This window comes from Schistocerca nitens, chromosome 5 (genome assembly GCF_023898315.1).
Source record: "Schistocerca nitens isolate TAMUIC-IGC-003100 chromosome 5, iqSchNite1.1, whole genome shotgun sequence".
Taxonomy (NCBI): Eukaryota; Metazoa; Arthropoda; class Insecta; order Orthoptera; family Acrididae; genus Schistocerca; species Schistocerca nitens.
The window spans coordinates 492709017-492997374 of record NC_064618.1 but is presented as its reverse complement, the minus strand read 5'-3'; the positions used below and the strand labels follow the sequence as shown (position 1 = coordinate 492997374).

General features: G+C 43.0%; 1 protein-coding gene across 1 annotated transcript; it reads right to left on the bottom strand.

Moving 5' to 3' along the window:
- Positions 1-72761: 72761 nt before the first annotated feature.
- LOC126260549 (apical junction molecule-like) lies at positions 72762-272162 on the bottom strand. The gene is made up of 5 exons (XM_049957883.1): positions 272037-272162; positions 106053-106164; positions 105669-105901; positions 103812-103983; positions 72762-72853 (listed from the first exon to the last, which is right to left on the bottom strand). The coding sequence occupies exons 1-5, from the start codon at positions 272160-272162 to the stop codon at positions 72762-72764; spliced, it is 735 nt and encodes a 244-aa protein (XP_049813840.1).
- Between the last annotated feature and the right edge of the window lie 16196 nt (positions 272163-288358).

Sequence of the window (288358 nt, the reverse complement as noted above, 5' to 3'; positions counted from 1 at the left end):
CAGTCGTAATATTTTCTATATTTAGAAGTGTATTCTCTCTCATAATTTTAAGAGTTTTTCGAAAATATTTAAACAGCTTTTGAATTCAGTGTGGTAATATTGTGTAACTAATAGTTTGTAAAATGATGACACGAAATCGTACAAAGTCAGAGTCAGCACCACAAGCGGTTTCTACTGAGGAAGCTATTCAGAGCTTAGTTAATCAGATAGCACAGCTTAAAAACGATAATAATGCATTATTTAAACAGTTGAGTGACGTTAGGCAAACCAGTTCAATCCCTCCCACCCTAGATTCCTCAGCAGCAGCCTTGGTAACTCCTTTTTCAGGTAAACCTGGCGAGGACATAACAGCCTTTTTTGATGATTTAGTAGCAGCTGCAAAGTTAGGATCATGGTCAGATGAACAGATCTTACAAATGACAAAGTTAAGATTGCTAGGAGAGGCTAAAGCACACGTATTATACCGTGAAGAATTACGGAATGCTCCAACATTTGAGGAATTGAAGAAAGGATTGCTTAAACGTTTTCAAAAACAGAACAGCTGTAGATTTTATAGGGAACAATTAAACACTATCCCTCAGAGGCAAAACGAGTAGTTAGAAAGCTTTGTAGATAGGATTAGAAAAGTTAATATTAACACCTATCAGTTGACAACTAGTGATGAAGCAAATAAAGTTATTTTACAAGAGGCAGAAAATAGAGCTCTGGATACATTTTTACGTGGGTTACCTCTTGAAACGTCCAGTCGTGTCAGGGCAGAGTTTCCTAAAAATTTAGCGGAAGCTGTATCTGTGGCGACAGCTTTCGAAGAAATAGACATTGCCACCAGATACAAGGAGAAGCGAAAAGTATTTTCAGCAGGAGTACGATGTTTTAGGTGCGATCGACAGGGACATATAGCAAAAAACTGCAGACAACCTCAATGCACTAATTGTCAAAGAATAGGTCACACATTCAAGGAATGTAGGTCTAAGAAAATTTTTGGAAATAGAAATCAGTTAAACTCCAACGGGAATGTCGGAACCGCCGCCAGGCGTTCCCAATAAAAATTCATGCACATTAAGGCTAATGTGAAGGTGGAATGCTGGTTATCTGCTACCATACAGGATAAAGAGGCAAGGATACTAGTGGATACAGGCGCAAACGTATCAATAGTAAGTAATGAATATATTGGAGAAAAGAAATATGACCCTCCAAGGTATAGATTGAGTGGAGTAGGAGGAGGTACAGTGAAGTCATTAGGATGTACATAATTGATTTTCTATATTCACGGTGTACAATTTCAAGGAGATGTAGAAGTGGTAAGAAAGGTAACTGACGGGTACGACGCGATCCTAGGACTGGATTTCCTGAATAAACATGACGCTAAAATCGACCTCAGACAGCAAACTGTAGAACTTAGCGGAATAGTGTTTCAGCTAGGTGACACCGCTGCAAAGGGCCCGCTGCCGCAAGATTTCCCCAACCGGAAGGCGAAATCAACTACACTGCGTGCAACGTCCTTGAAGGTTGATTCGCGGGATCAGATACCATCTGGCTCAGGAAAACTTTTCTGGATGACCGTTGATCCCAAAGTACCTACAGATACAGTGTCTAATAGAGCCTTTAGAGGAAAATGAGGAATTAGATGTATCACATTGTTTTGTACGTAGGAGTGTTGTACGGGTTCAAGAGGTTGAGGGAGAAAGAAAAGTACCGGTACATATTGACAATTTCGGAGTGGAGGACAAAGAGTTGCATAAGGGAATATTAGTAGCTACAGTCAGTACTTTTGAAGAAGAAGATTTCATTTGGTCAGATATTAACGATGGTCAGAAACCAGACGCCTATAAAACCGCATTACGCCAGAAGATTGAGCATTTGAAAGGAAATGATAGAGACACGATAGAAGCAGTTTTAGTTGAGTTCCAAGATTTATTTAATGCAGAAGGTCCACTGCCAGCAACAGATATCACACAGCATAGGATCCCAACAGGAAATAGCCCCCCAGTTTATAGGAAACCTTATAGAGTTGCGCATCACTTACAGCCAGTACTGGATGAATTTTTAGAACAGCATCTAAAAGATGGAATTATAGAATATTCTGATTCGCCTTATAATTCAAATATCGTAATTATTCCAAAGAAGTCTCCCGACGGTACGAAACGATATAGATTTTGTTGTGACTACAGACACCTTAACAAACAAACTATCTCAGATGTTTATCCTCTTCCAAACATTACAGATATCATTGACAGTTTGGGTAACAGTAAATACTTTTCAACAATCGATCTACGTAGTGGATATCATCAATTGGAAGTTGCTCCTGAAGATAGGCATAAAACAGCATTTTCTACCCCTGGAGGCCATTGGCAATTTAAAAGAATGCCTTTCGGTTTGAAAAATGCACCAACAACTTTTCAAAGACTACTCGATGGAGTATTGCGAGGACTCAAAACTCAGCAATGTTGTGTATACCTAGACGATATTATTGTATTCTCCAAAGACATTAATGAACATGCTGTGCGTCTTCGTAATGTTTTTCAGAGACTTAGAAAAGCTAAATTAACATTAAATATGGAAAAATGTACTTTTGCATTGACAGAGGTTACATACCTAGGGCATGTCATTAGTGAAAAAGGAATTAAAACAGATCCTCGATTAATTTCGGCAGTTAAGGACTTCCCAACACCACAACGCGTTAAGGAGGTACAAAGTTTCATTGGTCTTGCATCGTATTACCGAAAATATGTTCAAAATTTCGCTGAAATTGCCCGACCCTTAACCCAATTATTGAAAAAGGGTGCAAAATTTCATTGGTCTGAAGATTGTGAATCAGCATTTCAAACCCTTAAAGATAAGTTAACACACAGTCCAGTATTAGCCTACCCAGATTATAATAAAGAATTTATTTTATCCTGTGACGCAAGTGGTCATTCAGTAGGAGTTGTTTTGAGTCAGAATATTAATGGCGCGGAACACCCCATAGCCTACGCTTCGAGACAACTAACAACAGCAGAAAGAAATTATTCCACAACGGAGAAAGAATTGTTAAGTGTTATTTATGGTATCAAATACTTTAAATGCTACTTGTACGGTAGGAAATTCAAGGTCATTACAGACCACGCAGCTTTAAAATGGTTGCTTGGATTAAAGGATCCATCTAGTCGTCTTACCCTATGTCTTTCCGAAATGGATTTCGAAGTTATCCATAAACCAGGCAAAAAACACACGAATGCAGATTGTCTAAGTCGGAAAATAGCACTTTTGGAAGCAACAGGCCGAGATACTGAGCACTGGAGAAAGGCACAAGATGAGGATACAGAATGCAAAAAATACGCAACTCAAAAACAATTTTGCTTTGAAGATGGTGTATTATGCCGTAAAACAAAACTTGGACCGCGAATTGTTGTTCCCCAACACCTTAGACAAGAAATAATGGCAGAGGCCCATGATCATATCCTTGCAGGTCACAGTGGACAGCGGACAACCGAAAGACGTGTAGCAGAGCGATTTTTGTGGCAAACCAGAAAGCAGGATGTTGCGCAGTACGTTCGTAATTGCATTGCGTGCGCACAACGAGCTGAACTTTCTCGTTCAAAAATACCCTTACAGAGGCTCCCCGAGGCTTCATGTCCATATCAAATCTGCGGAGTGGATCTCTACGGGCCATTTCATAAAACACCTGCTGGTAATAAGTATGTCCTTACAATTATAGATCACTTTTCACGCTATCTAGCTCTGGTGAGTCTCCCAGATCAGCAAGCAAATACAGTTGCCCAAGCTTTAGTTAACAACTGGATACTTAAATTTGGCGTACCTGAAGCTATTATCACAGATCAGGGATCTAATTTTATGTCTGAATTAATGAAACAGCTTTGCCACTTACTAAAAATACGTAAATTACGCACAACTCCGTTACACCCTCAGTGCAACGGGCGCACAGAAAGAGTTCATCGGACAATTGGCAAGATGCTTAGTTATTATATTAACGAACAACATTCTAATTGGGATACGTATTTACCAATAATCGTGTCGGTATACAACGCTAAAACGCATGAAGCAACTGGCATGTCACCTTATGATGTGGTCTATGGGAGAAAAATGCCGTCCCCTTTTGATGTAATCAGGCAGAAAAACGGAAAAGTCGGAGAAACAGTAAGAGATTTCAGTCGAATGATGAAGGATGTATGGAAAAAGGTTCAAAAATCTAATACAAAGGCTTTGGAACGACAGGAAAGATTAGGCAATACCCAAGCTAAATATCCAAATTACAAAATCGGTCAATGGGTTATGCTTTCAACTCCTTACATAGCGAAAGGAAAAACGAAGAAATTTGTAACAAACTACAGAAGTCCTTATCAAATTATTGAGATCACGTCACCAGTCAACGTCAAACTGCAACTGCCCACCCGAACTACTATTGTCCATGCAAGTCGTTTAAAACCTTTCAAGGGCGCTCCAGATGTAATTCCTTCAACAATAGTATCTGCTTTTCCGAAGGGTGGAGGAAGTTCCCGTAAAGGAAAAGGAATGGCCACGTCAGCACAACATACAAACATGGCACCATACAATCTTCGACCAAGAGTGCGAATGTCCTAGTGGAATCTCAGTAGACTGTGGACAGTATACAAATGTAAATAATTAATACATAATAATGGTTTATTTTCTAAGAAAGAAAATTTGAACGTAGAAACATGTAGATTTTGTAGTTAACAATGTATTCCTTCTTTTCTTTGTTTTTGTTTTTACTAGGTTGGTAGGTCCATAAACATGTTGTTTGCCTTTTTTCAGAAAATGCCATGCAAAGCATTTCCTACACAAAACCTATCCTACCTCAATGACTCCCTTGACAGTTCCCTTCTGAGGTCATTAGATATGTTCATAAACTCACAGCAAGGCAAAATTGATGCCAATGTTATGATGCAACATGTTTTAAAGTTAAAAAGTGAACACAAACTAAAATTATAATGCTAGGAACAGGTATATCTGGAACCTTTGTGTTGGTGTTTCTGCTTTGTACAGTTTTCTTTTATTTAAGACGAAAAAATAAGCTAATTATAATATACCACTTCATCAAATCCCTGTTAACTGGATACCACACTCTTAACTGGTGTACTTCAGTGGTTACTTTTGAGCATTACTGTATTAATTTTGTTTATTGTACTTCATTCTTTATTAAACAGTCTCTGGTTAAAATAAACAATACTGTAGAATAGATATTTTTGCATTCATATAGGGTTGATTAAACAGGTGTTGCTATGTAAATTTCTAAGTGAATAATCTATTTTTTGTTTATTCATTGTCATCAAGATTTGTTACACTTATTATATTTATGTGTGAACTATGTGATTCATGAGCGTACAGTGCTTTAGTAAAGTGCTAAAGTATTTTCAACATACTTAATGTGAAGCGTGTGTAATCTTCTAAGTCGAGAATTTTCATTGCTTATGTTAGTGCTTTTGCCGTGTGAAGAGTGGAGGAATGTTGAGTGGTAAATTCGAGGGCGAATTTCTCCGAAGGGTGGAGGAATGTTGAGTGGTACTTAAGTAAATAAATTAGTGAAATCAAAGTGAACTAGAAATTAGGATATAAATGAAAAACTTGCTTTAGTTTAGAGAGTTACATACTGGCATTCAGCGGGCAAAACAGCAGAACAGAAGAGACAATGACCATGAAGTCAGCAAGTTCCACATAAGCGGGCGCTGTCGATTCAGCCGTCAGGGCATCGCCCGACCGGCTCACGTGTTTCTCAGTTGTATGTGAGCAGAGGCCCTCGCCTACATCCCAAGAGCCAATGACCGACGTTAAGAAGATTCTTCGAGAAGCTTTTCAACGTGACAGACGAGGCAATGACCGTGAAGTCGTTCACCTCCAGTAAACTGAAGTGAATAAATACGCGAGACGCTGTGGGCCAGACAGATGAAGTCAGATGAAGACGGAGACGGAGACGGAGACGGAGAGAAGAGACGAAGAAGACGAAGAAGTTTTCAGTCAGTTTCGGTGCTGAAGACCGTCATGCAAGAAGAGACTGCATCATGCACAGACGCACCAAGTCCGCCGCTGTAATGGAATAGCAAGCAGTAGCCGCGGCGCCAGAAGACAGAAGTTAAAAGGTATTTGAAGTCTGGTTTTTACATACCCGGGTGACTCGTGAGGACGGGAAGGAGACGGCCTCACATCAGTAGTCACCTGTGAGCTGGGATGAAGACCTGACAGCCGAAGACTGGCAAGCGGGAGTCCGTGGTTCGAGTCCGCCACACTGGCCTTCCCCCGCCGCGCCGCTCCGCTGGCCGACGCAGAACACACGCGGCCGCTTAGAGAAGAGAAACACTGGGACGCGACACCCAAGGTATCATCCGATGCACGATTTCGCTCGCAATAATTAAACGGGCCACCTCGCGCTGCGCGTCTCCAGTCAGCTGGGCGAGACGGCGACACGAGATACACACCGCTACGCGTAATCAGACGCCGCCGCCGCCGCCGCCGCCGCTGCCGCAGCAGAAGACTTCACAAACGACACAGCTGCCGCTCTCCGAACCAGAACATCCCGTAAGATACAGTTGTACAAATCTTCAATAAAAGCTATCTTATGTAAAAATGATGTTTCATTCGACCTCATACCCGAGCCAAGGAAGAACCCACCCTGCCCACATGTTGTTAAGAGAGAAAAGTTAAATTATTTAATATTTTCACCCTGACAGAATGCTTTAGAATGCTCATCCTGACAATTGACAGCATCAAAAGAGAAAACCCAGTTACATTTAGTGACAGAAGTGTCACATTTAGTAACACAACTGTTACATTTGGTATCAGAAGCCGTTTCAGTTGTTACACTGGATACGGAAAATGTTCGACTGCTGCGCTGGCCAGCACATTCTACAGATCTCTCACCAATTGAAAACGTCTGGTCAATGGTGGCCGAGCAACTGGCTCGTCACAATATGCCAGCCACTACTCTTGATGAAGTGTGGTATCGTGTTGAAGCTGCATGGGCAGCTGTATCTGTACACGTCATCCAATCTCTGTTTGACTCAATGCCCAGGCGTATCAAGGCTGTTATTACGGCCAGAGGTGGTTATTATGGGTGCTGATTTCTCAGGATCTATGCAGCCAAATTAGCCATCTAATTGTTAAATAACATCTTTAGTTTTTTCAACTCCAGATCTTCTCATAATTAATTTTAACAGTCTTAACGAACTTCAACTAGATTAGCTTAATTGTTTCGTTCAAAAGAAGTCGAAATCTAAAAAACGTTGATGTTCATCGTCTTCCTCTACAGAAGTGAGAATATAAAAAGGTAGGTCGAGATGTAGATTGATCCCTATAGGCGACGTTAGGCTATGTCTGATCGAGGTTACTCGTTGAGTTATTACACAATGTTTCATTAAAAACTTACTATACAATTTCTGCTAACTATGAAAAAATTGCGAATTATTACACCTCTGACAGGAATCAGCTCGAAATTCACCTTAATGGATTCAGATAAACCAAGAAAAACCAAAGTCTGAACAGGTTTGTGAACCCCGGTTCTCCCGAATGCGAAATTACTGTATGCATGTATATATACATATGTTCCACTAAATTAATATGTAGTTTTGAGCCGGCCGAGGTGACCGAGCCCTTCTAGGCGCTACAGTCTGGAACCGCGCGATCGCTACGGTCGCAGGTTCGAATCCTGCCTCGGGCATGGATGTGTGTGATGTCCTTAGGTTAGTTAGGTTTAAGTAGTTCTAAGTTCTAGGAGACTGATGGCCTCGGAAGTTGAGTCCCATAGCGCTCAGAGCCATTTGTACCATTTTATAGTTTGGAGCGTTGTAACGTCTATATCTAATTTCGTCTAGTGCTAGCATGTAGTGACATGCTTGCGGAACTTGGAAAAAGATACTGCAGACCATTGGGTGGATATGTAGAAGGCCGTGAGCTATCAAATGGGTCAGCGTGTGTTTTTAGTGTGTCTGTTCCACGAACATCAGTTCAGGTCATCTTCTCCATTCCAAGAATGTCTGAAGTACCTAATTGTGTATTCTTATACGTCATAGACATTGTTTCGAAACATCAGCCGCGCGGGATAGTTGTGCAGTCTGAAGCGTCTCGTCACGGTTCGCGCGGCTGCCCCCGTCGGAGGCTCGAGTCCTCCCTCGGGCATGGGTGTGTGTTAGTGTGTGTGTGTGTTGTTCTTAGCGTAAGTTATTTTAAGTCAGATTAATTAGTTTTAAGTCTAGGGACCGATGACCTCAGCAGTTTGGTCCCACAGAAACTTACCACAAATTTCCAAAAATTTCGAAACATTAGTACACACTTCAGTAATTCTGCTGGTTTGTACGTAATTTCTGTGTAGTGGGACATATATGTCCCAGAAAACTTCCTAGACAATAGAAAACATTGGTGTGTAGTATGTCAAAGCCCTCTTCAAATGTTACGTTGAAACCGTATGTTTGATATTTCATGTTTTTTATTGTCAGTAAAAATGTGTTTTGGTGCTTGTTTGTTATACTTTTTCCACTCTTATAAAATCATTCCAAAATTAAATATTTAACACCGAAAATCCTAGGTTCATGTGAAAACATGGTTCTAGTTAGGCTCATTTCTCAAAATCAGTCAGGTTAAAAAAATTTTCGTAGTGAAAGTTTATTATTTTTCACAGAGGAAGACATATTTGGATATTTTATTTTTCAAATACATGGATAATAAATTTTAACCATGAAAACGTAAACCATACAACACCCGTTCTTAGATTTCTTTTTCTTCGTTTGTGACTCCCACTATACTGAGTGTCGGCCAGTGACACATCTTCATTACTTCCTTTGGTCAAGTAAAGGTTTTTGGCAGTGACATAAGACTTTATCCCTTTATATGCAGGAGACGCGGGCTGCTGCATCGGTTACTTGTTAGGCCGCTGACGTTGCCGACAGCCCCTGCAGTGAGCGGGAATGAACCAGCAGCCTGTTTATCTTCTCAGCCCGGCGCAAACTTGCGAGACGCTTGCGTAATCTTAATTAGATCTTTGAAGACCGTGAAGCGTTCATTAAAAGTGGTCATTATTGCCGCAGTGCTCCACTATCCGGGCTCAGTCGTTGCCGCTCCTTCGAGGCGACAGGAGGGAGGGTAAGTCTTGCTACTTGCTCTTCGCTTTACAATCGTCCAACCTGAGCGGATAATGACGGCTAATGGTGGTGGAGCGGATGGACCTTGTCCATTATGGAGATAATCAGAGTTGCCGCTTGTCAGTTTACAATGCAGCCTCGGACAGTACAAGATTAGGCAATGTGCACATAGTAGGCAGTACTAACTGTCAGGAGAACGTAACCCCAACAATCGCTTACGACAATCAGAGACAAAGTAATGTAAGAAAAAACATAATGGTCTACCTGATTTACTTGATTTCAGTTATGCACAGATGCAGGAAATATTGACCACCCGTTGACTAAACTTCGACAGTGCATGTTAGTGCTTCCTTAGGTCCAGGTGCCGGTGCCGGTTGGTGAAGTCGTTACCTAGTAGACATAGGTTTTATTACATTTACCATGTTCCAGAAATATATCGCTTTCAGATGTATACAGAAAAAGCGGTTTATCTCTGTACCATGGATTATTTCAGCTGTGGTTGCCCTCATCAAAAAACTGTTACATTGATGTCCATTATCTCAGTATGTTGTTCATAGCGGCACGAGTTTCTCTCCCCCTATATATCCTACACTGACATGAAGGGTCCATAGATTCATGGGGTTGTATCCATACCCGTACACGTCCATTCGCTCGATGTAATTTGAAACGAGACTCGTCCGACCAGGCAACCTGTTTCCAGTCATTAACAGTCCAATGTCGGTGTTGACGGGCCCGGGCGAGGCGTAAAGCTTTGTGTCGTGCAGTCATCAAGAGTACACTAGTGGGCCTTCGGCTCCGAAAGCCCATATCGACGATGTACGATGTTTCGTTGAATGGTTCGCACGCTGACACTTGTTGGTGGCTCAGCATTGAAATCTGCATCAGTTTGGGGAAAGGTTGCACTTATATCGCGTTGAGAGTTTCTCTTCAGTCGTTGTTGGTCGTGTTCTTCCAGGGTCCTTTTCCGATTTCAGCAATGTCGGAGATTTGATGCTTTACCGGATTCCTGATTTTCATGGTACACTCGTGAAATGGTCGTACGGGAAAATTCCTACTTCATCGCTGCCTCGGAGATGCTGTGTCCCATCGATCGTGCGTCGACTATAACACCACGTCAACCTAAGTCCTAATAACCTATCATTGTAGAAGTAGTAACCAATCTAACGACTGCACCAGACGCCTGTTGTCTTATATAGGCGTTGACGACAGCAGAGCCGTATTGTGCCTGTTTACATGTCTATCTATTTGAACATTTATGCCTATAATAGTTTCGTTGCCGCTTCAGTGTACCTTCATAAACGAGGTCATCCTGAAAAGTAATGCCTCGAACTTTTTCTGTGAAAACTCTTACAGCTTTTTATATAAAACAATCTTACGTAATATTCTGTATCTTCATTTTTCATGTCTACATATTTATCTTCCAGCATAGTCATCCCGGTGACGAGCACACTTTTCCCAAAGAGAGGTCTGTTTTTTTGATATCATCGACATAGAATGTTAGATTTTGTTGACGGAGCTACGACCTCACTTCTGCTTACACTGTTTCATCATTATGAAAGTGAAGTCCACTAAGATGCTCTTCAAATTTTGTAACCGGGTGAAAGTCCGATGGGGCCAAGTCGGGACTGCATGGAGGATGATCGCTGACACTGAACCCAAGGCACCGAACTGTTGCAGACGTCGCAGCGCTCGTGTCTGGTGTGGCGCTGTACTGGGACATTCTTTGCACTGACTAGCAAGCATCTGTTTTCAAATAGTTCAAATGGCTCTGAGCACTATGGGACTTAACATCTGAGGTCATCAGTCCCCTAGAACTTAGAACTACGTAAACCTAACTAGACTAAGGACATCACACACGTCCATGCCCGAAGCAGGATTCCAACCTGCGACCGTAGAAGTCGCGCGGTTCCAGACTGAAGTGCTTAGAACCGCTCGGTCACAGCGGCCGGTCCTCTGTTTTCTTAATATGCCAGTTGTGTCCAGTACTACCAGGAAATGTGGCTTAGACCAATGACAATACACTTCACTCGCAACTAATAGAGAAAATTTTCTGCTGGTAGTGTTTAAATGGAATTTAAAGATATGGTCATTGTCTTCACAATTTGATAACATGTGAAGATCTGCGTGCCGCAGAAGTACTACACGTTATTGTTACCACGAGAAAATGGAACCCACTGCCATCATGTAGCCATGGTTATACACAGGGTTAAAATTCGATTCTAAATAGTCATGGTGTTTCTTTTTTTCTAGATCTACATAATTTTCAATCGTAATAAAGATATTGCACTTGACAGACATGTTGCTTTATGGAGATCTGCACATATCGTGTAAGTGAAGTTACGTTTCTACTTTAGTGTATGCAAAATCATATTGAGTTGTCGACATAGGCCTGCATTCGTTTCCTTGTTTATCTTCTGTATCAGATGCCGTCGATGATGGATTGTATGTCCAAGCATCGGCCTAGCAAATTACTGCCTGACGAAAAAATGAAGCACCCAGATGAGGGGGAGGTAGATAAATGAAACTTCTAAGGTCGAGAGGCAGTATGATGTTATTTCAATGATTGCAAATTCGAATCAGGTATGGAAAAACGAGGCAGTATCAGCACACCTATCAGTATGTCGTTGGATACCTCCCCTGCCCCCGCTCTGTCCTGGATGCATGCACTGATTAGGTTGGGAAAGATGTCATAAAGCCATTATATCCTCTCCCGAAGCAAGCTGGCACAGAACTGTTGCATGTGCTTCCTGATATCCTGGATACTGGCCTTGGGACGGGGTTGCCATCCGAGAAGGTACCACATATGCTCTATGGTGGACAGCTGTGGGGATCAGGGTGTCAGATCAAACACCTTTCAGGCGTCTAGTTTCGAAACTTATTTTACTCGTATTTGGCCACCAGTTTTGTGATCCCTGGCGGATGTCTAGGAAGATTCCACCTCGATTCTGGCCAAAACAGGGGACAGCAATATTGGTATTAGTAGATCTCTGTTTGACATAGCGATCGCTGCCCACGAAAATATCTCAACATCACGCAGTTCATAGAGCCGTGCCACATATGGTCGGCTAATGTTGAAAAATGTCATCAAGATACTGTCGTACGAAAGGTAACGGACGAGGTCGCAGAATGTCCATGACGTAATGTTGTACCCTAACAAATCCCTTAATCACTATCAGTGATTAAGGCAGTTGTGACGCTACAACATTCAGCTATCACATCCGATGCCTCCCCACAGTATGATGCCAGGAGTAACACCACTGTGCTTTCCAAAACACTCTCCTCATCTCGCCGCAATACTCGCCTACGATGGTTCAAAAATGGTTCAAAATGGCTCTGAGCACTATGGGACTTAACATCTATGGTCATCAGTCCCCTAGAACTTAGAACTACTTAAACGTAACTAACCTAAGGACAGCACACAACACCCAGCCATCACGAGGCAGAGAAAATCCCTGACCCCGCCGGGAATCGAACCCGGGAACCCGGGTGTGGGAAGCGAGGACGCTACCGCACGACCACGAGATGCGGGCGCCTACGATGGTCAACCGGAACAGTGTACAACTAAGATTCATCGCTGAACACAACGCGACGCAACTGATGCCGCCGTGATGCTGTTAATATCATTCTATATTCACCTGAGCAAAAATCTCCTTTCCGTTTTACTTCACTAAACCACACTATATCTAGATTGTCACCTACAACATTAAAACACCTGACATTCCTCGCTCCGACTCGTATTTATTACCATTTCGCTAGCTATTTAATATTTTTCTCATGAACACCTTCAGTCCACTCCCAGAGATCCCAGTAGGGGACTAATCTGAAATCTTTTGTGTAGTGAGATTATATGGCTCTTTCTTCAATTAAAGAGCACCTCTCTTGTGGCTATACATCGCATATCTTATTGTAGTGGCTTTATTCCCTTAATACTCATGCCGTTCCTCAGTACTGATTGTTCCGGGAAACTGTTTCTAAAGTCACTTCTGTACGTAACGGTGATGTGTAAACAAAATACGTATTTGTTTAAAGCTGTGTGATGATGATGCGTCTGATATCATTGTAAAATGTTATCTACAGGAAATAAACTACTACTATTACTCCTACTACTACTAGTACTACTATTATTAAAGTAGGTGCCGGTGACTGGTGTTTAATTCTAGCGAGCTCAAAAATGTAGCGATAAGTGGTAGAATTAAAGAAATGGCTGCAAAGGTAGAAGGGGAGGCAACGTCGATGCTAGAACAGCAGAAATCGAGGGCGCAGACAGAAAGTATCTGTAGGTTATTAACCACGTGAGCGGAAATGATAATTACCATTTAGGTTCGAACTCTAAGCTCGCGGAATGAAATTAAAGAACTATCCTTTATAAAGTTAACAAATTTCAACGTTCTTACTGGAACTCACCGCGGGTCTCTACGTCTCAGCTCAGTGGAAAAACCTGAAAATTAGATTCGATGGTTCTTAGGGTCGTGTCAGTGGGTGAGAGAGAGTAACTGTCCGAATGTTGCTGTCATTTCATAAGGGTGGCTTTATAACTCTGGTCAGATGTTTTGAGCCAGGGCCAAAACCGTATAAGAAAACGTAACATTGGTTAGTGGTCAAAGTTTCTCGCTCTTAGTTACTTCCAATAGAAAAAGATTATGATGTCGAAAAAAAAGTAGACTGCACGGTAGGTAAAAACTTTGTGTGAATAAGTTACTGCCGATGCTACAACAACATTGCAGCAATGACTATGAGTATGAGAAGCGTAGATTTGGAACTTTCCACGTTCTGACCGACAGTTTTAATTTTTTTGACAAAAATACGGTGAAATTCCTTACATCACAATAGAAAACCATAGTATTAAGATTCGATTGAGAGGGGAGATAGACGATTGGCATCTTAAACGACGGTTTTTTTTTTCTCATGGTAAGATATGTCCCGAAATGAAAACCGTAATGAAAATTAAAAAATGTTTCAGATGCACCTTCACGTTACTTTCCTACATCGTCACCGCTCCAATTTAGTTATTTGTCGTAGGGTGGTATCAACTTTCCAGTACCCTCGTCAGAGAAGGCAGCCGCCTGTGGTTTCAGCCAATTCTCAGCAACGATGTGGAGTTAGTTATTTGTGCCAAAACGCTCGGGGAACGAATCACTCAACACAGAAATTGTGAAAGCCGACATCCAGAGTCGCCTGATCCACTTGCTGGACAAGATCATTGGTTGATACACGCTTCCTTCCGTGTACGTCCTACTTAAAAAGCTCCCGCACAATGGTGTCACACATGACAGTTAAGTTACGAGGGTTGCACGAAATCAGGAGGGAACCCCTCCGCAATAACAATTCGCATTACATATTTGGCAGGAGACTTTATTGTTTTGGGCATCTTCGAGGGCTCATTGTGCGCTCACAACTCAAAAGTGTGGCATGCCGTGATCGACGGGCAAAGCTTCATCGGATTTTCACTGTGTTTTTAATTTCGCGGCCGATCGCACCTTGAAAAAGAATCGCACAAGTGTTAATAGCACGTCTTGCTTCTGGTCTGGCTATAAAGTTATTGGCACCACGTTTGCTGTCACCAGATTAAAAACTTTCTAAGAAACATATTGCAGAGTAGCGTTCTGGAAAGCGAAGTGTATTCTGACGGTTATTTTTCGTGGTTATGCCATGGTAGACAATTACATACCACATACAAAAGTTCAGTCAAAACAGTGGATTGATGATTGTCGAAGAACGATGCTTGCTTATGTCAAGGTGTATGAAATGTGCAAGTTTTATTTTCCTCACCCAGTATATTCTGCAACAAAACATTATACAAACATGGAAACAAATTCCTTTTTTGGAGAAACAGGGCACTTGGACTCTTCCTTAAGAAACTTGCGAAGTTCAAGAAAATCGATGTTGGTGAATAAATTTGTTTTTGAAAAAAAGAAAGATTTTGTGTCTTTTTTTGCAAAACTTATAAACCAAACCACATTTCTGTCTGTGGATAGGTCACAAACAAGCGTTCTTTGGATCGGATTACTATACTTTTTATCATCCCAATTGTTGTCTCAGATGGCTAGTATCACAATGACGAACTCCTCACAAGATATGTTACTAAATAACACTAGAAGCACCTCTATGAAGGTGCCACAGATTGATGCATTCTCGGGAAGTAAGAGTGACGTATATCTCTCGGTACCGATGGTTAACTACTCGTATATCCAGAAACTAATAGTACTGAGATCTAAGGGACACGCCTTAGCGTTTCCAGAAAATGCATGTTACTGAAATGAGTGATGTAGTATTTGGAGTCATGTACAGTTTTATTAAGAGAGGTAAAAATTGATTCTGAGTTTTTAGTAATTTGACCACGATTAAGTATCATTCATAAGTTAAAAGATGCAACCTAATTCTTTTTTCGGGCACTATAGTTACTAGAACCATAAAAGAAAATGCCATTTTAAGACCATACATTCCCTTTCAGTTTAAGTGTAAGATGTGATCTAAAACACAGTAATAAAATTAAAGGAATTAGTTTCATAAGCTGCTTACGAGACAAACTTGGTTGAAGCGTAATATTTATCTGAAACTTACCTTGAACAGATAGTTTAGAGACTGACCTATTACCCTAACATATTAGATATGTTGCCTGTGATCTGACATGATCTGTCTGACGATTTTTACATAGAAACTGGGATGTAGCAGTAGACTCATACCTCAGACCATACTAAAATCAACTAGCCCTATCTTTGATGAAAGTAAATGTACTGTGGCTAAAATTCAGGAGAATAGTTCATCAAGCCCTTGAAAATCATCTGTCTAGCAGATTAAGATTAACTTGTAGACATCCTATTTGAAACGCAAATTGTATCGGGAGACTACTTCAAAATTACTAGGAGCAAAGAAAATCAGAAATCCGCACACAGGGAGATATTAAATGAAAAAACTTGACTATCACAAACAATGCGTAATTTCTTCGGGAACCAGCATAAAAATTTATTATTCCAGGACCTCTTCTAAAACTTTAACAGTTTTAAGCTAGACATGAGCGATATAAAAATTATTGTTCCCACATTTGTGAAAGAAATAAGGAACACCACAGATCATATCAAGGCCTAAATCGAAGTTGCTAAAATGGACTTCATTCATTTCTTGACGAAGGAAAACTAAAAAACGTTGCCAACACTGAACGTCCTAATGCTGTGCTACTGAAAATCAGCATCTAATGGTATTAAAAAGCAGCTGAAATCGCTGAAAATCAGAAGACTTTGGCCCTGCCGCTGTACCTGTCAGCTTTTACACAGAATCTGTATGTAAAATATTTCAGTTCTTAGCATTTTTATGATATACGCGGTGAGTTTGCTAAATGGGGGCAAACAGTAGAAAACAAGCCCTGAGGACATAAGGGGCTAAAAAGGACATATGGACATATGGGCAGAAATACGTTCCAAGGGAGGTATCCCCTCTTGAAAGTACCTCGAAGAAAACGATTTATTGATACGTAGTCAGCAGGGATTCAGAAAATAGCGTTCTTGCGAAACACAGGTAGCTCTTTATACTCATGAAGTAATGAGTGCTATCGACAGGGGATGTCAAATTGATTCCATATTTTTAGATTTCCAGAAGGTTTTCGACACCGTTCCTCACAAGTGTCTTCTAACCAAACTGCCTGCCTATGGCATATCGCCTGAGTTGTGCGACTGGATTCATGATTTACTGTCACGAAAATCACAGTTCGTAGTAATAGACGTAAAGTCATTGAGTAAAACAGAAATAATATCCCCAAGGAAGTGTTACAGGCCCTCTATTGTTCCTGATCTACATTAACGACATAGGAGACAATCTAAGTAGCCGTCTTAGATTGTTTGCAGATGATGCTATCATTTACCGTCTTGGAAAGTCATCAGATGACCAAAACGAATTTCAAAATGATTTAGGTAAGATATCTGTATGGTACGAAAAGTAGCAATTGACTCTGAATAAAGAAAAGTCTGAAGTCATTCACATGAGTACTAAAATAAATCCGCTAAATTTCGATTATGCGATAAGTCACATAAATCTGAAGGCTGTTAACTGAACTAAATACTTAGGGATTACAATTACAAATACCCTAAACTGGAATGATCACATAGATAATGTTGTGTGTAGAGCCAACCAAAGACTGCAATTCATTGGCAGCTTAGAAGGTGCAGTAGGTCTACTAAAGAGACTGCTTACACCACGCTTCTCCGCCCTATTCTGGAGTATTGCTGTGCAGTGTGGGATTCGCATCAGATGGGACTGACGGATGACAGAAAGTACAAAGAAGGGCAGCTCGATTTGTATTATCGCGAAGATAGTGCCACAGACATACGTGAATTGAAGTGGCAATCATTAAAACAAAGGCGTTTTTTGTTGTGACGCGATCTTCTGATGAAATTTCAGTCACCAGTTTTCTCCTCCGATTGCGAAAACATTGGCACTCACTTACATACGGAGAAATGATCATCACGATAAAATAAGAGAAATCACGGCTCGCACAGAAAAAATTTAAGTACTCGTTTTGCCGCGCGCCGTTCGAGAATGGAACGATAGACAGCTTGAAGGTGGTTCACTGAACCCTCTGCCAGGCACTTTATTGTGAATATGAGAGTAATCACGTAGTTGTAGATATAGATAAAGATAAAAGCTGCCGGCCGCTGCCGGTTACTCATACTTTAGGTACTTCGGCTGTGCACGGCTCTGTTTAAAAATAATAGCTCGATGAAGACATAGGATCGAGCCCCGCACGTCTGCTTTCATGCCCCACAGCTAATTCGCTGCAAATAATAATCTGTATGCGCGATCCTCTATTCAAGTAGTCTATGAATTGGCTAGGACTGCGAGTTAATAAAATACAAATACATAATAAAAGCTAAATGAATAATTCAATAACGAGAGTCCTATTCTAATGCCTGTAATTGCCGTAGACTACACAGAATTATATTAATAATATTTATTCAAGAAAGGACATCTCAGATAAACAGGAAATGGTCCTACGATATTCAGTCAAATTACTCACAGAAAATGTCCTTATCAAATGCAGTAAACCTATATTGAGAGTATTACAAGAACGCTAGCAAAATTTCTAAACTTAATTGTATCAATAGTACACGACAACCAAGTACATTTCGTAATTGCAGTACACGAAATATTCACCAGCTCAAAACAGTTGGGGATTCATCATGATGATTTACAAATTATCTCTTACGATAAAAAGATTAGTAATTCATTGTATTTCTATCCTTAGTACCGTAACACACGCAGAAAAAGTTACTCCTATACGGGAGCACATTCAGACTTCTCGAAATACGAAGTCTCTACAGAAGTTAAGTATGGTAGTGACCGTTCACCCCCCAGTATCAGTCACCTATATGACTGAATCATGCACATTACCTCAGGCAGGTCTGCCTCCTTCCAGAACCCTCGTAAAAGTGCCAGAATGGCTCCCTTGAACTCTTCACTCGAAAAGTCCCTATCTCCACTTGGCTCCGCGCGACCGCTACGGTCGCAGGTTCGAATCCGGCCTCGGGCATGGATGTGTGTGATGTCCTAGGTTAGTTAGGTTTAAGTAGTTCTAAGTTCTAGGGGACTGATGACCAAAGAAGTTAAGTCCCATAGTGCTCAGAGCCATCCACTTGGCTCCTGTAGTGTTCCACTACTGTCTGCTTTTCTATTGGCTGAAGGGCTCCCCCGCCAAAGATACATCGTTATTTAGTTCTATGAACATCAACTAACTCGACCACTTCTCGAACTAAAGTAATGTATTACAAAAATGTAACTCTTCAGGCTTTCCCGGCGATCTAATGACATCTTGGGTTGTCGGGTGTTCTGCCGGATATCAGCGTCGTACTTGCACGATATTTCGGTCACGTAGCTCGTAACCTTCATCAGGTGCGACCTGAGACTGCTCCTCGAGTGGACCTGGTCCAGTATTTATGCCTGTGGCCTTCCCCCTCCACCAACGGCTGCAGGCGCTTCCTCTGTGGCCCGCGCCCATTCCCTGCGACCTGCTGGAGCGTTGCTGCTCCGTTATCCGTCCGCTGCGGTTCTAGGTGTTCCCTCTGCGGTCCGAGCCCACCAAACCCGCTCCTGCAAGTACGACGCTGATATCCGGCAGAACACCCGACAACCCAAGATGTTATTACAAAAATATTTAAAAAATGCTATAAACATTCGATAACACTCAAACCATTCACAAAAAAAGGTCAATAACGGTTTGCCCATAAATATATTATCTAGTGTTCTTATCTAAAGGCATTATCGATCAATGAGAACGCACTGTCATTAAATTTTGTTTAAACAACTATTTAGGCATTCTTGTCAGATGTGTCTTTTTGGCACTCTTTTCCAAAAGTGGTGTCAGCTAGCTCAGGGGACTGGTCACTTCTTAAATTACCATGGTCTTGTATTACCAATTGCAATTAATATTTAAATAAAGTTACTAGCAAAATAGTAAACCATTCATTAAATAAATACACAAGTATAACAAAAAGTGAGGTATTGATGTATTCATTCGTTGTGTAATGGTAGAGGATACGATGTTCTGACAAATATTTACAGAATGAAAAGATATAAAAATGAAATAAATCAAGAAATAAAATAGATGTAGATAAAAATGTTCAAATGTGTGTGACATCTTATGGGACTTAACTGATAAGGTCATCAGTCCCTAAACTTACACACTACTTAACCTAAATTATCCCAAGGACCAACACACACACCCATGCCCGAGGGAGGAATCGAACCTCCGCTGGGACCAGCCGCATGATGTAGATACTCAGCTTTCAGAAATGATAGCTGTAGTGCAACGTTATCATCTTATGTTGAAATTTCATGAAGCATTTGAAAGTTAATTCAGAGGTTCATTGTAAAAACGTTTATTGGGTGTGAAATTTTAATTTTTGTATTTTTAAAGATACTGAAATGTTGTCTCACTGGATGTGTCCCATTTTTCTCAGATCGCAGATGTATTCAAAAAATTGTTCAAATGGCTCTGAGCACTATGGGACTTAACTGCTGTGGTCATCAGTCCTCTAGAACTTAGAACTACTTAAACCTAACTAACCGACAGATATCACACACATCCATGCCCGAGGCAGGATTCGAACCTGCGACCGTAGCGGTCACGCGGTACCAAACTGTAGCGCCTAGAACCGCTCGGCCACTCCGGCCGGCGCAAATGTATTCAGATTTGCTTTAATACTTGACTGTGAATTATTAAAGATCCTTGAAGAGCTGTAAGAATCCATATTTCAGCTTGTCCATCACTGTTATTTTTGGTGCATCTCCTGCACAAAGACCAAGCGAGCAACAGGCGTCAAAATTCCCCATACCAAGATTTACCCATTCCCGTCCATGTGCTCCTTGTTTCTGCACCTGAGCTCTCCTGGAGCAGCCATACGACGTCCTCATCCCGCCGACTCATACTCAGCCAAGCAAGCACTGTTCCCAGTGTTTCGAAGACAGTACAGAATACACAAATATACAAAAAACGTCATCGTAACGGACTGGCAGAATTACATCTCTTTTTGTGAAGGAATTCTAGCACATATTGCCGGCAGGTGTGGCCGTGCGGTTCTAGGCGCTACAGTCTGGAACCGAGCGACCGCTACGGTCGCAGGTTCGAATCCTGCCTCGGGCATGGATGTGTGTGATGTCCTTAGGTTAGTTAGGTTTAAGTAGTTCTAAGTTCTAGGGGACTAATGACCTCAGAAGTTATGTCGCATAGTGCTCAGAGCCATTTGAACCATTTAGAACATACTCTGATGTTAAACAGAGCCATCTACGGGGAATAAAAGTACCATGTATTCCTGAAAAATCAATTTCTCCACGCTATTGACGCAGATAGTTGCACATGAGATGTGCCTGGACAAGATCGAATTACTGGCGATGGGTTAGTAGCGGTAGAAAATCTTTCTCTGAAATAGTAACGGAGATCCCTGTCTCACTCGAGTTTTCATTTAGTGACCTCCAGATCAAAGATGCAGTACACAAAACTTTTGTTTCATCCGTCGATGTTTTTTCGAGTGCCGTTGCTCTTGGCAAAAGCTGGCCTCATAGTGATAAATTAGAAAAAGAGGAAGAAAACTGCGAGAACCATAACTCACGGCAGCCAGACAAATAGTTTGACCGCTCCCCACACGGATATGAGATCATTTTCTTTAGCACTACGCCAGTCCCTTCTGCATAAGGCGCTTCTGGATACCACGCTATTCAGCGACATCGAAGAAGAATATTCTTTCTCCGATTTGCAGAGGAGGAAATGATGATTTCCCTGTTCAGTATCTAATGAATAATTTATCAGTGCGAACTTCTGCAGTTGACTGCGGATATTGTAACGTTTTATGCATCCGTTTTGAAGGTTATAGATCAAGCCATTTGCGACTGGAACTTCTTTCACTTGTTTAGTGCTTGCGTTGCTGTAACGCGTAGTGCACGAGTACTGTTTAGCATTACTACCCATAAAGCATCGCCTATATTCCTCATATGACACACAATTCGTTCGTTCGCCCATGTTATCTTTTAATCCTTGGTGTCGTCCGAAATCGAGACTAACGATCTGGAGAATTCGTACACGATTTTGACAGTAATGTCAAAACTGAGTACAGCAAGGCTTCTAGCTCTGGATGTTATACGTATAAATCAGCTGAAACTATAACACAGAAGCATCAGTCAAGACATTTTGCAACTCTCTGGACAGTAAGGTGCTCATTCTCGTAACTAAAATGCGGTACTATTTATTAAATTTTCATTTCGCACGCCGAAGTGGCCGAGCGGGTCTAGGCGCTACAGTCTGGAACCACGCGACCGCTACGGCCGCAGGTTCGAATCCTGCCTCGGGCATGGATGTGTGTGATGTCCTTAGGTTAGTTAGGTTTAAGTAGTTCTAAGTTTTAGGGGACTGATGACCACAGCAGTTAAGTCCCATAGTGCTCAGAGCCATTTGAATCTTTTTTTTCAATTAAAATAGCAACTATGTTTTTATAAGTTAATAACTGTGAAACTATAGGGAGCCGGGAGAGCAGAAGATGGTGGTTTAACTCAACAAATTGCAGTTCATCATGTTTATTGCCACATACATGAAATATCATCACTCAAAAACGGATCGAGCGATTTGTGTGATTGCTTTTCTTCTATTCACAAGTCTCACGAGAAGGTTTGTGTGAAAGGAAGTTTTTGAAAAATCTACCGGAATGTCGGAAATTTGGATGGTATTTTAGTATGAAAATCTCAATGAAAGAAATTTCGCGGTCGGTTTGATAGTTACGCTGTCACGTTTTCATGAAAAAAAAGTGACCTTCAGTTTGACAGTTCTGCTGTCGCATGTTTATATAACAAGAAATTCCGCTTGACTATCGACATTTTGCGAAAAAGAATACAATTAAAAGCGATATTTCAGTGTGTTATCGTTGGTGTTCACATCGAAAGTGTTCCGATGATTGAATTGCTGTCAGTTCGTCGTAATGGGCTGTGTTACATTCATGCAAATAATTGTAACTTCCGAAAACTGCCTCCAATGGGACTTCATAATAACAGTGGGCGCTGGCACACCTCAATTCAAATAAATTCGCTTCGCGTCCATGAGACTATGAGCATTGTTGTTGTTGTGGTCTTCAATCCTGAGACTGGTTTGATCAGCTCTCCATGCTACTCTATCCTGTGCAAGCTTCTTCATCTCCCAGTACCTCCTGCAACCTGCATCCTTCTGAATCTGCTTAGCGTATACATCTCTTGGTCTCCCTCTACGATTTTTACCCTCAACGCTGCCCTCCAATGCTAAATTTGTGATCCCTTGATGCCTCAAAACATGTCCTACCAACCGATCCCTTCTTCTAGTCAAGTTGTGCCACAAACTTCTCTTCTCCCCAATCCTATTCAATACCTCCTCATTAGTTACGTGATCTACCCACCTTATCTTCAGCATTCTTCTGTAGCACCACATTTCGAAAGCTTCTATTCTCTTCTTGTCCAAACTATTTATCGTCCATGTTTCACATCCATACATGGCTACACTCCATACAAATACTTTCAGAAACGACTTCCTGACACTTAAATCTATACTCGATGTTAACAAATTTCTCTTCTTCAGAAACGATTTCCTTGCCATTGCCAGTCTACATTTTATATCCTCTCTACTTCGACCATCATCAGTTATTTTGCTCCCCAAATAGCAAAACTCCTTTACTACTTTAAGTGTCTCATTTCCTAGTATCACCCGCTTTAATACGACTACATTCCATTATCCTCGTTTTGTTTTTGTTGATGTTCATCTTATATCCTCCTTTCAAGACACTGTCCATTCCGTACAACTGCTATTCCAGGTCCTTTGCTGTCTCTGACAGAATTACAATGTTGTCGGCGAACTTCAAAATTTTTTTATTTTTTCTCATTGGATTTTAATTCCTACTCCGAATTTTTCTGTCGTTTCCTTTACTGCTTGCTCAATATACATATTGAATAACATCGGGGACAGGCTACAACCCTGTCTCACTCCCTTCCCAACCGCTACTTCCCTTTCATGCCCCTCGACTCTTACAACTGCCATCTGCTTTCTGTACAAATTGTAAATAGCCTTTCGCTCCCTGTATTTTACCCCTGTCACCCTCAGAATTTGAAAGAGAGTATTCCAGTAAACATTGTCAAAATCTTTCTCTATGTCTACAAATGCTAGAAACGTAGGTTTGTCTTCCCTTACTCTATTTTCTAAGATAGATCGTAGGGTCAGTATTGCCTCAACGTGTTCCAGTATTTCTACGGATCCAAACTGATCTTTCCCGAGGTCACCTTCTACTAGTTTTTCCATTTGTCTGTAACGAATTCGTGTTAGTATTTTGCAGCCGTGACTCTCTAAACCGATAGTTCCATAATTTTCACATCTGTCAACACCTGCGTTCTTTGGGATTCGAATTATTATATTTTTCTTGAAGTCTGAGGGTATTTCGCCTGTCTCATACATCTTGCTCACCAGATGGTAGAGTTTTGTTAGGTCTGGCCCTCTCAAGGCTATCATTAGTTCTAATGGGATGTTGTCTACTCCCGGGGCCTTGTTTCGACTTACGTCTTTCAGTGCTCTGTCAAACACTTCACACAGTATCATACCTCCTATTTCATCTTCATCTTCTCTGAGCGTAGACAGCGTTAAGCCGGCTGCGAGAAAGGAAATGCTAAGCTGTCCTATGGGAATGTTCTGTTTTGTTTTCTTTTCCGCAGTCATTTTTAACAGAAAACAGGAAAGTTGTGTTTATGGCTAATATAATAATCCTGCCAGTTTGTAGATCAAAATCATGTGAAAATACTGTTATTAAAGCCACTGTCTTCATAGATACAGCCGCTGGAAAGATCTCTCTCATACCAGTGTACGAATGATTCTAATCGACTTACCCTTCATTTTGAGTACCGTTGGCAGTGACAATAAATAAGGTCAGAGATAGGAGGGAGATGGAGATGGGAAGAGAAGACGGGAAGAAATAGATATAAGGAAGGGAAAGGAGGTTACGGATAGAGATGATGGTGGAGGAGATGGATAGAGTTTGTAGGATAAGAGCGGAATGAAGGTGACGGACAGGGATGGGGGAGGAGGAGGTAGACAAAGGGAGAGGAGAGGAAGAGAGGGATAAAGAGAGGGTGGAGAAGGAGATTAGGACGCATATCCTGTTCTCATACGTATTTAGAAATTGTGAAGAATTGCTGGGTTTGCTAGTTTACTAATAAAATACCAAACGTAAACATTACACATTATTATTAGAGCGATTTCACTCTCCCTGACTACAAGAGTTCGATCTCGAAGTAGCCTTTATGATATTTTGCTATAAGACAAGAAATGCTTACAAGACAGCTTCAAGTCGAAAAATAGTTAATGACATTTAACCATAATAAAATGAGTATTTGGCCTTACGACTGATAGCAAAATATGTGTGGCTGTCATGCCTGAAGAAGATTATATAGAAAAATAACAGAACACAGGAATCGATACTATTAAGGCACAATGAATCGCCAAAGGTGATCACAAAAGCGTATGCAAATTATCAACATAAAAACAAAAACTGCCATGACAGATACTTCAATTTCGAACTAGTGATACTTTCTGAATCGTGAAAGGCATTTACAACTAATCATAAAATTCTGTAAAACTAATGTTCACGTCAAAAAATTACAGAATAAATACACACACAAAGCATGTACACCAGTTGGATTATCCTTATCGCAACTGGCGCACTAAACTTCACAGATTCAGGTTGTGACACATTAAAAGCAGAGAAGAAATTCTTTAATATAAACATCGATCACAAAAATCTACAAAAAGAACATACACGACATGTACACCAATTAGCTCAACACACATCGGTCTTCACATAGCCTTGGCGCAATTGGCGCGCTAAACCTTACAGAATCAAACTGTAGCAACCTGATATCCGTAGATTCACATATTTGAAACCACTGAAGACAACCTCTGCGCTTCCAGTTCAACAGATATTTGACGGTATAGGAATGATGAGAAGCATCGCAATTGAAACTCTCGATAAAAACACGACTATCGTTTGCAGCACGTAACACGCATGGGTACGGACACAGGCAGATACACGACAAGCCAAAGTAAGCACTAACTTCAACCAACAGGGGTAAACAATAAAAGAATTTTCACATTAAAATAGTAAGCCACTGATTTGTACGAAATCTCCATGCACTGAGGCACTCAGTTTATCACCACCATCTCAGGCGTGGCAGGCAGCACTAACACAATGAACTAGACAAACATGACATCAAAGGCAAAAGAAAAAAAAAAAAAACACTTTGCCATACGAGCCACAATGGACGACAAAACACGTCACACATATGATCTACCTCCAGCTGAGCACCTCGCTAATCTGATGCCGTCGCTGTAGCATCTACACCTACAGGGATGTGACAGGTGTATCATGTACCCACGAGCTGTACCCCCACACACAGCAGCAAGAAAGTGGCAAGTCGAGAGCTTGCCAGTGAGTTTGCAGCGTCCATCTGGGTATCGCATTTGGTAGATAGCAACGAAGTAATGACAAGCAGAGAGCCTGCATTCAGTGCCGATTACATCACAGCATCCAAACCGGCGTTGTATTGCGTGCGTGTCACCGGAAAATGGCGGACAAACAAACAGCCCGCACTCGGTGGGCACAAATGAGCTGCCACTGTTTCACAGCCGCGGCCGCAACTCCAATAAGCGCATAAAACATCATTCTAAGTTGTGCTAAAAGTATTCTTTGAAAATTATTTCGAACATTTAGTTCATGCGCCCATACCAATAGTGAGCGGTTGTAAAAACACACTTGATCTCTCAGCAACAAATAATGTTAAGCTAATAACGAGCATCAAAGCGGATACAGGGGTTAGTCAACACAGGGCTGTCGTAGCGAGATTGAATATTGTAACCCCTAAATCCTCCAAAAATAAAAGAAAATATACCTATTTAAAAAAGCAGATAAAAATTCACTTGACGTCTTCCTGAGAGACAATATGCACTCCTTCTAAATTAACAGTTTAACTATAGAATTCTTGGCCCGAATTCAAAGAGTATCGACAGCAGTTGAGGGGTTTGTGCCGAATAAATCATCTGCATCGCTTCTCCCGGGGTCGTTATCATATTGGTTCGACCCTAGCCGACTGGAAAACCATGGTCTGGTCAGATAAGTACTAATTTCAGTTGGTAAGAGCTGATGCTAGGGTTGAAGTGTGACCACAACCCCACGAAGCCACGGACTCAAGTTGTCAACAAGGCACTGCGCACATTCTTTAGTCAAATACTTATCGAGTAAAGAAGTTAACGGAGACTTGTCACCAGTTCAGAGGGTCAGTTGGCCCATGGAGAGGTAATGGCCCACAGTCAACAAAAATAAGTAAGATTACCCCAATCTATACTGTGGCGGTGTTGACATCCGAAATAGACCCCCATATGTTCTATCGAAGATAGGTGTGGGCATCTTTATGCCCCCGGGAGTACCTCAACAGCACGCAGACAGTTCTTAGAGACGTGGGCCATGTGTTGGTTAGCAAATGTCCTGCTGAAAATTGGCACCACGGTACTCCGCGTGAGGGGTAAAGCACGAGGTCGCTCGATTTCCTTCACGTACCTTTCTGCCGTCAGTGTTTTCTCAATCACTGCCAGCATTTCCTGAAGTCGTACCTGATGGCTCCCTGTACCGTGTTGCCAGGAGTAACAGCGTTGATAGCCAATAAAATTCTCTACTGTTATCGCTTTGTGCACGGTGATACTTTCTTAATTATACGAGATTTAAGCGATGTTAATAAGGCAGCGCGAAGAATGAGTGCTATTCACCCAAAGATTAGGTTAACAGGTGAGCATGAAAATAAGAGAGCCATCAACTGTCTCTATTTTACGGTTACAAAAGAGGTGGGCAAATACTATTTTAGCATATGCAGAAAACCTGTTCGTCTCAGTATTATTATTGATTTAAAGTCTTGGTGCCCAGACCGATTAAAAATGGCATAATTTATGATATTCAGTAGCATTGAGAGGTGTATCAAACCAGTCTCAGGACTGAAGACCACAACAACAACAACAACAATTTATGATCTGTGATTAAGAGTTTATAAAAATTCCCATTGAGCGAGCAACAAGGGAAAAAGAAATTACTATTATAAAAGAAGTTTCAACAAGAAACGGGTATCAGTTTCAACATAACAAAACTGCTACAGAAAATCAAGGCAGGTGAACAGGGAAACATCGTGTACGTGCCCATGAGTTTTAAAGGATGTGTGTCAGCAGAAAATGCTATGCTATTTCGTATTACCAATTTGAGTATAGGGTTTAAGACTTACACATTCTTCGCTTCATACTGAATCACCACGGAAAGAACAGCTTCGAAATTGACAGCAGCAGATGTGTAAACTGAAGGGTAGAAAGTGTCTAAAAGCTCGGGTGAATCAAAAAGGCAGGACGTTTGTAATATGTTTCTAAGAGCAAGCTTCAATACACAATAACGAAACAGATCTGGTGAAGGCTGAACATCTAGCACCGAAGCACTCTAATTGGATCATTGTAAGTGCTACACAATGAACCCAAGGGACAGTTTTTGACAATGTTGGAAGAAATAGAGATTTTTACACATTTTTTGCAACAGTACAGAGCACAGAACAGTGCGTGGTTAGAAACTTCGAAGGGCTCTTTTAAACGCGTTCGTCCACACAACGCTCATATGAGAAAGGTACTCACTCATAAAAAACGGATGATTGGAGTTTAACGTTCCGTCAACAGCGATGTCATTAGAGACGGGGTACAAGCATGGATTATGACAAAATGAGAAGAGAAACCGACCGCCCTTTTTCAAAGGAACCTGGAGCGATTTAGGGAAATAACGGAAATCCTAAATTACGATAGTCGGACGTGGACTTGTACAATCGTCTTCCTGAAAGCGAGCCCATTCTGCTAACTATTGCGCCATATCGCTCGCTAGCCCCGCTGACCGAGCATGGACAACGGCGGCAGATCGGATCAGACACCATCCTAGCAACCGGCCGACGTGCAGATTGGCTTCAGGGAACACTATTAACTTCGGCGTTCTACAACGCCACAAGTACAAGTAAATAAAATTAACTGCAACTGTCAATCATGTTCCCTGTAATTTTATTTGCTTCGCTTAGTTCCACTTTTACAATTGAATTGTTCTGTAACTTCTACAGTTTCGTAGATCCAATACTTTCACTTTTAATCGTTTGAGACACTTAATTTTAGTTAGGTTACTTCCCAAAATTGCACTTTTATTATTTCACTGTTTTAGACCTTACATATTTTTCAATTCCATTATTCTACATTCTTAATACTTCAACGATAATATTTTTACATAATTGCTTTTTATAATTTTGGTGACAGATCTCCTTTTTACCCAAAATATTATAAAGTTTTAGCGAATGTAAATCCCTCCCACCCCCCATCCCCGCCTTCTCTCCCCTCTTCCAGTCTCCTTCACTCCAGTTCTGTTACTTCACCCCCCCCCCTCCCCCGTCCGACCATTCCCTTTCCTTCAACTCCCCTCCTCCCACCAGTTATCTATTTAAAAAGTAGATTACAGCTCTGTTGTTACGATACAGGCAATACGGGTTGCTGACGGAATTACACAGGTAAATTCAATAGTTATGTTTTTTTTTTTACTTTATGTATTGAGATTTTCCTCTTTGCAAATGTTTTTCTCCAACATAACGAATACCCGGAAATTATTACAACTTTTACATAAGATATTAATTTATCTCCTCAGGACGTCCCTCCAGCTGTTTCGGTCTTGTATATCTTCTTCCTCTGCGCCAGGTCTCCTCATTGTTAATCCTACATTTTGGAGCCAGGTTGTCATAGGGTTCCTCTTCTTTCACTCTCGTTCCCATTCCAGGATCATATTCGTAAATCTGGCTCCCTCCATTCTTATTCATGCCTGTACTATTGTAACTTCCTTCTATCCATCACATCATGTATTCTTTCTCTTACTTCCATATCCTTATTATTTCATCGTTTCTTACTTTCTCTTTTCTAGAAATTATTGCTGATCTTCCCCAGAAGTCCACTTCTGTCGATTGCAGTTTTTTTAGGTGTTTCAGATTTGTAGTCCAAGTCTCCACTCCATACATAACTACGCTTTGTAGTATCGATTTATATATGATTTTTTACATTTCTGCTCCGTAAGATTGAGTTGAGCATTCCAATGACCTTCCTTCCACTGCTAATTCTTTTACTAATTTCTACCTCTCATTTTTCCAGCTACTCTGACATGGATCCCAAATAACAGAAAGTATCGACCTTCTTAATTTTCTTTGCCTCTGTGAATAAGTCATCTGGATCATTAGTGAGGTATTCTGTTTTCTTGTAATTAATCTTCAATCCCCAGTTTCTGTATTCCATTGCTAATTGGTTACACATATAATTTGCATCCTCTCCGTCTTGTGCTGTAAGTACCTGATCATCAGCAAATAGCAGGTGGTGTACTTAACTCCATCTTTAATTCATAGCCTCATCCAATTGCATGTACGAGACCATGTCTTAAGACTAATATCTATATAGATTTTAAATAATGTTTGTCACATAGGGCAGTTTTGTAACAGACCCTTGGTTCTAAATTTCTGCGAAAGTGTACTATCAAGTTTCACTTGACATATGTGATCTTTATTCATTTCTTGTATTATTTTAATTAAAGGACCCTTTATGTGTGCCACACGTAATGCTCTCCAAAGTAGTTTTCTGGGGGCAGTAGCATATGCTTTTTCTACATCTACGAAAATGAAGCCTATGTTTTTGGATTTTTCCTATGTTTCTCTAAGATCTGTCGCAATGTGAAAATATGGTCTACGCGTGATCTGTGAAGCCACATTGTGCTTCCTGGGTTTTAAAATTTATTTCTAGCCTATTTTTAACTATTTTCCAAAAATTCTCATTAATACCTCGGCCGTTCGGGCAGCTTTTGCGATCCCCTTTCTTATATATATTATTAATACAGCCAAGTTTCACTTTTTTGGGTACTGAATGTTCATGTGACGTTTTATTGAATAACTGTGTTGTTAGTTTCACACTTCTTTCACCATCATATTATGTACAATGCTTTGTTACTTCTTCTAAAATAACAGAAAGCAGCATTTAGTACGTAATTAGTTTTAATTTGTCTTTAGCTCTGAACATGGTCAGAAGAGATCGATACTAGTCATACTGTGAAACTCTGAAACAGTATCTGGACAACAAACGATAACATCTAATTTTTAAAAATTCGAGAACAGGAGCTCTCTCCAGGTCGCTGACATAGCCGCCACCAATGGTCATCTGGATTAGTGCAGAACCCTGATTCATCGCTGGATCGAACGCGATTCATCGGTAGTCTTTGCTCCCCGGTCACGGAACCGCTCCTGCGCAGCGGTTTGTGTTGGGGTGTCGACAGCAGCCGACGCATAAGACGGTAATTCACTGGTCCAGCTGCTGCTGCTGCTACGACCACTGATACGGGATGACACAGAATGTTCTGAGACAGCACACGCATGTATACAATGGATTACGATACGCTTGGTTCACAATAATGTGATCCTCCGTTGTGATGGTCAATCGTGGTCGACCGGAACCTTGCAGTCCAATGTCTGGCCACTGTCACATCCGAATACTCCATAAGGCAGGACATTGCACAATTCGATTAGCCTGCCAAAAGGAAGATCGGAGAGAGTTCCCTGTCAAACTCTGTTTGGTGCTGATAACGCTGTCTCACACGAGTATGAGGCACCTTTGTATCCTTCACAGTAATCACTAAACATCTGACGCTGTTCAGGCCACTTATGTCCTCCTGAAACCTGACGGCAGTAGTCATTAGTTTATTTGAAACAAATTTTATCTATTTGTGAAAGGAAATTCACAAAAAAATTAGAAACATATTAGATTTTAAGGTGTGTCCATGACAGTGGACCCTGGATCTTGGTGATGTACACTCAAGAGCCAAAGAAACTGGTACGCCTGCCTAATATCGTGTAGGGCCCGTGCAAGCACGCAACACGACGTAGCATGGACTCGACTAATGACTCGAGTACTGCTTGAGGGAACTGACACCATATTTTGTCCATAAATACCATAAATCCGTAAGAATACTATAGGCTGGAGATCTCTCCTGAACAACACCTTGCAATAAATCCCAGATATGCCCCATAATGTTCATGCCTGGGGAGTTTGGTGGGCAGCGGAAGTGTTTAAACTCAGAAGATTGTTACTGGAACCACTCTGCAGCAATTCTGGACGTATGGGGTGTCGCTTCTTCTGGAATTGCCCAAGTCCGTCGGAATGCAGATGGCCATGAATGGATGCAGGTGATCAGACAGGATGCTGACGTTCGTGTCACCTGTTCACAGTCGTATCTAAACGTATCAGGGGTTCCATATCACTCCAACTGCACATGCCCCACACCATCACAGAGCGTCCACCAGCTTGAACAGTGCCGTGCTGACATGATATGGAGGGTCCATTGATTCATTAGGCTGTCTCCACACCCGTACACGTCCATCCGCTCGATACAATTTGAAAAGAGTCAACACGTTTTCAGTCATCAAGACCTTATTGTCGGTGTTGACGGGCCCAGGCGAGGCGTAAAGCTTTGTGTCGTGCAGTCATGAAGCGTACACGAGTGGGCGTTTGGCTCCGAAAGCCCATATCGATGATGTTTCGTTGAATGGTTCGCACGATGACACTGGTTGATGGCCCAGCATTGAAATCTGCATCAATTTGCGCAAGGGTTACACTTCTGTCACGTTTTCGATTCTCTTTAGTCGTCGTTGGACCCGTTCATGCAGGGTATTTTCCCGGCCCCAGCGATGTCGGAGATTTGATGTTTGACGGATTCTTTATGTTCACGGTACACTCTTGAAATGGTCGTATGGGAAAATCCCCACTTCATCGGTACCTTCGAGATACTGTGTGGCATCACTCGTGCGCCGATTATAGAACCACGTTCAAACTTACTTAAATCTTGATAAGCTGCTGTTCTAGCAGCAGTAACCGATCTAAAAACTGCGCCACACTCTTCTTGTCTTATATAGGCGTTGCCAACTTCAGTGCCGAATTCTGCCTGTTTACATATCTCTTAATTTGAATACGCATGCCTACGCCCGTTTCTTTGGCGTTTCAATGTACAAGTAAGCATTAGAAAGAAAAAACTGGTAGATTACTTAACGAAATAAACTCTATTTGGCAAACGTCACTTGTATTACAGATTGACAGTGAACTGAAAATAACCCTAAAATTGTGGCAATTTTATCTGTGATGATACTGAAAGAAACAATTGTTCTGCGATGTTAGAAAGAGAAAAGATGGTCAGCCTTGGCACTTTATTTTGCTTGTCTTCGAGCAGCTAGTCTGATTACGCTTCATGCTATTTTGCAACTCATTCATTTCTGACGAATGAGTTGCAGTAGGTGAGTGTGCTTAGTACTTTTAGGTGTTGATACAGCATCTTCTTCTTCAGAATGTTGTTCCTTATGGCCTCTTAACAAATGCTGTGCAATTCTTATTTTAAAATCAAGATTCTGCAGGATACTCTTCTTTGATTCATCTTTCTTAATCCGGTCAGTGCTATACTGAGTCCAGCTATTTGCAGTTCCCAGAACTATGAAGCGAAAAATAATTTTTATACTATACTTTTCAGATTCTGCTGCAATTTCTATAAACACTCACTATCCAGTCAATTAGGCCTGCTCAGTGCATATTTTTACTGTAGTGGCCAATTACTGCTGGAAGGGAACCTGCATGTTCTCGTATCGGTAATCTTTCTTCGACCATCTTTCACACTGATAAACAGGCTATTACCCAGTATTGGTCGATGTAGTTATGGCTGGCTTATGATCATACCATTTTACAATAGAAATTAGTTTGTCAGACCCACGTCCTTAATTTGCAAGAATCTTGTATGCTGTCAGACTGACTGCCTTGGATATTGTTGATCTGATTATTGTTGCATAAAATGATTGTATTAAACATTCTATCTACTTTTCTTACAAAAAATGTCAGATAATGTTACTTAACGACAGTAAGAACAGGAAAGGTATCGGAAATTAGCGAAGATAATCACCACCGATGCCTAGAAACGAGTGCTCGTAAATATGGCACTAAGTCTCACCGTCCATCACAGTGGACATTAATATTTGGAAACCATAACTAAACATGCAGTACTACCAAACCTTACTACGCAGGAAAGCCATATAGAAACAATTATAGATACTGTCTACAATAGGTACATATTTTCATTAAAGTTTCGAGAAATAAACGTAATAAAGGGGTACTATCCTGCCATGTAACACATCGTAAACGAAGCTCCTATTCTGCACTGAGTAGAGTTGCGGTCACCCAAAACTACACTTCGGTAGTTTTGACACACTACAGAAATAACGTAGTGAACGGCAGGTTTACCGGTACTATTGGTAGCATTGATAGGACAAGAAACATAAGTGAATGCTTGAGAGAGAAACTGGGAGCCGACGACTTCTGTCTGTCTGTTTGTCTGTCTGTCTGTCTGTTTGTCTGTCTGTTTTTGTCTGTTTGTTTGTCTGTTTGTCTGTCTGTTTTTGTCTGTTTGTTTGTCTGTTTGGTTGGTTTTGCTCATTATTAGATCCGCACAATGTTCGTCCACTGTGTATTTTATATCCGTACAGAATACAAACTGGATTTCGCAAGTAACAAAAATTAGTTGCTCGCGTTACTGCTCCGTTTTTATGTCACCAAAACGTCTACTTTTGATGCAAGTGCAGTTCACATGCGGAAGCACAAATATATATATAATTGTTATATATATATATATATATATATATATATATATATATATATAATTGTTATTGTTAATTTGTACACTGTAGAACATTCTTCGTGATGATCGAAGGAAAGAGTCTTCTATTGTTATTGCTAAATGCGAAAGTTGTTTATGAGTAACAGAAACATGTTTTACACAAGTTCGACGTACTGAAAGATGTTTGCCATGTTTTTGTTCTGTGGCTTTTCAATTCACCTTTTTCTAGAAGAAATTGGGTTTTCTTGCTCTGTATAATAAGTATGTATTGTTTTCTTTATTTTTATTACAACTTCCTTCTGTTTTATGTTACAAACCAACAATTTTCAAATAAAACGTGAATTGAACATTGACAAGCTCAGTTTTTCTCTAAATACTGTTCATTTTTAAGTAATGTACAGGAGGATAACTAAGCAGGACAAAGATATTCCGTAAGTTACGGAGCGCTTTATATGCCACTCAGTTTCTGGGCGGTTCAGCCCTTACGGTGTTTAGAGGAACCTAGTAACACATTGATCGCGCATGTGAAGAAAGCGATAAATGCAAGGTAACGCCCGATAGGTATGCAACACACTTAACGTACTGGTTACACCGGTACGACCTTAAGTGACAAAAGCTGCTAGGAAAAGTACTATAGTCTAAGCTTACTTATGATAGGCTACAGGACCTTGTGGTAATTTTACAGCTCTAGCACCGAGTGATCGTTGTGACAGATTTTCCTACCACATGGATGCACCACACTGGCCATTCAAACAGACCGCAGGTATTGTGATACAAAATGCACAATATTTGACAGCAGTCGAGAATACTTCGTGTCCACTATAATGAATATTAGGTCTCCACATGGTAAACTCTACCAGGCCTGGAAACAGCACTAAACGCCAACACTAATGCACTCTGTAGGCTGTTCTACCTGTCAAAGAAAATGGCAACACCAATCGCATAAATATCCACGTTTCGTGTGTACTGACGTTCGACCATTTCTTAAGTGTTTCACCTTTTTTGGCAGGCAGTTTGCAAGTGTGTATGAGTTCCTCAGTTACGCGAAACACACAACTGTCACCTCATACAGCATAATCGAGGCACGGCCACCGTAAAGACGTTTCTTCAGACACGATCCGCTACAGCCGCTATCAATTTAGGAAGGATCAGTGTGTAGCTAAAGATTAATAGCTAAAGCAGGATGCGTACCCGTCGGCCGAAGACTGCGTCGTCTCGAACTTGAGCAATAAGGTTGTTATTAAGAAACTTGCCAGGCGTGGCCAACGCCCGGCGGCCTGGTGGGGCTCCTCCGCCCCCGCTGGTAACCAGGTTACGCAGCCGTCCACGCGCTGCGCGCCGTAACCAGGTTTGTCGCTGGCGCAGCCGCGACCGCAGGTTGTTGGAACTCGTTTTTGCGCCCGTTTTTCCGAAGCCTTCGCTGAGCGCTCTCCCAGTAGGCCGCTGCTGCTGGCGGGAAGATGTCAGACTAAAATTGCTATAGACTAGTTTTGTCCTCTTCATTTCGATTTATTTGACACTTCTACAAGTCATTTCATACGCAAAACCGTGTATGCGACAATACGCCTACAGATGCTTGAAATTTATAAGACCAGATGAAGTTGTAGAGCAGAGACTTTTTTCTAGCATACCAAAAGGCGTGCAGAAGAACCAACAGCAGTTCTGTACATCTTCCGGGAAAGGAAGACTCATTAAATATAACATAATTTAGACCAGCAGCAAATTCCTTTTATCAGAGGAAAAGAAATGCGAATATGTTCGTGCTTATTTGAGAAACTGACAGAAAAGTGGGGTACCACCTGCCTCGTTCTACCTTTCTCAGTACCTTAAAAATTTTTCCCTAAAATTTTGGCATGCGTGTATATTCGCACTTTTTTAAGAAGCGGCTCACCTTAAATTCCGACAAGCTCTTCTAACCGTAACTTACTCATATCCACTACTCCACTGCTACGCCCGCTCCCAGTTGCCCTTTCTCACTCTCTCATTCAGGATATATATCATTGTCATTACCTCTTTGCGTCTCTCTGTCATTGTCTCCTGTGTCAAAACCACAGCCCCATTCGTTCTGCCCCATTAATACAGGCACTGTTTTGTTATCTCTTTCTGTTATTATTTCATTCTTTCCTACCTACAGTTGCTGTCTCGTCTCACTGTCACTATCTCTCTCTTCCTCGTTGTCATTGTCATACACTCTGTTTCCCATTATCACTGGCTCTCACGTACCTCCACTTTCTCTTTCCTTTTATCCCCACTCCCCCCCTCCAATCCCCCCGACACTGTCTCCCTCCATCTTTTCCTAGAACTGTTCTGTCACTGTCAACTATGTTCCATTGCCAATGAGTCCCAAACTTTCTCTCAAACTGCCATTGTCTCCATCGTTCTTTCTCCAATGCAATCATTGTTTACTACTTTTCAGTATTTATTAGTACTCCATCTCTTTGCCAACTTCACTGTCTTCTCTCTTGATATAAAAAAGCGCAAATATGTTCGCAAGCCAAAATTTTTGCGAGAATTTTTGAAGGTGCTGAGGAAGGTAGAATAAGGCAGCTGTACTCCACTTTTCAGTCAGATTCTTTCAAACAAACAGGAACAGTCACATTTTTTGTACTGCCATAGGAGCATTTTTCCGCTGGTTCATTTTTTTCCGTGCTACAGCAGGGCACGAAAGTCATATGAAAAGAAATGTATTCGTCAGTAAAATTGAGATAATTTACGTATGTGAAATTGAAATAACGCAAAACTAATTTTACACCTCGAACTTGATTTTACGCGCAATAAACTTTTGTGGATGCTTCGGTGACACAATATGGGGTTCCCAGATGATAAACTAGACACTTTACAGCATAAGTGATACATAACTTCATAAACTATATTTTCGCCTCACATAGGGTATTACCTGCGTATTGTATGTGTACAAGTAAGGCTACTTTGAAACGCTGTATATAAGAAACGGATAAAGATATGAAGAAAATTTTCAAGGCTGCTCGAGATTCGAATCTTAGGAATACATCGTAAAATTTCAACCATTTGCTTTGAATAGGTGTCTTGGAATACTCGGGTGGGCGTTTGTCTACAGGTGACTGTGAAAATATAGTAAAAATACTTTTGTAGGGTTTTCCGAGGAACTACCCATGAACTAATAGTGCCTACATAAGTCCATTCAAACTCCATGTAGACCACATCAAATACAAAAAGAAGCAACGTATTTGCTCCATTTGCCTAAGCAGGAGGAAGTGTGTATTATTCTTAATTTGTCCCTGTACTCTCAGATAGTAATACAAAGACGATCCTTTTGTTGGATATGCAAATGATCCCTAGTACAAGGGCTATCCAGAACACCTGACTGCACCATTTTATCACCAATACAAATCGAGCAACGGACAATCCCGTTTCTACGCGTGGCCTTTGGACATACTGGGTGCACAGGCTGTCGCATGCATACCAATTTACATTTCCAACCGAAGACTCAGATTCTCAATAGAATTACTGATCGAGTAACGAAGGTCATCAGTTGATCTAATTACTACTTCAAAAGTCAGTTAAATTAACTAATAAATGAATAGTGTCAGACCACATTTCCCCGGCAATTAGTTATCACAGTGGGCTTGCCTAATCGGAGGACTGCTTTGAGTAAGGTGAAATTTTCCGAATCCCGTATTTATTATTACTGATATTTTGCAAAACGGCGAAAATTCACAAAGGATGGCCGAGCAGATAGTTCATGCCACGGCTTCTTCGCAGACCGTCCTGCCCTTCTCAGAATCGGCTATTTCCCAATGTTGAAAATATGTTTCGGATGGTTGTTATTCTGATTGATTATAACATTTAAATAGCATTTACTGTCAATTTTCTTACGAGATGTTATTTTTATGTAATTAAAGCTTAAAAATCATTAAATATCAAGATCTGGTCACGTGATCGAAAACGCTCTGGCACTGGCTGATGCTCTGGTAAGGTCACATACTAGGTGTAAGACTAATCTATATGTGTGTTACAGGAATGTTAGCCAAAGTTACGAGGTTTTTACTTACTTTTTCTGCAAACAGTGTAGCTATTTAGTGATCGAAAACGCAAGTATAACTTTTATGTTACAATAGAAAGAATTTTGTGAACCCTGATAGTGGAAGCCTTGCGAAAATTGATGCGTTTATTCTCCACCCATGTAGAGCGGCGATATGTGCAACGACGCACATTCTGCAGCGTCATTAAAGCCACCCAGAACTAAGAAACTGTAGAACTTTTGCAAATGGGTGCGTATATTATAACTTGATTGTCGATTGTCATTCAAGAGCTACGACCCAAAGCACAATAAAATTATTCATGGCAAAACTTAGAGCAGATTTCCTCTGTAGAAGGCACTCTAGTAGGCACTCTGTAGAAGGCACTAGTAGTGAAAATATCACCATACGCCCACAGTACAACGCGGTGTAGGACGATGAGGTGGCATGGAGAGATATAAACCGGTGTTACGAAAAGATAGGCTAAACACGGTTGGTGGTGGCGTGTTTGTTGCTCTTAGAAGTAATTTAACTTGTCGCGAAATTGAAGTAGATACTTCCTGTGAGTTAGTATGGGCAGAGGTCATTGTCGGCAACCGGAATAAAATAATTATTGGATCCTTTTACCGACCTCCCAGTTCAGATGATAAAGTTGCTGAAAGGATCAAAGAAAACTAGAGTTTGATTTCAAACACGTACCCGATTCATACGATAATAGTTGGTGGTGACTTTAATTTACCCTCGATATGTTGTCGAAAATACATGTTTAATTCCGGAGGTACCTCTTAGCAACAAATAATCCTGAGTTAATAACCAAATAACCAGCATCAAAACCGATATAGGGATTAGTGAACACAGGGTTGTCGTAGCGAGATTGAATACTGTAATCCCCAAATCCTCGAAAAGTAAGCGAAAAATATACCTATTCAAAAAAGGAGATAAAAATTCACTTGACGCATTCCTGAGAGACAATCTCCACTCATTCCAAATTAATAATATAAGTGTAGACCAGATGTGGCTTAAATTCAAAGAAATAGTATCGGCAGCAATTGAGAGGTTTATACCAAAAAAACTAACAAACGACGGAGCTGATCCTACTTGGTACACAAAACGGGATAGAACACTGTTGCAGAAACAACGAAACAAACATGCCAAATTTAAACAGACGCAAAATCCCCAAGATTGGCGATCCTTTACAGAAGCTCGAAACTTTGCGCGGAGTTCAATGCGAGACGCCTATTACAGTTTCCACAACGAAACTTTGTCTCGAAACCTGGCAGAAAATCCAAAGAGATTCTGGTCGTATGTAAAGTATGTTAGCAGCAAGAAACAATCATTGCCTTCTCTGCGCGATAACAATGGAGATACTATCGAAGACAGTGCTGCCAAAGCAGATTTACTAAACAAAGCCTTCCGAAAGCCTTCACAAAAGAAGACGAAATAAATATTCCAGAATTCGAATCGAGAACAGCTGCCAACATGAGTAACGTAGAAGTAAATATCCTCGGAGTAGTGAAGCAGCTAAAATCACTTAATAAAAGCAAGTCTTCTGGTCCAGACTGTATACCAATTAGGTTCCTTCCGGAGTAGACTGATGCATTAGCTCCATACTTAACAATCATATACAACGGCTCGCTCGACGAAAGATCCGTACCCAAAGACTGGAAAGTTGCATAGGTCACACCAATATTCAAGAAAGTTAGTAGGAGTAATCCGCTAAATTACAGGCCCATATCGTTAACGTCGATATGCAACAGGATTTTAGAACATATGTTGTGTTCGAACATTATGAATTACCTCCAAGGAAACGGTCTATTGACACACAGTTAAGGTGGGTTTAGAAAACATCGTTCTTGTGAAACACATCTAGCACTTTATTCACATGAAGTTTTGAGTGCTATTGACAAGGGATTTCAGATCGATTCCGTATTCCTGGATTTCCGGAAGGCTTTTGACACTGTACCACATAAGCGGCTCGAAGTAAAATTGCGTGCTTATGGAACATTGTCTCAGTTATGCGACTGGATTTGCGATATCCTGTCAGAGACGTCACAGTTCGTAGTAATTGACGGAAAGTCATCGAGTAAAACAGAAGTGATTTCAGGCGTTCCAAAAGGTAGTTATCTCCCCCCTGCGGGTTCGGGGGTTAGAATAGGCCCGCGGTATTCCTGCCTGTCGTAAGAGGCGACTAAAAGGAGTCTCAAACGTTTCGGCCTTATGTGATGGACCCCTCTCGGGTTTGACCTCCATCTTTCTAAATTATTCCGAAGAGTCAGCCAATTGGGGAAGGGCGCCTTACATGGTGCACTGTATCCGTCGTGCATTGAGACCTTTAGCCGGCTTTCTCGTCGTTGAAATGATGCCCCGCTCGTTTTCCATCTCTTGGGCGAAGATACGTCCTTAGGTGCGATTACCACGCTGCACTGTGCAGTGTTGCTTTTAGCTGCGACGACGACCTTGGACATTTTTGCACCTAAGATCCAGCACGGTAGCCAGTCCGTTGTGGTGGGGCCGCCATGTACCCTGTTGGTTGTAGCCCCCCTGACAACACAGGGATCGCTCTACTGATGCCTGCGCCGTTTACTCCCCACGTATGCAAAGGAGTAGATGCCTATCCTCCTGGGGTATCGGGACTCCCAGCAACGGCCATCCTGCCAGGTGGCTCTTGCTGAGGCTGGGTGGCGCCCGTGGGGAGGGCCCTCGGTGGGAGTAGGTGGCATCAGGGCGGATGACCCACAATGAAGTGTGGTACATCGTCTCTCGCTGGTGGCCAGCCGCCAGCAGTCTCTAAGCGTTCTCGGGCTCAATTTAATGTTCAGAGGTACGATCCTAAAACGTTCCCCTCCCTGGCCACACCGTGGGAGGAACGTAAGTCTCAGGATGGCAGTAGCAGTTATTCGCCCCGATTCTTAGTTTGTACGAGAGCTGATGGGGTGTCTTTTCTCTCCACAAAGCCTCAGTTCTTCGTCGAGCATTTAGAGGACAAGTTTGGGGAGGTGGAGGGCTTGTCCAAAATGCGCTCTGGATCAGTCCTGATACAAACGGCGTCCTCTGCCCAGTCACGACGGTTACTTGCTTGTGACAAGTTGGGGGATGTTGCCGTTACGATCACACCCAATAAGAGTTTAAATATGGTCCAGGGAGTTATTTACCGTAAGGAACTTCTTTTGCAGTCTGATGACGAGCTGCACGCCAACTTAGAGCGCCGAGGTGTACATTTCGTCCAGCGCGTTCATCGGGGTCCGTAGGAAAATCAGATTGCTACGGGTGCCTTCATCTTGGCCTTCGAGTGTGATACATTAACGGAAAATGTCAATGTGATTGTCTACCGATGTGACGTCAAGCCCTATATCCCTCCCCCGATGCGGTGCTTAAAGTGCTGGAAGTTCGGCCATATGTCTTCCCGCTGCACTTCCAGCCTCACATGCGGACGCCCATCACATCCCAATACTCCATGTGCCCCGCCTCCCATCTGTGTCAACTGTGGGGAGCACCATTCACCTAGCTCGCCAGACTGCAGAATCTTCCAGAAAGATCGCAAAATCATGGAATATAAGACCCTGGACCGACTGACCTATACTGAGGCCAAAAGGAAATACGACCGATTACATCCTGTGAGAATGACATCTTCCTACGCCGCTGCTACAACACCTGTGCTCGCCCCATCAGTTTCGCGAATTTCAGCCGGATCGACCAGTAGTACAACTCCTCCTGCCCCCTTGCCAGTGGGGTTGGGGGCTCTACCCACCGGGTTGCTCCTGCGCCAACTACCTCAGGAGCAACACCATCCCACCCATCCGGGACGTCCGTCCCCGCTTCTAAGCCGGAGAAGTGTCCAACTTCTTCGGCTTCTCACGCTCGCAAGGTGTCCCTTGGGTCCCTCCCTCCCCAGGTTTCCACCAGCGGGACGGCTGACGACCGACAGTGGCGTAAGTGCCCACAATCAGCCGGTCATAGGGCTTCGCGATCCTCCTCAGCCCTGGAGACTGTATCGGTGAATCCCTCCCTGCCAGTGAAACCCAAGGAGCAGCGTGAAAAATCTAAGAAGAAGAGCTCTAAGCCCAAGGAATTCGCGGTGGCACCCACCCCACCGCAACCTTCCAGCTCTGCGTCTGAGGACGAGGTGGAGATTCTGACGTCCACTGAGGACCTCGATCTCACCGGCCCTCAGACACCTTGGATAGCACTAGCACAGGTGCTCAATCGGAGGCAGCAGGTGACCCAGCGGCGTAATCTGCTTTCCCAGTCCCGTCGCGCCTTTCTCAGACATGGACAATACCATCCTCCAGTGGAACTGCAGCGGTTTCTTCCACCATCTAGCTAAGCTCCGCCAACTTATCAGCCTTCACCCTTTCTTCTGCATTCCTCTTCAGGAAACTTCGTTTCCAGCAATGCGACCCCCCACCCTCCGTGGCTATCGGGGTTATTATAAGAACCGGGCAGCTTATGAAAGGGTGTCTGGCAGCGTCTGCATGTATGTCCTTAACTCTCTTCACAGCGAGCCTGTCCCACTACAAACAGCTTTACAGACTGTCGCTGTTCGGGTGTGGACGCCACAGGCTGTTACCATCTGCAGTCTTTACCTTCCACCGGATGGTGATGTCGCGCAGCATGTCCTTGCTGCGCTTATAGCCCAATTGCCGCCACCTTTCTTGTTACTGGGCGACTTCAACGCCCATAACCCTATGTGGGGTGGGTCAATGGCAACAGGTCGAGGCGCCAACGTTGATCACTTACTGGCGCAGCTCGATCTTTCCATTTTAAATGATGGTGCCTTCACATACTTCAGTGTGGCGTATGGCGCATACTCCGCCATTGACCTTTCGATCTGTAGCCATAGCCTCTTACCGTCTGTCCAATGGAGTGTGCATGGCGACCTGTGTGGTAGTGACCACTTTCCGGTCTTTCTGTCACCGCCACGGCGTCACTCTTCTGGGCGCCCCAGCAGATGGGCTATGAATAAGGCTGACTGGGACTTGTTCTCCTCCATTGCCGCTATTGAGCCTCTCTCTAATGACATTGATGCGGTGGTTCACTCAGTCACCACCAGCATCGTTACTGCCACAGAATCTGCCATTCCCTGTTCTTCTGGGTCCCCTCGGCGGAGGACTGTGCCTTGGTGGGCGCCTGAGATCGCTGAAGCGATTAAAGATCGCCGGCGGGCGCTCCAGCATCACAAGCGACATCCCTCCATAGAACACCTCATCGCCTTCAAACGGCTGCGTGCGCTGGCCCGCCGTCTTATCCGCCAACGCAAGCAGGAGTGCTGGGAGCGGTATGTTTCCATCATTGGCCTCCATGTCTCTCCATCGCAGGTCTGGGCCAAGATTCGACGCCTCTATGGCTATCGAACCCCTGTCAGCGTCCCAGCGCTCTCACTGAATGGGGCAGTTTGTACTGACTCCGATGTCATTGCAAACCTCTTGGCAGAGCATTTTGCTCTGAGTTCCTCTTCTGCGAATTACTCCCTGGTCCTCCGCTCCATTAAAGAGCGGATGGAACGTCGGAGCCTTTAGTTTTGCACCCACCATCCAGAATCGTACAATGTTCCATTCAGTGAGTGGGAATTTCGCAGTGCCCTAGCCGCTTGCCCTGATACCGCTTCTGGGCCAGATCGCATCCACTGTCAGATGCTGAAACGCCTTTCAGTGGACTGCCAGCGACGGCTCCTCGAGCTTTACAACCGTCTCTGTGTCGAGGGTGAGTTTCCGTCGCAATGGCGGTAAAGTATTGTTATCCCCATTCTGAAACCTGGCAAGAACCCTCTGGAGGTGGACAGCTACCGTCCCATTAGCCTCACCAACGTTCTTTGCAAGTTGCTTGAACGGATGGTGAGCCGGCGCTTGAATTGGGTACTGGAGTCTCGGGGCCTTCTGGCTCCGTCTCAGGGTGGGTTCCGTAAAGGCCGCTCCGCCGCCGACAATCTGGTGAGCCTGGAGTCGGCCATTCGTACTGTCTTTGCCCGCCGTCAGCACCTGGTCGCTGTCTTTTTCGACGTGCGGAAGGCGTACGATACGACATGGCGTCATCACATCCTTTCTACGCTTCATGGATGGGGACTTTGGGGCCCTCTGCCGATCTTTATCCGAAATTTTCTTTCGTATCGTACCTTCCGCGTGCAAGTCGCGGCCTCCCATAGTTCCTCCCGAGTCCAGGAGAACGGAGGGGTACCACAGGGATCTGTCTTAAGTGTATGCCTGTTTTGAATTGCAATTAATGGGCTCACTGCGGTGGTGGGAACGTCTGTCTCAGCGTCCTTGTATGCTGACGACTTCTGCCTTTACTATAGCTCTATTGGCGTTGCAGCTGCTGAACGTCAGCTACAGAGCACTATCCGTAAGGCGCAGTCTTGGGCAGTAGCTCATGGGTTCCAGTTTTCGGCAGCCAAGACCTACGTTATGCATTTCTGCCGGCGACGCACTGTTCCCCCGGAGCCGTGGCTTTATCTTGACGGCGAACTTCTTGCTGTGTTAGAGTTACATAGGTTTTTGGGTGTGGTTTTTATGCCCGGTTGACTTGACTACCTCATATTCGGCAGCTTAAACAGAAGTGTTGGCGGCATCTTAATGCTCTGCGATGCTTGAGCCACACCCTCTGGGGCGCCGACCGATCTACCCTCTTGCAGCTCTACCAGGCGTTAATCCAGTCCCGTCTGGATTATGGGAGCCTGCCTTATGAGTCAGCATCCCCATCTGCGGTGCGGGTGCTGGACCCAATCCTCCACAGCGGGATGCGCTATGCCACTGGTGCTTTCCAGACCAGCCCAGTGGACAGCATATTTGTAGAGGCGGGTGTCCCTCCACTGCGGTTACGGCGCCAACGTTTGCTGCCCGCTTATGCGGCCCATGTTTTCAGCTTGCCTGGGCATCCTAACTATCGTCTACTATTCCCAGTGTCGCACGTCCGTCTTCCAGAACGTCGGCCCTGGGCTGGATGGTCGATCACGGTCCGCGTCCGAGATCTTCTCCCCGGCTTGGGGCTTTACCTCTTCTGCCTCCTTTCCGGGCACCTCTGGGTACACCCCCATGGTGTGTGCCTCGCCCTCGCCTTCAGCTGGAATTGGCACAGGGCCCAAAGGACTCAGTCCCTCCGGAGGCCTTCCGCCGCCGCTTTCTTTCCATCCTCTGGCATTGTTTGCACTGACGGCTCGATGGTTGCTGGTCGTGTCGGTTATGCGCTAACTCTAGGGGACCATTCCGAACAACGTTCATTGCCGGCTGGCTGCAGCGTTTACACTGCTGAGTTGGTCGCCATCTTTCGTACCCTAGAGTATATCCGCTCCTGCTCAGGTGAGTCCTTCGTGATCTGTAGCGATTCCCTGAGCGGTTTACGAGCTCTCGACCAGTGTTTCCCTCGTCTGGTGATGGCTATCCAGGAGTCCCTGCATACTCTTGCCCGTTGCGGCCGCTCTGTGGTCTTTGTGTGGACCCCAGGCCATGTTGGGATACCCGGCAATGAAAATGTTGACCACCTGGCGAAAGAGGCCACCAGTACACCATTTGTGGACTTTGGCCTCCCGGTGTCTGATTTGAGGGCAGTCTTACTTCGCAAAGTTATGTCGCTTTGGGACGCTGAATGGCGCGGTCTGACCACCCCTAACAAACTCCGTGCCGTCAAGGAGACGACGACTGTGTGGCACTCCTCCTTGCGAGTCTCTCGCAAGGAGTCTGTCGTCCTCTGCCGACTGCGCATTGGGCACACTCGGCTGACGCACGGCCACTTATTGAGCCGTGAGGACCCACCTCAATGTCGCTGCGGCTCGGCATTGACAGTGGTCCACATTTTGTTGGACTGTCCGCTTTTAGCTGTGCTCAGGCAGACGTTTGCGCTGCCTGACACGCTCCCTGCCCTTTTAATAGATGACTCTGCCATGGTGGAATTATTTTTGCGTTTTATTCGGGCAGGGGTTTTTTATCATTTAATCTGAGTCTTTATATTTTTTAGTGTTGATTCTGGCATTTGGCCTCCGATTTTAAACTGATTTTTTAATGTGTTCTCGGTGGTTGGCTTTTCCTTTTTTTCTCTATGGTCGGCCAACCACCGTCACACTGTGTGTGATTTTAATTTGTTTTGTCTGATCTCTGTCGGAGTATTTCTTGTCCTGTGTCGTCTGCCGCTTTCCTGTTGTTCGTTTTTTGTTCTCTTTGGGTGGTTTTAGTTTTTTGGAAAAAGGGACCGATGGCCATAACAGTCCCTTTAATTCCACAAACCAACCAACCTGTTCTTTATCTATATAAACGATTTGGGAGACGATCTGCGGAGACGTCTTTGGTTGTTTGCAGATGACGCTGTCGTTTATCGACTAATAAAGACATCAGAAGATCAAAACAAACTGCAAAACGATTTAGAAAAAAATATGTGAATGCCTATTGGCTTCTGTCTCGGGTTCTTCGGCCGACGTTCATCTAATGATTTTTCTGACGTTTCGCCAGCACGAGTGGCTGGCATTGTCAAAGCTTCACCCTCCATTGCCGGTGGTGAACTGGAAGAAACTGAAACTTGCACCAAACGACATCCTCGTCAGCTTTGATGTTGTTTCGTTATTTACGAAAGTGCCACTCAGTGACGCTCTGGAGCACATCGGTTCCATTTTCCCGCTAGACATCAGAAAGCTCTTCCATGCATGTCTCACCACGAGCTATTTCACGTGGAATGGCGACTTCTACGAACAGCTGGAAGGCGTCGCCATGGGTAGTCCTCTCAGTCCAGTGGTGGCCAACTTCTTCATGGAACAATTCGAAGCACAGGCACTGGACTCGGCGACTTGCAAACCTAAGGTGTGGTACAGGTACGTCGATGATACTTTCGTGGTGTGGAGCCATGGTGAAGAACAGCTCGGTGACTTCCTAAGACACTTGAACAGCCTCCATGCCAACATAACATTTACCATGGAAGTAGAAAAGGACAAGAAACTGCCATTTCTAGATGTGCTGGTCACAAGGGACGGCGAAAACCTGGGACACAGCGTGTATCGAAAACCGACTCACACGGACCGATACCTGCACAAACTGTCAAACCACCACCCGAGCCAGAAAAGGGGCATGATTAGTACGCTCGTAACGAGAGCAGAACGAATATGTGAGCCGCAACACCTCAAACGAGAAATGCAACACCTGGAAACAGTCCTGAGGAGCAATGGGTACTCCACAAATTATATTAGAAGTGTAACTGAGCCAAACACTCGGCGAAGTAAGGAACCAGAAAAAGAAATGTCGGGTACGGCCTTTCTGCCATACATTCCCAGAGTGACGGACAGAATCGGCCGTATATTGCGCAAACATGGCGTAAAGACGATCTTCAAACCGACAAGGAAGATCAAAGAGTGTCTTAGATCGGCGAAGGAGAAAAGAGACCCACTTGCAATGTCGGGAATATACCGCATACCATGCACATGCGGAAAAGTTTATGTCGGGATGACTGGACGATCCATTAACACCAGGATCAAGGAGCATAAGCGACATTGCAGGTTGGGGCAGGTGGAGAAATCGGCCGTGGCAGAACACGCACTGAATGAGACCGACCACGTAATAAAATTCGCCGACACGGAAGTTCTGGCTGTAGAGAACCACTATCACACGCGCTTGTTCAGAGAAGCTGTAGAAATACAAAAACACGCGAACAGTTTGAACAAGAAAGAGGAAAGCCTTAAGGTCAACGGATCCTGGCTTCCCGTACTGCAGCGAACGACCGTCGCAGGTAGCAAGAGGAGAACCGCACCGGAAATGACCGCGGAGAAGCCCTCGGACGTTGGCGCGCCAGGTACATATAGTCTGCGGCCGCGAGCTCGGCTCCAGTTCACCACCGGCAATGGAGGGTGAAGCTTTGACAATGCCAGCCACTCGTGCTGGCGAAACGTCAGAAAAATCATTAGATGAACGTCGGCCGAAGAACCCGAGACAGAAGCCAATAGGCAGTTTGTCAACAAGTGGCCACGAAAGCCTCAACAATTTTGTAATATGTGAATGGTTCGAAAAGTGGCAGTTGACCCTGAATAACGAAAAGTGTGAGGTAATCCACATGAGTGCTAAAAGGAACTCGTTAAACTTCGGTTACACGATAAATCAATCTAATCTAAAAGCCGTAAATTCAACTAAATACCTAGATATTACAATTACGAACAACTTAAATTGGAAAGAACACAGCAAATGTTGTGGGGGAGGCTAACCAAAGGCTGCGTTTTATTGGCAGGACACTTATAAAATGTAACAGATCTACTAAGGAGACTGCCCGCATCTCGTGGTCGTGCGGTAGCGTTCTCGCTTCCCACGCCCGGGTTCTCGGGTTCGATTCCCGGCGGGGTCAGGGATCTTCTCTGCCTTGTGATGGCTGGGTGTTGTGTGCTGTCCTTAGGTTAGTTAGGTTTAAGTAGTTCTAAGTTCTAGGGGACTGATGACCATAGATGTTAAGTCCCATAGTGCTCAGAGCCATTTGAACCATTACTAAGGAGACTGCCTACACTACGCTTGTCCGTCCTCTTTTAGAATACTGCTGCACGGTGTGGGATCCTTACCAGATAGGACTGACGGAGTACATCGAAAAAGTTCAAAGAAAGGCAGCACGTTTTGTATTATCGCGAAATATGGGAGAGTGTCACAGAAATGATACAGGATTTGGGCTGGAAATCATTAAACAAAAGGAGTCTTTCGTTGCGACGGAATCTTCTCAAGAAATTCCAATCACCAACTTTCTCCTCCGAAAACGAAAATATTTTGTTGACACCTACCTACATAGTGCGGAACGATCACCACCATAAAATAAGGGAAATGAGAGCTCTTAAGGAAAGGTATAGTTGTTCATTCTTTCCGCGTGTTATACGAGATTGGAATAATAGAGAATTGTGAAGGTGGTTCGACGAACCCTCTGGCAGACAATTAAATGTGATTTGCAGAATATCCGTGTAGATGTAGAACACGTAGGTGACAGAAATGTAAGGGCTGTGATTTTTGTGAGCGTAAGCTAATGTTGGCATCAGAAGTATACGTACTTCATCTTAATGTAAGATGGTGAAACTGTAAAAATTTAAACAATAAAGATCTTAATTAGACAGTATGAAGATAAAAAGCTTGTTTCTCATCGGGTTGGATTCGAACCAGCGATCTGTTGACATCAACTCGTACAATTTGACTGTCTACCGCTCAAAGAGGTGAGCTACCGAAAACTTGAGGTGTAGGTAGGTAAAACGACAATTTTCAGTAGGTATTTAATTTCATCGAATGAACCTGTCCTTTGTAATAGCAGGAGAGCGTATCTCGGTGGTAAGTTCATGTTAAATTCAGAGTGAAAAACAGTTTTAATTAATCAGTGACTTGTGCATCGAAATGGTGGCAATTTGCAGGTACAGTGCAACCACATTTTATGCATCTTCTCATTCTCTGGAACACTCAAAACAAAGTTGCAGGAGTTTTTATAGATGTATTTGTATAATATGGTACTACACAACATTTGCATCGCATTTTCCGAAACGAAAATTCCAAAACAGGACATCACTGTGAATCAGCACTATGACTGTAGGAGCAGCGAGGTAGCCATTGACGTCACAGGCGTCACATGACTCTATTGGAGCGTTTTAGAGGGCTTTCAAATTATCTGAATTTAATTTCTGCTTTTATAGGAAAATAGTGATATTTAACAGGATACAAGCATGATAGGAGCATAAACTGACATAATTAATCATTTAATATAATTTCCATAAAACAGTCAAATACCGTACTGCCGCCATTGCAGTATCCCCGACATATGAGTCCCGAGGTCTGTCTTCGATGGCCGGAAAAAATCGTAACTACCACTATAGATGGGTTGACTGTGGGGTCCTCTTTCTGCTGGCAGACGAGTACTGTAGTGCTGCGACAGTGTTAACGAAAGTGCCGAGAGAGGAGACCGCCAGCGCAGTCGGTCACATTTCTTTGTTGGAGCATGTCGTGGTCCTCACTAGAGCTGGTGTCGTCACCATTTTCATATCTGCGTGCACGCGTCCTGTTCTCGACCGTACAGCTCATTTTAGTGCAACTTTGATCTGTGATACAGCAGCGCGTGTTTCGGCTGTGATTTCATACTGATGCAACCGTTAGCATCCCGATGTGGTAGCGCCTGGATGAGTTATCCAGACGCTCGTTTATCGGTATTCATGCGACATGCGACAACATGCATACCTAATTATCATATTCCAAAACACCGCGCATAAAAACAGGTTTTCCGGTACTCATACCTCAGATTCTATTGGTGATAAAAAGGAAGGGTAAAGTGTTCTGGATAGCCCTTGGGGTAGGGATCATTTGTATACCGAAGACAACTGTCGCCTCAGTGTCATTATCCTAGTAGTATAGGGTCAAATTATTAATGTTACACCCTTCCTCCTGCTTAGGTAAATGGAGGAGATTGGTAGATTCTTTTCGCATTTTACACGGTCTACGGTGAGTTTCAACGGACTTATGGAGGAATCATTAGTTCATAGCAGCTCCTCGAAAAAACACACAAAGGCTGTTCTTTTACTATACTTTCGCCGTCACTTATGCACAGAAAATGGCTGAACTTTTTACTATATATTCCTCAGATTCCGGTTTTGAACAGCATTGGAAATTTTCTTTGTATATTTATCCCTTGATATACACACATCAAAAAAAGGTTTGCTTCGCCTTCGGTTCCGAGAGTTCCGGAACCTGTAAGGAAACTAGAATAGAGATCAATATAAACATCATTTCCACCCTTTCTATTGCTCATGAAAACCACACATTGCATGTTGTACCACCATACAGCGAGACCTTCAGAGGTGGTGGTCCAGATTGTTGTACACACCGGTGTATCTAATATCCGGTAGCACGTCCTCTTGTATTGATGCACGTCTGTACTCGTCGTGGCATACTATCCACAAGTTTATCAAAGCGCTGTTGGTCCAGATTGTCCAATTCCTCAACGGCGATTCTGCGTAGATCCCTCGGAGTTGTTGGTGAGTCACTTCGTTCATAAAAAGCCACTTTCAATCTATCCCAGCCTTGTTTGATGGGGTTCATGTCTGGAGAACATGCTGGCAACTCTAGTCGAGCGATGTCGTTATCCTGAAGGAAGTCATTCACAAGATGTGCACGATGAGGGCGCGAATTGACGTCCGTGAAGACGAATGCCTCGCCAATATGCTGCCTATATGGTTGCACTATGGTCGGAGGATGGCATTCACGTATCGTACAGCGGTTAAGGCGCTTTCCATGAACACCAGTGGCATACGTTGGGCCCACCCCAGAACAGCAGGGAACCTCCACCATGCTGCACTCGGTGGACAGTGTGTCTAAGGTGTTCAGCATGACCGGTTTGCTTCCAAACAGGTCTCCGACGATTGTCTGGTTGAAGACATATGTGACACACATCAGTGAAGAGAATGTGATGCCAATCCTGAGCGCTCCATTCGGCATGCTGTTGGGCCCATCTGTACCGCGCTGCATGGTGTCGTGGATGCAAAGATGGACCTTGCCATGTACGTCGGAAGTGAAGTTGCCCATCATGCAGCCTATTGCGCACAGTTTCGGTTGTAACACGACGTCCTGTGGCTGCACGAAAAGAATCATTCAACATGGTGGCGTTGCTGTCAGGGTTCCTCCGAGCCATAATCGGTAGGTAGCAGTCATCCACTGCAGTATTAGCCCTTAGGTGGCCTGAGTGAGGCATGTCATCGACAGTGGTCCTGTCTGTCTGTATCTCCTCCATGTCCGAATAACATAGCTTTGGTTCACTCCGAGACGCCTGGACACTTCCCTTGTTGAGAGCCCTTCCTGGCACAAACTAACAATGCGGACACGATCGAAACGCGGTATTGACCGTCTAGGCATGGTTGAACTACAAACAACACTAGTCATGTACCTCCTTCTTGATGGAAAGACTGGAACTGATCTGCTGTTGGACCCCTCCCGTCTAACAGGCGCTGCTCATGCATGGTTGTTTACATCTTTGGGCAGGTTTAGTGACATCTCTGATCAGTGAAAGGGACAGTGTCTGTGATACAATATCCACAGTCAGTGTCTATCTTCAGGAGTTCTGCTAACCGGCGTGATACAAAGCTTTTTTTGATGTTCGTATTTATCCGTTTCCAAGATACAGAGGGTCAAAGTTAGCCTACTTCTACTCATGAAATCCGGTATGAGGCGAAGTTTTAAAAATAAATAATCGCAACAAACTGTTCAGAGTTTATCGGTATATTCTCTAGGGAATTATCTAGAAGAGCTAACTCCCCTTTTTCAAACAACCTTTTTTCGGTATCGAGGAATCTTCCCCCCCCCCCCCCCACCCATCCCCAAAAATAGTTGTTTTCTGGGTACCAAAACCCAGACGCGCGTTCAAAGACAGCAATGCACAGCAAATGGTTGAAAATTTGCCGCTGTATACCTAAGATCTAGATCTCGAAGAGCCTTGAATATTTTCTTCATGTCTTTATCCATTTCCGATACATAGAGTTTCAAAGGTACCTCTATGTGTTCACGTAAAGTACGCAGATAACGTCCTGTGTGAGGAGAAAACGTAGTTTGTGAAATGACGTGGTAAGTTCATATACTATGTAAAATTTCTCCGTTATGATCTCGGAACCCCATATTGTAGTACTGAAACGCATAATATCCGGTTCGAGTTCTAAAATTAGTTTTGCATTATTTCAGTTTCACATAAGTAAACTGTCTACATTTTACTGACCAATATATTTATTTTTATATGGGTTACATGCAATGTGTAGCAGTGAAAACAAGGGAACCGGCAGAAAAATGCTCCTATTAGAGCACAATAAATTTGACTATGTTCCTGTTTATTTAAAAAAATCTGACTCAAAAGTGGGATACAGGTGCCTCATTCCACCTACCCCAGCACCTATAAAAATTTTGGCTTGGGAACTGATGTGTGCACATCGACCTAGCAGTTATCGATCCCGTCTGGCGTAAAGTTTGCCTGTATAGGCGCGCCTGAGGCGAGGCACGTGAAGAGAGAGAGAACACGGAACCGCTAGGAGGCGTGAGTCGCTCATGCACTGTGTTTGGAAGCACGCTGGGCGGCAGTACGAGCTGGCAACGCGTTGAACAGAGACTGTTGGTACTGGCGTTGGTGATTCTGACGTTCATTGGTTGACGGGACACTGAGTGGACGGCCTTGTTTGTGCTCACGACGGCATTGGAACCCTGGATAGGTTTCTTTTTTGGATGAGCAAAATTTCACCCCATGAACTGTGGTAACTACGTGATTTAATATATTGCTGCCTCTTATTGCTTCATACGAAATTCTCGTCAGCTACTTCAATCTGTGCTATGGGTATTGCCAACTGCCAGTCGTGAACGATTTCCTTAGTAGTGAAATGCCCGTGTTTTCAGGGTTTACCAAGTGTGGTTAAGTTTTTTTTTATTTCATTTACTGGACCAATTGGTTGCTTGAAGGTTTCCAGGCCATAGTGTAAATTGTCATTATTGTCTGGCCTTTATTCCCTGAGGCGCGTATGAACATGTTTTTGAGGCTTGTTGGATCAACACCATCTGTTTGTGTGTTTTAGAACCCTGAATTGTTACTTTGTGTGTCTCCCGTGTGTACAACGATCTGCCTGAGGAGACGGGCGAGCTGGGACTGTTGATTGTTAGAGAGTAAAAGGGCTCGTACCAAGAGCGGCAGTTCATGTGTAATGAAAGGAAAGCTGTGTAATCCTGCTTTAAGTATACGCCTCTGATTATAACCATTATTTCTTGATGCATTTGTAGTTGAGTGAGTGGTGGCTTAATTTTAAAACCACGAGTTTGTTTAATGATCCTGTGTTGAACTATTGCAGAAGTCAGCTCTAAAATCATTTACTTGTCAGCTTGACTTTGTTTTAAAGATTTCTATATTTAATTAAAGTGATGTTTTTATGAGAAATTTACCGGCTTACAGTATGACCAAAGGTTATATTCTGTCCTAGTTATTTTTGTAATTGAAGTACCAGGCTTATTGGATTTAGAATGTTTTGGTAGTGGTTGTTTAAATATTATCGCTTGGTAAAATATGTTTTAGTCTTTTATTATTTTAATAACCTGCCCAAAAGTTTTATGCTAAATGAGCTGATGTTTGTCTACCCTTCCTCAAGATCAAGCCTGGAAGCGCAATGAGGGGCGTTGGAAAAGTCCGTGTAAAGTCCGAGATATGGCAGTACCAGCGCGTATCGTGCTCATGTTTAGTTAGTAGCATCTTTGGGAAGAACGCACACAAAGTTTCAGGTTTATTGGTGTATTTCTTTGTGTTTGGCATTCGTGTGAATCAAGGAAGTCAAGTGATTGTCAAAAAATGGACGAAGAAGAATTTCATGTGGTGATTAAACATTACTTCATTAAAGGCAAAACGCCTCAGGAGACTAAAGAGAAGATTGATAAATATTACGGTGACTGAACCTTCGATTAGAACAGCTTATAAGTGGTTTCAAAATTTTCGGAGTGGCCATATGGGCACAAGTGATGCTGAACGTTCTGGACGCCCTGTGGAGGTTACGACCCCAGAAATCATTGATAAAATCCATGATATGGTGATGGATGACAGAAGAGTTAAGGTGCTTGAGATTACTAGTGCTGTGGGCATCTCGAATGAACGGGTACATAATATTTTGTATAAACATTTGGACATGAGAAAGCTATCCGCAAGATAGGTTCCGCGATTGATCACGCTTGACCGAAAACGGAATCATGTGAAGTGTTGCAAGGATGGTTTACAGCTGGTCAGGAAAAATCCACAGGACTTTAAGCGTTGTTACGTCACAGTTGATGAAACATGGATACATTACTGCACTCCTGAGACCGAACAACAATCTAAGCAATGAGTTACCAAGGGAGAATCTGCACCAAAAAAGGCGAAGACCAGTCCTTCGGCCGGAAAGGTTATGGCGACTGTATTTTGGGATTCGCAAGGGATAATCCTCATCGACTATCTGGAAAAGGGTAAAACTATTACAGGTGCAAATTATTCATCGTTATTGGGCCATCTGAAAACAGAGCTGCAAGAAAAACGCTGGCGATTGGACCGCAAAGAAGTCCTTTTCCATCACAACAATGCACCAGTACACACATCAGCAGCTGTGGTTGCAAATTTAATGGAAATAGGACTCCAACTCGTTTAACCCCCCCCCCCACCCCCCCACCCCCCCGCCCCCTCCCAGTCTCCAGACTTGGCTCCCTCAGACTACTATTTGTTCCCCAATTTGAGGAAATGGCTGGTGGGACAAAGATTTCATTCAAACGAGGAGCTGATTGCAGCAACTAATAGCTATTTTGCAGACTTGGACAATTCCTGTTATTCGGAAGGGATCAACAAACTAGAACAGCGTTGGACGAAGTGTATAAGTCTATAAGAAGACTATGTCGAAAAACAAAAAAAAAGGTTTGAGAATTGCGTAAAGTTGCGCTACAGGAAAATATTCGCACTTTTGTATATGAAGAGAGTAGAAGATAGTAGACAGTCCTCATGTTGCAGAAAGAGTGAAGGGCGCAATGGAAGCGTGAGGGAAAGAATGGAACACAGTGGCAGTGGAACGTAGTTGAGTGACATAACAGCTGTAGGAAAAGATTGAAGGGGGCAGTGAAAAGGAATTGGGGTATAGGTGGGCTGGGGGGGGGGGGGTTGAGGAATAAAGAGAAAGAGAAAGTGGAGGTAGGTGAGAGCCAGTGGTAATAAGACACGGAGTAGATGAGAATGACAACGAGGAAGAGAGAGATAATGACATTGGTAAGGGGCAGTAACAGTAGAAAGAAAGTAATGAGTTATTAGCACTAAGAGAGAGCAAGAAGGAGACATTTACAATGTAAGGAGACTGTAGTAGTAGGACAGACAAGGGCAGCTGCTACCACACTTTTCAGGCTTTTGAATAAAACGGAAAATATTCTCATTTTTCAGCTGGTGTTTCATTTGTGTTATTTGTCCTGACCTGCAGAAAGATAGTCTCATGCCACATATGTTTTTATTATATGTGGAGGAACAATTGTTATGCTGTAACAGGCTATCTCGCATTCCTTTGTGCTTTAGGAACAACATATTTAAATTCTGACCAGATTTGTTCCTGTCATTTGATCTGTAGAATTGCCCTGTTGCATCCTACAAAGATTCTTTTTAGCTGTCAGAAACCCCTGTTAGGCGAAACTAAATCTTTTACCGGCCACAGTCAAGACAACAGCAAATTATCATGTGAAACTAAGTGTTGCAACTAAGTGGGAATCAGGAAGTGGACAGCTTCAATAATTCTCCAGTCTTATCGCCAATTCAGTTAGCAAAAACCTTAGTACCTACGAATTATTTATTCGTATGCCATCTCCAGTAGCAAGTCATTTCATATTTATACTGTTTATATAAGCGTGCGTTATTTCTGATCAGTCGTTAGTGTAATCAAATGTATGTTGTGTCTTCTCATATCCTATGAACAGTAAGGTCCTAAATAAGAAACTTATGGTGGGTAGACACCATATTTTGACAAATGAAATTTAAGATAACTGATAGCATACTACATAACAAAAGAGGAATCCCAATACTTCTTTAAATATTTGTATATTTCCAAAAACGTCTGATATGGACACTTAATAATGAAAATAAAAACATTTCAGAAATAATGCCTAGAATGTGTGTGTCACCATTCGACACAAAATGCTGTGGTTGTTCTGGGCACGTTAATGTTACACCGGATGACAAAAGACGAAGAATTCCAAGAGTGATTAGTATTTTGCAGCTGTGGAGCGCACAGTTAAAACTAGAAAACTATCCCTTGTAACGATATATTTTGTGTAATTAACTGATACTCCACGTACAGTGCGCGTATATCCGTTAAAAGTGTTGTATGATGCACTATAGACATAAGGAACTACTTTAATGTGCATTTATTTATCGACCACCAGTTTTGCTCAAGCGACAGTCTTCATGTCACATTTTATTTCTGTAAGTGGCCATTGTGATTACTGTGTTGGCATTCTAAGAAGTCATTTTCATTATGATTGTCCTTATATGTATTGGCTCTATCTTCAAGATCAGCCTTGTCCCTTGTACTATCGCGAAATGCTTAGTTTACTAAATTCTTGCATTTTAGACTCCTTTCTTCTGTTTCCATGGATAATAGGAGCCACAGAATGATACTGAAATTGACGTGGTGTCAGAATATAATGATCATTAATGAAATTCCACATATTGCTCTCAGCGTGCTTTCCTAGTAACAGCGCACCATTCGCATTTAAAATGTTTTATGTTCTGCTAATTTGTGGAATAAATATGTGTGAGCTGTCAGCTCCCTATGTTAGCTGCTTTATGTTGTCAAACAACTGTTTCTTCGATTAAAGTGAGCATTTAGCTCCTGAGATCTGATACTAGGCTCTGTAAGTCAGGGATTTTGAATTTCATTATCGTCACAATCCTGCCTGGCCTAGTTATTCCAATGGATTTTCATTTCATGATTGTGCTTATATGAATACGTTCCTTACTACTTTTCCAATCTTCATTGATGTCGCTGTTAACAGCGACACTTTCTTCACCGTATCGGTATCCACAAACAAACTAACGGCGAACAAGTTGTCTTCTCGAGCTGTGTCACGAATAACAGTAGCTTCCTAAAAGTCGTCCACACATATTGAACGACCAAAATTACATAAAAACAAGGTTCTTATAATCACAGGGGCAGATAAGTGCAAGACTATCATATAACTGGCGTAACATCTCATGCATTCAAGAGCTGACAAGAATAATATACAAGAGAAAGGATAAGAAAGCTGAGGATCAGTATGACTGAGCTGGGGCTGGTTCACGTCATACCTTGTTCTTTTTTATCAATGGTTGCAGTCCAGTGATGTCTTATTTCTTCTTCAGTTACCGCCATAATTTTGCTGTCTTCCCTCCGTGAGTGGCAGCAGCAGCGTGTATCGATTCTAGTACTGCTGTACTATCTTTGGTGTGGCGGATATATTTTCTGGGTTTGCTGTGTTTGGTAGTCGGTCGGTTGGGGCAGAGCAGCGTGGAAGTCTCCGTGGAGCGTTGTCAGGCCGGAGCCGCTGGCGACGTGCACGCGCGGTTGGAGTTGTGAGGCGCTTCTTACGAGGGTTATGAAGTTCGTCGCTCACCGATCCTTGACACTAAAGTTGGGTGCTCACTTAACCTACTATCAAGCCTCAACTACTATAACATCTCTTCGTTTGATCCTGGTTGTCGGTTTCTGGGAGGTTCCCAAGACCAACAACGTGTGTGCTTTGAAGTCGGCTAGAATTGCAGCCGTCTTCCTGTGTGGTGTTTAACTTAAATTAATTCATTCCTTCACTAACGAAGTGTACCAGCGGTATCTTCTGCCTTGTGGTCGGTGACGTTCCAGTGATCTGCCCTGGTCGTTGACGTTGTTTTTGGAAGTGTATTTTCCTTATCGTGGTGATGCTGTCCAGCACGGTGTGTAGTTCGGCAGCTGAGGTGTTATTGGTACTTTTGGGCGTTTATTCTGACTTGAATGGATTGGGCACCAGTATCCAGAACGTTGGGCTATTGACATCTTGCTGTCGTTTCTTGCTGGTTAGGTGGAACAGAACTGATCTTGTTGGTTGTTTCATTGGCTGGCTGTCGGTTGGGTTGCCTTCCGATTAAGAGGTTGTCAGTCTGGCTGCCTGTCTCACCTAAACGAGCGTTAGTGTTACCTTCCCAGGCCGATCCTTGGGACCTTCTGAGCGTTGTTCCTTGTGCTTTACATAGTGATTTCCTTTTTAGTCTTAAGTACTCTGTGTGCCCTTCAGCCGAGTTTTAGCTTATTAAAATTGCAAGGCTTTTCTTGTTAGGCCTTAAGCGAAAAAAAAGTTTCTTGTTTGGCATGTGACCTTCAGCCGAGATTCACACTTTCAAAATTCAAATTGAAAATTCCTTGTGCCTAGGCCTTAGGCCGTAAATTGGTTTCATGTTGGTATGTGGTCTTCAGCCAAGTTTTCAGCCTTTTCAAATCAAAAGTTGAAAATTTTGTCTAGGCCTTAAGCTGTAAGAAATATTTTCTAGTTTTTATGTGGCCTTCAGCCGAGTTTTCCAGCTTAAATTAAAAACTGGAAATTTATTTGCCTGGGCTTTAAGCCGTGAGATTGTTTGAGATTTCGCATTGGATTTCAGCCGAGAGTTATGTGAAGCATTTTAGGATAAAGCATTTAGCCTATTTTAGTTGAAATTTAGAAGCTCTTCCCTTTAGGCCTTTAGCCGTAAAATTGTTTTCTGTATGGTGTGTGGCCTTCAGCCGAGTTTTAATCTCTCTTAAAGTAAAAATTCAAAATCTTTGTCATAAGATTGTTATTATTTAGTATGAGGCCTTCAGCTGAGTTTTACACGAAATATTTTAAGTAAAGCCTTCAGCCTTGAAAGTTCTTCTTCCTAGGCCTTAAGCCGTTAAATTGTTTCGTTGAGATGCGGCCTTCAGCCGAGTTTTCAGCCTATTTAGATTAAACTTTGAAAATCTTTGTCTCGGCCTAAAGCCGTAACATTGTTCTTGATTAATATGAGGCCTTTAGCCGACTTCTATGGAAAAAATTTAAGCTAAGGCTTTCAGCCTATTTATATTGAAGATAAAAAAAAATTTTAAAGAAATGAAACCTCCAGAAGAACTCCTGTACCTCGATTCCCTGCTTATGCCTTGTGCCCTGGATTTTCGACGTGGCCTTCAGCCGATCTAAATTAAATCAAAGAAGGCGTTTCGTTAAAACCTTGATAGTTTCCATTCTTGCTTGTGTGATTGTGTGTTTTAAGAAACAAAGTCTATATTATGTTGAGTGCAACTGACAGTAACTTATTTTGGCCCCTTTCCACAAATATAAGCGCATACGGTCTGTCCTGCTAGCCCAGGGATTTCAATGACTTCATGAAGTTTAAAGGCACCAGGAGGCAATTCTGACGTTCCGTTCAGTAAGGAAAACGAAACTTACGAGAAACAAAACCCGTTCATAGGATTTATGGACATAGCAAAAACGTTTGGTAATGTAAAATGGTATAAGATGTTCAAAATTATCAGAAAGACAGGCGTAAGCTGTAGGAAACGTCAGGTAATGTTCAAAACTAAGAGGGAGCAATAAGAATGGAACACCAAGACAGAATTACTCGGATTAAAAAGGGTACAATACGGGGATGTAATAGTTAGTCCCTCCTTTTCAACCTATACGTCGAAGAAGCAATGACGGAAATACACTGCCTAACAAAAAAAGTGAAGTACCGGAATAGTTGGACATCCATGTAATTTCGATCACGTACACATCGTCGGCTGGTATGCCAATGATTAGAGTTGCATTTCTCTGTTTTCTGTTACGGGAAAGCGTCCACCACATTGAATTAGTGCTGTTTGTGTTTACTGTTGTTACCACACATGGTGAGAAATATAAGGGGAGTAAGCTCCAGATACTGACTCATCACTGGGAAGGACACGACATGTACTTGTGTGAGGTAGTATTATCAGTACCTGACAGAATTTTAAAGGGGGCTCATTGTTGGACCCCATTTGTCCGGTTGGTCAAATCGAACAATATCCAGATTTGTGGGTAATTCGTAGGTGGAAGTGACCCGACGTTGGAGTACATGGAACCGTGAGGACATGCATACTTGTCGTTACGGCAGACCAGAAATGACTGCTATTGAGCAGGATCACCGTTTGGTCCAACAAGTACATTGTGTCTCCTTCACAACTCCACCTGCCATTCAAGAACAAGTAACCGACTTCCCCTGTCATCCCGCCCGATCTGTAAGAGACTAGGAGCGACCTAATTAGGGAATTATCACCATTTTTCAACAGAACAGTGCTCGTCGACACATGGCACTGTCTCCGTGAAGTAGCTGCGTGATTTTGGGGTAATCTAGTTGCCAGTAGTATCTCCCCATCTGTCCCCGATAGAACATTTGTGGGCCCACCTCGGACGCCGGTTCTGTCCCATTGTCAGTATGCAGTATATCAAGGTCCAGTTACAAAACTTATAGGACAGCTTCCCGTAACAGACGATACGACGCCCTTGACACCAATGCCAAACAAATCAGTGCAAGCCTCCAGCTCAGAAGGTATGCATTGTCATAGTGATAAGTGAGCTCACAGCGCCGAGTTGTTTGTATACGACTCGATTTTGTACTCTTTGAAAACACATCACATAGCTTCTGAACCCATGAAGTTCCTATTCGTTTCCTCCTTTCTTCTGAGTGCTTCGCTTTTTTGTTATTATACATTAAAAATTCAGGAATGGGATTAAAATTCAGAGTGAAAGAAAATCAACAACAATATTCGTTTATGAAGTAGTTATCCTCAGGGAAACAGACAAAAATAACATGATCTGTTGAATGGAAAAAGCGTTCTAATGAGTGGAGAATATGAAGGTAAATCGAAGTAAGAGGAAAGTAACGAGTAGCAGACCTGAAATGTCAACTAACTAAATATTAGAATAGGTGATCACGTTCTAGAAGAAGTGAAGGAATTCTGACATCTTGCTTGCAAAGTAACACATGTCGGAGGAAAAAATGACATAAAAAGGGAATGAATGCTCTCTTGGCCGAAAGAAATCTACTAGTATGAAACATCGCTCATAATTTGAGGAAGAAATTTCTGAGAATGTACTTCTGGAGCACAGCATTGTATGGAAGTGAACAATGGGCAATGGGAAAACTGAAAAAGATGACAATCTAAACCTTTGTGATATGATGCTCTAGAAGAGCGTTGAAAATTAGGTAAACTACTAATCAATGTTGAGGCTCTCTGCAGAATTAGTAATAATAGGATTATAAGCGGAAAAAAGTTCCTATCGGACTGTAACTGAATACTGGGGTACCAGCTGCCTCATTCTACTTTGTTCAGCACATTTAAAAATTATCCCTAAAATGTTGTCACGCAAACATATTTACGCTTTTTTGACATACGATTCACCACTGATTGTCCGCAGCTCGTGGTCTTGCGGTAGCGTTCTCGCTTCCCGCCCACGATGTCCCGGATTCGATTCCCGGCGGGGTCCGGGACTTTTCCTGCCTCTAGATGACTGGGTGTTGTTGTGTCGTCTTCATCATAATCATTCTACACAGAGTACGCGAAAGAACTTGCCCCCCTTCTAACAGCCATGTACCGCAAGTCTCTAGAGGAACGGAAGGTTCCAAATGATTGGAAAAGATCACAGGTAGTCCCAGTCTTCAAGAAGGGTCGTCGAGCAGATGCGCAAAACTATAGACCTATATCTCTGACGTCGATCTGTTGTAGGATTTTAGTTTTTGCTCACCTATCATGTCGTTTCTGGAAACCCAGAATCTAATCTGTAGGAATCAACACGGATTCCGGAAACAGCGATCGTGAGAGACCCAACTCGCTTTATTTGTTCATGAGATCCAGAAAATATTAGATACAGGCTCCCAGGTAGATGCTATTTTCCTTGACTTCCGGAAGGTGTTCGATACAGTTCCGCACTGTCGCCTGATAAATAAAGTAAGAGGCTACGGAATATCAGACCAGCTGTGTGGCTGGATTGAAGAGTTTTTAGCAAACAGAACACAGCATGTTGTTCTCAATGGAGAGACGTCTACAGACGTTACAGTAACCTCTGGCGTGCCACAGGGGAGTGTCATGGGACCATTGATTTTCACAATATACATAAATGACCTAGTAGATAGTGTCGGAAGTTCCATGCGGCTTTTAGCGGATGATGCTGTAGTATACAGAGAAGTTGCAGCATTAGAAAATTGCAGCGAAATGCTGGAAGATCTGCAGCGGATAGGCACTTGGTGCAGGGAGTGGCAACTGACCCTTAACATAGACAAATGTAAAGTATTGCGAATACATAGAAAGAAGGATCCTTTATTGAATGATTATATGATAGCGGAACAAACACTGGTAGCAGTTACTTCTGTAAAATATCTGGGGGTATGCAACGGAACGATCTGAAGTGGAATGATCATATAAAATTAATTGTTGGTAAGGCGGGTGCCAGGTTGAGATTTATTGGGAGAGCCATTAGAAAATGTAGTCCATCAACAAAGGAGGTGGCTTACAAAACACTCGTTGGACCTATACTTTAGTATTGCTCAACAGTGAGGGATCCGTACCAGATCGGCTTGACGGAGGAGATAGAGAACATCCAAGGAAGAGCGGCGCGTTTCGTCACAGGGTTATTTGGTAAGCGTGATAGCGTTACGAAGATGTTTAGCAAGCCTCTGCAGAAGAGGCGCTCTGCATCGCGGTGTAGCTTGCTGTCCAGGTTTCGAGAGGGTGCGTTTCTGGATGAGGTATCGAATATATTTCTTCCCCCTACTTATACCTCCCGAGGAGATCACGAACGTAAAATTAGAGATATTCGAGCGCGCACTGAGGCTTTCCGGCAGTCGTTCTTCCCGGGAACCATACGCGACTGAAACGGGAAAGTGAGGTAATGACAGTGGCACGTAAAGTGCCCTCCGCCACACCACCGTTGGGTGGCTTGCGGAGTATACATGTAGATGTAGATTCATCTCCATTACAGTCGGAGGAAGGCAATGGCAATGGCAATGGCATACCACCTCGGCTAGGACCTTGCCTAGTACGGCGGTGCTGGCCTCCCGCATCGTCCCCTGCACTCCTCACAGTATGGGACCTCCTCATCTCATCGTCATCTTAGATTCCCACAAGATCCCCTAACTGTAACTCACCGAAAAGTGTTGCGGCAGCCGCAGAGAGGGCTCGCTGCAGCAGGAGCAGCTGCACTTGTCTGATAAACAGCAAATTAACTTAGTAATTTTTTTCATGTGCTTCTGGAAAGAAATTAATTATACACTCCTAGAAATGGAAAAAGTAACACATTGACACCGGTGTGTCAGACCCACCATACTTGCTCCGGACACTGCGAGAGGGCTGTACAAGCAATGATCACACGCACGGCACAGCGGACACACCAGGAACCGCGGTGTTGGCCGTCGAATGGCGCTAGCTGCGCAGCATTTGTGCACCGCCGCCGTCGGTGTCAGCCAGTTTGCCGTGGCATACGGAGCTCCATCGCAGTCTTTAACACTGGTAGCATGCCGCGACAGCGTGGATGTGAACCGTATGTGCAGTTGACGGACTTTGAGCGAGGGCGTATTTGGGCATGCGGGAGGCCGGGTGGACGTACCGCCGAATTGCTCAACACGTGGGGCGTGAGGTCTCCACAGTACATCGATGTTGTCGCCAGTGGTCGGCGGAAGGTGCACGTGCCCGTCGACCTGGGACCGGACCCCAGCGACGCACGGATGCACGCCAAGACCGTAGGATCCTACGCAGTGCCGTAGGGGACCGCACCGCCACTTCCCAGCAAATTAGGGACACTGTTGCTCCTGGGGTATCGGCGAGGACCATTCGCAACCGTCTCCATGAAGCTGGGCTACGGTCCCGCACACCGTTAGGCCGTCTTCCGCTCACGCCCCAACATCGTGCAGCCCGCCTCCAGTGGTGTCGCGACAGGCGTGAATGGAGGGACGAATGGAGACGTGTCGTCTTCAGCGATGAGAGTCGCTTCTGCCTTGGTGCCAATGATGGTCGTATGCGTGTTTGGCGCCGTGCAGGTGAGCGCCACAATCAGGACTGCATACGACCGAGGCACACAGGGCCAACACCCGGCATCATGGTGTGGGGAGCGATCTCCTACACTGGCCGTACACCACTGGTGATCGTCGAGGGGACACTGAATAGTGCACGGTACATCCAAACCGTCATCGAACCCATCGTTCTACCATTCCTAGACCGGCAAGGGAACTTGCTGTTCCAACAGGACAATGCACGTCCGCATGTATCCGGTGACACCCAACGTGCTCTAGAAGGTGTAAGTCAACTACCCTGGCCAGCAAGATCTCCGGATCTGTCCCCCATTGAGCATGTTTGGGACTGGATGAAGCGTCGTCTCACGCGGTCTGCACGTCCAGCACGAACGCTGGTCCAACTGAGGCGCCAGGTGGAAATGGCATGGCAAGCCGTTCCACAGGACTACATCCAGCATCTCTACGATCGTCTCCATGGGAGAATAGCAGCCTGCATTGCTGCGAAAGGTGGATATACACTGTACTGGTGCCGACATTGTGCATGCTCTGTTGCCTGTGTCTATGTGCCTGTGGTTCTGTCAGTGTGATCATGTGATGTATCTGACCCCAGGAATGTGTCAATAAAGTTTCCCCTTCCTGGGACAATGAATTCACGGTGTTCTTATTTCAATTTCCAGGAGTGTACGTGTGTATTTTACTGTGTAGACTAGTGGTTAGAAAATTAATGGTACTTTTTATTTTTGCGTAAGTCTTGTGAATATCCTTGTGTAGAGCATCTTCCTAGAGTAAATTTTTCCGTCGACAGAAATTACGTCACGCAGCAAAGTTTTAGTTTTGTGCCAATAGGCAGCATACAATTAGATCAGTGCATTCTAGCCTGAATATTTATCTTGTGCAGTAACTTTTCGATAAACAAGATTTATAATAACATGCATCTGTAAATACATCAACTTCAGTAGAGGAATATTCCTGTTTAATAGTTGCGGTCTCAGAGTACAGTGAGAAATGTGCACAGCAACTTTTAGTGTTACTTTATTCTCCTTTCGTATATTTTGTATACATTTCAAACTCAGTAGTGCCATTTGAGACTTTATATCTATTTTATATACAGTACGATATGGCTAGGGACTTGGCTTGTTGTGAGCGGACACAAGGAGAGTCGGCTGCTGTCCGTAAACAGCTGGAAGCTGCGTTGGCTACCATCGACAAGCTTCTAGCTAATGCGGTGACGTTGGGGCGCTAGTGACGAGAACTGCGACACCTTTGGTGCCACTGGAATCCCTGGTGACGCGGACGTCGCTGCGGCTTCTAATACGCAACGTTTGACCGGTCCGTCCTCACTCCAGACGGGGTGGAAGACAGTGGCGGGTACGCTTGTCAGTGGGCCGAAGGCGAAAGAGGGAGCAGGCCCTGCAAGTGGTTCAAATGGTTCACATGGCTCTGAGCACTATGGGACTTAACATCTAAGGTCGTCAGCCCCCTAGAACTCAGAACCACTTAAACGTAACTAACCTAAGAACACACATCCATGCCCGAGGCAGGATTCGAAACTGCGACCGTAATGGTCACGCGGTTCCAAACTGAAGCGCCTAGAACCGCAAGGCCACTCCGGCCGGCCCTGCAAGTGGCTTGCTACGTCTCAGTAAGAGGTACGAGGTGCTACCCAGTGTTGATAACTGAGCTAGCATTGGATGCCTCTTCTGTTGGGCCAGCACTCGATTTTCCTGCCCAGTCCGGAAATGTATAGAGGGTGGGTACGCTTGTCATTGGGACCTCCAATGTTAGGCGGGTGATGGAAACCCTCAGGGAGATACCAGGCAAGACTGGAAAGAATTCAGTGTGCATTCGGTATGTTTGCCAGGAGGTCTCATCCGTGATGTGGAGGAGGCCCTGCCGGCGACTATCGAGCGCACTGGGTTCAACTAGCTGCATGTAGTGGCATATGTCGGCACGAATGATGCGTGCCGCTTGGGTTCTGAGGCCTTCCTCGGCTCCTTTCGGCAGTTGGCTTTCGGCACGTACGCGGGGTGTAGTCTAAGCTGTCTATTTGCAGCATCGTACCCAGGGTTGATTGCGGTCCTCTGGTTTGGAGCAGAGTGGAAGGTATAAAGTAGGAGCTTAGACGACTCTGCAACGCTATAGCATGCGAATTTCTCAGCCTCCGCTATCGGGTCCAGAACTGTAGGGTTCCCGTTATTAGGTCAGGGGTGCACGACACCCAGGAAGTGGCTACTAGGGGAGTTGAGTGCGTGTGGTGTGCACATGAGGGTTCTTTAGGTTAGAGAGCCCCTCCCCTGGGATCAAAGACGATTTACGTGTTAAATCAGCCACAGTTACCTCAGAAAATTTTGGTCCCAGCAGATCATAGATAGAAAAGATTAATATGATTTTAGTAAGCTACAGGAGCATCCAAGGAAAGGTCCCAGAATTAATATCCCTTCCTGAAAGTTACCATGCACAGATAGTATTTGGAACAGATAGCTGGTTGGAACCAGACGTCAATGACAACGAAATCCTATGTTCGGATTGGAAAGTTTATCGTAAGGATGGGTTAGTCGCTAATGATGGCGGCGTGTTTATTGCAGTAAAAAATTGTAGTGAGGCTATCACGGATTTCGAATGTGAATTAATCTGGGTGAAATTGAGTATCAAAGAACGGTAAAAAATTGTGATCGGATGCTTTTATAGACCACCTGGGTCAGGATCTGTAGTTATAGAGTGCTTCAGACAGAACTTGCAGAATGTCATTAGTAATTTTCCTGATTATGCCGTTGTAATAGGGGATGACTTCAACCTGCCAGGTAGAGATTGGGAGTGCTATGCCATAAAAATGGTGCAAGAGACAGCTATTCGTATGACATTGTTCTGGATATCTTGTCTGAAAATTACATTGAGCAGATGGTTAGAGGAACAACTCGTGAGGGTAACGTTTTAGACATCCTGGTAACGAACTGACCGGAACTCATCGAATCAGCTAACGTAGAGAAAGGTATCTGTGATCATGAGGCTGTGACAGCATCTATGATGACAGGTCGTACAAGGAATGTTGAGAAAGGCAGGAAGATATATTTGCTCAGCAAGAGTGACAGGATACAAATTTCAGAACATCTCAGCAGTCAGCGTTAAATATTCGGTGATGAGGACGAAAATTTGGAGAACAAATGGAAAAAATTCAAAGGCATCGTTCAATATGCCCCAGACAAGTACGTTTCGAGTATGGTTTTAAGGGATGGCAAAGATCCTCCATGGTTTAATGGCCGTGTCAGAAAAGCGCTACGTTAACAAAGAACACTTCATCTCACATTCAAGAGAAGTAAAATCCTAGCTGACAAACAGAAGCTGAACGAAGCGAAAGTGGGAGTAAGGAGAGGAATGACACAAGCGTTGAATGATTTTGAAAGTGAGACGTTGTCAACGTCCTGAGTAAAAACCCTAAGAGATTTTGGTCGCATGTAAAATCAGTAAGTGGGTCAAAATCATCTATTCATTCTTTTAGCGAACACATCGGCACCTAAACCGAAGAGATGGCCGAAATACTGAACTCGGTCTTCCGAAGCAATACTGTCCCTCCTTTCAATCGTCGTACGAACGTTGAAATGGCAACTATTGAGATAACCGATCGCGGAATTGAAAAGCAGCTACAACCGGTTAGTAGTGGAAAGGCTTCAGAACCAGATGAGATACCTATAGGACTCTATAAAGATTATGCGAAAGAACTTGCTCCCCTTCTAGCAGTAATTTATCGTAAATCGCTTGAGCAACGAAAGGTAGCTAACAACTGGAAAAAAGCGCAGGTAATTGCCGTTTTTAAGAAAGGTCGTAAGATATCGTCACAATTATGTACCTATATCGTTGGCGTCAATCTGTTGTAGAATTATGGGACATGTTTTATGCTTAAGAATTATGACGTTTTTGGAAGATGAACATCTCCTCTGTAAAAATCAACATGGATTCAGCAAACAGAGGACCTGCGAAACTCAGCTCGCTCTGTTCCTCCATGAGATGCACAGCATAGTGCACAACGGCGCTCGGGTTGATGCCGTGTTCCTTGATTTCAGTAAGGCATTTGACATCGTCCCGCATTACCGTTTAATGATAAAAATACGATCTTACGGGGTGTAGGAGCACACTTGCGACTGGATTCATGACTTTGTTGTAGACAGAAGTCATCACGTCACTCTTAACGGAACAAAATCGGCAAATGTAAAGGTAATATCCGGAGTACCACAGAGAAGTGTGATAGCACCGTTGCTGTAAATGATGTAGTAGAAAGCATGGATGCTCTTTAAGGCTATTCGCAGAAGATGCAGTTGTCTATACCAAAGAAGCAACGCCAGAAGACAGTAAGAATCTGGAGAAGACCTGCAGAGAATTGATGAATGGTGCAGGCTCTGGCAGTTGATCCTGAACGCAAAGAAATGTAACATATTGGGCATACATAGGAAAAGAAATCCACTACTGCACAGCTACACTACTGATGACAAACACCTGGAGACAGCGTCTGCCGTAAAATGTCTACGTGTAACTATCCAGAGCGACCTTAAGTGGAATGACCACATGAAAGCAGACACCAGTCTCAGATTCATCGCAAGAATCTTAAGGAAATGTAAGTCATCCGCGAAAGATGTGGCTTATAAGGCGCTTGTTCATCTGTCTGGGATCCCTATCAGGTAGGACTGATAGAGGACATAGAGAAGATCCAACGAAGAGCGGCGAGTTTCGTAACGGGATCATTTAGCACGCGAGTGAGCATTACGGAGATGCTAAACAAACTCCACTGGAAGATGTTACAAAAGAGGCGCTTTTCATCACGGAGGGATATACTATAGGAATTTCGGGACAGCACTTTTCAGGAGGAGTCGGACAACATATTACTTCCCCCTACATACATCTCACGTATTGACCGCGAGGAGAAAATTGGAGAAATTAGAGCCAATACGGAGGCCTACAGACAGTCATTCTTCCAACGCACTATTCGCGAGTGGAACGGGTTTAGAGGGACCAGATAGTGGTACCGAAAGTACCCTCCGCCACACACCAGTAGGTGGCTTGTGGAGTATGACTTTGATGTAGATCTCTGTAAGTCGCTCATACTGATCCACTCCCAGTTGTCCTTTCTCACTCATTAATTCAGCTTAACTCATTATCTCTTTATGTCTCTCTATCACTGTCTCCCGTGTCGCAGTGGAAGTCTCCTCCGTTCTGTCCTACTGTAACAGTCTCGTTTCACTGTCATTGTCTCCCTCTTCCTCTCCCTTAAGCCTAATATCTCATTCCTTCCTTCCTACTGCTGCTGTTTCTCCTCACTGTCACTGTCTCCCTCTTTGTTGTTGTCATTGCCATACACTGTTTCTCTCATTATCACTGACTCTCACCCCCTTCGTCTTTCTTTTTCTCTTTACTGCTTTTCCCGGTACTGCCTGCCTTTCCTGGCACTCTCCTGTCGCAGTCAGCTACGTTTTACCGCAACTGTTTTCCTCTCTTTCTGTCCCAGTACCATTGTTTGGTTCATTCTTTCTATACCATAACCGCTGTCTACTATCTTTTAGTATTTATTACTTTTCCGTCGCTTTGTCACTACAACTGTTTTCTTTACCCTCAGCAAAATTTTTATACGTGCTGAGGATGATAAAATGAGGCTGCTGGTACCGCACTATATATTAAATAAAAGATACACATTCGCATTTTTTCCGCAGGTTCAAATTCTTTTTCCTGCTGCAGCATGGCTAGTAACTCGTATGAAAACGAATGTACTGGTGAGTAGAATTTAAATAGTTCTACAGATTGAGGCATGGAACGCTGAAAATACTCACATAAATCTTAAATAAGAAATTTACGTGCAATTAACCGAAAGTCCAGCAGAAATAATGCTGACCCTAAGAAAAGCGAAAGACATGTAAGCTCATAAAAAACGTTGGCGAAGACTTCGCTTTACAAACCAGGCATCGATAGGTTCAGTACTGATCACAGAGCAGCAGACTAGGATCGCAATACAGGGCCTGCTCAGAAAGTAAGATCCATCAGGTCGCGAAATGGAAGCGACGGCGAAAATCCGATGAAGCTTTCAACAGAGGTGTTGGGCTGTTTCTCTTGTATGCCCATCAATCACGATACGTCGTTCTTTTCAGTCCTGAGAACAAAGTAAGTACGTAAAGATGCTTACAACGGTAGTGTCTCCCGACAAGTAAGGGTACCCGGTACGAGGTTTCGCCTGATTTCATGCAACCCCGTGACCATCTTTAATTACGTGATCGGATTTACCGCGCAAATAAATTTTGCATTGCCTTAGTACTACTACACGGGGTTCCAAAAAGATAACGGAGACACTTTACAGCGTATTTGCCCGTGATAAGTCACTTTATTAACTCCGTTTTCGCCTCGTACCGGATTTCACGTGCGTATTTTACGTGAAGAAGCGTTGAGCCTGTGTAGTTCGGGAACAGACAAAGATATGAAGAAAATTTTCAAGGTGTTCCAGACGTGACGTTAGGAATAAATCGCGAAAATTCCAGCCATTTACTGTGCATAGCCGTCTCGGAATCCGCGGCTGAGTTTCGGTACCAAAAATGCAAGTTTTTGGCGCGTTTCTCGGTATCGGATAAAGATATGTGGAAAAAGGGGAGCTGGCTCTTCTAGATAAATGCCTAGAGAATATAGAGAAAAAGAACTACTGATTTCTTGAAATTACTGAAACCAGTCGGCTTTTATTTTGTTCTTAAATTTTTTTTACTATTCCATTACCGGTTTAGAGCTGCCTAGTGATTCATCATCAGTTCGTGGCGAGAATTATTCACATTATGAGATAAATTTGGTTGCTTTACTTACAGTGATTAATATCCGTTGCTTGGATATTAGTGTACACAGTATTCTCGAAAACATAATGAAAGTTTTCCAGTGATTGTAATTGTACTGCACTTTACACACTTATCCACAGGTAACACGTTCCACATACTTAACAAGACGTAAATAAACCGAACTGTATGGCCCTAGTTATGTCAAAGAGTTGGTGTTAGGACATACTCTGTTTTTTCAGCTCCTGTAATACACTGTGGCGTCAATAAGTATGTATCTATTTCTCTATTCACGATAAATAACAGCCAAACAGTTGCAGGGTAAAGATTTATTGAAATTCTTGACCACGGTTTCGGTATACTTAAATGTACCTTCATAAGACGCAAAAATACACTGTGAACTTCACACGCGAGGTACTGTTGCTATGCCGTGTTCTCATCGACCTTCTCTTCATAATTATGTTGTATAAATGGAGATGATGTTTTAACTACTGACGACGCCTTTGGCGAGATTGTTTTGTGTATCTCCACTGCAGGACGTGATTTTAGTGTATTTTTGCTTCTGATGAAGGTATATTTAGATATACCGAAACCGTGGTCAAGGATTTTAATAAATCTTTATCCTGCAACTGTTAGGCTGTTATCATTTTTCAACAGTTGATGTTTCAGCCATGTTCAAAATCTTGATATTTCTCTATTGTAAAATAACAGGCAAAATTAACATGGATGAAAGTATTAAAAGAAGTGCTTTCCTAATTTGGTCAAATGTCTAGCTTTAAAGATTTCTGTAGTAAAGAAGAATCACACAACGAGTATATACTGTTAAAACGTTAAAATAAGATTTTTTTACCGTACGGTTTATGACGGAAAAGGTAGGCTCAATACCGGAGAGAATAGCGAGATCGATCGCACAAAGGTGGCGGTAAGCCTATCTTTTTGGCAACCCGCTTATACTCAGCTTCTATCGTAAGCGCTGAGGTCGCAGTGTGTGTTACGCGTTCGTCACTGAAAACTTATAAACGCGGTTTCGCGATTTGCAATGGAAAGCGCGTCACATATTGCGAGGCGGGATTTCACCGCCGCCTCAGCAAAGGCGCCGGGACCGGCCGGCAGTCAGGCAGCAGCAGCGCGGCAGCGCAAACAACCCGGTGCCTCGGCCGCCCTTCATAACGCCGCTGTCATCACCGCGGCAATTAAAAGCGGCGGAGGCGGCGGGGGCGGAGAAGGGGGTGCTGGTGGGCGGGGCACGCCGGCAGCTAGGCAAACAACACAACACACTGCCACTGCGGAATTCTATTCATTTCTCTTTTGCCAGGATGGAAGATTTTGAGCGGGAGAGAGAAGTGGGTGGAGCACAACATGGGGAGGACAGGGAGTACAGCGATGTTCGAGGGGTTTTCGTAAAGTAAGGTGCGATCGGACGCGAAAGGGATCCACCCATCCATCCAAAACTGCTACACCTACCAGCTACGTCTGTGCATTGCCGCTGCTCCAACTTAGAGATTTGTTGCAGCGTTGTTCCAGCTTTCCAGTACCCTCGTCATAGAAGGCAGCCGCCTGTGCTTTCCGCCAGTTCTTAACGCTGATCTGCAGTTCGTTCTCTGTGCCAATATGTTGTCTTCATGAGTGTCGGTGCATTTCAGCAGAGGTCAACATCAGGGGAAGCCAATTCAGGGCTGTATGGTATATGATCAAGCACTTCCCATCGAAAGCGCTGCAGGGACGTCATCATTGCCTCTGCACCGTGCGGCCGAGAATTGTCATGAAGATGACAAGTGCATTATGTGGGGTTGCATGAAATCAGGCGAAACCTCGCAGCGGGCACCCTTACTCGACGGGAGACACTACTGTTCTAGGCATCTTTACGTGCTGACTGTGCGCTCAGAACTGAAAAGAGCAACGTGACGCGATCGATGAGCGTACTAGAGACACTGTCCAACACACCTGTGCAACGTTTCATCGAGTTTCATTGTCGCTTCCATTTCGCGACATGTTCGACCTTACTTTCTGAACACCCCTCCCAATACGATCCTAATCTGCTGCTGTGTGATAAGTATTGACCATATCGATGCCTGATTTGTAAAGTGAAGACTTCGGTACTTATTTTATGAACTTAGTGTATTTTCGCTTTTGGTACAGTGAGCGTCATTTCCGCTGCCCTTTCAGTTGTTTGCAATTAAGTTTCTTATTTAATGTTTATGTGAGTATTTTTAGCGATCAGTTCTTCAATCTGTAAAACCGAAGCAATGAACGGATCGCTTTGTTGTCCGTCTGTCTGTCCGAATGTTAAGAAAGCTTGTTCTCAGGAACGAGTAGACGTATCCAGTTCAAATTTAAGTCACACATTAAGGGCTATAGTCTCTTGGAGGTGTAAAAATGTTGAGCTAAGTAAATTCAATAAGAGATACGGCTATTTATGTCGCATATTTTGATACCCGAAAACCCTCATCAAAACCTATAGTATCGTACCCTTTGACCTAAAATCATGAAATTTATCAAGTCGCAAGGTTTCACAATAACAGTAATGGGAAAAACTTCAAAAATTCTTAAATTGTAACTATATAACTCGAAAAAATACTTTTTGCCATCTTTTATCCGTCTGTTTGTCTGTCCATCGGCTAAGGACGTTTTGCTCTGGAACAGTTTACCGTAGCAAGTTCAGATTTATGTCATATATTAAAGACTACGATTTCTCGGCGGTGTATAAGTTCTAAGCTTCTAAACCAATGTAATCTAAAGATACGGTCCCTTAAGCCACTTGTATTTCAATACTCGAAAACTCACTCATCAAAACCTATAGCTTGTGTTCCGTTCGTTGAGCAGAATCATTAAATTTGACGAGAAACCAAACTTCACACTAAAAAAAAAAAAAAAAAAAAAAAAAAAAAAAAAACCTCAAAAAATTGTTAATCTGTATTTATATCACACGAAAAATATATTTCTTTTGTCTTTTGTTATCCGACTTCAGACTTGAAATTAAAACATTCTTGAAACCCCTGCAATCGATATCTTGGTAGTTCAATGTCGATGACAGGCAAAAATCTATTCCCTCGATTGCCCAAATGAATGAACTGTCTATACAGTGTGTTTCAGAAGTAATGGTCAATATTCATGGATATGATAGAAATCACTCAAAACAAAAAAGTCAAGTAAACACGGGTTCTAAACCTCGTACGTTAAGAGATGTGAGCAATTCTTGATCTTCGATACTGTGAAACAAATCTGTTCAACTGCAAGATATTCGTTTTCCGTATTTTGGGAAATGGTAGTATGGACCAAAACAAGAAAAAATTTCCAGTATACATGCGCTCTAAAATGCATGTCTTTCTTGTTCATTAGAAGAGTTGTGTTTCAAAGTAACGAAGACGAGCGAGTGCTCATATCCCTTACGGTATAAATTTTCGAGCACATGTTTGCTGGACACTTTTTTCTTGGTTTGATTCATAACACCACTTCTACAAGTATGGAAATCAAAGAGCTTCCAGTAGTAGATATTGGTTTCACAGTATCTAAGATCAAGAACTTCTCACAGCTCTTAAGGTATGCGTTTCAGAGGTTATGTTTACTTGACTTTTTTGTTTCGAATGATCATTTCTGTCGTACCCCAGAACTTCTGAAACGCCCTGTATAGTTAAGTTTGTACGGAACCCTCAGTGCACCTGGCCAATTTTTTTGTGTGTCAGAAGACGTAAATGCAGTAGCTCCGAGAAGAGTACTAATCCAGCTACTTTTGCTTTTGATTTCTAACGAATTTGAATCAAAACAATAATCGACTATATTAACAGAAAACGCATTCTGAAATAAAGCATAAATTTGAACGTTTTGATGTACAAAAATTTGTCACAGTCTATATTTTCATGCCTACCTAACTTCTTCGAAGCCTATTTTTGGCACATGTGAATCTTTAGTTTTGGAAGCTTGGAAGAGTCGCAAGTATGAGCGTGAGGATGGAACTGTGTTAGCGTGCTTGTTACTCGCGACTAGATGATTACCGGCTGTAGATAGCTGTTCGTTGTTTGGATTGTACAGAAGAAAGTTTGAATCCCCTGTTATTACGACGAAAATGGAATGTGTCGTTTAGGTCAAAAATACACGAAGATATATACTTGCGTATCCTGAATTGAATAAACAGCCATAACGGAAGTTTCCGTGTTACTCAAGGAACTGAAAAAATCCCAAACTATTATTAACAACAGGTCTATAGAATCACGCGCCGATGTGAAGTGTTTGCAATCATTGAATGTACTCCTCTCCAAACTAATTCGAAGCGCAAAATAGAAGCTGTCTCTTGTAAAATGCGTTCATTAAGTAACTGTTCTCAATAATATTATTGTGAGAGCTGAGTACATTTCATATGAAAACACATCGGTTTTCTTGGTCTAAGAAAAAGTTATTTCGACGGAATATAGTGCGATTTATGCGACCAATGAAGACATTCAGATAAGGACAATAATGAAAAGAGAATTCATAGAAAAATCAGGGAAGGCAGAGGATTGTGACGGCACCAAATTATAGATCCCTGAACTTCAAGAGGTCTAGTGTTATCGGTGCTCAATACGCGGCTAGTTGAGAGAGGTGAAGGTGCTGTAGCCACGTTAAGTGGTGAGGTGCCGCTAACGGCAGTGTAGACTGGGGCGCTACTCCCAACCTGAGATCAGGCACGCGTGCCTGTAAGCACAACTACTGAAAAGACTAAAATTCTCTTTTGAGATCGTTGTACAGTGACAGTCTTGCTCTGAGGGCAAGTCCAATTAGTGCACAATACAATCTCCTCTCTGGTGTAGGCACTGCTGCGGCGGTGTCCTACGTTGTCGAAGATTGACGGATCCTTCTTCCGACAGGAGAGGTGTGATAAACTGGAGCGGTGCGATAAACTGGAGCGGTAGCGACCTCTGCAGCAGGTCACTAGAATTTGCCAGGGATCTCTCTACGCCTGGCGAGTCGGCCGTTCTGTGTCGCTTGTGTTATCTGAGGGAAGTCTGTCTTGCAGGAGTTGCGACTCACGATCACTAAAGAAGACTCACATACAAAGCGGTTATAATTACAGTGCAACTACTCACGGTGGTTCATTGTGGGCTGTAATTATCGTATGGCAACGAAACTTATTTGATAATGCACTAACGTGGAACGATGTACGCTTGTAAAAAATTAGTTCCAGTTTTGTCCATCACGAATCTGCCACTATACACTGTTTGTCCCACGATGTGACATCCAAGCTGTCATTTGACAAGCCTTAACGCGAGTGAACAGTATGGCTATAGGGAAGAGAGACCATGCGCTCTTAGTGAAACTGATTTATGTGAACGGCAGTAATTACAGTGCTGCATTGAGAGAGCATCGCCGACTCAGATGTCTGAGGAGTGGCGCAAAGTCATTTAAATGATTTAAGGAAGATGTAAATAAAATTCGAAAACACGGGTGAGCTTGTTGTGACGCCTCGAAATGGGAGGCGTTCTATCCCGGTGGAAGTTGTTGAGGTTGCTGTTGCTGTAACTCTCCATGTACCAGGTAGTGCTAGTGCTTTTACAGTGTCACAAGAATGCATGGTTCGCAGGAGAGCTTCTGTAAAGTTTGGAAGGTAGGAGACGAGGTACTGGCGGAATTAAAGCTGTGGGGACGGGGCGTGAGTCGTGCTTGGGTAGCTCAGTCGGTAGAGCGCTTGCCCGCGAAAGGTAAAGGTCCGGAGTTGGAGTCTCGGTCCGGCACACAGTTTTAATCTGCCAGGAAGTTACACTGATGCTCATTAAAACTGCAGCACTAGGAAGAACAGCAAATAACGAAATTTTATTTGTCATCAGTATGAGCTAGAAATATACAGGGTGGTCCACTGATCGGAACCGGGCCAAATATCTCACGAAATAAGCGTCAAACAAAAAACTACAAAGAACGAATCTTGTCTAGCTTCAAGGGGGAAACCAGATGGCGCTACAGTTGGCCAACTAGATGGCGCTGCCATAGGTCACACGGATATCAGCTGCGTTTTTTTAAATAGGAACCCCCATTTTTATTAGATATTCGTGTAGTCCGTAAAGAAATATGAATGTTTTATTTGGACTTTTTCGCTTTGTAATAGATGGCGCTGTAATAGTCACAAACATATGGCTCACAATTTTAGACGAACAGTTGGTAACCAGTAGGTTTTTTAAATTAAAATACAGAAACTAGGTACGTTTGAACATTTTATTTCGGTTGTTCCAATGTGATACATGTACCTTTGTGAACTTATCATTTCTGAGAAAGCATGCTGTTACAGCGTGCTTACGTGTAAATACACTCCTGGAAATTGAAATAAGAACACCGTGAATTCATTGTCCCAGGAAGGGGAAACTTTATTGACACATTCCTGGGGTCAGATACATCACATGATCACACTGACAGAACCACAGGCACATAGACACAGGCAACAGAGCCTGCACAATGTCGGCACTAGTACAGTGTATATCCACCTTTCGCAGCAATGCAGGCTGCTATTCTCCCATGGAGACGATCGTAGAGATGCTGGATGTAGTCCTGTGGAACGGCTTGCCATGCCATTTCCACCTGGCGCTTCAGTTTGACCAGCGTTCGTGCTGGACGTGCAGACCGCGTGAGACGACGCTTCATCCAGTCCCAAACATGCTCAATGGGGGACAGATCCGGAGATCTTGCTGGCCAGGGTAGTTGACTTACACCTTCTAGAGCACGTTGGGTGGCACGGGATACATGCGGACGTGCATTGTCCTGTTGGAACAGCAAGTTCCCTTGCCGGTCTAGGAATGGTAGAACGATGGGTTCGATGACGGTTTGGATGTACCGTGCACTATTCAGTGTCCCCTCGACGATCACCAGTGGTGTACGGCCAGTGTAGGAGATCGCTCCCCACACCATGATGCCGGGTGTTGGCCCTGTGTGCCTCGGTCGTATGCAGTCCTGATTGTGGCGCTCACCTGCACGGCGCCAAACACGCATACGACCATCATTGGCACCAAGGCAGAAGCGACTCTCATCGCTGAAGACGACACGTCTCCATTCGTCCCTCCATTCACGCCTGTCGCGACACCACTGGAGGCGGGCTGCACGATGTTGGGGCGTGAGCGGAAGACGGCCTAACGGTGTGCGGGACCGTAGCCCAGCTTCATGGAGACGGTTGCGAATGGTCCTCGCCGATACCCCAGGAGCAACAGTGTCCCTAATTTGCTGGGAAGTGGCGGTGCGGTCCCCTACGGCACTGCGTAGGATCCTACGGTCTTGGCGTGCATCTGTGCGTCGCTGCGGTCCGGTCCCAGGTCGACGGGCACGTGCACCTTCCGCCGACCACTGGCGACAACATCGATGTACTGTGGAGACCTCACGCCCCACGTATTGAGCAATTCGGCGGTACGTCCACCCGGCCTCCCGCATGCCCACTATACGCCCTCGCTCAAAGTCCGTCAACTGCACATACGGTTCACGTCCACGCTGTCGCGGCATGCTACCAGTGTTAAAGACTGCGATGGAGCTCCGTATGCCACGGCAAACTGGCTGACACTGACGGCGGCGGTGCACAAATGCTGCGCAGCTAGCGCCATTCGACGGCCAACACCGCGGTTCCTGGTGTGTCCGCTGTGCCGTGCGTGTGATCATTGCTTGAACAGCCCTCTCGCAGTGTCCGGAGCAAGTATGGTGGGTCTGACACACCGGTGTCAATGTGTTCTTTTTTCCATTTCCAGGAGTGTATCACATTAATGCAACAAATGCTCAAAATGATGTCCATCAACCTCAATGCATTTGGCAATACGTGTAACGATATTCCTCTCAACAGCGAGTAGTTCGCCCTCCGCAATGTTCGTACATGCATTGACAATGCGCTGCAAAAAAAAAAAAAAAAAAAAAAAAAAAAAAAAAAAAAAAACGCAATTGATATCCGTTTAACCTATGGCAGCACCATCTATCGGGCCAGTCATAGTGCCATCTGGTTTCCTCCTTCAAGCCAGACGAGTTTCGTTCTTTGTGGTTTTTTCGTTTGATGCTTATTTCGTGATTTATTTGGTCCGGTCACTATCAATGGACCACTCTGTATACGATACGAAATTTAGAACTGAGCTGGCACCTATAACAGCAACAGTGGCTCAAACCCGGCCGAGCATCAACTCGAACTGAACTTTGATGACAGGTATGGGTACAGCATTTTACGCCGTTTCAATTCTATGACACATTTTATAAATCATTATAATTGGTTATTGGTGTCGGAAACACAAGACTAGCTGTTATGAGTGGGCAAGAAATTGGGAGAGAGTGCTGATTGGAGTAACTGTCGTACAGCAAATGTATCACGTCTCAAGACAGAAAGAGCAACAGGTGCTGTTGAGTTATCTAGTTGAAGGAAAACGGCACGAGGAGACTGGCTAGAGCCACAGGATTTACTACGTCAGGAACAAAACGTATGCTGTCCAAATTATCTTCTATCTGAGACAGATGTGAAAGTGTTGTATAGCAACACACACCTAACCATCACACGATGTGTTGGTCTCGTATGACGATGATGACTGCAGTCTGACAACATTATTCCTGTTTGGAGCCTCCAAGTACGTGTCCGACATACGAGGAGTGTTCTGTTATAATGTAACACTTCTTATTTTCCCTCCGCCAATTTAAGTTCAAAAATGCGGAATGTGCCGTGGGACATTGTGGAATATTTCCATTTCAGACGCTACAGTTTCATAACGTTCCGATAGATGGCGGCGGTATACGAAGCCTTCAAAATGGCGTCTGTAACGGAGATGCGTTCCAACCAAAGAGCTGTCATTGGGTTCCTTTCAGCGGAAAACCAGAGCATTGCAGATATTCTAGGCGCTTGCAGAATGTCTACGGACAATTGGCAGTGAACGAAAACACGGTGAGTCATTGGGCGAGGCGTCTATCATCGTGGCAACAAAGTCGTGCAAACCTGTCCGATCACCCGCGTGCCGTCCGGCCGCACACTGCACAGACTGCTAGGATATTGGAACGTGCGGACACTGTCAATCGAGGTGATCGACGGATTACAGTCAGACATCTCTCTGCTCTATTGTATCTCTGCGTTGGTGGTGATGATACCCATCCATCAGATGGGCTCTCAGAAGTGGATGCCTGCTGGATTCCTCGCCGTCTAACAGAAGACCATAAAAAGCAACCAAGGACCAACTGTGAGGAATTTATCGTTAAAATCTTTGTCGAACCTCATCACATCATCACAGACGATGATAGGTAGGTTCATAATTTCGAACAGGAAACAAAAGCGCAATCCGAAGAGCGGCGCTACATCATCTCTCCTTCAGTCGGTAAAGTGATGGCGACGATTTTCTGGGACTCTGAAGGCGTTATTCTGTTTAATATCTTCCCAGATGGTGCAGCGATCAACTCTGAAGTGTATGGTGCTACCCTCACAAAGCTGAAGAAACGACTTCAGTGTGTTCGTCGCAGAAAAAATGGGAACGAACTTCTCCTTGTCCACAACAGCTCATGTGTCACAGACGTCTGTTCACCCTAGAGGAGCTCACAAAACTTCATCGGAATGTTCTCCCTCATCCTGCCTACGTTATTAGTGGAGCATAGAGTGGTACTATGGCGGCATATAGGTCCTCCCAGTAGGGTGGCATAAGACTGTGGCATTGAACGGAGATTGTGTTGACGTGGCTCTAAAAGCCCGCAACGTCGAGCGAATAATATCAATTTCCTCACGGAAGAGTCGCGTTGCGCCACTGAGATCTTACATCGCGTTAAGAACAGCCTTCCTGAATCCAAAGATATCATACTCACGTGACGGTCGAGGGAACTCGATCAACGCAAACGACAAGAGCGAGGAACGATATATCGCAGTGTCTATAGACCGTCATCCTGCCGATGTCGAATTACCACATGTAATGTGAAACGTAAGAAATCATTCTTCTAATGTTTCCAAGAACTAATTTAGCTTATCTTTCACACGATGCTAAGGTATTTCAAGTTGGTTACTTAACTGTTATATCATTTGGCGGGACCCATGTAGCTAATTTCATCTTCCGAACAGCAAAATGTAATTTGCAATAACATAATGTCAAAGTACTCGTCATATTATGATGAGCTAGAACCAACGCGTTGTAGCATGGAAGCAATGAGGCTTTGGTAGGTCTCTGGGAGGATTTGGCACCACATCTTGACACACAAATCATCTAGTTCCCATAAATTCCGGGGAGGGAGACGATGAACTCTGACAGCACGTTCAATCACATCCCAGATGTGTTCGATCGTGTTCAGATCTGGAAAACAGGGATCACTTGGAACTTGCCACTGTGTTCCTCTAACCAGTCCATCATACTCCTGGCATTGTGATATGGTGCATTATTTTATTGAAAATTGCCACACCATCGGGAAACATGATCGTCATGAAGGGGTGTACATACTCTGCAGCTAGTGTCCGGTACACCTTGGCCATCATGATGCCTTACACGAGTTCCACTGCACCCATGGATGCCCACGTGAATGTTCATAACGGAGCTGCCACCAGCTTGGCTCCGTCCCGCAGTACAGGTGTCAAGGAGCTGTTCCCCTGCAAGAGGCATTCACGCCCTCCCACCCGCATGATGATGAAGGTATCGAGATTTATCAGACCATGCAACGCTCTTCCACTGCCCCAACGTTCAGTGCCGATGGTGAAGTGCTCATCTAAGTCGTAGTTGCCGATGTCGTGATGTTAACATTGGCACATGCATGGGTCGGCTGCGGAGGCCCATCGTTGTGTGTTCGGTACACTGTGTTCACACTTGTACTCTGCGTTGAAGTCTTCTTTTAGTTCCGCAACAGTTTGCCACCTGTCCTGTTACCACAATGTGCCTAGCCTACGACGTTCGACATCTGTAATGAGGGGTGGCCACCTAGTCACCTAGATGTGGTTTAACCTGGGCTTCGCCACATGTTGAAGACAATCACCGCAGCACTCCTCGAACACCCGACAAGTTGTGCAGCCTCCGGGACATCAAAATCTGACCTCGTTCAAACTCAGATAGATCGCAGGCCTTCGCCATTCTACACAAGGACAGCACGCTCACTGATTCTACACGCACGATGTTTATATCGGACCAGCAGCTATTCCTGGGCAGGTGACGTTGCTGTCACATGGACGGTTTTATATCCGTAGTAGCTCCGCGATTATGATGTTCTTGCTGATCACTATTATATCCATCTTTTGGTAGGAATATGTGTAACCAGATTGTTTATTTACAATTAGAACCTTTTGTTACGAACAATCGAATAATGAAAGGGACAGCAAAAATACTGTTTTTATAATGTTTGCAACCTACAACAGCTCTGATTAACTTATCAGCTTACTTTGCAATTCCAACTCATAACAACGCTTATTTACTTAGTAATTACTGAAACTCACAAAACGAAATCTTCTTGACGATGTAAATAAAGCGATCATCTGGACTGCTGAAATATTTAATGAAATTCTCTTCACATTAAACAATAATGTATTCATATTTGAAACGAGAAACAGGAAGATTTGGGATGGGGTAGTTTCAGAGCAATTAACAAAAACGTAAAAATCATTGTTCATTTGCATCATTTCACTTATTTCTCCATGAAAACGACAGATACGTATTTGACCTTATATCCTATTTAACGTATTTCAGTTGTAACTCCCGAATGATAACAATTTATGTTATTTAGAACGATTTCTGTGATTGTAACTAACTAAATTCCTTTATGTAATATTCCGATTGTCAGCGAATGTTTATAGGACCCACGAGTAATCGCGCGAGGAGGCCAGAACGATGTAAAATTTCGACAAGGACAAGAGCATCAAGATCAGGATAACTTAACGACATTAACTATTATCCTGAAGATACTGAGCTGTACCCACCAACTCGCTTCCCACGCCCGGGTTCCCGGGTTCGATTCCCGGCGGGGTCGGATTTTCTCTGCCTCGTGATGACTGGGTGTTGTGTGTTGTCCTTAGGTTAGTTAGGTTTAAGTAGTTCTAACTTCTAGGGGACTGATGACCATAGATGTCAAGTCCCTTAGTTGGCTGGCTCTGAGCACTATGGGACTCAACATCTTAGGTCATAAGTCCCCTAGAACTTAGAACTAGTTAAACCTAACTAACCTAAGGACATCACACACACCCATGCCCGAGGCAGGATTCGAACCTGCGACCGTAGCAGTCCCGCAGTTCCGGACTGCAGCGCCAGAACCGCTAGACCACCGCGGCCGGCCAAGTCCCTTAGTGCTCAGAGCCATTTGAACCATTTTTGTAACTTCATTTTCAATTACCATTAACGTTACGAAGCCAACGGCTTTACCGCAGGTCACTAAAGTTAAGCACAGTCGGGCTCGGCCACCTATGGAATGGGCCACAGTCCAGCTCTGCCGAGTGCTGTTGACAAGCGCGGTGCACTCAGCCCTTGTGAGGCTAATCGAGGAGCTGCTTGATTGAAGAGTAGCGGCACTGGCCACGAAGCTGACAACGGCCGGAAGAGCAGTGTGCTGACCACATGCCACTCCGTATCCGCTTCCGGTGACGCCTAAAGGCTCAGGATGATACGGCGGTCGGTCTTTACCGTGGGGCCTTTAAGGCCTATTCGGACGCTGTTTTTACTAATGTTATGAAAAGACCATTGACTTTCAGTTTATTTCCTTTTTTTGGGACAACATTCTTTTATCCACAGTGTTGCACGTACACCGCACAGGTCAGTTATTTTCCCTTCTTGCACGACCATATCATAACCTTCTCACAAAGAAATGACATTGAGATGCCATATCTGAATAAGAAACTGGTTGCGTAATCATTCTTTACATGCAGAATGTAATGACGTTATGCGTACCTAATTCCTGTGGTTACCTTGAAACGCTAATCATCTGCGTGTCCAGGCATGTAGCACACTTTAAGCTGTTTGTACATTTGGGCATTCCGTCTTCATGGCGTTACAACTTGAATGGCCAATAACGTATAGAATGAGGACAGCACTCTCCTCGATGTAGTATTTTGTTACAGAATTGGAGGCAAACTTCTTGTGTCAGCTTTCAAACAGTACGTAATTATCATTCTCAGTTGTCAGTATTTGTTTTAATCAGAGTCGAAACCAGCGGTTAGAACCGCAAGAAACGCTTAGTACAGTACCAGTGGTTCCTTCACCGCTGGCTCTCTAAATAATCGAAGTCCAGTGTATAAAATAGCTCCAAACGTCTGATCACAAATGAGTTAATCTATCAAATACTTGACTTTAAGCACCTACAACCTCTATGGTGTCACTAAGAAAAAGATTAGAAATGATTTGCAATCATGTGTAAAGTTTGTTGGAAGACGCTACATGCCCTCGTTCTCAAGTATCGGATGATTATAGTCTGCGTAATTTGAGCGCTTGAGTTACACTGCATCATATTGCCAGAGCCGTCTGTGGGCAGCGCCTCCTCTAGCCAGCAGAGGAACTAATTGCCTCAAGACAGTATACACTTGCCGGCCGGGATGGCCGAGCGGTTCTAGGCGCTACAGTCTGGAACCGCGCGACCGCTACGGTTGCAGGTTCGAATACTGCCTCGGGCATGGATATGTGTGATGTCCTTGGGTTAGTTAGGTAGTTCTAAGTTCTAGGGGACTGATGACCACTGCAGTTGAGTCCCATAGTGCTCAGAGCCATTTGAGCCAGTATACACTTTTTAACACTTGGCGTACTATATTAGGCCTTTAACACACGATTATACCTCTTAATGAGTAGCTTAGAGCAGCATTTTAACTTTTTAAATTCGGACAATAATTATGTGATGTACTGAAAATAAAAATTTTGCCCTTGGAAGCCATTAGATACCAACCCTGCAACTGGGATTACGTGACCCCGCTTAGTAAATATAGATCAGGCTTATCGAGTCATATGGATCGAGCCACGGACAATTTCAGTTATTAGACATACCAACAATATTGTCCATTGCGAAGCCATCATACAAGTCTCTTATGAATCAGCACTGAGAATGTTGCGAACCAGTTGTTTTCAAACTGGCGCGTAATATTCTCAGTACTGATATACGCAATAGTTATTTCTGTATTCCCGGAACTATCGATTCATAATGCCAGAGGTCTATAGGTAAGGCCTTCTCTATCTAGCAGAGCAGTTAAGTTAATGAAATGAAATTTAAAATCGAGCTGAATATCATTCAATGCCAGCGACGACTATTCTGTTCGTATGCACTTGCTACCTAGACCACCAGCCACCATGGAGATTTTCGATCAAATGCAATGGCTGCTGAAGTCAACATTAGATTCTTTCCGATTCCAGTGTTCTTATCAAATTCATTCTTGACGAAAATCGGAATCTATTAGCTCATATTACGGATGTTAATCACGGAACTATTAAAATTATACCGGAGACGGTATCGCTATTTACAACCGAGTGCCAGCTACCAGTATCTGCATTTGAAGTACACAGATGAATCAAAACACTATGATCAGCTCTTTAACAACGTGATGGTCTACGTTTGAAACGCCAGAGATTCTTCGTGATATCGATTCTACAAGTTCTTGCTAGGTTTCTGGAGATATGTGAAACCAAATGTCTAGGAACAGTGAAGCGATCCCCTCAAGTTATCAGACGGTACGCGTGGGAATGTGGCTGGCGCCCAGTAGCGTCCCAGATGTGTTCCATCGGGCTCAAATCAGGTTAATCTGGTGACAAAGCCATCAACGTAAGTTCATTATCACGCTCCTAAAATCAATTGCAGAAAGATTCTGGCCTTGTATAACGGGCATTTAATCTGCTGCAAGATGCCATCGCCGTCGGGTAAGACCTCCGGGGCGAAGGTAATCCACAATAAAGTGTGTTGTCCACGTCTGATGACGGTGAGTTCAATCGTTACCACACGTGCCACTGATAATATCGTTGGAGAAACATAGGAGTCATCTGCTGCGGAGAAACTTGTTAAACAATGTGACTGAAAGGTGTGCTACGAAACACTTGTGCTTGCGCCAGCATTGTGATCTGTCGTCAGATCTGACACAGATCGCAGCCTATCAGGCTTTACAGTGGAGGCAAGCCTCGAACCACCACGTTCTGTCATGAGGTGCGGATGTGCAACACTTACACCCAAACCTCCAGATGTCAGACACCCATATCGATACCAGTCGTTGTGTGTCGATAGAGCATCAACCAAAACTCCGACAGTTCGTACTCTGTGCTGTCGTCCAGCAGAATGGGCATAAACGTTACTTAAAAGTAGCACCAGAACTACGGAGCACAGGAAAAGCATAACTGTAACTAATATGTACAGGTTCGGTGGGGAAGTTCGTAGAGCGTTAAATTGTCGTACCGAGGACCCTGGGTTCATATCCCAATGATAACAATTTTTGTTTATTATATTGTACGCGAAAGTGTTGTATGGGACTATTAAGACTCTCCCACGTGTGATGAAATTGCTTCTTTATTCTGTTCTTCCGACTGTGTGTGTTTATTCTGAAAAACTGAAAGTCCACTATCTGCTTCACCACGCTTCATCCGACAGAACGCCACACCTATCTACACAAATGTAGTCTGTAGTTTTTCTACTTTCAGCTAACGAAGCAAAAGAAAACTGCCAAAAGAACATTGCTAAAAAGTACTTTTACACGTCAGGAAAATGTTCTGCTATACAACAGTTTCGTGCGCATACAGGTAAAACAAGCTGTCATCACGGGGGTTTGAACGCGGGACGTTTGGCACACCGACCTCACGCTCTGCTTACTTACCCACACGAGAACTGCAAAAGTATGACTCACAGATATATTTTCCTGTGCTCTGTAGTTATGGTGTTATTTTTAATTACTGTTTACGCATGTTCTCCTGGACGGCGACATATAGCACGAACTACATCGGTGTTTTAGTTGATTATCTACATACAACATTTAGTGCCGATCTGAATGTCTGACATATGGAGGTTTGGGTGTTAGAGGCCACTTCCCATAAATGCTCTTGACAGTAGAACGCCAACAGCAGACCAACTTTGCATTTTCCGAGATGTTTATCCCCAGACACTGAGTCCTAACCATCTGCTCTTTGTCAAAAAGCTTTTGTGTATGATGCTCCCATTATCCGTACATAACGGTGCCAGAACAATTTCCCACTCGCCTCTGCTCCTCTTATAAACTTCCCTTGCCGCGTTACGAGCCGGCAACGCCATCAGGCGGTGTTTAGTTTGTAGCGCCAAGTGGGCGTAATGTTTTGGCACTTCACTGCCTACCATGATGTCACTCTGAAGACAGCAATCATCTTCGCCGCAAGTACACCACCGGAAAATGAAATGCAACACTCTCTAGGACAAGATCACTTTGTTGACAAGTGAGGTGACAGGTAGTTCATCTTTTTAGGTGTATGTGACAGCCAACTCAGACCGTATGAAACACATACGATGTATTAAACGGTGCTCAAGTAGTCGCGTTACTACACAGTCTACAGACCCCTTCCCCTGACTCTGGAGGCTACACAGGCGTATATTATCGCATGTAAACGATAATAAAGGCACCCACAGGCATCCTGCGCTGGCTGTCCCGAACATCTCGCACCTTTTGATGCAATTCGGTAATGATTCCTACAGGTCCTGGAGAACGAGTAAAATCCCGCCACATCATGCCAGGTATGTGTTGAACTGGCGAGAAATGTGATGATGTTTACACCACGAGGAGCACATTTCGTAGCAGCAACAGTTCGTGGCCATGTCTTGTACGGTTAAAAAACACATCAACCTTCCTGTCGAAGAACTGGCAGTAGCGTCGCACCAAGAGGTGAATTTTCGTCCACATCTACAAAATAAGATCTGCTGCTAAGTAAAATTCAGTATCATGTTGGTCTACCTCGTGAATTATAATACTGATAGATCCTACTGGGGTGCTGTCCACGAAGTGGTTCAGAGATCGCTGATCACACAGATTCCACTCTTCCGAATTCGTCATAGGTGTGAGGTGGGTTTCTGAGACGGCGCTCTGCAACTTTCTGTTGACTCCAAACGTACTCAGCGGAGGTCATGGCAGCAGATACCGCAGGAAATTCCATTCGTTTGAGTCTTGCCTTCTGGAAGAAATTGTTCACGAGTTACGTGCTGTGCTCTCGTGCAGTATCGACAGTGTCGAGACGAGCCCACCACCCAAATATTCACTGTAGGCCACTGTAATAGGCTGGTCGTTCTGTGCCCAAACTTCACACCTCTCAAATTAGCTTCAATAGCAGTCTGAGGCGTTTGACTTCCTTACATGATACTCGAAAAAAGGCATCAAGTTACTGACCTTGTCACTGAAGACAATATGTGGATACTAATCGAGGCTCCATTTCAGATTTTCCCTTCCTTACCTTCTTCGCGTTCGTCAGAGCTGTGGAGCTTGCGCTGTTGTCTCTAATAAACGCTCAGAGACCAAGTTTGTCGTGTGAAGGCGGTCTTGCAAAGTGAGTCCTCAAAGTACTTTCATGAGGAATCCCTTCAGTGCGAGGTCGAAAATTCAATCCCCCGTAACGCTGATTTGAAAGTGTTAACAGTTATGACATGAAAAATATTAGCTGCTAATTACTCACTATGTGCGTCAGGGCGGCGACAGAAAGTGAGTGTCCGGGAGGTGCAGAGACCAACCTTCAGTGGAATGTGTGTGTGTGTGTGTGTGTGTGTGTGTGTGTGTTGTACTTCAGAAAATTGACATCGTCGATATACAAGAAATGTTCAAAATAAACCATTAACTTGCACCATGCACATCGAATGAAGAAGGTGCGCCACTGTGATAACAAATGTTCGCACCATTAAGTTCGAAGGCGAACTCCTTGGGAGTTACAAACCGTGCAGGACGTTCAGATAGGTATCCAGTTTTAAAGAATGAATGTAGAATCATATTGGCGTAACAGGGTTATGAGAAATGATGGAACGTGTCGACATGCAACCGAATGCGAAACAGTCTGTCTTGGAGCTTGTTGTGAAACTGGCCATCCTATAAGGTGTAGCTGCAGATAGTGCGACAGTATGCTTTTAGGCACGGAAAAACCAAACATCCAAAGGCTGAATTGGTCAAGTGGTTCTAGTTGGTAAGAACTGCAGTGTCACACACTTCTCAGGAGGTTTACTTCGCTCGAAAGGAGTATGATTTTTATACGGAGACCAGGTCTCAAGCAAAAGCAAGTAATTTTGACCAGCTATTGGCCAAAAGCAATGGTCATACCATAATTGTAGGTCTTTTACACCTATTTTGCCGCTCTTGCTTGCTGTGACGTGAATGTAAGTATCATACTGCGCATGCACAATCACAGACACGGGAAAGAAGTGAAGGGGGCAGAGCACCTCGAACGGCTCGCAAACTATTTGCCATCCAGATTAACAGTCGGCATTGTTGTATGCGAATGCGTCAAGGCATTGACGTTAGTCGATCTTGATGCAATTGTCTGGGTGCTTCTAATTTCCAGGGTTCCAGTAATATGCATTTCCTCTTCAAATCCCTATTGCTCAGAGTTGAAAACAAATTCCTTACTGGACAATGGTATAAGTTTCTTTATCTCATCTACAAATGCATCATGAAGTCGACGCTTTGCTTAAAATTTGATTATCTTACGTCTTCCAATTCGGCAGCTCTGTTTCACGTTAGGCAATCACCCACTGCTTCCCTTGAAGTCGCTTTAAGCTATGTTGCGTGCAATTTTACATAAATAAAGTAGTAGTTCAATATCATGTACATCCTGTAAATTGTATCGAGTATCCTTGAAACGCTAAAACATCAGTTTTTACAACAAGTGCGCCGTGCCCTCCCTTAGATGTCCGTAGTTTTTCTTATGCGCTGCACGATCATTTTGCTGTGGACTTCTTCAAAATCTGTTCATAACTATGCTGCGGATGATCTTCCATGTACGTAATTGTGTTTAGTAATCTCTCCTTAGACAACGATTATCCTTTACTGTGTTTCACTGCAGATGGAATTTGTGGTTCCCTGTCCGACAAGGATTATGAACCACATGGCTCGACACTTATTTCACTATCACTTTCACCTGTTAACCACGTATCGTCGTCATTGTACTCCTCACGTACATTGTCCACACAGTCGAGCGTGTACGACACCACACATTCGACTGACTCATATTGCAGGGACGCTAATATTTCATCTGCCACTTCTTTCCCGCTCTCCGAAATTCCCCCTCCCCCTCCCTGAAACAGCCCTGTAGGTTTTTCATACTGTTTGTGAGCACCATGTACATATACTAACTGAAAAAAATCGCAACAGCAAAAAGTAGCGCCACTATGAGGTGGCAGATGAGGTTTGCTTTAAATACATGCTGTAACGATCCTGAGCGTTTGTTTCCTTTGAGATTGCACGTGGTGAGTTGATGTTAGTCAAGCATGCCTTTTAGGCAACAAAGAAGCGATTACCAACACCTCACTGAGCTTAAACCAGGGCGTGTAATAGGGCTACGAGAAGCCGGTCGTTTCTATTGTGACATAGCAGAAAGGCTTGGCAGCAACGTAGCCAAGGCTGCTGGCAGCGGTGATCACGAGAATGCACATTCTCAGGAAGACTGCACTCCGGGTGGCCATGTGGCCCTACGGAGAGGCCACATGGCCACCCGGAGGTCAGTCTTCTTGCGAATGTACGTATGTGTGTTTGGCGTATGACTTTGTCACATCGCACTGCATGTGCAGCAGCAATTTGAGCAGTAGTTGACACCACAGTGACACAATGATCTGCTACAAATCAATTGCTTCAAGGACAGCTCCGAGGCAGACGTCCTGCATTGCTCTGACCTCAAACCACCACGTTTTTTGACTTCAGCAGTGTCAAGCGAGAGCTCATTGGAGGGCAGGGTGGAGTTCTCTTGTATTTTCTGGTGAAATGTGGTTTTGCCTCAGTGCCAGTGATGGTCATGTGTTGGTTACAAGGATGACAGCCGAGCGCCTGCGATCAACGTGTTGTGGCCTAGACACACTGGACCTACACCTGGAGTTATGGTCTGGGATGCAATTTCATACGGCAGCAGGAACACTCTCGTGATTACCCCATGCACTATGACTAAAAAATTTTAAGTTAGTCTGGTGATTCGAGCTGTTGTGCTGCCATTCATGACCAGTATACCAGGTGTTGTTTTCCAACAGCATAACGTTCACCCACATACCGCTGTGGAAGCCCTGCGTGCTCTACGGAGTGTCTGCTTCGATCTCCTCAATCACCAGATCTGTTTTCAGTCGAGCACATAGGGGACTTCATCGGAAGACAACCCAATGCCATCCACAAAGAGCACTAACAGTTCCTGTGTTGATCGATCAAGTGCAACAGGCATGGAACTACGTCCCATAAATTTACATCCGACACCTGTATAACACAACGCATGGACGTTTTTATTCTTGCATTCAACAGTATGATGGTTACACTGGATATAGATGTCCCAGTATTTCACATTTGCAGTGGCTTAAGCAACTCGTGGTCTTGGGATAGTAACCACTTAAATATGTTATCTAGATTAATGTATTCCCGAAAGTTCATTACATTAATTAATTTTTTGTGCTCCGATTTCGTTTCAGTTAGTGTATATAAAACACAAACTATGCAAATCACGGTAGTGATGTGGCACGCGTATTGAGCGACTTACAATGTATGGAAGACATGTCTTCTAAATATGTATGACGGTTCTGTTTAAAATCTGTGGGTATCAGTCAGTTAAAGATCGTTGAAAAGTCACTAATATAAAAAATATAAATGAGCAGTGCAGCAACCTACAGACAAAGCAAGATTCACGTTACGGCAGGGAGCTACCATCGGTAGTGCAATGAGCACCATCTCTGGCGATTGACAAATTTATGGCTTTCGCACCGTGGCACATAAAAATGTTTATGATTTTCCAAGCAAAATACGTTCTGTACATCTACAACCGTTACATAGCTCTTGTCACTTAGCCACTGGTACACTTATAACAAAAAATTGCTAAACCTGCGTCTTACATTCAAAAGTACTTGGCTCGAGTTAAAAACGAGCGAATACAAAAGTACCCAAAACATAATAAATTCTGTCTCGCAGAATAAATTCCGTGTCGCAGAATAGATCTCTTACGAAATTTGTGACTGGAGGCGTATCAGTTTATTTGAAATAAAAAAAATATAATAAATGGTAGTGTGATGTGCGACCCAAATAAGGACATTAAGAATGTAGGTATTGTGCGACGGTAAAGGTAATATGAGCGAGATACATAGAGGGAGAGAAAGAAAAAGAGAGAGAGAGAGAGAGAGAGAGAGAGAGAGAGAGAGACAGACAGAAAGAAGGGGGGGGGGGTGAGACAGGGAAAGAGAGAGGGAAAGGGATGGAAAGGAACATGTGAGTCTGAAAAGAGCGATTTGCCAAACTGGCTCGAAATTTCGGAATGTCTCACGAAGCAGCTTGCGGAATATCGTATGTGGAAGAAGAAAGAGAAGTGGTCGACCGCTTTCAGCTCAGTCGGTCGTTCTGGGTAACTGCGAAGTGGATCCGCGCTGGAAACGTCTCCACACCCAAGCTATCCTCTCCATCTGTGTTTCATGCTGATGAGGGGAGCGAACGGCGAAACGCCTCTTCCGATGGAGAAGAAACTGCACGAAAGTCTGAGACCCGGAACTCGTGCAAGCGCTGCGGCTCTGTCGGCTTCTCAAGGCTGCTTTCTTTCGACCCAGCGTTAAAACTGCTTGATATGATTGTTGGTTTGACTGAATCATTAGACATGAAAGTTTAGCTTTGGTTATATGAGGTCCCAAGATATTAAGAGAAAACTTTTAAGACATTTTAACTTTTTTCTACTTTAATGACGGCCTCAATATAACTATCAATCACGTGACCATTAAGAAAGAAGATTTTTAACTCATGGAAACAAATTTTTTTCTTAAATGTCCTGTAGCGTCGACACCTGCACCTGTCAACATTCATTATGTGCTAAATGCGATAGTTTCTTACCAAATGTGGCTGAGAAATATGCAAAGGCAGAAGCAAGGAGCAAAACTGAATAAACATAAGTTAAAAATACAAAAACAGTACTTCTTCGGGACATTTCATGAAGAGGGGTTCGAGTGGTATGTCACTCTGCCGAAGCCTTCTGCCCAACGTTTGCCTCGATAAAACACGTCCAGTGGATGCTGCGAGCTCACATGCCAATTTCCATCCAGTCGTGCCGTTACAGCCAAATAACGGTCCTCTCTTCTGAAGTCACACGCGGTCGGCCCTGCCCTGGTCTTCGGTCTCTGTACACTGTCACAACATCCGAGAAACAACAGAGCGATTCACACAAAGCCATCGGGCCACATCAGTTTGAGACTGTCCTGCTCCACCACAGAGAGTCTGTTGTTCAGTTTCTTGATACTTTCTCTGGTAATGAACCACAAGGTAGCAGGGAAGTCAGCTATGCCTCAAGCCGAGTAAGTGCTTTCATTGCGTTTCCGTTTCACTTTAAATGCTACAGATTTGTTTTGCTTGCTATTTTGATACAAATTACTGAATTAATAGTTCAGTTTTTTGATACTTTCATTATATGATGAATCACTTGGGTTTTGAGCCCGTTTGGAACCATTTACAATGAATGAATTTTTCCATAACATCTCCTCCTGCTCTCTGGATACCATAGGAGTGACTTCGCTTGCCTTTCTAGCAAAAGTAAAGTGACTGAATTGGAGGTACTTGCTTTGTCTGAGAATCCACATGACATGTACCACGCGAGAGTCCAGGAATGATCTCACGATCTGAAGTAATTTACAAATTCAAATGCTCCTCTGGCCTATTCCGATTTATGTCGAATCACTGGAGCTAATGTTCGTGCAGTATGTTTATTTTGACTGCTTTCCTTTCCCTGTATTACTATAATAAGTCACTTATCTGATCAATGTCGCGTAATTGAGAACCTCAGCAGAATGTTGTGTCTCATTCTTCCCTCGCCGTCTTCAGCGTGAATTTGCCGTTAGTGCTGACGTAGTGCGTCCTCCTCCTATGACTTAGAGTTAATGGTATGATTCTTTACAGGTGTGTTTTTTTATTTTCATTCGTATTTTCTGTTTCACTGTCAAAATATGGCACGATAGATTTCTGAACCGTAAATGTTCTACAACATTCACGGTTTTACAAAATTGTTAAGACTTTTGTGGCCAATTGTTGACAAACTGCCAGTTGACTTCTGTCTAGGGTTCTTCGGCCGACGTTTGTTTGATGAATTTTCTAACGGTTCGCCACCAACAACGGAGTGTGAAGCTTTGACAATGCCAGCCACTCGTGCTGGGGAAACGTCAGAAAAATCATCAAACGAACGTCGGCTAAAGACTCCGAAATAGAAGCTAACAGGCACTTCATTGTATTACTCGTTATCCAACTCCTACCACACCATCCCAAAAATCAATGCTTATCACTGATTCTGCTACGCTCGTATTCAAAAATGCCACTTTAACTTACTTGATTTGTTAACCTTAGGAACAAGGTAGAACCAAATGCTAAGAAGTTTACATGCACCTTAGTTCCATGTATCATTGCTTTAAACAGCAGTACTCGTAATGATTTACTTTGCCAGGGTTTTGTTTAATTGCTTTGGTAATTAGCTTGCGTATAATCTCTGTCTATTAGGATTTCTCCCTCTATCTTCAATGTATAAAATGACACATGCTACGTGTATAAATGACTCTCGTTGTCAGATTAAGGATTACAGGCTACTTGCACCTGTATTGTCCGAACGGCAATGAAAATTGCAAAGTGAATGTAACACTCCCACCACTATAAGTATGCTGTGGTATGGAATTTGCGGTTAATAACAATAATCTCATTCAAAGAAATCTGAAAAAATCTTTCAGTGTCCGGTAGACTATTCTGCAGGTTTCATTTGCGACAGGGTCCCAGTAGGTTAAAGAAATGTGAAACCTCATAGTTTCAATTCCTGTTTGAATGGCTTTCTTGATATTCTCTGCTTTTGTTCAGAATGGACGTTTCTCTTATGAAAAAGGAAGTCAATTTACAGAAATAATGCCGACTGAATAATCTTGTAGTTGTGTAATTGAAATATTCTTTTTCTGAGAAACAGTAAGTGTCCAGATACAACATAATCTCAACATACATAATTTTCACAATTATCCGTACACTGCCTACGGATGTAAAATTTTATTTACAGAACGTTCTCACAGCAATTGCACTTTACAGGCATTAGAGACAATCTTGATGAAAAGTTTCAGTTACGAAATAATTTAGTCTGGTACAGAATTTATTAATAACACTAAAATCTGTACACGTTTCAGGCAACAGTCATCATTAGAATCAAAGGAAAGGAAGTAGATAAAGGGTGTCCCGTCAGAGGAATAAATGGACTGTCATTTGAAGTTACTTCCCTGCTTTAAAATTATGCTTGTATGTGATAAGCCTCATGTTGAAAACCACATTCATTTGTGCACAAAGGGAATGAAAGAAAGTGACAGTTCTAGCTCACAGGAAAGAGGCTCCAATTTGATTGAAACTGCGATTGTGCATAGAAAATCGATTCTACACTACGTAATTAAGACTACACGGAAACGCTTTTCTAGTGTCACCTGCCGAGGTCAATGTTCGCAAAGCTCACTTTGCGAAATGCGTGAAGCAGTTACCATTATGCCCCGTCAACGTCAAAACAAGTTTGGAGGGGTCAGACTGAGCACACTCGAGGATCTATGTTTTACATACCGTGGACTTTCGGCTCATACAAGGCATACGGGGTAGAAGAGGGTGAAACGCAGCAACAAACAGAAACTAGAGCACCCAATGCCACAGGATGCCTGGCATGTTGTCCCCATAACCAAAATGGTCTGAGTTCGGAAACAGTGTTGGCTAGAGACTGGATTAGTAATGGATGTGGACACCTCTGTGTTGACGACTAGACTAATCTGCAGGACGGAATGGAGGGGGTCTTGACATTGTACTTTTTCTCGTTCTCCACGAATTACTGACACCTTAGACCGTAGTGGTCACATGGCCACCGGCGTTGGCGTGGTGACTGTCTAATCCCGCTTCAACCTAGTCTAAAAGATAACAGTATGGTAACCAGCATTATTGAGTAGCATAGTGAACAAATTCCAAGTATCATAAGTAAGATACATCAGTCATAAGTAAGATACAGCATCATTCATTGGGTACAGCACGCTACGTTTTGCTACGTTTTGAGAGCAATGTGCTATGCAACCACCGAAACAGGGAACTTTAAGTTCGAGGTACTGTCGCTCCTTCAGGCAACTCCATACGTCGTATTCCATCAAGGAAATGCAATGAGTTCGCAAAGATTCTCCAAAGAATAAAGGGTACCACTCCATCCCTAATGAAGCACTGGTACCCCTTTCTGTGGTCTATAAACTCGCCTCGTAATTACTCATAGAATACGTAAGTTCGACCGAAACTTGTACGGTTTGCTCCTCCACCAAATATATTTGATGTTTCGTGGGTTTTCATACAAATTACATTATGTGACGTTGAGGAAGGTGTGGGTATGGATGTGGGTGTGGGAGGGGGGGGGGGGGCGAAGGCGGGTTTCTCAGGAACATATCCGCTTTTGGGCTCCATCCCACGAAACTTAAAGGCACTGATTACTGTGCACCATGCTGAATCTCCAAAGTCACAGAGCACGTAAAATTTCTCAGTCCTGATCAATAATCCACAGATCAGCAATTTAATTTATGGAATAACGTTCTTTCCGGTATCGATCAGTGTGTTATAGCGTTCACGAACATTCGTATGTATTTAGTGGTAAATTAGAGTACTAAAAACGGAATTAATGTAAATAAAGACCCGATATTCGTATTGTAATATTCATTGTTTTTCCTTCATTTCATTCGTTCCAGCACCACCGTCGTCATTTGAGATAGGAAAAATTGTTCTCTTAAGTATTTTTGTGAGACATTTGTGCACTTGGCCTGAGGTTTCGTAAATTTATTATGAGTTCATGTAGACTGTGTGAGCAGAAAAGGAGACACAACTGAGTATGTGTGAAGGTATAGTGTACATAATCCAGAGAAAGTGGGAAGACAGCTGTTAGAAGTTTTAATTTCCGATGGCTGTCTCTGTAAATGATTCGTGGTAATACTCACTTCTCAGTCTCGACGTAACTACGAATACTTAGAGATATAATGTACAAGAGTCTCTGCCTAATGTAATAATGATAATGTGAAAGATCTTATGTCGAATGTGACTAAGTTTAGTGAGGAACTTAGGAAATTGTACGAAACAAATGACAAAACTGTACATGTGTGTCAGTTTGCTAAATATTAACCAACGTAAATGACTGAAACAAAGTAACTACATTGGAACAATGATGTGTTCGCAGTTGCTTGGTGGTATTTGAAGTATTCTACACTGATGTGATTTATTCACAAACTGGAACACAGTCTTAATTCAGATAACTGAAATGTTTTGTAACCTTTTTGTACCGAGTTGTACTAGAACAACAGAACAAGATAGATCAACCAAAAAAGTCCAGAAATCCAAAGCCAAGCTGTCGTAAGCAATAACAATTTCTTACAAAGTACAATACGGTAAGGATTCGATTTCACAGGGCACGACAGATATTCGCGTTCACTCAGCAGACAACAAAAGCTGCTGGCCATTTCGAAGTGTAGTTCTACAGGCGACGATTTTGCGGGCGTCGGTACTGGAGACAATTAGCCTCCAGTTTAAGTTGAATTTTTAAGACTTACTCTTTTGAATTCAGTCTATTTGGTGGTTTTACGTTTGTTTCTTACTTACGGCTGCCAATACTTGCAGTAAATTTCGCGAAAACTAGCGCTGCTACCTAAATGGCGGCTTTATTGTATTTTATTCTGTTTATTGATTTTTGTCGTAATTTCGCCAGAACGCATTGTGGGCATCTCAGATTCAGCCTATACTCTTTTCTGTTGCCTATGTTTTTGGTGCGTATAGTTTCAGAACTAGCAACGTCTTATCATTTCTCGACTCCATTCTTTCAGTCGTGCTACATCTGCCAGTAGGTGCAATTCTCTCTACGGATAGTCGCAAGGAAGGTGCAGAGTCAATGGCAGAGCTCTGTTATGAATTCTTCGTAGCTGTCGGATATTGATGACGACACCATTTCTCCAAGAAACTGCAGGGTATTCGAGGAGAGGTCGTAGTAGGCACTTGTAGATGACAAGAACAACGAGGGTGGGTTGCGTAAAGTGTGGGTTGAGTATTGGAATAGGTCCTTCAGACTACAAAGGCCCTGACACCCATTTCTTCTCTGTTTGGTGCCACATTAGACATCTGTCCATCTTGATGTCAAAGTAACGAGCAGATGATGCCCACTCTAGGGATGGAATATCACAGCTGATGCTGTTCCCTATATAACCGACAACGAACCGCAGATGAGAGCACCACCGGACGTGTGGGTCACGGAGTCTTGTGAGGGCTGCCTAACGCTGGCAGTGGGGTGTTTTAGTGATTGTGCGGACTGGGTTGGCGCCTCAATTGCTGTTATGTGGGTATATCAGAGTATTTATTAATTATCTAGGTATCCCTTGTTGTTTCCCAGCCAGCGGCCTTTGCCCAGCGGTAACACCGGTTCCCGTCAGATCACCTATGTTAAGCACTGGCGGCTTGGCTAGCACTTGAATGGGTGACCATTCGGGTCTACAGAGCGCTGCTGGCGAGCACGGTGCACTCAGCCCTCGTGAGGTCAACTGAGGAGCTACTTAATCGAGAAGCAGTGGCTCCCGTCCCGAAAGATGCCAACGGCCGGGAGTGCAGTGTGCCGAAAACATGCCATTCCGTACCCAGAACCAATGCCGCCTCTGCCTGAGGATGACACGGCGGTCCGTCGACAATGTTGGGCCTTTCAATGGCTGTTGCGACGGTGAGAGAGAGTTGTTTCTCACACACATTAAATTTGTAAAATCTCCTCCTGTGTGACTAGCGTTTACTGACAAAGATAGAAAAACTGTTGACTGCTCAGAGAGATAAAAATAATTCTACAATTTTGCAAATCAGGTACGCCCGCAATTTGAGGATGATAATCCATGGAATAGTTAGCTGCAGCACACAAAAGGGATTTACATTAGCGAGAGAATTACTAACCGGTTATTTCATAATGCCATATTTCATTATTCTGATTCGAAAAACAATTACTATATCGCTTTAGATCGGTAAGCAGGAAGCAGAGGGCTTCTCTGATGCCCTACCCTGGAGAAAACTGTTATTCCTTTTATGTTTTAACTGTGTAATCCAGAAGGAAAGACAACCATCTCTTGAAAGGGTTGAGAACTATAGTCGGATAATTTTTACAAACCTCGCAAGCGGCCATTTTGACACAGTGCAAGCCCTCCTGGAATTAACACGTTTTGACCTCCCCTCGCTTTACAGCCTCGAAGAACTGCTAAATTCAAAGAACTGCTAAATTTCTTCGCCTTCTCTAGTGTAAAAAGTGACCCAACACAGTAATAACTGTGTATACCGATTTATTCACTTGAATGGTTATTATTAAGTAGTGAACGGACATACTCCCATCCGCCCAAGGTCTATACAACGCTATAAAAGTAAAGATACCAGAACGTGACAAGACAAGATCAACCTTAACATATCTACAATTTTTCTACGTAAATCATAATATCTCATCTCTCCTCGAAATTATTTATTGCAAATCGACAAATTCTAACGTTTTTTCTAGGTATTATTGAAAATTATGATGAAAGTTTCATGTACAACGATCAAAATACTACAGGATACATATGATCTATTTCTTTGCAATTATTTGTTGTCTTTCTTGTGAATTAAACATATAAAAGCGGTTTGAGTCGTTCACTTACGTACTCATTCTGTGAAACTCTTTTTAATAAATTTCTGCTGGTTTCATCACCTCAACAGACATTAGTTGCAATCGGGCATTGAAATAAATCCAACGGCGATAAGTGAAAATTAGTGCCTTTCCGGGACTCTAAGCCGGATTTCCCACTTATTGTTAGCGATCATCTTAACCACTTCGTCTATCCGATCACGTTTGCCATTCAACTAAATTTCTCTACGTCGCACATTACCTACGTAGTGTCCTCTGTCGATTATCCTCATAGTTCGCAGCCTCACCTGATTCCTGCCTATGTCGAATAAAGAGTGCATCCATGTTGAAGGCATAATTATTTGCCATCAAGGAGCATATATTTATATGTGTTGTGACTTTTGCTTCGGACATGTCAGCGTGCTCGAATAGCTGAAGCGGTTAAGGCGATCATTCGAGATAAGTGGCAAATCCGGGTTCACGTTCCGGTGAAGTCGTCTTTAAGAGACAAGAACAGAAATTCGTACAGAAAAAGGATGCTGAAGGAATTTAGCCGTGAATTTTTCAAAAGAACCATCACTGTATTCCTCTTAATAGGTTTAGGGAAACCACGGATAGCCTACTTTTCGATGATCATACCGGTATTTGAACCTCTTCACTCACCAGAACGCAATCCCATTACCTAAATGTCTGCGTCACTTCTCAGAGTTGTTGTTGTTGTTGTTGTTGTTGATGTTGTTGTCTTCAGTCCTGAGACTGGTTTGATGCAGCTCTCCATGCTACTCTATTCTGTGCAAGCTTCTTCATCTCCCAGTACCTACTGCAACCCACATCCTTCTGAATCTGCTTAGTGTATTGATCTCTTGGTCTCCCTCTACGATTTTTACCCTCCACGCTGCCCTCCAATGCTAAATTTGTGATCCCTTGATGCCTCAGAACATGTCATACCAACCGATTCCTTCTTCTGGTCAAGTTGTGCCACAAACTCCTCTTCTCCCCAATCCTATTCAATACCTCCTCATTAGTTACGTCATCTACCCACCTTATCTTCAGCATTCTTCTGTAGCACCACATTTCGAAAGCTTCTATTCTCTTCTTGTCCAAACTGTTTATCGTCCATGTTTCACTTCCATACATGGCTACACTCCATACAAATACTTTCAGAAACGACTTCCTGACACTTAAATCTATACTCGATGTTAACAAATTTCTCTTCTTCAGAAACGATTTCCTTGCCATTGCCAGTCTACATTTTATATCCTCTCTACTTCGACCATCATCAGTTATTTTACTCCCTAAATAGCAAAACTCCTTTACTACTTTAAGTGTCTCATTTCCTAATCTAATCCCCTCAGCATCACCCGATTTAATTTGACTGCATTCCATTATCCTCGTTTTGCTTTTGTTGATGTTCATCTTATATCCTCCTTTCAAGACACTGTCCATTCCGTTCAACTGCTCTTCCAAGTCCTTTGCTGTCTCTGACAGAATTACAATGTCATCGGCGAACCTCAAAGTTTTTACTTCTTCTCCATGAATTTTAATACCTACTCCGAATTTTTCTTTTGTTTCCTTTACTGCTTGCTCAATATACAGATTGAATAACATCGGGGAGAGGCTACAACCCTGTCTCACTCCTTTCCCAACCACTGCTTCCCTTTCATGCCCCTCGACTCTTATAACTGCCATCTGGTTTCTGTACAAATTGTAAATAGCCTTTCGCTCCCTGTATTTTCTCAGAGTTGTAACTATGAAATGTACTGTGCATCAGTAGTGGACTTTCGGAAGACAGGTGAAAGAAAGAATGCGAAACGAATCTAAAGAAAGAAAATTCACTGATAGATTTTATTGCTGACAGGAAGTTTGGAGATACAGTTATTCGTGTAGAAGAAATGAGATACAGAAGAGCAAAAGATATTTTAAATATGCATACAGGATATTTCTTGGAACAAAGTATACAAGTTATTCCTGCAGCATCATCATCCATAGAGAAAGAACTGACAATAACGAAGGATCATAAAACAAGGGTGGTTTTAGAAAGGATAAGATTTTCCATTTGGACTATTTTGAAATGTATTTGTTCACCAAGATTGTGATTTTTGCCTATTATGACCCGGAAGTGACAGCCCACTACGAAGTGCCTGAAGGCATAAAGTTCTTCATAAGACGAAGGGCTACTACTGCAGCGGATGACCGCTGCCTACGAATTATGGCTCATAGGATCCCTGACAGCAAGGCCACCATGTTGAATAATGCTTTTCGTACTGCCACAGGACGTCGTTTACAATACTTACATATTCCATGTGTATAACAAGAGGAATAATTTTTTATATTTTTATGCAGCGACAGCAACTGATATTGTTTTTATAAGAATATATAGCCTACAGTTGCAGGTTAACTTTATCGTTTACCTAGGTTTCAACGTTAGTAATAATGTCTTCTTCAGATCCTGCAAAAAGTTAATATTACAAAGTGCTGGTAAATTATATTAGATATGGTCATCCTACAGGATGCAACGTGTATAACTTACATAAAATGTTACTTAAATGTTTTCCTAAAACAAGCCATGTCCTAAGTCAACTTTATAAAACTTGATGCCTAACCATAAGGTTTTGTCACTTCTAGTACACAAGCTGTACCAAATTCACTTTAAGCCCGTTGTATGGGCCTCGTCGTGTGACTGAAGACTGCGGACCGCGAGGGCTTCGCGGTCTGCCTCACAGAAGGCGGCGCGCATGCGCGAGACGTATAGAATCAAACTCTTAGTACGCACGCGTCAGATAACATTTTTGCTATGAATTAATTTTATACTTTACTATTGCAAGTTAATTACAGTACCCAGCTTGACTACGTTTTAAGTTCTACTATAGAGCCTTATAAACTGACCAACAAATCTCGTATGAACATCTGTAGGAAAGGTTCTATTATTACAGAAACTGTAATGGTCACATGCATTATGAATTATTGTAAACCTAATATAGGCTGGAAGCCTTCGAAGTATGCACTATTTTTTAGATACAGTTGATCGTTCAGTAAATTGCCTCTATCTGTAATTATGTGTGCATAAATTTGTAGTTCCTCAAGCGTGTCGAGTTTATATCCCTTAATTTCATGATGCTTCCAGCCTATATTAGGTTTACAATAATTCATATTGCATGTGACCATTACAGTTTCTGTAATAATAGAACCTTTCCTATAGATGTTCATACGAGATTTGTTGGTCAGTTTATAAGGCTCTGTAGTAGAATGTAAAACGTAGTCATGCTGGGTACTGTAATTAACATACAGTAGTAAAGTATAAATTTCTCTTTCACAAGCACGTTTCTTTGATTTACTTGTTGCAGGAACAAACCTTCCTTTTCTTTAAGAATTTTTTGTAGTGTTAAGTATACGTAGGAAACACGTGTGACTACATCACTGCTTAGGTATGTTAAACCTCCCCTATGATTTGCCGCTATCAAATCATCTGCTTGTATTGTTTCTTCGGATATTACAAACTCTTTACAATATGGACAATTTATTTTTTGAAGCACTTGGTGTGAGCAACAACCTGATATATAATGGAGTAATGGCCAAGTGTTTTCCTCTATTTCATCAACATCATTATCATCAACTACTATATTTAATAGCTCTTGGTTATCGATATCTTGAAAGTCTGATATTCTACGAAGGGCAGCATCAACATCAATAGGCCTTACAACAACATCACCAAACACTTTGGACTGTAATACAAGAGAAAACATACTCTGGGCCCTTAATTTTCCTTCTGTTTCAAAACCTGCCTTAGCGATACATGGTAATTTCCCCCATTAAGTTGGCAGTATTTCCCAAACCTGTTCTCCAAACTGTCTGTATTTTCCAAAGGAGCAAATATGTTCTCTTTTTCTCACACAGCCAGTATTCACTAACATCAGTCAAGCCTGCAGTAGTATGTTTGAGAGCAAAGTATGTTTCTCTGGTCAATTTCCTTCCTCCATTGCAATCTTCCCATGAACACAACCATGAGAGAGAATTTCTCAAAAAGTCATGAATATCTTTTGAATTGAGAGTAATCGGTTCTTGGTAAACATTTCTTAGCCTTTTACCCTTAAGCAACGTTTTAACATTAACGACATCAAACCACTGACTTATTACTTTTACAAATGTGGCAGTACTCTCCCAGTTTTCTATTTCTTTTCTTGCCCCTAGTTGTTGCATTGCAACAACTGTCATGTTATTAAAAATACTCTATGCTAATTTCTCATTTTGCCGTTCAAAAGAATTTGGATATAATGACTTCAGTGTTAAAGTGCAGCCATACTGCAACAGTTCACCTTTTTCTAGTAAATGTAGGTCCTTCAGTGCTGTAACAGAAGCCAGACCACCCTTCAAGCTATCACTAAAAGAAGGAAAGCACATAATTTGGTCCTTTTCATTAATCCAGTTGTTCCATATACATTTTAAAATGTGTACAGTATCCACAAAATAGTAAAGTGGGCGGTCTGCAGAAGTCTACACAGGATGAACATATTTTATCTGTACCCTACGAAGGGAAGAAAAGTATGAAATAGCTTTCTTATTAATAGCATTATTGTCAGCTACTACTCCTACTACCTGAAATCCCACTGCTTCTAGTTTAATAATTAAATATTTAATAACTGAGAACAGAACATCACCTTGAATTGTGTGAACTGGGAGAATATGCACCACATCTTTGTACACTGAATCCACACTCTGGATCATAAAAACATAAGCACTAGTTGCACACAAAAACACATCGGTGTTAAAAGCACCACCTACAACATTGTCACCTTTATAGTCAAGTTGTGACTTTAAATGAATCTCCTCCATCAACAGGAGGACAGTTATGTCATTCACACATAAAGTACCAACTTTTCGTGACTTGTAATTGAGAAACCGTTCACTCTGCTGCTCAATGGAAGTTTAGTGCAAAGTTTTGACAAAGTACTGGGACTTGGAATGGAAAAATTACTAGCACTGCTCAAAAACCTATATGCATGTGGACTGATAGAATAAACTAATGACCATAAAATCATTGAATCACTCCCGTACCTAATCTGTGTTGGACTTTCAGAAATGAAACTTGCTCCTTCAAAAATTTAATTTTAAGCTCACTTTCTGGCAATTTTTCTAACAGGTTGTCCAAAATGTCTTCAATGCAAGACAAACGTGCTTCAGCTGGAGCCTCATATATATGAAACATCACATACAACTCTTTCAAAATATTACTAACTGTATCACACTGACTTACTTGCTTTGGTAAATTAATCTTACCAGCACACTTTAGCTCAGCTTCCTTCACAAATGCACTTAACACTAAATCACTATTTATAACGACATGGCACAAAACACTTAGATAAGGAACATCCATTAACAACACAAGACACAAATTGTTTGATTTGGTTACCGTCTCCCAGTCTCTGTGCCTTTCACAATCAGATAATTTTAATTTAAACTCTTCTAAACTAGCAAGTGAAATCTTCTCCATCATTTTTGTGTGAGATTCCATACTCTGCTCAATGACTTTCTCAAGTGCTTGGTTCTCCAAACGTTCACGACGACTCTCTGGCTCTTCTCGAGCTGGTGCTTGTTTTGAAGATAAATACGTAGGGCATCCTGGCAACTTTGATGGTACAGCATCTGCAAATAGAGAGAGATAAACATGAGATTCGTATAGCAATTTTTCATGATGTACTTGTCTGTGTTAGACAATATCACAAGAAAATTAAGGAACCTGCACATTAATCTGTAAACTGATTACAAGTATTCTTTACGATAAATTTTCACAAACCTTTCTTTAAACGTGGACGGTCCAAATGTGCTGTAAGGAGCTTGCCAGTTTTTGGGTCGTAAGCACTGGTAATGTTCTCAATGTCGACTGCATTGAAACGCAATTCACATATCTGAAAAGAAGCATACATTTTACTGTTAACGTAAAGGCAAAATGTAAACTGACAAATGAAATCTAACTTTGGACTACATAAAGTGAGATTAAAAGTACACTCCTAGAAATTGAAATAAGAACACCATGAATTCATTGTCCCAGGAAGGGGAAACTTTACTGACACATTCCTGGGGTCAGATACATCACATGATCACACTGACAGAACCACAGGCAACAGAGCATGCACAATGTCTGCACTAGTACAGTGTATATCCACCTTTCGCAGCAATGCAGGCTGCTATTCTCCCATGGAGACGATCGTAGAGATGCTGGATGTAGTCCTGTGGAACGGCTTGCCATGCCATTTCCACCTGGCGCCTCAGTTGGACCAGCGTTCGTGCTGGACGTGCAGACCGCGTGAGACGACGCTTCATCCAGTCCCAAACATGCTCAATGGGGGACAGATCCGGAGATCTTGCTGGCCAGGGTAGTTGACTTACACCTTCTAGAGCACGTTGGGTGGCACGGGATACATGCGGACGTGCATTGTCCTGTTGGAACAGCAAGTTCCCTTGCCGGTCTAGGAATGGTAGAACGATGGGTTCGATGACAGTTTGGATGTACCGTGCACTATTCAGTGTCCCCTCGACGATCACCAGTGGTGTACGGCCAGTGTAGGAGATCGCTCCCCACACCATGATGCCGGGTGTTGGCCCTGTGTGCCACGGTCGTATGCAGTCCTGATTGTGGCGCTCACCTGCACGGCGCCAAACACGCATACGACCATCATTGGCACCAAGGCAGAAGCGACTCTCATCGCTGAAGACGACACGTCTCCATTCGTCCCTCCATTCACGCCTGTCGCGACACCACTGGAGGCGGGCTGCACGATGTTGGGGCGTGAGCGGAAGACGGCCTAACGGTGTGCGGGACCGTAGCCCAGCTTCATGGCGACGGTTGCGAATGGTCCTCGCCGATACCCCAGGAGCAACAGTGTCCCTAATTTTCTGGGAAGTGGCGGTGCGGTCCCCTACGGCACTGCGTAGGATCCTACGGTCTTGGCGTGCATCTGTGCGTCGCTGCGGTCCGGTCCCAGGTCGACGGGCACGTGCACCTTCCGCCGACCACTGGCGACAACATCGATGTACTGTGGAGACGTCACGCCCCACGTGTTGAGCAATTCGGCGGTACGTCCACCCGGCCTCCCGCATGCCCACTATACGCCCTCGCTCAAAGTCCGTCAACTGCACATACGGTTCACGTCCACGCTGTCGCGGCATGCTACCAGTGTTAAAGACTGCGATGGAGCTCCGTTTGCCACGGCAAACTAGCTGACACTGACGGCGGCGGTGCACAAATGCTGCGCAGCTAGCGCCATTCGACGGCCAACACCGCGGTTCCTGGTGTGTCCGCTGTGCCGTGCGTGTGATCATTGCTTGTACAGCCCTCTCGCAGTGTCCGGAGCAAGTATGGTGGGTCTGACACACCGGTGTCAATGTGTTCTTTTTTCCATTTCCAGGAGTGTATAATGCTTCGTTATAGCTAGGCTATTTATTTGAATTTTCAGTTCTGTAACATAACAGTATTAAAAAGAGTAACCATATAGAAATAAAGTTAAATTAGAGGTACTTACAACGGACTGTTTCCTGGATTCCCAGTCTTTCCTATGAACTGCAGCGATCCATTTCAATTTTAAGGCTTCATCAGACGGGAATGAAAAGACGCTAACAATAGAGCATACCGCACTTGCGTGACATGTTGGTCAGATGCTCAGTTACACTCCGAATCGTATATAACAGTGAGAACAAGATTTCCGCCACAAATGTTACGAAAACAAAGCCATGCTTTCAAACACTGCTACGAAAACAAACCGATGCCGTGACCACGCTTCCAAACACCGCTTCAACCACAGATAGCACTGCTCAGCCGCAGAACGCTGACGTCACAGCTCCCACAGAATTGTGTGCGTAGGCTTTGTTTCTAGGTGGCGTTGCCACTGTGTATTAACCCCTTTGCCCGAAGCTTTTGGCCGAGCCCAGCAGGAGATCGGACAGTGTGTGCGTCCACTCTGAAATAACCGTGAACTGTCTATGGTCATTGATATTGCTGTGTGTGTGTGTGTGTGTGTTTTGTCGGCCATGTCGCTCCAATTACCCGATCCATATGAAGAAGACGAATGTTCTCTGGCAACACTCGCTCTCTTCAGAGCCTGCAAACTTGGATACGTGCACCGTGATGCTATACGCAGAACCGGGCCTTGTCTACAAAGATGACGTGGTGTCATTCCCGTCTCCAGCGTTCCCGCTGGATGCTCCACCTCTTTCACCGCAGAAATAGTGGCCCCGCTTTAGACATCGTGCATTGACTCTGTGGATACTTCTCTTGTTGCACTTTCTTTCTATAGGCAGGAATGTGGCTTGAGATACGGCACACGCTCGTAGGCGGTTGTCCTTCTTACTTCAGACATGCCATGATCGTTTTGGAAACAAGCGGTTCTGAATGGAAATGCCACTGTATAACTTTTCCTTGTACCTCCAATATTGATGGCGTTACTCTTACTCACTTTAAGCCATTGCTCTAGAAGGCTAACCATCTAAGATTTGATGCCAATTTGACGTTTGATGTAGGCTGCCTTCATGGTGCATTCAGCATGCACTGACGTAACTAATGCAACAATATGGGCAGCAAGTGCGCAGCGGATGTCTTGTGTGGCCCTCGCTCAGAGAACAGCCTCTAAGATGGCTGGGGGCGCGAGTGCCTCTGGTCAGCTGTTTATGCGGCCTTTCAGACTCGCGAGGGGGCCGGGCCGAGCACTCAGGCCGGCGTCCCAGAGAGCGCTTCCTAAGGCGATTACCCAACAAGCCAGCAAGTGCAGGGGACCAGCCACTTCGTGGCAGCTCTCCGGGGCGGCAGTGTGGGATGGGGCTGTGCCGATGCTGAGACTGAGTGGACCATAGTCGTGAAGTTACCCTAAAGGCAACGGCAGCGGCGTATGAGTAACCTCACATGGTCTTGCGTTCGTTTGTAATTAGGCTATCTATCACGCACTGGAAGGTCTGTCCCAGTCACCACAGGAACAAAATGTTGGCCAACGACGGCAATATTAAATACCAGGGGTACTCAGAAAGAAGAGGTACGTATTCTTCATTTCTACAGTTATGCTCTAAAATCTCTACGCAACAGTAGCGTTGCACGTCACTAGAGAAGTTAACACAAAATAGAACAGCCCACTGATAAATTGAAGTATCGTCTGAAATTCGTGTTCAGAATGGGAAGGGCAATAGCGCTGCAACAAATCACACTGGTCGGGTGGATGTTTACGTCAGTTTGCGCACCGTGAAACGACACGGTGGTTATCTGGTTAAGGCGCTTCCAGTTTGAACAATTGAGTCTGAAAGATGAATAAGGAAGTGGCAGAATACCTCCATGTAGAACCACCAGCAGCTGATGGTCTTGTGGTTTGCTTTGCTGACTCTCGACCACAGTATCTTTCGGACATGCCCGGAAGAACAGACACCATATCCATATAAGTATATAGTTCTGGCAATACCGGCCATGACCTTCTTCTTCTGTGCGGATACACAAATATTACCCGAACTCTTACGGGACTTGGTAAGAATGTCTCCCACGAGTAATGAGGATGTTGGGTAGGGACACAACGAACGTAGTTTGTGGACATATAAGGTGAGAATGTTGGTCTCGCGGGAGGCGTGCGCGAGATAGTCCCTGGAGTCGCACTATCCTCTGTGCCCTCGGTGGCTCTGAATGGATATAGTGTCTGCCATGAAAGCAGGAGATCCGAGGTTCAAGTTCCGGTCGGGGGACACGTTTTCACCTGTCCCCGTTGATGCATATCAACGCCCGTCGGCAGCTGAAGGTATTTATATATAATTCTAATTTCGTTCTAGACGGCTGCTGGACATCAATGGTATCAGTTCTTGCCCGAAAGAACAGACACCATATCCATATAAGTATACCGTATCCTGTGTTCGATTCCTCGCCAGATCGGCGATTTTCTCCGCTTGGGATTCCGTGTGTATGTTGTCGTCACCCTCGATGCGCAAGTCACTGAAGTGGCCTTAAATAAAAAGACTTGCACCAGGAGGCCGAGCTCCCCAGAAGGAGACTCCTGACCAGATATGCCTTATGCATATATCCTTTTTTTGATTGCTTTCTTACCCGTGTAGAACCGGATATATCAAGATAAGTGGAGGCCTTGGTGCTCGACAACAGGCGTATCAAAGATGAAGTGAGAGTAGTTCTCACAAGTAGGCTTCAGCGGCCATTATCTGTCAATAAAACTTTTTTCTGGATTTGTGACCGCATTGTCAATATGTAAAACTACCGACGTTTCGGACACTGTTGCAGGTGACCTTTTTCGGTGTGTTTTTGTAAAGAAAAATTCCGTGAAGAATGTCACTTGCAACAGTGGCCGAAACGTCGGTAGTTTTACATATTGACAATGCGTTCACAAACCCAGAAATATTTTATTGATGTTACGCTATACCTTGAGCGTGACAAATGTCGCTGAGTGCTTACACACCCTTTTACAGCGCATTAAATCGAGGCCACTGCGCAAGTGTTCCAAATGTATGAGGCCAGTCCAGACTTCCTCAGCTATCGAATCATCATAAACGACTGTGTGCTGAGTGCACCATTTTGATCACAAGACGAATGGACGACTGAAGCCAGACAGCCGGCCGGGGTGGCCGAGCGGTTCTTGTCGCTACAGTCAGGAACCGCGCGACCGCTCCGGTCGCAGGTTCGAATTATGCCTCGGGCCTGGATGTGTGTGATGTCCTTAGCTTAGTTAGCTTTAAGTAGTTCTAAGTTCTAGGGGACTGGTGACTTCAGAAGTAAAGTCCCATAGTGCTCAGAGCCATTTGAACCATTGTTTGAAGCCAGACATTGTTAGAAGGAAACATCACTCTTAACGAAATTTACCAAATAAAAAAGTTTTTAATGTAAGGAACTTTTAATACCTAGACCACAATTTTCATTATACAGTTAAAACGTGATGACTACTTTCTGTTCTTGCTACAACCACGTTCAGATAGATGAAGACATAAAAGCGAGTAGCATATGCATTGGAAAGCATCATCATTAGCTAAAGTCCTTAGCTAAAGGCATTAACATTGTGGACCAATAAGACTAGGATAGTATTTTCGAGAGTGAGCCAGGTTGTAAACTATAATCTCGCAAGATACAGGTGATGAAGGTGGAAAATAACCAGTTGAATTGGTAAACATTTCCGATGGTCTAGATTATACGAGTACTTAACGTAGCTTACAGCAGTCATGGTGACTCCGACTGCTTCCACTGGTCCGCTTGAAGCTCAAGTAAATGTCAACAGTAGCATAATACTGTTCTTACTGGCCTGCGTCCGTGTCAAGGTGCATGTTTCGAGCAGCCATTTTCATGGATGATAGCGTGTCCAGATACGATCATCGACTTGTAACAAAGAAGCGAGATGCATCCGATCACGCCACACCTTTCCATTGTTCTGGGTCCACTCTCGCTGTTTCTTATGTATATAAACGATTTTGGAGACAATTTGAGCAGCCGTCTTCGGTTGTATGCAGATGACGCTGTCGTTTATCGATTAATAAAGTCATCAGAAGATCAAGACAAACTGCAAAACGATTTATGAAAGATATCTAAATGGCACGAAAAGTGGCCGTTTACCCTAAATAACGAAAAGTGTGACGTCATCCACATGAGTGCTAAAAGGATCTCGTTAAACTTCGGTTACACGATAAATCAGTCTAATGTAAAAGCCATAAATTCAACTAATTACATAGGTATTACAATTACGAAGAATTTAAATTGGAAGGAACACATAGAAAATGTTGTGGGGAAGGCTAACCAAAGACTGCGTTTTATTAGCGGGACAGTTAGAAAATGTAACAGAACTAATAAGGAGACTGCCTACACTACGCTTGTCCGTCCTCTTTTAGAATACTGCTGCGCGGTGTGGGATCCTTACCAGATAGGACTGACGGAGTAAATCGGAAAAGTTCAAAGAAAGACAGCACATTTTGCATTATCGTGAAATATGGGAGAGAGTGTCACAGAAATGTGCAGGGTTTGGGATGGACATCATTTAAAAAAGGCGTTTTTCGTTGCGACAGAATCTTCTCACGAAATTCCAACCACCAACTTTCTCCTCCGAAGGCGAAAATATTTTGTTGACACCGACCTACAAAGGGAGCAACGATCACCACGATAAAATAAGGGAAATCAGAGCTCGTACGGAAAGATATAGGTGTTCATTCTTTCCGCGCGCTATACGAGATTGGAATAATAGAGAATTGTGAAGATGGTTCGATGAACCCTCTGCTAGGCACTTAAATTTGATTTGCAGAGTATCGATGTAGATGTAGATGTAGATTATCTATCATATTAACCATTTCATTTGCTTAACAGTAATTTTATGTCTCCGCGGGTTTAGAAGATTAAGGATTCGGTTCACATAGCTGTCAAAATACACTCCTGGAAATCGAAAAAAGAACACATTGACACCGGTGTGTCAGACCCACCATACTTGCTCCGGACACTGCGAGAGGGCTGTACAAGCAATGATCACACGCACGGCACAGCGGACACACCAGGAACCGCGGTGTTGGCCGTCGAATGGCGCTAGCTGCGCAGCATTTGTGCACCGCCGCCGTCAGTGTCAGCCAGTTTGCCGTGGCATACGGAGCTCCATCGCAGTCTTTAACACTGGTAGCATGCCGCGACAGCGTGGACGTGAACCGTATGTGCAGTTGACGGACTTTGAGCGAGGGCGTATAGTGGGCATGCGGGAGGCCGGGTGGACGTACCGCCGAATTGCTCAACACGTGGGGCGTGAGGTCTCCACAGTACATCGATGTTGTCGCCAGTGGTCGGCGGAAGGTGCACGTGCCCGTCGACCTGGGACCGGACCGCAGCGACGCACAGATGCACGCCAAGACCGTAGGATACTACGCAGTGCCGTAGGGGACCGCACCGCCACTTCCCAGCAAATTAGGGACACTGTTGCTCCTGGGGTATCGGCGAGGACCATTCGCAACCGTCTCCATGAAGCTGGGCTACGGTCCCGCACACCGTTAGGCCGTCTTCCGCTCACGCCCCAACATCGTGCAGCCCGCCTCCAGTGGTGTCGCGACAGGCGTGAATGGAGGGACGAATGGAGACGTGTCGTCTTCAGCGATGAGAGTCGCTTCTGCCTTGGTGCCAATGATGGTCGTATGCGTGTTTGGCGCCGTGCAGGTGAGCGCCACAATCAGGACTGCATACGACCGAGGCACACAGGGCCAACACCCGGCATCATGGTGTGGGGAGCGATCTCCTACACTCGCCGCACACCACTGGTGATCGTCGAGGGGACACTGAATAGTGCACGGTACATCCAAACTGTCATCGAACCCATCGTTCTACCATTCCCAGACCGGCAAGGGAACTTGCTGTTCCAACAGGACAATGCACGTCCGCATGTATCCCGTGCCACCCAACGTGCTCTAGAAGGTGTAAGTCAACTACCCTGGCCAGCAAGATCTCCGGATCTGTCCCCCATTGAGCATGTTTGGGACTGGATGAAGCGTCGTCTCACGCGGTCTGCACGTCCAGCACGAACGCTGGTCCAACTGAGGCGCCAGGTGGAAATGGCATGGCAAGCCGTTCCACAGGACTACATCCAGCATCTCTACGATCGTCTCCATGGGAGAATAGCAGCCTGCATTGCTGCGAAAGGTGGATATACACTGTACTAGTGCCGACATTGTGCATGCTCTGTTGCCTGTGTCTATGTGCCTGTGGTTCTGTCAGTGTGATCATGTGATGTATCTGACCCCAGGAATGTGTCAATAAAGTTTCCCCTTCCTGGGACAATGAATTCACGGTGTTCTTATTTCAATTTCCAGGAGTGTAGGTCGGTGAATACGCGTGGCCCGCATCTCGTGGTCGTGCGGTAGCGTTCTCGCTTCCCACGCCCGGGTTCCCGGGTTCGATTCCCGGCGGGGTCAGGGATTTTCTCTGCCTCGTGATGGCTGGGTGTTGTGTGCTGTCCTTAGGTTAGTTAGGTTTAAGTAGTTCTAAGTTCTAGGGGACTTATGACCATAGCAGTTGAGTCCCATAGTGCTCAGAGCCATTTGAACCATTTTTGAATACGCGTGTTTTCGATAAATGTGTGCTATCTGCTCCCGAAAACTGTTTGAATTCTGTTATACCCGTTTTAGCTAGGCTTCCTAGTGTAACTATTCTTTTCTTACAATGTACGCTTATAAAGAGAAAGACCTACTTTTCGAACCCACTTTGTTCACTGATCACAATTTCTCCAGATTTTCGGTTTAATCTGGTGCGGGACTCAGTCTTCAGTTACTGATCTTGTGTGCTGGCTTTAAATGAAATGAACTGCTCATAAGACATTGACCTTCGTGAACCAGTGTCCATGCTCACAGGGACATTGAACCTGATAGTAACCTTAGGTGCGAATACGCAGACACTCCTAGCACATGAGCAGTCCGTTTGAAGTGAAAAAAAGAAGTGAGAGGTAACATTCAATTCTGAATCGTTTGAAGAGAGCTACATTATCTCATTTCCGAGTCCTCTTCTTAAAGAAATATAAGAAATTTGGAATGGAGTGTATTAATAGTGAGACAAAACTGAACACTGTGACATGAATTTTACAACATATACGAGAAGCAGTGTGACAGCGGAGAAAGAGTCTTACTCAGCGGTGAAGCTGGCGGAAGAGGCACCTTTTCTCTTTGGGTACAAAAAGAGTACGAGAGTACAAGATGCAGACAGAATTTGACTCATAGTGAGCGGCTGATTTTAGGCTGGGCAACCTACTGCCTATGTGGAAAGTAACATGAAACTACTACATTACATTCCCAAGCCGTACATGGTTTGTCACTCCATCTGAAAGATTACGGAGTTAAAACTTCCCCTCATTTGGGTCTCTGGGAGGGGAACACATTGAGAGTAGACATATTTGAAAGGAAGAAAGGGACGATGGAATATGGAATGTGAGGACACTACTGCAAGCAGGGAAGCTAGAGAATGCAAAACTCGAGATGAAAAGGAACATACTAGATGCCCTTGGTTTGTGTGAAATTAGATGGGGAGAGAATGGAGAGGTAGAAAATGGGAAATCAAGAGTGGTGAAAACGGAGTAGGAATATTGATAAGGCAAAAGCTGAAAAGTAAGGCAATGAAGGTACAATATATTGATGGAAGACTGATGATACGACTGAAGGGTAGTTCAAAAGATCTGGTGTTAATACAGGTATATATGCCAACCAGCCAGCATAGAGATGAAGAAGTGGAAGAACATTATAAGAAAATACAAGAACTCACCGAGAAAGAAAATAGAAATGTCTGCATTATCATCATGGGGGACTGGAATGCAGTGGTGTGTGGAGGAGGAGATGAAGATACAGTAGGAAAATTTGGATTAGGAATAAGAAATGAGAGAGATGAACGACTAATTAACTTCTGTAAAGAAAATTCATTAGCAGTGGGTAACACATTATCTGAACACCAGAAAACACAAAGTAAGGGCATGTAGTCTGGATATCAAATTTGAATTGGGAAAGATATCAGTTGGACTACATCCTGATACAAAAAAGGTTTAGGAAGTGTTTGAAGAATGCCAAAGCTTATCCAGGAGCGGATATAAAATCACACCATAACCTAGTAGTGGGAGAAATACAAGTGAAGTTGAAAAAGTCTGGAGAGGTAAAGCAAAAGGGACACTAAACACAGAAAGACTCAGAGGTAAGAAAGGCATCACATTTGGAAAACAGATTTATGGAAAAATGGGAAAGAGGTAGTGTTGATGAAAGTGTTAGGATAAAAATGAGGTAAGGACTCATGGACTCTGCCGAAGAAGTGCTAGGAATTATATCCCAAAGTACCAGAAATGAATGGATAACAGTAAAAGTGTCGAAGAAGGAAACTGAAGTAGCAAGGGAAAAATGGATGAAACAGAAATGTGACGAAATAGAGAAAATGGAGAAAGAGGGAAAATATGAAATGATGTAGAGACTGGCTAGTGAGATGATAACATGGAAATAGAGAGAGTAGGTGGTACTCTAGCAGAAGAATCACAAGAGGTTTTGACCAGATGGCGAGATATATTGAAAGTCTGTATAAGGGGGATGAAATACAAAGCGAAATTAAGGTTGAAGAGGAACAGTATGTGTTGGAAGATGGAAAGGGAAGTAGAAAAGGTGCTGAAGGAAATGAAGTATAGGAAGTCATGTGGAATTGATTATTTGCCAGCAGAACTGTTGAAGATTCTAGGAAGCTAGGCAAGAAAAGAAATAGTTTACCTCTGTAATGAGATATATGACAAAGGGGAATGGCCTAAGGACTTCCTTGGAACAGTTAAGATACCAATAGAAAAAAAAATGTGAAGAGCATAGAACCATCAGTCTAATTTCTCATGCAGCTAAAGTGTTGCTGAGAGTGCTGAATAGAAGGCTATATGGAAAGCTTGATAGAGGGATTTCAGAGGAGCAGTTCGGATTTAGAAGAGGAAAAGGAACAAAAGATGCTATTGGCCTGTTAAGAACTATAGGGGAAAGATATATGGAAAAGGGCAGAGAAATCTTTGCTTTTGACAGAGTTCAGTGAAACAAGCTAATGGATATTTTGAAGAGGAAAGGAGTAGATTGGAAAGAGAGAAGACTGATACGGCATCTATATTTACACCAGAAATTAAGGGTAAGGACTGGATATGAAATGTCAGAAGGAAGCAGCACTGGACGAGGTGTTAGGCAAGGCTGTTGCCTTTCCCCACTGTTGTTTAACGCGTACCTTGAAGAGATTATTGCGAAAGGCTTAGATGGGAAAAGAGGAATATGTATTGGTGGAAAGAGAACAGAATGTGTAAGATTTGCTGATGACATGGTATTAGTGGCAGAAAGTGAGCGGACAGTGAATAACATTCTGAAAGATGTGAATGAAGCTTGTGTGGAATATGGGATGCAAATAAACACAGCAAAAACAAAGAGCATGGTCATCAGTACAAGACGCAGACTGTCCTGTATTAAAACAGGACAAGCTAACATTAGCTAAGTAAGTGTATTTAAATATCTTGGAAGCACAATATCAGAATTTTTGGACAACCTGGTTGTGAAGATGAAGCAGCGATTAGTATGATTAATCAATTATTCAAAAACAGTCTTAATCGCATTTGTTATTATTATTATACCACCAACCGGTTTCAACCCGACGTAGGGGTCATCTTCTGGGCGTTTACGCCATTGGTCGACTGCTGGTGGTGTCACCCCTGTTTACATAACGGCAATACCAATGGTGTAAACGCCCAGAAGATGACCCCGACGTCGGGTTGAAATCGGTTGGCGGTATAATAATAATAAAAGCGATTAAGATTGTTTTTGAATAATTGAATACAATAACTGAAGACTTGAGCTGTCACTAGGAGGTGTAAACTCGAATTGCGATAGCTAAGGAGGCATTCATCAGATATATGAGACTGTTATATGGCAAAGTAGATAAATGACAAATGTTTGGTCTGGAGTGTGGCATTATATGGGGCAGAAACATGGACACTGAGACGAGAGTATGAAAAAAGGTTTGAAGCATTTGAGATGTGGATGTGGAGGAGAATGGTGAGAATAAGCTGGATGGAAAGAGTGAGTAGTGATAGAGTACTGGGAAGAATAGGCGAGAGAAGAGGTCTGCTGAAGGTTATAAGTGGAAGGAAGAAGAACTGATTGCGACATTCATTGAAAAGGGAGTGCTTGCTAGCAGTTGCTTTGGAAGGACTGGTTTGTGGGAGAAGGCTGAGAGGAATAAAGAGATACAAGATGCTAGACGACATAAAGGGAAGAGGAAACTCTGTGGTCCCCCGGCGTCTCTATCAGATTGGCGTCGCAAGTAGCCGCTATTAATTGTGATGCGCCCTGTACATAAATTTTTCATTTGGGGAACCTCTGACGCCACTCTCAATTTCGCACCCCCCAGGCGATGGCTTACGTCGCTTGGGCCTTAAGCCGACTCAGCGCAGACCTTCCTAAACAGTCCTTTGGAGAGGAATTTACTCAGTGGAGAGCGAAGGTGGAAAATGGAGCGAAATTTCTGTTGGAATGAAATAGTCATTCACTGTCAGAGAGTGAGAGGGCGTCCGCAGCTCTGTTCTAGCTGCTAGCGTTGCTGCCTCTGGATCACGGGGTCCCGTGTTCGATTCCCGGCCGGATTGGGGATTTGCTCTGCATTGGCACTGGGTGTTTGTGTTGTCCTCATCATTTCATCATCATCATTCGTGACTGTGGCTAGATTGGGCTGTGTAAAAAACTGGACTATATAAAAATTGGGACTTTGTACGGGCGTTAGAGAGTGAAATATTAACGTTTTTCTTTATTGGTTACTAATATGACGAAGACAGAATTAAATCAATCTACAGTTTTCCATCGTCAGCTGGATAACTACATCTCTACGCATCCCTCCTCAAATAATCATTCCTACATGGAACACCTGATCCTAATAGTATATGTTACTGTAAGTGCGTCGGTCATATTGCGAGGGGTATTCAATAAGTAATGTAGCACGTCTTTTTCTCAGAATGTTTCTGTTGAAAAAAAAGCGGAATTTGAAATATTACCGCTTCAGCCCCTGTGTTTTTATAAATTTCCGGCAAGTAGCAGCGCCATACGTAGCCTTCAAATTGGCGTCCGTAACGGAGGTACTTTCTAAGCAGAGAGGTGTCAATGGGTTTCTTTTGCGGAAAAACAATGCATCGCAGACATAGATGCTTGTAGAATGTCTAAGGAGACTTGGCAGTAAACAAAAGCACTCTGAGTCGACGGGCGAGGCGTCTGTCATCATCGCAACAAGGTCGCACAACTTGTCTAGTCTTCCGCGTGCTGGCCGGCCGCACGCAGCTATGACTCTTGCAGTGTTGGAAAGTGTGAACACACTTATTTTAGGTGATCCACGGATCATAATCAAACACCTCGCTGCGCAACTGGATGTAACTGTGGGCGGTGCTGACACAGTCGTCCACCACTTGGTATACTCAAAGATGTGTGCCCTTCGGGTTCTTAGGTGCCTAACAGAAGACCACAAAGTGCAACGAAGGACCATGTGTGCAGAATTGCTTGTGCTTTACGAGACTAATATTGGCAATTTTCTTGTCTATCCCCGTCGCAGGCGATAAAACATGGATTCACCAGTTTGAACCTAAAACAAAACGTTAATTCATGGAGTGGCGCCACGTGACCTGTCCTTCGAAGAGAAAGTTCAAATTAGCCGGTAAGGTCATGGCGACGGTCTTTTGGGACTCTGAAAGGGTTATTCTTTCGATTTTCTCCCTCAGTCTGCATCAAACCATTCTGAGGTGTATTGTGCTACTCTTAGAAAATTGAAGAAATGACTTCAGCGTGTTTGTCGCCATTTATGCAAATGGGCGTCTGCTTCTCCATGACAGCGCAAGGCCTCTGGTACCCGAGAGGAGCTCATGAAACTTCATTGGACTGTGATCTCTCACCCTCCCTACAGCGCGGATGTCGCACTTTCTGAATTCCACATGTTTGCCGCAATAAAGGAGGTACTCTGCGGGAAGCAATACGTGGATGGTGGTGAGACATTGTAACCCGTCTGAACGGATTATGAAAGAAATCAATAAGCTTTGCAGACTTTATTGTCACAGAAAGCATCAGTATTGGGACAGATATTTACACTTATTTCAAAACGTGCTGAATGAAATGCCTCATGACTCCACTGCTTTACCACCTATTCTTGTACTGAAGAATGAAGAACCACCGAACAGAATCAGAGAGCTTGTACCTACCCCGAATACACGTAAACTTCGACACAAAGACATAATTGATTTGGCCATTAAAAATATAAATTCTGCTACAGACAAAAGGAGAAAACTACACGGTAAAGCAAATGCAAAGAAACTATATATTGGTCAGAAAGTTCTCATTAAAGCTCATTCATTGTCACATAAGAAGAAATACTCGAGTCACAAATTCTTTCTAGTTTACAATGGACCTTACAGAATCCGACGTATACCACATGATAATTGCGTTGAAGTTGAAACTCTGCGTACTAGGAAGAGTAAAGGTTTACACCACATTTCACATGTAAAACCGTTTATTGAAAGATAATCTGTTTTTTTAACTTAGTCTTTGCCACAAAACTTTTCACTTCACGCTACTAGTAAAATTTGTCAAACTGAGAAACTGTTAACTTGCAACAATGTTTTGGCGTTAACTATCCAGTCTAGAACCTAGGGAACATTTTTAGACAGAAATTACGAATGCATTGTTATAGTGAACAGACGACACAGTGTTGTTATTCGTACATTCTTGGACCGAGCGAGGTGGCGCAGTGGTTAGCACACTGGACTCGCATTCGGGAGGACGACGGTTCAATCCCGCGTCCGGCCATCCTGATTTAGGTTTTCCGTGATTTCCCAAAATCGCTCCAGGCAAATGCCGGGATGGTTCCTCTGAAAGGGCACGGCCGACTTCCTTCCCTAATCCGATGAGACCGATGACCTCGCTGTTTGGTCTCTTCCCCCCAAAACCAACCAACCATACATTCTTGCTTGTTAGTTGCACGATTACGTAACGACTATCAGGCTTACATACTTAGAACATATACTGGTACTGCTAATGAGATTTTAATGCAACATTTTGGTTTACTTGAAAATACATTTTGTATTTAAAGTACTTTCTGTGAGATACCAAATGACACAGTGATTAGTTTATGTGACAGCTACACGATTTTATCACGACGCTACTAATGAGTGACAATTTACAATGTTGCTTTTGCGGTGTTTCTGTTTTATATCTGCACAGTTTTTCTGAATTCTTCTGGAAAGGAAAACATGTTTTAGTAGTAACTTTTGTGGTGTAGCTACAATGAGACAGCCTTTTCCATAGCACAACAATACGTTACAGCACAGTACTTTCTTCATCACGGCAATAAGCGTAATAAGAAAGATATATATACGCAAAGTATTTCACTTTTGTTGATCATGAGGTAAGTACATTGACTTCTGCAGAACTTATCTTTCGGAGGACGATAACTACGACACTTCCACAGAGATTACCTTACATCAAGACGCACAGTTTAGCGCTACAGTACACTTATTTGATTGATTAATTTTGTACTTAAAACATTTATTTTTAGACATTTTTGAATTACAATGATACAAAGGTTTTCCGTGATACATTTCATTCCATTGCTGTAATCTGTAACACCTGAGGGTATAATTACATTAATCCTCAGGGGGGTACACGCCTACTTTGTGTACCATGTGTTTGGCAAGCACAAGGAGCCCTAGCTATTATGGTATTTGCTTATACGACTTTACACGTTGGTACCATATTTCTCTAACACAGAATTACACAGCTATCTGATCATTTAACTGAGAGAGACAAACATTTATTTTACTACATCAGTGACAGATGTTTACGTAATTACACAGTTGGATAATTTCACACATATGAAATTGTATTTTGTCTGTACTTTGTGAACTGTTCATATTTTTTTGGAACCATTGTGATACTATGAGAGCTTTGAATGATGTATTTGGTATGGGATCATGATTTTTAAAGTACGTTTGAGGTAGATGACGCTATTGAAATGAGCAGAGAATTTTTTTTTAGGTTTTGAAATTATTGGAGGAAGCTACGACGATTTTGAGATTTGACTGAGGTGTTATGATGTTATTATTACGACGACGATGTTTATTATGCTGTTTAGATATGTTTATGATCAATAAGCTCATACTATATGAGGAATTTGATTATGCTATGTATTTATTATGATGAAATATTGAAGAAGTGTAGACGAATATGTATATGCATAATAAGGTAAGGAATAATGAGTAGTGGTTAGGGACTCTGACTTGTGCAAAAGGATGTTGGAAACCAAGAATCGTACTTTAAGAGTTATGAAATGTGTGTAAATGCGTGAATGTATCACAACGCTGGCGAAAATTTTTTGGACACTGTTACATTTATAAGATTTTGTTTCTACATATTTGTAATGCAAATATTTCACCTGTGATATTTTATTTGTATCAAACTGTCCCTGCAGCGGAAACTGATGTAAATATTTCGGTAAGAAAGCCAGGTCACCTTGACGTAATGCACTATAAGCACCCAGCTGCGCGACAGTCGCCTGGAACAAGCCATTAGTGTGTGCCTTTCAGAGGCACAGGTGGAGAAAAAAGGAGACCATTAACCTCGATATTGAAACTCCTTTGTAGAAAGCATCGCAAATATGACATGCTATTACTTGGAAACATATGATTATACTGTGGAGCACGTACTTTGTGCTACTTACTGAAATGCTTATAAACTGATGGGAAATATTCTTACATCTGCACATCCAATTATGACAAGCGCCTTTCGACGAGACTTGAGAGAATTTCTACTGACTTATGAAATGACACATGGCTATTGAATGATGTTTTTAAGCTTTGCTTTGCATAGTTGCTTATTTCATTTAATATCTGGTTTCCTGCTGTGTTGCAGCATTGGTTATATAAAATAAAATTAAATGCATTTGCTAATGTGAACACTTTCTGTCAACAGATCTATTAAATAATAATTTTATGCTCCACATTCTTCGAAAAAGGAGCCCTTTGAAAGGAAAGAACAACAAGAAGGGGCTAATAACAGTAACTGCATATATAATTTTTTTTAAAGTACTTGGTAATTTTTTGTAGAATAATTTTTTGTGGTGCACCACTTTAATTACATAGACATTAGGATGTGAATATACATTTCCATTATCTACATTGTTGTCTTTAGTGTACTATTTTTTCTGCTTGTGGGTTTGTCATGTTCAGATATAAGTTATTACATTTACTGCTGCTTGCTTTGCCAATTTCCATTTTTTTTGTCATTCCTGTTTGTGTTAATTTGTTGTTTTGCTGCATTGCCTCATCCCTTAGTATATATATCTGAGCTCAGTAGATTTAAGTTAGCTTAAGATGGGGTAGGCTATATATGAGAACGAGTTGTGATGAATTGGATGAAATGTATTGAGAAGCTATAAGAAAATGGTTTGGCCCAAAAAAAATATAGCAGTGAATGTACTCGAACTCGCGACATCTTACCTACTGTGCGCGATACTTACCATTACGCTACTAGCCGACACGTATCTGTAACTACTCCAGAAGTCAAAAACAGTTCCTCCAGAACTTCTGCATTCCACAGCGCTGTGGGATAATGCATATGACCAGGTCAATACTTACGAGAGACAAACACTTTTTTCGTTTGCAATGCACGACATTTACAAGAAACAGATAGCGCAATAGAGTAGCTCAAGTAGAAAGGAACACTTCCTATTTAAATTTCTGCATCCTACACTGTTGGTAGTTCTGTGTTGGTGGCAGTTACGTGATTTTATTTTGGTGATTACAAAATACAGTTGAATGTATGAACTGGTTAGCCGAGGCAGCTAGTTCATGGTGATTCGGTCAACCAAGTAAATGAATTTACTGAACATGCTGCAAATTGATATAGGGAGCCTGTGTGTCAGAATTCTCAGCCAGTATGGCACAACGGCGTTATGATAGAAAATTGAGCCCCCTCAGAAGAGGGTTTGGTGGTGTCTTGGGCTGATGAGAGGTTCATATACCTATGGTCTGGGTTCGATTCCAACTTCGGTCAGTGATTTTACATAGGGAGAGACAGATTCCATTCTCTTCTGGCTACACCAAGTCAAGAAGATATAATGGTATTGTGGTTTGCAATTCACATGACAATTGATATTCCTTCTCTACCAAGTAGACGTTAGGTTGAGCCACAATAAAGTCTGGAGTGGCGACATGTAGAAACTCTGTCACTAGTAACCTTTCTTATACTAGTTATTTATTTCTAGTGACGAAACAAACGCTATGTAGGCTCACAGGACACTTTTTCCATCTTTTATCTGAGCTTCTGTATGTCGACAAAATTGATTCTGCACTGGGAATGCAACTCAGACCGCCCTTAACTCGGAATTTGTTCCCTTCATGACAATACAGCACGGCTACAATTTGTTGTTTGTTCAAAACTGCAGATTCCTCAACATCTCCACATCATGCGCGTGGATGGGTTCGAATCCTGGCCCGGCACTAAAGATTTCATTATGTATTATCAAGATCTAGCATGAGAACACCTATCTGCTGGTGGATAATAATTTCGATTTTTAATGTATTTTCATTGGTTGTCAACACTAACGATATTTGACGTTTTTGACTCCCAGTGAGACACAGAACTATTTGCGAGATCACTGTAAGTTCAACACGATGTTATTCCGAGCTGTTGGTGGAGAAAAATTCGGTAGCTGACGTCTCTTTGCGTGTAGTCAACAACGATATGTGTGGGGCTCTATTCCCAGTCAGCACTGAACTCTTCGTCATATTATTTCTAGTTCAAACATGCTCACATGTCGCTGCTGGTGCAACAAACCCATATTTAACGTTCGTTTTCTCTAGAAGATAACAGCGATAGGTGCCGGGTTGGAGTCCTGGGAAGGAAAAAATTAATGTTTCGTCTCGTCATTTCATCTAAAACATCTAGCTACTGCCGAGAAAATGCGATATGTCGCAGTTGATTGTGCTTGGATATCTATCCGATTAGGTTCTGGGTTCGAATCCCTGTCCAACACAGAGCTTTACATCACGGCATTTCAAATAAATTACTTGTTAAGAAGCAATATTTAACATCTCTCTTAGTTTGTTAACAGGGACAATAGGAGCCTGGTAGGAATTCGTGTCCGTTAAAAATGTTTGTGTTATGTAATTTAAAGTTGGTATTTGCTAATTGATACTGTCTAAAATCGAGGTATATCACTCTCTGTATGCCTAATCAGGAATGACTGTTAGTTTTCGTCAGTCACGAAATCTTTGCTTAGTCTGCATGACCTGGGTTTGAATGCATATGCAGAACGAGACTGTTTGTCATGTCATTTGAAGTTCATACATATTCTCAACTAGCTGCTCGTGACTAACTTAAATTTTTAATGTCATTTTGTGTTAAATAATAAGTACAGTGTGTTACTTTGAAGAGGAAATCATGAATACGAACTTACTACGTGCATTACCTGTCTGACGTAATAATGAGAGTGGTAACATTTCAGGTATGTCATTTATTGTAATAAATGTGGGCTTACAAGCCTTAAGGACTGTCTTACCTATGATAAGGTGCTCCCTGATATTTGTAGTATCGTAGTATTACTTTACATCTAGCGTTATTGCGATACAGAGTAGTGTTTTCTAGTGGTGACTTGTTGGAACCATTTTCAATAGTCAAACGACTGTACCAAGGAGCGATTAGAGAACCTTCTAGAGAGCTGCGTTATGTGGGTTGTATGCGAATCAGGCGAAATGCAATTCAGGTCGTTCGGATACTTTTGAGCATGACTGTACATAATGCCTTTTGGGTGGTTTTAGGTGTTAATAGCAACACAGTTTGCCTAGAGGAACGTGTTTGTGCAGTTTATCGCCGTTTTTTGGACTTTGAAAAACGTCGAATATTGGGCATGGGGAAAGAACAGATGACAGAGACTTCCATGGTACAGAATCCGAGTCAACCGGGACGTTGAGCGGCTATTTGTGGTGTCCAGCGGTGAGTTTCGCTTCTGTTTGTGGCAGTGAGATAGGCGTTAACGCGTCTGTAGACGAGCTGGTGAAACCCTACAGAAAGCAGCAAATCTCAACATCCCTTCCCAGGCAACTACCGCAATCATCGTGTGGGGAGATACTGCATATGAAAATTGGACTGATTTGGTTATTGCTGAAGTTACGCTGAGTGTTTGCCAGAATTCGTGATACTCTCCTACATCTACATCTACACACCAGAGGCCACCTTGCGGTGGTGGAGGGCACTATATGTATGGTGGAGGGCACTATATGTAGCAATGTCACTTCTTCCTATTCCAGTCGCGTATAGTTCAGGAGAAAAAAGACGTCTAATAAGCCTGAGTGTAGGCTCCAATGTCTCTAATTTTATCTTCATGGTCTTTTCGAGAGATATACGTAGGAGAAAGTAATATAATGGTCGATTCTTCTCGGAACTTTAACGGTTGACCATAAGATGGTGCAGAGCGCCTCTCTTACAGCGTCTGCGACTGGAGTTCACTGAGAGCGCTCCATGACGCTTTGACACTTAGTAGACGAAACTGTAAACGAAACGTGCAGCTCTTCTTTGTATATTCTTTATTTCTCATAGCAGTCCTATGCGCTACGAACACCATACTGACGAACAATATTGAAGTATTTGCCGTACAAGTGTTTTGTAAGCTACTTCATTTGTTGATGGACTACATTTCCTAAAGATTCTTCCAATGAATCTCACTCTGGTACCTGCCTTACTCGCAATTAATTTTATGTGATCGTCCCACTTCATATCGCACGGTACATATACAAACTAAACTCCTCCCGAACAATCCATGAAGGCCCAACGTCACTGGCTGCGGATATGGAGGAGCATGTGGTCAGCAAATTTCTCTCCCGGCCGTATGTCAGTTCCCGAGACCGGAGCCGCTACTTCTCGAGCATGTAGCTCCTAGTTTGCCTCACAAGGTCACCGTACACATACTCCTTGATATTTTATGCAAGTAACTGCTTTTCGTGATCTTTCTGCAGTATTTTAATCGTACAATAAAGGACTCGCATTACAGTAATTCCCTGTCCAAGTGTCGATCCTCTGCAGGTCTCCCTGCATTGCGCTGCAATTTAGTGGTTTCACGATTTCTCTGTATCCAACATCATCACCCGTGAATAGCATCATGGAACTCCCAAAGTTATCTACTAGATGATTTATATATATTGTGAGTAGCAATGGTCCTATACCACTCCCCTGGGGGACGCCGGAAGTTACTAACACTTTTCTCCGCTCACAATCACATGCTGTGTTCCATTTCCTACCAACTCTTCATGATCAGTATACCAAATGGCTCATTCTAATAGGATAATGGATTGCGCCTCACGGTATTTCACATTACAAAAGCCTTGACTGACCAGCTCAGTTCCCTGATTTAGCAGCCATGCAGCACACGTGAGATAAGATGGTAAGACATTCGTCGGCCTCCACTCGGCGGAACTCAGGTCCTGACACTGCATGTATTTTAGGCATGACAAGAAATTCCTCAGGATGACATTTGGTTGTTGTTTCTTCCACGCGACAATGAACACAACAGTATATTACTTCTTGTGGGTATCACACCTCTTACTCATGTGGATAACGGACATTAATTCCGAATGGAATGAAAGCTTTATCATCTGATACGCGTTAACTTACGTACATCTCCACGAAGTCTTATTAATGGCGGTCTGCTACTACATGGTGTGACACTTTCCGCTTCCGTCAGTTTAGTTTTTACTTGAAAACTATTTTAGTGCAAGACGGCAGTACTGGTTTCTTGCAAATGCGAGATCTGTAATACGACACAAGAACAGGTCTGAAGAGCTAATCTTCCCGAGTAAATGGCCCTATAAAAAAGATAAACGGGCTATTTGAATGCTTAAAATAACACGTAAGTTAAACGTATAACGAATGAATTATGAGCCATCGCATCAAGTTGTTCTGACACACAAGCACGCCTAGTGACAACAGCCCAGCAGTTGACCTCCGCTTTATGTTTCGGCTCCTTTTGAACGTTCAGGAGCCGTAGTAATCAATTTATTAGTACATCTGACAATGCGGGAGCCGTGAGATGAAACTCGGCCCTTGTTTCTTCCCGCCGCTGCCCTCACGATTCACGCCTATTTGTGGTGTGGTCTGCTGCAGTCTGTAGTGATGTCGTCCCTGCCTCAGAGCACGACACTGACGAGAATGGACGAGAGGTCAGGCACGCTGTGTTAGCGGCTTCCTCAGGGCCCTCGGTATCTCCCAGCCACATTACGGCAGTACACGTGTAGCGTCCCACTCCCTCAAACACTCCACCAATTACGCTCCTTGAAAGATTAGGGGGACCTTCACGGCGAGAAACGGAAGCGAAGTCGGAGTTAACGTCTCGTCGACGCCGCTGCTACTAGCAATGCTTTAGATATAATTCTCCACTCTTTATTTCTATTAAGATCGATGACATGCTTTCTCTCTAGATGTAATTAACTGCTTCAGGCGGAAGGCTGTTTGTTCACCGCAACCTACACAGTGTTTTTCGCAGTTACTGTTACGGGCTACTATGGATTGTAGCAGGGAATTAGTAATGACTGGCAAGGAACCCGAGTCTGCAAATGTACCGTTTGGCTGTAAAGTAAATATGAACATCGGATCACTTTCAAATCTCCCGCTTCATGGTACGCCACCTAATGGTCGAGCTGCACAATATACACTCCTGGAAATTGAAATAAGAACACCGTGAATTCATTGTCCCAGGAAGGGGAAACTTTATTGACACATTCCTGGGGTCAGATACATCACATGATCACACTGACAGAACCACAGGCACATAGACACAGGCAACAGAGCATGCACAATGTCGGCACTAGTACAGTGTATATCCACCTTTTGCAGCAATGCAGGCTGCTATTCTCCCATGGAGACGATCGTAGAGATGCTGGATGTAGTCCTGTGGAACGGCTTGCCATGCCATTTCCACCTGGCGCCTCAGTTGGACCAGCGTTCGTGCTGGACGTGCAGACCGCGTGAGACGACGCTTCATCCAGTCCCAAACATGCTCAATGGGGGACAGATCCGGAGATCTTGCTGGCCAGGGTAGTTGACTTACACCTTCTAGAGCACGTTGGGTGGCACGGGATACATGCGGACGTGCATTGTCTTGTTGGAACAGCAAGTTCCCTTGCCGGTCTAGGAATGGTAGAACGATGGGTTCGATGTCGGTTTGGATGTACCGTGCACTATTCAGTGTCCCCTCGACGATCACCAGTGGTGTACGGCCAGTGTAGGAGATCGCTCCCCACACCATGATGCCGGGTGTTGGCCCTGTGTGCCTCGGTCGTATGCAGTCCTGATTGTGGCGCTCACCTGCACGGCGCCAAACACGCATACGACCATCATTGGCACCAAGGCAGAAGCGACTCTCATCGCTGAAGACGACACGTCTCCATTCGTCCCTCCATTCACGCCTGTCGCGACACCACTGGAGGCGGGCTGCACGATGTTGGGGCGTGAGCGGAAGACGGCCTAACGGTGTGCGGGACCGTAGCCCAGCTTCATGGAGACGGTTGCGAATGGTCCTCGCCGATACCCCAGGAGCAACAGTGTCCCTAATTTGCTGGGAAGTGGCGGTGCGGTCCCCTACGGCACTGCGTAGGATCCTACGGTCTTGGCGTGCATCCGTGCGTCGCTGCGGTCCGGTCCCAGGTCGACGGGCACGTGCACCTTCCGCCGACCACTGGCGACAACATCGATGTACTGTGGAGACCTCACGCCCCACGTGTTGAGCAATTCGGCGGTACGTCCACCCGGCCTCCCGCATGCCCACTATACGCCCTCGCTCAAAGTCCGTCAACTGCACATACGGTTCACGTCCACGCTGTCGCGGCATGCTACCAGTGTTAAAGACTGCGATGGAGCTGCGTATGCCACGGCAAACTGGCTGACACTGACGGCGGCGGTGCATAAATGCTGCGCAGCTAGCGCCATTCGACGGCCAACACCGCGGGTCCTGGTGTGTCCTCTGTGCCGTGCGTGTGATCATTGCTTGTACAGCCCTCTCGCAGTGTCCGGAGCAAGTATGGTGGGTCTGACACACCGGTGTCAATGTGTTCTTTTTTCCATTTCCAGGAGTGTATATGTGGAGAGCGTTTTCTGGACCGCCGCACTCCATCATATATAATTTTTCTCTGACTACAGCGAAGGCTACGGGAAACTGGTACGTTTGCAACTTGAAGCGTTGACTGTGGCGCTCCACAGACGCCCTCCAGGATTTTTGGACCGTGTGTGTGTAAGCATGTGCCGCAGATACGCCTTGCGCAACGAACAGAGTTATCCTCTCGTGAAGCTCGCAGCTCAGAGCTCATTGTCTCCGCTGTGTACATCATAAAGCGGGATGTTCGAAAGCGATCCAGTCTTCAACTTTATTTTACTTCCAAACGATACTTGTCTCGACATGGGTGCCGTATGAAGACTTTACCTACTAAGTCACCTTCACAACTCCTAGAAACCTGTATTTTACCATACCCTGTATTTTACCTGCATAAAAGATGGTTTGGATGTGAAGTACAAGACGCTTTCGGTTACAAAATAACGTAGCTTGAGATTATCTGTCTCTCTTCATACCAGTATTTTCACTAATCTCATTCATCTTATTGTGCGGTCCGAGGTATACCTTCTCACTTTCTTTCTAAAAATTATGCCAAAGATGAATAACATTTGAGAATTAGAAAAATTGTTTATAAAATTTCGTATTGCACTCAGGGCAAGTTTTAATCGCGGTTCAGTGGATCCAAATAGAATTGCAAGATCCTGACACATTACCGGTCTGTTCACCTGCAAATCATGTATTAATTTACTGACTGAACCATGTTGCCGTGGAGGTATAACGGCAAACACACACACACACACACACACACACACACACACACACACACACACACACACACACACAAAGCTGACAGATGAGGAATACAAGTTACAATCTAGGAAACTACAGAGAATATGTTAAACTCAGTAGCAGATGTCAGAAAAGGAAGGTTTAAGATTTATTAGCACATCAAGAGACTACCACCAATTAGACTCACCAACAGAATTGTGTCATACATACAACGGGCCAGGTTAACAGCACTACGGATCACACAAGTCAAACTTGGCCTAGAAAAAGCAAAAAAACGATCCAATAGGACTTCAAGACAGAAACATATGCAGAGATCAGGTATACAAGTGGAATGTTATGTCAGAGAAAGAGCTCCCAAAGAAAGGATGGAGAACGTGGCATGAGAACAGAAGGAGAGAAAAAAACGAGAGAACTGTGGAAAATCAGAAAGAATGCTCAAATGAGGCATAACGCTTTGCGTGACCCTAGAGTGTGTCGACGCCATTAATTAATTTATATATATATATATATATATATATATATATATATATATATATATATATATATATATATTTTTGTGATTAGTTTGAAACAAATTATGTCACGCTGGTGAAGGACACTGTCCACGAATGAAGCTCACGAAACGTCATACGAGGACGCTGCTCAAATTTCTTGTGGGCATTTTACTGGAAAATCATTATGAACCAACTGACGCTGTACAGCTGATATAGGGAGATAAGAATACCTCGGTAGTGGTACTTGTTTCCTCCTGCAGACCATATCTTAAACGTATCTCTGGTTTTCAGTTCTGTTCCAGATTTGTTTTAGAATAATCTAAAGCTGTAATCTATTTACATATAGAGTCTTTAACCCTTCTATGCTTCAACCTGTAAATTATATAAATGATGTGCGTGCGGACATGCCGGTAATCTTTGAAGGTATTGCAGTTCTATTTAGATTCAGTGAATCACAATTAAAATTGGGCCTCAGTGTCATATGAAATTGTATAAATCATTTGATTCAGAAGAGCCTTTGTAATTGTAACGTAGGCTTCACTGATAACATAAGAATGACGTGACAAGCCACGATAATAAGAGTGTCTCCGTCAGCTGAAGGACGGTAGTTTCTCAGAGAGTTACCACAGTCCTAGCACAGTGAAACAACCAACAAGTGATTTGTATGCGAGAAACTGTTTAATGAGCTTCAATTTACGGGCCAACTATTAAACATATATACATCTCAAGATCACGCAAAGGACAGGAGGTATGTATTTATTTTATTTGTTAATTTCCTACTGCCTTCAAGTCTGGAATCTAAATAAAGTGTTCCCAAACTTTTCCTCTGACAGAACATTTTGAGACTGCTGATGATGGAAGACCTTCTTTATTTTGAAGGTTAATAAAATTTAGAGAAAATGAGAGTAACTGGTTTCATTCAGTTGCTAATTCAATTTCAAATCATAGCTAATAGCAGATAAATCATAATGAAATTAAAAAAATTAGCATCATCAAAATGTCGAAAATATAAACACAATGTTTTAACAGTTTGTCTTGAAACACTTATTCGCTTCACGCGGAACATCAGTGTTCAACGGAACAGTTTGGGAAGCACTGATCTAGATATAAGAACACATAAAATGTTGCACATGAATTAGTATATGAACTTAACACACAGCAATTCAACGTAATTTCAAATGTATTAGTATAACTAAGCATTATGGTGTTTGAGGGAAAAGTCTAAGCAGTATATCTGCTTTAAAAGGATATATTCATCCGGAATGCAGGACCCACTCGCTGCTGGTCTACTGTAATATGCTACTTGCTACATCAAAACTTTGTAGTTTATATTTCGAGACTACTCTATACTATACAAAACTACTCGACATTGTACGAGAATGCTGTACTTGGTATCAGAACGAAACCAGATTTCGTCATTTTGCCTGCATAGCTAGTCGTTTGCAAATGAAGCACAACTCAGGACTGTGCTGCTGTTCACCCCGCGATGGAGAGATTGGGAGATGGATGTCACGGTCTCAGGGAATCCTTCCTGCTTTTCTTCGAGGATTCTCCCCTCACTGTTTCGAAAAGGTTGTTGTATGTGGATATTCTGCCACGATGCGTCTAGCTGCCATGGTGTACGGTTTCTTTTTGGTTGTCTTCAGCCAAGCAGCCTTCCATTTCGTAAGCTGATAGTTTGGCTGACAGCAAGTTCAGCTTGTACCGCAGTTCCACGTTCCTTATTGTGTTGTAGACTGGTGTATTACTGTAACATCCTATCTAATGGCACACCCCCTGACGCTGTGGACTGGAGTGCCGATTGCTCCATGTTCACGAGTGTCTACGGTGCGTTGTAGCATTTTTAGTAAGTAGCTGCGGTATGCACCGTGTCCAAACAGATAGTGTATAGCTGCCGTGGTTCGGAGCAAGTATGACATCCTCGATCTCTCTTTTATGTTAGGAAAGAACCGGTGGACTCTTCTCCTCGTTTCTGGTCTGTCCCAGATTTCTTGCCATTCTCTATCAATAAATATCCCTATTTCCCTACCTGCTGTGACTTTCTCCCAATATCTCCTTTATCTGATCATACTCGTCCTTACGGCTAGATACAGTGGTAGCAAGCCTAATATCACCAGCAGCACTTCAGTCGGCGTTGCTATATGCGAGCCTGTCAGTTGCACGAGTACACTCCTATTTGCTCACCGTGGAGCAAATACGCTCGACCTGTAGCCGACAATAGCGACTAAGATTGCATTGTGGTACGTAATTATTATACTTACGGGCAGCCGGAAGATTCTTTGGCCAACTGTTGCTACTTTGTTCAGGATTTTAATGCCTCTTTGGCAAATGATTACTACGTATGCATTAAATTTTTTATTCTCGTCGATGTTTATGCCTAAATTCTAATCTATTTCTTCTCTATCCAAAAAGTAGGTCATAGATTCTGACTGATAATGTAACATATAAATCTTTCTGATGACATGTACTGTAATCAGCAGATCATCTAGATACGTGATGTAGCATATAAAGTTTGACATATTATGAAGCTGATTCAGTAGTGGCTCTATGTCGAAATCTGGCAACTCTGTACTACAAACAGAGCCTTCAGGTAGTCTGTGGTAATGTCTTTCCGGGAAATCAATTCCCATTTCACCTATTTGTTTTGCAGTAATCTTGAGGACGGTTATGTAGATACCTGGAACAGTCCATCTGCTTTAGTCATTTGACCAGGGCTAGCCACTATAAATTATCGAATGCCCCAAGTAAATAAATTGTTACACCATTAACATAACGGTCGTCTGAGGTGTTCACAATAAGAAAGGCATGATTCTCGGCGTCAGCGTCCTCTGTGTATTCCCCTTTACTGAAACCGTTCTGCTATGGCTATCAGTTGTTGCCCGTTTGTGATCCCTCAGCTGGCAGCGCAGGAGCTGTACTCTGACTAGAGCGTTTATCAAACAAATCCGCCTTTAAGATTTCGGTTCCCTTGGTTCTTTGTCTTCCCCCCCCCCTTTTTCTTACTATGATAAAATACGAGATTTTCCATATTATATGCAACCGTCCCTGCGAAGGACATTCGTTTAACAATAATGTTGGATATGGAAGAATATGCTCTACTAAGTGATGCAACTCTTCTGCCATATTTTTTTTTCAGTTTCATTATTGCCGACCTTCGTCCAAGACAAACGAAATCAAAATTCTGCTATTCACATGCTGCTCTAATAACTAGGAACAGAGATATTGACGGTAACCCGTGTCCTCCACCTCCGTATCGTCCGACAACAGTGTTCAGTTCAGTTACTGCACCTACGTTTCCCAGTCTATCGTCATTCTGCCACCGGATCCTCAATGTCGATAATACAGTGGATGATGGAACAGTGGTTTTTACAAGTCTGCATGGAAACCGCAAATATCTGTTACTATCCAGCCTTGGTCTACGTCTTAATGACTTTAAGGCATGGCTCCAGGAAATTTTGAACCTTATCGATTTCCTAACAAATGTTCGGATCAGGACATAAATAGACCATGATGTGTTTCACGTAGCAATACGGAATGTTTCTGAAGAGGTCTGGGGCAAATTCCGGCAAATCAGATACAGAGTGGCCATTTGGGAAGCAAATGGCAACTCGAGCCTCAGATCGAGTTCATTGCGTTAACCATTGCTCTACCTCACCAGCGGACTCACATCCTGAAAAACAGGCTAAACACAGCTGGATGATTTAGGCAAAGTCTTCTGAAAATGCGGCACAATATTTGACGGTTTACCGAAGTTCACTAAATAGTTCTAGAACTGCGTGCGATGTACACTAGTATATTATAATTTCAGTCTCTTCATCATATGATTGATTGGGAGATGGGGTTCGCAGACGCAATCTGAATGAAGAAGTAGTTCTCCAATCGCTCTGCCTTATTAATAAATTCAGATTAGAACATTTTTTATTTCGGACATAGGAATTCCTCTCCTGAGGTTACATTACATTACGTAACGTTACTTACTTTCTACGGATCCCGCGGTAAGTAATCTCCGAGACGTGAAAAGAAATCAAAGACATTAATTTAATGTAATGTAAGGGCACTGTAATGTAATTAATTCACATTACCAAAGACTATTGTTTAACAGAACTAATTCTAATTACGAGTGTATAATAACCTAGAGCACTATGTCTGAGAGTTTCTATGACGAAACTTTTCAATGGGGTAGGATTTTTCGAACAGAATGTTCTCTAATTCAATCTTAAAATACACCACATTATTATCAAGACGTCTAGTATGCTTTGGCAGGTTGTTGAGCAACTGTATACCCATGTACCTCATTCCTTACAGTACTAACGTTAACCCCATGAACTCATTGTAGAAGTAGTATTCATGTTTTTCAACACACACACACACACACACACACACACACACACATATATATATATATATATATATATATATATATATATATATATATATTCCTGGAAATTGAAATAAGAACACCGTGAATTCATATCAGTTTGACCTTTGACCCCATCGCGCGAGGCTGGCCTACGCAATCGTGGCAGCGCGCCAGCCGCAGAGCCGACGCTCTAAGCTGACGGGCGCACTCTAGTATGACCTAGTGCGCCCGTACGGGATAACGCGCGGCTGGCACTGTGAAATCGGCTAAGTCCGAATCAAGGTCACGCGCTCTGCGCGTATGAAAGCGAGCGAACAGGCCACAGCCTGCTCATTTGCGCTGCTGCTGCTGCACAGGCAACTGCATTGAACGCTGCCACGATGCCTTACAGAAGATACCGTCGACGTTCTCGTCAAACAGTCTACAAAACCATCGAGAACATTGAAATGACAACCTCTGCTGCTGGCGATGACATCACGATCGACGAAACTCTCCAGGCCACCGACTGCGGGAACACCAGATCCACCTCTTACAATGGCTACTGTAAGCCATCCATTGCCATGCGTAAATGTATCGTTCACATCAATACTGAAATTGAGTCTGCAACCACGAAACATACAGGGTCCTTCGAGAAGTTCACTGGCAGATATATTCTTCAACTTGTTACTCTTCTTGTCAGCAGCAGAGGTTGTCATTTCAATGTTCTCGATGGCACTGTGAAATCGGCTAAGTCCGAATCAAGGTCACGCGCTCTGCGCGTATGAAAGCCAGCGAACAGGTCACAGCCTGCTCATTCGCGCTGCTGCTGCTGCTGCACAGGCAACTGCATTGAACGCTGCCACGATGCCTTACAGAAGATACCGTCGACGTTCTCGTCAAACAGTCTACAAAACCATCGAGAACATTGAAATGACAACCTCTGCTGCTGACAAGAAGAGTAACAAGTTGAAGAATATATCTGCCAGTGAACTTCTCGAAGGACCCTGTATGTTTCGTGGTTGCAGACTCAATTTCAGTATTGATGTGAACGATACATTTACGCATGGCAATGGATGGCTTACAGTAGCCATTGTAAGAGGTGGATCTGGTGTTCCTGCAGTCGGTGGCCTGGAGAGTTTCGTCGATCGTGATGTCATCGCCTTCCGCACCTACCACATTGGAGAAATTGCTAATAAAGACTTTGGAAAATCTGTATATACCTCACCTTCCTCATTATCCCTCCACACCTACCACATTGGAGAAATTGCTAATAAAGACTTTGGAAAATCTGTATATACACCTTCCTCATTATCCCTCCACACCAGAAGTAGACGTAAGATTAATGTTAATGAATCTGTATATATTTGGATTAAAGGTAAAGGATGTTGTGAATATGTAAAGTTTGTGGGAGACTGTGTTGTATATTTTTATAAATAAAGTGATTGCTAGCGTAGCCCTGTATACTCCTGGAAATTGAAATAAGAACACCGTGAATTTATATATATATATATATATATATATATATATATATATATATATATATATATATATATAGAGAGAGAGAGAGAGAGAGAGAGAGAGAAAATAATGGACATAATTCTACGACCAAAAACGACCTCTACATGAGTTCATGGGGAACATTAGTACTCTACGTTTAATATCGGATTACTTCACAAATATAAAAGTAATCTTGAAACTACAAAGCTAATAAATGAAAAATAAATTTAGGAAATCAAAAAGGACTTTTGCAAAATGGGGAGATGTATAAAACACCCTCGATGTTAAGGAGAACTAGGAAAAGACTCTACTTAACATTAAGGCACACAGATGACGATAGTGTTATATCACATTATAAACCACACCGTGAAATTACAAGCGAAATCTCCACCAATGGACTACAGATACAGTAGATCATATTCTTAACTGAGAGACACACTGTAGAGAATTACAGAATCGCTTTAGTTTTGATACGTTTACAGTTCGCATGATTACTTCTATAGGAAATTTAAAAATGAAGAAATTAATTTTCTTCTGTATATTTAGACTCGCTAATAGCCTTTTGCGGTAAACTCAGATCACAGGGACAATAGTTTAGTTATAAAGAAGCACGTTATAAAAGAATTACAGCATATTATCTGTTAATTGTATAAAACCCAGCGTAGACCTCTACAAAAAGCTTGGTGTTTTTGCATACATATATAGAGCCAGCATATTATGTGTTAACTGTATAAAACGCAGCGTAGACCTCTTCAAGAAGCTTGGTGTGTTTGCTTATATATATATCTTTCCCTTTTGCAAAAATTCTTCTTGATTTCCTATATTTATTTTCCATTTATTAGCTTTGTAGTTTCCCGATTCTTTTTATTTTTGTCAAGCAATCCGATATTAAACGTTAGCAGCTAACAACCATGCTCTTAGAGACCATTAACTACGGTAACTGCACTACGATTTTGCAATAGCTACTTATAATGATATACAGTGTGCATGTGCTTGAGTTATAATTAATGCCTCCAAGAGCTGTTCTACTCAATACACGCCTAACGTTTCTCTTCTAGAGCTGGAGACGTCATCAGAGCCCAACATTTCTCGAGACTTCCTCCCCTCTCCAGCATTAGAAGATGATACATTAGGCACGGAAACATACCCTAGATTAATACGTAATGCCCGCAAAACAAAATTCCCCAGGGACTTAAACATCGGTGGAAAAAGCCGGTATTTTATAATCAAATATTGCGTGGAGTCTCTGTTACAATTTCAGTTATACGCAAGCTGTTGCTGTGATTAGTTGCATAGCTGTAGTGGCTCATATAAAAAAGTGTAAGGGGATTTCCTCACTGCGACTGAATTAAGGCGCTACATTGAGTTCATAACGGCAGGTGTTGTTCCAGTTCACATATATCGAAGAATGAAAGCAGTTTATTGTAATGGCTGTGTTAACCTTTTTCACTGTGGAGCTCTGCGGATACAAATGTAAAACCGACGGCCCTGCATCAACGAAATTGTGCGGCAAACAATGACTTGTGCGGCCTTTGTCAGCACCCGTGGAGTTTAACAAGAGAAGAGTTGACGAAGTAATTCGGGTGAATGACTGCACTGGCGGGAAATTGCTAGCAGAATCGGAATTTCACAAGGACGTCTGACTCACATCATCTATTTGCTTAAGTAACAGAGGATAAGTACTTGGGGGCGTTCTAGAGGTGCTCATGCATAAAATGAAAGTCCTCAGATTTCAAATTTCCATGAACGTTTTCGTTACGAAACTGAAGATGAAGCTTTTCTCTACAACAACTTGTCTTGAGGCGAAACTTTTGGTCATCATTATGAAACACTTGCTACTTCTCGGTATCTATTGGTTCCGCCTTCCAACTCTTACTGAATAGGTATTGTACATCTATCTGTGAGGCAGGGCATGACTCGAGTTCGTTCAATGAAGATAAGTTTTTTAAGATGGGAATCGTTTGAAAATTGGAATATTTGTTTAAATATCGTATATACGTCTGTAATTCGATCAGAAATTTTCAACATTCGACCAAAAAGTTGGTAACTTGAGCTAACGAAACTTAGATTATAATGGACTACAGATAGTGCTAGTGCTCCTTAATCAATACAAATATTTACCAGCTGTGCTTCAGATGCTGAAAAGTAAAAACGGCAGAAATTCTTTTAAGTTCATTTACTTTCATTCCAAATTTTTTTAACAACTAATGGAACATATATTTACAAACTTAAACGCTGTGATTGATAAATATTACATCACGTAACAAGAAATTGTTTATGTCGGTTTCACAACACTTTCTGCATAAAACTAACTGTAGTGTCACCGGAATAACAATTTTTAAAAAATATTTTAGATATCCTCGTTTCTAAAAGATCAAAAATTAAAAAAAAACTATTCATTCATTTATTTCGGTAAATAATCACCACATTTCACCCAGTGTCATGCTGTTTATTAGCTTTATCTTAATTTTTTTAGTACTATAGGTGATTATTTGATAACACCTATGGGGAAAATTATTCCACTGTTTGATGAATTATTAAAACAAAAGTTGTAGGCCCCAATATTTTTGTTGCTTTTCCTTTACAGTGATATAGAAGAACGGAAACCAGTAGAAGGTGTAAATTACCATCTGGCTCTTTTCGTTATGTTTGCAGATATTATACTAGGCCTCAACAAATTGAACATAACATTGTGTTAGGCACAAAATTTTGTGATGCAAGTAAATCGTCCTTTGGAATGCCGGTGGAATATTGATGTTTCTTTAGCTCCTCAAAGTCACGTGGAAGCTGTAGGTCTATACTGAAAGCGTAGTTTCGTGGGATGTGGAAGAATATACTTTTCCCAGTCCCTGAAATCCAACTGAAATGAGATTACGATAGTGTTAAGCTGATGTTAGAGACAATTAAATATGAACGCTGCATGTGGGTGTCTGTGAAGACTTTAAGATGAATGGGTTCTTTGTAGGACTTCAACAAGGTTTCACAAAACTCTCATGTATCCTTCGTCTTTGGGGGCAACAGAGCAACAACCAACACTATATTAGGAAAGAAGGGCCTGAGAGAGAAGAGTTACTTCCTGACGCAAATAATGCACTTCGAATATCTCTTGTGGTGAGAAAAGATTTTTTGTTACCACCTCTATATATTAAATTGGGACAATTTAAGACAACTATTTCCTAAGGTATCTGATGCAAAAGTGAAAGGTGTAGTTTTTATCTAGCTACCAATTCATATCATGCTAAAATCAAAAGATCTGGAGGAAGCAGTTACTTCAGGTGAACGTAATACACAAGAATCATTCAGAACGCTGGTGCATAGGTCTCTAGGAAAGAAAAGTGAGAATTACATAATACTTATAGGCAGACGTCTCAAATCAAAGCTACAACCCCGTTGGATGCAGAATGTCAATTAAAATTCATTGCTGCATTCACATATTCATTTCTTTAGACAGAATTTGGACCAAGTGCGTGAAGAACATGGAATACGTTATGTCCAAAACATGCGATCTATGGGGGGGGGGGGGAGGGGAGAATACGGTGGAAGGTGGGATACAGTTACGAAGGGAGACTATGTCTGGGGATTTGTGCGTGCAACGAAGACCGCACCACACAATCAAAGAAGCCATTATTATGTTCATTCCTGAATTAAATTCTCTCCAAACCAAATAATATTGTTTTGAAATGTTTGTTGTGTATTCTAAGAACTGCTGTGCTTGTAAATACTAATCTTTCTTATGCATTATTGTTTGCCGAACACAGAAGCTTCTTAAGTTAGTTCGAATTTAGTAAAAATGAATACTTTGAAATAACTAAAATATTAAATTTCGAGAAAAAGTAGTTTTATATCCTTCATCAGCATCAAAAAATCTCATATAAGCACTAAAAAAATTAAAGAAAAACGTAGTGAAATTTTGTTATACTATGTTATTTGCGAAAACTAAAATGGCAATTATGGGCTCTTTGTTTTCATAAACAAGGATGAGCATATAAAAGAAATGAGCTCCAGCGAGTGGGATCTTCTTGTTTTAATTTTAATATGCAATTATAACAAAGTTATAAATTACCGATCATGGGTGCAGAGTGGCATACACAACTAACAAGAAGTCGAGATTTTGGGAACAGTTTCAAACTGAACAAGAACAGGCGTAAAATATGAACAACAGAAATTACATCTGGGAAGTAAAAGAAAGGTATTGAAAATTGATGAAAATCGGATGTCTACCTCAAAATGAACGAAATAGGGGCGGGAACAATGGATAATGGAGCTGCAACGAAGAACGAATAAATACTCAAAATAAAACGAGACTGACTGCAAAAGACTAGGAGGGGACCAGAAATGGCAGAAATTGGACGAGCAACGAGAGAATGCCTAACAGAGAACGAGACCATGGTGGGAATGTGGAACAGCAGGACTGGAACTATGGATGAGTGACCGCTCAGCAAAGAATGAGACCGAAAAAACGTGACCGAAGTGGGGCTGAGGAACAGAAGACGTGGAAGGGGAGATGAGTCACAAGCCAACCGAGAAAGAAATTGACCGAACGACACTAAGGTTTAAGCGATGAGCGGGGGAACAGGAATGAGAAACGGGTTACAGCCTGACAACTGAAGAGAACGACTCAATGAATCTGAGGCAAGAACTAGCAATAGCGGAAAGGTAATAGGAATGAATGATCGCCCAACAAAAAAGTATGATCTATCGAAAGAGTCCAAGATAGGAACAATGAACATCAGAACTGGAATGAGGAACGAGTGATTGTATGATAAAGAATGCGGACGAACAAACAAGACTGAGGTAGCATCGAGCAGTGGCGGAACTAGAACGAGACGAGTCACCGTCCTTCAAAAAACGACTCTTCGAGACAGTATTGGGATGAGGAATGTCGAAACTGAACAAAAAACGAGTAACCGATCGACAAAGAACGATCTTGAACGAACAAGACCAAAGTGGATTCGAGACTGACCTGAAGGGAACAGTAAACGATCATTGGTCAGAAGTCATTCTTCAGTCTTCAGTTCGGTTTAGTGAACCGTAGCTTTGGACTTACTCCTTCACAAAGATCCACCTCTACCGCAGTTCTTGCCAGTTGACAAGAATTCCTGAAATTTAGTGGTATGGTGTAGTGAAATAGGTTTTAGTTCAGATGAGAATGGCATATTATATTTTAAGAGATTTGCTAACACTACTATACATACTGTTGTCACTGCACAAAATGGAAAATGAGCTTCTCTCTTTGGGATGTGATGACTGCAGTTGTAATCACAGAAATGGATGAAGTTTCACTGTAAGTAATTCTCTCACACCTTAGGGGAATTTATGTTGCCAACTATGCGATCTCTCTTTATCTAAGAGGAGAAGTGCATATTGTCCACTTAAAGCACGGTAACTGCAGTGTGCGTGTACTGGCTATACAACTGACCAGAAATATCAGTTGCGCAGTGAAATGGAATATCTTCGGCCTTAAATGCTGCCAGGCATGGTTGGTTTTTGTGGAGATACTAGTATGATTCGATATAATTTTTTTTCTTTTTCGTTTTTCTTTCATATCCGACAACAATGTATATCCGGTTCTGTTTCCTTATATATATGTTTTGTAACTGCCCTTCGTCATTTTATGTTGTAGTCTGCTTACATATTTAAAACATCACGTTATCTTCAGGAAAATATTTCACTGTGCAAAAAATTGTACATTCGCGTGAAAAGTTAAAATAACAGTAATTTAAGTAATGTTTTGGGATAGAAAAGAGCTTTGTAATATATCGATAGATTGCCACGTGAAGCATGGCATGGTGCGCAGTGTAGCCAATTTTGGGTGAAAACACACAAAGTATTGGATATTTGACAAGCACAGCAGCGTCTAAAATTTGTGTTTGGGACTGGCGACGTTTTTGGGGTCTGCTTGGATATATTATGGAAAATTTGTAGATTTTTCCCTACCATAACTCCCAAATCATACTTTATATTCAGTACTTCTGGAATACTTTTACGATAATGTAATACGGAGAAAATACCTCTCTTGCTATTGTGGGTTCTTTAATACGTCAGGGGAAAGAGTGAACTTGTTTTCCATTGTAAGAGGTGGGTAAGCGTTTTCTCAGCGTATTCCTGACTCTAGCACTGATCGTACATACCAAACTAAACAGTAAGAGCTTTGCTGAATGAGTGAACATGATTCCTTTCCGTATTGCACCACCCATGAAGCAAGAGAAACTTGCGCTGTGAACTCCTTCGTTCTCATCTAAAGAACAAAGCACTAAACAAGTTACAACAATAAGTCGGTTGCAGCGTGCTACTATAAAGGTTGTTTGCAGGGGTTAGTTGAGTTACGTTCACCTCGTTGTTTCATTCCAAGTGTGTCCATGTGCAAAATTATGCATTTCGCTGGTGTTTCGCGATGGGACCTAATCCTAAATGCGAACATTACAGACAGACTTGGGAATTCGATCCTCAATTTAATGGGTGGCTATGTTCTTTTGGAAATGACACTACAAGAGCCTACTGTATTACTGCAAGTGCGGAATTAATGCACAATTAACAGACTTTAAAAAATATGTTAAAACACAGAGACACAGTAAATTTTCGGATCCTTTCGGAAGCTCTCGACAACGGAAGCTCCGTTTAAAAGCGAGACTGAAACAAATGCCAAAACGTTTTCGGAAGAACGAATCTCCACATTTCGTTTCTTTCGTGTGATCACTTGTTGTAGTTAAGTAAAAAACAATTTTCAGATAGAAAATGTGCAAGGGAACTGCTGTTACACTGGACTAAGTGCAGAGAGATTTTCATAAACGTGTAAGCTCCACACTTTTCGAACATGCTGCGTCACGATATTGGAGAAAGTAGATTCAGCTTAATTTTAGGTGAATCAAGAGATATATCCATTACAAAATTACTCGGCTTTTGTATATGCTATTTCAGTGTCTCAGTGCCAAAATAGTGTGCACGTTCTTGGTTTTGGTCGTATTAGAATCTGGCACAGCTGAAGCGATTCTTAATTCAATAAAAACTTCGTTGGAGTGTCATAAACTCAACCCAGGAAATATGATTGTAGTCTTGGTTGATAATGCTTGCCTGTTGTTGTTGTGGTCTTCAGTCCTGAGACTGGTTTGATGCAGCTCTCCATGCTAGTCTATCCTGTGCAAGCTTCTTCATCTCCCAGTACCTACTGCAACCTACATCCTTCTCAATCTCCTTAGTGTATTCATCTCTTGGTCTCCCTCTACGATTTTTACCCTCCACGCTGCCCTCCAATACTAAATTGGTGATCCCTTGATGCCTCAGAACATGTCCTACCAACCGATCCCGTCTTCTGGTCAAGTTGTGCCACAAACTTCTCTTCTCCCCAATCCTATTCAGTACTTCCTCATTAGTTATGTGATCTACCCATCTAATCTTCAGCATTCTTCTGTAGCACCACATTTCGAAAGCTTCTATTCTCTTGCCTACATATAGGAATAAACAATGTGTAACCTCCCCCTCACTTGTCGACCTTAATGACAGTGAAAAATTAAACCGCGTGTACCTAATGGGAATTTTGGAAAAGCAATCGTCACCGAAGTTAATCTGTCGGTAAAGAGGGAGGAAAGGGTTACATCTAAATGAAAGCAAAAATGCAAATGAAACTGGTGGAAATTAATTTTGAAAAGGGGTAAAGTTAATAAAGAAAGTAAATGTGCGGCCGTTACGTCAACAATTAACTAGCGGTAATTAGATATTTGAGATTTGGGGGAAATCACGGTCGCCAGTCCTAAGGACAATTACTATAGTAACTGAAAAAGAAAGGTTATTACACATATAATTAGCACTAGAAGCGTGGCAACTGAAGGTTGACACGTGTAGTGTGAAAACTGAAAGTTTGTCAGAAGTAATAAATTTCGCTACACTCTGACTTAATTTAGCAAAAGAATTAATGAAACCGGATAATCGAAAGTTAATTTAGTGACTGAAGTTAATAGTGAGCTTTCTTTCTGAAGCACATCGAAATCCAGCAGAATACGGTTAGTCTTGGACTACCTCAACAATCATTTCAAAAGCAACTTGACTCTACGCAATTTAGAAACAAGAGATTTAACCTTGAACTTGAATTAAATGATTCTGAATAATTAACAATAATAAAATTTAGTACGTACCAAGCTGAGCTGCAGTCACAGGTAAGCTAAAATATGCTAACAAAACTCGCACTCTTAATTTGTGCTTGTGTAATCTAACTATTGTAGCCAGCTATGCTTTAACTGCACTTTGAAACTAAAGTAATGAAATGCAATGATAGTACTTTAATGCTGGCGTCTGAATTTCAACGACACTCGGTTTCATTTCGGAAAAAGGAAGGGACCCTGCTTGGTAATGCAATTGGGACAATGAGCAACAAAGGTTCATGCTGAGTTGCTGTAATTTTGCGAGGCAAATGGAACAATTTGAAAAGCTGAGGTCTGCCATACAGTTCTGAAACTTTACGTGCTTTTAGTCTTCCTTGTTAGTTGATTGAAGGTTTGAAGCCGTCGATCGAGGAGGTGGTGACGGTCACTCATTGTCGGCCGTCGCTGTTACAGAAGCTGGATGTTGGCGCGCCTTCTTCTCGACACGGTCACCAAACGAAACGGGCTCTTGATGTGCGCCGGCTAATGCTTCCCCTCCGCGACACCGTGCCAGAAACTAACATAGCAAGTCGAGCGCAATTACATGCTGCTAAACCCCGAAAGCGCGGCAACTCGCGGGAGCGTCACACCACACACCTGCTCCACTCGCTACTCCAGCCAGACTCCCAACTGCTCTGCCCGCGCTCCACGCGGCAGAGTTAACACTACCAAAGATCCTACACACTTTGATTCTTCACACGACCTATCGATGTAATCGTTCGATAGCAGTTTTCCCTAGGCAAGACCCAGCGTAAAAATACAAATAATATTTACGAAACAAACCAATTATACACCGACATAAATGCATACATATATATATATATATATATATATATATATATATATATATATACAAATAGTAAAACAATTACAATATATAAAGGCACAGAAATGTCATATATTCAGGTAACAAATTAAGGAAAAAACTTGCAGTACAACAGATGGAAATAGGAGGATATGCATTTCCGGCGTTACAAATGCTGTATATGAGAGGCTTAAACGAGACTTAAAGTTACCACATCTGATTATGATGCGTTATGTTTTTCATTGCAGTTAGCAGTCTCCCATGCAACAGAAGAAACATTGCCAAGAAATATTGCCTTTTGGTTTTCGCATTCATCTAAGCGCCAAGCAGTGTACATAGACATTTATAAACCATGAATCAAAGAGGAGGAACCTTTGAAAATTCCAGTTGTGTATGAGACTCAATAGCTTTCTATTGAGCCGGTTATTACAAGAATATTACCACAGTGGAAGAAATGAAACTTCAATCTCAGACTGTCAGATCTAAAGGAAACTGCGACACAGCAGAAATGCTGTACAACATGTGTTGCGATCCTGTTTTGTTTAGGTTATTTAAAACCAATAGTACAGGAAGTGCGAAAGAAAACCAAGGGTTCTGAAAGTGAGAATTGACCCTACATTTCCTTCAGCATTAGACAAATCTCATCCACTGAATGGGTAGGAGAATTATAATACCTAGAGTGAAAGTAGGTTTCCTGGCAAGTGATATTAAAACGTATTTAGATCCTAAACCATATATGGCATATGAATTTAAGAAAAGGATTTCAGATGTTAAACTTAGTCTGAAACTGAAAATCTGCTTTGTAGACGGTGCACAGATATTTCCGTAACACTCACTAAAGAACCACGACATGAGCTTGCTAATAATATTCACATCCTGAAAAAAAAGATTAACATATTCCCTGTACACAAGGTTCTCATATCACTTAAAGAACCGATTACTGAATCTGGTTGAGATATTTGGTTATACTAAGCCCAACGTATTTGAATCCATCATTAGTGAGTGCCGGAATATCAGTTACATAAAATGGCGCAGTGGGGTTTTATGCTGAAGTAGGTGCTCAAAAGATTTCACAAGCACAAATTCCTTTGAAGGTTACAGTGTCTCGTAGTTAAAGTGTGAAGTCCCCCCCATTCAAATGCAAAAGGGAGAGGGCTTTCAGTCAAATAAGCATTGTGAAATCAAAATTGCATAGTAGGATGAATATCGATACACTGAACTCGATTCTTACATTAAGAAGTGGTGTAAAGTACTTAGGAAAGTGTTGTCATTGATATGAAGACCTGACACTGTGTTAAACTTGATAGATACAATGTCAAGTTACACCAGACAGTCTGATCCTGACAGTGGAGCAGCCGGAACTATTCATTCAACAAGAATGGAGGAATATGGAAGGACGGTGAGGACTTCATGTAAATGTTTTAAAAAACACTTTATTTAAGGTATTATATGACTATCATTATCAATTTCTCTAATAATAAATTTAAAGCGAAATTTGATAATTTATTTGTTTCAAATTTGGCGTATTTTCATTCAAAACAGTGACTTTTTAAATTGCTTTTGGAAACTGGCCATCTGGCAACATTAACGGCGCGTGAATCGTAACCGTCTGAGAGAATGTGGTGCTATTTGGACGTGAAGTATATTATGGAAAGTGGAAAATTAAGCGAGCATTCAAAGTCTAAGAAAATATTTCCCGAATTATTTCGTAAAGTACAATGAACCCCACTATGAGATGAAAATTCTCGTTTTGAATGGACGGTTTTGCTATGCAACGAATTGAGGTTTGAAAGTTTACACACGTGATTTGTACTTTGATCACTATTTTGCAAATTTCTGATGAAGTGACGTTAGAAGTACCGTGTTCGGTATGAATTAAGTTTTAAATTAACTGTCATCTATGGTTCTGTGAACTTTCATTTGGACGTTCACACGAGTTTTGTTCACTTGTTACTGTTACTTGCGTTTTGTACACGGGCTGAAATTGCGGCTGGCAGTCCAGTTAGTGTGCAGTGTGTCACATACAGCCTGAGAGTTAAGAATAGTTATGCAAATGAACTGTTGCTCCTAGCACAATGAACTGAAAATCACACGGTGGCATGTGTTACGTTGCTGTTACAAATGTCGGATGAATTCATATGCACACCTCCACATAGAAACTGAATTAAACTACCGTTTCGAGTCAACAACTTCTTCGTGGTGTAACTAACTGCGGGTCAGACACATAACATGTGATTTGAGCGCTCTTTCCTATTCGCCACATGCTGCTGAACTGATTTATAGTTTAACACAACCAGACTGCAAAATAAACAAAATGCCATGTGAACTGTTTTCCTTCCTTATATGATACTCAGAACACGAATGAAGCAGGATAATGGAACAAGGTGTTTAATGGTGCAAAATAACCATTGAAGATATTGTTAGACAGTCTGTTATTCGCATCGAACGTGTTGAGCACCTTGCCCCAAAGAGTAATCACCTTCCAGAAAGCTACAAAAATTTTACCTTTGAGAGAGGCATATTTTAGTTCCCCTTTAACGTTTATATAAGACTCCAAACTAATTTAATATTCCTTACGAAGCATTTCAAAATAGCATATATTTTCTTTATTCTCTTTCCTTTTGTATAGGTGAACATGAGATGACAAATTCTTAGGTTAATACTGTTATTTTGAACTGTAATATTACTCTCAGGGTACCTGTATATATTGTGTGTGTACTTGTAGAAGCCTTATCATAGCAGGGGAAATTATCTGTGTAAAAGTCTTACGAACGGAAGAGAGAGAATTGATGAATGATTTGGTTCGAGAAGGGACCCAACAGTGTTAAGACGAGTGGTTGTCATAATTAGTTGAATTATTGGTAGAAAATGCAGTTATACTTTGTAGAGAGAAACGTTTCTGAAAAGTGCTGGTCGGAAGGCGATGTTTGGAAAAAGAGACGAGCAGTCTGGAATATCAGTTCAATGCTGTACTCAAGAGCGATGATGGAGATCGATCGTGAGTGTTGTGTGAATTGGCGAAAAGCTTCATTAAACTGTGAGGAAAGAATAATTTTGACAGTGGCGAAAGAAGGAAAAGTCTGGAGGAAATGAGAGATAGTAGTTTTTGGACGGAGAATGTCATATGCGAGGAAATGAGTCAAACTAGGAACATTATAGAACGCGATTGTTGCACTTTTGCTGACAGAGTTCGCTAAAACTTTAAAGAAGAAGAAGTCACTTTGGAATCGAAGGAGATGAAAAAGAGCTAGGGCAGAAGACGATAAGAGAAGAAATAAAAAAAAGTTACATCCAAGAAGATTTAAATGATCACCATAGAAGATGCCACAAAGAAGTTATCGTAGAGCTGTAGAACCTTCTGGATCAGCAGCAATCCAGTTACGAGAGTGCTATTGTATCTTGACATATTCCAAGCAGCTGACCAACGTAATTTACGTGTAATTCCCACTGAGAAGGTACTGATACGGCTTCAGGCATCTAACTGGCAATCGTTTTGTTTCTGACGTGTGCTTAATAGTGTGTGAGGGTGAAGCTTCGAATCGTTTATTGTGCGTGAGCCTAACAAACTGAAGACTTGTGTTCAGATACACTGTTAGATAATCGTAGGTGTTGAAAGTGTAAATCGCTGTCCGTCATATTACCCTACGTATCCCATTCCGTACCTTTCGAAGCATGGTCAAATTTCGTTGCCGTGAATTTACCCCATAATGCGACGCGTCGGAGCAGCTTTCATTTGTGGTCATTACTTTCTTTAAGTAACGAGGTATCCATCGAAATCTTATCCCAGCTCATCAGTATTCTATGACAGCAGTGTATCGGCACCAGAGAACCACGCTGCGGGCATCACGAAGTAGACCGTATCTTTGATGCAGCAGTCAACTGTCAGCCACCATATTTGTAGCTGTGCCGCACAAAAAGGACTTCCGATGGAGCTTTAAATTAAAATGTACTGTCTTAAATAAACAGTAACTGCATTTTCATTATGACGACATCTAACAGAATTCTAAAGTCTATTAATTACATTAACAGCAGTAGCACTCTATCCTGTGGCTAATATTTCTGCATTCGTACATTTTATCGGAATTATGTAGGCACGCTAGTCTGTTGGTAAATAACATCGTAATAATTACTTTAGTGATTTCTTACATACTTCCGAGAGAGCTGCAAATGAAATTAAAGGCAATAATAATTTTGCCCAAATACATAATTTTAAAAGCAGAGTCAGTGCTGAAGCGTAACAGTAGATCGCCTTCAGCTCGGCTTTCAGCTAAAACGTTATACAAAAGTGTTTTATTATTCTTTCCATTTCAGTAATAGACATTTTTACAGATCACTGATCTCCAGTAGTGGTTCACATTGCTATAAGCTAAGAGTTCATGCAGTAATTAACATGTGGTCATTACGATCGATCGGAACTTTTGCTACAGTGATTTGTCGCACACTCAGCAAATCTATTCTGTTCATTTATTCTGTAGATAACAATTTCACAAAACATATTTGAGGAACTTGTCAACATATCTACTTCTTGTACTTGACAACTGACTGACAGCAAATATCACTACAGCAGCACCTGTAATATTTGTGTATTCATACGTATGTATGTGTGTGTTTCACTGTAGTCTTTGTTTTGTAAGTGTGATTATCAATGTGCTTGTGTCCTGTATTGACCATTGCAGTCAGGTGTAAGGAGAAGACCTGGCTGTCAGATGTCTTCATACGTACATTCTCTCAGATTCGAAGCACTCCACATTAAGCAGTATTCGAGTTATATTTAGTCAGTTAAGTGTTGTTATGACCACATTGTATACACAGTCTTTACGCATTTACGAGAGTATAGTATAACCCTTCTATCAGAGTTTAAATGTACCTTCATCTCGGGGGTAGGGAGAATATTGTTTTGCTTATACTTGTGAATTACAATGAAAAGAGCTCATTAAAGACTTACAGACTCAAGAAATTTCCATAAAACTGTCTTAACCTATCTGGGAACACTCGAGGTGGTTAATCAGTGACAAGGCAGCGCAGTTAAAACTATTTTTCCGTGTCTGGACATGTCAGCTTTCTAGAGTATAACTACGTTTACAGTATCAAGTACGGACGTCGCCATACGACTGCAATACGCAGTTACCTAATATGGGACATAGTCACGCTGACTATGACAGTTTAGTGATTTACATTGAACGTTCTGGCTACTAAAAGGCCTTGTTGCCACAAACAGTTAAAGCCCATTTAAATGCTCTCTTCCTCTGCCCTCTATCCCCGCCCGTATCTTTCTCTCTCTATCACACACACACACACACACACACACACACACACACACACACACACACACACCACACAGATTTCCATGATTCGTTTGGATAAAAATTTGAAAATTAAAGATTAACGATAGGATTCTTTTGCTGCAAACGTATGACCTATTGTTGTTATAATAATTCTAATTCACGTATTGTTTGTCACACGATCTTTTAAACCACTGTCATAAACTTCAGACTAGTCAGTCACGGAAACTATATTTGTAGTTACACCAATTTTCCCAGTAATGGTTAATTGCATAGTGATTCGGTTTAGTGACGTAATTTCTTTCTTATACCGTTTACTTTCTGTAAATTTCTTACAATATTCGAATATTGTTGAGCTTCTTGCTGCATTTGCCTTTCCTTATATTTAAAGATTCCAGTAATTCTAAGTGATACTCTTCTTTTTGCAAATTTATTCAAACAAGTCAAAAGTTTGTAGTATTTACGCGAAGTATTAACACACTACACACGACATATTGAATTCAATATTGGGCCCATTAGTTTTAGCTATTCAGGAGATTTTTCTTCCTTCTTCTTCAAGTGCTAGTGAATCTGCACTGTTCTGCACTGTTACGTTGTTTTATGCGATTTTGCCTCATCCGAAATCATTTCAACCGAGTTTTTGTGTATTGATGCCGATTTTCCAGTAATAGTGTCATTAGAATTCAAGCCATACGATGATTTTGGTATCTCTTTCATAAAGCTATAGATCATTAACTTTCCTGTGCACCATATTAACGATCCATTTACTTCTATCACAAATGATTCACACAACTGTCTACAGAATGTCGACTCTGGAACACGTAGTTTTCATTTTAATCCCGTATATTATCAACAACTTCTGCTCAACACATTTTAAGTACCGTACCTTGCATGAAATGCATGCATGTTATAAGCTGGGTAGCGTACTGGAACAGTTTTCTTTCCAGTTCATACTGGAGGAGGCTTGGGAGAGTTTCTGTTAGCTTTCGCTGGACACTGCCAGAAAGGCCTTACGAAAAAATGTGATCAGAAAGAACTGCTGCTCATTCCTGAGTGGCTTAAGGGGCGTACGAGAGTTGAGAAGTGAGGTTTCCCGCCGATTTAGCAAGCGAGAAATTTCATTGTCTGTTCTAGGTTCAAGACACAAAGGAATTAATGACATTAGCTGTCAGTGGGCATTCATTTAAATCAATGGGGAAACATGAAAATTTGTGTCGAACCGAGATATCCGAAGGACAGCACCACGTTTATAATTAAGGCGAGGACGGCCAATGATCACTTCATGTGAAGCTGGTATCTGTACAGATACCACTGGTGACCTTGCAGCTTTCGAAGAATGAAATTATAATGAAATCCAGTCCTTTAGCTGCTTACAGGCGTTGATAAATATCAACCGGGACAGTTGAAAAATGTGTGCCTCGACCGGGACTCGAACCCGGGACCTCCTGCTAACATGGCAGACGCTCTAACCGATTTTTTTCTTTTGATCTCTTTTTCTTCGTTACTGTTCGTTCTATTTGTTCGGGATGGACGTCACATGACGCTTGTTGAAGTTAATCGTCGATAGATTAACTAACTTTTTTATTACAGAGGGCAGCTAACCCACTGACCGAACACGCTGAGCTACCGTGCCGGCATACTGAGCCAGCAAGGATTTATCAGCGCCTGTAAGCAGCTAAAGGTCTGGATTTCATTATAATTTCATTCTTCGAGAACTGCAAGATCACCAGTGGTATCTGTACAGATACCAGCTTCATGTAGGCAAAGCTTACCGGCCAATGATCGTCTTCAGTGCGGATGCACTCACATTGCCCGAACTCTTACGGGAATTGGTAGACTGACTGTCGCGAGTGATGAATATGGTGGGCAGGGGCACTACAAATGTAGTGTGTGGACAGAAAGTTGGAAAATGTGGGTCTGACGCGGAGCGTGGCAGAGATACGTCACTGCAGTCGCACTATTGTCTGTGTCCTTGGTAGCTCAGTCGGATTGAGCATCTGCCATATAAGAAGGAGTTCTCTGGTTCGAGTCCCAGTCGAGACACACATTTTTCAACTGTCCCCATTGATATTTATCAATGCCTGTAAGCAGCTAAAGGTCTGGATTTCCTTAAAATTTCAACGATCACTTCAGTGCAGATGCACACCATGCTTGAACTCTTACGGGAATCGGAGAAATGCCGCGAGTTATGAGGAAAAAGGGCAGGGGCACGGCATTAGTGGTGAATGAATAAGTAGAGAAGATGGGCCTTACAGGAGGAGTGCTAGGGTAATCCGTGACGTTGCGATGACTGCAATGTCTGGAAGGCGCAGTGGTCAGCGCAAATGCCTGGCAATCAGGAGACCCGCTTTCGAATCCCAGTCCGACACAATTTCTCAGCTTACCCCAGAGATTTAAATCAATGCCGGCTGACAGTTAATATCATTAATCCATTAATTCATTCTTTATTCATAGTGGCTGCAGGATCAAAATGACGTCTGTTCTTTTGAACATGTCCGAAAGGGTAGACGCTATATGCATAATGTTCCAGGTTCATTGCGGAAGCTTCTAGTACGTCGGAGAACATTTTTATGTTATCGAAGGCGCAAAAAACGTCTTCCTCCCACACTTTCACGCAGACTGCGCCTTAGAGTGTGGCAGTGGATTGGTTATACAGGACCCTCCAAAAAAACGCGGACTCAGAATTGTGCTTTGCAGGGATGTGAGATGGGCAGTTGGTAGTAGTACAGTGGAGAGTGATTAGTGGGTAGGCAGAAGGGGAGTAAGCAACCAGCAGAAAGGAGAAGAAGATCCTGGACGAAGTGGACGTGCAGAGTAGCTGCTTTTTCTAGCTGAATGTGTGTGTTGAAATGTAATCGCAAGATGGTTTTGGTAGGAGATTAGAGCGAAAAGTAACCTGAGAGCGTCAGCACTGTAAAGAAGATAGAATGTTCATACTCATCAAAATTAGTTTTTGTGACTAGAAGATAATGATAGCGAGTCAGCTTTGTTGCCATAATTATAGTCTGCTAATGTAACCTGGCCAAATATGTGGAAAAGCACGGGTTTACAGTAATACATCGTGTTACCACGAAACAACGTTTCATGTAACGAAACTCTAATTTTGCTCCTCCACTTAAAACCTACGCTCTACAGATGGAACTTTCCGTTAACGAATCCACATGTGCAACCATGTCTCTTCCCAGTATAGAACAACATACGCTTGGTAAACGCATCATAATACTCCATCCACTGTTAGATCCCAATCCCATCAGTCACCAGAGGTCTAACAATGCTGATCATATTGCAAGTTATATTCGTTTCTGACAACAAATTCATTCAGGACAGTAGCATAAACCAATGTCTGTGATCTTTCTAATTGATTTAGTGTTATTTAGTCAGTTAATTTCAATAAAATGTTAGTACGAGATCCACTTTGTTAGTATCAGATTATCTCACTTTGAGTCCTGTTCTCATCTCAGAATTGAGAATCTAAAATGTGGGAAAATTTGAAAACAAGGTTGCCATCTCCATAAGGCTGTACCGAGTCGGGCGTTTTCCATGCGCATTGTTAAACTGGGATTAAATTCTTTTATTTTCGGGGCTTAACCCTATTCCTAAATTATTTAGAACCCGCTATGGCCATGGTACTTACGATGAATGATAAATTAACTGTACAAAGAGAGAGGATGTTAAATGGGAAGTATTTTCGATGTGTTGCTCTAGGGAAGGAACCACTAAGAGATACTAGTGGAATGTGACTTTTGATTGCACCTATCACAATCCTCAATCACTTCACCAACCCCTGGCTAAGGAAATCAACTAGCACCTTTCAATTTAGTTATCAGCTTCGTCACAGAGATCGCCAGAGATAGGCAGTTGTGTCTGGAATATACTCACACTAGTCTGCGGGCCATGTTTATGTCATATGGGAGAGCATAAGGCGTCGGCACCATAGTTGTGGCTACTTCGTCTCCCACATTCCTCAAAGACTCAAAGAATTTTGGACAATGAGGGATAGTGGGTTTCGTATTGAAAATCAAAGAATCAGTTAATATCTCACATTTTATCGTTTACACAACTCCGTTTTATTCATATTACTTACCAAAAGAGGTTTATCTTATTCACGAACGCATAAAGCATTTTGACACCGTTGTTCAGTTTGTGTTGGAAGTTTTTGTCGTCCTTCCCGGGCCAATTTGTAATAACTTTCACTTTTTACTGGAATTAAATTCTTGATTGAAAGTATTATGTTAGTGTTCAGCAAGAAAGCATCCTTCAAGACACAGAGGAAGCCTCGAAACTCTCCGCCTCTGGTACGTCTCGCCAACCATTGTATGTGAAGCAGAGATCTTCAATTATTTAACCTATTTTCCAGGAGATTATGCAGAATAGAGTAAGGAAAGTTGTTACACCTCTACAAAGGATGAAATTTGCATTTGACGAGAGATATGTTACAACTTGACAACTAATCATTAGTCAGATGCGGAATGCTTTTACACTGAAGCGCCAAAGAAACTGGTATAAGCATGTGTATTCAGATACAGAGACATGTAAACAGACGGAACACGGCGCAGCGTTCGGTAATGCCTAATTAAGACAAGAAGTCTGGTGCAGTTGTTAGATCTCTTACTGCTGCTATAATGACAGGTTATCAAGATTTAAGTGATTTTTAAAGTGGCGTAGCGAAGAAGTGGGGATTTTTCCGTACGACCATCTCACGAGTGTACTGTAAATATCAGGAATCCAATAAAATATCAAACCTCCGACGTCGCTGCTGTTGGAAAAAGATCCAGCAAAAACGGGACCTACGACGACTGAAGAAAATCGTTCTACGTGACAGAAGTTTAACTCTGCCGCAAACTGTTGAAGATTTGAATGCTGGGCCATCAACAACCTCAGCGTGGAACCATTCAACCGAACATCATCAGTATGGGCTTTTGGAGCCAAAGGCCCACTCGTGTACCCTTGATGACTGCAAGAAACAAAGCTTTACGCCTCGCCTGCGCCCGTCAACACCGACATTGCACTGTTGATGACGAGAAACATGTTGCCTGATCGGATGACTCTCGTTTCAAATTACATCAAGCGGATGGACGTATACGGGTGTGGAGACAATCTCGTGAATACATTGACCCAGCATGTCAGGAGGAGACTGTGGAAGCTGGTGGAGACTCTGTAATGGTGTGGGCGTGTGCCGTTGGAGTGATATGGGACCCCTGATACGTCTAGATACGACTCTGACAGGTGAGACGTACGTAAGCGTCTTGTCGGATCACCTACATCCATTAAAGGCCATCGTGCATTCCGACGGACTTCGGAAATTTCAGCAGGACAATGCGACACCCCAGAATTACTACAGACTGCGACCAGGAACACTCCTCTGCGCTCAAACACTTCATCTCGCCATCAAATCCCCAGTCATCAATATTATTGAGCATATCTGGGGTGCCTTGCAACGTGCTGTTCAGAAGAGATCTCTACCCCCTCGTACTCTTACGTATTTATAGACAGCCACGCAGGATGCATGCTGTCCGTTCCCTCCAGTACAACTTCAGACGTTAGTCGTGTCCATGCGACGTCGTGTTGCGACATTTCTGCGTGCTCGTGGAGGCTCTGTGCGTTATTAAAGAGGTGTATCAGTTTCTTGACTCTTCAGTGTACAAATTACCATCCTGGACAAGTGTATTTTTTTTTTATTCTAGGAAATGGGAATGTTAAGGAACTGCATAGTAAATACAGTTCTTCCTATTCCATGTCGAATTTGGTACAGCAACAGAGGGTACTATTTCGAAAGAAAGTCTTGGTTGTAAAGGAAACAGTACTTTTATTGATTCGTTTCGCCCTTATGGGGCATCATAAGAAAAATTTAATATACTGCAGTGGGGTCTGTTGACTGCATCTTAAACACGCTGAATACACAACTGACTCCAGTGTGTTTATAGTACACGGATCGGACCCTATTGATGTGATAAAGACAAATTTTGCGTTATGTTAAATTTTTCTGAAGATTGCTTAAAAGCGGTGCAACTCGTCATTTATATTATCGTTATTTTGTCTAAAAATGTCATGTTGAGAACCGTGCCTGTAAAACTACGAAGTTTATAAAATGATAGGTTGCTGTTTCAACTATAAACTTTAAAAGTATTGTCCATTTCTCCTTCCTGTCCCCCTCCCCTCCTCCCTCAACTGAAACTTTATGTTTCGAAATGTATAGTAAGTTACTGACAAATAATTTGATTGCTGAAGTAAGAATCGTAACGTACCAATACGATGTATGGACACGCCCAGCTAAAGTTTTGCTATATGATTATCCTGCTCCTACTAACGAACAGTTTGCTCGTAGGTCCAACACGAGGCACTTCAGCTTCTGTTGTGAGGTGCACTACGGCTTTGCTCTGAATGTGAGCAATAATAGTCAATTGGACCTACTGTCAGTAGACACACGGCACATTTATATCCAACTGCCACGGCTGCCACAACTACTTCTGGAGGTAGCTCACCTCTAGCAGGTAATGAAATGCACAACAGCACTTCCGTAGTAGTGCACCTGAGAGTGCTCTGTTGGTCTGAAAGACATGACGAACACCAAAGAAAGTGACCTTGAGATAATTATAAACACAATTAACATATTATTGTTTTCTTTTTAATCTTCACATGTAACTGATGAGCGTTATTGAGTCTCACTTGACTGAGGTCCTACAAATTGTTGGCAAATTTGTAAGTGGAGGATACAGCAAAATTCTGCCAAAATAGAAATAATCAGTATCTACCTTAACAAAAAACTCGCCTGCCGGAGCATAAAGGTATATTTTGAAGAGAAGCAGCTGAAACATAAGAGATGTTATCTAAGGATCACTGTTGACAGCATACGCAGCTCAGTCGGACTATGAGCATCATCACAGGAAAAATGGTAAATACTTCAGTTTTCTGGTCACATATTCCAAGACACAAAGCTCCCTGTTTTTGGAGCGAGAATCTTGTTTCAAGCAAGCTTGCAAAAATAGCGGGTAATCGTTATTTCTCAATAAACCTGCCCTCAACAAAAGCAAACTCGGCTCCCGTCATCCACCTTTGAAAGGTGCAAAATTTTTGATGGACTACGGGGTAACAATAACAGATCGATGGGCAGAGATATGGCAAAACAATGCTACCCCAGAACACATTATGAAGCCTTGCATCTCGTCCGGGTCAGCAGATTTTGTAGAACACCTCAAGATCTCGTTTGTATTCAACAGAATAAGGACAAATAATAGAAATGTATTGTTTCAACATATAGATGGCGATCACAAACGTCGTCCAACTACGACAGAGGTGTACATGACAAACTATTCAGGACACCATACGATCTAGCCCAAAACGATCATTCCCATTTAAATGGAAGAGATCCTGATAGCAACTACGTCATCAGTTGAATACAATCAGCAGTTAGAAATGTGTCTGTGACCTTCTGTACTCCTTAAGTTCTGTAAATTTAGTTGATTCATGGATATGAATTTTTCTGTGTGTTAAATATATGTGTGTGTATATTGTTAAAGAAAAAAAGTTTTTCTTGTTTGATATGATACTAGTAATACGCAAAGTAAATAAATGTGGGATGGGAAGATGTTAATTATTCGAGAATAAATTTTATAAAGAGTAACTGCAGTCAGTTTACCTGGGTGTATTTTGTGGAAACAAAGGATGTTGTTATGTACTTTAATTGCATTCCTGCAGCTAATTATTCTGATTTTGATTGAAAATGTTGCTTTGAAGTTAAAGGTTAATAACAAATGGGAGTGACAAACTAGATTCTCCAGATGGATAGTATAAGAAACGCATCACTTAATCTGCTCCCCAAAATAGGCATAACAAAAGCATCACTGCATCTCTTTCACATACCTGAAGAAATAGGCCATTACTATATAAAGGAAGTTAAAATGAACATGCGGGATATCATGTGAAATGTCAGTATTGTGCATCTATATGTATTAACGTCTAATAAGATTAGTTAAATAAACCATAAACCACATTTCATTAAAACAGATCATTACTTACGGAACACGCTGTAGAATGAGAGATTTCTACCAGTGGCGACATGAGCCGACAATTAGTGCTGTGGACTCGTATCGTGTGTTACGCTGTAGTCCTTAACTGTCCCACCAAGACACTGCCGACTCTCTTCCTAATGCGGATGGTGTAAATTTGCTGAGGAGCCCACTGAGGAAGGAGAAGGGAAAACGCGGGGGTAGAGAGGTAAGGTGAAGGAGGCAGCCGCTGCTAATGATGGCTACCAATGCCCCGAGGTGGTCGCTGTGGGGCCGAAACGTCTCGACCGAGCGCTTTCCGGCGCTGCATACTGATGCAGCGGCGTCACGTGCAGGTCACGTGATCAGCATGCGGAACCGACTGCTCTCCTGGGCCTGCTTCCGCCTCTAAACTGATTCCCCAAGGAACTGCAGCGCTAACGTCCTCTTTAGCAAACAACTGTTAACGTTTAGTCGTCGGCAGGGAAGAACACCCTCAATGGCTGATATGCACACCCATTTGACGACTCAAAACTCTGAATTCGTCCGTCACTAACGAACTGTGATAACTGCTCTCATTAGACGTCATACAAGGTGCTTTTAAAATGAAATGAATGGATCGATGTACCACTCCAAAACAAGATAAAAGTGTATGTAAATATACCTTGTCAGTGGAAATGATTTCGAGACTGGATCAGTAAAAAATAGAGAAAACATGGTTGTTTTAATGCTTCTGTTGTTCTACATAGTCTGTTCTCCCGCCGACCCGTCCCCTCCCCACACCCCACTACTTCGCATAGACTGTCCGCACAACCATTAGAAACTCTCAGAAAACCGCTTCATTGGGATGTTATTCAACTCTCGTGGCTCATTCGCACCTTCTTCAGTCTAGGAACTCCATCAGAGACACAGTCTAAAAATTCTCGTTGGCTGTGAGATTTTTTTCCAGAAAAGAATTGTCTGCGTTTTCCATTTCGATCAAGTAGTGGCAGGCGTCCATGCGTCGTGTTTTTGTTAGGGAGCCAAGGTGTCCGGGATAATCTTTAATGTCTTATACACTTGATATAGGTCGTTGTTGTTGCGGTCTTCAGTCCAGAGACTGGACTGGATCTGTTTAGTGTATTCATCTCTTGGTCTCACTCTACGATTTTTACCCTCCACGCTGCCCTCCAATACAAAATGGTGATCCCTTGATGCCTCAAAATATGCCCTACCAACCTATCCCTTCTTCTAGTCAAATTCTGCCACAAATTTCCTTCTCTCCAATTCTATTCAATACCTCCTCATTAGTTGTGTGATATACCCATCTAATCTTCAGCATTCTTCTGTAGCACCACATTTCGGAAGCTTGTATTCTCTTCTTGGTTAAACTATTTATCGTCCACGTTTCACTTCCATACAAATACTTTAAGAAACGACTTCCTGACACTTAAATCTATACTCGATGTTAAACAAATTTCTCTTCCTCAGAAACGCTTTCTTTGCCATTGCCAGTCTACATTTTATATCCTCTCCACTTCGACCATCATCAGTTATTTTGCTCCCCAAATAGCAAAACTCATTTACCACTTTAAGCGTTTCATTTCCTAATCTAATGCCCGCAGCATCACCCGATTTAATTCGACTATATTCCATTATCCTCGGTTTGCTTTTGTTGATGTTCATCTTATATCCTCCTTTCAGGCACTGTCCATTCCGTTCTGCTGCTCTTCTAGGTCATCGGTGAACCTCAAAGTTTTTATTTCTTCTCCATGGATTTTAATTCCTGCTCCGAATTTTCCTTTTGTTTCCTTTACTGCTTGCTCAATATACAGATTGAATAACATCGGGGATAGATATGTTCAGTTTATTGCTTCATTATGATTTGCGATGAAATAACGTAGACACACTGGAAATGGATGTCCACTAGTTAACACTGCTTTCGCACAACAGGCTGGTCGAATCCACCACTGATTGTTTCCTGATGTTGGTTCAAGCTGCTACCGCAGTAATTGCGCAGACGTCGCTTGTACACGGGGAGGAAAATCAGTCGCGAGCTTTCTGGAAGAATGCTTTAGGTCTGAAAATTCTTCAAGTTGAGTTGTTAAGGGATCCATTCAGAAACTCGTAATATATGTTCTAAATGCCCACACTTGTGCACTCATCGAATCTTGGAATCTCTCACCCTTCCGAACACCCCCGCAGTTGTTGAACGTTTTTGTAGGGTCCTGTGACACGCTGGTAAATCGTGTACTGTAAGGAGTACTGCTACTTGATGTCATGACATATTGTCAGGGCGTCTCAAGGCAGGTCTTCACCCTGGAATCTCGTTTACTGGAGTAGATGAGTCCCGCTTCGAACTGAGCCCCGACGAACAGTGAAGTGTCTGGAGACACCCTGGACGGCGATGGGATACCAGCTTGACCACCGCCTACCATACGACCAGGTAATTAGGAGTGTTGATCTAGGGCACTATTTCTTTCCGTAGCATGACATCTTTGGTTCTTATTCGCGGTACCCTTACAGCAAAGAGGTTCATCAACGATATTCTACGCTTCTTTTTGTTTTCCTTCACGCCAAGCCATCCTGGGTTTATGTTTCAGCAAGATAAAGCCCGCCCGCAAACAGCGAGAACTTCTCGCTTGCCAAATTCTCCCTTGGTCGGCAAAATCGCTGGATCTCTTCCCTACTCAGTACATTTCAAGCAGTGCGAACAGGGCCCTCTAGACTGCTCGGGACTTTGATGATCTGACACAAACTGGACAGTAACTGGCAGGATATCTCTCGGGAGGACACCCACCAAGTCTATCAATCAATACCAAGCCGAATAACTGCTTGCATACCATACCACCGTTCATCAAGAGTAGTGACAGGCGTATTGTGATGAGCCAGTTTCTCGGCCACCATTGAGCAGACGTTTTCAATTGGTGAGATCTGGAGAATGTGCTGGCCAGGACAGCAGTCGAACCTTTTCTGTATCCAGAAAGGCCCGTACAGGACCTGCAATATGCTGTCGTGCATTATGCTGCTGAATTGTATGGTTTCGCAGGGATCGAATGAAGGGTAGAGCCACGGGTCGTAACACATCTGAAATGTAACGTCCACTGTTCAAAGTGCCGTCAGTGCGAACAAGAGGTGACCGAGACGTGTAACCAATGGCACCCCATACCATCACGCCGGGTGATACGCCAGTATGGTGATGGCGAATACACGATTCCAATGTGCGTGTACCGCGATGTCGCCAAACAGGGATGCGACCATCATGATGTAAACAGAACCTGGATTCATCCGAAAAAATGACGTTTTGCCATTCGTGCACCCAGGTTCGTCGTTGATTACACCCTCGCAAGCCCTCCTGTCTGTGATGCAGCGTCAAGCGTAACCTCAGCCATGGTCTCCGAGCTGATTGTCCATGCTGCCGCAAACGTCGTCGAACTATTCGTGCAGATGGTTTTTGTCTTGCAAATGTCCCCATCTGTTGACTCAGGGATCGAGACGTGGCTGTACGATCCGTTACAGCCATGCGGAGAAGATGCCTTTCATCTCGACTGCTAGTGATACGAGGCCGTTGGGATCCAGAGGAACCCACCGATTCCATATTCCGTTAACAGTCATCGGATCTCGACCGACACGCGAAACGCAATGTCGCAATACGATAAACCGCAATCACGATAGGCTACAATCCGACCTTTATCAAAGTGGGAAACGTGATGGTACGTATTTCTCCTCCTTACACGAGACATCACAACAACGTTTCACCAAGCAACGCCGGTCGACTGCTGTTTGCGTATGAGAAATCGGTTGGAAACTTTCCTCATTTCAGCACGTTGTAGATGTCGCCACCGGCGCCAACCTTGTGTGAATGCTTTGAAATGCTTATCATTTGCATATCACAGCATCTTCTTCCTGTCGGTTAAATTTCGCGTCTGTAGCACGTCATCTTCGTGGTGTAGCAATTTTAATGGCCAGTAGTGTATTATAATTTTTTCTTGAGGAATCTTAACGGAGAGCTTCAGAAAAGACCCTCCAAACGGACTCCTGAATAATATCAGAACCTTTACATGGGAACGTTATAGGCTATGCTTTACCCTGACTGTCGCTGATATCGAATGAAAGAACAAGTTTACTGTTACGAATCACTGTTTATTTATATCCACGATGTGTGTCAGAGATTTAAACCTCCATCATCAGGTGTATTTATATGTGTTAGTACGCCATGTGTATGTTGTGTTACAAATTCGGGGTAACATATTGCACTGTGTTGTGGAGAAACAAAAAGAATTTTAGAACATGACTCTGTGGTGGCCTTTGCCAAAAATTTAAACGTAAATGAATATATGAAACTAAAAAGGCTAAAACAGAATACCTCCAGTGATCCCAGACTCCTTTCTCTGTTGACAGACAGTAGATTCCAGAGTGTGTAGTTACTAGGTGTAGAAGTATGAAACCGGAATTTCGTCGCTATAATTAAATGTCTGTTGTTGAAACTGATAAACAATATTTTATTCAGAATAATCTCCATTGCTATTTATACGTTACTCCTACCTCTATGGCAGGCTATGGTAATGCTACGCCAAAAAAATTCGTCTTTGGAAGTGAATCATTCAGCGAGTCATTTTCGTACCTTTTCATACGAATTGAAGCCTTGTTCAGCTTGACCGTGTCCCAGTGATGCAAATAGATGATAATCGGATGGAGCCAAGTCTTGGGAATAAGCTGCATGGCCTGGTATTTCCCAGCTGAACGCTATGATGATATTATCCCTGACCCGTTTTGCTGTGTGTGGTGGGACATTATCATGGAGCAGTATGAGTTTGTGTTGCCTTTTTCAAAATTCCCGTCGTTTTCCACGTAATGCTCGATTTCAATCTATCAGTTGCTCTTATTAGCGATCAGTGTTAAGGTTTTGACCAGGTTTTGGCAGCTCATAACAGATATCATCCTACTAATCCCACGAAAACAGAGTATTGTCTTCTTTCCAAAGGGATTTCCTCTTGCAGTGGATCTCGATGGTTTTCCTGGATTCAGTCATGATTTACGACGCTTAGGATTGACAAAATATATCCATTTTTCATCACTTGTCATTATTTGATGGAGAAACGATTTTTTTTTTTGTATCTGGCGAGCTGCATTTCGCAAGTGGTCTTTCGATTTGCTTGCTGTCTTTCATTCAGATCACGCGGAACCCCTTTCCCCACTTTCTGCACCTTTCCCATAGCTTTCAACTGAAGAGAAATTTCTTTCTGCCTCACATTTAATTGTCCCGCGAGTTCCTGTTGAGTTTGAGTATTATCTTCGTCCAATAAGGCCTGAAATTCGTTGTCTTCTAACTTTTTCGGTGGTTTCCCGCGTTCATCGTTTCTCACGTCATAATCACCACTTTTGAATTTTTTGAACCACTTGAAACACTTTGTTTTCCCAAGAGTATGTTCGTCGAAAGCTTCGACAAGGATTCGTTGCAATTCTGCAGCAGTTTTCTTCAAATGATAAAAGAAAACCATTACTGTCCGCAAATCGTAGTTCGTAGGCACAAAACTCGATATGTTGACTGGTTTGAAACAGATACCAGTGTATCGAACTTGGGTTACTGCGTGCTGACATTAGTTATCAGCTGTTATAGGAAGCAGATGGTGCTGCAGACGTGGTCTCACCGGCTCTACTCTGACGGCTAGCAACATCTATAGGGAAATTCCGGTTTCATACTTCTACACCTGGTTAGCAGTTCCTGCGGATGGTTCGGAAATGTTGGATCAGTGTCCGTGTGACAGTGTGTAGATACAAATGAACCGTAATTTGTTTGTTCCTTACTGTTAACAGTTTATTTATCTTTATTTACATATCAATAAGTATAGTAGCAGTCTTTCACAGCCCTGGGATAAACATTTGTTGCGTTGCTTTGTACGACAAGATAGTAGGACAACTTTTATTCTCTGGAGAATTCTGTCGCTCAGACTTTGTTTCCATTATGACTGCACATCGTCAAAAGGGGCGTGGAGGCCTGTCAGTACTTGGAGCTGATTGTTGCTACCGAAAAACTGGTCGTCATTTCAAGTTATTGTGGTTTCCAAGCAATCCTGACAGATTTATTCCGCTTATTTCGAAGACAATTGCTACAGATCTCATCTATTATCTGTTGAAGCCCTGGAAAAACAACGTATCCCCAGCTATTCCATCAAACTCATCTGCGATGTTTGGTAATACATGGGCGAAAACTGAGAAAAAAGTGCTAGGCGACTGGAAAAAAGCGCAAGTGACTCCAGTATATAGAAAACGGAAAAGAACGGACCCTCAAAATTACCGACCAATATCCGTAACTTCTGTGTGCTGCGGAATCCTTGAACACTTTCTCAGTTCGAATATAATAAACTCTCTTGAGGCTAATCAGCTTATGTCCACTTATCAGCATAGTTTTAAAAAGCTTGCCCTTTTCTCACATCATATACTGAGAACAATGGATGAAGGGCAGCAGGCAGATTCAATACTTCTAGACTTCCGGAAAGCATTTGACACGGTGCCCCATTGCAGGCTGTTAGCGAAGGTACGAGCATTTGGAATAAGTTCACAGCTTTGAGAGTGGCTCGAAGACTTCTTAAATAATAGGACCCAGTATGTTGTCCGCGACAGTCAGTATTCATCAGAGACAAGGGTATCGCAGGACTGTCCCAGGGAAGTGTAAGAGGACCGCTGTTGTCCTCTGTAAACATAAATGATTTGGCAGACAGGGTGGGCAGCAGTCTGTGGTTGTTTGCTGATGAAGCTATGCTGTAAGGTAAGGTGTCAAAGTTGAGTGACTGTAGCAAGATACAAGATGACATAGACAAAATTTGAGTTGGTGTGAATGAATGGCAGGCAGGCCTAAGTATGGAAAAATGTAAGTTAATGAGGATGAGAAGGAAGAAAAAACCTGGTATGTTCGGATGCAGTATTACTAGTGGTCAGCTTCATACAGTCAAGTCGTTTATATATCGGTGCGTAACGTTTCGGAGCGATAAGAGTTGGAAAGAGCACGCGAAAATTGTGATAGGGAAGGCAAATGGTCGACTTTGGTTTATTGGGAGAATTTTAGGAAAGAGTGGTTCACCTGCGCATTTAGGACGCTAGTGCGACCTATTCTTGAGTACTGATCGAGCGTTTTGGATCAGTACCAGGTCAGATTCAAGGAAGACATAGAAGCAATTCAGTGGAGGGCTGCTAGATTTTTCATGGGTATGTTCGAACAAAACGTAAGTGTTACGGAGATGCTCCGGGAACTTAAAAGGAAATCTCTGGAGAGAAGGCAGTGTTCTTTTTAGGAAATACTACGAGTTAAGAAAATTTAGAGAATCGGCATCTGAACCAGATTGACGAACGATTCTACTGCCGCCAACATACATCGCGCGTGAAGACCACGACGATAAGATACCAGAAATTAGGACTCATACGGAGGCATACAGACAGTCGTTTCTCCATCGCTCTTTTTGCGAGTGGAACAGGAGGGGAAATGACAAGTAGTGGTATGGGGTACGCTCCGCCACCCTCCATACGGTGGCTTGCGGAGTATCTATGTAGATGTAGATGTATCAATCTCGTGTACTACGTTCTGATGCTGATCGTGGAGAGTTTTATGAATCACTTGTGGCGTTCCTCATTCAAGAGGGTTAGCTGTACAGTCCTCCGAGACCGATTTCTCCTCCATTTAGAATTTGCGGTAATAATAAATAATGTCCTCGTCCAAGAAGGCAAATCACGGAAGCCTGTATTTGTATCTTTGTTTTCGCTTTAGGTAGTGAAAATAATGAATTCAAACAATTTCCACGTAACTAGAAGAAGAAGTAACTGGAGCAACACTCCAAACAGCCATCGTAATGAATGGTGGGAACGCATCAGTATACGATAAACAATTATAAGGAAAATAGGCTCTGGCTGCGAGGACTGTTTCACACTTTTTTTATTGTACGGTCGATTTCGGAAGTGCCAGTCACATCTTCACAAAAACCTGTCGTAATCTTTTACAATAGACAGTCTCTGAGCACTGATAAACGAATACTATGGTTCCAAGAAAGATCTCCATCTTGTATTTGTTGATCAAGAAAACGCTTTAGACCGTGTTCCAACAAATCTTGTATGGCTGGTTCTTCGAGGACAATATGTACTAGAGTACTGCGTTTACTTCCTTTAGTGTTGTTAAGTTCGTCTTTCTTAAAACAGATATTTTGCTAAGCACAACTGTTAAATCACTAAAAGTAATAGTTCCTCATTCTTCCGGAAATACACAAAACAAAAGACTTCAGGAGGGAGGTACTTCTCGAACAACAGAGTTCTCTGACTGTTTGTTGAATAATCCACACAGTCGTGCTGCAGAAAATTATTTGTAACTACGACTAGAAATTGCTTGGATACTTACCACGCCTTCAGTGCGCACATATGCGGTCTGTTCGTTCACCGAAAACTCAATGGTCAGTTGATCTTTTACAGAAGCTCTTAATTCAGCGCGGACATCAATGTGAGAATAATTTCGACAGCGAAACTTTATCCCGAAACCTGGCAGAAAATCCTAGTCGTATGTAAAGTATGCCAGCGGCAAGAAACCGTCAATTCCTACTCTGCGCTATAGCAATGGAAATACCATCGATGACAGTGCTGCGGAAGCATGGCTATTAAATGCAGACTCTCGAAATTCCTCCACTAAAGAAGACGAAGCAAATATTCCAGAACTCTAATCAAGAACAGCTGGCAACATGAGTAACTTAGGAGTAAATATCCTCGGAGTAGTAAAGCAAATTGACTCACTTGATAAAAGCAAGCCTTCTCGTCCAGACTCTATACCAATTAGGTTCCTTTCAGAGTATACTGATGCAGTAGCTCCATGCTTATCAATCATATACAACCGTTCGCTCGACGAAAGATCCGTTTCCAAAGACTGAAAAGTTGCACAGTTCACATCAACATGCAAGAAAGGTTGTAGGAATAATCAACTTTATTACATGCCCATATCACAAACGTCGATGTGCGACAGGATTTTGGAACATATTTTTGTTCGGACATTATGAATTACCTCGAAGAAAATGGTCTATTGACACACAGTCAACACGTATTTAGAAAACATCGTTTTAGTGAAACACAACTAGCTGTTTACACACACGAAGCATTGAGTGCTGTTGACAAAGGATTCCAAATTGATTCTGTATTTCTAGATTTCCAAAAGGCTTTTCGCACTGTACCGCACAAGCGGCTTATAGTAAAATTGCGTGCTTATGGAATATCGTCTCAGTTGTGTGACTGGATTCGTGATTTCTTGTCAGAGACGTCACAGTTCGTAGTAATTGACGGAAAGTCATAGAATACAACAGAAGTGATTTATGGCGTTCCCCAAGGTAGTTTATATACACTCCTGGAAATTGAAATAAGAACACCGTGAATTCATTGTCCCAGGAAGGGGAAACTTTATTGACACATTCCTGGGGTCAGATACATCACATGATCACACTGACAGAACCACAGGCACATAGACACAGGCAACAGAGCATGCACAATGTCGGCACTAGTACAGTGTATATCCACCTTTCGCAGCAATGCAGGCTGCTATTCTCCCATGGAGACGATCGTAGAGATGCTGGATGTAGTCCTGTGGAACGGCTTGCCATGCCATTTCCACCTGGCGCCTCAGTTGGACCAGCGTTCGTGCTGGACGTGCAGACCGCGTGAGACGACGCTTCATCCAGTCCCAAACATGCTCAATGGGGGACAGATCCGGAGATCTTGCTGGCCAGGGTAGTTGACTTACACCTTCTAGAGCACGTTGGGTGGCACGGGATACATGCGGACGTGCATTGTCCTGTTGGAACAGCAAGTTCCCTTGCCGGTCTAGGAATGGTAGAACGATGGGTTCGATGACGGTTTGGATGTACCGTGCGCTATTCAGTGTCCCCTCGACGATCACCAGTGGTGTACGGCCAGTGTAGGAGATCGCTCCCCACACCATGATGCCGGGTGTTGGCCCTGTGTACCTCGGTCGTATGCAGTCCTGATTGTGGCGCTCACCTGCACGGCGCCAAACACGCATACGACCATCATTGGCACCAAGGCAGAAGCGACTCTCATCGCTGAAGACGACACGTCTCCATTCGTCCCTCCATTCACGCCTGTCGCGACACCACTGGAGGCGGGCTGCACGATGTTGGGGCGTGAGCGGAAGACGGCCTAATGGTGTGCGGGACCGTAGCCCAGCTTCATGGAGACGGTTGCGAATGGTCCTCGCCGATACCCCAGGAGCAACAGTGTCCCTAATTTGCTGGGAAGTGGCGGTGCGGTCCCCTACGGCACTGCGTAGGATCCTACGGTCTTGGCGTGCATCCGTGCGTCGCTGCGGTCCGGTCCCAGGTCGACGGGCACGTGCACCTTCCGCCGACCACTGGCGACAACATCGATGTACTGTGGAGACCTCACGCCCCACGTGTTGAGCAATTCGGCGGTACGTCCACCCGGCCTCCCGCATGCCCACTATACGCCCTCGCTCAAAGTCCGTCAACTGCACATACGGTTCACGTCCACGCTGTCGCGGCATGCTACCAGTGTTAAAGACTGCGATGGAGCTCCGTATGCCACGGCAAACTGGCTGACACTGACGGCGGCGGTGCACAAATGCTGCGCAGCTAGCGCCATTCGACGGCCAACACCGCGGTTCCTGGTGTGTCCGCTGTGCCGTGCGTGTGATCATTGCTTGTACAGCCCTCTCGCAGTGTGCGGAGCAAGTATGGTGGGTCTGACACACCGGTGTCAATGTGTTCTTTTTTCCATTTCCAGGAGTGTATCTTCTGCTTTTCCGTATCTATCTAAACGACTAAGGACACAATCTGAGGAAAGTTTTACGTTGTTTGCAGATAATGTTGTCGTTTATCGTTAGTAATCGCATCAAAAGATAAAAGAAAATGAAAAACAATTTAGAAGAGATATCGTATGGTGCGAAAATTGACCGTAAATAATGAAAATGTGAGGTCATCAAACGAGTGCTAAAAGAAATCCGTTAAACTTCGGTTACACGATGAATCAGTCTAATCTGAAGACCGTAAATTAAAACTAAATACCTAGGAATTACAATTACGAAAAATTGGAAATAACACATAGAAAATGTTGTGGGGAAGGAAAGGTAAAGACTGCGTTTTACTGGCAGAACACTTAGAAAATGTAACAGACTCACTGAAGTGACTGCCTACAGGACGCTTGTTCTTCCTCTTTTGAAATACTGCTGCGCGGTGTGGGATTCTTATCAGATAGAATTAACGGAGACATCTAGAAAGTTCAACGAAGAGCAGCACGTTTTGCATTATCGTGAAATAGGGGAGAGTGTGTCATGGACGTGATATAGGATTCGGGGTGTACGTAATTAAAACAAAGGCGTTTCTCGTTGTGGCGGGATCTTCTCACGACATTTCAATAACCGACTTCCTCCACAGAGTGCGAAAATATTTTGTTGACGCCGACCTACATAGGGAGAAACGATGATCATAATAAAATAAGAGAAATCATAGCTCGTACGGAAAGATATAGGTGGTCGTTTTTTTCCGCGAGCTGTTCGAGGGTGCAATAATAGAGAATTATTGTGAAGGTGGTTAGACGAACCATCTGCCAGGAACTTGAGTGTGATTTGCAGAGTATCCATGTAGATGCAGATTGAATAAAGTAATGAAGTGAGCAGAAAGCAACCCCGTGTGCTAGCGAACACTCACTCAGTAGGTAACAACAAAGTCCAAATGACAGTCCAAGAACAAACCACGTAACGGAGGTATAGACTAGGGTTCTTCTGCACGTCATCAGAGTGTAAATCCATAGGGCTGATCGACGACAGATGAAGAACCAGGAATGCCAGGCGCCCACCGCCTGTCATGTAGTCCTGGAACCAACCCCCTTCTACTGTTGTTGGTCATTGGATTGGTCAGGACGGTAGTGGTTTTTTCATCTAAATTTTAAACGTTTGCACAAAACGTTCGACCATGTCATCTCTATCCCAGGATCAAAACCGTTGATAACTGTGGGTACAAACAGGGGCCCCATTTCAGAGACTAGAGCTCGTGGGGTTCCTCCAATAGAAAATACAGTATATCGAGTGATCCACCAATATCTCCGATAAGACTGCAAAATTAAGAAAATGTATGAGGACATCAAGACAAAAGTCCTGCAAGTGTCAGCGAAGAATTCGAGGTAAAAGCTATGGTCCATCAAGGATCCGCTTTGAGTCCCTGCTGTTCAGTCTAGTCAAGAAATATGTCACAGAGCTTCTACAAAAACCATCCCTACAGAAGTTTATACTAAATGACGATGTACTTCTAATAGAATAATCTCTAGAGGAATTCAAAACGGCTGTAACACTTGGAGCATGACGCTAGAATATAGAGAACATAGAGTAAGTATGACCAAAACGTACTAGTGTACTGCAACTTCTCTAAGAACGTCACCTTACAACACCAAACGATCAGTTTAAATTCCAGTTGCTTATGATTAAACTAACTGTGGTCTGAGTGGTGCAATGCGCGCTGCATGCATCGCAGGACTATGAAACATCATCGGTACACTCCCAGAGCAAACTAAAACAAAACAAAAAAATTCATTTTGTGCCACTAGGTGAAAATATGGCACTGTAAGCTGCCAGAATATGCTGTGGATGCGTGAAAAGGGGACGAATGATCGAACACATGATCAACAGTGATTGTGGCTCTTTTATTACGATATGGTCACAAGCTATAGCATACGTTCAGCATGGTCTCCCAACTCAGAAATATGCTGCATTTGTAACACGTCATGTTGCTTGTAGCGTATACAGTGTGATTTGTGCGGTATGTCGTCTATGCAGTCCTTCAGATCGCGAAGAGTCCGGATACTTCCCTGTAAGACACGATCTTTCAGGTATCCCCACAACCAGACGTCACACGAATTTAGGTGGACGGATCTGGAAAGCCACACATTTTGAAATTGCCTAGAGATGATGCGGTCGTTACCGAAGGTCTTTCACCTGGCAAGCCACATGTGGTGTCAGCCCAACATGTGTGAAAATAGTGCTGTGGACACAGCTGTTTTCTTGTAAAGATGGAAACACGTGTTGCTCAAGCAGGTGCTCATAACGTTTAGATGTCACTGTACACCCAACGGACCTGCCGCGTGTCATCACCTCAAAGAAAAATTGATCGAGGGTAAAGGAGCTTTAGAGACACAGTCACATACTCAGAGCAGAGTAGGTGTACCTGCACAAGGCGTTACGTAGCAGAACCCCTATGGGAGAGCTTATTCACACCACTGTGCTGAGTAAAAAGTGCCTCTCACCTCCAAAGAATATTCCCCAGCCACATGTCATCCGTTTACATCCATGCCAAAAAACAAAGGGCAAAGTTACAGTGCTGTAGAATATCTTGGGGCATCATATGGCGCACATTCCGAATCTTGTAGGAATATCGTTGAAAAATGCGACGCAAAATCTTTTGAAGTGTTAACCAGCGAAGAGACAATTCCCGTGACACAGCATGTACACTGGCTGCAGCAGCAATGTGATGCACTGTAGGCTATAGCCACAGCAACAACATCAACAACTGCTATGGGAATGGGCCGCCTCCCTCTGCCAGCAGCGCCACCTAATTCACCTCTTTCTTCAAATTTCTTGATCAAATTCTTTGAAGATGTTTCTGTCGGCAATATTCCCACAATAAAACGAACCTGTTGCTGCCGTTCTGATCAGATAACATTACCTTTACCACACGTTCTTTCTTCTCAATTGCCATTGCTTTTCGTACGGAAGACTACAACCTTCCTGACTCCTCACACCAACAGTCACTTCACAAAAGAACTCAGCGCATGCTGACGTCAAAACAGAAAACATTTCACTCTCTGATTGCTTACAGCGTCATATTTTCACCTGGTTGAAGACTGTGGAAGTATTAATTCTGTTCAGCATACTCCGAGAGTGCATCGATTAATGAAAGTGCTTGCGATGATTCAACGTCCTGCAATGTATACAGCCCGCAGTGCACTGCTCGGAAGACCGTCAGTTTAACTACAATATTAGATCAAAAGTATGCGGACACCTGACTGGAAATGACTTACAAGTTCGTGACGCCCTCCATCGGTAGTGATGAAATTCAATAATGTGTTGGCCCATCTTTAGCCTTGATGACAGCTTCCACTCCCGCAGGCATACGTACAATCAGGTGATGGAAGGTTTCTTGGGGAATGGCAGCCCATTCTTCACGGAGTGCTGTACTGAGGGAAGGTATTGGTGTCGGTCAGTGAGGCCTGGCACGAAGTCGGCGTACCAAAACTTCCCAAAGGTGTTCTGCAGGATTCAGATCAGGACTCTGTGCAGGCCAGTCTATTACAGGGATGTTACTGTCGTGTAACCACTCCGGTAGAGGCCGTCTATTATGAACAGGTGCTCGATCGTGTAGAAAGATGCAATCGCCATCCCCGTATTGCTTTACAACAGTGGGAAGCAAGAAGGTGCTTAAAACATCAATGTAGGCCTGAGCCGTGATAGTATTACGCAAAACAAACAAGTGGTGCAAGCCCCCTCAATGAAAAACACGACCGCACCATAACACCACCGCCTCCGAATTTTACTGTTCGCACTACACACGCTGGCAGATGACGTTCACCGGGCATCCCGCCATTCCCACACCCTGTCATCGGATCGCAACATTGTGTACTGTGATTCGCCACTCCACACAATGGTTTTCCACTGTTCCATCGTAGAATGTTTACGCTCCTTGCACTAAGCGAGGCGTCGTTTGGCATTTACGGGCGTGACGTGGGGCTTATAAGCAGCCGCTCGACCATGAAATCCAAGTTTTCTCAACTCCCGCCTAACTGTCATAGTACTTGCAGTGGATCCTGATGCAGTTTGGAATTCCTGTGTGATGGTCTGGATAGATGTCCGCCTATTACACATTATGACCCTCTTCAACTGTCAGCGGTCTCTGTCAGTCAACAGACGAGGTCGGCCTGTACACTTTTGTGCTGTACGTGTGCCTTCACGTTTCCACATCACTATCACATCGGAAGCAGTGGACCTAGGGATGTTTAGGAGCGTGTAAATCTCGCGTACAGACGTATGACTCATGTGACAGCCAACCATCTGATCACGTTCGATGTCCTTAGGTTAGTTAGGTTTAAGTAGTTCTAAGTTCTAGGGGACTGATGACCATAGCTGTTAAGTCCCATAGTGCTCAGAGCCATTTGAACCATTTGATCACGTTCGAAGTCCGTGAGTTCCGCGAAGCGCCCCATTCTGCTCTCTCATGATGTCTAATGGCTACTGAGATCGCTGATATGGAGTATCTGGCAGTAGGTGGCAGCATAATGCACTTAATATAAAAAAAAACGTATGTTTCTGGGGGTATCAGGATACTTTTGATCACATAGTGTACAACCAACCAGTACCTCGCATCAATAATAACATTCACGGCTTCCACAAAGAAAGACAGCACGGAAAATGAAATAGAGGTAAGGAACAGACGTCATATACGGTCTAAAAATACTCGTACCTATGGCAGCCAGAGTGACCGTAAAGGATGGAGTAAGTAAGAAACCACAAGCTAGGCGCATTTAACATAGGAAATACAGCGGAAAATCTGCCAAGGTATCGCCTCCAATGGGACAAGCATGTTTTAAGCTGTGAACCTAAACATACCCCAAGGACAAAATCTGACATCAGAGAACCCAGAGGAGGCTGTAGACGAGCACTGAATACGAGGATTAGGACTATAGAGAAAGACCTGAAAACAATGGGACTGTGTATTGAAATGAACCAGCCTGACGTTCTAGAAGATTTTACTTCCAAGAAGAAAAATCGCTGTGCATTTCAGACGGCTGTTGGTGAAATTGTTTCTCACCACTGCCAGGAACCGTTAGTACATCAATGGCAGTGAAGCTCTTAGTGCAATGTAGTAGTTGCTTCCTCTACGTCGCTGAGCAGGCAGCGACGCCAACACGGCTCTGGTGAGGGCTTCCGGCCCGCCAGGGAAAAGCGCCGCCCCCACTGCCGCCCCCCGCAGCGTAATCACGGCTAAGTGGGCCGTTGCGGCCGGGGAGGCGGCGTAGGCGCCCTCAGGCCTCGGCTTATCGCCACTTATCCTCACTCCAAGGAGATGTGGCCACCGGCGTCCTTGCTTCACACGGCCAGTTTGTTTCCCATGATGGCAGTCACTTTTTATTAAAGCAGTCAGCACAGAGCGCGGTGGTGCACTGGCAACACACTGTGCTACGCCCCTCTCACGCTCCTACTGTTATTTAGAAGCAGACACCTCGCCCGTGAGCAGAGATCTTCGTGCAGTAAGCATACACTGGGATCAATCATTTGGCTGAGGGAGGGAAAGTGGGGTTAACTCGTCCTTGGGGAGATTTTGTAAGCAACTCTTACGATTGCAAGTAGCTACCATTGATAAATGAAAACTCTGTATGTCTTAACGATGTTTTTTTAACTAAAGACTGTGAACTAAATAGCTATACAACTCTGATATTAATAATCAATCTTAATAATCACCAACTTCGTCAGAAATTGTAGTAAATGATTTCTCTGCAAGCTACTTTGTGCAGTTACTTCAGAAACCAACTGGAAGTGTAAATGGCTGCGGAAACATACTTGACCTATTAGTAACAAATATTCCAGTGGAAATAGAGACCAGCATGACAGACAGAGAGATTAGTGAGCACAAGGTCATTACAGCGATGCTGAATACCGCAACATCCAAAACCACCAAAAATACACGTAAAATATATCAATTTTAAAAGTAGATAAAAATTCGCTTGATGCCTTCCTAAGGGACAGTCTTTACTACTTTCGAACTAACTTTGTAGTGGTAGACCAGACATGACTTGAATTTAAGGAATAGTAGTAGTATCAACAGCAACTGACGTAAGACAGAATTGAATTCTTGAGATCCATAAAACACAGTTGCAGAAGCAGCGAGAAACGCATAAAAAATTTAATGCTAAATCCCGTAGATGTTGAAGTTTTATAGACTGTCGATATCTAGAGCGGCCTTTCAATGGAAGACGCTTTCACTAAATCATAAGAGATTCTGGTCGTATGTAAAGTAGAACAGCGGCAAGACACAATCAACACCTTCGCTACAAGATAGCAATAATAGTGGTGCCGATGGCAGTGCTACTACAGCGGAGTTACTAAATATGTTTTTCATCAAAGAAGACGCTGTAAATATTTCACATTTCGATTCAAGAACTGCTGCCAAATTGAGTAACTGAGAAACAGACATTAGGTGTAGCGAACCAACTCAGATCACTTAATAAAGGCGTCTTCCAGTCCACGCTATATACCAGTTAGTATTCCTACAGAGTGCACTACATGATACCTCCATACTTACCAATTATATACAACCGCTCGCTTGACGAAAGGTTCGTACCTAATATCTGAAAAGTTACAAATAACACACCAATACACAAGAAATAACATAGGGGTAATCCACTTCGACCAATATCACTTATGTCGATTTACAGAAGGAGTTTGGAACATATGCTGTATTCGAACATCGTGAATTACCTTGAAGAAAACTATCTATTGACACATAACACGCCTCATAAAACATGCCGTTTGTGAAAAGTGGCTCCCGATCTCATTGCTTAGCTGTGGAGTATCGTATCAGTTGGGTGACTGGATCCGTGATTTCCTGTCGTAAAGGTCGCAGTTCGTAGTAATTGATGGAAGGTTATCAAGTAAAACAAAAGTGGCGTTCCCTAAGGAAGTCTTATAGGCTCTCTGCTGTTCCTAATCTATATAAATGATTTAGGAGACAATCTGAGCAACCATCTTACATTGTTTGCAGATAATGCTGTCATTTATCTTGTAGTAAATTTATCAGAAGATCAATATGAATTGCAAAATGATTTAGACAAGATATATGTCTGGCGCGAAAAGTGGCAAAGGTCACTAAATAATGAAAAGTGTGAGGTCGTTCGCACTACTAGTAAAATGAATCCGTTTAATTCCAGCTAAGCGATAAATCGCACATATCTAAAGGCTGTCATTTAAACTAAGTACCTAGGGATTACAAATAGACAACTTAAAGTAGAACGATCACGTAGATAAAGTTATGGTTAAGGCGAAATAAAGACTGTCTTTTAATACTTGTACAACAAATGCACTGAAAGAATGCCTACAATATGCTTGTCCGTCCTCTGCTAGAGTAGTTTCGAGCGTTATGGGATCCTTACCAGATAATAATGACGGAAGACATCGAAATAGTTCAAAGTAGCTCGTTTAGTCTACCTATATCCCGATCCCGCTCTAGCTGCTGCTGGGTCTGGGTGCTGACGAGTCCTCTCCATTTGGCTCGGTCCTCCCACCACTTTTCTTCCTCCACTTGCTGCCAGGTCACACCTCTCCTTTCCACAGATATTCTCACTCCCATTTTCCACCGTGTTCTTGGGCGCTCTCTAGGTCTTTTCCCATCCATATTTAGTTCTTCCATAATTTTGGGGAGTCTCTGCCCATGCATCCTCTTAACATGACCATACCATCTTAATATCTTTTTTTCAACTTCTTCTCTCATACTTTCTTGTTTAAGGTCCTTTCTAATCTCTACATTCCTTACTCTGTCCATTCCTGTTTTTCCCTTAACTGCTCAGAAATTTCATTTCCTCTGCTTGCAGTCTGCTACAGTCCCTTTTTGTCATTGTCCATGTTTCTCCACCACAGGTGACAATAGAGAAGTAATAATTCTTATACATAAGGAGTTGTGCTTTATCTTAAACTTCCTTATTCCAAATTAGGTGTTTTATTGTTTGGTAGAAATTGCTTCCCTTCTGTAACCTCCTATTAATTTCGTTAGTTATTCTTCCATTCCTAGATATTTCACTCCCTAAATAAGTGAAACTTTCTACCACTTTGAGGGGTTCTCCACTCAAAGTTACGGCAAGAAAGGAAGAATGAACTGATTTTTGGTGTTAATGACGATCATCCTCCTTTACCTCATCTGCATTACTGCAGATGACGTGTCACTGACCACATTTGATCTGTGCATGCGGCACACGTGAGGCGCCTAGCTTTTTCTACTGCACTGTGTGGAATACGAAGGTTCTGTTATAGTTCACTAACCTGTTGTCTTCAAGTTGGTGTCCCCAGCGCAGAAAACAGCACGCAGATCGTAGGTTCTGTATCTTGAGCCTGAAACTGACTTTTAGCGAGGTTCTGTTCTGAAACAATGTGTCACTTCTTTGGGATGCCACTCGTGTATTTTAATATAGCCACACGAGAAAGCTACATGATCTTAATACAACACCTTCTGATACAGCAAAGTACATGATCAAACACAATGTTTACGTAAATGTATCTTTACACCATTTGTGGTACGTGTCTGTGCCTCATGACTACCGGAGCGAATCTTTTAATACTGAATACTGGCAAACATATCCTGCCACAGAGAACATGACTGTACATCTCGACTGCCTAATCCAGAGTGACGAACAGGAACTTAAATAAAAATTGGAAACACATCCTACGACAGACAACATGTCTGTTCTTCTCGACTACCTAATCCAGAGTGACAAACAGCCCGAAACACTTCGCGCACCATACCAGAAAAAGCGTCACCCGAACGCTTCCGAAGTGCTTCGTCTGCAATTTCGTCAGTCTTTTGTTTTTGATTGAATTTGTTTTTAATAATTCTGAAATGAATGATTGATAGTCAGCTGTTGATAGATATTTATATTAAAAGGTCAGGTCATTCCAATGTGTAGTTTAACTAATAATAATAAATATACTTTAACGTTTTGGCGCCCTTGCTCCGAACACAGCAGACAATCAAAGAGCAGTAGCATTATGCAGGCGGTCTTTCTCACGGGAATGGTACCGAATCTAACATCTGTCACAGGTACCTCACACCATATTTCGTCATCTACACTACTGGCCATTAAAATTGCTACACCACGAAGATGACGTGCTACAGACGCGAAATTTACCCGACAGGAAGAAGATCCTGTGATATGCAAATGATTAGCTTTTCAGAGCATTCACACAAGGTTGGCACCGGTGGCGACACCTACAACGTGCTGACATGAGGAAAGTTTCCAACCGATTTCTCATACACAAGCACCAGATGACCGGCGTTGCCTGGTGAAACGTTGTTGTGATGCCTCGTGTAAGGAGGAGAAATGCGTAATATCACGTTTCCTACTTTGATAAATGTCGGATTGTAGGCTATCGCGATTGCGGTTTATCGTATCGCGACATTGCTGCTCGCGTTGGTCGAGATCCAAAGACTGTTGCCAGAATATGGAATCGGTGGGTTCAGGAGGGATGCCGACGGCCTCGTATCACTAGCAGTCGAGATGACAGGCATCTTATCCGCATGGCAGTAACGGATCGTGCAGCCACGTCTCGAACCCTGAGTCAACGTTTGCAAGACAACAACCATCTGCACGAACAGTTCGACGAAGATTGCAGCAGAATGGACTATCAGCTCGGAGACTATGGCTGCGGTTACCCTTGACGCTGCATCACAGACAGGAGGGCTTGCGAGGGTGTAATCAACGACGAACCTGGGTGCACGAATGGGAAAACGTCATTTTTTCGGATGAATTCAGGTTCTGTTTACAGCATCATGATGGTCGCATCCGTGTTTGGCGACATCGCGGTGAACACACATTGGAAGCGTGTATTCGTCATCGCCATACTGGCGTATCACCCGGCGTGATGGTATGGGGTGCCATTGGTTGGTTACACGTCTCGGTCACCTCTTGTTCGCATTGACGGCACTTTGAACAGTGGACGTTACATTTCAGATGTGTTGCGACCCGTGGCTTTACCCTTCATTCGATCCCTGCAAAACCCTACATTTCAGCAGGATAATGCACGACCGCATGTTGCAGATCCTGTACGGGTCTTTCTGAATACAGAAAATGTTAGACTGCTGCCCTGGCCAGCACATTCTCCAGATCTCTCACCAACTGAAAACGTCTGGTAAATGGTGGCCGAGCAACTGGCTCGTGACAATAAGCTAGTCACTACTCTTGATGAACTGTGGTGTCGTGTTGAAGCTGCATGGGCAGCTGTACCTGTACACGCCATCCACGCTCTGTTTGACTCAATGCCCAGGCGTATCAAGGCCGTTATTACGGCCAGAGGTGGTTGTTCTGCGTACTGATTTCTCAGGATCTATGCACCCAAATTGCGTGTAAATGTAATCACATGTCAGTTCTAGTATAATATATTTGTTCAATGAATATCCGTTTGTCAGCTGCATTTCTTCTTGGTGTAGCAATTGTAATGGCCAGTAGTATATATACTTCTTGCATCTCCACTGCTCTGGGAACAACTTGTTGGAGCCTAATATGATGGCTGACTAAGCCAGAAATATTACAAGGTAATATTTCCATTGATCCCTTCCTCTCTTCCAAATACCAATACTTCACTCTTATCTTTATTTGTTTCTAATCCTTACCTTTTCATTATTTTCTTCCACGCATCAAGTTGTAACTGTACATCTACCTGTTTACCACCCCATATTACCATATAATCTGCAAAAATCATATTTTTGTCTTTTTCTTTTATTATGTCTTTAACTGTCCTATTCATACCTTCATCACAACATTAAAAAGTGCAGGAGATATAATACTTCCTTGCTTAAGGCCTTGTCTTATTTCGAAGTATTCAGAGTTCCCCAATGGTGTTCTAATTCTACAGTTGTGTCCTCTGTACATTGTCTTTATTACATTGATGTATCCATCTCCTATATCTATCTTCTTCATTTCATCCCAGAGTCTTTCCCTGTTAACTGAGTCACATGCCTTTTCTATGTCTATAAAAACCATTTTCACCCTTTTGTTATACTCACAAATTTTTCCATCAGTTAACGGGTAGAAAATATCAGGTCGATCGTGCTTCTCCCTTTCCTAAACCCATGCTGTTCTTCACTCAGCTCCATTTCTAGCTTGTTTAGTACTATCACGAAATGGAGGACAGGGTGCCACGGACGTGATACACGAGTTAGGTTGGCAGCTGGCACTCATTAAAACAAAGTCGTTTTCAGTTGGGGCTAGATCATATCACGAAATTTGAATCAACAACTTTCTCCTCTGAAAATGAAAATAGTTTGCTGATGCCCACCTACATAGAGAGAAATGATCATCGTGTTAAAATAAGAGAAATCAGGACTCGGACTGAAAAATTTCAGTGCTTTTCCAACGCGCCATTCGAATTGAAACGGTCGAGCAATAGTTTGAAAGTAGTTCGATGAAACCTCCACCGGGCACTTAAGTGTGAATTGCAGAGTAGTCATGCAGATGCAGATGTAGAAGAAATTCAAAATGTAAAACAACACGCAGATCTCGGCCGGATCGTATCTAATCGTTGAGTGACTTACTTCGCAACTAAAAAATCTACTATGTGACCCCGTACTGTATTTTCTCGTAATGCGGGTCTACAGCAACTATAAATTGTTTAGGTGACGTCATCTGCTCCTTTCTCCTATAACTGTTACTACCATAGCCTTGTAATTAAGGAGTGAGTACCATAGTCACGCATCTACAGAGCTACAGTATAATACAACGTATAAGGAGGAGAAGGAAAGTGTGTACAGTAAATTTGCAGCATTCTAACATTCACATACTTACAGGACTCGATGTGATACTGTTGCACAGATATAGATTAAAAACAACAATGAACTTGTATGCCTGTTTCTTGATATTTGTGCCATTTACACGGGTGTATTGTAAGTGCAGTTTAAAAACAGTCGGGTATGTTAATGATGAGAGCAAGAAATAGACAGACAGTTTACATCGCCTTTTAGATAGTACAATATATTCAGCCAAGCAAAACTTTGCTTTCCACGGTCATCGTAAAAACTTTTCATCGGAAAACAGGGGAAACATCATAGAACTAGTCAACTTGAGGGTTGAAGATGATCCAGTATCGAAAGAGCATTGTTTGAAACTTAGAGTCAGCTGGTGGCTCAAAGAGGGTACTTTCTTACTTCGCAGAAGAGAAACAAAATGAGTTTATTGTCCTTTTGGGTAAACATGTTAAGGAAAAAATTATTGCACATATAAAAAAGGCTATATATTGCAGAGCAGTTTTAGACAGCACTGCCTGATGAGAGCCTAACTGATCAGATGAGTCAAATAATTAGATACGTCCACATACGAGTACACTGGCGAGTCACATCAAAGTGGCTGCCTGCCAAAAGCCTGAATAACAACATTTTCCAGCGGAGACCGTCTCGAGACGTGCAGCAAGAGAGTCGATGAAGTTCCGGGAGGTACCGAAAAGTATGTTGAGCCATGACGACTCCACTGTCGTTGCCAGCTGCGCAAGGTCTCTCGGTAGAGGATCCACGGCGCGAACAGCCCGATCGATGTGGTACCACAGATTCTGGATTTAGTTTCAATCAGGGATATCTGGTGGCCAAGGGAGTATGGTAAACTCATCCTGGTGCTCCTAGAATCACGCACATACCGGGTGATCAAAAAGTCAATATAAATTTGAAAACTGAATAAATCACGGAATAATGTAGAGAGAGAGGTACAAATTGACACACATGCTTGGAATGACATGGGGTTTTATTAGAACCAAAAAACTACAAAATTTCAAAAAATGTCCGATAGATGGCGCTTCATCTGATCAGAATAGCAATAATTAGCATAACAAAGTGAGGCAAAGCAAAGATGATGTTCTTTACAGGAAATGCTCAATATGTCCACCATCATTCCTCAACAATAGCTGTGGTCGAGGAATAATGTTGTGAACAGCATTGTAAAGCATGTCCGCAGTTATGGTGAGGCATTGGTGTCGGATGTTGTCTCTCAGCATTCCTAGAGATGTCGGTCGATCACGATATACTTAAGACTTCAGGTAACCCCAAAGCCAATAATCGCAGGGACTGAAGTCTGGGGACCTGAGAGGCCAAGCATGACGAAAGTGGCTGCTGAGCACACTATCACCACCAAACGAGGCCCGCAAGGGATCTTTCACCCTTGTAGCAGTATGGGGTGGAGCGCCATCCTGCATAAACATCATACGTCCCAGCAGGTGTTTATCAGCCAGGCTGGGGATGATGCGATTCTGTAACATATCGGTGTACCTCTCACCCGTCACTGTAGCAGTTACAAAACCAGGATCACGCAGTTCCATCTGTCGGACATTTTGTGAACTTTGTTTTTCTTTTTGGTTCTAAAAAACCCCTTGTCGTTCCAAGCACGTGTGTCAATTTGTATCTCTCTATCTGCATTATTCCGTGATTTATTCACTTTTCAAATTTATACTGACTTTTTGATCACCCAGTACATTGCCAGCTATGAAAAATGTTGCATTGTCCTGCCGGTAGATACCATCTTTCCGAAGAAAAACGAACTGCATGAAGGGTTGGACATGGTCCCCCCCCCAAGGGGATCTTGATCCATTGTGCCTTCCAGAATGACGAGATCATCAAGGAACACTCACCAGAATACAACGGTTCCTCCTCTGGCTTGGACCCATCCAGACGATTGTGGCAGCGTGTTTGCTTCCAGACGTTTCATGTATCTGATGGAGCATAAAACGCGTTTCATCTAAAAAGGTGACCTGTCACCACTCAGTGGACGTCCATTTACGGTATTGGCGTGTAAATTACAGCCTTCGTTACCGATGAGCAGCACTCCGTATTGTCTCATGAACTGGGTACTTACTGTAGAGGCCTGTGTGTAACAAACTTTGCTGAACAGTCTTTGAGGAGACATAATTTGTAGCCCCTTGGTTGATCTGGGCGGTAAGACGATCAACAGTTGCACGCCTGTTCTCCCACTCACATCTCCGCAGCCGTCGTTCGGCTCTGTGATCTATGGCCCGTGGTAAACCACAGTTGTCTTTTTCCGTGTACAGTATACTTTAACTATGACAGCATGCTAACAGTTCACAAATTTATCTGTTTTGGAAATGCTTCCACACTTAGCCCCAAAAGCCAATGATCATGCCCTTTTGGGATGTCAGATAAATCGCTCCGTTTCTGCATTACCACTTCAACTGCATTGTTTTCCGCATCCCTCCTCCCCTCTACACGCTTTGCATGCCCACCACTGCTACTTCTACCACCTGCCTTCTGTGAGTGGTAATTTCACGTTGAAGTCGAACATAGGCGACGGTCACATTAATGTGATTGGACCTTGTAAAAAACAACACTGTAAAAGTTCGACGACGTTTCTTAGCCTTTTTTTTCTAGGAAAGGCTGCAGAGGATGTGTCAAAAGGTATTCAATACGATCTGGAGAAAGACTGGCTGCATATTGCATTGTGCAGGGCTCAAATTTACGATAAAGCCGCGTCCATGTCAGATGAACATTGAAGTGTACAGCGAAAAATTCAATCAAAAAACTCAGTCCAGTTCCTACCTGATCATTCCTAAAATCCTTGTGCAGTTTATACATATCCATGTGTTTCTTTTATCGGCACATGGTTTCGAACTGTAGATAAGTTACATTTATTCTTCTCGTCTTCTATGTATAGATGGGAATTACTTACTGAAAACAGAAACAAGTTTGAAACGATTATGTTATTCTTGATGTACTGCTGATTAAATTAAGTTAAAATCGTAAAAGAAAACATGGATACAATTGTGAGCACTTTGAAAAATATTCAAGATCCCGCCAATGTTCACTTTGATGGTTGATCTGCAGAAAACCTGCTCTTTCCAGCTATATGTCAATTTCTCCTTTTGACCTACAGCACCTTTCAGCACATGATACTGCCTAACATGTGTGACTGGTTCCGAGCTATCTTCCTATCACAGTTGCGCAAGGACACTCTGTGAGTGTTTTAGAAATTTGTGTTGAACCTATAGCCTGCAAGGCAGGAAGCCACCAGCTTGCACTACAGAGTTCAGAAGAGTGCAGTAGTATGGACAGTGACGTAATCAAACAATAATCTCCGTGTCGGTTCTGATACACTCCCTGTAAAGGAAACGTTATCGCTAACAGAAATTAGTGTACAGGTTCAGGCGTAACTATATGTAAGCAAAAATGAAAATCTAAGATTTTCGTTATTATGGTTTATTTTTACTTTAAGTGTGACTTCGGGACATATCAGTCATAATTATAATACGTACAGGATGGTAAAATATCGATATTGAGTATTCATAACTGTGAAGAAATATTCCTAACTATTCTTTCTTTAATAGTAAGATGGTTGATGACCATGTCTGGGGGTCGATAAAATAATAACAAATTAAATACAGTTGACGCCAGAAACATCAACTGAAATAAATGCATGATAAAAATAACAAAATTATAGATGAGGGTCGGTAAAGATCAATCACCCGGCCGCTGTGACCGAGCGGTTCTAGACAATTCAGTCTGGAACCGCGCTGAAGCTAAGATCGCAGGTTAGAATCCTGCCTCGGGCATGGATGTGTGTGATGTCCTTAGGTTAGTTAGGTTTTAGTTCTAAGTTCTAGGGGACTGATGACCTCAGAAGCTAGGTCCCATTGTGCTCAGAGCCATTTGAATCATTTTTTTGTAATGGTGTGGATATTAACATCGACCGAGGAGGAATGGGTGTAAATGAAATAATGTTGTGCAAACTAGTTCATGATGATATATTATCAATTTAAAAAGAAGTTCGTCGACTACTCATCGAATGTGTAGTCCGATTTACACAATAATTGTCAAAAGCGACCATGAAGGAAGTCAGCTAAACTTTCCATATTGTTAAAATAAAATGTGTGTTTGAAGATTTTGATCCATCTCTGGCTGTGGCACTGGAGAATGAATCCCAGCGCCTTTCTTCTACATTGGGCAAATCTTCCTTGAACTAAGTTACATTTGCCACCGCACTATTGCCCACACGCTTGGCATCGGCGAGGGCGTTGTACTCGTACACCAACTTGCAATGGGGCAGGGCTCCGAAACTGACTGATAGGAAATACCCCCATACAGAAGGGCGTGTTGTGTGGCAGGATGTGAGCGCCGCTACTCCTGATATGGACGTTCGTTCCGCTTGGGACGTAACGGTTAACGGGAAGCAGGTGCGCCGGTATCAAATGGTTCAAATGGCTGTGAGCACTATGGGACTTAACTTCTGAGGTCATCAGTCCCCTAGAACTTAGACCTACGTAAACCTAACTAACCTAGGGACATCACACACATCCATGCCCGAGGCAGGATTCCAACCTGCGACCGTAGCGGCCGCGCCGGTATCGCATGTATGGAATTCACCTGGCGGACTCTCTGCTGTGCGTCACCTGCGGAATGAAGGACACAGATGACCATCGCCCTGTCTGTGGATCGGCGAAAGATGGCTGGGGTTTGGTGCGACAGATGTCTTTCCTCACACGCGTCACTCCCAACTCGATAACTGCACAATCACTCCTCTTCCCGAATGTTGTCTATTTTCCAAGAGCAAAACTGAATTCTGTGAAATGGATACGCGGCCAACTCGATCACTATTTGTTCAGTGTCTGTGAGAAGACCGTCCTCGATTTTTGGCACTACTTAAACGAACGACATTGTGTGTACGGAAGCTCCAATACCAGCAGTATTTCTTAAATTTTCTCTGGAGCGCATTTCATAACACAACTTGCAGCTGGATTATTCATGACAGGACAAGTTTGTTAGGATTGAATTACGAACGGCGACCACATTAATATGAGAAGACAGGCATCGATAATTTGGCAGTGAGTAAACCATGGAGTGTCCACACGTTGTAATGAGACGACCTTTTTTGTTTTTCGTTCTGTTTGGTAGCCGACGAGGATCGGTTTTCGTGTACCTTCCCCTCGGTATTATGAGCCATGCTATAGCTCGACCTTTGCCATCACACTGGTGATGGTAAATAAAAAAAAAATTAAGAAACATAAAAATAAAAGTAACTAAGCAATACTTGTCTCCTTTTCCTTGATGCATTTTGGCCGTCTCGGACCCTATGCCCTCCCCCCTTCTTATTTCTGAAGGGGAGAACGGGACATCGCGGCCAGGCCTTGGGTTGTGGTCCCTGCTCAATCCCCGCCTCCATAAAACTAAAATATCGTGTGATCTAATCTGTCGGATCATGGATGATAAACAAGAAAAAATGATCAGCGTAAAATAAACTCAGTAGAGCACTTGCCCGCTTAAGGTTAATGTCCCCAGTTCGAGTCTAGGTCCAGAAATCAGTTTGTTTGCCAGGAAGTTTCATGTTTATAGAAGTCTGCACTCCGGCTGCTCGGGGAACGTTCCACAACGCATAATTTCTTATTCATAATTTTGGAAATACATGACACACAGTCCATTCTTCATCCAAGAAAAGAGAAGTCACTGGGTTCCATTGAAGGCAGCAGTAAATCCATCTTTCATATGATTTTGTATTTTCATCAGGTTCTGCGAAGTGTCTTTTCTCTGCCTGTGTGTAGACATCTTTTTTTTAACCATGCCAGGGGGGCAGGAGCTCGATGGGAAGCGAATTGATAGATTTTATCTACATTTTTATTACGTTTGATATTCTGTACCCCATATACCTTTCAGCATCTGTCCTAAGCGTGGATGATTGGTAGATTGGATGAATGTAGATGTAATTGAAAAGGCGTGCGCATTGGTAAATGCTGGTAGCTAAGCCTGGGGACGGCCGTTGAGTTTAATTTTTCGAAGCTGGCTATTGGTCCAGTTCGGCAGGCGTTCGTTTGCCCGGCCTTTCATTATGCATGCCCTCGTGATTGGATCCCTCAGACGAACTCGGAATGCAAGCGCATGTTCCAATTATAGACGTTGATCCGATGGAAAACTTTGACCGAATGAGCCAGGCATTATTTCTCCTAACTTCTGACTGGAGATGACGTCCGTTATCACAGAAAAATTCGTCTTGTCGAATAGTTAGTTCGCCCTCTCCAAGTTTCTTTTGTCTTTGTCTACGGTGGCGAAGCGGGTTGCGTTTTGTACAGAGTTGTTTAGTCGCCTGGGGTTTGGTGAAGTGCCGCTTCTTTATGCACTTGGAGTTTCGACGAGAGTTTGTTCAGATTTGCGTATCAGAAACTTTCCATAATTTTTAAATCGATTTGTCAGATGAATATTATACACTCCTGGAAATGGAAAAAAAAACACATTGACACCGGTGTGTCAGACCCACCATACTTGCTCCGCACACTGCGAGAGGGCTGTACAAGCAATGATCACACGCACGGCACAGCGGACACACCAGGAACCGCGGTGTTGGCCGTCGAATGGCGCTAGCTGCGCAGCATTTGTGCACCGCCGCCGTCAGTGTCAGCCAGTTTGCCGTGGCATACGGAGCTCCATCGCAGTCTTTAACACTGGTAGCATGCCGCGACAGCGTGGACGTGAACCGTATGTGCAGTTGACGGACTTTGAGCGAGGGCGTATAGTGGGCATGCGGGAGGCCGGGTGGACGTACCGCCGAATTGCTCAACACGTGGGGCGTGAGGTCTCCACAGTACATCGATGTTGTCGCCAGTGGTCGGCGGAAGGTGCACGTGCCCGTCGACCTGGGACCGGACCCCAGCGACGCACGGATGCACGCCAAGACCGTAGGATCCTACGCAGTGCCGTAGGGGACCGCACCGCCACTTCCCAGCAAATTAGGGACACTGTTGCTCCTGGGGTATCGGCGAGGACCATTCGCAACCGTCTCCATGAAGCTGGGCTACGGTCCCGCACACCGTTAGGCCGTCTTCCGCTCACGCCCCAACATCGTGCAGCCCGCCTCCAGTGGTGTCGCGACAGGCGTGAATGGAGGGACGAATGGAGACGTGTCGTCTTCAGCGATGAGAGTCGCTTCTGCCTTGGTGCCAATGATGGTCGTATGCGTGTTTGGCGCCGTGCAGGTGAGCGCCACAATCAGGACTGCATACGACCGAGGCACACAGGGCCAACACCCGGCATCATGGTGTGGGGAGCGATCTCCTACACTGGCCGTACACCACTGGTGATCGTCGAGGGGACACTGAATAGTGCACGGTACATCCAAACAGTCATCGAACCCATCGTTCTACCATTCCTAGACCGGCAAGGGAACTTGCTGTTCCAACAGGACAATGCACGTCCGCATGTATCCCGTGCCACCCAACGTGCTCTAGAAGGTGTAAGTCAACTACCCTGGCCAGCAAGATCTCCGGATCTGTCCCCCATTGAGCATGTTTGGGACTGGATGAAGCGTCGTCTCACGCGGTCTGCACGTCCAGCACGAACGCTGGTCCAACTGAGGCGCCAGGTGGAAATGGCATGGCAAGCCGTTCCACAGGACTACATCCAGCATCTCTACGATCGTCTCCATGGGAGAATAGCAGCCTGCATTGCTGCGAAAAGTGGATATACACTGTACTAGTGCCGACATTGTGCATGCTCTGTTGCCTGTGTCTATGTACCTGTGGTTCTGTCAGTGTGATCATGTGATGTATCTGACCCCAGGAATGTGTCAATAAAGTTTCCCCTTCCTGGGACAATGAATTCACGGTGTTCTTATTTCAATTTCCAGGAGTGTATTTCATTCCTCAGCGACTTGTATTTCTGTATTCCTGATTTTCCCGGAACATATTTGTACTTCCTCCTTTCATCAATCAACTGAAGTATTTCTTCTGTTACCCATGGTTTCTTCGCAGCTACCTTCTTTGTACCTATGTTTTCCTTCCCAACTTCTGTGATGGCCCTTTTTAGAGATGTCCATTCCTCTTCAACTGTACTGCCTACTGCGCTATTCCTTATTGCTGTATCTATAGCGTTAGAGAACTTCAAACGTATCTCGTCATTCCTTAGTACTTCCGTATCCCACTTCTTTGCATATTGATTCTTCCTGACTAATGTCTTGAACTTCAGCCTACTCTTCATCACTACTATATTGTGATCTGAGTCTGTATCTGCTCCTGGGTACGCCTTACAATCCAGTATCTGATTTCGGAATCTCTGTCTGACCATGATGTAATCTAACTGAAATCTTCCCGTATCTCCCGGCCTTTTCCAAGTATACCTCCTCCTCTTGTGATTCTTGAACAGGGTATTCGCTATTACTAGCTGAAACTTGTTACAAAACTCATTTAGTCATTCTCCTTTTTCATTCCTTGTCCCAAACCCATATTCTCCTGTAACCTTTTCTTCTACTCCTTCCCCTACAACTGCATTCCAGTCGCCCATGACTATTAGATTTTCGTCCCCCTTTACATACTGCATTACCCTTTCAATATCCTCATACACTTTCTCTATCTGTTCATCTTCAGCTTGCGACGTCGGCATGTATACCTGAACTATCGTTGTCGGTGTTGGTCTGCTGTCGATTCTGATTAGAACAACCCGGTCACTAAACTGTTCACAGTAACACACCCTCTGCCCTACCTTCCTATTCATAACGAATCCTACACCTGTTATACCATTTTCTGCTGCTGTTGATATTACCCGATACTCATCTGACCAGAAATCCTTGTCTTCCTTCCACTTCACTTCACTGACCCCTACTACATGTAGATTGAGCCTTTGCATTTCCCTTTTCAGATTTTCTAGTTTCCCTACCACGTTCAAGCTTCTGACATTCCACGCCCCAACTCGTAGAACGTTATCCTTTCGTTGATTATTCAATCTTTTTCTCATGGTAACCTCCCCCCTTGCAGTCCCCTCCCGGAGATCCGAATAGGCGACTATTCCGGAATCTTTTGCCAATGGAGAGATCATCATGACACTTCTTCAATTACAGGCCACATGTCCTGTGGATACACGTTACATGTGTTTAATGCAGTGGTTTCTATTGCCTTCTGCATCCTCATGTCGTTGATCATTGCTGATTCTTCCGCCTTTAGGGGCAATTTCCCACCCCTAGGACAACAGAGTGCCCTGAACATCTATCCGCTCCTCCACCCTCTTTGACAAGGCCTTTGGCAGAATGAGGCTGACTTCTTATGCCGGAAGTCTTCGGCCGCCAATGCTGATTATTTATCAAAATTTAGGCAGTGGCGGGGATCGAATCCGGGACCGAAGACGTTTTGATTATGAATCAAAGACGCTACCAAAAGACCACGGGTACCCTCCATATATATACACTTTAGCAATGACTGAACACGCTGACTGTGGTGACGAGGTGATTCAGAGAGCTTGGTGCTGCTGTGATATTCTAGACGTTGCAGTGGATATACTGGTAGCAGTAACATTATTATGGGAGGTATGAAAAAAATAATACACAGCTAGCCGCAGAAACAGAAATGATCGTGAGGCATTGATGGCCGGGAGGCTCCACCTAGGAAAGATCGGCCGCCGAGTTGCATGTATTATTTCAGGTGACGCCACATAGGGCAGCTTGCATGTCGATATTGATGAAATGATGATGAGGATAACACAACACACAGTCGACGAGCAGAGAAAAACTGAAACCCGGCCGTGAATCAAACCCAGGCACATTGTATGGTAGGCAGACATATTACCATTCAGCTAAGCATATGGACAGTGTTTGCGGTAATATACATATTTGCATTCTATAGCCATATTTACATATTTGCATTCAGTTGCCATACACTAGGTGCATTGCACAAAAAAATCAAGTTGCTCTTTCTTTATCTTCACATCTGTAGACAATTTAGCAAATAAAGCATTCTTTTATGCGCAGAATTCAGTGTGCATTTCTCTCAAACTGATGGGTATTCCTTTAGTTTCTTCTTTTGACATCGTAACACAAGGCAGCCATGTGTTCAATCTTTCAACCACAAAGGGTAGCACCACCTGTAGGCGAAACAAATTTCTAACCGTGGAGCGTTGCAGATAAATGGATCGACCTCCAGATCTCACCATGAGTACCATGCCACCATACAGTGATGTTATAGATAGCATCAGACAAGCACAGTAAATGCCTGGTGATGAAGGGATGGACAATAGCCAGAGGTCACCTGTTGATTGAAGTAAGGTTCTCTATGACACAGTTCATCCCATTCAAACACCGGAAACTGCGCTTTAATACTTCTTGTTGCACTTTCAATCTCTAACACAACATGCCAGTCACTGTCTACTGATGCTTCTATACCAATATTTAAACGCTTTGAACAGCTAACTGTACTGGGAGGAATCACCAGCTTCTCATCCACCATATCAACACATTATTCTTGCAGAAGCACCAGAATATTCTGGGACGAAGAGTGTGTAAGAGGAGATAACTGACCTGCACCATATGGGGTAGGACCCCCACCATAATTGTACTGAGAGTCAGGCACTGGCTGGGTGTCTTCATTACAGAAATCGACGAATGGGATTGATAATAGAGCTCGTTGTCCTGCTCAACACGCTGGACAGGTGCACTACAGGATCCAATGGCCCTGCTACTGCTGGAGCTCCCAACAGGCCAGAGGTCGTTGCAGGTCCTGACGAGCTGACAGTGCCTGTTATTCGCCCAGACATGCTGGAGGTCGCTGAACTAAGAAAAAGAAGAAGAAGAAACAATAAGCATCCAGATACAAAGTCATGGTGTTAAACAAAGGTATAGAACTACACCACACGCACTTACATTTACACTTTTTCTGTGAGGTAGGAGCAGATGAAGATCTTGGTTGCTATTTGTGCTTCAGGGTTCTTCCACTAACTGACTGCGACTGACACCACATCCGTCTTACATCCACCGATGTCATGATCATGTGACATGATGTAGCATTTTTGTGTCCCTATCGGCCGCCGTCAATTTTCAGGTGGAGGAGGGTGGAATGCTGCATTCCTATTGGTTACCAAGGAGAGAGGTGGGGGGAGGGTAGTGGAGATCAAAAGCTGTTTCAGGTGTCCTTAGTCAAGCTTCACACACCAAGATGAGCAACTCTGATTCATTCAGTCTGGGGTAGTGGAATAGGACCAAGTTGTCTCCTGCACTCTGGATTGACTGGCCAGTTCAAAAAACACAAACAGCTTAGTCACAGTTAATAGTGTCTATAAGCTGTGAAACGCATCCGCAGTCCATCCTACTGCATCATCTTTATTTAGTGAAAAATATTCCCCATACACTCATCCCTCATCCCCTCCTACTCCTCAAGTAGGAATAGAAGAACATCTATGCTCAAAGGTAATACACTTATTAAACTCCTCTCTGTCCAACATCTCGTCAATTGAACCTACGAGGTGTGGCTAGAAAAAAACCGGACTAGTACTGGTGAAACAATAAAACGAATGCAATAAGGCTGAAAGTCGCGTGACCTGTCACGTGACTCTCGCTCCGCCTACTGCTCGAGTTTCATCTGCCTCCTGCACTCAGTCTGCCCGTGGCGTCTGTTTTAAGTAGTTGACGTTTTGTCTGTGCGTCGGAAAATGTTGAGTGTACAGAAAGAACAGCGTGTTAACATCAAATTTTGTTTCAAACTAGGAAAATCTGCAAGTGAAACGTTTGTAATGTTACAACAAGTGTACGGCGATGATTGTTTATCGCGAACACAAGTGTTTGAGTGGTTTAAACGATTTAAAGATGGCCGCGAAGACACCAGTGATGACACTCGCACGGCAGACCATTGTCAGCAAAAACTGATGCAAACATTGAAAAAATCGGTAAACTTGTTCGACAAGATCGCCGTTTAACAATCAGAGCAGTGTCTGAGTTAAGAGGAGTTGACAAGGAAAGTGTTAGGCAGATTCTTCATGAAAGTTTCAACATGAACAAAATGTGTACAAAAATGGTTCCAAAGTGTCTCACAAGTGAACAGAAGGAACGCCGAAGAATGATTTGTTCTGACATCCTGGAAAACATTGAAAGTGATCCCACCTTCTTACAAAATGTTATCACTAGCGATGAATCGTGGTTTTTTACTTACGATCCCGAAACTAAACGCCAATCGATGCATTGGAAAACTCCTGGTTCTCCACGACAAAAAAAAGCACGAATGTCAAAATCGAAATTCAAGGCAATGATGATTGTTTTTTTGACATCAAAGGGATTGTGCACATTGATTGGGTACCAGAGGGACAAACAGTGAATCAGCATTACTACATTAGCGTCCTGGCTACCCTACGTGAGCGAGTACGGAGAAAACGGAACAATTTGTGGAGAAAAAAGTCATGGATCCTTCACCAAGACAATGCCCCAGCTCACAGTGCGTTGTCAGCGAAGACGTTTTTGGCAAAACACAACATTCCCATCTTAGATCATCCACCATACTCACCTGATTTGGCCCCCTGTGACTTTTTTCTTTTCCCTAAAGTCAAGTCAGCTTTGAAAGGAACTAGATTTGAGACTGTTGAAGCAGTAAAAGAAAAAGCGACGGAAGTAATGTATGGCCTTACCGAAAATGATCTGCAGCATTGCTATGAACAGTGGAAAATTCGTATGGAGCGGTGTAGAGACCGAGGAGGAGAGTACATTGAAGGAGATAACATGAAATTGTAAATAATTGTAAATAAATGTTTTTTCCAGCATCAGTCCGGTTTTTTTCTAGCCGCACCTCGTATTTCGGGCCAGAAATAAATAAATAAATATCTTATGCCATTCCTCTCCGGCAGCTCAGACTGAGTCTTTTATTCACCATTTTACATGTGGATGAGGGGAGATGGCCTTAAGACAATCCGATACTTCCTTACTCTCCAGCAGCTTAGCACAAACGCAATTTTTTTCCTGCCAGTTCACAAATGGAGGAGGAGAGTAGACATGGGGGAGAGGGATGTGGGGTAGGGGAGGGGAAGTGGGGTGGTGATGTCATCAGTGTGATATAGCTACACCTGTCTCCAACAGAGGGGAGGTGGGGGACCACCCAGGGATAATCACCACCTTGAACAAATTTGGTAACAATGCAGACTGTCCCAGCTCTCTCTTTATTCCCACATTTGAGGAAGCAAAGTACATGTCCTCTATACTTGGATCAGAGGGCTCCACGTATGTCCAGTCTATATTCATAGGTGCTGAGGAATGGCCTCACGCCCGTTTATATAACATGTACCCTGTTTTGCAAAAGCTGCATTCGTGTCGTTGGTGGCTCATAAAGAATTGTTAATTGGAAGGGAATGGCTGGTGACGACGTTGGTCTTGATCTCGAGGCGGCCTGTGTTGAATTTGGTTGGTGGGGGCAGGTGGCAAGCAGGATGTGATGCAAAAACCAACGACGGGTCCTGCAGGGCTTCTGAGAATCGAAGACACTGCTCGAGGGCTTGTATTATGGATAAAGATGCCTCCAAGAAGTGATCTTTTGGCTTCAGAAGATCTTGGCGCAATGTCTCATCAGGGGAATGGATCAACACTATGTCTTGTACCTATAGGGGTAGTTCTGTTTACACAGCGATTTGCCACAATGGAAAGGACATTCGCGTGACTGGTCTTGGAGTTGTGTAATCCATTCTCTATGTGAGTCGTAGTACAGTTTGTGACATTCTCTATTTGAGTCTCAAGACAGTTTGTGACAGCTAAAACATTTGTGACGTGCTGCTGCCACGTCAGCTTGTGAATCAAAATAGTCAAACAAACTAGATCTCAACGTAGCATAAGAGAGGCATAAGGCTCTGCCTGGGGGCGTAGTTGTTGGATGAGTTGGTACACAGACGAGCCTGCATTAGCAAGGAGGAATGCACGTTACTGCGTATCACGTGAGATATCGTGCACCAGGAAATGATGTTCCGCCCTTGCAGTATAGCAGAACCGTGGTTCTACCGAAGTGGTGGAAAAGGGTGGGGGCATTGGCTGGATGCATCTGAAGGCTGTGTCGATTGGGCCAGATTTCCAGCTAGCTACAGCGCCGACTGTCTTCCAGCGTCAACCGTTCGACCAAACGCTGATTCAAGTCTACTGGATCTGAGGCTAATAACGGTTGCACTAATGTGTATATGAATGTCTGAGGCACAAATTGGAAGCTCGTCTTCTGGGAATTTGTGGAGGAAACAAAATTGTCTCCTCTAATTATCCGAATCACTGTCTGGTCGGTAGTCTATTAGTAAAGACATACAATGAAAAAATTATGTCTGTCTGACGAAATATTTACGTCTTCTGTGTTTAAGGAGAAGGCTGATTTACAAGGGCAAAAAATAGAGTACGCACTTAAAGTTCCTTTGTAATTGTAAAGTTAGCTACGACAGCCTGAGACAGGTCTGCCGATCAGTTCGTCAAAAATCAAACATTGGTGAGATACCGCGCTGCCAGAAACACGGCGCCGTGGCAGAGAGGGCTGATGAGCAGTAGGCGGCCGTGTGTTTGGTGGTGATTGTCTGTGCGGTCGGCGGGCATCTAGGAGGTGCTTGCTGGATCTCCACCACGGCCCTGGATACGCTGGTGGCGGATGAAAACAGGGTTCGTAGTGGCAGCACAATGTGTTTGTGGAAGCATAATGTAATGCAGCATTTTCTGCCAATGGAGTCGGTGGTGCGCTCACATCCTAGTCCCTTGACCTCCGCGCCGAAGGGCCTATCTGGCCCCGGCGTTGAACTATGGCGAACGCCGCTGGCCTCCTGCAGGACTCAAGTCGTAGGCCACCCGCCATGCAATTTCGGCGGTGCGGCGTCGGCGTGTAGTCGCGACACGTCAGCGGGCACATCACTTCATCCATCAGACGTGGTCATTCAGACTCATCTCATCACAATGGAAGCCTCTGCACCGCCCTACCGCTGTATGGCAAGGTAATTCATTCTTGCTCTCACCTTTCACCATGGCGGCACGGACAGTTGCTGCGTTGATCCCACTCCAGCGCAGAAAACGAACTATCACAATATATTTCTTTTCAAAAATTATCTGCGTCATTCTGTTTTGGCTGAAGTAGCGGCATCCTACGGTATTGTGGCGCATATACCAGGTTTCGAGAGATGCACCTGCAAAGAAACCAAAAAAATAATTACGTAACTCTATTTGATCGATGTGATGATTAAAAGTTTGACTACTCCTAGTAGCTAGTGCTGGTTCAATGCGAAAACTTGGAATGAAGCTGACTTTGGGGAACATTTCGATTGAAATGGTTCAAATGGCTCTGAGCACTATGGGACTCAACTGCTGAGGTCATTAGTCCCCTAGAACTTAGAACTAGTTAAACCTAACTAACCTAAGGACATCACAAACATCCATGCCCGAGGCAGGATTCGAACCTGCGACCGTAGCGGTCCTGTGGTTCCAGACTGCAGCGCCTTTAACCGCACGGCCACTTCGGCCGGCTCGATTGAAATGTTTGATAGTGAATCTACACACACAGCCAGAGTTCAAGTTCTAAATGACTTAGAGAGAACACGGATTATTGATTACTGATGAGACCTTCATTTTTTCTAGATTTGCCAGAAGCACCGTTATAAATATTTCCACAATACAGAGCTGTTTTGTGCATCCTAATGGAATATTGAAGCGAATAGAAGGAACGAAATACGATAACTACGCTCTGAAATCTCAGATTAAGGGTAGTTAGAACGGAAAAAAATTTTTTCTTCACATTTTCAGATTTTTATCTTATTATAAAATTTGCAATTCTCCGAATAAAATGATATATATATATATATATATATATATATATATATATATATATATATATATATATATATATATATCGCTCATAAACACACATGGGAAGTCTCTTTTTTTTAATTTTTAAAAATGTAATCTACACCGGTTGAAAACATTAAATTTTTTACGTGCTTTACTTATAATAATGTTGGTAATTTTTTTATATAGAAGCCTGTGGATTGCTGTGTTATAATAGTTAAATCACCTGTTTATATTAGTAGCACTGTCAAAAACAGTATCGTATCGTTTCATAGTATAAACAAAGTTTGAGAGACAAGAAGTTTTCTGATGGTAAAATCATAAGAGGCAGGCTGACAGACAAAATGATTGATCAACTACAGCAGTATTATGGGATGGCCATTAGAAATACTACTGAGGGTTTGTTGATAATGTAGCAGGCAGTATGGGCTACCTTCTTCCACGGACCGTCAACTGATGAAAAACCAATACACCACCTCCGGGACCTGATTCATGGTGGTATTAATGCAATGCCCAGTACTCAAACAGTTCATCCAGCCATAAACATTCCATGCCAGCAGCAGTCATGAATGTCATAAAACTTATTTACAGAGACCTGGAAAATCCTGAACTACTGAAGAAGTGTCTGCACGGTCAGACTCAAAATCCCAATGAGTCGTTTGATAAACTTATATGGACTCGCTCACCAAAAAAGGGTTTTGTTGAAGTGAATACTAGAGTGGGGGGGGGGGGGGGTCAGTGATGCTTTTATTGCTTTGGTAGGGTGAAAGTGCTACAGCACATGGGAATTAATCCTGGAGCAAACTGCATCAGGGAACTTGAACGGATGGACAAGGTTCGCATTGATAGAGCAGAGAATGCAGCACACCTGACCACTAAAGAGTCCAGAAAGAAGAAAAGAAGCAAAAACTTGGAGAAAGATCAAGAGGATGATATCCAGTATAGCGCAGCGTGCTTCTGAGTGACTAACAATAAAAAATTAAGCATATGTTAAGTTAGTGACAGTCTTTTGAAACTTTAGAAACCGTCCCTGAAAATTTACATTTTCTGCTGCATTTTTCCCTAAATCTCAGAAACCACTTCGAGTAGAGTGTTCAAATTTTCCTGAGTCTACTGAACTAAAAAAAGAATATAAAGTTATGCATAATTAAAATTATTTAGGATAACGAACAAAACAAGTACACAAATTTTTAACCGTGTAATTAAAAAATTGTATTTCCGAAAGCAGTGACTGAAATGCAATTATTGTAGTACAGTAGACTCAGAACATACGGTTTAATGTCCTGTGAAAGTTTCATGTCAATGGGTTCAGTGGTTCCTGAAATACAGGGAAGCCAAGTCACTAAATTTAAGATTGTTGGGATAGGGCTTTCCAATTTCCCTTAAAGAAGCGTGACTGCAAATACCTATCGTGGGCAGTAAATTGATAGTGCATTTACCCTCGTAGGGAACCAGGTGTGGCGAACTGCTTAATTTCAGCCATCTCCGTTACGATGCTTAGCCGTTAGCTATACCTTAAGATGGGTTTCTCGCACTGGAGGTAAATGGCGAAGCTATGTACCACACGCGTTTCCCGGCGGAAGAAACGACGCGCTTCACAATGCGTGAAAAAAGAACGGCCATCCTTTCCAAACACCTGTATCCAATTCGCACTTGGTTCCAACGGCAAACGAAATTTTATTCAGTATGTAAATGTGACTATCTATTCGTATAGGTTTGACATCATCTCGTTCGGAGGCGACTACATTCTTAAAGCGGACATAAATCTGGTGAGCGTTGGGGTTGTTCTGCGACGGCCTTGGCAAAACAATGGAAGAAGGCAAAAACGACCCGAATTCTAAAATTACGTCTGTGTAAAACAAGACATAAAAGAAATGAGGGTTGGTTTTGTAGGAATCTTACATTTCTTCATAGAACATCGATGAAGAAACTTTTTATGACCACTTTAACACAAAGAAAAATTACATCAGATCTTCCAGAAAGCAATGATACTTTTCATACTTGCCATAAATTTGTAATGAATGAGTCAACTAATGAAAAATGCTGTTGCAGCCAATTGCACTACTAGATATGAAATTCAATGGCAATTAGAGCATTTCAAACGTCTTTTATTGTTATGTCAAATAATTAGTGGAAAATTAAACACTATCTTCCTAGTAGGAAAAAAAATTTGCTACATTTTTCGGTAATATCCCGGATAAGAAGATACATTGAACATTTCACTGTAATATAATAATTTAATCACCTCTATTAAAAATCTGTGTTCCCAGTTTTGTCCCAGTGTCGTCTCAGTGATAAAGTATCTCCACTAATGAACACAAAACAACACTGCAAAGACATATCTCAGGCTAGCCTCCATCCCTCCCAACTGAATATTATGGATTAGACTCACATAAGGTACGCTAATATCCACGGTTTGAACACTTGTAGTGGACAATGACAATAAACGTGCATAAAGAGTTTAAAAAACTGATAATGAGATTGTTTCCAACATCTATAAAACGCAAACGAATATCCCAGCATACCTGATAAAATGTGAAATTGTATCTGCCCATACAGTAGTCTTCGCTCGTATTTCCACCTATTTTCTACTTCTGCCCCACTGGAATATTCGTTTAATAAATCATTGTCGCTAAATAATGTGGCAAATCGTTGACAGATGAATGGGGAACAGGTAGAAAAGCACCTCGGCGAACGTCAGTTTGGCTCCTAGAGAAATGTAGAAACACGATAGGGGACACCGAGCCTATGATGTATCCTACAAGTTAGGTTGAATAAAGGCTAACGTACATTTACAGCATTTGTAAATTTACAGACAGGTTTCGACAGTGTTGAGTGGAATACTATTTTACAAAATTTGAAGGTAGAAAATGAAAATACTGGAAGTGAAAGTCATTTACAACTTGTGCTAACAGTACAAACAGCAGTTATACACTTGTGCGCAAAATTGATGTCTAAAGTAAATTTCGCATGATGTTTCACTGCCAAATAACATGACGAAACTTGGACCATGCTTAGAAATAAGTGCTACAGTACAGTACAGATGGTTACTGAAAGAAACATGAGATGAGACAAACAGAAATTACATTTATATTCGAAGACAGTAATTACAATGAAATCACCGCGATTTACGATGGTCCCCTACACATTACAAAAGGCGGGACGTGGTTGTGAATAGGATACGTGATTACCACGGCCGTCAGTGATGCTCTGAACTGTACTCGCATACTGGCCAGAAGGTGGGTAAGCAGTTCCTGTGGTAGGGCGTGTCATTCCTCACTCAGCTTGGTTGATGACTGCCGGATGGTCGTTGATGCCCCCCCAACACCCCCCGAGTCACACGTGCTGAGTGGGATTTAAGTCGGGGGAACTGGCAGGCCAACACATTCGCCCAGTATCCTCTCGCTTCAAGAGCTCTCCCACCTGCCTTGTTCGATGCGGTCGCTCATTGCCATCCTTAAAAATGAAGTCAGTGCCGAAGGCACCCGTGAGAAGGCGAATATGGGTAGAGAGTACCGTGTCACAGTAACGTTGACTAATGTGTGTGGCGTTTTGAAAGATTTGGAGGCCGGTACGCCCATGCAATATTATGCTTTCCCTTACTGTAACACCAACACCACCAAATCGACAATGTTCGACAGTGTTCCTTGGTGCATTACGTACCCTAATATGGTGAGAGGTAACATGTGAATATATCGACAAGAGAGGATGGAAACCAGTTTAAAACTGTATAATGACTATTTGTGAAGCTGTTTTTCCAGTCAGTAGTAGTATTACAGATTGTTTTCATTTGGATATCTACAGGGCGTTGACTAGGGGCATTGACAACTTAAACTTTGTCTCACGGGTCAAAGCGATGCTGGCGACCCCTTTGATAGTAGTGCAATGAATCAATCCGGGATGGCCGACAAACGTTTCCGAGCAAGACCATGGAACAGTAAATCGCGTGATTTGTACCGCGCAATGCCCGGCGCCAAGAATGCGTGGGCGGTGACCAGGACCGCGAGCGGGTCATCGCCTGACGCTGCGTATGTTCGGAGACGAGAGACGAGAAGGAAGGTTCCATACTTCTGTAAAGGCAAAAGAACGATGGTGTAAACGAAAAACTAAGACAGGTTCCTGAGAGAATAATAAAGTAAGCAGTTCAAATCTAGCTAAGCAAAGAGTTTCTCTGCTACTGAGAGCTCACTATCAGATCGTCTGTTAAGTTACGGAGTAACTTGTTATAGAACAGAAAGTTCATTGGTATATAGTTTCGAATTTCACGTTTAGGAAATCGTTCACATAGGACATTAAAACATATCGTCGTTTGACCATCGAACAGACTACCGTACTGACGACATAGTAATACGCATCCCTGTCGTAGGGAAACAACTGAAGAAGTTGGAAACAAGTAAGTCACACAGTTCGCTTTTTCAAACAGTACTCTACGGCATTGTCCCGTTATTTAGCTTGCATTTATCACACATCCCTCGCCCAGCACAAAGTCCCAAGCGACTGGAAAATAGCGCAGGTGACTCCTGTGTATGAGAAGGGCAGAAGAGCGGTCCCGCAGAATTACAGGCCAATATCCCTAACATCAGTTTGCTGCTGAAGCCTTGAACGTATCCCCAATTCGAATTTAAAATTTTCTTGAGACCGAAAAGATTATGTCCACAGTTCAGCATGGTTTTGGAAAGCATCGCTCGTGTGAAACTCAGCTTGCCCTTTTCTCACACGACATATTGGAACTATGGATGAAGAGCAACAGGCAGATACCATATTTCTAGATTTCCGGAAAGTATTTGCCACGGTGCCCCATTGCAGGCTGTTAAAGAAGGTTCGAACATATGGAATAGCTTCGCAGATATGTGAGTGTCTCGAAGACGTAAATAATAGGGCCCAGCATGTTGTCCTCGACGGGGCGAGCGTTCATCAGAGACAGGAGTACCCCAGGAAAGTGTGATATGGCCGTTGTCGTTCTCTGTATACATGATTTGGTGGACAAGGTGGGCAGCAATCTGCGGTTGTTTGATAATGGTGCTGCGGTGTGTGGTAAGGTGTCGAAGTTGTGTGACTGTAGGAGGATACGAGATGACTTAGACGAAATTTCTAGTTGATGTGATGAATGGCAGCTGGCTCTAAATGCAGAAAAACGTACGTTAATGCTGATGAGTAGGACAAACACACCCATAATGTTCGGATACAGCAATAGCAGTGTCCTGCTTCATACAGTCACGTCGTTCAAATATGTGGCGCAACGTTGCAAAGCAATGTGAAATGGAACGAGTCTGTGAGAATTTTGATAGATTAGATTAGATTAGTACTTGTTCGATAGATCATGAATACGACACTTCGTAATGATGGGGAACGTGTCAGGCTAATAAAAGGTGTCTATACAAGATATTACATTACACAAAATATTACATCACACGTAATTTTTTCTTTTTTGAGTGGGGGGGGGGGGGCGGGCAAATTACCTACTTACTATATCCAGAAATTCATCTAATGAGTAGAAGGAGTTGCCATTCAGAAATTCTTTTAATTTCCTTTTAAATGCTATATCACTGTCTGTCGGGCTTTTGATGCTATTAGGTAAGTGACCAAAGACTTTTCTGGCAGTATAATTTACCCCCTTCTGAGCCAAACTTAAATTTAACCTTCAGTAGTGAAGATCATCTTTTCTGCTAGTGTTGTAGCCATGTGCACTGCTATTACTTTTGAATTCGTTCGGATTGTTAACAACAAATATCATAAGTGAATATATATATATATATATATATATATATATATATATATATATATATATATATATATATATATATATATATATATAGTGAGACTACAGCGAAGATCCCTAGCTCTTTAAATAGGTGTCTGCAGGATGATCTTGAGTGAGCTCCAGCAATTATTCTGATTACACGCTTTTGTGCAATGAACACTCTTTTACTCAATGATGAGTTACCCCAGAATATGATGCCATACGAAAGCAGAAAATGAAAATAGGCGTGGTAAGCTAATTTACTGAGATGTATATCGCCAAAATTTGCAATGACCCTAATAGCATAAGTAGCTGTATTCAAACGTTTCAGCAGATCTTCAGTGTGTTTTTTCCAGTTCAACTCCTCATCAATGCATACACCTGGAAATTTTGAATATTCTACTTTAGCTACAGATTTCTGATCGAAGTGTATATTGCCGGCCGGTGTGGCCGAGTGATTCTAGGCGCTAAAGTCTGGAACCGCGCAAGCGCTACGGTCGCAGGTTCGAATCCTGCCTCTGGTATGGATGTGTGTGATGTCCTTAGGTTAGTTAGGTTTAAGTAGTTCTAAGTTCTACGGGACTGATGACCTCAGAAGTTAAGTCCGATAGTGATCAGAGCCATTTTCTGAAGTCTATATTTATTAATGGCGTCATTCCATTTACTGTGTGGACCTGTATATACAGTGTTTTGTCCAAGTTTAATGAGAGCCCATTTACAGAGAACCACTTAATGATTTGCTGAGAAACAGCGTTTACGATTTCATCAGTTAATTCTTGTCTGTTGGCTGTGATAGCTATACTTGTATCATCGGCAAAAAGTACCAGCTTTGCATCTTCGTGAATATATAATGGCAATTCATTAATATATATTAAGAACAGCAGAGGACCCAAGACCTAACCTTGCGGCACCCCATTCTTGATTGTTCCCCAATTTGAGAAATCACCAATTTTCTGCATATTATGTGACCTGCTTATTTCAACTTTCTGCACTCTTCCAGATAGGTATGATCTAAACCATTTAAGCGCTGTCCCATTAATGCGACAGTACTTGAGATTATCTAGAAGTAGTCCATGATTTACAGAGTCAAAAGCCTTTGAGAAATCACAAAAAATCCCAACAGGTGACTTCCGATTACTCAGAGCATTTAATATTTCGTTAGTGAAAGTGTATATAGCATTTTCTGTTGAAAAACCTTTCTGGAAACCAAACTGACACTTTGTTAAAACTTTATTTTTACAAAAGGTGAGAAGCTACTTTACATCACTTTTTCAAGGATTTTGGATAAGGGAGTCAGAAGAGAGATTGGGCTGTAGTTGTTGACATCAGACGTATCCCCTTTTTTATGCAGTGGTTTAACAGTGGCATACTTCAGTCTATCTGGGAAAATACCCAGCTTCAGAGAGCTATTACATATGTGGCTAAGAATTCCACTTATCTCTTGGGAACAAGCTTTTATTATCCTGCTGGAAATGCCATCAATTCCATGTGAGCTTTTATTCTTGAGACAGTTTATTATCTTCCTAATTGCAGAAGGCGAGGTAGGTGGAATTTCAATTGTATCAAATTGTGTGGGTAAGGCCTCTTCCATTAACTGCCTTGCTTCTTGTAATGAACATTTAGATCCTATTTTGTCTACAACATTTAAAAAATGATTATTCAATATGTTTTCGACTTCCGGCTTGTTGTTTGTCAAGTTTCCATTCGCTTTGATGGTAATGCCATCATCCTGTATTCTTGGTTGCCCTGTCTCCCTTGTAATAATATTCCAAATTGTTTTGATTTTGTTATCTGAGGTACTAATCTCAGACATGATGCACATGATTCTGGACTTTTCAATAACCTTTCTTAATGTAGCACAGTAGTTTTTATAATATTTGGCTGTTTCTGGGTCATTACTCTTTCTTGTTGTTAGTTACAATTCCCTTTTGTGGTTACAGGATACTTTTATTCCTTCAGTAAGTCAAGGTCTTTTGCATGGTTTCTTGTAATTAAAATTTAACTACTTTCTTGGGGAAACAGTTTTCAAATTCTCTTACAAGTGTATCATGAAATAAGTTATATTTTAAATTAGCATCGGGTTCCTCGTACAGCTCAACCCAGAGGAATGGTCAACTTCGGTTAATTGGGAGAATTATAGGAAAGTAAGGTTCGTCTGTAAAGGAGACCACATATAGGACGCTAGTGCGACCTATTCTTGAGTACTGATCGAGTGTTTGGTATCCTAACTAGGGCGGATAAAGGAAAGACATCGAAGCAATTCAGAAGCGGGCTTTATTTGAAAATAAAGAAAAGCAGTCTCTATGCTGGAAGTGGACATTTTTGCACAAAGGCCCTTCACACGAAGAAAGCCGTCTCCAGACGAGTTAAAGTAGAGTCTACAATATGGTAATCAACAGCTTGTCTGAATTCCGTCGAATCGTTCCGAATGACGGGAATGGCGGAGATAAGAGAAGACCAAAAATTTTAACGAAAAATTACTCGCTCTGCAATGGGATCCAAAAATGTAATGAGCCAAAATAAGACGAAGAAAATAACTGTATCAAAATTTAGAACGACTGACAAAATTGATCAGAAAATGTGGAGTCAAATTTATTGAACGTCTTTTTGTAGTATACAGTCAAAAGATATTATAACATTTCTGGGACTGTAGACCTAAAAATAGAATCAAACTATTCCACCCGATTACAAATGTTTTGGCTTGGTCCGGTTAAGGTAACAAATCTCAAATAGAACATAGGACAAATACTTTACCGACACGTTAAAATGTTTCTAGGAAAAATAAATTTAGAACAGAGGTTTGGTCCAAAGGAACTCAAGGAATGTTGACCTTCTGGCAAGCAAAAGAGAAAAGATGTCTCTTAACATCGTCGCTAACTCACCAACAAGCATTAGAGTAATCGAAATATCGACCGCATCCTAGAACATGTTACTGTTCAATGTGGTTCTCGTGGATTATTTATGACGTGTATAAGTGTTCCTGAACAATGTGCTACAGTGGCTCTTAACAACGATATACAGTGAGGTGACAAAAGTCATGGCATAGTGATATGCACACACACACACACACATATAGATGGCTGTAGTATCGCCTACACAAGGTGTAAAAGGGCAGGGCATTGGTGGAGCTGTCATTTGTACTCATGTGATTCATGTGAAAAGGTTTCCGACGTGATTAGCGCTGTACGACGGGAATAACAGACTATTGAACGCAGGATGATAGATGGAGCTAGAGGCATGGGACATTACATTTCGGAAATCCTTAGAGAATTCAATATTCCGAGTTCCTTGGTGTCTCTTAATACCAAATTTATGCATGAAATGTCCGCAGAAGTCGATGTGGGACGTACGACTAACATATCTGTCAGGACAGTGCCTTTAATGGGTTATGGCAGTAGGCGACCGACGCGAGTGCCTTTGCTAACAGCCAGATACCACCTGCAGCTCTTCTCCTGAACTCGTGACCATATTAGTTGGATTCTAGACGACTGGAAAATTGGAAAACCGTGGCGTGGTCATATTTATCCTTATTTCAGTTGGTAAGAGCTAATGGAAGGGTGCCAATATGGCGCAGACCCAACGAGGCTGTGGACCGAGGGTGTCAACAAGGCACTGTGCAAGCTGGTGGTGGTTCCATTATTGTGTGGCCTATGTTTACATGGCTTAGTCTGGGTCCCCTAGTCCTATTAATTGATCTTTGAGCATCTGCAGCCGTTCATGGATTATTGTTCTCAAACAATTATGGAATTGTCAGTGAGCCACAGTTGTTAGCGATTGATTTGAATAACATCCCGGTCAGTTCGAGCGAATGAATTGGCCATCCAGATCACCGACGTGAATGCCGTCGAACATCTATGCGACATGTTATAGACGTCGGTTAACGCACAAAATCGTGCACCAGCAACACTTTCGCAATTGTGGACGGCTGTAGTGGCAGCACGCCTTAATATTTCTGCTGGGGACTTCCAACGACTTGTTGAGTGCATGTTACGTCGAGTTGCTGCACTAAGCCGCACTGACGGAGATTCGACATGCTATTAGGAGGTATTCCATGATGTGTATTTTGTTTGCATCTTCGGCCAGTTATAATTTGAAATTTGGAGTAAGTGGGTAAATAACCAATAAATAAGGTTTCCTTCTCGATTCCGTTTTGCAGTTCACTGAACTATCTTAGATTTTTAACACATTCGCTCACATTCCTTGAGCCGCAGAAACAAGCCTGTGCTAATCTGCTTCTTACGTCGCTTTTGTTTTGGTCTCTGAATTATTTTACATCCAAGGTAGAGGAATATCTTCATTGACACTTTGATGCTATTTTGTTGCTAACCATAGTTCCGATACTCGTCAACATTGTCGTCTTTTTCATTTATTTTTTGTTTACTCTCAAACCACATTCTGTGTTCAGCAGACTGGTTAGATGTTTTGTAATTCTTCCTCACTTTTATAGACGATAGAAGTATCACCAGTGAATCTTGTCACTGATACCCCTTCACCCTGGACTCTAATCTCACATCTTACTTCCTTTTAAACCCGAACACTAGTGCCCCCGTCTTAAATTGGTAAATTCCCTCTTCGTTCGTGTCCATATTGTACATTATCTGTCTTTCCCTATAGCGTATACCTAATAATCTGAGGATCTGAAACATTTTATGAAATGCATCATAATCACACACAATTACAAATTTGTAATTTTCAAAACAGTCTTTGATCGCAGAATTTTTTCCTTTATTCATTGTAATTGGCCATCATTAGTTACGTCTGTCTCCCTAAATTAGTACATAAAACATGGAAAAATTATAACCAAACTAGGACTCGATAGATGTAGGAAATATAATGAAACTATGACAGATGCTAATGATCCGTACTATAGGGTCACAGTTAGTACACATTACGGATCCTTCGTATTCCTCATAGCTTTATTATATTTATTACATCTTTTGAGGCTGCCTACCTTTGCTTCAAGTTTGTCACATTTCGTATACTACGAGGGCTATTCCGAAAGTAAGGTCCGATCGGTCACGAAATGGAAACGACTATGAAAATCCGATAAAGCTTTGCACAGATGTGTTGGGTAGTGTCTCTTCTCATTTCTGAGCTCGCAGTGAGTGCGTAAAGATGTCTAGAAAATAGTGTCTGCCGCCAAGTACGGGGGCCTGGTGAGAAATTTCCCCTGAAGCTATGCAGCTAACATTACATAACTGTCGTGCTGTTTCGTCTTCAAGACAATTCTCAGCCGCATTCTGCAGGGGCAATGAAGATGCTCCTGCATCGTTTTCAAATGGAAATGTGAGATTACCCACAATACAGCCCGTAATTGTCTCCCTCTGAGTTTCAGCTCAGGTCACATGAACCGCTGGTTATGAAGACAACATTTCGGCACAAGACAACGAGCCGTAGGCCAGCGTAGAGAATTGGCGGAGAGCACTGGCGGCTGCCTTCTATAGCGAGGGTATGGGAAAGTTGGTACAACGCTACGATACACGTCTAAGTCGGGTCGGCGACTATGGAGATAAGTAGCTGCAAGGTGTATCTAACTGTTGCAAATAAAACATTTTTGATTTTTACCGTGGTTTCCATTTCGCGACCTATCGGACCTTACTTTCGGAATAGCCCTCGTAGTTTAGGAAGACAGATGCAGATAATGATAATCACTTGCATCGAAATCGATCATAAAATGAAGAAAAAGAATTTTGCAATCGAGAGCTGTTTTAAATTCTACACGTTTCAAACATTTCGCAATACTTCAGGTCATTGAACACTTTTTCTGGATGCACATATCCTATGAAGGTATCTTGAGTATTACTGAGTCAGGCTCCCATTATCAACTGCCACATCAGAATTGTCTTCTAGTCCCTCTCTGGTGCTTTTTCTAAAGCGTAAGTGATCTTCATCCGACACCTTCTCAGCTGTCTTTTCCATTCTTCTGTGTATTATTCTGGTCAATAGTTGAATGCATGAACCTCAAGGTGGTCTCGTGGTATTTCTGGCATTTATCCGCCTTTGCTATCTACATGTTTGTAATGAATTTGAAATTGTCGCACTTTCTCGAACTGTGAACGTCTATACGTGACCATAGGCTTACATCGTCTTCGCCTACTTCATATCTGTATTTGAACAACATAATATCTCAGCGAAATACACTCCTGGAAATGGAAAAAAGAACACATTGACACCGGTGTGTCAGACCCACCATACTTGCTCCGGACACTGCGAGAGGGCTGTACAAGCAATGATCACACGCACGGCACAGCGGACACACCAGGAACCGCGGTGTTGGCCGTCGAATGGCGCTAGCTGCGCAGCATTTGTGCACCGCCGCCGTCAGTGTCAGCCAGTTTGCCGTGGCATACGGAGCTCCATCGCAGTCTTTAACACTGGTAGCATGCCGCGACAGCGTGGACGTGAACCGTATGTGCAGTTGACGGACTTTGAGCGAGGGCGTATAGTGGGCATGCGGGAGGCTGGGTGGACGTACCGCCGAATTGCTCAACACGTGGGGCGTGAGGTCTCCACAGTACATCGATGTTGTCGCCAGTGGTCGGCGGAAGGTGCACGTGCCCGTCGACCTGGGACCGGACCGCAGCGACGCACGGATGCACGCCAAGACCGTAGGATCCTACGCAGTGCCGTAGGGGACCGCACCGCCACTTCCCAGCAAATTAGGGACACTGTTGCTCCTGGGGTATCGGCGAGGACCATTCGCAACCGTCTCCATGAAGCTGGGCTACGGTCCCGCACACCGTTAGGCCGTCTTCCGCTCACGCCCCAACATCGTGCAGCCCGCCTCCAGTGGTGTCGCGACAGGCGTGAATGGAGGGACGAATGGAGACGTGTCGTCTTCAGCGATGAGAGTCGCTTCTGCCTTGGTGCCAATGATGGTCGTATGCGTGTTTGGCGCCGTGCAGGTGAGCGCCACAATCAGGACTGCATAAGACCGAGGCACACAGGGCCAACACCCGGCATCATGGTGTGGGGAGCGATCTCCTACACTGGCCGTACACCACTGGTGATCGTCGAGGGGACACTGAATAGTGCACGGTACATCCAAACCGTCATCGAACCCATCGTTCTACCATTCCTAGACCGGCAAGGGAACTTGCTGTTCCAACAGGACAATGCACGTCCGCATGTATCCCGTGCCACCCAACGTGCTCTAGAAGGTGTAAGTCAACTTGCTGTTCCAACAGGACAATGCACGTCCGCATGTATCCCGTGCCACCCAACGTGCTCTAGAAGGTGTAAGTCAACTACCCTGGCCAGCAAGATCTCCGGATCTGTCCCCCATTGAGCATGTTTGGGACTGGATGAAGCGTCGTCTCACGCGGTCTGCACGTCCAGCACGAACGCTGGTCCAACTGAGGCGCCAGGTGGAAATGGCATGGCAAGCCGTTTCACAGGACTACATTCAGCATCTCTACGATCGTTTCCATGGGAGAATAGCAGCCTGCATTGCTGCGAAAGGTGGATATACACTGTACTAGTGCCGACATTGTGCATGCTCTGTTGCCTGTGTCTATGTGCCTGTGGTTCTGTCAGTGTGATCATGTGATGTATCTGACCCCAGGAATGTGTCAATAAAGTTTCCCCTTCCTGGGACAATGAATTCACGGTGTTCTTATTTCAATTATATATATATATATATATATATATATATATATATATATATATATATATGTGTGTGTGTGTGTGTGTGTGTGTGTGGGTGGGTGGGTGGGTGGGTGGGTGGGTGGGTGGGTGGGTGGGTGGGTGGATGGGTGTGTGTGTAACGTGTAACACCGAGATGTGCAACAAAAGCTTCGAGCTTCCCTCTGATCTCTAACGTGTTAACGTCTCAGTACGACAATTACGATTGTAAGGCAACCTGGTGGGAAGTATGCATGTTGAACCACGTACTTTTAAATGTGTTAGCCATAGGTCTTAGTAACTGAGTATCCAAATATATTCAGTTAATTATACGCAGTTGGGGAGTGTATTCAGAACAAGTAGTAAAGTCCCTAAACTGCTCACTACCTGGAGTGGCATCCAATAAAGTTTAATAACGTCAGTATTTGACTTAATGTAATTTAACGACGAAATCAGGAATCGCCAGCTTGCAGGTCTTTCTCGAAGATAAGAAGAGTACCAGAACGAGCCATTAGGGGAAAACACCAAATTTCCCTACAGACTGAAGTCAGGGTGGCAGCACACTATTAGCTTTCGTTATCTGGAGAAATACGTTGCTGTGTGCTGCCAACCTAGGGGGCTACTTACCAATATTGTGTGCCAGGTAACAGCAAGGGCAGATCCTTCTGGACACGCTAATTTGTGTGGAAAGCCAACGTGAAGCCAGACTCTGCATTATATTCTATCTGGACGAGTACTCGACATCTAAGCTCATGATAAGCCCCTTTCGAAAGGGTTTACTGGATGACCAGTGATCTGAAGCAATCGTTTATCTAAATGATTCTGTAACGCTTAGTTGTTGAATGTGCTTGCTACTAAACTTCTAAAAAAATGTTTTTGTGTCCATATAAATATTACTGGCATGTGTGTTGGAAGGAGAGAGATCCCTTGTACGCACGCACGTAATGATAACACTTGTAATCTGATGTACAGGACACGTAACCATTGCAAGCAAGAGACAGAATTCCAACAGCTGGAGCAAGTGCAGTGTGGAAGGTCTTGAGAATGTTTCATTAATTTAAATAATATTCCAACCAGCAACGTTACAGTGATATTGAAATTATATTTGTTAAAAGGAAGCTGGTTGGCTGATGTGTGATGCACAGAGATTTTTTATTTTTTTTTAAAAAGAAAAGCTATCGAACTGCAACTTTGCCGAAGCCACAATCGCGGTTTTGACACGAGTGAAACGTCAGCCCATGCGCAATCAAATGGTTTCGGGTTGACAGCTGAAGAACTCCATTTAAATATAAATTTGAAGCGCAGAATTAGATTTTTAATTTTTCATCTCGTTTTATTGCGCAGGAACATTTATGTGCGGAAAAGTCGTTAGCTGGGAAACTTGCTGCGTGTGCCGCTGTGGTGGGTCGACATTTTAATTTTCTCTTCAGCGTTCTCGTTGTTCGCTGCCCTGCCTAGAGGGGAAATTTGAGATTCATAGCAAATATCTTCTGTCCTCCGTGTTGCTAACTGCCGGCTACAAGCTTCCGTAACTGTTATCCAACTGCATGCTTCCTTTTTTGGTGAATGTAGACATATAGTGGATGACTGTATTATACGGAGGATTAATAGTTACAAATGCAGAGAAACAGGAACATTTTGTTTCAATTTATGTAACGCACCAACAATTTATTCCTTTATAGCTGTCCGTCAAGTCGTAAAGAAGATTCTTCGTCCCGCTGATGCTGACGTCATCAGAGGCTAAAAGCTATCTCAGTTTAATAAGCATCGGAGGACGTTAATGGCATAACTTGATACCGGATCGACGTAGTCACTTGTGTTAAATGATATCAAAAAACCTGTACCAGCATGAGTGAGCGGAAACCCGCAGTCTTTCCGAATTTCAGTCACAGTGCTTGAACAATTCATTTGCCTTGATATGTATGTATATGGAACAATCCACCACAGCAGACCTCCCATCGTGGAGAGCAATTACCCTAACGAAATAACCTGTCTTATTTAGGTCTACAGATGAATTGTGCGCACGGTAGTTGATCATCTTATTAGTCATCAGTCTTCCGATTGGTTTGACACCGCCCACCGCTAAATTCTCTCCCGTGCAAACCTCTTCATCTCAGAACAGCCATTGTGCCCAATATCTTCTATTATTTTCTGAACACATTCCAGTCTATTTCTTCCCCTGCAGTTTTAACCCTCTATGCTTCAAGTGCCATGGAAGTTATTCCTTGGTGTCTTAACACGTGTACTATTATCCTGTCACTTCTTCTCGACAATAGGATAGCCTCCTCATTTCTTATTCTGTCAATCTAACTAATTTTCAACACCCTACTGTAATAAAACATCTCAAAAGCTTCGCCGCGCGAGGTAGCTGTGCGGTTTAAGGCACCTTGCCACGGTTCGCACGGCTCCCCCCGTTGTCCTTAACGTAAGTTGGTTTAAGTTAGATTAAGTAGTGTGTAAGCTTAGGGACCAATGACCTCAACAGTTTTGTACCATAGAACTTACCACAAATTTCCAATTACTCAGACGCTTCGATTCTCTTCTTTTCCGATTTTCTCACTGTCGATGTTTCACTGCCATACAACGCTGTTCTCCACACATGCATTCACACAAATTATTTCCTGAAGTTAAGGTCGATATTTGAAACTAGTGGACTTCTTTTGGCTAGGAACGCCATTTCCGTCTGTGCTCGTTTGCTTTTAACGGCCTCCTTCCTTAGACCCTGTTGTTACGCCTCCAAGGTATGAGAATTCGTTCACGTAACCTACTTCTTTCTCATAATTTTATTTTTCAGTTTTTCACTAATCTCATTTCTCCTACTCATTACTTTTGGCTATATTCGGTTTTCACTCAGTTCATTTTCTGTACTCATTACTTTGTTCATTCCATTCAACTGGTCGTTGGTTGGTTGCTTTGGCGAGTAAAGGGACCAAACTACGGGGTCATCAGTCGCTCAATAGGTCGTGTAATATCTCTTCACTTTCACTGAGGACAACCTTGTCATCAGTGAAACTTAGCACTTATTTCAACATAATTGTAATTGCTTTCCTGAATCTTTCATTCATTTCCATCATTGCTTCTCGTATCTATAGATTGAATAGTGGGGGTGAAGAGCTACTCCCCAGTCTTATTGCGTTTCTAATCCTAGCAGCTTTTTTTGGATCTTCCATTCTTATTGTTTCCTCTTTGTTCTGTAACATATTGTATATGACCCGTCTTATCCTGTACCTTACATTTATTTTCCTGGGCATTTCGGGCTTGTTGTAAAACGCTTCAAAATACGTTTATGACACTTGAGAAACACTGAAATACTCTTCTTTCTCTAGAACTGAAATTATAAATGATGTACTGATAACTATCAGCCATTTGAATTTTAGTTAAAAACACTGTCTCCATACTCGGTATTGTCTGTTTCTTGACTCGAAACTAACTTTTCATTCTGTGATTATAGAACGAGACTCCCACAAAAACTCACTTCCTCAGTCTCCGATTTCTAACTTTCAACTGCCCCTCTCTTCACCTTTTCTTAATTATAGAGATAAATTTTTACCTACCGGACAGTAGCTCTTTCTACTAAACGAATATTACATAGGATTCACATTGGAATCTGCATGAAATACAGTGAACATATATTTACATACAGCACTAACCTCGTGTACATTTACATTTATGCTGCTGCCATTTAGGATTTGTAAAAAAATGTATTTTGCATACAATTCTGCATTAAAATATCAAACTACTGTCAAAACATACCATTAGTAATATACAGTGAAGAAAATCTCCGTCATAGTTGACTGGTTTACATTGTCGAACGCTTTTTCTGGGCTCACAAATCCTATGTATCTATCTTAATTTTTCTTAAGCCTTGCTTCCATTTTTGAGTGTAATGTCAGGTACCTTTATCTTTTCTACAGCCAAACTGATTGTTGCCTAACAGATCCTCGATATCCTTTCCCGTTTTTCTACATATTATTCTTGTCAGCAACTTGGATGCATGAGATGTTAAGCTGATTATTCAATAATTCTCGCACTTATCTTTCCTTGCTATATTCGGGATTCTGTAGATGATATTTTCTCGAAAGTCTGATGGTATGCCTCTAGACCCGTAGGTTCAACAAACCAATCCGAATAATCCTTTAGAAGCAACTTACACAAATGATTTTAGAAATTCCGAAGGAACGCTAAATGTAACTTCCGCATAATTCGATCACAAGTCATCCAGAGCTCTGATAAGCAGCGACTCTAATAGTGGGTGGATTCTGTCTTACGTATCAACTCTCATTTCTTCTTGTACCATATCATCAGAGAGTTTCTCTCCCTGGTGGAGGCATGCAGTGTACTCTTTCCAACTACCCATTCTGTCCTTTTAGTTTAACTGTGAAATTACTCTTGACACCTTTTCGTATAGTTTCACCTAGAGATGTTTTGATTTTCCTGCTTGGTGAATCAGTCCTTCGAACGACCATTTCTTTTTCGATTTCCACGCATTTACATTGCAGCCATTTCGCTTTGGTTTCCCTGCACTTCGTTCCTAAGTGGCTTATATTGCTGTATTCCTGCCTTTTCATGAACATTTTTGTACTTCCTTGCACCTATATTTGTCTGTGAAATTTCCGTAATTGTTCATTTTACAGATGTTAACTCATATTCAGCTTAAATGTCTGTTGTGGTATTCATCGTCACATTATCTAGAGCATTAGACAAACCCAAACACGCCTCATCTTTCCTGATTATTTCAGTAACCCCTTTCCTTCAACACTGATTCTTCTGGGCGATTGTTCCAGAATCAAACAGGTCGTCGTAACTGTGTCAATACTCGTAGCGGCTACTGATATAGTTAGTGAGCAATTCCTGTAGTTTTTAGGCTCTTGTTTTCATGCTGTTTTACTCGAAATAGTAAAATTTCGTGGCGTGATAGCTAGTACAATACAAGAGTTTTCTCAGCCCTCGATAAAAATTTGTTTGTGACCTACCCTCGTGTTATGCTGCACAAAAAAGTGTAGATACGAAAGGAAGTCGTCGCCGGCTTTCAGTGACCTTTGTCACATTTGAGATGCTCGAGAGATCCAGTTGCTTCTAGATTGCAACGTCATTTCTTGTTCAGCCTTTTTTATGTTACGGTGCATCATTATAAGTATCAAAATTATAAATTGCTGTGTTTTTTTTCAGTTGCTCGACTTATTAATAGTTGTCTATCATGATTAGGCCGCTTTGGAACTTGACACCTCCTTCATAATAATCAACGCGGCTTCTGCAAAAATCTAATCTAGCTAATTGTTTTCATTCATGAATCAGACACAGGTAGATATAATGTGCCCTGACTGAGGTTGTGTTACTTTAATATCACGAAAATTTCGGTATATAGTTCTACAAATACGCTCTTGGTTAAGAAAGTATGAGCTTCCAAATATTAGTTCAGATACTTGATCAGATTCTTAATCAACAGAACGAAGTATGTCTTTATCGATGGGAAAATTTCATCTATAGCATCATCCGTGTCTCAAGGAATCTGTGGTTACTACTCCTGCGTATTGCCGGAGGATACGTAGAGTACACACATCAAAAAAGGTTTTTTATCACCTCGGTTCCGGGAGTTCCTGAAACTGGAATCAACATAAACATCATTTCCACCCTTATTATTGCTCACGAAAACCATACATTGCATGTTGTACCATCATACAGCGAGACCTTCAGAGGTGGTGGTCCAGATTGCTGTACACACCGGTACCTCTAATACTCAGTAGCACGTCCTCTAGGATTGATGCATGCCTATATTCGTCGTGGCATACTATCCACAAGTTCATCAAGGCACTGTTGGTCCAGATTGTTCCACTCCTCCACGGCGATTCGGCTTGGATCCCTCAGAGTGGATGGTGGGTCATGTCGTACATAAATAGCCCTTTTTAACCTATCCCAGGCATGTTCGACAGAAAAAAATGCTGGACACTCTAGTCGAGTGATGTCGTTATCCCGAAGGAAGGCATTCACAATATGTGGACGATGGGGCCGCTAATTGTCGTCCATGAAGACAAACGCCTCGCCAATATGCTGCCGACATGGTTGACTGTCGGTTGGAGGATGACATTCACGTGTCGTACAGCCGTTACGGCGCCTTCCATGACCACCAGCGACGTACGTCGCCTCCACATAATGCCACCCCAAAACACTAGGGAGCCTCCACCTTGCTGCACTCGCTGGACGGTGTGTCTATGGTGTTCAGCCTGACCGGCCTGCTTCCAATCATGTCTCCGACGACCGTTTGCTTGAAGGCATATGCGACTGTCATCGGTGAAGAGAACGTGATGCCAGTCCTGAGCGGTCCATTCGGCATGTTGTTGGGGGCCCATCTGTACCACGCCGCGTGGTTTCGTGGTTGCAGAGATGGACCTCGCCATGGACGACGGAAGTGAAGTTGCACATCATGCAGCCTACACGATGTCCTGTGGCTGCACGAAGAGCATGGTGGCGTTGGTGTCAGGGTTCCTCCTAGCCATAATCCGTAGGTAGCGGTCATCCACTGCAATAGTAGCCCTTGGGTGTCCTGAGCGAGGCATGTCATCGACAGTTCCTGTCTCTCTGTATCTCCTCCATGTCCGAACAACATCGTTTTGGTTCACTCCGAGACGCCTGGACTCTTCCCTTGTTGAGAGACCTTGCTGGGACAGAGTAACAATGCGGGCGCGATCGAACCGCGGTATTGACCGTCTAGCCATGGTTGAACTACAGACAACACAAGCCGTGTACATCCTTCCTGATGGAATGACTGGAACTGATCGACTGTTCAAAATGGTTCAAATGGCTCTGAGCACTATGGGACTCAACTGCTGAGGTCATTAGTCCCCTAGAACTTAGAACTAGTTAAACCTAACTAACCTAAGGACACCACACACATCCATGCCCGAGGCAGGATTCGAACCTGCGACCGTAGCGGTCTCGCGGTTCCAGACTGCAGCGCCAGAACCGCGCGGCCACTTCGGCCGGCCTGATCGACTGTCGGACACCCTCCGTCTAATGGGCGCTGCTCATGCATGCTTGTTTACATCTTTGGACCAGTTTAGTGACATCTCTGAACAGTCAAAGTGATTGTGTACGTGCTGCTATATCCACAGCCAACGTCTATCTTCAGGAGTTCTGGCAACTGGGGTGATGCAAAAGTTTTTCTTGATGTGTGTATAATATTGAGTGCTCCTCTCCCTATTCCATTCATAGATGCTGTGAGAGAAAAATGCCTCTCTGTGTAACTTTTCCGTCTTTGTCATGAAGCAAGGTATATCCAGTAGGAAGTAAAACTTTTTCCTCGATTCGTTGTGAAACGTACGGTGTCGGAATTTAAACAGTAAGCCTTCATAGCATGCTCAGCTGTATTTCTACAGCATCTATCTGCGGAGAAGGTGGAACATTTGCGTCACCCTCAGATCTTGACTGAAACGAGCTACGTAGGAAATCCTGTTTGACCGTTTTCCACATCTGTGAATAACCCAATTCCAGATTGGGAAAACATTATTTGTAATTCAACCAGCCGAATGATTTCTAAAAGAACCTAGCAAATACAAATCGGTATGACTGGGTTTGTTGGAATATCGTGGGATGTCTTTAACGACGACTGCCTGCATGCCCTAAATTTCTTTCAATACAGCGTGTCTACTCAGGTTTAAAGCCCGAGATAAAATCAATGTATGCTTCTGATTTAATCGGGTACTCTCTTGGTGGACATATTGCCATTTTATAGTTACCATTTAGAAACTCTGCGCCGACAGAATGATATAACTATGTTTACGGAATTCCCTATATATTATGTCCTCTGGTTTTATAAAGGGATAGACTTCGCACGCTGGAGAGTTTTATGATTATTTTTACCATATATGAATTGGACGGATATTTTTATATTGTTCTATAACTGTTCGATAATTATTCTATAACTGACACCTCATTGGATGGCACGTGACTGATGTGCAGTCGGCTTGTTATACTTGAACGAAGTGTGCTATGTTGTCTGGCCGCGCCAAGAATTTCTAGTTTCCTGTCGTTAGCACTCAGCTGTTTCATGGTATTTCTTTATATGTTATTTACTAATGGACTGAGGTTCGAGTACCAAGGCCTGTGTGACAGTGCTCTTCTGATCGGAAATATTTAGGCTCCTGCTAACGGAAATATCATGCATAGTTATTGTCTTTATCGTAATTATTCTCCTTAACTGGCTGATATTCTTCTTGGTTCAAATGGTTCAAATGGCTGTGAGCACTATGGGACTTAACATCTACGGCCATCAGTCCCCTAGAACTTAGAACTACTTAAACCTAACTAACCTAAGGACATCACACAACACCCAGTCATCACGAGGCAGAGAAAATCCCTAACCCTATTCTTCTTCATTGGTTGATTATACACAAAATGAACACTAAAGCTCCCAAATCAGGGCCGTTTTGTTCCTGATGCACCAGTTTTTCTCTTATGCTATAATATTGAAAACAGTGCTAAATTTTAACTAAACATTTTATTGTCTTCTGTGAGCGTGAAATTTGTAGTAATTTTATGCATGAATCCAAAAGTTGTCATTAGTTTGCTGCAGAAACTTGTTGTTTAAGTCTATAATATTGAACTCAGTTCAAATGTTTAATTAAGGGTTCTTCGTTACTTTTATCTTTTTTTCTGCTTTTAATATTTTCAAGAGCTTAAAGAGTATAATTATTTGTAAAAAAAATTATATTTTTTATGAATAAATGAATATTGTCGTACTGTTAACTCTATCAATCGATTCCACACACCACGCAGTCACAACCAAATGCCATTCGCCTTTCAGTTCCAAGCACCGCCTCCAGATGGTGCTCGCTGATCGGGACTTTTTTCTGCTTCCATCTCACGTCCATTAGCGTGTCGTATTTATCCGCTGATAGCGTTGCCAGTCTCCAGGGAAAGCGAAGTATGGGGTGGATGGATATTCTTCCGCCAATAGGCCCAAATGTCGACACGCCACCGACACTCAGCCAGTTCCGCGGCGCAAGCAGTTCCTGCAGTTCGCTTGGTACCTCTGCAAGTTGTGGCTGGGAGTCCCGTTGAGAAGACCTCAGTTCTGACTTATCAGTCGCTAATTATGGAGCAATAGTATCCATTAACAACAAGTGTCTGCACAATACTTTCAGTCAGATCGACTAAATCATGGAGTGCCAATTGACAGCAAAATTATTTAAATTTCATTCTATTAGTTATCAGACATTAAGTGCCAGTACAGTCGTGTATCATCACTATTAATAAATATTATTGATTCTTTCTTACTGTGTTGCCAGATTGTTGTTCTAGAGTTGCCCCGTCAAGCAGTTGTATTAGTGTGCGTAGTCCCACCTTTTATAGAAACGTAGTAGTAAATAATTTTTCTGCTACCGTGTGTATTTGGGCTGAATTAGTGGTAAAATTCAGGTATAATATTTAATATCAGCAGTACTAAAACCGTTCTAATCCCTCGATTGCTGAAGGGACACAATTCCTGATGGAATGTCCGTTAGATTCTGTTTTAAATACCCGAAGAAATTGGCCGACTTCTAGTGTCTGGTGGAACAAAGGAACGCACCACGGGAGTGGAAAAAAGGCACACTTTGTTCCTCTCTGTAAGAAGCACCTCAAGACCGACGCTGACAAATGTATGACTTATAAAACAGACACAGTTTTCTGGGAGAATCATGGACGTATGTTCTCATCACGCTTGACGATTTTTATGGAAACGACAAAGCTCCTACTTGAGGATGAACATAATTTATGCAAGCATCGATTGCATAAACATAGCATTGTTCACGAGAACCAGGAGACAATAAGCAGACAGCGAAGCTCAGGTTAATGCCTTGTTTTTCTTTTACGTTCGGTAGTGATTCTTGAATCACGTATTTGCTTACGTATTGGTCCAGTAGGACGACGTTTGGGGGACTTCTACTGAAGACGGGAAAGTGCTTTACGTGCTGTTATCTTGTTACTTATTGATTAAGAATCACACATGTCATGTCGTTGCCGGGTTCGTCGATGGACCTTACCAAACTGAGAAAAATAGAATTTAGTTCCAATAAGAGAAAAAAAAAACAATGTCCATGTCAGTTCTAAAGCTACAACGTTAAAAGTTAATAGAATTAGTTAGAAAATTCTCCACATTATCTGCTCTAATTTAGCCAAAGTTGCAGGTCAGCTTCGCTGTCTGCTTATTGTCTCCTGGTTCTCGTGAACAATGCTATGTTTATGCAATGGACCAGCCCAAATTTTTTAACCACCTGCTTATTGTTGTGTTGGTCCATCTTTGAACCGGAATACAGCAGTGATCCTACGTGGTAAGGATTCTACAGTTCCTTTGTAGTGTTCTGGAGATATGTGGCACCAGATGTTACACACAAGTCTTGCAATTCCCGTAAATTAGGGGGCAGTATTCTGTGGGTGCGGGAATGGGGCTCGATAGCATTGCAGATGGGTTGCTTTGGGTTGATATTCGGTGAATTTCGTGGCTAAGACAAACATGATCCTCAAACAAATAAGACACGATTCTAGCGTTGTGACACTTACAATGATCCTACTGGAAGATGGCATAAAACAGGAAAAGACGAAGGTGGTACCCTAATTCTGCTCACGTTGTTCACATCTGTAATGATGCCAGCGGTTACTACAACAGATCCAATAAAATAGCAGGTTGATGTCCCCTTGCGTCCGTTGCGCTGTGCTTGTTGCGATACGCCGTCCGCCTGGAGCTTATCCGGATACTGCCGACGATTTCATGTTATTATATATGTGATTCGTCCGGCCACGTGTCACGTTTACACCAGTCCACGACCGAGTTCGATGACACTGTTGGCGCTGCAGACGGAATTGACGATGTTATGGTTCACATGGCTCTGAGCACTATGCGACTTAACTTGTGAGGTCATCAGTCACCTAGAACTTGGAACTAATTAAACCTAACTAACCTAATGACATCACACACATCCATGCCCGAGGCAGGATTCGAACCTGCGCCAGTAGCGGTCGCTCGGCTCCAGTCTGCAGCGCCTAGAACCGCACGGCCACTCCGGCCGGCTGACGATGTTACTGGGGCAACGTGTGAACACGTCAATATCACATACTGAGGAATCCCATTTCAAGAATGTACACCACCATTTTATTCCGTCGTCAAGTATGATTGTGAAGGTTTGGAAAATCCGACCCATACACTATCTGATCAAAAGTATCTTATGTAAAGCGGATCTGTTCATTAGATGTGAGGAGAGGCGGATTCGCCACTAAACAGGAGGAGGGAAGTAGCGTGTTGTCATTGGAGAAGCAGTAACAGCAAAGTCGTCTGTCAGGAGAGCTCAATGATTTCGAACGTGAACTAGTCACTGGATGTCACCTGAGCAAAAAATCCTTCAGGTACCTTTCTAGCCCTCTAAATCTGGCCACGTCGTTTGTTGGCGATGTGCTTGTGAGGTGGAAACGCGAAGGAGCAACCACATCTACACTAAGACCCGGCAGACCTCATGCACTGGCAGACAAGGACTGTCAAGCATTGAGGAGGGTGCTCATAAAAAAACGCATAAAATCAGTGTAAGGAATATTACGTCAATAAAATCGTCTAAATGGCTTATTAAAATTTATGTCCTTATTACGACGTTTCAGCAATTGTCATCATGATAGCAAAAAGCATCGCCACACATATTTCAGCGCTGACACAAAAGCTTCTTTCATAAGTTTCTGTGTTAGTACTAAAATCTGTGCTTAATCGGAACGTATATTTTAGTACTGACACAGAAGCTTCTCTTATAAGTTCTAAGCTTTTTGATATCTCATGATGGCAGTAGCCGAAACGTCGTAACAATCAAAGAAATTTTAATAAGCTATCTAGAAGGTTTTATTTACAGATTATTCACAGTAATTGAGGACTCATATAGGAAATTTATTTCCTTTACAATGGAAAGAATCTCTCTTGAGTCCCGTAGTGCTACCAGGAGTCCAGTTATCACGGCGACTGTGCATGGGGAGTTACAAAGAATGGGATGCAATGGTGAGCAGCTCCTCTAAGACAGACATGTGAAACGACGCTTGAGGTTGTGTAGACACTAAGGCCATTGGATTGTGGATTACTGGAAACGAGTGATTTGGAGAGATGATCATGCAATACTCTCTGGACATCTACATCCATACTCCGTCTCGTATTGTTCGTGGAAAGAAGGATTGTCGGTATGCTTCTGTGTGGGCTCTAATCTCTCTAAAAATGGTTCAAATGGCTCTGAGCACTATGGGACTCAACTGCTGAGGTCATTAGTCCCCTAGAACTTAGAACTAGTTAAACCTAACTAACCTAAGGACATCACACACATCCATGCCCGAGGCAGGATTCGAACCTGCGACCGTAGCGGTCTCGCGGTTCCAGACTGCAGCGCCAGAACCGCGCGGCCACTTCGGCCGGCTCTAATCTCTCTAATTTTATCCTCATGGTCTCTTCGCGTGATATACGTAGGAGGGAGCAATATACTGCTTCACTCTTCGGTGAAGGTATGTTCTCGAAACTTTAACAAAAGCCCGTACCGAGCTACTGAGCGTCTCTCCTGCAGAGTCTTCCACTGGAGTTCATCTATCATCTCCGTAACGCTTTCGCGATTACTAAATGATCCTGTAACGAAGTGCGCTGCTCTCCGTTGGATCTTCTCTATCTCTTCTATCAACCCTATCTGGTACGGATCCCACACCGCTGAGCAGTATTCAAGCAGTGGGCGAACAAGCGTACTGTAACCTACTTCCTTTGTTTTCGGATTGCATTTCCTTAGGATACTTCCAATGAATCTCAGTCTGGCATCTGCTTTACCGACGATCAGCTTTATATGATCATTCCATTTTTAATCACTCCTAATGCTTACTCCCAGATAATTTATGGAATTAACTGCTTCCAGTTGCTGACCTGCTATTTTGTAGCTAAATGATAAGGGATCTATCTTTCTATGTATTCGCAACATATTACACTTGTCTACATTGAGATTCAATTGCCATTACCTGCACCAAGCATCAATTTTCCATTGTTACAACCTCTCGATACACCGCAGCATCATCTGCAAAAAGCATCAGTGAACTTCCGATGTCATCCACAAGGTCATTTATGTATATTGTCAATAGCAACGATCCTATGACACTCTCCTGCGGCACACCTGAAATCACTCTCACTTCGGAAGACTTCTCTCCATTGAGAATGACATGCTGCGTTCTGTTATCTAGGAACTCTTCAATCCAATCACACAATTGGTCTGATAGTCCATATGCTCTTACTTTGCTCATTAAACGATTGTGGGGAACTGTATCGGACACCTTGCGGAAGTCAAGAAACACGGCATCTACCTGTGAAGCCGTGTCTATGGCCCTCTGAGTCTCGTGGACGAATAGCGCGAGCTGGGTTTCGCACGACCGTCTTTTTCGAAACCCATGCTGATTCCTACAGAGTAGATTTCTAGTCTCCAGAAAAGTCATTATACTCGAACATAATACGTGTTCCAAAATTCTACAACTGATCGACGTTAGAGATATAGGTCTATAGTTCTGCACATCTGTTCGACGTCCCTTCTTGAAAACGGGGATGACATGTGCCCTTTTCGAATCCTTTGGAACCCTACGCTCTTCTAAGACCTACGGTACACCGCTGCAAGAATGGGGGCAAGTTCCTTCCCGTACTCTGTGTAAAATCGAACTGGTATCCCATCAGGTCCAGCGGCCTTTCCTCTTTTGAGCGATTTTAATTGTTTCTCTCTCCCTCTGTCGTCTATTTATATATCTACCATTTTGTCATCTGTACGACAATCTAGAGAAGGAACTACAGTGCAGTCTTCCCCTGTGAAACAGCTTTGGAAAAAGACATTTAGTATTTCGGCCTTTTGTCTGTCATCCTCTGTTTCAGTACCATTTTGGTCACAGAGTGTCTGGACATTTTGTTTTGATCCACCTACTGCTTTGACATAAGACCAAAATTTCTTAGGATTTTCTGCCAAGTCAGTACATAGAACTTTACTGTCGAATTCATTGGACGCCTCTCGCATAGCCCTCCTCACACTACATTTCGCTTCGCGTAATTTTTGTTTGTCCGCAAGGCTTTGGCTTTGTTTATGTTTTCTGTGAAGTTCCCTTTGCTTCCGCAGCAGTTTTCTAACTCGGTTGTTGTACCACGGTGGCTCTTTTCCATCTCTTACGATCTTGCTTGGCACATACTCATCTAACGCCTATTGTACGATGCTTTTGAACTTTTTCCACTGATCCTGAACACTATCTGTACTTCAGACAAAACTTTTGTGTTGAGCCGTCAGGTACTCTTTAATCTGCTTTTTGTCACTTTTGCTAAACAGAAAAATCTTCCTACCTTTTTTAATATTTCTATTTACGGCTGAAATCATCGATGCCGTAACCGCTTTATGAACGCTGATTCCCTGTTCTGCGTTAACTGTTTGTCACCAGAAGGTCTAATATGTTATCGCCACGAGTCGGTTCTCTGTTTAACTGCTCAAGGTAGTTTTCAGATAAAGCACTTAAAAAAATTTCACTGGATTCTTTGTTCCTGCCACCCGTTATAAACGTTTGAGTCTCCCAGTCTATATCCGGCAAATTAAAATCTCCACCCAGAACTATAACATGGTCGTGAAATCTACTCGAAATATTTTCCAAATTATCCTTCGATACTATTGCACTTCTTATCGCTATAAACACGCCTCCTCCTTCACTGTCCAGCCTGTCTCTGCGGTATACATTCCAATCTGAGTTTAGGATTTCATTACTGTTTACGTCTGGTTTCAGCCAACTTTCTATTCCTAGTACTATATGGTCGTTGTGACTGTTTATTAATGAGATGAGTTCTGATACCTTTCTATAGACGCTCCTGCAGTTTACTCTTGTTGTTGTTGTTGTTGTTGTGGTCTTCAGTCCTGAGATTGGTTTGATGCAGCTCTCAGTAAAGCTGCATGTCCTCGGGAAAAATTACGGCTGTAGTTTCCCCTTGCTTTCAGCCGTTCGCAGTACCAGCACAGCAAGGCCGTTTTGGTTAATGTTACAAGGCCAGATCAGTCAATCATCCAGACTGTTGCCCCTGCAACTACTGAAAAGGCTGCTGCCCCTCTTCAGGAACCACATGTTTGTCTGGCCTCTCAACAGATACCCCTCCGTTGTGGTTGCACCTACGGTACGGCCATCTGTATCGCTGAGGCACGCAAGCCTCCCCACCAACGGCAAGGTCCATGGTTCATGGGGGAAGAGTTTACTCTTAGCACATTAATATTGTTATTCCCTGTTGCATTTTGCCTACTCCTACCTTGCCGCGTCTCAGGAGGCGTCTTGACGGGCCTAGGGAGGGAATTCTCTAACCTAAAAAATCCCCATGTCCACTCCACACGTACTCCGCTACCCTTGTAGCCGCTTCCGGCGTGTAGTGCACGCCTGACCTTTTCAGGGGGACCCTACATTTCTCCACCCGATAGCGGAGGTCGAGAAATTTGCACCCCAGATCTCCGCAGAATCGTCTGAGCCTCTGGTTTAAGCCTTCCACTCGGCTCAAAACCCGAGGACCGCGATCGGTTCTGGGAACGATACTACAAATAGTTAGCTCTGATTCCACCCCGCGAGCGAGGCTTTCCGCCTTTACCAATTCCGCCAACCACCTGTACGAACTGAGGATGACCTCTGAACCCAGACGGCAGGAGTCATTGGTGCCGACATGAGCAACAATTTGCAGTCGGGTGCACCCAGTGCTCTCTATCGCCGCCGGCAGGAACACCTCCACATCTCGGATGATACTCCCCGGCAAGCAGACAGAGTGAACACTGGCCTTCTTCCACGACCTTTCCGCTATTTCCCTAAGAGGCTCCATCACCCGCCTAACGTTGGAGCTCCCAATAACTAATAAAACCCTCCCCCCGTGTGCCTGCTCGGACCTTGCTGAAGGAGCGGCCACATGTCCACTCACAGGCAGAGCGGGCGATGCCACACGGCCAGCCTCCACATTGACCCTCCACCTCGAACGCCGCGAACGCCGCTGGACCCGCCACTCCCCTTGGGGAGAGGGTGGCCCAACCGCGCCCGGTACCCTCGAAGATGTCTCGACAGCAGGGACAGTGGGTGAAGCATGTAACACCTGGGGTGTACCATGCGACGCACCAGACTCCCCACTGCCGCTACACTCCGAGGCAGCAGCCTGAAGACGGCTGACCGCAGCCATCAAGACGTTCAGCTGTTCGCGAACAGTGGCCAGCTCCTCCTGCGTCCGTACACAGCAATCACACATCCTATCCATCCTAAGGAATCAATTTACTGTAGAGAGTTAATCAAATTTTAACTAGACTGCTAATTTACTAAAGGCGGCTGATTGTTGACTAAACTGTGATTGCTAGCCACTTCTTGTAGAAAACAATGAAAATAGCACTACCTGTCTCTGGACTGTATTGAAAACAAACACTAGCGCTACTGGCACTGTGGTTGACTAAAGGGACTCTCTCTGACTGTATTCAAAACAAAAACTAAATCTATGGAACACTATTACTAGCACTCGACAATTAAAGCTTCCTAAAAGCAAAAACACACGGAAGAAGAAGTGTCAAGTAAGAAAAATACAGTTAATACTTAAATTAAGGTAGCTCGCTGCACAGCAGACGTGAGGCAGGCGGCATTTCCTGTGGAAATGTTTGAGTTTGAAGAATATGTGAAGAACCTTACTCGACGTCACGTGTAGTGCCAACATTAAGAGGAAGGAAAACTGGGATTAACGTCCCGTCGACACCGAGGTCATCACAGACGGAGCACAAACTCAGATGATGTCAAGGATGGGGCAGGAAATTCTGCAGAGCCCTTTCAAAGAAACCGTCCCGGAATTTGCATCGCGCGACTTAGAGAAATCACGGAAAACCTAAATCTGGAATGCCGGACGTGAGTTTGAACCATCGTCATCCCGACTGCGAGTCCAGTGTGCTAACCATTGTGCCACTTCACTCGATAGCCAAAATGAAAATAAGGATGAGATGGTGTTATGGTATGGGGATATATTCTCTGTGTTTAAAAAATGATAAAGGTGGAAGGAAGTTAACACATTTCATAGCAATGTGTACTGCGTACAGTAGAGGAACAGTTCTGAAACGATGACTGTGTGTGTTGGTGTGACAGTGCACACTGTTACAAAGCAGCACGTGTGAGGCAACGGTTTGTCGAAAACAACGTTCCTAAAATGAACTGGCCTGCCGAAAGTTCGACCTGAATCCAATAGAACACCTGTGGGTTGAGTTAGAACGTTGACCTCACCCCAGACCCCAGCGTTCAACATCTCTGCCGTCTCTCGTTTCGGCGCTTGAGGAAGAATGGGCTACCCTTGTGCTACAGCTATTCAGACACTTCTGAAAGCGTCCTCTGAAGAGTTCAATCCGCTATAAAGCCGAACGGTGGACAGTCCATATACTAATTCCTGCTAATAGGTGTCGAGGTATTTCTGATCAGATAATTCACAAACACAGTGGAACAGCAGCCACAAAAAAAGAAAACAAAGGATGATCACATTCCGATAGATCGGTGCAAATGAAGTACTCGTGATGAAAGCGATAATTAAAAATACTCAAACGAAAAAATATTTGACTGTAGTGTGCTAAAAATCCAACTCCTGTGCTTAAAAGAACACAAGGAAATAATGTAGGAGCTAAAAATACGAGTAATGAAAAACTAATTTTAAGCATTAGAGCTGTATGTGATTTGGTAAAATTTTAATTCATTACTTCAGCTTCTGTCCTTATCGAAAACTAAGATTGCAACAGTGACCACTGAAGACGATTTAAACAAAGAGAGATGTGTTTGGTATCAATCAGACTTTATACAGCCGCAAAATCACGGCATAACCCTCATATTACTTGTAGTTATACCCGATATAAACAGCCGTCTTTCGTCACGTTGCAGACGTTAGAATTTTGTTGTGATCAACAAATTCAGTGAAAAATTTACTCCCCACCTTCATCCCTTGGCACCTTTTATTACATGGAAATCAGCGATTTATGGTGCAACGCGACGAAAGTTTAGCGTCTCTCTGACAACAACTAAACAGTTTACATGTTGTGTTCTTTGTTTTTCGACCTCTTTCTCCAGCAGTTGTGGATATACAAGTTGTGAAGATTAATTACCCTCTGTTGCATCTGCACTGAAAATGTTATTAAGACGAAAGGCGTTTCGTTTTATTCTAACGCCTCTTCAGCGGTCATTATAACAACAAGGTTTTCTTTTTTTCTTAGGATCATGAACAGTTCGCAAACTTTACTTACTATGATAAACAGTGTTAATTCTTGTCGTTACTTACGGGTTTTTGTTGTTTACTTGATTCTTCCTGTTCTTGCTCGTGTATGTGTTGGATTAAAAAAAAAAAAAAAAAAAGGCTCAATTGGCTCTGAGAACTGTGGGACTTACCTTCTAAGGTAATCAGTCCCCTAGAACTTAGAACTACTTAAACCTAACTAATCTAAGTAAATCACACACATCCATCCCCGAGGCAGGATTAGAACCTGCGACCGTGGCGGTCGCGCGGTTCCAGACTGTAGCGCCTAGAACCGCTCTGCCACTCCGGCCGGCCTGTTGGATTTTAACACTGTTTATAGTAGTAAGTAAATCATGCGAACTGTTCATGGCCCTAGCAAAAAAACCGTAAGCGGAAAAAACATATTGTTACAGTGACCACCGAAGATGCTTTGCAAAAAAGGAAACACTTTTGATCTCAATAAGACTTTCATTAGAGTTGCAAAAGACGGTAATTAACTTATACAAATTAAACTAAACAGCTTATTTGAAAAAAAGGTCGGTCATACTTTTCGCCCGACCGGAATAGCAGTCGGGACTCTGATATCTCACGGCGGTTCACGCGAAGCGTTTCCACCCACCAGACAAGACGGAAAAGGATGTCACGTGATCGGAAAACCCGATAAGCGAAATATCAGAACTCGACTGGAACGTGGGCGGGGCTACTGAGGGAATGGTCGGTATCCGACAAGGACGCCGGGAGGGAGGGCAGCCTTATCTGCAGCAACTTGCGACAGATTAGAACGGGGCGGGCGCCCGCTGTTAAGCTGATGAACTGTGCACCCCGTAATCTGGCCGCCGCGTCGCGTCGTTCCGCCGGGCTCCGCCCACTCGGCCTGCTGCGGGGGGGTGGGATTCCCCTGGCGGGCTTCCGCTCGGCTTCCCGGCGCCCACGGCAAGTCACTCAGAAACACCGTTACTCGCCGCGGGCACTCGCTCTTAACTTTGCACCGTTCGCGCCGTGAATGAAACGACACGGGGTGGTAACGGCGCAACTTGCAACCCTCCCATCTCCGTCCTGTGATATTTTGGACGACAGTTCAGCACTGCCAGGGCTAAAGTCCGATCGCACATTTTCTCCCTCTTTCCGGGAGGCAACTTCGCCAGTTTCCTCTCCCGCACGACTTCCCGAGCAGCGGAATGTGCAGTTCTCTGTGCGCTAAATGCTGTTACTTTTGATTGTTTCCTGAGCTATCACTGAAAGCCACCCTCACTACGCCGCACCATCCTGAAGACAAATGCAGAATAACTGGAAGGTACAGTTCCGTTATTCTAAAAATGGTTCGTTATTAAACTGCTCATTTGTGTGATCATGGCACCTACAGATCCTGCATGAAAGTTTTACTGATGCTGGTACACTTCATACAGCTATTAAAATGCGCTTTTTGTGACAACGCGTGTTACTTTTTATTCATTAATCATAATCAAGTGAGTCGAAAGTTACTAGCTCTCCGTAGATTTCTTATCGTAATCAGTTTCTCGTGTCCTCCCTACATTCCTATAGTATGTTTAGTGTCTGACAGTGATTTTTCAAATAATTTCTCTTATTTTAAGCACTACACACTAGCCAGAACTTGCTTAAGATAGAATCTTATTCCTTTGTGTTTATTTCTTATTTAAAATTATTTTTGGTGTAATTTTCGTATTGATTGTATAATGTTTGTTTATATATACCGGGTGATCAAAAAGTTAGTATAAATTTGAAAACTTAATAAACCACGGTAAAATGTAGATAGAGAGGTAAAAATTGGCACACATATTTGGAATGACATGGGGTTTTATTAGAACCAAAAAACTACAAAAGTTCAAAAAATGTCCGACAGATGGCGCTGGACAGCAAAGCGTCAGTGACTGCGCATGACAATCGTGTGTAAAAGGAGCTGTAATGAGAGAGAGAATCAGATGCGCCAGCAGTCGCAGCATGTTGACGTTACCTGAAAAGGTGCTTTTAGTGAAGCCGTATTATCAGAATGGGGAATGTGCTAGTTCAGCGTTACGATTCTATCGCGATAGGAAGGGGATTCGAACGGGTAAAGGTCCGTTGACAAATGCAGCTGTGACGAGAATGATTCGAAGTTCGAAGCCACAGGTTGTTTAGACGATAGACCCCGTAGTGTCCGACCGAGCACAAGGCGTAATGAGGCTGAGACAGTTCAGGAAGAAATGGAGACTGTAGCAGGTTCGCCTATGCATGGGGAAGTCAGCGCTCGTGCAGTCGCACGTCGCACCGGCATTCCATACACTACTGTTTGGTTGGCACTTACGCGTACCCTCCCATGCTATCCGTACAAAATCCACCGGCATCATGAACTGTTACCTGGCGATTTATTGAAGCGGTGGGCATTTGCGGTGTGAACATTTCAAAAGATGGCGGAAGATGACGATTGGTTGAGTAACGTGTTGTGGACCGACGAATCTCATTTCACGCTCCGAGGGTCTGTCAACGGCCACAACTGCAGAATTTCTGGTACCGAAAATCCTAGAACTGTCGTGGAAACTCCATTGCACGACGAGGAAGTCACGGTATGGGTTGGATTTGCCGCATCTACTGTTATAGGGCCTGTTTTCTTCGAGAAAATGTGTGATTCTGGTTTTGTAACTGCTAGCTTGACGGGTGAGAGGTACACTGATAAGTTACATAATCGCATCATCCCCAGCCTGGCTGATAAACACCTGCTGGAACGTACGATGTTTATGCAGGATGGCGCTCCACCCCATATTGCTAGACGCGTGAAAGATCTCTTGCGCGCGTCGTTTAGTGATGATCGTGTGCTCAGCCGCCACTTTCGTCATGCTTGGCGATTATTGGCTTTGGGGTTACGTGAAGTTGTAAGTGTGTCGTGATCGACCGACATCTCTAAGGATGCTGAAAGACAACATCCGACGCCAATAACTCACCATAACTCCGGACATGCTTTACAGTGCTGATCACAACATTATTCCTCGACTACAGCTATTGTTGAGGAATTATGTGGACATATTGAGCATTTCCTGTAAAGAACATTCTTTGCTTTGTCTTACTTTGTTATGTTAATTATTGCTATTCTGATCAGTGAAGCGCCATCTGTCGGACAGTTTTTGAACTTTTATAATTTTTTGGTTCTAATAAAACCCCATGTCATTCCAAGCATGTGTGTCAATTTGTACCTCTGTATCTACATTATTCCGTGATTTAGTCAGTTTTCAAATTTATACTGACTTTTTGATCACCCGGTATGTAGAAGATATGTATTTGGATGTTAATTTTCCAACTCTTATCTCAGCTTCACCTTTTTTACATACTTATTACGAACATACAATGATTCCGCGGCATATTTAGAATGATTAATAAGCCTCCCACATACCAGCACGTGTTAAAGCGCTGCTTCCAGGACTGGAAAGTGCGGTGGGTCCGGATCGATCCACGCGGCGGATTAACCACGAGCGTCAGTGTGCTGGGCAGTCTGGATGTGGTTTTTACACAGTTCTCACGTCCCACTAAGTGAATACCGGGAAGGTAGCTAAGTCCCTTCTCAGTTAGAAAAACTGCAAACATTTAGAAAAATTTTGCCCACTTTTATATTAACAAAATTCCACGCAGAAACTTGGGATACACACATTCCGTTGCGGAGGGTAACGGATTGGCGACAGGCACGGCATCCAACCGTCCCTTAAACTAACCATGCGAAATCTGTTGATAACCCTGCCGACCCTGCTCTGCTGTGGGACAAGGCCCAAGAAACGTAAGCTCTTTCTGCACTGCTTAGTGCAGCAACTCGACGTGGTGTGGACTCAACAAGTCGTAAGTCGCTTGCAGAAATATTTAGTCGTGCGGCTTCTATAGCCGTCCAAAATTGCGAAAATGCCGCAGGATACGAACTGACCTCTCGATTATGTCCCATAAATGTTCCGTGGGATCGGGCAATCTGGGTGGCCAAATCGTTCTAATTGTCTAAAATGTTCTTCAAACCAAGCGCTAACATCTGTAGCCCAGTGCATGCTTGGGAACATGACGATCATGGGACACTGCAGATAGTCTCCAAGTAGCCGAACGTAACCATTTACACTCAATGATTAGGTCAGTTGGATCAGAGGATCCAGTCCATTCCATGTAAAGACAGCCCACACCATTATGAAGCCACCACCAGCTTGCACAGTGCCTTGTTGACAACTTGGGTCCATGGCTTCGTGGGGTCTTCGCCACATTCGAACCACACCATCAATTCTTACCAACTGAAATCGGGGCTCATCTGCTCAGACTATGATTTTCCAGTCACATAGGGTCCATCTTATATGGTAACAAGTCGAGGACATGGTGCCTCAAACCGCTCGGTCGGTGCGTACGGTGACAAACGTCATTCTCGTATCGGCCGACATTTCCGGGAAACAGTACCTCCAATATTTCCTAATCGTATCCCGTTGCCATTTGGAAAAAACCTTTGCATAATCTTCGATAAGCATCGAAACTGAAAAGAACAAAATGCTGCAGGTTACAGGATATCTCTCTCTGCCTACATGCAGTCCAAAAGTTTAGAAAAATGAAATGAAGACACACCATATCTTTACTACTGTGATGTGATTTCACACGATACAAATAGAGGAAGCTAGCCGTTAACTAGTGCGTAAGGTATGAGTGTGATGTTCGGATACTTGATCATATCAGCCCTTTCTTGGATGCGAGGGGATAGGCGGCGTCACTTTCATACGCTCTTTCTTCCTAATCGGTTTCTTATTCACTGGTGTCCTCTCCATCTTTCCTCCGTTATCAAATATCCGCCATCATTCAAGAATTTCGGTACTTGACCTTTGCATAGCACAAAATCTTATTTCATTTCACCGAACGAGGTGGTGTCGTGCTTAACACACAGGATCCACTTAAGGCAAATACGAGGGTCGTTCGTTTGAAAGGGCGCGGTAGAGGCCGATATCCTTCCCTAATCGGAGCTTGTGCTCCGTCTCTAATGACCTTGTTGTCAACGGTACATTAAACTCTAATCTTCCTTCTTTCTTTACTCCTTTCTTCATCTCCTCTCCTATTTCAGCCATACGGCTGTGGTACAAACTACCCTGTAATCTGCGTTCTATCGAAAACCACTCTGCATTTAGGAGGAGATTAAAGCGTCATCTGTTACATCGGCGTACGCACTCTATCGACGTCTCCCAGCTACGTTCTTCTGTCCAATATGGAACCCGTATCTCAGTCACACTGAAAACTGTCTGTGTTTTTCCCATCCTTTTCCACTGATGTTTTATTCTTTCCATCTCATCTGCTAATCTTACCCTATTACATCTTGTTCTTCCTCTGCCCAGTCAATTTCTTCTCCACATTGATCCCTTATTAACTGTTGTCACGCATTTCTGTTACATATCACTGCTCTCATTCGACAAGAACGTTACGAGGAAATTGTTAATGGTGATAAGACTATAATATTAGGCCGACTGGTGTTCAGAGAAGTGTAATATAATATTTATCGCTTTTGCTGGGGTCAAAGCTTCTGAAATGGTAAAATGGTGCATAGAAAATTTTTATTTATGGCTAATGAAATTACATATTCCGCCAACCAGCATCAGATTCCCATCAGAGCGACGAGAACGTTGACCGACGACATTGTTTAGAGGCCAGTGACCGATCTCAACATTACGCAGTTTGCGTAATTACATTGCCCAGATACTGATGGAAAAGACCGGTAAAAGAGATGTCAGGGACTGTGAAATAAAGTACTAGCCGATTGAACACTAGTAGCGTTAGGCTGTGGCCACCAAACAGTTCGTCGGCAACTTTGCTTCGCTGCAGCCTGAAAAAGTTCTAAAATGCAGAATGATAATTTGATATGTGGAATTAATGGAAAAAGAATGTAGATTCTTAATTCAAACACGGCCATTGCAATTAAATTAGCGTAAAAATTTAATCGAGAGCATTTCTTACATTTTGTGAAACAGCCATCGACAACAAACGAGAGAGAGAGAGAGAACACACAGTTCCTGCTTTTATATAATCCAAAAACAAATTAGAGGGACTGCCTTCAACTTGCTTTACAGTTTCGACACATAAACATTTCTCTGGAACATTCTTTATCGAAACAGCAAAAAAACACATTCCTCACATTAAATCGTGACCTTTCCTCCTTTCTTTACAGATTTATTTACACAGAGGAAATTAATTCTTAATATATTTTAGCCTTAATTAAACGATTGGGGCATATTCTATTAATTATTAAAAAAAAGAAACATTTCTAGACTGACGTTTCTTATAATCTTCGTTTTCATTTCTTCACATATTGTGATTGTGATTATTATTATTATTATTATTGTTAACGCCATCCAGTAAATAGAGTAATAGCATATGTGTTGTTTTGCTTAATTACGACTTTTATTGCAGAAGAAAAATATTAAATTTTACGTAATTTCTCTTATAATGGTTACAGCCTTAATATTAGCACTGAGTCTGTTTTGTAATTGGTGACTGACATCCAGACATCCGAAAACTATGTTGAATAATAGAATTTTAAAAACATTCGTACCAGTTTATTCTAGCTACTTGACTATTTTCCGCTTTTCAATATTCCTCTTTTCAGTATTATGTTTCTCTGCCTATCCAAGGCGCTGCATTACAGTAACATGTGGTCCATAGTTCTTTACCTCCAGCTGATGAACACATGACATCGTTGGTTTTTTTACATTGATGGTTGTAAGCGTTCAGTTTTCTGTGTCCCGTCAACATTGCTGAGAAATTAGAAATCGGTAAAGTGATCGCCCATTTTTGGTTCACCGTTGGAAAATACTCTTTTGATGGTTCCTTCTGTAATCTATTGCCGTCATTTCTCCCATTCTTACTGTTTTCGTGACAGTTGTTTGAGAAAGGTTTTGGACGTTTTCATACAGCTAATTTCCTCGTATGACCTGAGCATCTCTTTTGCCACCTGGTTTGCAGGGTCATTTCTTTGTTTATCACTGCATTTATTCGTTATTACTATACATTCATCCTTTCTCATTGTTTTAAGAACATTCGGTATGTTATTATGCATTAATGCCGAAAGACATACATTCAGGCATCATTGACGGTGAGTTTAATTGAAAACAGATGAAGTAATACATTTCATAAAATAAAAGTAGTTGAACAAGTTATCACAAAAACAGAAATTTGGTGTAAATACTTTAAATATGTATATTTTGGTGTAACGTTACCTTTGATCAGGTGATCGCGCCAAAATGACATACTTTTCAGGTACTCAGCTGCCGTTCTTGAAGTTGGTACTGTGTGGTTGAAGGAATCGGACATACCGGGTGATCAAAAAGTCAGTATAAATTTGAACACTAAATAGATCACGGAATAATGTAGACAGAGAGGTACAAATTGACACACATGCTTGGAATGACAGGGGGTTTTATTAGAACCAAAAAATACAAATGTTCAAAAAATGTCCTACAGATGGCGCTTCATCTGATCAGAATAGCAATAATTAGCATAACAAAGTAAGACAAAGCAAAGATGATGTTCTTTACAGGAAATGCTCAATATGTCCACCATCATTCCTCAACAATAGCTGTAGTCGAGGAATAATGTTGTGAACAGCACTGTAAAGCATATCCGGAGTTATGGTGAGGCATTGACGTCGGATATTGTGTTTCAGCATGCCTAGAGATGTCGGTCGATCACGATACACTTGCAACTTCAGGTCAACCCAAATCCAATAATAGCATGGACTGAGGTCTGGGGCCTGGGAGGCCAAGCATAACGAAAGTGGCGGCTGAGCACACGATCACCATCAAACGACGCGCAAAAGAGATCTTTCACGCGTCTAGCAATACTTTGTTTTTTTTTGTTCTAATAAAACCCCATGTCATTCCAAGCATGTGTGTCAATTTTCACCTCTCTATCTACATTATTCCGTGGTTTATTAAGTTTTCAAATTTATACTAACTTTTTGAACACCCGGTATTTAATTCAGACTGTTTACTACTAAGTTGTTGAGAATGAATATTATTGTTTGTGACAATTCTGTTTGTGAAGGAATGACTGCTTTTACAAACGTGTGAGTGGTAATCGCCGAGAGAAAAATGAAAAATGTGTTTCAGCCGTAATTAATGAAAAAACCCTGACTGCCGTATTAGAAAGTAAGGATTCGTCATTTCAGCCCCTGGATAACACTAGCCATCCGCAAGATAAGTAGAGATCGGCCTCTTACATGATTTACAACCACTGTGCTATTTTTTACGTGAAAAAAAGTGACGATTCACTAAAATGACATGCCATAATGTTCATAGTTTTGTCATAATACCACTGTGCTGGATAGTTATAGTGTCTATTTTTTTGTATTTCCAGTTTTAATTTCGTTGTATCCATTCACTATTTCCTTTAGTTAATAATTATTGCTGTTAGGTCCAACAGAATACTGCCTTAGTTACTATTCTACAGGACTTGTAGAGGGGAGTGAGTACATAATATTTTGAATAGGAACACGTCCGGAAAGGTACCGTTTCGAAGCTACAGTCGTTTAAAAACATTTTGGTAGATAGTTATGCAACGGGATAGTTATGGTGGCGGATGGTTACGTCGGATCGGGTGATGTCATTTGGCATCTGTCGTAGCTCTCTGGCCTGGTTCGAACCTCATTCGCGTGTCTGTGACTGCTAGTGCAACATGGTTTGCGGCGCCGCGTTTCTTTCTGTCCCTTTAAGACGGACCTGCACCTACCTGTGAACATTGTCTCAGCTTATCATCAGCAGGGAAGTCGAGTGAAACCTACCGTACTTCGACGTGAACCAGGTTGTAATTAAAGTCACTAATCTACGTTTCGGGGGAAAGTTTTCACACGAAATGAAAGGTTGGAAATTTTGCCCTCAAATAATATATTCTGAAACTTAGGTAAACAAGTATCACTGCCAGGCCCGTGCTAGTCTTAACACAGTCACTCACAATCCCTTTCACTCACGTTAGCAAGTTTATGGTTTTGCATTTCCCGAAAACGTAATAGCTACAAAAATACTGATTGCTTTTGATTGAGAATGCTCGCCAAATATTAAGTCTGTCGGTACGAAATGCAGTCACAGTTTTTAGCCGTCAACCTGCTCAATACGCCACGCGGAATATGTCTTTTCTCGTCACAAAATTCACTTAAAAATTCCGAAATTTCTACACGCCCATCGGAATAATTATGCCGTCACTTTACCACACTTTTGATGTATGAAACACTGCTAGATCGGGCAACTTATCGTTTCCATCGGAACTACTACTACACACGTAGTAACTGTTTCATGGCTAGGCTCCCACTCTTCTCTAGAATACTGTAAGTCTTCTCTACCAGCAGAGAAAGGCGCGCGAAGAATATTGCTTTACCATTGGTAAGTTTACTCAGCAGCCAATAGCAAAACAACATTCTCCCGCGTCAGTCCGCGCTTTTCATCAATAACCAATCACAAAATAGTAAACCTTACGACTGCACTTCTTACCGACGTAATTATCTAATATGCTGAAGTTTTGTTTATGCATAAAGTTATTTATTATTGTTTTTTATAACTGAATTAACTTTCCCTTTACCATAAACTTACTTTACAAATCTATTCTACAAAAATCCCCTTTGTCCACATCCATACTTCTTCGAAATATTCCCACACTAAATCCTACTACATAACTCGCTATCTTCATATTAACCTTAAACCACACTCACGCATCATTCATGCTGCTAAAACACTTTTATAATATTTTACATACACAAAAAGACATAATAACACTTTATGTCAATACTAGAACAGTTTATGAAAAACATTATATTACTTTAGTGCACTCTAGTGGGCACAATCGAAACTAAAATCACAGTCCCCCTATCCAATATTGTCCTCTAGCGGCTGATAACTAAACTACGTGCGCGTCTAGTCTCGCGTCACCATGTCACTATCCAGCTATCCGGCTCTGAGACACATCTCCCACTTAACCGCCTCCGAGGTAGGATCTTTATACAACGCTACGCCTCAGGTTGAGTACACGTTTGCAAAATACACCGACTTGATCCTTCTGAATGGCGAAACCCGTGGTAATGGAAGAGCTGCTCGTGGCTTTTGTGAAGACGGTACTCCACAACGTCCGGGTTCATCGCATACATTTTTTCCGCAATTACGCAACGACTTCGAGAAAGGATACCTCCATCGTCTGCAGACGTGAGTGTAGTGCTCCAAGGAGAGCTGCACACCCGAACTGGAAGAGGTCGCGTGGCATTACGATGAAGAGAACCTATCAGCCAGTACACGAGAAATACCTTTGGCTATTAATGAGTGGAACTGTAAAACAAGTGCTCTACTGGGCCATGTCAAATCAATTAATGTAAATGTGGTGGTGTTACCAACATGTTCCTTTTTTTTTTTAAATATGGCATTTCAGTCTTTGATCGCTATTTTTTTTTCAATTACCGGTTTCTGGCTAGCTGCCCATCTTCACATCTGTTAGACAAAGTTAAAAATATAATTAACAAGTGAGATACATTTACTGATAGAAATATCTTAGTTTACAAAAAGAAGAAATTTTGGAATGTATTAAATGCCAACATCCCATATATTGCAGTTACAGAGTAACTTGTCAGTACAAAACTATCGGTTCGCTGCCATAACTAAAGTAAATTTTAGTCTGTTAAAAGCTTATATCGGAGTTTCGGAGAAACCTGATTGGATACAGTAAAAAGTGCCCTCTACCTATAAGAATTGTGCATATGTTATTTTTTCACCGTACATATTAATGGCGGATATGCTTTTTAATAAAACAATTTTTAAAGTAATAACATATGAATAACCTTTTTTGAGTGGACCATGAACCGAAATAATTTACACTAACGTAAAATCGTTATAAAGAAACTTAAAAATATAAATCGGACAGCTTTTGGAGCGCATGTAAAAGATAGTAAACATGATGTGAGTAATATAAATGAACAAATGGAGGTGCTACATAAAGCTCCAAAAAGTCTCTATCTTAACGTGCTCAAAGAGATTCAAATATACGATAATCAAAGAAAAAACCCAGACCTACTACTTAATGAGCAAAGTAATTTTGTGCACAGAAGTTATTATGAGATTTTTAAAGACCTATTTTAGGATTACTCTTGAATGTAACAGCACTCTCCAGTAAGAACATGCTGCAGCGGAACGGCCCTCAGCGTACTGGAGGCGAGGTGAATTGGGCGCGGCTTAAGAGGACTTGGCGTGTCGTTGTATACATTCTGACGTAGGGAAACCCACTCCACCACGAATTAATACAAAGAAGAGGAGCCGCACATTTTCGAAAGAAAATCTACATTTGAATTATATTTTGAAGTTTATTTATAAAACATTTTACATTAGTGTAAATTATTTCGGTTCATGGTCCACTGAAAAAAGATTATTCATATGTTATTACTTTAAAAATTGTTTTATTAAAAAGTATATTCGCCATTAATATGAACGGTGAAAAAATAACATATGCACAATTCTTATAGGTAGAGGGCACTTTTTACTGTTTCCGATCAGGTTCCCCCAAAACTGCGATATAAGCTTTCAACAGATTAAAATTTACTTTAGTTATGACAGCGAACAGACTTCTGTACTGGCAAGTTACTATGTAACTGCAATATATGAGATGTTGGCATTTAATACATTCCAAAATTTCATCTTTTTGTAAACTAAGATATTTCTATCAGTAAATGTATCTCACTTGTTAATTATATTTTTAACTTTGTCTAACAGATCTGAAGATGGGCAGCTAGCCTGAAACCGGTCATTGAGAATAAAAAATAGCGATCAAAGACTGAAATGCCATATTTTTATTCAAACAACGATCGCGGAAACCCTTTTAAGACAATCATGTCTAGTTTTGATGTTTTTAAAAGGTTGTAGCAGGGACGGTACGTTTCCAACGCACTCCTCTCTGCAAGTCCTAGAAATCTGTAACGAGAATTTCCGGACACCCTGTATATTCTTTACCAATCTCGACGTCAATTACTCTTTGTACCTGTTTGACAGGTGGTGACAGTACTGCTGTCATACATCCAGGACCGCAAGGCAGTAGCTCCGATATGACGAACACACACGGGGAAGCAGAAGACATGTATGTGCGCAGGCGCCTGGATTGAGGCGGCGCTGGCTGCCCGCGACGCCCGCAGCCCCGAGGCCTGGCCCGGCCTGCCCTTTATGAGGGAGAGCCGCGCCCTTCAGTGAAAGGGCGCGCGCCTCGCACCGACGCCCCGCAGGCGCCGCTCCTACAAAGGACGCCGTGAACTGCCGCTGACCGCGCCTCCTCCGCGACCCGAGTGCGCTCCTTACAAATCCCGCCCGCTACGCCTTTCTGCTCTTCTATTCACTTTGCTACGTCAGCTCCCTCTCATTTTTACCGTCGGCTGCCTTTGCCATTCTGCAGCCTACATTCTCTCACATTTCATACTCAAAGGAAATTATATCAACTCCAGAACTTTCTGTGCTGAATGTCTGAGTGGGAATGATGCAAGGTCTATGTAGAAAATTATTCTCTTCATTTCTTTACTTCATTGTTCCTCTCTTTAATTTCTAGTACGATGTTTCTTCCAACAAACATTTTTACGAAGTCCGGAACACAACAGAGGGTGACTCAGGATTTTCATATACAGGGTGTTACAAAAAGGTACGGCCAAACTTTCAGGAACCATTCCTCACACACAAAGAAAGATAATATGTTATGTGGACATGTGTACAGAAACGCTTACTTTCCATGTTAGAGCTCATTTTATTACTTCTCTTCAAATCACATTAATCATGGAATGGAAACACACAGCAACAGAACGTACCAGAGTGACTTCAAACACTTTGTCACAGGAAATGTTCAAAATGTCCTCCGTTAGCAAGGATACATGCATCCACCCTCCGTCGCATGGAATCCCTGATGCGCTGATGCAGCCCTGGAGAATGGCGTATTGTATCACAGCCGTCCACAATACGAGCACAAAGAGTCTCTACATTTGGTACCGGGGTTGCGTAGACAAGAGGTGTCAAATGCCCCAATAAATGAAAGTCAAGAGGGTTGAGGTCAGGAGGGCGTGTAGGCCATGGAACTGGTCCGCCTCTACCAATCCATCGGTCACCGAATCTGTTGTTGAGAAGCGTACGAACACTTCGACTGAAATGTGCAGGAGCTCCATCGTGCATGAACCACATGTCGTGTCGTACTTGTAAAGGCACATGTTCTAGCAGCACAGGTAGAGTATCCCGTATAAAATCATGATAACGTGCTCCATTGAGCGTAGGTGGAAGAACATGGGGCCCAATCAAGACATCACCAACAATGCCTGCCCAAACGTTCACAGAAAATCTGTGTTGACGACGTGATTGCAAAATTGCGTGCGGATTCTCGTCAGCCCACACATGTTGATTGTGAAAATTTACAATTTGATCACGTTGGAATGAAGCCTCATCCGTAAAGAGAACATTTGCACTGAAATGAGGATTGACACATTGTTGGATGAACCATTCGCAGAAGTGTGGAGGCCAATCAGCTGCTGATAGTGCCTGTACGGAAACAACTAGTTCTCCCGTAGCACTCTCCATACAGTGACGTGGTTGGTTGGTTGGTTTTTGGGGAAGGAGACCAGACAGCGTGGTCATCGGTCTCATCGGATTAGGGAAGGATGGGGAAGTAAGTCGGCCGTGCCCTTTCAGAGGAACCATCCCGGCATTTGCCTGGAGTGATTTAGGGAAATCACGGAAAACCTAAATCAGGATGGCCGGACGCGGGATTGAACCGTCGTCCTCCCGAATGCGAGTCCAGTGTCTAACCACTGCGCCACCTCGCTCGGTGTAGTGACGTGGTCAACGTTACCTTGTACAGCAGCAACTTCTCTGACCTGACATTAGGGTTATCGTCAACTGCACGAAGAATTGCCTCGTCCATTGCAGGTGTCCTCGTCGTTCTAGGTCTTCCCCAGTCGCGAGTCATAGGCTGGAATGTTCCGTGCTCCCTAAGACGCCCATCAATTGCTTCGAACGTCTTCCTGTCGGGACGCCTTCGTTCTGGAAATCTGTCTCGATACGAAAGTACCGCGCCACGGCTATTGCCCCGTGCTAATCCATACATAAAATGGGCATCTGCCAACTCCGCATTTGCAAACATTGCACTGACTGCAAAACCACGTTCGTGATGAACACTAACCTGTTGATGCTACGTACTGATGTGCTTGATGCTAGTACCGTAGAGCAATGAGTCGCATGTCAACACAAGCACCGAAGTCAACATTACCTCCCTTCAATTGGGCCAACTGGCGGTGAATCGAGGAAGTACAGTACATACTGACGAAACTAAAATGAGCTCTAACATGGAAATTAAGCGTTTCCGGACACATGTCCACATAACATCTTTTCTTTATTTGTGTGTGAGGAATGTTTCCCGAAAGTTTGGCCGTACCTTTTTGTAACACCCTGTAAGCTTCGATGGGCGTGTAGACACTATATAAGTCTGGAGCCATTTTTAGTAAATTAAAGGAAACTTATTCTTATCAAAGTTTACTGCTTCGTCACCCATTCACCACATCTGTTTTCTCCACAGGACCTAGCAACAATAATTCGATATCGTACGCTGAGATACTTTAACAGTTGTCTCCGTCGGACAGGAAACATCAGTATGAACATAAAATGGAAAAGCTACTTAAGCTACCTACTATGATAGACAGGAAAATGATACAACAGTATGTAGAAGTAGGCACTTCTATTCCAGCTAACGTCACAAGGAACTAAACAAAATTACGTAGTCCATTAACGTCACGCATGCAGGAGTTTATTGGGTTGCTCCGAGAACGTTCTGAGGGTACGCGGCTGAAATATCAGGTCAAGATATGGACATTGCCCAGCTACTTGTGTGAAATTTGACAGATTATTTCTTTTCACTTGAAATGTTGAAATACCCATACAATAGAGTAAAGTGATCCAAATCTCTTTCTCAACATTGAAGCATTACTGACTTTTCATCAAGGGTACAGGAGAGAATTTATCTAAATGCGATGTCCTGCCCACTCGACTAATATAAGGCACTTAGGAAGCTATTTCTTGGATAGCTAAACAACAGACAATAAAATCTTAGTAATGGAGTATATTACAGTAAATTGAATTGACAATACTTTGCCTTGATAGTTGTCCCAATCAATTGGCGAGATGCTAATAATCAATGTCCTTCAAAAATGGTTCAAATGGCTCTGAGCACTATGGGACGTAACTGCTGAGGTCATCAGTCCCCTAGAACTTAGAACTACTTAAACCTAACTAACCTAAGGACATCACACACATCCATGCACGAGGCAGGATTCGAACCTGCGACCGTAGCGATCGCGCGGTTCCAGACTGTAGCGCCTAGAACCGCTCGGCCACTCCGGCCGGCAATGTCCTTCAATGTATACAATTTCCATGCAAGCAATTCACATGAGCTCATAGGTCCTGCTATAGAGTTTATATCACAGCTCGTATTCCAACGCAGCTCTTCTTGTGCGCTCCTAGTCAGCGTGCTATTGGTTGATGTCGTCTCACAGCCTTCTCTGTTGTGATGTTCCAGGCCGACGTGCCGGGGTGCTTGATGTTAAGCCGAAACATTCCTCCCCCTCCCCTCAAAGCGATGGACCGTCGTCGTGTAGGGAGCGCGACAACGGCAGGGGAGGCAGGAGGGTGGACGCTGCGCTGGACCGGAAGCTGTGGCTGCATGGGACGTCAAGCTTCCGGTCGTACCCCGCCATTCGGCCTTCGCTCTGGCGGAAACGTCCCCCGGAAAACGACCAGAGGGGTACGCTTCTACTTCCGGAGGCCAATTACCAGATGTGGAAGGTGTGGGCTGCTGCAGTATGGGAGGGTCCAGCTCCATCGGTAGGACGAGAGGAGGCGGAGGAGGGGAAGGCTCGTCCCGCTGTATCTGGGAGAAGAGACACAGAGGGATCATCGTGCACATGACAGTGACGAAGTTAATTGTGATGTCGGCCCTGTACGCCGTCTGGACCTGAGATAAGATACATGGAAGCGCCAAGTCGACGGACGATCTCGCCTTGCGTCCACCGTCTGCTGCTTCAAAAAACGCTGTAAAACGCAATATCATGCAGCGCGAAGCTACACTTGCGGCCTTCCTTCGGCGCCGTATGCTGAGGAGAGGGTGGATTAGGTGGAGCTGTGTCCGGTGGCGGTGGCCGTGAAGCAATTCCGCCAGTGATGATTCATCTCGTGGCTGCGAATGATAGGAGTCGAGAAACGGTTGCAATGCTTGATCCCTGGTGTGTGCGGAGCGAAGTTTGGCCATCTGCTGCTTGAACGTTCTGACGAAACGTTGCGCTTCGCCGTTTGACTGTGGAAGGAACGGTGCACTACTTAGATGCTGTACGCCATTGCGTTCACAGAATGTTTCAAATTCATTTGACGTGAACTGAGAGCCGCTGTCCGACACAATGACTTCAGGTAAACCTTAGAGGTAAAAAGCAGAGGACAACACATGAACTGTGCTGTGTGACGATCTCGAGTTCATTGCCACAGAGAAAGGAAATTTGCTATACTGGTCAACCACAATCAACCAATGAGTGTTCCAAAAAGGTCTTGCAAAGTTTATGTGCTCACGTTGCCATGTTAGGCCAAGCAGAGAATTTCTGTGGTGGAACGGACTGATTTTCCGCACGTGCATGACACTGTGGCGTCATCTGTTCTATTTCGGTGTCCATACTCTGCCAAGTACAGTGTCGACGCGCTAACTGTTTCGTACGAACAATCACCCATTGTGCTTGGTGAAGTAACTGCAACACCTCTTTTTGCAAAGCTATAGGGATCAACGCACGTGACTGGCTACTGTCGTTGTTGAAACGTGATTTATTTTCAAAGAATATTCTTAAGAATTTATTTTATTTACTAGCGATTCATCAAGAACATTAACACATTTTATCACAATATGTAAGCATGGAAGTAGTTGCCAAATTCCTTTTAACAAATGGGAATTTTATTCACTTTAATAGTGCCTAAAAGCATTTTTTAAAGAAACAGATTTAAAATTATAATCAGAAAGCACCCTCTAAATATCAAAGTTACAATTCATTCCGAGGCAGAAAGAAACAAGTTTCGACTGTTTGAGCTTTCGGGCAGAGAACCTGGCCGCTCCCTTTTGACACGGCCGTAGTTACGACCGTTCACAACAGCCTCTGAAAGACTACACTGGTGCAAATCTGCAACACACCAGATAACTTTAAACTAAGAGTTTTAACAATTTACACAAGCACACAAACTGTGCCCCCCGTAGGAGGGACGGAAATGGTACAAACACTAACAATTAAAATATTAACCTTGCCACCGAAGGTGCAACTTGATTTTAACTTCTAAGAAAAGTCTTACGGTGAAAGGGTGGCAACTTTATATACTAAAATGATCATTTAAATAAAATCCCATGAAGTGCAACCTTATATAAGATTCTACAACGTTGGCCAAACAATAGTTAAGATGCTCTGCAGTACACAGATACCGCCTCTCAAGATCATGGGCAATAATATCAAAGTTTCCAAAGATCAAAACATATTTCATGTATTAGGCAGTTACACTCCAAGAAATAAATTCGTTAACACACCAAATGCGACAAACACGACAGAGGCAGCTACTAACGTACAGTAGATTGATAGGGAGATTACCGAACAACCCGATCCGCAGGTTGCTCTAACCCGCCCCTACTCCATAAGGGAGAAACGGACCACCCAATTTTTAAACAATCACCTTCCCTTGGGTGGGCAAACGGAGAAGAATGGTGGAACGACTCCAAAGCAAAACGGTTGGTGACCTCATCAAGAAAACAAGTAGAATGTAATAAGACTAAATCAAACAATATATCACCAATCACTTAACTTCTAATAAACTGCGATTTCTCGAGAAGACCTGTCGCGGCACCCCCAAATCGCTCTCCCGAACCGTCCGCTGCCAGCCGCTTCAACGGAAACAGCAAGGCGCGCCGATCTCCCGTCTCACGGCGTCGCAGCTCGCACCGGCCAGACTGATGTCGTAGGTTGACTCCTGTTGCTCTCGTGTCGACCGCGAAGTCACTACCCCTCGCTCTACGCCCCGGCCTACTGGACACGTGGCGACCTCACACGCGCCCACGCTTGTGTTTCAGTGCGCGACCGACCAACCGATCGATCCAACCGCCAATGACCATTGCCTGAGCAAACTCGAGCAGACTGGCGGCCTAACGCGCAGACATACGAGGTGTGGCTAGAAAAAAACCGGACTAGTACTGGTGAAACAATAAAACGAATGCAATAAGGTTGAAAGTCGCGTGGCCTGTCACGTGACTCTCACTCCGCCTACTGCTCGAGTTTCATCTGCCTCCTGCACTCAGTTTGCCCGTGGCGTCTGTTTTAAGTAGTTGACGTTTTGTCTGTGCATCGGAAAATGTTGAGTGTACAGAAAGAACAGCGTGTTAACATCAAATTTTGTTTCAAACTAGGAAAATCTGCAAGTGAAACGTTTGTAATGTTACAACAAGTGTACGGCGATGATTGTTTATCGCGAACACAAGTGTTTGAGTGGTTTAAACGATTTAAAGATGGCCGCGAAGACACCAGTGATGACACTCGCACTGGCAGACCATTGTCAGCAAAAACTGTTGCAAACATTGAAAAAATCGGTAAACTTGTTCGACAAGATCGCCGTTTAACAATCTGCTCTGATTGTTAAGCGGCGATCTTGTCGAACAAGTTTACCGATTTTTTCAATGTTTGCAACAGTTTTTGCTGACAATGGTCTGCCAGTGCGAGTGTCATCACTGGTGTCTTCGCGGCCATCTTTAAATCGTTTAAACCACTCAAACACTTGTGTTCGCGATAAACAATCATCGCCGTACACTTGTTGTAACATTACAAACGTTTCACTTGCAGATTTTCCTAGTTTGAAACAAAATTTGATGTTAACACGCTGTTCTTTCTGTACACTCAACATTTTCCGACGCACAGACAAAACGTCAACTACTTAAAACAGACGCCACGGGCAAACTGAGTGCAGGAGGCAGATGAAACTCGAGCAGTAGGCGGAGTGAGAGTCACGTGACAGGCCACGCGACTTTCAACCTTATTGCATTCGTTTTATTGTTTCACCAGTACTAGTCCGGTTTTTTTCTAGCCACACCTCGTATGCAGGAACTAAGCCCCGACCGGGCGACCACTCGCTGAGTTCTCTTACTGGCGGAGTGGAAGGAATCTCATTTTGCCGGCTTTAAAGGTTGATCCGAACGAGACATACTAGCACTCCGAACGACAGACAAACACTAACTGCCTAACAAAGACGGGCTAGCAAGCTGGGGACGAGAGACTGACCCAGACTGACCCCTAGCGAGTTCTTTTTTTTTTTCCTTTATTGAGTTTCAATTCCCCCCGAAGGGGGCGGGCTGGCAGAAGCTTGGTATGCTGCTCTACAACCTACAGACTTTTATTTTAAAGAACGGAAGAAGAAAAGAAACAAGAAAAACAGGTTTTCCTAGCGAGGTCTTAGCGCCCCTTAAATGCACGTGAACAGGCGACCTTTCCCCTTTCCCACCAGAGGGAGACACCAAAGCTGCGATTGCCACAGCGGCGCCATCCCTAGAAACGGAGGGCGAGTGCTTCACACTACGCGCTGCGGCGCGCTTTTCAAAAGAACAATTTTGACTACGGCTCAATCGTGAACAGGAATCACTCCTTTCCGTATAGAGAGGCTATACCGACGTGCAAAATATAAGCGCACTACATAGTTCCTTATGCCATGCAAGGAACTAGGCCAAGATGTGCGAATGTATGTTAGAAAAATGTTTAAATCAGCTCCCGTGGCCTGTGAAATTTTCCCATAGTTCAGCGAAAAAGATTGAAGCAATTCGGAATCCTGAGCATCGATGTGACAACAAGATCCAGCCCAAGCGTCGAAGTCTGTATTAGGGCCGATCGGAAGACGTGAAAGTGCGTCCGCACTGCCATGTTGAGTTGCCGGACGATAAACCATCTCGTACTGGTATTGAGACAAGAACAAACCCCACCTTTGCCATTTTTGGGCAGTTTGTACAGGAGCCGGTTTCGTCGGATGAAACAAGGACTGCAAAGGCTTGTGATCCGTCGCTAAGTAGAATTTTCTGCCATACAAATAATGGTGGAATTGTGTGACTCCATACACAATAGCCAAAGCCTCTTTCTCAATTTCCGAATAGTTACACTGACCTTTGGACAACACTTTTGATGCGAAACCAATAGGCCTGTCTTTATCACCAAATCTGTGTGAAAGCACTGCACCGATTCCGTAAGAGGAAGCGTCAACTTACAATACAACCGGTTTTTGAGGATCAACGAGAACTAAGCATCGATCACTGAGCAATGCATCTTTAAGTTTTTGAAAAGCTACTTGACATTCAACTGTCCAAATAAAGGGGACATTCTTGCAACGCAAGCGATGCAGTGGAGCTGCGATTTGTGCAACATTCGGTATGAACGAATATAATAGGTCATTTTCCCTAAGATTGGCTGCAGTTCTGTAACATTGTGAGAAACTGGCAAATCTCGTATGGCTAACAAATGCGACTAAAGAGGATGTACACCTTGACTGTTTATGACATGACCAAGATACTGCAACTGAGGTTTAAAAAAATTACACTTGTCCAGTCTACACTTTAGTCCTGCATCAGATAACACACGAAACAAAGCACGCAAATTTGCAATGTGTTCTTCAGGTGTACAACCTGCTACGAGAATATCATCCAAATAGTTTGAACAGTTTGGCACTTGTGCAGTCAGCTGTTCCAAATTCCTTTCGAAAATGGAGGATGCAGAAGCACTGCCAAAAAGCAAACGCAAATATTTAAACAAGCCCAAATGAGTTTTCACTACACACACTTTTTGAGATTCTTCATCTAGTGGTATTTGAAGATACACATCGCGCAAATCAGTTTTTGAAAAGTAGTGTCTGGCGCCTAATATGTACATGAGATCCTCCGGACGTGGCAGTGGGTAAGTATCAATCACAATTTTTGGGTTGACTGTAGTCTTAAAATCAACACAGACGCGAATGCGACTTGAAGGCTTGGGGAACAAAACCAGTGGACTTGCCCATTGACTAGCTTGTGTGGAGCGCAATAGCTCCGCTATCTTGCAATTCCTTAAGTTCAGCAGCGACGTTGTCCCGTAATGCAATGGGAACAGTTCTGGCTCGGCATAATTTCGATTGAGCATTGTCTTTGAGAGTAATATGTGCAACAAAATTGTTAGCCTTGTCCAAGCCTTCAGAAAAGAATTCCAGGAATTCTTTTAGCAAGCTAGCTACACTGTCTTTTGCATGAAATGCAGACACTGGCAACACATCGTCCTGAATGTTAAAGTGAAACAAATCAAATGACTGAAGACAAAATGTTCTCACAATTGAGCGATTGTAGAACCATAAAAGTAACTGTTTGAGTATGTGAGCTATGCGTGACAGGCAAAGTTCATGTTTCGAGAAAAGGAATGTCTTGACAATTATAAGACGTCAGTTGCGTGCTAGTTTTAGACAGGCGTGAGGAGCCTAACAGTTCATATGTGTGACGATTTGGTAATGTGACAGAGGCTCCTGTGTCCAACTGAAGTTTCACATGTTTCCCACAAAGAAGTAAATGACCAACACGTTTGTTGGACTGACGTATCACTAAAGAAACTGCTCATGTGCCAGTTTTGTGAATGCCTGTTGCAGAATTTGAATACACTGCATGAATGGCATGGGGCTTCTGACTAGTTTTTAGTGAATGGGCCTTATGTTTGTTCCGTTGCAAACGTATGTATTGTATATGTCCTTTATTGCTATAAGCATAACACTGTGCTTGTCAGGAAGGGCAGTCTTGGCGTGAATAACACTGAGGGCAAGACAATTCTGTTCGCCTGTGTTGCCGCCTGTTTAACGAGCTGCTTACAGGTGTTGAGAGCTGTTTACACGGCGTGGCGAACGCCAGCTGCCGCTGAATGGGCTGGTCGCAAACAAGGGACTGAACCCAACAAACAGGAGGCTGCTCAAATTTATCGGCCGACAGGGCGCCTGAATCATACTGATCTATTATTTGCATTACTTCCTGAAATGAGGGATCGGACTGTTTCAAAAGCGTTTCTCTGAGTTTGACGTCAGTTACGTTGTACACGATCGCATCACACAACATAACATCTGCATATTAAGCATCACGAGTGTTGTGTACAAAGTTCCGCGTAGTCAGCGCGTACACAACTTTCCCACTAGAGCGCGCCCAGCTAAGCACAACAGGGCAGGCACAGCGCTCGTCCTTCTCCGCACTACGAGATGGCGCTGCCTCAGAGACGGACCAAATTCTGCTTCCGCCGATCCGCATATTAATATGTAACGCAGCCAATGAGATTGCTGCTAATGTAGAACCTTTTCTCCTCGCGGATCACACTCGCGCAGTGATACATGAACGCACGAGGTATTATAACGAGTGTACAGACCTCCGATTAGTCAGTCTGCATTTGTCTGCACCAGTCTGTACCAGTCTGCATTAGTCTGTACCAGTCTATAGTCAAGTTTCAGTCTGAACCTAATAAGATTATCATAACCCTGTACACAGCCTTGAAGATAAATGTATAGACACTTTGTCAAGTATCAGAGATATGTGAGAATAAGATTAACGTACCAAGACCAAAGGAACTTCAGATTGACAATTGTAAATAGCATCCAGAAGCAAGTTAAGTAATTTTATGCTTGTTATTATTGTGTGTGAAAATTAATCAAGTTTTGTTTAAAGTTGGTCACCGTCAATCTGCTACTCTAAGCGTGCAAGTGGCATTTCTATCGTCTGACCGAACGGCAGAAGATAAACACGCCACAATAAGACCACGAGACATATTGCTGACACTCGCGTACTTCATTAGAGCGACAAGTCAAATAATCTGATGGTGTGTGTACGGAAGGTCTTACAGTACGCACACCACAATGAGCATATTTGAAGTTGTATTTCCTTGTCGTACCACACAAATCTGTTACCCACTCGCGATAAGTTTGTTCTCACATTTTTTTAGAATTAAAGAATTGACACATAGCTGCTGCCACATTCACTTGTTAGTCATAACAGCGAGTTAACGAATCTACAACCATTTCATATGAAAGTTAGTTCGGAATGGCGTTATGAAACAGTGTGTTGAGGAGCCAAAACACTGCACTTCCTACTGTTGAGAGAAAGTAATGGCTTTTCACAGTACGTGGGCTTCAAACTGCTGCACCCACTCCAGTCATTCCTCTTTTTGTTCACGAAATGGGCGAAAAGGCAGTATAGCCGTAGGTGTTCCTGTAGGTGGTGCTTGTTCCATTGGGCGCGGAGTGTTGGCCAGTAGCCGCTGCACCGTATTGAGCAGTGTAGATATTTGCTGAGTGTGGAAATGAAACATCTGCATTAGCTGTGTGGCATCTAATGCTGGAAGCTATGGTCCCTGAGCAGAGGATGGGACAGGTGGGGTGGGCATGTTGGAAGAGACGAGTGCAAGAAATAGACAAGAAAAATAACTACAAAAGCAAAGAAAATTTCTCCAACGCCCACTGAAAACACTGTTTAGCAAAAACACTATAAAAGGCTGTTAAAACAAGTAAATATCCCTGCAAAGGAAAGAGAAGAGAGAATTAAGGCGCCAGAAAAACACTAAAGAAAATTTCCTTTACGCCAGGCACTGGGTTCTTCTGAAAACTCGTCGCCAATGTGGTATCCAGACCACTCGTCTAATATAGGATGCCTAGGAAGATGTTTTCTAGGATAGCTAGACAACATACTAGCAAATCATATTAATGGAGTTTATTATAGTAAATTGGGTTGACGATACTTAACTTTGCCATTTTACAATAGGTGTCTCAAGCAATTGGTGACATGCAAGTAATCAATGTCCTTCGATATATACAATTTCAGTGCAAGCATTCACACGAGTTGATAAGTCACTGCTATGGAGTTTATATCACAGCTCGTCTTCTAGTGTGGCTCTTCTGGTGCGGCACTTCTAGTGCGGTCCTAGTCAACGTACTATTGGCTGACGCCATCTCACAGCCTTATGCCAGAAGAATGTGCCGGTGCTTGATGTTATGCCGGAATACTAAAGTATTAGTCGTTGTGCTAAGATAAAGGTATAAAATTCTCCTGTTCTTCCTGATTGTCAAACGATTAAGTAAAGCGAAAGTCGTTGACTGCAACCCACATTCAGGTTGCTGACATAGTCGAACCGAACGACCTGAGTTCTACCCGAAACGGCTGTCGCATTTCCAGCCCTGAGGACCGACAAGCGGCCACTCCAGCATTTGTCCATAGCCATAGTTCAAGAATTTCGTTATAAGACATGCAACAAAACAGTAAGTTAACTAATATGATTATTTACATTTCATGACGAGTTGCAGTTTGAAATATTGAAGTTTATTCCTGAAATTCAGCTAAACTGTGATGTACTACCAAATCGAAGGAACTGGGAATGGAACCTGGATTTCCCATTATGACGAGCGGTCTCCTTACCACTTAGGCCATCCGAGCACGTCCCCACAACGACAGATATGTCTGCGATACATGGCAGTTTGGGTCGGTCGGGGGAGCGTGCTCGGATAGTGGTATGTTGACTGTTCACGAAAGCTGGAAACTGGGTTCCAGTCCCTGTCCGGCACAAATTTTAATATGTCACTTTAGGTAGTACATCTATACATGTTGCAGTTAAGTTGAATTTCAGGAACAAAATTGCCAAGATTTGCAGTTGCGGGAAATAGTCTGTGGGAGTTATAAAAAATGTAACAGGCTCTGGTCTGTCGTTCTCACTTCAGAGATGAAAAAAATTGGTTTCTCTATTATATGCTCTCTCTAGGCGCGCTATTAATAAAACTAAAAACGACTGTTGCCTGAAATTGAGAGGTTTATTTTCATCCCCGTCTCCACCTCAGTTTTGATCACTACATGACCTCACACGTTAGCGCCTCTTAGAAGAAGGGGCAGTGATTAGAGCACTGAACTCGCATTCGGGAGGACGACAGTTCGAACACGCCTCCGAATATCTAGATTTAGGCTTCCGACACTGTCCCTAACTCGCTTCAGACAAATTCCAGTATTGTTCGTTTGAAATGGTGCGGGCGATTTACTCTCAATTCCTAGAAACATTCCGAGTTTATGCTCCATCTCTAATAACCTCGATATTGACGGTACGTTAAACTCAACTTACCTCCCTTGTTAGCAAAACCTTAAAAAACTGCTGAGAGCCGACATGTTGTCTGTTTATCAGTGTTTTATAATATTATGAAAATATCTGCGTTTTCCTTACTATAGGAACGCCCTAACCAGCAAGAAATTTAAAAAATATGTTTCCTACTCTACTGTACACGCAAAATAAACTTTCATTATTCACTATCCTTCCTGGTGTTGTAGTTATAGTAGTTACCCGTTCATTACTCATAGATCATGTTTGTTTATGCCTATCATTTTCCAGAAACGAATAGTATATAACCCAACTGGCCGTGCGGTTAAAGGCGCTGCAGTCTGGAACCGCAAGACCGCTACGGTCGCAGGTTCGAATCCTGCCTCGGGCATGGATGTTTGTGATGTCCTTAGGTTAGTTTCTGGAACCGCAAGACCGCTACGGTCGCAGGTTCGAATCCTGCCTCGGGCATGGATGTTTGTGATGTCCTTAGGTTAGTTAGGTTTAACTAGTTCTAAGTTCTAGGGGACTAATGACCTCAGCAGTTGAGTCCCATAGTGCTCAGAGCCATTTGAACCATTTTTGATCAACTGGGCATTTTAATCTCGTTTCCTCCAAATTCAACTACAGAATCTTAATTTTGCAGTACCTCGCTTGGTGTCACACATTGAGTCCTAAATAATTTTAAAGAACTTACGTAGTTCATGCAATAGAATGGTTGAAAGTATCTTCTAAACTTTATATCCGTCCGCACGTACCTACCCAGTAAGCGTGTGCTGAACGCGACCAGTAGCAAACTTTGTGGTTCTGGCTTGTTGTAACGTCACAGTGTGACATTCTGTCATGTGAACTGCCTTTGGTGTTGCACACAGAAGTTAACATGTCAAAGGGACTGTGGTGAGCTGCAATTTCTACATTGCGACGAGTAATGGAAAATGCCCGCGTCACACCAGTGCCCCGAGCTCATGCCAATCCCGCATCACGCTGACAAATGCGGGCAGCGCCACATCTGTTTGTAGAAGCCTGATCTGCGGCCACGGCTAAAGCGACAAAATGACTATCGAGTACGTCGGTCGAAATGAATGTGTTTGTGGAGACACGAAAAACATGCTGCAGCGTTCACATGTCTGATTCAGAGATATGTAGTGGCTTTTCGTGTGGCGTAGAAACGTTGCATATTGATAGTATGTGACAAAGAACTCTGTAGGAGGAACTATTGTCAAGGAAATATAATTATTTAACCATGATTATTTATTTGGCGCTAGGAAAATTAAATATTCATGAGAAAGACATAGTATTGTTCCACATACCTCATCTTGTATCAAGATGAGCAAGAGTCATATACCCATCTGAAAATACAGATTTTTTTTTCTCACTTTTTTTGCATCGGCTAAGGCAACTGCTCGGATAGTGTCATCGGAAAGAACACTATAGATATCCTTCTCTGTCTTCATTGAACTCAGTCGATATCACCTCGTTGTAGAACGGGATGCTAAATCCTCATCTTTCATCTCTTCGTACCTCGTAACAGTGCACACGAAGTAGTCTCCTGACAAACACCATTGCTTAATAAAATTAGATAACTCATTTCTGGGCTTTATGACAGGTCATACGTTGCATATATGTGTTTTGGAAATTATATCCAACCAGATAATCATATTTTGAAGATATTACGAAGCTTAACTTTTCCAGCATAATTTTTTCAGAATAGCATGTTTCTGTTGTTATAACTGAATGAATATTCGAATGAACATTTAATCATTTCCGTAAGTGACATTTGACTATAATTAGTACTTTGCCATTACAGGATACAATCACCGTATTCAACAACATACGTACCAGTGTGTAATATCTCACCGGGAGAAGTATTGTCTTGAGAGCTACTGACATTGATCATCCTGGTCTACTTTTACTTTATTACTTAGTTTCTTCGTTATATGGCAGCTCATATCTACTCGCTTAACCACTTTAATTAGAGTACGAGGGTGTGCTGTAAAGTAATGACTTCAATTTTTTTTTATTCTGTTCTCAGTATCGATTGAGGCACTGCTTGTCACACATGTTACTCGGTCGAATTTCTCGCTTCGCTGACGAGAGCTGCAACCTTCTGCCGATAAAAGGTTCCGAATTGTCGCGTGTAACACAGCAGTGTGTAACTGGATATGAGGGTGTGTGACGATAATGACGAAGATGATGTTTGGATTGTGAGGTGCTCAACTGCGTGGTCATCAGCGCCCGTACAAAGTCCCACTTTTTACACAATCCAGTGTTTCCTCAGTCCAATCTAGCTACTGTCACGAATTACGATAATGATGAAATGATGAGGACAACGCAGTCACCCAGTCCCCGGGTAGAGAAAAATCCCCAACCTGGCTGGGAATCGAACCCGGAACCCTGTGATCCAGAGGCAGCAACGCTAGTTACTAGATCACGAGCTGCAGACGACGGTGTGTGAGAAACAGCGTGCTGTAATAGTGTTTCCAACTTCAGTCAGTAAACGTTTCTCCAGTTAAAATCCACAGAATAATGAAAGCGGTGTACGTTCATGATTGTATCGACATCATTGATGTGTGACGCTGGGCTGTTTGTCCTCGTAATCTAGGAAACGGTGGTGCTAATCTCAACGTGTGTGACACAGCTCGGAGCGGACGACAGCGTACGGCAACCGACGAGACTCCTCGGAATCGGGTTGATGAACTCATTAGAGAAAATCGTGAGATAACTCAGACACAGCTGTCAGGTAATGTGGCATATCACGAGAGGCCACAGTTGCAGAACTGACACAGAGGAAACGGTTTGCTCGGTGTGTCCTCGAATACTGACTCCTGACGTGAAACGGTGGAGACTGGACGCATCTCAACAATTACTTTGGCGTTTTGAGGGTGATGGGCTCGTTAACAACATTCTGACAAATTATAAAAGCTGGGTTCACCATTTTGACACCGAAAAGAAGAGAAAATCTGAGCAGTGCTAAAATTTGCTATTTTGAAGAGCGCGCCGCGGCGCGTAGTGTAAAGCAGTCGCCAACCGTTTCTGGCGGTGGCGCCGCTGTGGCAATCGCAAGTTTGGTGTCTCCCTCTGGTGGGAAAGGGGAAAGGATGCCTGTTCACGTGCATTTAAGGGGCGCTATGAGCTCGGCAGTTAGGAGTCTGAGTCGGCCAGTCGGAGTGAGGCTAGGTCAGTCTCGTGTTACCAGTTGCTGGTCTGTCTCTCGTTTGCATTTGTGCGGCAGTTAGTGTCTTTCTGTCGTTTGGATCAAACTTTAAAGCCAGAAAATGAGAGTCTAGCCACTCCGCCAGTAACAAAACTCAGCTAGTGGTCGCCCGGTCGGGGCTGAGTTCCTGCAACAGTCTGCGCGTTAGGCCGCCAGTCTGCTCGAGTTGCTCGGGCAACGGTCATTGGGGGTTGGATCGGTCGGTTGGTCGGTCACGCACTGAGACACGAGATGACTTGTCCGCCTTGAGCGTCAGCGCATGTGAGGTCGCCACGTGCGTCCAGTGGGCAGCGCCGTATGGAAATGGGTAGTGGCTTCGTGGTTCATACGAGAGCAACAGGAGCGAAACGACATCGGTTTGCCGGGGCGAGCTGCGACGCCGAGAGACGGGAGGTCGGCACGACTTCTTGAGTCCGTTGAAGCGGCTGGCGGCGGGCGGTTCGGGAGAGCGTTGGAGGTGCTGCGCCAGATCTTCTCCAGAAATCGCAGTTTATTAGAAGTTAAGTGATCGGGGATATGTTGTTTCATTTACTTGTTAAATTCTACTTGTTTTCTTGGTGAGGTCACCAGCCGCTTTGTTTTGGGGTCGTCCCACCATTCTTCTCCGTTTGACCACCCGCGGGAAGGTGGTTATTTGAGAATTTGGTGGCCCGTTTTTCCCTTGTGGAATTGGGGAGGATTAGAGCAATCTGCGGTTCGGGTTGTTTAGTAACCCCCCCCCTCCCCCTGTCAATCTGCCATACGTTAATAGCTGCCTCTATCATGCTTGTCGGATTGGGTGTTAACGAATTTATTGCTTAAAGGCCGAATTCTTGAAATATGTTTTTATCTTGCCTATCACCTTGCGAGGTGGTATATGTGTAATGTAGAGCACGTTGTACATTTTGTATAAGTCTGCATTTTATTGGTTTTATTTATATAGTCATTTTAGGTTATAAGGTTGCCACACTTACACCGTAAGAGCCCTTTAAAAAAATTGCACTTTCGGTGGCAAATAATTTGAGCTTTGTACCATTTTCATCCCTCTTACGCGGTGCATAGTTTACGTGTTTGTGTGAGTTGTTAAAAAATTTTAGTTTAAAGTAATCTGATGTATTGCAGATTTGCACCAGTGTACTCTTTCAGAGGTTGTTGTGAGCGGACATGACTAGGGCCGTGTTGAAAGGGAGCAGGCAAGCTTCTCAGCCCGAAGGCTCATACTGTTAATATTTTTCTCTCTGCCCCTAAATAAAATTGTAACTTGATATTTCGAAGGTGCTTTTCTGCTTATAATTTTAAATCTGTTTTTGAAAAAGCTTTTAGGAATAAAATTCACATTTGTTAAAAGTAATTTCATTTTCCATCAGTTACTTCCTGGCAATACTTCCACGCTCATCGAGTGGTTAAATGTGTTAATGTTCTTGAAGATTCTCTAGTAAATAAAGTAAATTCTTTAAGAAAAGATTTTGAAAGTAAAAATCACGGTTCATATCCAGTCGCCTCATGTTTGCATTGTTCACGCCACTGTCATGTCCGTACTGATATAACGTCTCTGAACTGATATGACATCATTTTCACAAATACGCTATGACAACCACTGTGCCTTGTAGTGGACATGAACCATGATGGTAATTCACTTTAGTGGTCTACCTGTGCGCATGGAACGCTCGTCTGCTCTGCTACTTATTCCTATGAGGAATATTGATGTGCCTGTGAAAATAAAATTTGATTTACCGTGCTTGCGATGTGCAATGCAAGACATTATCTTACTAATTTTTATAAAATGCTTCTCAGTACACAGCTCGCGACGTGCAATGCGAGTATTTGAAAACAATCATGACAGTAAAAATGAAACTGGGGAACTAATCTAAACGACTGTTAAATGAGAACAAAGTCTCCAAGTTTATGCTTCATGAAGCCATGACTACAATACACTTTTTCATAAAGTTCTTACTCCTAGACAAGTTAGCAGAATATGTCTTAATAACTCTCTCGCGTACAATTGCCCTCCTTGACACTTGTTTCAATTATAAGGTAACACCATATGTTACATTATAAAATTTCTACAGCAAGCTTCAACCATACGCAATGTTCTAACAATAAGAAACTACACCGTAAAAGATACAAAAATCTGAAGTATCTTAAAAGCTGATGTTTACCATTCTTCCATTAATATAATCTCATGTGCTCAACGTCTTTCCTCGAAAACATATTATTACAAAATACTTTCTAAATAATGTTGCCTCCACTACATGACAGGACATCTTCCATCCTTTTCAAACCAAGTACATTGACAGACTGTGGAATACACACTGAATTACCTTGACCAACATCTCTGGTCTCTCAGTCTTACAAAGAATATGATCATACCGATATTACAGTCGTTAAATACATCTATCAAGCTCTCAACTTCACTCACATTTGTGGTGAAAACTTCCTGAAAATCACGATAGTAAAAGAGACAGACCCCTTTCACCAGTACTGAAGATACAAATGGACAACGGAGGGGAATAAGAAACCAGCTATGAATTCAAGACTATATTTGGCTTGTAATGGACGAAAGGAAGATGGGAAAGCGACGGACTGAACAAGCTGAGGTTCAAGAAGAGCTTCAAATAGCGAAACGAAAATATGACGAGTTAGACCGCCGTGTCAAAAGCAGTTGTAGAACCGAAAAGAAGGAGTGGTTTCAACAGAAAGGGAGCTTACTCGGGCTCATAGACTTGCAAATGGCCCCATAAAGAATAAAAGTGCCAAACTTTAGATTGCAAAACGTGAACTAGCTACCCGATGGATTGAGTCCTTAATAAAACCTTAAACCAGGCCAACCTACTAAATAAAATTTTGAAACGGAGCCAAAACGTTGAGAGCTAGTAATAAAAACAGATGATATCACAGAAGCAGAGGTATGCCCAGCAATCACAACACTTGAAGACAGTACAACAGCTGTTTTGGATGGAATCACAGCTGCATTTCTGAAGTATGGAAGCACCGACCAAATTCATCATCTTACTAAACTGTGCAATACCTGTTGGCAAGTCCCAGAAGACTGGAGGCGTGGCATCAGTGCTAAAATACCGAAAAAAGGAAAATTAGCCGAAAGTACAAGTTGCAGAGATACCACCCTTCTCTCTGTGTATGGCAAAGTCTTTCGTCTTGTCAACACAGCTTCGGCTGTACTCCTCTATCAGCCTACCGATGGTCGTATATGCACGTGGGACCTGGAAAAAGAGAGTACACAAGTTCAATATTTTTCACCGATAATGCTTGAGACGAATTCTGCAAATTATTTATCATGACCGTCTCTCAAATGATGAAGTGCTGAGAAGATATGTTCTAATATCATGACGGATCCCTCTCAAATAATGGAGTGTTGAGAAGAGATGGTCTGATATCGTGACGGATCTCCTTTTGCCCGGCCTAGTACAGCAGCTCGACGTGTCATGGACTCAACAAGTTCTTGGAAGTCCCCTGCAGAAATATTGAGTCATGCTGCCCTTGTAGCCGTCTATAATTGAGGAAGAGTTGCAGGTGCAGGATTTTGTGTACGAACTGAACTCTCTCTCGGTTATGTCCCATAAATGTACGATGGGATCCATATCAGCTGATCTGGGTGGCAAAATTATTATCTCGAAATGTCCAGAATCTTCTTCAAACCAGTCGCGAACAATTGTGGCTAGAAGACAAGATACATTGTCATCCACAAAAATCCCATCGTTGTTTGGGAATATGAAGTTCACGTACAGCTGCAAATGGTCTCCAAGTAGCCGAACATAACTATTTAGTGTCATTGATTGGTTCAGTTGGACCAGAGTATCCAGTCCCTTTTATGTAAACACAGCCCACATCATTGCACAGTCCAGTCGTCTAGGGTCCAACCGATATTGTAACGAGCCCAGCGGAGGCGCTACTGGCGATGTCGTGCTGTTAGCGACAGCACTCGCGTCAGTCGTCTGCTATTGCAGCTCATGAACACCAAGTGTCACCGCAGTGTCGTAACGGATACGTTCGTCGTACGTCACACATTAATTGCTGCGGTTATTTCTCGCAGTGTTGCTTGTCTGTTAGCACTGACAACTCTACGCAAACGCTGCTGCTTTCGTTCCTTAAGTGAAGGCCTTCGGCCACAGCGTTGTCCGTGGTGAGAGATAATGCCTGTAGTTTGGTGTTCTCAGCACACTCTTGACACCGTGATTCTCAGAATACTGAACAATTTCCCAAATGGAACGTCCCTTGCGTCTGCCTTCTACTACCATTCCACGTTCAAAATCTATTAATTTCCGTCGTGCGGCCAGACTCACGTCGGAAACCTTTTCACATGAATCACCTGAGTACAAAAGACATCTTCGCCAATGCACTGCTCTGTTATGCATTGTGTTCGTGATGCTACCGCCATCTGTATATGTGCATATCGATATTCAATGACTGATGTCGCCTGAATGTATTGCCATTAAATATCCGGGAATTAGGTTTTTTCAAGAGTCTTCAGTGCGTGGACATGAACTGAGAGGAATCTGAAAACCTGGCAGCTGATCTAGTTCGCTGAAGGAAACTTGTTGCCGACATGATACCTAGTATTGAAGGAATAAAATCAACAAGTCCATAATTCGTGATTTAAGTTATGTTTTAAAAGATTATTCGTGAAAGTCAAACAGCTTTTACAGTTCATCTGTAATTCGTGTACATCTAAGTGTATTGTATAGTACACCATCTTATTCGTTTTAATATTACGGTTTTTTTTTTTTTTTTCTAAATGGAGATGACAAAGATAAGCACTTGATACAGACCCACCACCATTCCATTCTGTAACATGTACAAGAATTCAAATATAAAGTACAAACCGCCATTTAAACACGTCCTCGAAAGTTTTGTGCCTTATGTGTTAGTGACTTGTCAATCATACAGTTCCGAGAACAGAGCAAATTGTAATTTTACTCTGAATTTATCATCCACCAAACAGGTTCCTGTACATGAAATTAACATAAAAATCTGTTGCAAAGAAGAGCCCAGTATTAAAGTCGTCTATGTTAGGTTTACCACATCATATAGGGCAGCTTACATGGTTAAATGGTTCAAATGGCTCTGAGCACTATGGGACGTAACATCTGAGGTCATCTGTCCCCTAGAACTTAGAACTACTTAAACCTAACTAACCTAAGGACATCACACACATCCATGCCCGAGGCAGGATTCGAACCTGCGACCGTAGCGGTCGCGCGGTTCCAGACTGAAGCACCTAGAACCGCTCGGCCGGCCGGAGTGGCCGAGCGGTTAAAGGCGCTACAGTCTGGAACCGCACGACCGCTACGGTTGCAGGTTCGAATCCTGCCTCGGGCATGGATGTGTGTGATGTCCTTAGGTTAGTTAGGTTTAAGTAGTTCTAAGTTCTAGGGGACAGATGACCACAGCAGTTAAGTCCTATAGTGCTCAGAGCCAGCCAGAACCGCTCGGCCACACCGGCCGGCTAACATGGTTAGTGTTGCTACATACTACAGTAATAAAAGTTGCAGGACATCTATGAAATAGTGTGGATCTATATACACTTCTTTCAAAAATAACAAAAGCCCAAATCAACAAAAGGCAACCTGATTACTTTCACTTGTAGTTCTACAGACACCAATACTTATGTACCTCAACGGAACGTTTTGTTTAATTTAATATCTCCTAGATTAGCAAAACGGAAACTGATATTAATGTTTTCATATATAGATTTGTTATACACCGTCAAAAAGATCTCGTGACGCTACAACACCACAAAACAAGTGAATAAAACCGCTATCCCTAGGCCCTTGAATTGACTTATCTTACCCGACTTGAAAATAATTACTGATCCAAAAAGTTGTTTTTGTGAGTACCTGCTACGAGCAGAAATAGTTATCGATTGAAACAGCTGACTCGGATTAGGTACTAGAGTATTTAGTTTAACCACATCGACACAGTCGTTGGACTACGTCTCACACTTTCTCTTCCTACTATACGATAAAACTGATCTTCCGTTAATTAAATATACTGACAAAGAAAATTTGAAATAAAGGCATGAGATTTATCCTAAATATACGTTTATTGTTGTACTTCAAACGTTATAAGTGCCTTCCATAGTTCAAGTGATTAATGTACGAACACCTATTGCTCTAAGCATTGTCGTACAAAGATTAGGCCCTTAATACACTACGAAAATGGCATGAAAAGTGCAACATATCTTTGGTGAATGAAATAAAGACTTACTAGAGCCGATCATGAGTCAAATTCAGATCATAAATACAGGTAGTCCGCGGCTCGTGGTCTTGCGGTAGCGTTCTCGCTTCCCGCGCACGGGGTCCCGGGTTCGATTCCCGGCGGGGTCAGGGATTTTCTCTGCCTTGAGGTGAATGGGTGTTGTGTGTCTTTCATCATCATTTCATCCTCATCCACTCGCAAGTCGCCGTAGTTGCGTCAAAGAACTTGTGGAGCGGCGGCCGAACCGCCCCGCGAGGGGTCTCCCGGCAACCAATGACATACGCTCATTATTATTATTAATAGAGGGAGATCCGACACAAATTGATCATAGCCAGTTTGTTACAAATTAAACAATCAAAATTAAGCAAAACTCTGCTCCAATGAAACACTCCAAGCCGTAAAGGAAAAGTACGCATTACTTTTTGTAGCTGAGCAGGAAAATAGAGAGGAGCGGTAAGTGCTTGGTTTCTCGCGTCCTCGATACGAAGTCATTACTGACTCCTGCATAGCTGTCCCTCCTACTTTCAGTGCATCTTATTGTTGCGATGCTCCTTACTGCTTCACAGCAATGTGACGACTTCTACCCACAACACTGCCAAAACAAAATACATCAGGTAACGGTCAGACTATCAGATACAACTTCCAGTGACCACTTCCTGGCCAGCACTGTCTGGCTGCTCGCAAGGGGGGAAAACACACTCCAACTGACTGCCACAATCCAGCCTGACCAACTACAGGCAGACACGTCCTCGCTATTAAGTGGCTGAGCCGAACTCGCTCTGAAGACCACAGGCGGAGACGTAAGAGTAGCTGATGTAGCAGAGAAAGTGCCGAACTCGATCAATGTGTTACCGATACAAAACCATAAGTGCGTACCAATAACCGTCATGTAAATAATAGCTTACTTAAGATGGCTGGTTAAATGTGACAATTTTCAAAGTCTGCAAGCGTAAATTTATATTACAATTTTAACCAAAACGGTCATTAAAAGATGCTTAAATTGGAAACACAACTCACTTCACCTCTCACACCAACCTTTTTGGCAGGTACAATATTTCTCCCGGTATTCAGTTGTGTTGCTGTAGGACCATTAAGATAGTGCATATGGATGGCTGTTCTACTAACTGTTCCATTTTTAGGTTAGCGGCAGAGCACTAAAGTCTAGAGATTTTGGGTTCAGTCCCAGGTAGGGGAGCGGATTTCCTCTCATTTCCGTCCCACCAGTAATCATCCAGGTCCGTTGTCTTTTGCCAGGAATTAAATCGCTGCCAAGACCCTCCGCAATGCACACTAACGAAGAAAGGCTGCAGTCTACCAGCAGCAAAGCCTATAGCCTGGTCACAAGCTTGCTCCACGGACTTTTATATTTTTTTGATTGAAATGTTGATCTGGTGTAGTCATGAGTGTAGACAGAAGTGTGGGTAACGGAGCAGATTTCTGGTGATAACAATGTATTTATTATTGTGGTGTGAGAAGGTAACTTACTAGTCATTGTCAATTTGGAACATAAGTCTGTCGAAATAAAAAAAGCACCAACACTGAGGATAGCGTTGTAATGTTCACTGTTTACTCTTGTCAAGCTAATATATTAAGAATTTTCTTTATTTTTACTTGACTTTGTAACAAATATTACTCCCTTCCTAAATTTTTAATAGTTATACACAATAGAATGAGAAATTGTTTTTGGTTATAGGTAGGTTTATTACATTGAGAGATTTCCTCACTACCGTAATCCATTCCTGTCTGGAATAAATATGAGTACAATGTTTGATTATCTTTCACCTTTACAACATTAGATGCGATGTTCCGGGAGAGAAAGACATAACTAACTTCTATAGTTATGCACAAGCATTTGGAAGCGCCTCATGGAGAAGGATACATTAGAGGCTGGTGCCCTAACTGCAATCTAAGGTAAAGGGCAGTGTGACAACAGAAGACTAAAATGTAAGGTGTGCACTGTCATGTTATGATACAGAAGCAGAAAAAGATAGCAGCGCTTCTAGTTGCCAGGCAGTGAACTTCCAATAAGGCAAAATATAGCACGAAAATCCGTATTCATGTTATTATATAATAACATTTTTCATTTATAATTCATAGGGGAGCCTCGTAGTCTTAATGGTAAAGTGCTCATTGGAAACGTTTCTGGAGTCTTGAAAAGGAAACTCTCCATGAAATACCAAAATAGAACTGGGATTCCCACTTGGGAGAAATGTGTTCGTCACCAAGGCGACTATGTTGAGAAATAAATATGTAGAAATGGAGAGTAAAAATGTGGAATTTAGACATTCAGAGGCATTGCTTTTCAGCATGTCATCTTATCAAAAATGGATGTGAACAAAAATAACGTTCAATAGATACAATTTATTTGCATTTCATTTAAATCGATGAGTTCACATATGGTTTCGTAAGCAGGAATAAATATACAAGCAGGCACAGAACACCATCCAGCTAAACCAGAATCTATTTTATATGAAACAAAAAATATGAAAGCATTTATTCCAACCAATTCAGCGGACGGTGGTAAATATAAAACAGAATACCTGAAAATACACTGAAGAGCCAAAGAAACTAGTACACCTGCCCAATACCTACATCTACATCTATATCTATACTCCGCGAGCCACCTTACGGTGTGTGGCGGAGGGTACTTATTGTACCACTATCTGATCCCCCCCTTCCCTGTTCCATTCACGAATTGTGCGTGGGAAGAACGACTGCTTGTAAGTCTCCGTATTTGCTCTAATTTCTCGGATCTTTTCGTTGTGATCATTACGCGAGATATATGTGGGCGGTAGTAATATGTTGCCCATCTCTTCCCGGAATGTGCTCTCTCATAATTTCGATAATAAACCTCTCCGTATTGCGTAACGCCTTTCTTGAAGTGTCCGCCACTGGAGCTTGTTCAGCATCTCCGTAACGCTCTCGCGCTGACTAAATGTCCCCATGACGAATCGCGCTGCTTTTCGCTGGATCATGTCTATCTCTTCTATTAATCCAACCTGGTAAGGGTCCCATACTGATGAGCAATACTCAAGAATCGGACGAACAAGCGTTTTGTAAGCTACTTCTATCGTCGATGAGTCACATTTTCTTAGAATTCTTCCTATGAATCTCAACCTGGCGCCTGCTTTTCCCACTATTTGTTTTATGTGATCATTCCACTTCAGATCGCTCCGGATAGTAACTCCTAAGTATTTTACGGTCGTTACCGCTTCCAATGATTTACCACCTATGGCATAATCGTACTGGAATGGATTTCTGCCCCTATGTATGCGCATTATATTACATTTATCTACGTTTAGGGAAAGCTGCCAGCTGTCGCACCATTCATTAATCCTCTGCAGGTCTTCCTGGAGTACGTACGAGTCTTCTGATGTTGCTACTTTCTTGTAGACAACCGTGTCATCTGCAAATAGCCTCACGGAGCTACCGATGTTGTCAACTAAGTCATTTATGTATATTGTAAACAATAAAGGTCCTATCACGCTTCCTTGCGGTACTCCCGAAATTACCTCTACATCTGCAGATTTTGAACCGTTAAGAATGACATGTTGTGTTCTTTCTTCTAGGAAATCCTGAATCCAATCACAAACCTGGTCCGATATTCCGTAAGCTCGTATTTTTTTCACTAAACGTAAGTGCGGAACCGTATCAAATGCCTTCCTGAAGTCCAGGAATACGGCATCAATCTGCTCGCCAGTGTCTACGGCAATGTGAATTTCTTGGACAAATAGGGCGAGCTGAGTTTCACATGATCTCTGTTTGCGGAATCCATGTTGGTTATGATGAAGGAGATTTGTATTATCTAAGAACGTCATAATACGAGAACATAAAACATGTTCCATTATTCTACAACAGATTGACGTAAGCGAAATAGGCCTATAATTATTCGCATCTGATTTATGACCCTTCTTGAAAATGGGAACGACCTGCGCTTTCTTCCAGTCGCTAGGTACTTTACGTTCTTCCAGAGATCTACGATAAATTGCTGATAGAAAGGGGGCAAGTTCTTTAGCATAATCACTGTAGAATCTTACGGGTATCTCGTCTGGTCCGGATGCTTTTCCGCTACTAAGTGATAGCAGTTGTTTTTCAATTCCGATATCGTTTATTTCAATATTTTCCATGTGACACGACGTGACATGGACTCGACTGATGTCTGAAGTAGTGCTGGAGGGTGCTGACACCATGAATCCTGCAGGGATGTCCATAAATCCGTAAGGATACGACAGAGTGGAGAACTCTTCTGAACAGCACGTTGCCAGGCATCCCAGATACACTATGTGATAAAAAGTATCATGACTTACAAGTTCGTGGTGCTCTCCATCGGTAATGCAGGAATTCAGAATGGTGTTGGTCCACCATTAACCTTGACGACAGCTTCCACTCTCGCAGGCATACGTTCAATCAGGTGATAGAAGATTTCTTGGGGAATAGCAGCCCATTCTTCACGGTGTGCTGCACTGAGGAGAGGTATCGATGTCGGTCGGTGAGGCCTGGCACGAAGTCGGCGTTCCAAAACATTCCAAAGCTGTTCTATAGGGTTCAGGTCCGGACTCTGTGCAGGCCACTCCATTACAGGGATGTTATTGTCGTGTAACCATTCCGCCACAGGCCGTGCGCTATGAAGAGGTGCTTGACCATGTTGAAAGATGCAATCGCCATCATGGAATTGCTCTTCAACAGTGGGAAGCAAGGAGTTGCTTAAAACATCAATGTAGGCCTTTGCCTAGATAGTGCCAGGCAAAACAAGACGTGCAAGCTTCCATGAATGAATGCTTACAGTATTTTTAAAAATCTTCGAGAAAGTAATGGACTAAAGAGTGGCTAGCCATCTCAACAGTAATGGGATACTTAGTAAATCACAGTTCGGATTCCAAAATGCTGTTGCACTGAGACAGCAATATAAAATTTCACTGTCCACATAATAGAGTCTTTAAATAGTAAAATGTCACCAATACGAATTTTCGGTGACTTGTCCAAAGCATTTGAGTGTGTGAACCATGACATTATGTTACAGAAATTACAGTTCTATGGTATAAATGGAATAACATATGAATTGTTTAAGTCGTACCTACAGACCAGGAAGCTAAAAGTTTCCTTATATGGCTCAAATGATTTAAATAAGTTTGTCACTTCATCTAAATGGGGTGAAATTAAATTAGATGTTCCACAGGGTTCAATCATGGGTCCCCTTCTGTTCTTGATATATGTGAACGACCTCCCTTCCTATCTGAAACAGAAAACTGAATTGACACTGTTTGCTGATGACACAGGCATCATTATTAACCCAGTAAAAGGAACTCCAGTTGAAAATAATACAAATAAGGTCTTTGGAAAAGACATTAATTATTTTTCTGCAAATGAGCTTGCTCTGAACTTTGAAAAAACACAGTACATCCAATTTTCTGCTGCAAAAGTACAGTTCCTTCAATAACACATCAACAGAAGTCAGTAGACAGGGTAGAGCATAATAAGTTACTGAGTGTACACATAGATGAGAATCTTAATTGGAAAATCCATATTTGGGATCTTCTAAAGAGACTAGGTTCAGCAACTTTTGCAATCAGAACAATTGCCGATTCTGAGGATATATAAAATAGTAAGCTAACATACTTTGCGTACTTTCACTTTCTGATGTCATAGGGAAAAATATTTTGGGGTAACTCAACATTTAGACAAAAATTATTCACTGCTCAATAGAAAGTGGGTAGAATAATGTGTGGGGCTCATAGTCGCACATCTAGTAGCCATCATTTTAAAAGATTGGGAATTCTTACAACAGCCTCACAGTACATTTACTCATTAATGAAATTTGTTCTCAACAAGATGGACCAGTTTAAAAACAACAGTGACGTTCATGATTATAATACCAGAAAAAAGAAAGACTTACATTATCCCTTACTCAACCTATCTTTGGCACAGAAAGGGGTAAAATGCTCTGCTATAAAAATTTTGACAAATTACCAAATGAAATAAAATGTCTGGCAGACAGTAGTAACAGCTTCAAAATAAATTGAAATCATATCTACTTGATATCTCCTTCTATACCATAGATGATCTCTTGAATAGGAAAAAATAAATCTATAGATATAGTATATGCATTTTGTGACATTTAAGGGAATGGGGTAAATAATAGAAACATTAATCATTAATTCTGTTTTGTAATATACATATTAAAAAATCTTGTTTCATATGTGCATTTCTTGTGCACTTGACACGTTCCACATCATAACGGCTACCGTACCATGCGATTGATCAATGGAACATGCAACCAACTAACTAACTAACCAAGACCACACCATAACACTACCACCTCCGAATTTTACTGTTGGCACTACACACACTGGCAGACGGCGTTCACCGGGCATTCGCCATACCTACTCCCTACTATCGGATCGCCACATTGTGTACCGTCATTCGTCACTCCACAAAAGGATTTCCACTGTTCAAACGTCCAATGTTTACGTTCCTTACACCAAGCGAAGCGTCCTTTGGCATTTACCGGTGTGATGTGTGGCTAACAAGCAGCCACTCGACCGTGAGATCCATGTTTTCTCACCCTCCGCCTAACTGTAATAGTACTTGCACTGGACCCTGATGCATTTTCGAATTCCTGTGTGATGGGCTGGATAGATGTCTGCCTATTACACATTACGACCCTCTTCAACTGTCGGCGGTCTCTGTCAGTCAACAGACGAGGTCGGTCTGTACGTATTTGTGCTGTACGTGTCCCTTCACGTTTCCGCTTCACAATCACTTCGGAAACATTGGAACTAGTGATATTTAGGAGTGTGCATATAGACATATGACACAAGTGAAATTCAATCACCTGACCATGTTCTAAGTCCGTTAGTTACACGAAGCGCCCCATTCTGATCCGTCAAGATGTATAATGACTAGTGAGGTGGCTGATGTGGAGTATCTGCCCGTAGGTGGCAGCACAGTGCAACTAATATGAAAAACGTATGTTTTTGGGTGGGTCTGGATACTTTTGATCACATAGTGTATGCTCAATAATGTTCATGTGTGGGGACTTTGATGGCAGCGGAAGTATCTGAACTCAAAAGTGTGTACCTGGATCCACTCTGTAGTAATTCTGGACCTGTGGGGTGTCGCATTGTCCTGTTGAAATGGACGAAGTCCGTCGGAACGCACAATGGACATGAATGGATGCAGGTGATCAGTCAGGATGCTTATGTACTTGTCACCCTCAGAGCCGTACCTAGAGGTATCAAGGATCCCATACCACTCCAATTGCTCACGCCTCACACCATTACAGAGTCCACTATCTTGACCAGTCCTCTGTTGACATGCAGAGTCCATGAGTTCAAGTGGTTGTCTCCATACACGTACACATCCATCCGCTCGATACGATTTGAAACGAGACTCGTCCGACCAGGCAACATATTTCCAGTCATGAACAGTGCAATGTCGGTGTTGACGGGTCCAGGAGAGGCGTAAAGCTTTGCGTAGTGCTTTCATCAAGGGTACACTTATGGGGCTTCGGCTCTGAAAGCTCATACCTATGATATTTCATTCAATGGTTCACATGCTGACACTGTTATGACCCAGCATTGAAATATGCAGCAATTTGCGGAAGGGTTGCCTTCTGTCACGTTGAACTACTCTCTTCAGTCGTCGTTGGTCTCGTTCTTGCATGATCATTTTCCGGCCGCAGCGATGTCGGAGATTTGGTGTTTCACCGGATTCCTGATATTCACGATACACTTATGAAATGGTCGTACGAGAAAACCTCCGCTCCGTCACTGCGTCGGAGATGCTATATCACATCGCTCGTACGCGAATTATAGCACTACGTTCAAACTCACTTAAATCTTGATATCCTGTCATTTTATCAGCAATAACCGATTTCACAACTGCGCAAGACACTTGTTGTTTGATGTAGGCGTTGCCGACCACAACGGCATTTGCTCTGTGTTCACATATCTCTGAATTTGAATATGCATGCCTATACTATTTTCTTTGGCGCTTCAGTGCATGTACAATGAATTTCACAGAGTTCTGTACAGACAAGGGGTCATGATCGGGAAGCACAGCGATGAAACCAGTACCTGTTTGCTACGAAACGAAAACACAAACGGAAGACTTTAAATCACCCAATAAGAAAGCGAGAAGGATTGATAAACGTGCAGCACTGCAAGTGTCCTGGCAGTGAAACATGGTTGTGTGATCATAAGTTTTCGCCATCCTGGCGTGAGCCGTTGGGAGGATCAGATTGGTTGGGCGATCTGCAACACCACTGCTGTGTCCGACGAGAGCTCCGTTGTCGTCAGGAGCGTCATGAACTAATCAGCTAACCGACCCCAGCAGTCTACATTTGAGTGTACAGCTGATCGGAGAGGAATAGCATGGGCAAGAGCATGTCACAGTGACAAACCACTCGTTTGGGACTGGCACATACCAGCAGCTCGTCGAACCAGCAGTGGATCTCGGCCAATACAGCCTGGTCCACTAGAGCACAGGAGCCTACACCCTTCAGCAACGCCTGCACTGCCGTGACGCTGCCAATCTTGAGCGTTTGGGTCATCGTAGATTGACTTGGCTGACTTCCCCTGTGGCAGCCCGGAGACTAACCACGACCATGAGGACGTTCTCTGCTAGAAACCAAGCGCCAGAATTCCCGATCGTTTACTCGAGTGATTCTGTGCTTACTACTCACAGCTAAACGTGCGTTTACACCGGTGCGTCTTGCGGGTAGTCGCCGTACTGGTACGGAAGTAGAGGCAGCCGGCGTAAACACAGGTGTGGATGGCATCATTCGCACGCACACGTTGAGGAAGTCGCTTGCACCTACAGGCATGCCTCTACTTGCGTCTGGGGAAAGCACAGTCGTACGGCGATTAGGCGCAAGGCGCACTCGTGTAATCGCATTTTAACAGTGGTACAGTTCCCAGTGGTAAGCGAGCGTGCACTACTGTACATGTGGGAACATCAGCGAGTAACACTGTAATGGATATCGCTTTACGAGGCAATATCCAATGCTTACAAGGTACTTTCGTTTAACTTTTTGTATTTTCTTTTTGTGGAACTGTTAAGAAATTGTTTTCCTTTCTTGTATTCGTGGTTTTGGTTTTTGTGTCAGTGCCTTACTGATCAGTTTTCTTGTTGGTAATCTGGTCTCCTAAAACCAGTTAATAATTTTAAATTATTATTTTGATGCTCTGTTAAACGTTGTGTGTACTGCGTTCGTTTTTAATGTTCTTGTGTGTCAACTTGTACAGAAAGTAGTATTATTTCTATTTGCCTTTCTCAGGTATTTTCGATTTCTTCCATTTTTGTAAGTATTTCTTGAATATCTCTTCTTATCTTGCTTAACATAGAAAATAAGGGGTAATTTTTTTTCGTTGGGCATAGAATAATGAAAGATGGTTATGGTGCCTGCATGAACAACAACAAACATTAACCACCCTATCATCACTCTTCTAGTACCTTCTCTGCCTTCTGAAGCAAAGAGTCAGTGTTGCTATCGATATTCTTGAAGAAGGAACTTTTTTGCTACTACAACCACTTGCGTATCTATTAGGCAAGTCAAAGTAGGTAACGAGAACGTCTGGTGACACGGATGGACAGTTACAACTTTGGTGTGTATAGACCTATTCTGTGTGACCTTGTGAGGACCCGCTCCTGATCAGCTGCGCTGCAAGCTCTAGGTAAAGTAATCTCCATTTTTCCTTATGTGGTGCACGTTTCGCTAAAGAACTTTTGATTATTGCTGCTATTTTGTTTCTTCTTTGATACTGAGGACACATTTTTGTCATATTAGATCCGCAGAATCTAGATTAATCTGGTTTTGGAACAAGTTATTGGTACTTCGCTTCGTCTTCTTGCCCACATGGACAATATTCTTTCTTTCACTATTCGTTACTTATATTATGTGACATCCATTCTCATCGTGTTTTTCAATATCTTTTTATAATTATAAACACTGTAATAGTTCGTGACTCATTCATACTAGGAACACGTCAAACTATTTGTGCATTGAATTTTAGCCCATGAGAATAATTACCTTGCAATTCGATACCCTAGTGTGTTTATGTTCGTTTCAAATAGATTAATAGAGGTTGTAGTCAGTGATTACGCATATCCATTACTTTTTCTCTTGGTGACAATTTCATATTCTTGAAACATATTCAACTGCTAGTATATGCCATTGGACATAACTGGTACGTGAATGTTCTTTCATTCAATATAGGACGTAAGTTTGTCGTGATTGGGGTTTGCGAATTACCTGACAGGTGCACAGATTCCGCTGCGTTAATCAACTGTTTTATCATTATAGGGCTGTAAGAAGAATTAGTGATGCATATACAGGATGAGGACAAATATGTGGAAAAGTCACAAATACTTAACGTACCTAATACAGTGTAGGAAGACCACTGACACCTTACGCCGTCTCGGAATGGATAAATACAGGTCCCTTACGGGAATTTTATACAATTATTACCGAAAAATAGCGGCACGTACAGATAAAGATATGGAGGTAGATAGCGCTCAGCATCCTTCTCTCTAAAGTAGACCTTAAAGTTTCTAGAACATTGAGGTCTGGTGGCGACGGGAGGTGCTACAGTTGGTCGACGTGCTCATAAAACGTGTCCTTGGTGATGCAAGCTGTGTGAACGGGAGCCCTGTCACCTTGGAACACAGCACCATCATTGGGGAACAAAATATTGTACCAACGAATGGATATGATCAGCCGGAATAGTCAAATAATCCTTAGCAATAATCCGATCTTGCAGAGTAACCAGGGGGTCCATGGAATATCATCAAACGGCTGCCCAAATCATCACCGAACCTCCACCATGTTTCACTCTTGGGACCTAAAATCTGCAAGACATTGGAAACAGTATGAAACAATACTCATCGGAAGAAATGACTTTTTTCCATTGCTCCATAGTTCTCGTTTTGTGATATTCATGTTGGTTTAGAGCTGACAGGGTTCACGAGTGTGACTTTCGGTTCTGTAGTGATTTTTGCAGCTGTTTCTCTTTTATTTTTCGTCAGAATCCTCATCAACGACCGTCCGTGACGATCAGTTTTGAGTGAGCGAGGTGACACGGTGGTTAGCACACTGGACTCGAATTCGGCAGGACGACGGTTCAAACCCGCGTCCGGCCTTCCCGATTTAGGTTTTCCGTGGTTTCCCTAAATCGCTTCAGGCAAATGCCGGGATGGTTCCTTTGAAATGGCACGGCCGACTTCCTTCCACATCCTTCCCTAATCCGCTGGAACCGATGACTTAGCTGTTTGGTCCCGTCCTGCAATTCGACCAACCAACCAACACACTTTCACGGGCTTCCAGCACGCTGGAGTAACTTGGGCCGGCTACTTCTGTTAATCAATAGAACGAAAAACCAGTCCATGACGACAATATTTTAATTTTATTCGATGACTTGTTTATGGCAGAGACCCATTTTCAAATCAACATTACGAAGTCGAAAATGGTATTTTTGAAGATGTCAGTAAAATGTGTAATGTACAGTCCCAGTGCATACAGATAACCGTATTCACTGGAAATGTATATTGGAAACATTTTGTTGACATCTTCGAAAATACCATCGAAAATGTAATTTTCGACTTTGTTCTGTTGACTCCACCTGAAACTAGTCATCGAAAAAAAAAATACTTGTAATATGGACTGGATTATCGTTCTGTTGATCAACACACTTTCGTTCGTGTTGTGACTTAGCGGATGATGTACACTACTGGCCATTAAAACAACTTCACCACGAAGATGACGTGCTACGGACGCGAAATTTAACCGACAGGAAGATGATGCTGTGATATGCAAATGATTAGCTTTTCAGAGCATTCACACAAGGTTGGTCCCGGTGGTGACACCTACAACGTGCTGACATGCGGAAAGTTTCCAACCGATTTCTCATACACAGACAGCAACTGACCGGCTTTGCATGGTGAAACGTTGTTGTGATGCCTGGTGTAAGGAGAACAAATGCGTACCATCACGTTTACGACTATGATAAAGGTCGGATTGTAGCTTATTGCGATTGCGGTTTATCGTATTGCAACATTGCTGCTCGCGTTGGTCGAGATCCAATGACTATTAGCAGAATATGGAATCGGTGGCTTCAGGAGGGCAATACGGAACGCCGTGCTGGATCCCAATGGCCTCGTATCACTAGCAGTCGAGATGACAGACATCTTATCCGCATGGCTGTAACGAATCGTGCAGCCACGTCTCGATCCCCGAGTCAACAGATGGGGACGTTTGCAAGATAACAACCATCTGCACGAACAGTTCGACGACGTTTGCAGCAGCATGGACTATCAGCTCGGAGACCATGGCTGCGGTTACCCTTGACGCTGCATCACAGACAGGAGCATCTGCGATGGTGTACCCAACGACGAACCTGGTTGCACGAATGGCAAAACCTCATTTTTTTTCGGATGAATACAGGTTCCGTTTACAGCATCATGATGGTCGCATCCGTGTTCGCATTGACGGCACTTTGAACAGTGGACGTTACATTTCAAATGTGTTACGAGCCGTGGCTCTACCCTTCCTTCGATCCCTGCGAAACCCTACATTTCAGCAGGATAATGCACGACCGCATGTTGCAGGTCGTGTACGGGCCTTTATGGATACAGAAAATGTTCGACTGCTGCCCTGATCAGCACATTCACCAGATCTCTCACCAATTGAATACGTCTGGTCAATGGTGGCCGAGCAACTGGCTTGTCACAATAAGCCAGTCACTACTCTTGATGAACTGTAGTATCGTGTTGAAGCTGCATGGGCAGCTGTACCTGTACACGCTATCCAATCTCTGTTCGACTCAATGCCCAGGAGTATCAAGGCCGTTATTACTGCCAGAGGTGGTTGTACTGGGTACTGATTTCTCATGATCTATGCACCCAAATTGCGTGAGAATGTAATCACATGTCAGTTCTAGTATAATATATTTGTCCAATGAATACCCGTTTATCATCTGCATTTATTCTTGGTGTAGCAATTTTAATGGCCAGTAGTGTATTTCCGCTTTCCCTGTGAGGAGAATAAATTCTCGATACAGTGCCTCTTGAAACACCAAACACTTCTCCTATCTTGGTTACGGAAACCTTCATTATACCAACATTAACAATTTCGCAGTGTTGGAATTCACTTAGCTCCGACAAAATGCACTCACAGCCACACGGAACACTGTTACGACCACGACTGACACTCGCAACGTAAATGAGGACATCGCACAGCTTGGTGATCAAATACAACAGCACAACATGCAGGCTTGGCTCGTATTTACATTTATGTTCAAGCATGAATGTCTAGCAGTGTTTCCATATTTTTGTCCAAGTCCTGTATGTTTAATATGGGGAGAAAAATTGGTGACAACGACATCGACTCTGCCTACGGATTCAGTCAACTGGCCTCAGAGGAGTACAGGTCAGCCGGGGGCGAAGGACGAGCCCCACCGCGGGCAGATAAGCAGTCGGTAGTCGCCTTGGAAACCGGACCTCGCCCGGAGTTACGAGCGCGCTATGGGATTAAGCTACCGCGGACGCAGATTAAACCCAGCAGTTCACGAACAAGTCTCCGATTAAACACTGCGGCTGCAGGATACACTGGTCTGTGTGGGTTCAGCGGGACAGCAAAATATCTGGGCATCCAGATAGAGGGAGCGGAGCTTCTGTGTTCACAGAGCCACACGAAAACAGGTTAGTGGCAATTCGCACCTCACACCACTTTTCAGTCTGAAAATGGATAATCCAAGTCAGGATTAAGAGGGACAGAAAAGGCAGCACGAAGAGTTTTATTTGTCGCTTTTAAATCCACACTAACATTATAAATGCAAAAGTGTGTTTATCTGCTAGCTGAGCCGATTTCGACGAAATTTGATACAGGGATAACTTGAACCCTGAAGAAGAACAAAGACTACTTTAGAAAGTAGGTATTTATTGGTTCGAAGAATATTGTGCGAATTAGTGAAAAATATTTACTCTTTGACAAAGCTATTTAATCTCTCGAATTTCTACTTGTCATATTTGTGAACATGTTGATACGTCCTACGTGATACGCTTCAACATAATGAATACAATGCCTATACAATTCTCAATGTTTTTAATTCGTACTTTGATGTTAATATTATTTATTGCGAGAGTAATTCTGTCACGTTTACACGACTAAGCGGCTGAACTAATTTCAGTGAAATTTGGTATGGAGATAGCATGGTCCCGAGGAAGAAATTAGCTACTTCAAAAAGAAAAAAGTCTACCTGTGTGATGGTGAAGTAGGGAATGGAACATCTTTTCTACACCGACGAACATAAAACAAGTTAAAAATATAAAATTTGTAGCATACTGTTCACGTTTTGTAATGTATACGTACTTCAGTAACACAATGCATAGATGTTCATGTTTTGATAAAGGTGAAAAGACCTAAATCGTTTGTAAATTTTACCGAATTGTGAACAAAAAAACGTTCAGTCTATCGTAGTGCAGCAAACTCATAAGGAATACTAAAAGAGGCCCCGGGAAGAAAGCAAAGAAAATTGTAACAACCAATTGAATATGGATTTTCATTCAAATAAACCTTTTTAAATCACAAGGCTGTTTGCTATTTGACTTACAAACCACATAGTACTACAAACAAGGGTCTCAAAAGTCAACTATCGACAAGACAGCATAAATATGAAGCTGTGGACTTGCAACCCTAGAAATCAAATTACTAAGAAGAACGCACATCCACGGGAGTCTCGGATTTTCGAAAATACTTTTCTAGCAGAATGACTTTATGTAATGAATACAAAAATAGACAATAAGTAGATGTCACCACATGCTGTCCCTTTCAGTTTCAGCTTCAAACCATACCAGCAGCTGAAGCTTCGTCACACTCAGCACGTTTTTTGCTACGGGCATTTACCGTCTTGCGGTTGGTAGCAGATTAGTTATTCATTATTTTGAACAGAACATAGCAATGTAGCTCACGTACACTCGTTTCGTTCGCTCGACAAGAGCAAGTATCTTGCTCTACGGCTGCAGATCAAAGGCATCAGCCATTGGTAAGATTCATCGTAATCTCCCAAATGTCACTTTGATCCACTCTCTAGGTTCAGTACTCTCTCCGGCTTCACTGTAGTTGTGTTTAAATAACTACGCTTTTAATACATGTGCTCTGTGATTTTTAGCGTTGCGTAACGGCATTGAAGGCTGTCCTCGTAAAGATTTATTTTTTAAGTTCTACGAAGAGCGTTCAATAAATAATGTAACATACTTTTTCTCGATCAATTTTGGTTGAAAAACGCGCAATTTGTTGTGTGACATCGTGGCATATTCATGCTTCAGCCCCTATAGTTTCATGAAGTTCAGAAGGCGGCAGCGCTGTACGTAACCTTGAAAATGGCGTCTGTAACGGAGGTGCGTTCCAAGCGGAGAACTGTAATTTTTTGTTGTTTTTTTTGTTGCGGAAAACCAGAGCATTGTAGATATTTATAGATGTTAACAGAATGTCTACAGACACCTGGGAGTGGTCTATTGCACGGTGAGTCTTTGGGCGTGGCGTCTGTCATAATCGCAACAAGATCACGCAAACCTATCTCATCTCCCGCCTGCCAGCCGGCTGTACACGGCTGTGACTCCTGCAGTGTTGGAACGTGCGGGAACACTCATTCGAGGTGACTGATGGATCATAATCAAACACCTCGCTTCTCAAGTGACCGCCTCTGAACATAGGTCCACTACTTCGAATTGTCAACAAAACGAGACTCCATGGAGTGGCATAATGCCACCCCATCTAGAAAGGGAAAGTTTAAAACCACACCTTCAGCCAGTAAAGACTTCGCGATAGTCTCATGGGGCTCTGAAGTGGTTATCATAGTTTTCTTCCTCATGGTGCAACGATCATCTCTGAAGTGTATTGCGCTACCCTCATAAATGTTAAGAAACGACTTCAGCGTGTTTGTCGCCACTGAAATGCAAACGAGCTTCTCCTTCTCCATGGCAATGCAAGGCCTCGCAGAAGTCAGCGCTCCCGAGAGAAACTCACGAAACTTCATCGGTCTCATCTTCCCCGTCCACCTGGGTCTCACACCCTCAGATACCCATGAGTTTACACCAGTGAAGGATGCACTCCGAGGGAAACGATATGTGGATGATGCAGATGTTGCTGTTACAGCAAGAAGTAGGCTCTGACGTCGATCAGCAGAGTGGAGGCCCTCCAAACAAGGTGACGTAACGCAGTCGAACTGTTGAAAAAGTAGAGTTATGTAGCCAAAGCAGTGGGGAGTAACGTGGTGTACTGGACTCCTGAGTAAAACCAAACTGCTATGAGAAAAAATGTGTTGCTTTACTTACTGAACGCCGCTAGTTATTTTAGGATATATCAATAGTTTTTCTACTCCTTCCTTCTTCCTTTCCGCAATGGTAACACCAGTTCTCGTTAGATCACCTAAGTTAAGCGTTGTCGAATTTGGCTACCACCTGAATGGGTGATCGTCAGGGTCCGCCGAGCGCTGTTGTCAAGTGGGTTGCACTCGGCCCTTTTGAGGCCAGTTGAGGAGCTACTTGACGAAAAAGCTGTGCATCCGGCCTGGAGAGCGGTGTGCTGACCACATGCCCCTCCACATCCGCATCCAATGACGCCTGTCGGCTGTGGATAACAAGGCGGTCGGTCATACCGTTAGGCCTTCCGAGGCCTGTCCGGAGGGAGAGTTGCTTCTTATTTATATCTCATTAGTGTTTTGATATCCTACCACCTTTCCCAGTATCCAAGAAGTTGGGGACCCCTACAAGTACAAATGTTGCATACACGTTAGACGCTCGAACTGGGCAGTTAATCAGTTTAAAATGCAGACAGACTGTTGACATTCATCGCGCTCGGAAACTGGAAAAGCTCCTTTCTGTTTCATCTCCTGACGTTGCAACAGCTGTGGCACAAACTGGGGAGAGGTAACCACGTACACTTCCAGTAAGTGTACGTTATTCTCTTTGTACGTTTTGTTACAGACGTGTTCTTTATTAAATATTGATTTAAAAGTATCATTTGTATTCTTAATACTCACGGACAACTACGAAACTAATTTTGAAATGTGAAGGTACAATTCTTAATAAAGCGAACGAGGACAGGTTTTGACAGGAAACGTACCGAAAGTGGTTACGGTTATGGTAATGGAGTGAAGGGCGGCGAAGTTGTAAAAGGCCGGCAGCGCTGCACGGGCCATTGCGTGCGCTAGTGGCGACACTTTTGTTCCCAGGGAGCTTTTAACGCCGGCTGGCACGGCGGTGCCATTAAGCTGTCCAACATTTCATCCGGAGAAACCGTTTTTTCACTTTTACAAGCTTCGAGGCCCGCCGTATGGTGGCAGAGCAGCGGCAGGGGCTTTGCTAGCAGCCGAGGGTGTTGGAAAACGTGAAGCTGTAACCTGCTCCCGAACCCTCCCCCTTGATCGGCATCCAGTCATGGCTGGTGGTCAAGTGAGAAGTTCGTGCCTCTCTACTGCGCATTCAGATGCTGCAGATCTTATATTTTTGGACCACTGCTAAGGTGCTAGAGAGACGAATACAGGAGTCTTAGCGTTATGTGTAAGGGGCTTTTGAAGAGTGCCAGTAAACTGAAGCGCCAAAGAAAATAATATACGCATGCATACTCAAATACAGAAATAAAAGGGCACTGCGGTCGGCAAAGCCTATATAAGTAAGAAAACAAGTTTCCAGACTGAGATTTTCACTCTGCAGCGGAGTGTGCGCTGATATGAAACTTCCTGGCAGATTAAAACTGTGTGCCAGGCCGAGACTCGAACTCGGGACCTTTGCCTTTCGCGGGCAAGTGCTCTGCCACAGTTTTAATCTGCCAGGAAGTTTCATATCAGCGCACACTCCGCTGCAGAGTGAAAATCTCATTCTGGAAACATCCCCCATGCTGTGGCTAAGCCGTGTCTCCGCAGTATCCTTTCTTTCAGGCGTGCTAGTTCTGCAAGGTTCGCAGGAGAGTTTCTGTAAAGTTTGGAAGGTAGGAGACGAGATACTGGCAGAAGTAAAGCTGTGAGGACCGGGCGGGAGTCGTGCTTCGGTAGCTCAGATGGTGGAGCATTTGCCCGCGAAAGACAAAGGTCCCGTGTTCGAGTCTCGGTCGGGCACACAGTTTTAATCTGCCAGGAAGTTTCATAAGAAAACAAGTGTCTGGCACCGTTGTCCATTCCTACAATGACAGGTTACCGACACTGAAGTCACTTTGAATATGGTGTTATAGTCGGCGCACGAGCAATGGGACTTAGCATCTTCGAGGCAGCGATGAAATTGGGCTTTTCTCGTACGACCATTTCAGGAGTGTACCGTTAAAATCAGGAATCCGGTAAAACATCAAATCTCCCACATCGTTGCGGCCGGAAAAAGATCCTGCAAGAATGGTAGCAATGACCACTGAAGAGAATCGTTCAACGTGACAGAAGTGCATCCCTTCCGCAAATTGCTGCAGATTTCAGTCCTTGGCCGTCGACAAGTCAGCATGCGATTCATTCAACGAAACATCATCGATATGGGCTTTCGGAGCCGAAGTTCCTCTTGCGTACACTTGATGACTGCACGACAAGAAGCCTTACGCCTCGCCTAGCCCCGTCAACGCCGACATTGGGCTGTTGATGACTGGAAACATGTTGCTTGGTCGGACAAATCTCGATTCAAATTGTAACGAATGGATAGACATGCATGGGTATGGAGACAATCTCATGAACCAATGGACGCTGGGTGTCGGCATGGGACTGTTCAAGCCGCGCGGGATTAGCCGAGCGGTATAGGGGCGCTGCAGCCATGGACTGTGCGGCTGGTCCCGGCGGAGGTTCGACTCCTCTCTCGGACATGGGTGTGTGTGTTTGTCCTTAGAATAATTTAGGTGAAGTAGTGTGTAGGCTTATGGAAAGATGACCTTAGCAGTTAAGTCCCATAAGATTTCACACACATTTGAACATTTTGGACCGTTCAATGTGGCGGAGACTCTATAATAGTGTGGGACGTGTGCAGGTGGAGTGATACGTCTAGATACGACTCTGACAGGTAACACACACGTAAGCAACCTGTCTGATCACGTGGATCCATTCATGTCCATTGTGCATTCCGACGGACATGGACAATTCAAGCAGGACAATGTGACACTCCACTCGTCCAGAATTGCTACAGCATAGCTCCAGGAACACTCTTCTGATTTTAAACACTTCCGCTGTCCACCAGATTCCCCAGACATGAACATTATTGAGCATATCTGGGATGCCTTGAAGGCTGCTGTTCATAAGAGATGTAAGAAGACTTTGACTCCAAGATATTCTAGACGAGTACTGTCTATGCAATGTTCGCGCGCGCACACACACACATACACACACACACACACACACACACACACACACACACACACACACACGTACAGGGTGATACTTGCTAACGATTAAAAACACCCGAAGGGAAATAGATGGTACTGAGATAAGTAATTTAATATAAGATACGTGGGGCCGCAAATGTTGGGAAATACGCCAAAAGTGGATGACAAATGTTGAAAATATGACGTCACAAAATGACGTACGTCACCACACTTGCAGCGTTCTAGCCTGTCAGTTTATCGCACGTGGTCATCCTAACTAAGTATCCACATCGTGCGTGACTTCTGTGCGTCAGCCTCTGTGTTCGAGTCTTGCATCTGGCAGGAAATTTTTTTTTGCAATGTATTAGATAGTTACGTGTTTCTGTGGATGTACCATTTATTATTTTATTTACCGCTCTCGACGTCTTCGCTGGATACTTACAAAGTACAGCACAACAAAAGCCTGCAAGTAAATAAGTATAATCTTCTAAGTAGCACCGCTACCAGTAAATTACGTACGTGTTCTTTACTAAATCTAGCCCGTAAACAAGAAAAGAAGAGAGATTTTGCTTGGTTACAGCGAGGACAATAATTTTGTAGCTTCTATGTTTACAACAGATAACATTTACAAAATGTCTTAGAAAACAGAGTAGTTTAGTGCAGCGATGTGCAGCGCTGCCCACTACTGGTGAGGTTAGGATCGACAAGCCCAGTCAGTCGCCGGCCGCGGTGGCCGTGCGGTTCTAGGCGCTTCAGTCCGGAACCGCGGGACTGCTACGGTCGCAGGTTCGAATCCTGCCTCGGGCATGGATGTGTGTGATGTCCTTAGGTTAGTTAGGTTTAAGTAGTTCTAAGTTCTAGGGGACTGATGACCTAAGATGTTAAGTCCCATAGTGCTCAGAGCCATTTGAACTATTTTTGAACCCAGTCAGTCACTGTACATGCGGCGAGGACCGTCAAAGAGTGACGACATCATATTCAGCACTTGTCACCCACTTATAGGGTATTTTCCGACATTTGCGGCTCCGTGTACTGGCATTGGGATGGAGTTGACGTCAGAGACGGTCCCGAATACATACTATCGGGGACAGAACAAGCGATTGTCCTGGCCACGGGAGTACATTAACATCATGCTTACTGTTCACAGTGACTCATAATGTGTGGACCAGCATTGCCCTGTTGAAAAATGGCACCGAGATAAGGTCGCATGAGAGGTAGGAAATGAGGACGCAGGATGACGTACTCCGAGGTATCAACTACTACCAGCCTTGACCAGAAGTCATATACTACGGCTCTCGACACCATGATGCCGACAATAACACCGTTGGTCCTCTCTAGAACATTGCCAGAATGGGACCTCTCACCACATCACTGCTATTGACAGCGACAGTGGCCATCTCGGGTAGTGGAGAACCGCGATTCATAGTTAAACAAAAAGCGACGCCATTTATCAATAGTCTATTCTACTGGTCCGAGCATTACTCCAAACGCAGCCATTTGTGTTGTGGTGTTAACGGTAGCCTACACATGGACCTGATGCTGCTTCTGCAATGGTGCGGGATGACATAGAATGTTGCAAAGAGTCAGTTACTTGTTCTTGGATGGTAGGCACAAATGAGTAACGTCCTTGACGTGCTTGGCCCACAATATCGCGATCGTGCTTTGTGGATGTTGGACGTAGTCGGCGAGTACGATTGCCCACACATTCTCAAGCCGACCATCAGGCTACTGCCACATCCAAATGCACTACACATCTGGATATCGCATGATTCGACCAACTGGCCAAATAGCGATCCACATTAAATCTGTCAGGTGCTGATGATACTGCTTTAACTGGTACACGGTATCTATGTGTTCTTCACAGTTATCCCTCGACATAAGGCACTGATCGCGCTCCGTATGTACCGAACCAGGCCTGCACACAACTCTAAACACGAAGAAAACCAGTGCACTCTGGTGTACGAAGTTATATTGATGTCCGACCATGCCTTTTGAGTGCTTCATTTTTCTTGTCTGGAGGCATACAAGATGTAATGGGTGTAACTGCATATATTTTTATATGTGGTACTTCAATATGTACACACATCAGTGTGTTGGTTTTTTTTCTATGCGTGCAACAGTCTTGCCACAAACACGTCACAAACGTCGTGCCCTCATGCTCTCTGCATGGTCATAACTGCACCGCTCAGTGTACTACGCCTGTCAGTATAGACTAACCGTTTTGCCTCCAAGCGTCCATGCATCAACACCTGGCCTGTTGCCCAAGGGAAAATTAGCAATATTGTCTTGCTCTTGTCACACGTATTCAGAGGTACTAACCAGCCTAACCATATATGACGTGCAATGGCTATATTTATTAGTCTACAAATGACGTAAATACTGGTGTAATGTTGTCAGTACGCTGTTCTCAGTCACCAATACCAGTATATGCACTTAATACCCACTACACCATGTACAGCGTGTTTCAAAAATGACCGGTATATTTGAAACGGCAATAAAAACTAAACGAGCAGCGATAGAAATACACCGTTTGTTGCAATATGCTTGGGACAACATTACATTTTCAGACAGACAAACTTTCGAAATTACAGTAGTTACAATTTTCAACAACAGATGGCGCTGCGGTCTGGGAAACTCTGTAGTACGATATTTTCCACATATCCACCATGCGTAGCAATAATATGGCGTAGTCTCTGAATGAAATTACCCGAAACCTTTGACAACGTGTCTGGCGGAATGGCTTCACATGCAGATGAGATGTACTGCTTCAGCTGTTCAATTGTTTCTGGATTCTGGCGGTACACCTGGTCTTTCAAGTGTCCCCACAGAAAGAAGTCACAGGGGTTCATGTCTGGCGAATAGGGAGGCCAATCCACGCCGCCTCCTGTATGTTTCGGATAGCCCAAAGCAATCACACGATCATCGAAATATTCATTCAGGAAATTAAATACGTCGGCCGTGCGATGTGGCCGGGCACCATCTTGCATAAACCACGAGGTGTTCGCAGTGTCGTCTAAGGCAGTTTGTACCGCCACAAATTCACGAAAAATGTCCAGATAGCGTGATGCAGTAATCGTTTCGGATCTGAAAAATGGGCCAATGATTCCTTTGGAAGAAATGGCGGCCCAGACCAGTAGTTTTTGAGGATGCAGGGACGATGGGACTGCAACATGGGGCTTTTCGGTTCCCCATATGCGCCAGTTCTGTTTATTGACGAAGCCGTCCAGGTAAAAATAAGCTTCGTCAGTAAACCAAATGCTGCCCACATGCATATCGCCGTCATCAATCCTGTGCACTATATCGTTAGCGAATGTCTCTCGTGCAGCAATGGTAGCGGCGCTGAGGGGTTACCGCGTTTGAATTTTGTATGGATAGAGGTGTAAACTCTGGCGCATGAGACGATACGTGGACGTTGGCGTCATTTGGACCGCAGCTGCAACACGGCGAACGGAAGCCCGAGGCCGCTGCGCGTTGCCCTCTGTGGTTGCCGTACGCGGTCGCCCTACCTTTCCAGCACGTTCATCCGTCACGTTCCCAGTCCGTTGAAATTTTTCAGACAGATCCTTTATTGTACCGCTTTTCGGTCCTTTGGTTACATTAAACCTCCGTTGAAAACTTCGTCTTGTTGCAACAACACTGTGTTCTCGGCGGTGGAATTCCAACACCAGAAAAATCCTCTGTTCTAAGGAATAAACCATGTTGTCTACAGCACACTTGCACGTTGTGAACAGCACACGCTTACAGCAGAAAGACGACGTACAGAATGGCGCACCCACGGACTGCGTTGTCTTCTATATCTTTCACATCACTTGCAGCGCCATCTGTTGTTGAAAATTGTAACTACTGTAATTTCGAAAGTTTGTCCGCTGAAAATGTACTATTGTCCCAAGCATATTGCAACAAACGGTGTATTTCTATCGCTGCTCGTTTAGTTTTTATTGCCGTTTAAAATATACCGGTCATTTTTGAAACACCCTGTATATGAAGCAGAACCCGCACACACGGACGCCACAGCGCGATTCGATGCATATTAACGGTATAAAAGTGTCTGTTGCAAAACTTCGTCCCTTGCATATTTTCGGTAGAAAATCAAAGTCATAGAACGGAAATTTGGCAAAAATGTAATCATATGTTCAATTCTGTGTACCTATGCTAAGCAAGTGAAAAGAGTTTGTGTTAGAATTCCTGACTCACAGAGTTCGTTTCCGAACCTGTTTTCCGGCCGCTGTGGCCGAGCGATTCTTGGCGCTTCAGTCCGGAACCGCCCTGCTGCTACGGTCGCAGGTTCCAGTACTGTCTCGGGCATGGATGTGTGTGATGTCCTTAGGTTAGTTAGGTTTAAGAAGTTCTAAGTCCAGGGGACTGGTGACGTCAGATGTTAAGTCCCATAGTGCTTAGAGCCATTTGAACCGAACCTGTTTACTCTGTTTTTAGTTCCTAATTTTGGTCTGCCCAGTAACACTTTTCCTTAATTGCTATATTATCTTAAGATCTTGGGACTATTCTTAGAGATACGGACTGATGAAGAATAATTAATTGTTCTCAAAAAAGATCTTACAATGTATGATACTCTCCACCATGACGTCAACAAGTAGTTAGTTATGTGTGTGACTCGCCATTTGTAGAAACACAGCATGTGGTCTGTGTTATTCAACGCAACGCTCTCACTCGTGAAATGTTTGTCATTCCGATTACGACGTTACTCTAGAGGTAATTCACGAGACTGGTTCAGTTACCAATATATGTAACCCGGCGACCTGAGGTTCTAAAGAATTGTAACGGACATGATAGTGGTAAGCGATATAGTTGGTATAGATTTATAGAGTCAGTTATTGGAGGGTCTACCGTAAACTGGTTTAAAATGTAGTTGATGTAATGCGAAACAATTCAGTTAGAAGATGCGGTTATGCGATTTGAGGGATAGAGTACAAAAGACTAGGGTGATGACGTTCCGTTCCTTCTTTTTACTTTGGGAAAAGGGGTGTAGCTGAAGAACTGAGGAGCCACACAATGTACTAGAGAGGAAGAAGTTTTAAGGCAAAGTATGTGTTTAATAGTGGATTAATAAAAAAATCCAATACTCATTTCTGTGTTAGAATTAAGAATCTCATGTCATTTGTACAACAGCAGCTATAGTTGTATAACGGTTAAGAAATCAGATAATTTATCACCCAGCCTAAAACTAGAAAGCGAGAGAAATATCACCTACACCTGAATATTGGCACTTGACGTACATCTTTTTACAGTTTGCCACATCGCTTTCTCTGTACCTTTTTCCGACGAAAATATGCACCGGACGGAATATTGTTACAGGTATTTTTGCACTGTTACTGTGGAAAACATTGTGATGTATCTTCCGATTGAGGAATGTTGATTCACTCTGTACGAACGAGGTAAGTCAGATAGAACGTAACGCCCCTTTTGTT

Bases quoted from the DNA above. Each gene is read 5' to 3' on its own strand.
- LOC126260549 (XM_049957883.1), bottom strand. From the start codon at position 272,162: ATGACCCAAACGCTCAAGATTGGCAGCGTCACGGCAGTGCAGGCGTTG. The intron at 106,165-272,036 runs GTATGTGCCAGT...GCTTCTTTTCAG, and splicing joins GCTGGTTCGACGAGCTGCTG to ATATGTGAATTGCGTTTCAA. The intron at 103,984-105,668 runs GTAACCAAATCA...CTTGTATTACAG, and splicing joins GGCACAGAGACTGGGAGACG to TCCAAAGTGTTTGGTGATGT.